Source organism: Spermophilus citellus, assembly GCF_964194105.1.
Source record: "Spermophilus citellus genome assembly, chromosome: 1".
Taxonomy (NCBI): Eukaryota; Metazoa; Chordata; class Mammalia; order Rodentia; family Sciuridae; genus Spermophilus; species Spermophilus citellus.
In genome coordinates this window covers 151,089,222-151,377,093 of record NC_138182.1, presented here as the reverse complement: position 1 = coordinate 151,377,093, position 287,872 = coordinate 151,089,222, and the positions used below count along the sequence as shown (strand labels likewise).

General features: G+C 41.4%; 3 protein-coding genes and 1 long non-coding RNA gene across 7 annotated transcripts; 1 reads left to right on the top strand and 3 right to left on the bottom strand.

The window, feature by feature from the left end:
- Nucleotides 1–48,430: 48,430 nt before the first annotated feature.
- Nucleotides 48,431–137,637, bottom strand: RASGEF1C (RasGEF domain family member 1C). Its single transcript, XM_081305485.1, has 18 exons — nt 137,410–137,637; nt 90,096–90,198; nt 89,191–89,258; nt 86,364–86,502; nt 84,648–84,976; nt 81,479–81,661; nt 81,176–81,298; nt 80,004–80,141; nt 75,774–75,974; nt 74,761–74,835; nt 66,162–66,251; nt 64,504–64,606; nt 63,900–63,979; nt 63,722–63,817; nt 60,474–60,569; nt 58,263–58,386; nt 49,661–49,733; nt 48,431–49,163 (listed from the first exon to the last, which is right to left on the bottom strand). Exons 5-18 carry the CDS (start codon nt 84,648–84,650, stop codon nt 49,139–49,141), a joined length of 1,410 nt encoding a protein of 469 aa, XP_081161611.1. The 5' UTR covers nt 84,651–84,976; nt 86,364–86,502; nt 89,191–89,258; nt 90,096–90,198; nt 137,410–137,637; the 3' UTR covers nt 48,431–49,138.
- A 10,516-nt stretch (nt 137,638–148,153) lies between these two features.
- MAPK9 (mitogen-activated protein kinase 9) lies at nt 148,154–198,903 on the bottom strand. 3 transcript variants are annotated; one of them, XM_081284854.1, is made up of 12 exons: nt 198,698–198,903; nt 188,057–188,227; nt 178,095–178,224; nt 175,165–175,223; nt 171,874–172,012; nt 163,094–163,259; nt 161,544–161,615; nt 157,477–157,659; nt 155,680–155,804; nt 154,576–154,639; nt 152,618–152,689; nt 148,154–151,241 (listed from the first exon to the last, which is right to left on the bottom strand). In XM_081284854.1, the coding sequence occupies exons 2-12, from the start codon at nt 188,176–188,178 to the stop codon at nt 151,099–151,101; spliced, it is 1,275 nt and encodes a 424-aa protein (XP_081140980.1). In that variant the 5' UTR covers nt 188,179–188,227; nt 198,698–198,903; the 3' UTR covers nt 148,154–151,098. The 3 variants fall into 3 exon arrangements, with proteins under 3 accessions (XP_081140980.1, XP_081140982.1, XP_081140981.1); XM_081284856.1 differs by lacking the exon at nt 198,698–198,903 and adding an exon at nt 187,406–187,646 and having other exon boundaries at nt 188,057–188,194; XM_081284855.1 differs by having other exon boundaries at nt 151,094–151,246.
- A 654-nt stretch (nt 198,904–199,557) lies between these two features.
- LOC308644127 lies at nt 199,558–202,225 on the top strand. 2 transcript variants are annotated; one of them, XR_014020897.1, is made up of 4 exons: nt 199,558–199,807; nt 200,332–200,506; nt 200,589–201,278; nt 202,079–202,225. It is a non-coding gene; the product is annotated as an uncharacterized lncRNA (long non-coding RNA). The 2 variants fall into 2 exon arrangements; XR_014020896.1 differs by lacking the exon at nt 200,332–200,506.
- Nucleotides 202,226–206,940: 4,715 nt separating this feature from the next.
- GFPT2 (glutamine-fructose-6-phosphate transaminase 2) lies at nt 206,941–257,989 on the bottom strand. Its single transcript, XM_081298978.1, has 19 exons — nt 257,898–257,989; nt 241,906–242,013; nt 239,423–239,521; nt 238,568–238,693; nt 233,123–233,181; nt 232,242–232,376; nt 229,630–229,691; nt 225,164–225,243; nt 224,544–224,661; nt 221,842–222,005; nt 220,249–220,344; nt 220,044–220,141; nt 219,616–219,736; nt 217,026–217,183; nt 216,616–216,730; nt 214,806–214,933; nt 212,046–212,213; nt 209,929–210,090; nt 206,941–208,277 (listed from the first exon to the last, which is right to left on the bottom strand). Exons 1-19 carry the CDS (start codon nt 257,902–257,904, stop codon nt 208,233–208,235), a joined length of 2,049 nt encoding a protein of 682 aa, XP_081155104.1. The 5' UTR covers nt 257,905–257,989; the 3' UTR covers nt 206,941–208,232.
- Nucleotides 257,990–287,872: the final 29,883 nt, after the last annotated feature.

The window sequence follows — 287,872 nt, the reverse complement described above, 5'->3', positions numbered from 1 at the left end:
TTTTCACATCCTCCAATTTCTTCCCTTCTACCTACTCTGTCATCCTCTCTCTAGACCAGACCCTCCCTATTGACACTGGTTTTTACTTACTTACTATGAAGAAGTACAGTTCCTAGACCAAAGCAACTGGGTCCCCATCTGGGCCAGCACTTAAAGAGGCTAGCACTTCTCTTCTCCTCCTCCTGTTAGACCCCTCCTCACAAGGCAAGGAGCCCTTAGGACCAAGGTGATGATTAGGCATCAGAGACCCTGGAATTCCTTGCACAAATAGCCCCAGGCCACTTCCCTAAAACTCTTACTTAATGGGGGTCTCCTTCCTCTGCCCCTTTCACTTGATGTGCCCTGGCCTAGTCCTATGCAAGATGCATATAGTTTCTATTCTCTTGTCCTTACAAGGGTCTTTCAAAGTGTGGGGTGCCCATGCTTTCTGATGTGAGAAATTATTATAGAAGCCCACAGACACCACCCTGTTACACCAAGTGGTGAGAAGGCAATTCTTTAAAAAAAAAAAAAAAAAACTCTCTTTTGACCTCTCTGAAGTTGTCAAGGAGAAAGTTGGGAACAGAGTTTTTAATATTTTCATTGTACTTGCTGATTACCCCTTTAAATAGAAGTGGAATAAGGTCTCTGTGCACAGCCTTAGAATGTACCAGCATCTAGAGTAATGTCAACCCCACCCTGTTTGGGGGAGTGTAATTGTCCTTAATTTTATGGAGATTTTTCCTCTAGGGTAAGTGGTTTTTCTTTTATAATAGTGATATAAAGCTATCTTATTTAAAAAATTGTGGTAAAACATACATAACATGAAATTTAGCATCTTAACTATTTTTCAGTGTACAAATAGTGGCATTAAGTATTGTTGTGTAACCATCAACATTATTCATCTACAGACCTCTTTGTATCTTTCAAAACTGAAACTCCCAACCCATTAAATAGCTCTGCATTCTCCTCACCCTTAACCCTTAGCAAACAACTACTTTCTATCTCCGTGGATTTGACTGTTCTAAGTAACTCTCATTACTCAAATATTTCAGTATTTATCCTTTTGTGAGTGGTTTATTTCACTTAGCATAATATCCTCAAGATTCATTCATGTTGTAGCATATGTCAGACTTCTTTTTTTAAGGCTGGATAATGTCCCATTGCATATCTATACAATGTTTTGCTTCTATTTATCCATTGGTGGGCACTTGGGTTCCCTCTACCTTATAGCCTTTGCCAGTATATTGCGGTGAACATGGGTGTATAAATTCTTCTGCATATGTACTCAGAAGTAGAATTACTAAATCACATGACAATTCTATGTTTAAATTTTTTTTTCAGGAACTGCCATACAGCTGTACCATTTTACATTCCTTCCAACAGTGCACAAGTGTTTCAGTTTTTCCACATACTCACCAACACTGGTTTGCTTTTGTGGGGATTAGTAGCCATCTCAATGGATGTAAGGATGGTGGTATCTCTTTGTGGTTTTAATTTCATTTTCCTAATGACTAGTGAGTGATCTTTCCATGTGCTTACCAGCCAACTGTTTATCTTCTGTGCACAAAGTTTCCTCGAGTTAATTAGGCGTATAAGGTAAATAAAAACATGGGGGTTATTTGGGTGTGTCATATCTCCTGGAGGACATATGCTGATGTCTGACTCTGGTCCTCTGGTCCTCTCTGGCCTATGAATGAGTGCACATGGACCTGTCTGGGTTTTCTTGTTTGTTTTTGCTTTGGGGTACCAGGGATTGAAGGGGAGGCGGTGTTAGCCACTGCAAAACATCTCTACCTTTTTTGGTTTTTATTTTGAGATAGGGTCTTGATCAGTTATTTAGGGTCTCACTAATTGCTGAGGCTGGCTTTGAACTTGCAATCTTACTACCTCAGTCTCCCAAATCCCTGTGATTACACTGCACCCAGCTCTCTCCACAATAGTCCGTTTCTCTGTCTGTATCACAGTAGTGTCTCTCACCTCTTCAGGCCAGCTTGCCTGCCTCTGCTCTCATCCACTACCACCAAGACACAACATAATAGGAAAATTTACCATGTGTTTGTTTTGCAATCCAAAAAATTTACACTTTCTTATTGAAAAATGTCAATATGGCACAAGATATCTGTATATATCTTCCACCTGGGTTCAGTAGAGGTTAACATTTATTCATAAATACTACATCTTTATATTGTTTCTATTTGTAAAAATATTTTTTTCCAGCTAGGCATGAAAGCATACACCTATAATTCCAGCAACTTAGGAGACTGAGTGAGGCAGGAGGATTGCAGTTCAAGTTTAGCCTGGACAATTTAGACCCTGTCTCAAAATGAAATTTTTAAAAAGGGTTCATGGTGTAGTTCAGTGCTTACTTAGCATATGCAAGGCCTTGGGTTTGATATCCAGCGCCACAAAAATTTATTTTTTCCTGAACCATTTTACTCCATTTTGTATTGCTATAACAAAAATACCTGGGGCTGGGAACTTTATAAAGCAAAGAGGTTTATTTAACTTATGGTTCTCAAAGCCTAAGAGCATTTTGCTGACATTCTGACAAGGTTCCCCTTGGCTGTGTCATGGTCTGGCAGGGAAGTAGAAAGGCAATTGGCTGCATGCAGAAGGGGCGCTTGTGTGAGCAAGAAAACAAGAAACTAGGGAGGGGCAAGACTTGCTCTTTTGGTAAGAATCCATTCTCTTAGGAAACAACCCTGTCTTTTGAGACCCAATCCACTACAAGACACCAGCATTAATTCATTCATTTGGGTGCAACCTCTAACAACCTAATTACCTTTCACTAAGTCTCACCTCCTAAGGTTCTACCTCCTCAACACTGCCATGTTGGGGACTAATCTTCCAGCACATGAAACTTGGGGAGATGTGCTCAAACCATATATGATATGGTTTGGATAAGTCCCCAACGTGGCAGTGTTAAAGGCATGGTCTTCCTTTGTGGAGCTAGTGGGAGACAATGGAACCTTAGGAGGGGGGCCCTAATGGAAAGTCTTCTGGCCATGGGGGCATGCCCTTGAAGGGTAGGAGATCCTAGCCCCTTCCTCGTCCTTTTTTGTACCCCATCAATGAGGTGAACAGTTTTGCCACATACTGCAGCCATGATGTACTGCCTTGCTGCAGGCCAAAAGCAAGGGGACCAACCAATCATGGACTGAAACCTCCAAAATGATGAGCCAAAATAAACCTTTTCTTAATTAAAGGAAAGCTAACTCAATATCTAAACCATAGCAATGGCCCTTTGGGCTACTCTCCTATATTATCATGACCAAGATAATTAACAATAATTCCCTAACATAATCCTATATTGCAGCCTTATTCAAATGTTCCCAAACATCTTAAAATGTCCCCTTTTCACACACACATTTTTTTTCTTTGAATGGAACCAATAAAGGTTCTGCATTGGTTTTGGTTATGTTATTTTCTAGAAATTCTGACTTTAAGGATCCAACCCCAGCTCCAGTGGCTTAAAAGAAATATATGAAAATCTTGAGACTTGAAGCACTGCAATACATTTACTAGGAAATGTATTGAGTTCTGCAATTATCTTGTCAATAAAACAAATATATTGTATTCTACTTTTTCTGTGTAAACACTGAAATTATACCACAACCACTTTAACCTTCCTCATTTTTAGTATACGAGGGACCTCAAAAAATGGAAGTGACCAGCTTCCTCTCACTCTGAGCAGTTCCGCTAATGGAAGGAAGCTGCCCTCCCTCCCTCCTGGTGGGGTCTCATTAGGGAAGCAATGGCAGGGAGAGGAAGGCCTGCTGTACTGGTACTGCCCACAATCCAGGCCATATGGGAGACAGTGGGTTTGGGGTCTGGTGCAGTGACGCTGCAAAAACTCCTGTAAACAGATGGGTGGTGACAGACAAAATGCCTCAGATTTGGAACCTGTCATGTACTACAGACCAGAATTTAATGTCCTTGAAGACCCTCAGACATAGGAATTATCAGGCCCATTTTGCAAATAAGGAAACTGAAGCTGACGAGGAATGAGAGGTGACTCTGGGGCACAAACCTAATCCCGACTGGCTTCAGGACCCTCACTCATTTTACTGCCACAGGTTGGTGCCAGGCTCAGTGTAAAGATGACCCCTGGATTTCTTTGCTTTTGGCCAGGTCCAAGAAGCGAGAGCCTTGAGGCTGAGTACTCTCCAGGAACTTGAGTGGGTCCTGGGCCTGATCCTTCCCTTGGGATGCTGAGCAGGCAAGAGCTGCCAGGGTGGCTGCCTTTTAAAAGAATCGAAGTTATCATTTTGTCCTTTGTCAGGATTTGTTTGGTCAGAGTGATGAATGATTGAGCCACAAAGGGCTGAGAAAGAATAGATGACAGCTGGCTGAACCAGGTCTGGGCCAGCCAGCTCTCATGTCTGACTGATGATGCTCAGGCTGATCTGGAGTGGTCATCCTTAGGGTACAGAGTTATCCAGAAAGGCCTTTTGCTCACATTTGGAGAGATAGACTCAGTTCAACATGTACAGAAAAGATTCTTTGGGAAGGCTGCAGAGCTGCTTGCCTGATTGAAGGGAAGGTAGCAGGGCTGGGCTCAAAAAAGAGCACCCAGGCAGCTCTGGGGATCTGGTCATGTGAAATCATGGGGTAGCTGCATTAGAGTGCTGCTATCCAAGTAAGCAAATTGTTTCTCTAAAAAGAAAGTATCTGATTGGTCTACCCCCAGTCAGGTTCCCACACCTTGGACATAGAAACAGGGTACCAGCTAGGCACAATGGTACATGCCTATGATCCCAGCAACTCAGGAGGCTGAGGCAGGAAGATTGCAAGTTTGAGGCCAGCCTCAGCATCTTATCAAGAACCTATCTCAAAATTTAAAAAAGGACGGGAAATGTAGCTCAGTGGCAAAGCACCCCTGAGTCTAATCCCCAGTAATGAAAAAAAGAAACAAACGAGCACTTGCCAAGGGAGAATCTGATAAAGGAAGGATAGCCCCATCTGGGCCAACATAGCTAAACAGAAATGGGGCAACCAGAGGCAACCTCTGGAAGTCAGAGGGGGAAGCCCATGCAGATTGCCTGATCCCAATTTCCTTCCAGGCGAACTCTGGCTGCGTTTTTTTTTTTCTTCAAAATATTTAATTTTGTTTTGAAAAGGATACATTCACAGCTTTTCTCCCTACCACATCACTCCTCCATCCCACCAACAGTGACACACTCACACGCACACAGGCACATAAGGCCAATGGACTGCACTCTGTTCTGCCCTCTCCAGCTTGGAAGAAGAGATCTTCTCCTTGCGTCCTTTCCCCAACAAAGGTAAAGGAGAGAGGGGCCTGCTGGAATGCCAGCTCCCAAGGGAGGATGCAGAGCCCCCCACACTCTATCACATCACATGCACTTAAAAAAATAAGATCAAGTGGTGTTCTGACATCCCCAACATCACAAGATAGCAATCGCCACCTGGAAGTCATCTTTGCCATTTTCTAGAAAAATGTATTGCACTTAATTAACAGGTGTTAAAGGAGCTGGGATGGAGCTTTGCCATGAAAATTAGGAGTTCCTCCGCCCTTTGTGTCATGGGTAGTAAATCTCCAGGGCCATGTGGAGAGTTGCCCAGCACAAAGGGGCCTTTCCCACAGGCCACCACAGTGGTCACCCTGCCTCAGGCTGGAGGACTACAGAAGTTGTGACTGTTGCGGGGTGGGGGTGGGGGGATCTGCAGCATAATGTGCAGACCTGTCAACAGGATGTGCAGACCCAAAGTTAAAGTTCACTACTAAATGCCTTCCCCAACAGGCAAAGCTCTTCCTTTGACAGAGGACAGGATTACCCAGGTCCTCCACAAGGCTGCCGGCTCTCTCTAAATGTATATTTTCTACATCTAGATCTACATTTCTTATATGTACATTCTTGCAACCTTCTAGTTCATACATGATTTGTCTGTTCTGAGGTTGCAGTGGGGTGGCCAGGAAGCTAAAGACAAGATGCTCAGGAAGTAGACAGCACTTCCCAGCCCAAGGTGAACCCATGGAAAGACAAACTTAAGTAAGCTTCTCTAGCCCCCTGTATTCTTTAATTTTTTTTGATCCCCCCTCCCAGGTGTTCTCCAGAATATGTCAAAGATCTGAGAATGGGAGCCTCAGTCTTCTGCTGTTGTTCCTAGAGGAAAAGGGCCCCAGGGGGAGTCAGAGAGACTCCCATCTCTAAAACCCACCAGGCAGGCACCAACCCTCTTTCTGTAGAGTCTTGGTTCCTAGGCCATTGGAGGAAATAAGCTTATCTAAGTACTTCTTTCCCGAAAAGGTCAACATCTGGACATGCTCCTTCCTGTTCCTGCCAGGCTCCTGACTCTAAGGGGCTCTTCTGAAAGTCCAACAGCCAAACTTCTTCTAAGGAAGGAACCTGCCTGGAGGGAAAAATAGGAGCACACTTCACAGATAGCAGGTGGGATGAAGAAGAGAGACATCAAGCCCCCATCCCATCCACTGGGCTCCAAACATAGATACCATCCAGAGATAAAGTGTCCATCCTTTAAAAAAAAAAGGAAGGAAGAAAGAAAAAAACTGAAAAAACACAAACCTTACATTTTTTTTGAGCCAAAGAAAATGAAGAGCTTTTCAGCTCAAGGCTCATCAACCCATAACAAAATGAAGAACTGCCCTCTGGGTGAGCATCTGGCTGCTTTCTTCTAGAATAGACTTAGGGGTCTGAGTCTCTTTTTAGACATGTCATTTGCTATGGTCTGAGTGTTTATCCCTGCAAAAACTCATCTTGAAACCTAATCCCATAATTCACATTAATGGTATTTGGAGTTGGAGCTTTTGGATAATTAGGATTAGACAAAGTCATGAAGTAGATAGGCCCCATGATGGCATCAGTAATTTTACAAGAGAGACCTTAGCTAGCTAACATGCTTGCTCTGTCTTGTCCTATGAATGTTTCATGCTGCCTCAGGACTCTGCAGAATGCTCTCTAACAAAAAAACTTTCATTAGATGCTGAGCAGTTGCCAACATCATGTTCTTGGACTTCCCAGCCTCCAGAACTGTGGGCTAAATTCTATACAAATTACTCAATCTCTGGTATTTCGTGATAGCAACAGAAGACCACCAAAGACATCATCCAGGTAAGGGACTGTGTTGCTTCCAGGTCATTTGCGGTCAACTGAGAGTCTGATAGTTGGAGACCCAGCAGCTTTTCCAGAACCAGAAGCCTGGAGATTCAGCAGGAGCAGGACAATGTGAGACACCAGCTTTAAACTGATACCTGTGTCTTTTAAACCAATATTCAACACAAGAAAAAACAAGCTGTGTGTAATAATGATGATTGCAGCATTAGCTACAGGAACAAAAAGTTGGAAATAAACTCATTTATTTGTTAAGCAAATTGTGGTGCAACAAATTTGAGGGTGATTATATAGCTATTAATATATCAAGCAAGCTGTAGCAACGTGAAGAATGCTTCTAATGTTCTGTTGAATGCAAAAGCAGAATGTGAAATAAACCTCTGGTTATCACTATGTAGAATAAGTCCACATGTATGAACAAGGACTGGATGGGAATTATCAAAACAAAAATAGCTGAGTTTATTTGGGAGGGGGTGAGTGTTTTACTTTCCTTAATGTTGTGTTTATGTTCAAAATGTTCTTTTTGCAATGATAGAAATGCTATCATTTGATGATTCATCAAGGGACACTGAGGAACCTATTAGAAGTAGTGAGATTGTGTTAAGAGGAACCCAAGGAGGGAAGGGTGAGGTATTGCCGGAAGGTCGGAGTGCAGAGAGTTGGGGTGGTAACTCCTAGTGACCCTTAATTAAGTTCTCCTTTATAGATCTGTATTAGTCTGCTAGACCACTCTAAAAAAATACTATAAACTGGGTGGTTTAAACAACAGATATTTATTTCTCACAGTTCTAGAAGTCCAAGATGAAGGTGCTGGCTGATTTGGGTCCTGGTAAAGACTTTCCCTGAATTGCACATGATGCATCCTGTAGTGTCCTCACACAACAAAGAGAGCACAATGTCTCTCTTTCTCTTTTTATCAAACCCCTAATCCCATCATGAAAACCATTCTCATGACCTCATGTAATCCTAATATTTCCTGTGATGATTTGGATATGAGCTGCCTGCCAAAAGCTCCTGTGTAGTCCAGGAATATTCAGAGATGAAATTATTAGATTATAAGAGCCATAACCTAATCAGTCCATCCTAGTTTGAATGAACTGGATGGTTGTAAATGGTAGGCAGGTGGAGCATGGTTAAAGGACGTGGGTCCATGGGGGTGTGCCCTGGAAGAGCACCTTCCCTGTGGCCCCTTACCATCCACACCACTGCTTCCTGGCCACCATGAATGGAGGAGTGCTCCTCCACCAGCCCTTCTACCATGATGTTTTGCCTTATCTTAGGCCCAGAGCAATGTAGCCAGCCCACCATGGACTAAACCTCAGAATCCATGAGCCAAAATAAACTTTTCCTTCTCTAAGTTGTCTTTGCCAGGATTTGGGTCAAAATAACAAACCTGACAGACACACTTCCCAAAGGCCCCATTTCCAAATGGGGATTAGGGATTCAGTATGTGAATTTGGGATGTGGGGAGGAGATGACACAACTCAGCCCATAACATTGGCCTGAAGCCTCCTTAACACTCTCCATACATCAAGTGATTCTATTTTTACTCCTAAAAAGACATAAATTTGGTTTGACTGTAGGCACCTTTATTAAGGTAAATCTTCTATTATCGTAGCATATGGAATATGTATGTTGGCGATGTTCTTTTAGAAGTACTGGTTCAAAAATTGTGCCAGGCCTGAGGGTATATAGCTCAATGGTAGAGCGCTTGTCTAGCATGTGCAAGGGCCTGCATTTGATCCCAGCACTAAAAAAAGGTGTCAGCTTGGTGTTTAATGTCATTGCTAAAGGCAGAAGGGGGCCAGCTCATGATACCTACTGGAATCACAATCAGATATCAATCCTGATAAGATGTCAATCCTGATCAGATGTCAATCCTAATCATTTCTACCCCAGGAGAAGTTACAGAAAATGGAGAACACATCTCCTCAGTGAAACATATGCCCTGTGGTAGGTAAGAATATCCTAAGAAAGTTTAGTGGAGCGAGGGGCCTAGATCTGCTCAGTTATATGAAGAAGAAGAAAAAAATCTCCACAAGAGATTCCTTCTGTGGAAAATGAAGGCCGAGAGAAAGAGATCACATGCTAGTGTGGGGAATAGGGTGGCAGATGCTGTGGGGGTCATTAAGTGCTTATTCCAGGCCTTTCTCTCATGCCCAATTCTACTTTTCAGGGTATAAGAGATAAAATTTTTTAATTGTTTTTGTCTGAGTTTCCACTCATTCATTCAGCACATTTATAGGAAGCAGCAATTCTGGGTTCTTGGAATATGCTAATGAACAAAGATTTCCAGGACTCTAGAAGAGAGATCTGCTGCTGTCACATCTTTCCCTTCCTCCTGCCCACATGAGATCATGAAGATGGAAGCTATGCACTCAGGATAGTGGAGAAGCAAGTGCAAAGGAGACTTTGCCGATAAGACTTTCCTTAGCTGCTGAGCCAGCCATCTACATTCTTCCTGCATTTTATTTCTCTATTGAAACCCAAGGAAAGATTTCTTCCTGTGAAAGATTTTCTGTTATTTGCATCTATATTGCACTTACATCTAGAATGTAGTCCTCACTGGTGTAAGTCGACTAAAAGCAGAGGAGAGGGGCCGGGGCTGTAGCTCAGTGGTAGAGCACTTGCCTCACAGGTGTGAGACCCTGGGTTCTAGCCTCAGCACCACATAAAAATAAATAAGTAAGTAAGTAAGTAAATAAAGATATTGTGTCCATCTATAACTAAAAAGAATTTTTAAAAAAAGAAAAAGAAAAAGCAGAGGAGGACACAGAAATACTCTAAGTTCTGGTGTCTTGTCATTCTGAAATTTCCCCCATACTGCTTATTTTAAAAGACTCCCAAATTAAGCTTATCCTAAAAAAGGGAGTCCCTTCCACCCGAGGAGACCCAACTCTGTGAATGAAGGCATTGGGATTTTTGGCTACTAGAGAGGAGGGCAGTCAGGGAGGGCCTCAAAGCAGGACGTTGACACCACAGGCTCAGGGTGACATATATTGTAATCATTGGGACCATTCTAGCTGTATCAGAAACCCAACTGATTTGGGAGGAGAACTTTTCATTTATGAAAAATCTGGAGATTGGTGTAACCTCAAGAACTATATCTAGGAAGTCATATGATAAAATCAGAGTTGGGCTCTCTCTGTCCCTGTCTTGGCCTTGCTCTCTTCTGAGTTGCTTTTATATATTTTCAGTTGGGCTTGTCAATCAATCCAAGCTCAGAAACTACAAAAGTAAAAAGGACTTTGTTTGAGTTGCAGTTAAGAAAACACAGGGGGCTGGGGATGTGGCTCAAGCGGTAGCGCGCTCGCCTGGCATGCGTGCGGCCCGGGTTCGATCCTCAGCACCACATACAAACAAAGATGCTGTGTCCGCCGAAAAGTAAAAAATAAATATTAAAAATTCTCTTTCTTTAAAAAAAAAAAAAGAAAACACAGGTTCAGATAGCTCTGAATTAGTCTTTTTGAAAGCAGAGAAAGTGGGAGATTAAATGGGCAAAGAGTACAAAGCAATAAAAATTCCTTGGTAGGGAATTTCTATTGATACTGAGGAAAAACAGGTGCTATGTGACAGGGGCTGTGCAACCATGTTATTGGCTTCCTAGACTTGAAGTCTAACTTTGGTGCTTCCAATTAGCCAGGTCCCGTCACTTGTCCTCCACCAAAACAAGCAAAAAATATAGTGGTGAAAGACACTTTTGATCAATATAGCCATATGGGGAAGGCAAAGTGAGATCCAGTCTCTCAGCTGTGTCTTCAGGTTTCTGACCAGTGCTTTAGTTTTAAATAGAGGAAGAATTGGTGCAAAGTGTGAGAGTTATGCAAAATTAAGCAGTCTTGATCAAACTGCAGTCTTATTGATTATTCTTTCAGTTCTGATTCTGCAAGGAGGTGGTGCCAGAGAAGTCCTTATTACTTGAGGAGACAATTTCCATGGCTACTCAGGATGTTTGTCTATCAGACCTGTGGTCCTGGAAGAGGGTGATGACTGACAACTCCTGGGCACCACTCCCAGGGTGTGAAATAGAATACTTTGAATATTGCCTCAGTCCCAAAGGGGGGTCCAAGATAGGTCAGGTAAATTTGGAACTAATAAATCTTGTATTTATTACTAGTTTTTAGATGAGGATTCTTTTTTTTTTTCATGAATTTGTGTGTCCTCCTTGCACACGGCCATACTAATTTTCTCTATCATTCTAATTTTAGAATATGGACTGCCAAAGCAAGCACAGATGAACACTTCTTAAATGATTAACAGGCCTATGTGAACAGCGAAGTAGGGACCTGACCCAAAGTGTAAGGTAACAAAGGAGATAGGAACAAGATGAAGGCAGAGAGGCCAAATTTTATTCTGCTCTCAGTTACCCATAGTGCATTTGCAGGTCTAGGTAAAAAGTCACTACTTTTTAGCAAAGGCAGGCTAAGTCCCTGTTACAACCAAGAGAGGATTAAAAAGAAAAAAAAGTACATATTTAGTAAAAGTGTCCATAAAACAAATTTCTGATAATCTCTGGTTTTGCATCTTGAGTCTCTGGGCATGATGACTATTCTAGCTGCCTACAGTCAGGTGACCATAGCGCACATTCCTAGGCAGCAGCTGAAATCACATACAAGTCCTTCTCTCTTGATGGCTTCCCAACTCTGCTTTGAAAGGATTTTTCAATATTGTTTTCATCATAATTGTCTTTCTATTTTTATAGGCTCTCCCTACATGGGTGCAAGATGACCCTCAGCAAATCCTGGAGGAACATTCTGTACTATCAGAATCCCAGAAGGGAGCAGCAGGAGGGAAATTCCTTCTCTTTTTAATGGGCTTTCCGAACCATATTCTGAGTCTAATTGGTGCATTGCACACATGTCATCAGTCCACTGTTGAGCCAACTACTGTGACCAAGCGGATAAAGTGGCCAGATCCCACCATATGCTTACTCCTAGAGGCAGAGGTGGCAATCTCTTAAACCAACTCTATGGGATGATAATGGATGGTGTGGTAGGATTAAAAATAAATATTTGATCTTTGTCCCCAGTTTTTGGCACATAGTTCATAACACTCTTGAGATTTCTGATAATAATACCTTCTTTTTGCAAGTTAGATGGCTGGTGGCTGGTGACTGATGGTCCCTAGATAGCTTTAGGATGGGAGTTGGTTGGCAAAGAAACTAACCATGTGATTAGAGGGTTGGAACTCTCAGCCCTAATGGCCAAAATCCAGAGAGGGGAGAGGGCTGGAGATTGAATTAATCACCAATGTCAATGATTTTATAAATTATGCCAATGCAACAAATCCCCCACAAAACCCCTAAATTACAGGCTCAAAGAATTTCCAGGCTGATGAACACATTGAGGTGCTGAGTGGGGTGGGGAGTGGGGATTCACAGAAAGAGCTTGGAAGTTCCGTGTTCCTTTCCCCTTGCATCTCTTATACCTTGCCCTATGCATCTCTTCCATTTGGCTGTTTCAGAATTGTAACCTTTACAATAAACTGGTAATGATAAGTGCTATGGTTTAAATGTCTCCTCCAAAATTCAGATTCAAGTTTATTTCTCATCATGATGGTACTAGGAGGTGAGATTTTTAGGAGGTGATTAGGGAAGAGCCCTCATGAATGGATAAAAGCCATTATCTCTGGAATGGGCTAGTTATTTCAAGGGTCAGTTTTATAAAAGTAAGTTCAGGGCTGGGGTTGTGGCTCAATAAGCGTGCTTGCCTAGCATATGAGAGACGCTGGGTTCAATCCTCAGCACCACATAAAAACAAATAAAATAAAGGTTAAATTCTTAAAAAAAAATAAAGTGAGTTCAGCTTCCTTGATTTTCTCTTGCTCCTACTCTCTTTCTCTGATTCTATGAGATGCCCTCTACTATATTTTGATGCAGCAAGAAGGCTCTCACCAGATGTTGGCACCTTGACTTTGAACTTTTCATCCTCCAGAACTCCTGACAAATTTCTTTTCTTTGCAAATTATCCAGTCTGTGGTATTCTGTTATAACAGTAACAACAACAACAATAAAAATTGAAATTATTCTAGCAAATAATAGAAAGGAGTGAGGTTGTGGGAACTTCTGACTTTGCAGCCAAGTAAAACAGAATTCTGAGTAACTTGGGGATCTAATACTTGCAGCTGGTATCTGAAGTGAGGGTAGTCTTACAGGACTGAGCCCCTAAACCTGTTAGAATCTGATGCTAACTTTGCATCGTTAGTGTCCGAAATGAATTGAATTGTAGGACACCCAGTTGAATTGATTATTGCCTGGAGAATTGGTTATTTTGTGGAAAAAAAAAATAACAGAGAGGTTTCCTAAGGATAGTTGGGATGTACTCACAAGCATACAGAATGTAGATCTGAGTAGGGACAATAGCAAACACACCTGGATACCCCCACCTGTGACTACAGGTTGCTTGCTCTGATCCTGGGCACAAAATCAGGAAGTTCTCCAGCACCCACCTGGGGAGAGGCCCCTGGGACATCCCCCAGGAGCAGCCAAGGCTGGGAGGAGAACAATTAAGGATGTAAGTAAAAAAAAAAACCTGAATTAAATAGCTTACTGGAGAAGGAAATCCAGAGGAATAAAAGATTCCATTTAGGATACCAAGCATCTATTTCATGCACTGGCTTTGTCCCCAGGGCTCTTTCCTCTCACAACTGAAAGATGAATACCAGAAGCAATTGGAGCAACATATTTCCTTATTCCTTCTGGAGAGGAAGAGAGAAAGTATTTCCTCCACTATTCAATAAACATCATCTTCAGCCAATTTTTATATCCACCCAACCAACGCAGATAAAATGGGTCAATAAGAAAATGTCAAGGCTAGTTAGTTTACGCCTGGGCCCATGGTTGCAAAGGGGGATAGAATTATTTCATTGCTTGGACTGGCTAATTTGCTTACACTGACATCATGAAGGAATGGGATACATGTAATTGGGGTGGGCTCTGGGTAGATACTCTCAGTGCACGGCTGTCACTGCCTGGTATTATCCTGACCCATGTTGAAAAGCCTCCTCACTTTCTCTATTCTCTCCTTCTCTTCCTTTTCTCTCCCTATTTTACCCTCTTCCCCCCACCACTTTTTTTCTTTCATCTCCTATTTCCTTTTTGTCCTTTCCTGCTTTCTGGGAAAAACAACTTTATAACACAACACACACACACACACACACACACACACACACCCCACACACTTACATACTTTACACACAGAGAGACAGATGGGGACAGAGACACAGACAGAGAAACGGAGAGAGGGACTGAGAAACACAAAAAGACAAATAGACAATGGTTCTGAAGGTTCAAGTCTCAAGTCCAAGACCAGGTGGCTTCATTTATTTGGCCTCTTGTCCGGGTGGCACATCATAGCAGGAGCACATGTCGGAGTAGGTGCCCAATCTTGAACCAAGAAGCAGAGAGTGAAAAAGAGAGGGGGCAGGGGGAGGCGTTACAGTCTCATAATACCCTCCAGGGAATGTCCCCAGTGACCTAAGGACCTCCCATAAGCACTGCCTCCTAAAGGTTTAACCAGCTTACAATGGTTTGATTTACATTTTTTTAAAAACTTTATGATATTGAAAAAGCATATGCATTCAGTAGAAACTGTCCTTCAATTTTTTAAAAAATTTTTCCTGAGATAGTGATATGCAGTATGATCTTTGCTCCCTGTGCTGGGCAGTGGAGGTGAGCCACAGGTCCCAGTAATCCATGTAATCATCACGGCAAGCAACTGATACTCTATGGTGCACTGTGTTGCTAAGCTAATATTTGGGGTGTTAGTTGTATCAAGTGCATTTTTATCTACAATATTTTCACAATTCATGAAAATCATGATAGATTTATTAGGACATAACCCCACTGAAAATTGAGGAGCATTTCTATCTATCTGTCTAGCCTTAGCATTAGCTATCTGGGCATCAGCAAGTGACTATACCTATTTAAAATAGGAGAATTAATACTGATCTTGCAAGGTAATTGGGAAGGTTAAAAAATTGTATTCATGCCTTTTGATGCTGGCCAAAATGAAATTAAGATTACTACAATCTAGCTATCCCAATGATCATAAGCAAAAATCTCTGGATAAGCTGGATGTGGTAGTGCACACCTATAATCCTAACTACTCAGGAGGCTGAGGCAGGAAGATTGCAAGTTCAAGGCCAACCTGGGAAACTTAGTGAGACTCTGTCTCAAAATGAAAAGCAAAAAAAGGTTGGCAATGTAGCTCAGTGGTAGAGTGCTCCTGAGTTCAATCCCTGATGTTGCAAAACAAACGAACAAAAACAAAACAATAAGGTAAACTCTCTGTACAAAATAAACAAGTAACTAACTGAGGACATTGAAATGTTAACAACAGCAGGTGCATTGGAGAAAAGAGCCAAAACATGAAGAAGAATGACCCTTTCAAGGGCAAATTTCCTCATGTCTTTTTTCCCTTCTTGTCTCCCTCAAATCAAGGTCAATTCCAGTACAGTAAGTATCTGCATAAAAATGCACCAAGAGAAACCATCTCTCTAGCCAGATTCTATATATAGTTTGGATCTGGAATGTCCCCCAAAGGCCATGTGTGGAAGGCATGGTTGCCAGTCTGTAGTGCTATTGGGGGATGGTAGAACTTTAGGGAGGCGGGGCCTCATGGGAAAAAGTAGGTCACTGGGGGTATGCCTTTGAAGAGGATGTTGGGACCCCAACCCCTTCCCCCTCTCTTTGCTTGCTGGTCACCCTGAAATGATCAGGTCTCCTCTGCCATGCATTCCCACAAGCTCAAAGCAACAGGGTCTAGTGACTATAGACTGAAACATCTGAAACTGAACCAAAACAAACCTTTCCTCCATTTTCCCCCTTTTTTCCTTTTAAGTTGATTATCTCAGGTATTTTGTCACAGTGATCAAAAGCTGACTAACACACCAGAAGACTGGAAGGGAGCCTTTGCAAATTGAAGCACATGTGGGAATGAAATCTTTCGGTTCATTTTCTTTTAGTAATTTCTTTCCTTCCCCTGCTGATGGCAGGCATAGCTGCAAAGTTGCACTATGGTGCTGGCAGTATCAGTACCTGAAACCTTAAGAGGAGACCCATGGGAGCCAGAGATGTATAGTGAATCCCAGAGGAGAGAAAGCAGAAGGAGTCCCTAGTTCTATGGATGCAGCAACACGAATCCCAGGCCTACTTCTAAGAACAGAGTTAAAAAATCACAGCAAAGTCTTTTAAAAGCTTTTTATATATTCACAGGAAGTTGTAAAAATAGTGCTGAAAATTTTGTGTAGCTTCTTCCAGTTTTTCTCAGTGAGGACAACTTACATAATGATAAGCAGTACTTGAGTTACATTAGTTAGGCTTTTGATGTTGCAAAGTGATTCAGATTTACTAGAAACTGTACTTCAAATTTTGAATTTTGATCTTTTCCCTAGTAGCCATATGCCGTATGATGCTCTCTTGTAATGCTGGGTAGCAGTGGTGAGTCACAGCTCCCAGTCAAACCACAATCACCAAGGGAAACAACTGATATGCTACAATGTTGCTTAGGTGTACTCAATGCAGTTTTTGACCTATGATATTTTCAAATTACTATGGGTTTATTGGGACATAGCCCTATTGTAAACCAATTGTAAACTAAGGAACACCCATATATAAGATATATTGTAGCATAATATCAAAACCAGGAACTTGATATTGGTACAATACTATTAACTAGACTTCTGATCTTATTCAGATTTCACCATTATTTACATCCATGTGTGTGCACACATGTGTTTATGTGTGTGTGTGTGTGTGTGTGTGTGTGTATTTGTGTAAACACCACCACCATCAAGATGCTGAATTGAAGCCAGGCTTGGTGGCACATGCCTGTAATCCTGGCAGCTCTGGAGCTGAGGCAGGAGGATCCTGAGTTCAAAGCCAGCCTCAGCAAAAGCGAGGCACTAAGTAACTCAGTAAGACCCTGTCTCTAAATAAAATACAAAATAGGACTGGAGATGTGGCTCAGTGGTTGAGTGTCCCTGAGTTCAATCCTTGTTACTGGGGAAAAAAAAGTTGAACTGAGGCTAGGGATGTATCTCAGGGGTAGAGCAAAATGTTTAGCATGCTCAATCATGGGTTGGATTGATAGCACCACATACCACAAAATATATTTACCTGGTGGATGTGTTGACCCACACCTGTAATCCCAACTACTCAGGAGGCTTAGGCAGGAGGATTGCAAATTAAAGGCTAGCATGGCTATGTAGTGAGACCTCATCTCAAAATTTAAAAATAAAGATATAAAGGGATAGGAATGTAGCTCAATAGTAGAACATTTGTCTAGTATGCATGGAGCCCTGTATTTGATCCCCAGTACAGCAAAAGAGAAAAAAAAAGATACTGAACCACTCCAAACCCACATTCTTCTTTCTGCTATCTTTTTGCAGTTGCACCCACTTCCATCCCCTTCTTTGTATTCTGGAAACCACTAATCTGTTTTTCATTTCTCTAGTTTTGTCATTTTGAGAATGTTATATAAATAGCATCCTACAGTATGTTACCTTCTAAGATTGGCTTTTTTCACAGACCATAAAGTCTATGAGATCTATTCAATCTGTTGCATGTATTAACAGCATGTTCCTTTTTATTGAGTCTTATTATTGAGTTTCCATTGTATGGATATATCAAAGGTGATTTAATAATTTACCTGTTGAAGGAAATTTGGGTTGTTTTATAGCTTGGCTGTGAGGTGTCCCCCAAAATCTCAGGCAATGCAAGAAGATTTGGAGGAGAAATGATTGGGTTATAGCCTTAACCTAATCAGTGGATTAATCCCTGATGGGCTTAACTGAGTGGTAACCGGAGGCAGGTGGGTTGTGGCTGGAGGAAGTGGTTCCTTGGGGTCATGGCTATGGGGTATATATTTTTTTCTGGAGAGTGGAGTCTCTCTCTCTCTGCTTTCCGATCAGCATATAAGCTGCTTCTCTCCAGGCCACACTCTTCTGCCATGAGTTCCAAGGAATGGAGTCTGCTGTCTATGGATTGAGACTTCTGAAACCATGAGCCCCCAAATAAACTTTTCCTCCCCTATTGTTGTTTCACAGCAGTGAAAAAGCTGACTAAAACAGGTAGTTACCAGTTTGGGCCACTATAAACAAAGCTATTGTGAAAATTTATGTGCATGTTTTTGGGTAAAAATGAGTTTTTATTTTTCTGAGTCAGACTCCTGCCTGAGAGTACAATTGCTATGTCATATGGTAAGTGTGTGTCTTGTTTTATAGGCAACTGTTAAACTCTTATTCCAGAACAGCTGTGCCACTTTACACCACTACAAAAGAAAGCCTTTGGGAAAGAACTAAGGCGCTATTGGTCTACCACTCACAAGGTAAAACAGAAAAAACAGAACTTGTGATATGAACCTAACCAGGATTGATTGCTTGCTAAACTCCCACAATATGAAGTCTGTCTCCAGGGGATTTTAATAAGGACCCAGAGTCTTATAAAATGATATTTAAAAAGTTCATGTGGCAATATCCAAAGTTTTATGGTTCATGTTATTAGAGTGCCAGTAAGAGAGGACAAAGTGATTGGGACAGAAAGAAATATTGGAGAAGTAATGCCCGAAAATTTCTCAAATTTAATGAAAGTCAAACATTAAGAATCAAGAAACTCGGGGCTGAATCTGTGGCTTAGCGGTAGCTCACTTGCCTAGCATGTGTGAGGCACTGGGTTTGATTCTCAGCACCATATATATATATAAAGGCCTATCAACAACTTAAAAAAAAAAGTTTAAAAATTAAAAAAAAAGAATCAAGAGACTCAGCAAATTTTGAATAGGATAAATACTAAGAAAAACCACAAACACATTATAATTGAGTTGATGAAAACCAAAGATAAAGAATAAACCTGAAACTGGGCGCAGTGGTGCACACCTGTAATCCTAGTGGTTTGGGAGGCTGAGAAGGAGGATCACAAGTTCAAAGCCAGCCTCAGCAAAAATGAGGCACTAAGCAACTCATTGAGACCCTGTCTCTAAATAAAATACAAAATAGGGCCGGGGATGTGGCTTAGTGATTGAGTGCTCCTGAGTTCAATCCCCAGTACCAGAAAAAAGAAAGAAAGAAAGAAAGAAAGAAAGAAGAAACCTGAAAGCAATCAGAGAAAAGTGACATTCTGCATATAGAACAATTAAAATGATTGTGAATTGTTCATCAGACTCCATGGAGGTCAGAAGATCTTGGAACCCAATGTTTTTTTTCATTTTTATTTTTAAAATTTATTTATTTTAATTAAGTATATATGACAGCAAAATGCATTTTGATTCATTGTATACAATTGCGGCACAACTTTTCATTTCTCTGGTTGTACACGAAGTAGCATTGCACCATACATGCAGTCATACATGTACCTAGGGTAATGATGATCATCTCATTCCACCATCTTTCCTGCCCCATACCCTCTCCTCACCCCTCCTTCCCCTTTGCCCCATCAAATTTCCTTCAATTTTTTTCCCATCCTCCCCATTATGGATCAACATCTACTTATCAGAGAGAACATTCAGCCTTTGATTTGGGGGGATTGGCTTTCTTCGCTTAGCATAATATTCTCCAACTCCAACCATTTACCTGCAAATGCCATAATTTTATTTTCTTTTAATGCTGAGTAATATTCCATTGTGTGTATATACCACAGTTTCTTTATTCATTCATCTATTGAAGGGCATCTAGGTTGCTTCTATAGTTCAGCTATTGTGAATTGAGCTGCTACAAACCTTGATGTGGCTGTGTTACTATAGTATGCTGATTTTAAGTTCTTTGGGTATAGACCAAGGAGTGGGATAGCTTGGTCAAATGGTGGTTCCATTCCAAGTTTTCCAAGGAATTTCCATACTGCTTTCCAGAGTGGTTGCACCAATTTGCAGTCCCACCAGCAATGTATGAGTGTGCCTTTTCCCCTACATCCTCACCAACACTTGTTGTTGTCTGTATTCTTTTTTAAAATTGTTTATATATATATATATATATATATATATATAGTGTGTGGTTGTAGTTGGACACAATACCTTTATTTATTTATTTATATGTGGTGCTGAGGATCGAACCCAGGGCCTTACACGTGCGAGGCGAGCACTCTACCACTGAGCCATAACCCCAGCCCCATGTTGTCTGTGTTCTTGAAAACTACCATCTGACTGGTGTGAGATGAAATCTTAGGGTAGTTTTGATTTGCATTTCTGTAATTACTAGAGATGTTGGATATTTTTTATGTGTTTATTGATTGATTGTATATCTTATTCTGAGAAATGTCTGCTCAGCTTCTTAGCTCACTTATTAATTGGGTTTTTTTTTTTTTTGGTGTTTTTTGACTTCTTTATATATCCTGGAAATTAGTGCTTTATCTGATGTGCATGTGGCAAAAATTTGCTCCCAAAAATGTAGGCTCTCTCTCTTCATCTCATTGATTGTTTCTTTTTCTGAGAAGAAGCTCTTTAGTTTGAGTCCATCCCATTTATTAACTCTTGATTTTATGTCTTGCACTTTAGGAGTCTTATTAAGGAAGTCAGGGCCTAATCTGATGTGATGAAGATTTGGGCCTACTTTTTCCTCTTTTAGGCACAGGGTCTCTGGTCTAATTCCTAGGTCCTTGATCCACTTTGAGTTGAGTTATGTGCATGGTGAGAGAGAGGAATTTATTTTCATTTTGCTGCATATGGATTTCCAGTTCTCCCAGCACCATTTGTCGAAGAGGCTATCTTTTCTCCAATGTATGTTTTTGGCACCTTTGGCTAGTATGAGAGGTTCTTGCTGTGGGATCTTAAGGTCAGAGCTTGATCTCCTCCATGACCCCCCCCCCCATATCTTCACCCCCTGCTCCTGTTTTCTTTTTCTACCCTGGCTCAGATTCAAGCCTGGATCAGAAAGCATGGATCTAGAAGGAGTGTAGACTTCAGCCTCAACTGTGCCTTGCCTAGGGTCATCTGTGACTTTCCTGTATGGGACCTTTTTACATACTACAGACCTGTGCCATGTAGGGATGTTTCAGTGATGATCGTACTCCCTCCCATAAAATTGTAATGGAAAATTTCCTATTATCTAGTGGTGTAATAGGTAACAGAATGGGAAACATTATTTGTTTGCGGTGATGCTGGTGGAAACACCTACCACATTGCCAGTCATATAAATGCTTAGCATATACAATTATATACCTTACATAATAGTTGATAATAAACAACTCTGTTACTGGTGTGTACTATATTATACTTTTAATTGTTTTAGAATGTACTCCTACTTATAAAAAAAAGTTTGTAGCCAGGTGTGGTGGCCCATGCTTGTAATTCCAGCTACTTGGGAGACTGAAGCAGGAGGATTATAAATTAGAGGCTAGCTTAGGCAAATTTATAAGACCTGTCTCACAAGAAGAAGAAGGAGGAGGAGGAGAAGTAGGAGGAGGAGGAGAGGGAGGAGGAGGAGGAGGAGGAGGAGGAGGAGGAAAGAAAGAAAGAAAGAGAGAGAGAGAGAAAGAAAGAAAAGAAAAGAAAAAAGGGTGTGGGGCTGGAGCTTGGGTTGTAGCTCAGAAGTAGAATGTGCCTATGTTCAATCCCCAATACTACAAAAAAAAGTTTATTATAAAACAGTATGCCAGAAGCAGCCCTATACATCCTGTATTCCCAGTGGCTCGTGAGGCTGACACAGGAGGATTTTATGTTCACAGCCAGCCTCAGCAACAGTGAGGCTCTAACCAACTCAGTAAGACCCTGTCTCTAAATAAAATACAAAATAGGGCTGGGTTGTGGCTCAGCGGTTGAGTGCACCTGAGTTCAATCCCTGGTACACCTGCCACACCTGCCCCACCCACCCCGCAAAAAAAAAAAAAGGTCATAATACCATTTGCATAGCTTAATTAATGTAGACGACCTAGGTTTGTGTAAGTACACACTATAATGTACACACAACAAAGTCACCTAAAGACAGATTTCTTGGAAAATATTTTAATCATTAAATCACACACAGCTGTATCTTCTTTGGTAAAAGACTTTATTTTTCTTTTTGAATTTCTTGCTCCCATTCTTGGGTTACCTGGTTTGCATGAATCCTACTTCCTTAAATTCAAGGTAAGCATGTGACCATAGCCTGTCACATAGCAACAGGCAAGTTGCCCCCATACACAGTACTGGTTTGTCTACTAGGGCCCACAATATTGTTAGAGATTCGTGGAAATGTTTTAGGTTGTCTTAAAATTGGTAGGAAAAAAAATAACCTTTTGGGGCCAAGGATAATATTTGTCTTCATATCAATGTAGTAATAAAACAGGTATTTTGATATGTTGAATCCTTATCATATGTATCATATGTATATATATGTATCCTTAACATTTTTCCATGTATTATGATGTTTTGGCATCTTAAGAAATCTTTCCCACTGAAATATTGCCCTTCACTGGGATAGCCAATTCTTAAGAGAACAGAGGCTTAGGCAGGAAATGATATTCAAGGTAACCAGCCCAGGGCCATGCCTCCTCCATCTGGCCCTCCCACCCCAGGAGGTAACAGGACTCAGCCTAAATGTCCTAGGACCATGGACCAGGCAATTAAAGACCACCTGTCTTAGTCCATTTTTGTGCTACTATAACTGAATTCCACACACCAGGTAATTTATAAATAATACAAGTTTATTTGGCTTATGGTTCTGAAGGGTAGGAAGTCCAAAATGGGGTGGAGCCTTTGTGCTGAATCACCCCATGCAGAAAGCAGAAGGGGAAGAACCTGAGAGAAAGAGTAAGAAAGAGTAAGATTTCTTGGAAAATGTCTTAATCATTAAATGCTTTTACAATAAACTAGTCCCTCAATAACAACCCACTCCATTGATACCTATAGTCATCCATTTCATGCGAGGAGCCCTCATAACCTAACCATCTCTTATTAGGCCCCACCTCCCAACACTGTTGTATTAGGCATCAAGTTTTCAACACATGAGCTTTGGGGACACATTTAAGCCATAATATCACCACATAGCTTAAAGCCTGATGCAAAATTTTCAAACTTGCCAATTCTAAACCATTTACCTCACCCTGCTTTTCCATTCATGAGGAAACCTCAATGAAGGTTCTGGTTTAAACCTTTCCCTTACTCTTGTCTTCTGACTCCTGACCACCCTACTATCTTTCCTGTGTGGCCTTGTGTGGCATCAAGGGCCTTCTCGTAGGTACAATAAACTTTGTTTTCTGCAAATTCTCTGTGTCTTCCTTGTGGCTGTTTGACCATCACATAAAACAATATAAAAAATATCTTTTGTAGCCGAAGGGTCCCATGAAGGGAAAAATGCCACAGGCCCACAAAAGTCACAGTGCAGCCCTGCCTACAGGCCAGCAAAGAGCCTAAAGGTGGGGCTGCAGATGAGGTCAGGGTGTTCTAAGATGCTTCTTGGAACTTCTGGGGAGGAGAGTTGCCTGAGAGGACAACCAGGCCAAGAGGAAAGAACAAGCTCCTACTAACATCTCAGGTTTAGTGGGCTTCAAGCCAACCTGAGATTTTTGGTTTCTTGAACCAAAGATTCTGAAATTTTGCTGGGGAGAGTTTGCTTTGACCTCCCATTATTCATAATCAAAAGAATTCTTCATAAAATAGAATGCAGAACTGCTGGCTTATTCAGATTTAAAAAAATAATTATGGGCTTATTCAGACTTTTTATTTCTTCTTATCAGTTTTGATAAGTTCTCTTATCCTAGGAAACAGTCACCTTTATGATGTTGGGCCCCATAAAGTTCTTGATAATGTCCTCTTAACCTCTAGAATTCTCTTTACTTCTTAGCCAATTCACTGTTGCAATCCCTTATTTCAGTTGGTAATTTGTTTTATTATGTGTTTCCTCGTGAGATTACTCTGTCGCTTCTCTCTTCTGATTGGATTCAGAACTAATACATGTGATTAATTAATTAGTTAATTGTGGTGCTGGGGATTGCACACATGCTAGGCAAGTACTCTGCCACTGAACTATTACCTAGCCAGCCCTTTCTTTTTTTATTTTTTATTTTTGAGAGTCTCATTAAGTTGCCCAGGCTGGCCTCAAACTTGGGCTACTCCTGCCTCAGCTTCCAGAGCAACTGGGATTATCTGTGTGCATCACCAAGCATGGCTTTTATTTTTAAAAATAAATAATCATATCAGTCTGGATGGGATAGCTTTTGTAGCAAACAATGCCAAAGTCTCACTGGCTTTCAAATCTTATTCATGCTTCATATCCATCCTCAGTTGTTGGCAGTTTTTTATTTTTGTTTTTAGTGCTGGGGATTGAACTCAGGGCATTGTATATGCCAAGAAAGTGCTTTAACTACTGAGCTACATTCACAGCCTTTGTTGGCATTTTTGCTCCATGTTATTCTTCCACAAGTACCCCGGGTGTCAGTATCTTTGTTGTTTGAACATTCCTGATCTCTGGGGCAGAAGGAAGAGCATTACATCTGTTACTTCTGCTCACATTTCATTGACTTAAGCAAGTCACATGACTACATCTGACTTTCAGGAGATGCAGAAGTGTGATCCAATCACGGGACCAGGAGGAGGAAAACCAGAAATTTCAGTGAGCAGCACTAAGATGACTAGAGTAATATATTCACATGGGGTATCACCACACTGATGCATCCATACAGGACATATTCACAGGGAAGACACTCAGCTGGGCAACATGTATGACAGGTTTCTGTCCTGGTAAACTCACTGTAAGTTGAAAATATTATAAGACAAAGATGGATTGAATAAACCTAACCTAACAAATCCCCCTAGCCATACAGCTCACCAGAGAACATCAGTTGTTTACCCATGTGAGCATGTAGTCCACCTGGTAGCTGTGGATTGCTGCTGCTGCCCAGCATCACAAGAGTATCCTACCAAATAGCATATACTGCTAGCTTGGGAAATGACCAAAACACAAAATTTGAAGTATGGTTTTATTGAATGCATATTGTTTTTGCACTATCCTAGAATCAAAAAATTTTAAGTTGAACCATCCTAAGTTGGAACTGACTGTACATCTACACAGGTGACATTCATGTGGGACACATTCACACACAACACAGCCACACGATTCAGAGATCAAATCAGTCCTCCCCACTATACATTAGCATTTGCACTGATTTTTTTTTGAAATATAATTAAATGACCATGCATTCAAATTTCCTTTTCCTTCTTTTAACATGGGGGGAAAGATAGTATGCTATATTTTGTTTGTTTTTTAGTTTATTATTTAAATTTAATATCATTTTTTTCTGAATACCTTTCATTTTTAGGACATAGCTTCCTCCATCTTCCAAACAGCAGCACAGCTTTCTAGCACACAGATGGAGCACAGTTAATTTAATCATTACTCTAAAGAAACACTTGAGGTGTTACCCACTTTTTTTCTATCATACACTATGATACAAGGAGTAAATTAATACATGTGGGATTTTGCCTGTATGCTACTGTATTTCTGGGGCTGCTTTTACAAATACCACAAACTAGGTGGATTAAACAACAGAAATTTATTTTCTGACAATTCTAGGGGCTAGAAGTCTGAGATCAAGGAGTTAGCAGGTGAATTTCACTCTGAAGTCATTTTCTTTGTCTTGCTGATGGCCACCTTCTTCCTGTGTCCTCACTCGGTCTTCTCTCTCTCAGGATGTATCTGTGTCCCAGTTTCCTTTTCTTAGAAAGACACTAGTTGTACTGGATTAGAGCCCACTCTCATGGCCTCATTTTACCTTGTTTATTTCTTTAAAGGCTCTGTTTTAGTCAGCTTTTTCACTGCTGTGACTAAAAGGCCCAACTAGAACAACTGTAGGGGAGGAAAAATTTATTTGGGGGCTCATGGTTTCAGAGGTCTCAGTCCATAGGCAGCTGGCTCCATTCCTTGGGGTTTGAGGTAAGGCAGAACATCATGGCAGAAGAGTGTGGCAGAGGGAAGCAGATAACATGATGATCAGAAAGGAGAGAGAGAGAGAGAGAGAGAGAGAGAGATTCTACTCACCAGATGCAAAATACATATCCCAAAGGTACTCCCCCAGGGACCCACTCCTCCAGCCATACCCTACCCATCTTCAGTCACCACTCAGTTAATACCATCAGGAGATCAATCCACTGATTGTGTTAAGACTCTCATAACCCATTCATTTCTCTGCTAAACCTCCTTGCATGTCTCACACATGAGCTTCAGGGGGACACCTCACCTCAAAACCATAACAGGCCCCATCTCCAAATATAGTCACATTCTGGCATATTGGCAGGACTTCAGCATATACATTTTGGGGTCGGGGATATAATTTAGCTCTTCACAACTGCTCTGTCAGGAGTCAGTGGGGAGGCTGGGTCCAAGAGTAAATACAATGGAATTTTGATAGATGGAGCACTATGAGGCAATACTATGGACCAAATACTTGTGTTACTTGCCAAATTCATATATGGAAGTCCTTAGCCCCAATGTGATGACATTTGAAGATGAGACTTTTTGGATTTAATCAGGGTTAGATGAAATAATGAAAGTGGGGCCTTGGCCTGGTGAAATTGGTACCCTTATAAAAAGAGACATCAAGAATGTACAAAAAGGGGCTGGGGATGTGGCTCAAGCGGTAGCGCACTCGCCTGGCATGCGTTCGGGCAGGGTTCAATCCTCAGAACCACATACCAACAAAGATGTTGTGTCCGCCGAAAACTAAAAAAATAAATATTAAAAATTTTTTCTCTCTCTCTCTCTCTCTCAAAAAAGAATGTATAAAAAGAGAACATGTGGGCATATAGTGAAATTTTTGTGAAGGATTGTGTGTTTGTGTATGATAAAGATTACACAAAGTTTGGACAAAACTATAGAAACATGCAATTTGCTTACCTCAGGGGAGTGGTTGGAGGGGAGACAGGAAAAGGGAGAAGCCATGTGAAAAATGTAAAAGGGAAAAAAATCACACTGAAAAGATCATTAGGATTATGTTAATATACAGACAGTATTTATGTGGAGGCAACTATCTCAAACAAATTTTAATAATTTCTGGAAGTAGAATTATTAAAAGGTTGACAGTGTTTAGGGATTTCCTTTGTTACTTTTACTGTATGTTTTAAAGTATCTTAGATTAAAATTAATAATGATAATACAGAGGGTTTCCGACTTAATGATGGTTCAACTTTAGATTTTTTTGATTTCATGATGGCAAAAAAAGAGGTATGTATTTCATAGAAATTGTACTTTAAATTTTGAGTTTGGATCTTTTCTCAGGCTAGCAATAACGCAATATGATTCTCTCTTGGTTAAGTTAGGTGGATTAAACACATTTTCAATTTATGATGGGTTTATTGGGATGTGGCCCCATTGTAAGTAGAGGAACCACTGTATAATAATGCATTATTGTGAATAAGGAAACTTATTTGACTTGGAAGTAAAAGAAGGAAGAGGGAGGGAGGAAGGGAGATAAGAGGTAAAAAAGAGAGGAGGGAAGGAATGGTTTCCTTCTGAGCCCAAGCTTCTTGGGGTGGAGAGCACTGCAGTGAGGGGTACCCAGCCACCTCCTTATTCCTCCTGCCTCCCTCTTCTGCCCTCCTCAGGGTTCCCCAGTGAGCCCCTTTCCTCCCTCGTTGCCCAGTTTCTTCTCCTCCCCCCAGGATGGCTCCGTCTTGACTGACATGTGCTGCCACCACCCTGGGCTGCAGCTGTGGGGAAGCCAGTGGATCTGCTTCTTTCCCACAGCTGACACTGCTGACATGGGTTCTGCTTTCCTGCTCATGGGGGCAGGGGCTGCTGGAATCATCAGGGTTTTGCACCTGCAAATCTGCGGTTGATTTTTCTTTTTAAAGCCCTTAGAGCTAAACATCCTCAGCCCCTCGACAGTTTGTTTTCTTCTGAAGACTACTCAGGCTGCTGCATGTGTATTCTTCCTGCTGTGTGACTCCCTGTATTTCTTTCCTATGGCTGCAGTCACAAATGACCACAAACTCGGTGGCCTGAAACAACACAAAGGTATTCTCTCATGATTCTGGAGGTCAGGAGCCCCAGATCAGCCTTACTGGGCTAACATTAAGGTGTCAGCAGGGCTGAGTCCTTTTGGAGTCTCCAGGAGAGGGTCTGTTTTCTTTTCTTTTTCCATAACCACCTATGCTCCTTCCTCCATCTTCAAAGCAGATCACTCTGCTTCTCTGCTTCCATCATTGAATCTCCTTCTTCTATAGTCATATCTCCCTCTGTGTCTCTTTTAAAAACACCTGTGGTGGGGCTGGGGTTGTGGCTCAATGGTAGAGTGCTTGCCTAACACGTGTGGGGGCACTGAGTTTGATCCTCAACACCACAATATTAACAAGTAAGTAAGTAAATAAATGAATAAAATAAAGGTATTGTATCCATTTACAACTAAAAAAAGTATTTAAAACAAAAACACCTGTGGTTACATTTAGGGCTTACCCAACTGATCCATGATCATCCTCCCATCTCCAGATTCTCAACTTAATCATACCTGTTCAAGTCCCTTCTGCCATTCTAGGTAATAGTTATGGATACCTGGGAAGAGGATGTGGAACATCTTTGGGGGCCACTATTCAGCTTCCACCACCACTGTGGCATTATTATGCTTATAGTGCATCTGCCTCCTTCTGGCTTTTTTCTTTTCTTCAGAGAGTAACTGAAAGCACCTTCTCCTGAGGATTCCCAAGATTGTGTGACTTCTCCAAGCTCCAGGTAAGTGCCCCAGTGGCCAGAGTAAAAGGTTAATTTATCCTGTCATGCAGGCCCATTTCTCTGGCTAGGGTTAGAGGCTACTCCTCACTGCCTTTGTCTCACCACTGACAAAATGCCTGGCATGGGGCAGAAGCAGGTATCTGCTGATCTCAATGGAAGACACCAATTCCCCTCTTCCCCGCAAACAGGACTGATTGGCAAATATTCAGGTCAGTCCCTCTTCCTCCTGGGCCTTTTGTCCTCCGGGAGGCATAGATAAAAGTATTTGTCCTCCTTTCTGGCCTCTTAAAGCCCATATTCCTTCTTAATGCTCTCTCAGCCCTGAGTCTTCTCTGGAATGTATAAAGGGCAAGTTCAATTCCAGGGACAGAAAGGAAGTCTGCATTGTCTGGAACCTGACCTGACTTACTCCTTCCAGCTTAACCAGCAAAAGTCCTAACTCCATTGCTCAGAAGTCAGCTATAAGGAACCTCATCTAATATAACCTAACCTAATATGCCTGATATACCTGACGGCTTATTCTGGATATAAAAAAAAGAAAGGGAAAAGTAGATTTAAAGAAAAAAATTTTTTCTTAAATTTTTTTTTTGCGGTTATAGATGGACAGCATGACTTTATTTTGTTTGCTTATTTTTGTATGTGGTGCTGAGGATCAAACCCAGTGCCTTACACATGCCAGGTAAGTACTCTGCCACTGAGCCACGGCCTCAACCCAAGAAAAAAATATCTTTAACAGTGCTAGGAATTGAACCCAGGTTCTGGCTTCCAGAACACCAAAATAATAATTATCTGTTGCTTTAGGCCACTGATTTTGTGGTAATTAGTTGTGGCAGCCCTAGGAAACTGATTTACTTGATTCTCTAAGGCTTAGTCTTAACATCTATAAAATGGAATGATTGTATTCAACATTTCTTCTTTATAAAGTTATTGAGAGGATTAGTGATAATATATGTTAACATGTTTTGTGAATTGAAAGGGGGCTATTAGAAAGACATAAATTACTATATGCTAATACTTTATTAACATGATTGTTTAGTGACTTCTCTGGGAGCTTTTAGTAGTAGCTTAATTTTTTTTTTCTTGTAGTACTAGGTATTGAACCCAGGACTTGGTGCATGTTGGATAAGTCCTCTATCACTGAGCTACACCCCCAGAACCAGTAGTTTAATTTTTAAGTGGGTGGAAAATTAAGCCCAGATCAAATCACACAGGGTTGTTTGATGAATGTCATTTGAAAACATGTGGACATCATCCTTAGGATCCCCTCAGCGTCCCAAACTCAACTGCTATAGATTGAATGCTTGTGTTCCCCTGTCCCTCAATTTGTATATTGAAATCTGATCCACAATGTGATAGTGTCTTAGTCCATTTTGTGTCACTATAGTAAACTAATGTATCGTAATTTATTTTCATAAGGAAAATAAGTTTGTTTTTCATACTCTGGAGGCTGGGAAGTCTGATGTCAAGGTGTTGGCATCTGGTGAAGAGCTTCCTTCTGTGTCATGGTAGGAGGCATCACATGGCAGGAAAGCAAGTGTGCAAAGCCACAAATCCTATTGAGGAGCTCCACCTCATGACCTAAGTACTTCCTAAAGCGTCACCTCCACATACTATGAGGATTTTTTAACAGATAGATTTTGGGTAGACACATTCAATATGTCACCAGAAAGGGGCCCTAGGAGGTCCCCAGAAGGTAGAAGGGGACCTCAATTCATCCCTTCTTGATTTTTGCCTCAGAAAGGAACTTCAGGATGTATCAAAAGAGACACAGAGATTTATTTAAGAAAGCAAAGAGATTTATTTAGGAAAGCAAGCAATGCAACAGGACACTCACTCAAGGGAGAGGGAAATTTTAGGGGTCTTGGGCTCTACTTTTTTAAGGGAAATGTAAATAGTGAACATGAGAAGGATATGGTGGTAACATCAGTCTGGTGAGCTCAGTTCTCTTTGTTTTTTTGTTTTGTTTGGTTTGATGCTGAGGGTTGAACCCTGGGCTTTGCTCATGCTAGGCTGGCACTCCAGCACCAGGCCATATTCCCCAGGCCACATTCCCCAGCCCTCAGTTCTCTCCTGGAGCACAGGGCAGGTCATGGTAGTCTGGTTCTCTCAGGATCTCTAGGTTGATGTCATCCAATCATCCAATTATGATGTTTGGAAATACCCATGCCATAAATCTCTAGCAATATCTCTCTTTGCTTTATTTAGTCTAAAGAAAATATGTTGTATAAGTTAGCAATGCACATAGGCGTTAATCATCTGGACTCACAATACTCTAAGAATCAAAGGCTTTGTAAGAATTTAGAGCTGGAGGAAAACAGCCTTGGGAGGAAAGATGGGTAGATTCATGGAATTTCTCAGACTTAAACTTACAGTTTCTGTTCCCTTCCTTTTTAATATCATTCCTACCTATCTCGGTTTCTTCTATTCTACCAAAAATCCATGGCAGATGGTCGTCAGAAATAGGTTCTCTGGGAAGTGATTAGGTCATGAAGGTGGAGCTCTCATGAATGGGATTAGTGCCCTCATAAAAGAGGCTTCAGAGAGGTCCCTCATTCTGTGACATGAGGACACAGTGAACCAGGAAATGGACCTTCAATACAAACTGAGTTTTTGGCACCTTGATCTTGGACTTTCCAGCCTCCAGAACTGTGAGAAACAAGTTTATGTTGTTTATGTTATGAACTCTAGATAGGCCAAAGGGGAGGTAGAGGAAGAGAGGGGGGATGGGGGTAGGAAAGGGAATGGAATGAGATGGACATCATTACTTAAAGTATATATTTTAGCCTGTTGTAGAAGCCTGAACAGACTAAGATACCACAGACCACAACCCAGGTGGGTCACATGAATCTATGAGAAGCCCACAGGAGATGTGCATAAGTGCTGTTAGGAGATGTGGCCAGAGCTGGAAGATGGGGCAGCTTTTCAAATTGTTGCTTATAATCTCCCAGTTCTAAGTGTTTGTCAGCAAATTAACTAAAATGCAACTACCACGGTGGCCAGGCTAATGGGGTTTTAAACTGGGATCTGAGTCCATTGGTTTGTACTTTGCCATGGAAAGTGGCTTTAACATTGTGCTCTGCAAAGTCCAGCCTGCTGTTTTCTCAATGTGGAGACTGTGGCCAACTATATGAGCAGCACCTGGGGACACAGGTCACTAAAATGACTCTATTCCAGATCCCTGAGACTGAGTCCTAGGGGTGGGACTCAGGACACTGCCTCTGCCAAAGTGTCACAGTGGTGGTTCCTTTACCTGATGGATTTGAGTACTTGGCCAGTTTATGTCCACTGTAGGGCCCAAGGAATCCCAGAACTGTCAAGCCCTAATAGTGTGTTAAATGAAATTTGACTTGAGGATGCCTCTGTATTTGAGTCCTCTGTAATAATGAACCTCAACCTAACTTAGTATGTAAACTACCTGAAAACCTAGCTAGGAATACACTCTTATAATAAATAGCTGATTTTTATTTTTTTGTGGTGCTGGGGATTGAACCCAGGGCTTTGTGCATGAGAGGCAAGCACTTTACCAGCTGAGCTATATGTAGGGAAAAAGGCACACTCATACATTGCTGGTGGAATTGCAAATTGGTGCAGCCAATATGGAAAGCAGTATGGCAATTCTTTGGAAAACTGGGATGGAACCACCATTTGACCCAGCTATCCCATTCTCGGTCTATACCCAAAGGACTTAAAAACAGCATATTACAGGGACACAGCCACATCAATGTTTATAGCAGCACAATTTACGATAGATAGCTAAACTGTGGAACCAACCTAGATGCCTTTCAATAGATGAATGGATAAAGAAAATGTGGCATATATACACAATGGAATATTACTCAGCATTAAAAGAGAATAAAATCATGGCATTTGCATGGATGGAGTGGGAGAATATAATGCTAAGTGAAATAAGCCAATCCCTAAACCCCAAATGCCAAATGTTTAATCTGATATAAGTATGTTGATTCATAATTGGGATGTGGGGGGAGCATAGAAGGAATCAATGAACTAACTCTAGATAGGCCAAAGGGGAGAGAGAGGAAGAGAGGGGGCATGGGGGTAGGAAAGGGAATGGAATGAGATGGACATCATTACTTAAAGTATATATATGAAGACATGAATGGTGTGATTCTATGTTGTGTACAACCAGAGATATGAAAAATTATGCTATATATGTGTAATATGAATTGAAATGCATTCTACTGTCATATATATCAAATTACAATCAATTAAAAAAATAAATAGCTGATTCTCAGGCAAATCCAGGAGATGACAATCACAGTCAGCCAACTGATTCAAATAAGGCAAACAGTGAACTGTCCCAAATTAAGCTGACTCCAAACCTAACTTCCATTTTCTGTCCTGAGTGCCCTCTGACTATGTTGCCTCTAGGAGTTCTTTGAAACTGTTCTAGTTCTGAAGGCTGCCTGATTTATCCATCATTCTTTGCCCAATTGAGCTCTGTAAAATTAAACATGTATAAGTTCTTTCCTTGTCACAGGTATCATATCTGTGATTTATATGACACAGAATTCTTTCAGAAAAAACTCTGATAAATAATATTAGCTGCCAATTTGGAAGATGGAGGCATTGAACCCACAGCATCCAGAGTGATCTAGATCTTTTGAGAATGATCCAGTTGTGTCACTTATATTCTTCCACCCTCTAGCAGCTCCCTGTATACCCCACAGTCCAGTCCCCATCCACAGATGGCCTTAGGCCCTTGCTGTCGGGGTCCTTCAACATCTCCGTTGTCCTTCACCACCATTTCTCTTTCCTGTTTGCTCAAATGTCACTTTCTCAGTAAGGCCTTTTTTGACCTCCCTGTATAATGCAGCCTCTTGCTCTTCTCCCTTCTGCTTATACCAACATTCTATCTAGGAGGTTTTATCCCTGCTATATCCCTAGTGAACAGTCCCTAGCACAGACTAGACTTTTTTTTTTAAAGAGAGAGTGAGAGAGAGAGAGAGAGAGGGAGAGAGAGAGAATTTTTTTAATATTTATTTTTTAGTTTTCGGTGGATACAACATCTTTGTTTGTATGTGGTGCTGAGGATCGAACCCGGACTGTACGCATGCCAGGCGAGCGCACTACCGCTTGAGCCACATCCCCAGCCCCAGACTAGACTTTTTTTTGTAGTTAACTTTTTTTAATACATTTTTAAATTTTTTTTTAAGAATTCTAATTCAGTTGTACATGACAGCAGAATGCATTTCATTTCATGGTACACAAATGGAGTACAACTTTTATTTCTCTTGTTGTACACGATGCAGAGTCCCACCATTTGTGCAATCATACATGTACCTAGGGTAATGATGTCTGTCTCATTCCATCATCTTTCCTATCCCCATGTTCCCTCTCCACCTCACAGTCACTCACCCAAACCAAAGATCCTTCATTCTTCCCATGGCCCCTCCCTTCCATTATGTATCAGCATATACTTATCAGAGAAAACATTTGCCATTTGGTTTTGGGGGATTGGCTCACTTCGCTTAGCATGATATTCCCCTACTCCATCCATTTACCTGCAAATGCCATCATTTACTCTCTTTTAAAGATGAGTAATATTCCATTGTGTATATATACCATAGTTTCTTTATCCATTAATCTATTGAGGAGCATCTAGATTGATTCCACAATTTAGCTATTATGAATTGAGCTGCTATAAACATTGATGATGTGCCTGTGTCCCTATAGTATGCTGTTTTTAAGTCCTTTGGGTTTAGACCGAGGAGTGGGATAGCTGGGTTGATGATGGTTCTATTCTAAGTGTTCTAAGAAATATCCATATTGCTTTCCAGATTGATTGCACCAATTTGCAGTGCCATCAGCAATGTATGGGTGTACCATTTCTCCCACATCCTCGCCAACAGTTATTGTGTTTGTATTCTTTATAATTGCCATTCTAACTCAAATGAGATGAAATCTTAGAGTAGTTTTGATTTGCATTTCTCTAATTGTTAGAGATATTGAACATTTTTTTCATATATTTGCTGATCAATTGTATATCTTCTTCTGAGAAGTATCTGTTCAGTTCCTTAGCCCATTAATTGACTGGGTTATTTGTCTTTTTGGTGTTAAGTTTTTTGAGTTCTTTATATATCCTGGAAATTAACGCTCTATCTGATGCACATGTAGTAGATGTTCTCCCACTCTGTGGGCTATCTCTTTGCGTTATTGATTGTTTCCTTTGTTGAGAAAGAAATTTTAAGTTTGAATCCATCCCATTTATTGATTCTTGATTTTATTTCTTGCAGGAGACAGACTGGACTTTGAACAACTATTTGTGGGCTGAATGAATGACAATAGCAGTTGTTCTGCCTCAGGGACTTGGCATGGTTGGTGCCTTTGCCTACAGTGTTCTTTTCCCTAGTTGAACCTCTATTTGGTCCCTTCTTATAACTCAGGTGTCTTTACCTCAAATAGATTTCTCTAATATCTCACCTCCCAGTCCTTTTCTTAAAATATATTTTTTTAGTTGTAGATGGACACAATATCTTTATTTTATTTATTTATTTTATGTGGTGCTGAGGATCAAACCCAGTGTCTCAGGTGCAAGGCAAGTGTTCTATCACTGAGCTACAACCCCAGCCCACCTCCCAGTCCTTCTTTATCACTCTGTTTTACTTTCTTTTCCCTGAATGAGTTGGGGAGCGATTGATCAGGGCCCCAGTAGCAGAGCCTCCACTCTCTGAATGGGAACTGAAGGGAGGAAGAGAGCACCTGACTTCTTGGTTGTATTAGGATTTAGTCTTTGCAACACATAGCTGAGGAGTGGGTGATAAATGCCAGCAGCCTGTCTCTCCTGTAGAGGTATGTTAGCCAGTGGCTGGGAGCTATGTGTTCTCAGCTGTTCCCACCTGGAGTGGAGTTTCTGTCATGGGAAAGCAAGTGGCCATGGTTCAAATATAATAATGTTCACTGCTTTTTGAGTTTTAGTAGGCTTTCTTAATTTTTCTTCATTTGCTCTATGATCTTAAGAGAATTTCCAGGGAAATTTTAAAAACTAATTTTCACCATTTACCCTTGATTTTTTGGAGAGTTGGTCAATGGAGCTCCTTACACTAGTATTCCAGAAGGGGATCCTACAAACTCTCTGAGATTTCTCTTTCTGATTCCTAGGAAATACTCTTCATCCCCACTGACCTGAGGAGCCTCACATGGTGCTCCCCTCCAAGTCTCCTGTCCCTAGGACATTTTCTCCTCTGGTGGTACTGTGTGACTAGAATTATATTATTTTGGAGAGAGACCATATTTAAGAGATAAATCTATCTTTTGCTGTTCCTGTACTTTCCCTTTCCCATTTCCTTGCTCCTCACTCTGGGTACATAGCTCTGTTGCAAGGCCATGGGCCCTTCTCAGGCTTGGAAGCTTTGTCTAACCTTCCATCATGAATTACTGTGTGTGTCTGTGGTGTTGATGTTTGAACTCAGGACCTTGTGCATGTCAGGTGAATGCCCTACTACTAAGCTACAGTCCCAGTCCCAAATTTTTGTAATTTTGGGGGGTTGAAAAAATGCTTGAATTGACTTTTGGATATGGTTTAGAGATTCTTTTTAAGATTATTTTTTCCCAGCCTTTCACCTTCAGCCTGTGTATGTATTTTCCAATCAGATGTGTCTCCTGGAGGCAGCATATTGTTGGATTTGTTTTTTTAATCCATGTTACCAGCCTATGTCACTTTATTGGAGAGTTTAAGCCATTAACATTTAGAGTTACTATTGATATATGGTTTGTACTTCCAGCCATGTTTGATTATTTATCTTTTTTTTTAAAATTTAGTTTGTTTCTCCATGATTAGCTTTCCCCCCGCCCTCTGTCTTTACTGAGGCACTTCCCACTGATGGTTTTGGTTATTGTTTTTCATTTCTTCCTCGTGTAGTGTTTTGCTCAAATTGCTTTGCAATGCTGGTTTTCTGGCTGCAAATTCTTTTAACTTTTGTTTATCATGAAAGATTTTTATTTCGTTGTCGTACCTGAAGCTTAATTTTGCTGGATACAGAATTCTTGGTTGGCATCCATTGTCTTTCAGTGTTTGAAATATGTTGTTCCAGGATCTTCTCGCTTTCAGCGTCTGTGATAAAAAATCCGTTGGTAATCTTATTGGTTTACCCCTAAATGTAATCTGCCTCCTTTCTCTTGTAGCTTTTAATATTTTCTCTTTGTTCTGTATATTGGATATTTTCATAACAATGTGTCTTGGCATTGGTCTACTGTGATTTTGTATGCTCGGTGTCCTGTATGCATCTACAATTTGTATATCCGTTTCCTTTTTTATTTCTGGAAAGTTTTCTATAATTATTTCATTCAGCAGGTTTCTCATTCCCTTGGTTTGAACCTCTATACCTTCCTCTATCCCGATGACTCTTAAGTTTGGTTTTTTTATGTTATCCTATATCTCCTGGATGTTTTTCTCGTGACTTTTTACCAGCCTTTCTGAGTTGGCTAGACTCTTTTCAAGATGATATATTTTGTCTTCATTATCTGACATTCTGGTTTCTACTTGCTCCACTCTGTTAGTGATACTCTCATTTGAGGTTTTAATTTGGTTTATAGTTTCCTTCATTTCTAGAATTATTGTTTGATTTTTTTAATAATCTCTATTTCCTGATAAAGATGCTTAACTTCTTCTTTTATCTGTTTATGTGATTCATTTTCAATGTGTTCTTTCACTGTTTGAATTTGCTGTCTCATATCCTCTTTAAGGTTCCATTCCATCTGTCTAAGGTATTCCTTGAGTTCTTTATATGACCATTTTTCTGATGACTCTAGGTCCTCCTGAATATTTAGGCTGTCCTGCATTGTTTGTACTCCTTTTCTTCCTTGTTTTTTCATGGTGCTCATGTTACTTCTTGTTCTGTTTGACTGCTGAGTTACTGTTTACTCCTATAAATTTATTTGATGCTTGGGAGGGAAGGTATTAGAAGGGGAAGGGAAGAAGTCACTAAAGAGAATGAGAGTAAGCAGGTAGAATTCAAGGGAGGGGGAATAAGGAAATTGAAAAGAAATGAAAAGACAAAAGAAAAAAAATAGAAAATAAAAAAATTAAAAAATAATAAAAAATAAAAATTAAAATTAAAAAAATAATTTAAAAAATTAAAAAAACAACAAAAAAATGAAAATGAAAAAAAAACCCAAATTAAAAAAAAATTAATAAATGCAGTCTTAGAGTTTGATTAACTTCTCTTCCAGTAGGTGGAGCTGTGCCCACAGGGCCAAGGTTCTCCTCTCAATACGCGGGAACCAATCACTGTGCAGCAGCTCCTCCTCCCAGACTGGGCGGGTTTTTAATCCTGAGTGCCTAGGGCCTTCTCTTTTGTCTAGTCACTTCCCCACTTTTCCTCAAGCTAGGCCCCGCTCACCGGTGACGCTCACCACAATACTGGCTACACGCCAGGTCTGCTGCTCCCGGAAGCCCTATTTTCATGAACGACTGGGCACACTCTCCCTGTTTGCCATTCCCTCAGACCCTAAGTTTTTAGAGCTTGGGGCTGAGAACCCTCAGCGAATTTTGCTTGCCCTCCGGTAGCCACGCCCCCGGTAGCTGGTGCAAGAGATCTCAGTTGTCAGCACTGGTGGGAGCGGTAGCCGGGAGTCCGCCGCGGGTCCCGCACCACTCCTGATTCCCTCGGTCTGGCTATCACGCTCACAGGAGAGCTGTGAGGGGCCCTTACGGGAGAGCTGGGAGGGGCCCTTAAGGTTTCCCTGCTGTGTGGAGAGGGAAGGCTAGGGGGTTACACACCTGTCGCCAGTGGTTTCAATGAAGTTATCTCCTCCGCAGAATTCTGGTGACGTCAGTTCTCTGCCATGGTGGTATCCCATGCAAATGGCGACAGTTCGTTCCCTTTGGAGGGTGACCAATGCAACGGGTGGGTCATGACTGGCTCTCCCAAGCCCTGTTTCAATCCTGTGGCCACTGCCTATGAAGGCTTGGTTGGCATTAACCTCTGTAGGTTCAGAAGGGCCAACCAGTTGTTTCAGCGGGATCGTTTAGTGCTGAGTCATAGCAGTTTGTCTGCGAGAAGCAGGCGAACAGGAGCTTGAATTCAGCAGAGATGGAGTGTGAATAACACACTTAGGGCAATGATTTATGATTTGACGAGATTGTTCTCTGGTAATATTAAATTTTTTATGTAAACTAGAAGCATTTTGATGGTGTAAAGAATGTGAAGCTTGTGCACAATCATATGGAGACATCTTTGACAAACAGCTACCAATTTATCAATTTTGTCATTACCTGAAGTTAAAGGTCCTGAAAGATTAGTGTGAGCTCATATGTGTCCTATGAAACATGGTTATTTTCGTATTTGCACTGCCTTTTGGAGATTATGAAATAATTTAAATAGCTCTTGTGATGATGTATATCCAATAATTGAAGTTTCAATATTTTTGGTAACTCCAACTGCATATAATCTGTTAGAATAAATATTAATAGGCTCATTTGCAAAGTAATTTAAGGCATGAATGAGAGCTTGTAGCTCTGTTGCTTGGGTAGAAGTATATGAGGTTTGTATTACCTCTGTGTGAACTTGGCTATGAAAACCTGCTTTACCTGAGCTTGAACCATCAGTGAACACCATTAGGGCTCCATCTATGGGCTGGGCACATACAATCTTTGGAAAAATAAGCGTTGTTATTGATGCAAATTGAATAACTTTATCACGAGGTTATTGACTTTCTATCTGACCAGGAAAATCAGCAAAAGCTATTTTCCATAAATTAGAATCTTGAAAAAGCCAATTATTTTGTTGAACATAAAATGGAATAATTATAATATCAGGTCTAGATCCAACTAGTTGTAAAACTATCCTTCTATCTTTTATTACTAATTGAGCAATAGAGTCATGAAAAGGAATTAATGCCTTTTGGGGAGAGTGGGCTAAATGAATCTACTCAATAACTCCCAATCTTTGTCATATAGCTCCTGTAGGAGCATGAGTAGTTTGAAATATTAATAAATATATCAGCTTTTGATGATTAATTTTACTAAGTTGTGCATTTTTAATTGCAATTTCAACCTTTTTTGAAGCTGCTCTAGCCTCTATTGTCAGTTGACGAGGAGAAGTTGGAGAAGGATCTCTTTGTAATATCTGGAATAAAGGACCTATATCAGAAGTAGTTAGTTTTAAGGATAGCCTCAGCCAATTGATATCTCCTAATAGTTTTTGAAAATCATTAGGGGTACGTAACTCCTTAACTTTTATCTGTAGGTTTCAAGGACGGATTGTACATCCTTGAATTATCTGACCCAAATATTGAAAGGGAGGCATCTTTTGTATCTTTTGAGGAGCAATGAACAAACCCATTGCTGTAAGTGAAGCCTCTACCTGAGTAAAAATTTCAGAAAGTACTTCTGGATTAGCATGAGCCAATAATATATCATCCATGAAATGAATAATATATGAATCAGGAAAGTTATTTCTTATAGGAGTTATCGCTTGACCCACAAATTTTTGTCATAAAGTTGGACTATTACGTATTCCTTGAGGCAAAACCTTCCAGCAATATCTTTTTTTTTTTTTTTACCTTTACAGGAAGCCATCCAGCTCTCTTTCTAAGGACAGCATTTCTTTTTTTCTTTTTTTTTTATTGGTTGTTCACAACATTACGAAGCTCTTGACATATCATATTTCATACATTAGATTGAAGTGGGTTATGAACCCCCAGTTTTACCCCAAATGCAGATTGCAGAATCACGTCGGTTACACATCCACAATTTTACATAATGCCCTATTAGTAATTGTTGTATTCTGCTACCTTTCCTATCCCCTACTATCCCCCCTCCCCTCCCCTCCCATCTTCTCTCTCTACCCTATCTACTGTAATTCATTTCTCTCCTTGTTTATTTTCCCATTCCCCTCACAACCTCTTATATGTAATTTTGTATAGCAATGAGGGTCTCCCTTCATTTCCATGCAATTTCCCTTTTCTCTCCCTTTCCCTCCCATCTCATGTCTCTGTTTAATGTTAATCTTTTCTTCCTACTCTTCCTCCCTGCTCTGTTCATAGTTGCTCTCATTATATCAAAGAAGACATTTGGTATTTGTTTTTTAGGGATTGGCTAGCTTCACTAAGCATAATCTGCTCTAGTGCCATCCATTTCCCTGCAAATTCTATGATTTTGTCATTTTTTATTGCTGCATAGTATTCCATTGTGTATAGATGCCACATTTTTTTTTATCCATTCATCTATTGAAGGGCATTTGGGTTGGTTCCACAGTCTAGCTATTGTGAATTGTGCTGCTATGAACATCGATGTGGCAGTATCCCTGTAGCATGCTCTTTTAAGGTCTTCAGGGAATAGTCCGAGAAGGGCAATAGCAGGGACAAATGGTGGTTCCATTCCCAGCTTTCCCAGGAATCTCCAAACTGCTCTCCAAATTGGCCGCACCAATTTGCAGTCCCACCAGCAATGTACAAGTGTACCCTTTTCTCCACATCCTCGCCAGCACTTGTTGTTGTTTGACTTCATAGTGGCTGCCAATCTTACTGGAGTGAGATGGTATCTTAGGGTGGTTTTGATTTGCATTTCTCTGACTGCTAGAGATGGTGAGCATTTTTTCATGTACTTGTTGATTGATTGTATATCCTCCTCTGAGAAGTGTCTGTTCAGGTCCTTGGCCCATTTGTTGATTGGGTTATTTGTTATCTTATTGTCTAATTTTTTGAGTTCTTTGTATACTCTGGATATTAGGGCTCTATCTGAAGTGTGAGGAGTAAAAATTTGTTCCCAGGATGTAGGCTCCCTATTTACCTCTCTTATTGTTTCTCTTGCTGAGAAAAAACTTTTAAGTTTAATTAAGTCCCATTTGTTGATTCTCCAGCAATATCTTTTAACAGGTTCTTTAAAATTAATTGCTGGGACACTGAAAGCAAATTTTTCACAATCCTCAGGATGCAAATTTATTGAGAAAAAATATCTTTTAGATCTATCACCATTAAGCTATAATTTAAAGGAATTGTTGTATAAGGAATTCCAGGCTGCAATGATCCCATAGGTTGAATTGCATGGTTTATTGCCCTTAAATCTTGTAGTAATCTCTAATTACCTAACTTTTTCTTAATAACAAATATGGGGTGTTCCAAAGACTAAGCGTTGATTCTATATGACCAGCCTGAAGTTGTTCCTCAACTAACACATTTATTATCTTAAGTTTTTCCCCCTGAAATGGGCCACTGAGAAATCCATATAGGCTCTTCTATGAACCAGGTGGGTTTTTTTTTCTGTCTTTTGGATCTGGGAGACACTCAGGGCCCCTAGTAAAAATTTTGGTCTGGAACATTTACTAATCTCTGTCGAGGAGACTGGTTTGTAAGCAGATACTCTTTCTGATAATTTCTTTCATTATCTCTAGGAAGAAACCCTTGATTAATTTCCTCAAATGATTTCTTAGAATTTGGAATTATTAATAATAATCTTATTTTGCTTAATATATCTCTTCCCCATAGATTTACTGATAAAGATTCTAACACATAAGGTTTAAAAACTCCACTATTCCCATCTTGATCTTCCCAGCAGAGATATCGAGCACTCTGAGCAGGCTGTGAGATCTGTCCTATTCCTTCTAAGTTAGCTGGCGCTATATGCAAGGGCCAATTCTTAGGCCAGAAATGACTGGACAGGACTGATTTGTCCACTACACCTTTGAACTTTTTGATTCATTTTAAGTTCCAGTAGGGGGCGTTCCTGCCGCACTAATTGAGACCAGTACACTCTGGTGGTTTGGAAGCCCAATTTACTTGTGGGTGTCCATCAGAATTACAGGGTAAAAGGATTAATTTGGCATGGCATTTTTAGGAGTAAGCTGGATGGCATAATTTGATTTTACAGTAACATTTAATTCTCCCTCAAAACAAGAATCCACCACTTCAGGTATCACCTCGATGGCCTCTTTTAAATTGTTAAATTTAAATTAATTGTCTCAAAATTAACTCTCAATTTTTTTCTAGGGAGTGGCCTGAAAACCCCAGTAGGTATTTGCTGTGGCCCTTTCTCAGGAATCAATTTAACTACCATTGATGGGTGTAAAGGAATCGCCTGTGAGGTTTGCGCTGGTAATGGCAGTTCCCCATGGTCGGCCATGATGATGTTAAGCTATGTGACCTCTCTTCCGGTTCCTCTGTTTTTCTGGCCCGGGGATAGGCTGACCAGAAGTTTTTTGACTCCTTACTAGGTGGAAGTGGAGGCCAAAATGCAGGTGTACTGACGCCATCTTGGTAGTTTTCTTCCCCTGCCACGTGGTCTCTAACTCTGTAATATCGATTACTTGCAGCAGGGGGAGCCCTGGGCTTATAATTGCAGACATTACAATTTCACGCAAAGTGGCCATTTCTTCCACAATTAAAACATCGCCCGTGGGTACCAATTTTTGGGGCTGGAGGGTTTGTTTTAAAGCCGCTGCGAGAGTAAAAGTTTGTAAATGAGCTGGGTCCATAACAGAACACAAACAAATAAACTCTGAAACCGTTCCCTTCTTTCTATGGGGTCTGAGAACATCTTGACAGAATTTGTTTGCATTTTCAAATGCTAGTTGTTTAACAACAAATTCACAAGCCCCTGGGTCTCCAATTGATCGGTTCGAAGTCTGGTAAAGTCAGAATAGAGTTCATTGGCACCCTGTTTAACTTTAGTCAGAACTAAGCTAAATTGGTCCCTGGAGGCAATTTGGGGCCAGGCAAACACGTGGTAATCTGATTGTACACTGCAAATTCATAATTTAGCTGCCTTTCCAAATCGATAAATTCACCCATTCCTAAAAACATGTCCATTGGTGTTTGAATGTCCTGCCTTCAGTTCCTTTTTGCCTGTTCCGAGCAAAAATCAGTCCAGTACGACCGCCAAAGTAAAAAATCCCCACCACTCAAGCAAGATCTAGCGATAGAAATCCAGTCACTTGGCGGGAACAGTTGACTGCAAATTGTCTTGAGCAAGCTCTGTACCAATGACGAATTAGGATCATAAACATCACAAGCAGTTTTTAATTTCTTAATAGTTTTAAATGGAATTACCACATGGACGCGAACACACTGGTCTTGATCGTTAACCTGTTCAAAAACTGGGAAAAATTGAAACCCACTAAAGTCTTCCCCAGTTTCCTGTGCCTTTCTAACTCCCCACTGTAGCAGAGTAAGAAAGGTTATTGCCAGTTCAGAATACCTGTTAAAATTTGTCCTTCTAACAGGAAGCAGCCGAATTTGAATGGCTGGAGCAGGCCCCCTTAGGCATAATCTGTTAAAATTCCCTGGTAATTCCTGGACTTCATTGCCTGACTCCTCTCCCTCAGACTGAGACTCCTCTGTGAACTCTTCTCTGTCGACATTTTGATTCTGATCTTCAAAGCCTCAAGGAGGAGGAGGAGGAGGAGGAGGAGGAGGAGGAGGAGGAGGAGGAGGAGGACCACGACGACGACGACAAGGACTTTCTGTCTCTCTATGAATTTCCTCTGAATTTTCCTCTCCCAGAGAGTGATTCTCTATCCCTCTGGAAGCTTCCTCTCTATGGTTCTCCCCCAGACTACTCCAGTTTGGTTCAGGCAAAGCTAAGTTTTTTGCTTTGGGCTTTGCACCTAGGTTTTTTGCTTGAATAGAATTTGTTTTTGTTTTTAGTCTGGTTAAAGGAAAAGAGGTTTCCTTTGCCTCAGGCAATTTTTCCATTTGAATAGACTTAATGGCTCTCTGAATACCTTTAAATAGATCTTGGGGGTGGGGTAAGGACTTTGACCCATGTAATAAAAAAGGCAAATCTCTAATGCAGACCAAACCTTTTGAATATTTTCAATATTGCCAGGTAATTCATTAGAAAGGCAAATTTTATGTAATTTTCTTCCTAATTTATCCCATGTATGTAAATTTGGTGAATCTTGGTCACAAAACTAAGCACAGAATTCACCAGCAATTTTTTAAAAAGCTGGGTCCTTTTGACCTGCTTTCCCTTCTGATTAATTATTGTTTCTAAAATGGTCAAAAACATGTCCTTATTGGTAGAAGTTGAATTTCCCATGATTAATTCTTTTAACGTCCCTTAGCTCCAAAACCTGGTACCTCCGTGACCCTAAAAATTGTCACAAATTCTACATATCTATAGCGTGCTTTCTAACTCAACCTAGTCGATTTGACTCATGTGCCTCACTTCAGGGCGCCAAATTTAGCCTGCGACCTGTGCAGGCTTCATGAATGAAGGTTCGAGAAGTGAGAAACCGCTAGGGAGTTTTGAATTAAAGAGACAAGACTCTAATTACCTTTAAAATCAGCTCCAGGATGGCTCTTCCTAGCCCCAGCTTCCAGCCACCTATTGTGGTAGTGGGGTTTACTGAAGAGGGGAGAGAGAGAGAGAGAGAGAGAGAGAGAGAGAGAGAGAGAGAGAGAGAGAGAGAGAGAGAGAGAACACGCCAGGGAGTGGACTTTTATTGGGGAACAAAAAATTCTGGGGAAAATCCCATCTAATGAAGATTAAGGGGGACAGCATCCCAAGGTCAGGGGCGATGATTGGGTCTTCGGGGTAGTGGCCAGACACGCCTCCACATGGACAATCTCTCCGACCTGAGAAGGATGGGGAAAGCTCTGGACACAAGATGTGCCTAAGCGCCTCTTGCCCAGCCAGGGAGGTAACTCAAATCACGTGCGAGGATGGCCTTCCACACACAGCCATGCTCCTTCCCTGGTGCCAGCTGCATAGCTGAGCTAGGTAGCTCCAAACCTGAGCTGTGTGTCAGTTTGCATCACCTGGCACCACATTCTTGGGCACCATTTGTGCTGTTGACACTTGTCTCATCATTATAGGCTCTGCCTTATGGAGCCCCTGTGGACTCTCCCTTATGGCCAGCCATAAGGACTGGAGCCAGAATGACAGGAGGACAGAAGCATCTTTGCAGGGAATGGCCATGAGTTCTGGATGTGGCTAAGGAACAGACCGTGTGGCTGTGAGCAAGGCCCACCCCTTTCCGGGCTCCAAGGCTGCACCTGGAGAAGGGGTAAAATGATCTCCACCTGGTGGGAGGCTTCTGGTTGGGTCCTCTGAGGGACCTTACTCTTCCTGGCTCTACCAGGGCCTGGCAGTTGCTCAGAAATGTAGAGAGCAATTTTGAGGTCCTCTTGGATGGTCCTTAGGCACAAACATACTCAGTCTGAGCCCCCTCAACACTGTGGTCTCTACAGGTCTGGCTATAGGCTGCCTCCTCTCCTGCTCTGGACTCTCCTGTAATTGGAGGTGAGCTCTGAGAGTCTAGGTATCACCTTTACATCTTCCCCTGATTTCTATTCTGTGCTATGTCACTGAGGGGCTGACAGGTATTGGTGAGAGGGCTTCTATTGTGGCAGTGATACCAGGCCTGATTACAAAATGAAATTATTAGAGTGTTATGATAAAGAACCAATGTCTGGGGAAAGGGTTAATTTTGTCCCTCCCCTCTGTCAACCTCTTGGGGGACCTAATTAACCACAAGTCCCTATCTATTGGTTTGTAAATAGCAGTCCAGAGATTCAACAGGTCCTTTTAGAAAGGGTCATTTCTTCTTATACTTTGAAACTTTCTGAACTCTCTAGGAATGTAGCTACATCACTTAATTGCTAGGCCAATTAACTGGTATCCAAACTACAACCTCCTTGACTTAGTTCTTACAAATCTCTCGTAGGGAGATAAACTCAGGTCATCTTGAGTTACTGCTGTCTGTGGTGAAAGCCACTTCACAATATCACTCACAGGTGTTTTACTGTTTATTTTACACCTGTGAACTACTTATAGTAAATTTCCTGTGCATGGTTTCTGATCCTGTAGGACAAGAATTCAAACCCACCAATGTTTTAATGGTTAAGAAATGATGTAAAATTTTCCTATAAAATCCCCATGTAACTTCAGCTCCAGGCCCAGTACTTCAGAGCACTGGCTCATCTGGGTCCACCAGCATAAATAAACCTGACTTCTCCAACTCTCCCAGTGATGCTTGGTCTCTTGCTGAGCATGATTTTCGTAACACTATCAGGAATTGTTTCTAGAAGACAGTCCTGCGCCTGAGGCTGTGGCTTTGACTAGATTGACAAAGTGGGGAACAGCAGTACAAAAAGCACAGTGTGTACAAGGCCATAGAAGGGGGAAAGTTCTGTGTTTCTTTTGCAATGGGGTTGGTAAAGCCAGGAGTTATCTTTCATAAATGCTACTAGGATTTGACCTGCCTCTCCAGCTAACCCATGACATTTCAATCTCAGTGAGACTGGACTGTTTTCTCAACCTCCTTTCTTCAGATTTTCCACAGCCAGGTACGAGGCTAATGATAGGGAGAACTGAGTTGGGGCCTTGGCCTCTAGGAAAGGAGTGGAGATGCCTGGCTGTGGGAGGCATTTTGAGGCTGGACTTGGGAGACAGAGCTAGGATGCTAGGCCTGGGTGTTTTGCATGAGGCAGGGAGAGGGCATCTTGGCCAGTTGCCCCCAGGATTCCCAAGCTCAGAGTCTCTTCATAGGCCCCTGAACCAATTAACTTAGGAGTAAGGAGGTAAAACCAGGACATCAGCATGGCCTTGGCTCTTGGGGTGAGGGGAGAACCCCTGCCTCCTATTTCTACAGCTGGAGCAGGAGATGGTCTCCTCTGGTTGAAGCCAGGCCCTGAGCATTGATCTTGTACCTGCGAAGCCCAGCCTAACTATAGACCGCTTTCCCCAGATATTGACAGGCAATACTCTTCACAGCCAGGAAGCAGGGACAGTTCCTGCTGCCATCCGAAGAGGGTCTTTTCTAATGTTGCCTAAGGGATGCCAGGAACTGAGAGACAGTTTGGGGGTAGGGATAGGGAAATGAGGAGGTGACTCTAGATAGCTCCTGGAATTTCAAGTCTTCTTGAGTTTGGCCCCAACAGCACCATTTCAGGCCCCCATTGGGAGCAGTACATGGAGTGTGGAGGGGCAGGAGCCTGGGATCATCTCAAGACTAGTTTCCTGCTTTGCCACTATCTGCCTACTCTACTTGCCCTTTCTGGGGTCTCAGGGGAAAAGGGGGATGGTTGGTTGTGTGCAACCCTAATATGTAGCACTCTCACAACTCCGCCAGGGTTCTGGCTCCTGGGTCCTCCTAGGGCCTTACTGAAGTCCTGGTTCACCAGGTACAGTTTCCTGAGTTGGGTGAGGCACTCATAGCTGCTGGTTATCTTTTCCCTGTCTGTCCCCCAAGACAGTCCCAGTCTTGTTCTGAGTGGGTCCCAGCCACTTCAGGGCCTAACATGGGCAGGAACCAGGTGGGGTGGGCCAGTGCATCTCAACACTCCATCTACTTCCTACACCTGTGCCCACACCTAGCAGTCCTTGACCTGCAAAGAGGGTGCATATCACACTCCATAACTTCCTGACTAGGTGAACTCATCACAGGCCAGGTGAGGCCTCAGCTGCTCCACTGCTCATTTGTTTCCTGGTCCAGTATAGGAGGGACTAGAAATACAGGCTGGGTGAAGACTGGGGGAGCCGCAAGGTGTTCCCTATTGGTTTTATTGCCACCTTCTCTGTACAAGAGGCATTTGAACACATGCAGGCAGTTGGTATCCATTCACCACAGATTTACTGAGCACTTGATATGCACCAGCCTTTGTCAGCATGACATGGGGTCTATGGATAGGAAATGGCCACCACTTCCTACTCTTGAATGTCAGCGGCAACATTCCTGGGGCTGATTTAAGAAACAACCCTGCATCTTGGTTGAATGCTACTTAAAATCCAGAAGTCAGTGACTCAGAGTAGATGTGGATATCCAGGATTTATGAACATGTGTTTATACCAACTCTAAAGTTTACAAGGGAGCTATGCAACAGGATTGTAATGTTCACGTTGTCAACTTTGTGACCCACGTGTGTCCTGCTAAGCTGTTTCACAGCCGTCACCAGAAAGTTATCCTGATATCAGCAGGATCCAGAAAGGGAAGGGTGCATGGGGCTGCAGAGACAAGCCCATTGGGAGGGACAGGGTAGCAGTCTGTCAGCAGAATGGCAGGGGCCACTGGTCGGCTCTGAGCTGGTATAGGCTTATTTCACATCATATCATGATGCCTGCTACAGTTCCAGAGACTCTCAACCAACTGGTGACAAACTGTGTGGACTTCTGTGGTGCATGTCACCCAGTAAGATAAAGCGATTGCAGTCGCTCAATTCTCTGGGAGTAGAACGATGTCCTTGTCCAGGATGGACAGACTGACTGGCAATGTGGCCTCCACCGTCCTTAAGGCAGGTAGTCACCAAGGCGTATGCCACCCATGTGTCTGGGGGCCCTGTCTAGTCTGCCAGGGCTGAAGTCCCACAGTAGGTTTCCTGTACCCATGCAGCTATTGTGGTGGGTACCAGGCCACAAGGTCTTGATTTGCAAAGTAGTGAGGCGCTGCTTCTGCCTCCGCCAACTGGGCCATTTGAGGCGGGGCTGTGGATGGCCTCTGCTGGCTCCATCTCTTCCTCCTCTTTCAGCTCCAGGTTTCTCATGTCTTCCCCAAAATAGAAGATCTGTAGATTTAAAAATGCCAGAAAGTGATGAGGGTCCCAGCCCTGATTTCTCCCCAGCATGGACATCTTCACAGCACATGAGAGGAGGTGGCCAGAGAATGTTTGGCAAGTCTTTTTGGCTCAGTCCTCACGAGCCCATTGCTGTGACTCATTTCTGATCTCCATTCTGCTGTGTTAACATGCAGAATAAACAGGATATGGTATGTGTGTTTTGCTTTCTGGAGTAGAGATATGGACTGGGAGTTTCTGGCCCTGGGACACATATCTTGATTGCCCAAAGAGGCAACTACCAGCTACCAGTGGTCATGGACTTACCCTAGCCCTTGAGTTCTGTCCCAATCCCTATGAACTTGGGCTTATTCTTCTCCCTGTCTATGGTCTGGCCAAGGCCCCAGGAGACTGATGATCAGATATCTCAGAAGCCCTTTAGCCCTCTTCCAAGCAGCCCAACCCCCTCCCTCCACCCACCCTATACCCATCCTGGCACAAAGACTGACCTTAGAGATTTCCACCTTTCTTTTTCTGTTTGGTTCTCTGGGCTCTCACTTTCATAAGAAGCCAAATAAAGACCTAGGCAGAAAAGGAAGTGAAATTATATAATTATGGTAGATGATGATAATCAGCACTACTCTCAGAGCTGGGTCTACATTTTATTTGTAAATTGAACTTTTGCTGGCAGACAATTGTAGATTCACATGTGGTTGTAAGAAATAATGTACCAAGATCCTGCAAACCTTTTACTAATTTTCCCCTAATAGTAACCACTTGCAAAACTATAGTATAGTATAGTTTATACCATTCCTCGATGATGCTGTGAAAGTGATACTCATTCATAGAAACTGCACTTTGAATTTCAAATTGTATCTTTTCCTTGGTAGTGATAGGTGGGAAGATCTCATTTGAGATACCAGGCAGTTAGCCAGGTGATCACAAGGGGAACAATCAATACTCAACAGTGCATCATATTCAATGAATTATACAAGAAACTTTATTATACAACAAGCTTTGTGTTAGATGATTATGCTCAACGTGGGCTAATATTAGTGTTCTGAGCACATCTAAGGTAAGTTAGGCTGAGGTTAGGTGTATTCAGTAGTAGGTTAGATGTATTCAGTGCATTTTTGACTTAAGAATATTTCTAATGCATGCTGAGATTTATTGAGATGTAACTCCTTCGTAAGTTGGGGAGCATCTGTGCAGTATATATCACAAGTGGAATATTGATACTGATACAGAACATTTCCATTGCCTCCAAAGTATCCCTCATGTTGACCTTTTATAGCCACAATTATTTCCTTCTTAGCCCCACCCTTTCCTTAAGCCCTGGAAACACTGATCTTTTATCATTTCAAGAATGTTATATAAATTGAGCCATAGAGTATGTTACCTTTTGAGATTGTCTTTTTTCACTTATCATAACTCTGGAGATTTATCCATCTTATAGCATGTATTGATAGTTCGTTCTTTTTTGTAGCTACATAGGACATGGTAAAGATGTATTATAGTTTGTTTAACCATTCACCCACTGAAGGACATCTGGGTTGTTCTTAGTTTTGGGCTATAACAAATAAAGCTGCTATAAACATTGGTGTACAGATTTTTTTTTTTGCTTTTATGTGACCTTGAGTATTCATTTGTCTAGAATAAGAAATGGTCAACAGTGCAATTACTGGGTCACATAACTTACATATTTAGTTTTATAAAATATTCTACCTAGCTCTCGGCTTTTGATGGGATTACATCCCAATAAGCCCTTTGTAAAGTGAAATAATTTTAAGTAAAAAGTGCCTTGAGGGCTGGGGTTGTAGCCCAGTGGTAGAGCTCTTGCCTAGCATGTGTGAAGCACTGAATTTGATTCTCAGCACCACATATAAGTAAACAAATAAAATAAAGTCCATTGAAAACTAAAAAAAAATATTTTTTTAAAGTGCATTGAACACCTAATCTACTGGCCATCATTGCTAAGCAACACAGCACACTGTAGAGTCTTGGATATTTTCCTTCAGGATCACAGAGCGGACTGGGAGCTGGGGTTCACTGCCCTGCTCAGCATTTCAAGAGAGTATTGGATTGCATATTGCTAGTCCAGGAAAAGATCCAAATTCAAAATTTGAAGGGTAAGGGGCTGGGGATGTGGCTCAAGCGGTAGCGCGCTCGCCTGGCATGCGTGCGGCCCGGGTTCGATCCTCAGCACCACATACCAACAAAGATGCTGTGTCTGCCGAGAACTAAAAAATAAATATTAAAAAAATTCTCTCTCTCTCTCTCTCTCTCTCTCTCTCTCTCTCTCTCTCTCTCTCTCTCCTCTCTCACTTTCTCTTTTAAAAAAATTTTTGAAGGGTAATTTCCACAGAGTGACATTGTTCTCACTGTAAAGTTGAAAAATCATAAGCCAAACTATTTAAGTTGGGGACAGTCTGTATTTTGAAAATTTTCTCTTGCCCCCACTCCCAAAAGTTTTAGAGTTTTGCATTTTGTATTTCTATCTGTGATCCATTTTGAGTTATTTTTTATTTTTGGTATAAGGTCTTAGACTTCAGTTAAGGTTCATTTTTTGGTTTTTGGATGTCCAAATGCTTCAGCACAGTTTTTTGAAAGACTATCTTGACTCCTTTCAATTGTTTCTGCACTTCTGTTAAAAATCACTTGGGTACATTTGTGTGGGTCTGTTTCTGGGTTCTCTGTTCTTCCGCATTGATCCTTAAGTCTGTCTCCTCTTGCAGTATGACACTGTCTTGATTACTGTACTATATAACGACAGCCTTGTTATTGTTGTTATTATTTTGGTATCAGGGATTGAACCTAGGGGTGCCTAACCACTGAGCAACATCCTCAGCCCTTTTTACTTTTCATTTTGAGATAGGATCTCATTAAGTTGTTTAGGGCCTGGCTTTGAACTTGAGATTATCTTTCCTCAGCCTTTTGAATTACTGGATTACAGGTGTGTGCCACCAGGCCTGGCAGCTCCAGGACTTTTTGTAGATTCCTTGAATTTTTTAAAAAAATATCATCATCTGCAAATATGGATAGTGTGATTTTTTTCCCTTTATGATCTGTTGTTTTCTTTTCTTGCCTTAGTACACTAACTATGTTGACTAACTAGGGAACAGAACATTCCTTGCCTTGTTATTCATCTTAGCTGCCAGCAGATTCAGAGTTTGGTGAGAGTTAGTAAGAAAGCATTTAGTCTTTCACTATTAAATATGATGTTATAAGGTTATTTGTAGATGTAATTTATCAAGTTGATAAATTCTGCTCTGTTATTATTACCTGATAATTTTTTATTTACCATTATTTGTAGATGTAATTTATCAAGTTGATAAATTCTGCTGCTATTATTACCTGATAATTTTTTATTTACCATGAATAGGGGTAGAACTTTGTCAAACACTTTTCTGTATTGATTGATATAATCATATAATTTTTCTTCTTTAGATATTTAATATAATAGATCCCATCAATTGACTTTCAAACATTGAAGAGCTTTGGTCATGATACATGATTATTTTCATATATTTCTGAATTTTAAATTGCTAATATTTTGTTAAGGATTTTTTCTAACTATGTTCATGGGAGATTTTGGTCTACATTTTATTTTTCACACTCTCTTTGGTTTTAATATAAGGTCAATATGAAGTATTATGGTTTAACTGTTTGTGTTCCTCCAAAATTCATGTTGAAATTTAATCCTCCAATGTAAGAGCATGAAGATGGGGAACCCCATGAGTAGGCCATGAGGGGTCCATCTTCATGAATGGGATTACTGACCTTATTAGAGGGCTTGAGGGAGTGAGTTCAGCTTTACTGACTTTCTGCCATCCTTCTCTACGTGAGGATGTAGCAAGAAGATGCCATCTTGGAAGAAGAGAGCCAACTCTCATTAGACTCTGAATCTGCTGGCACCTTAAGCTTGAATTTCCTGGCCTCCAGAACTCTATGAAATAAATCTCTATTATTTTTAAAGCACCCAGCCTAAGGTATTTTATTATATCAGCCTGAACTAAGACAACTGGCTAAATAAAATAAATTGGAGAGTTCCATTCTGTTCTACTTGCCATAGATAGTGTTGTCTTTTCCTTCTTTTCTGCTATCTTGGGGCTTATTTTGCTCCTCTTTTTTTAAAAAAATTTGGATTAGGATTTAGATTATTGATTTGAAACTTTTCCTTTTTTCTAATGTGTATATTCAGTGCTATGAAATTCCCTCTCAGTCCTGCTTTAGCTGTACCCCACAAATTCTGTTTGTATTTTCATTCAGTTCAATTACTTTTTTATTTCCCTTGAGTCTTTTTTGACTTATGAATTATTTAGAAGTGTGATTTTATTTTTAAACATTTATTTATTGATTGATTTTGGTACCAGGGAGTGAATCCGGAGGCACTCAACCACTGAACCAGATCCCTAATTTTTTTTTTTATTTTCTACTTTGAAACAGGGTCTTGCTAAGTCATTTAGAGCCTTGTTAAGTTGCTGAGGCTGGCTTTGAACTTGTGATCTTCCTTCCTCAGCCTCCTGAGCCACTGGGATTGTGGTGAATGCCACCACACAGAAGTGTTTTGTTTAGTTTCTAAGTGTTTGGAGACTTTCCTGTGGTCTTATGTTGCTGATTTCTAATTTGATTCCAATGTGGTTGCAGAACATACTACTCATGATTTCAATTACTTCAAATTGGTTGTGCTTTGTTTTATGGCTCAGGGTATAGTAAATATTGGTTTATATTCTGTAGGCAATTGAAAAAAATGTGTGCCCTACTTTAGTAGTATGGAGTGTTCTAAAAATGTTGATTAGATCTTGTTTAATGGTGCTATTGAGTCCTTTATTTTTGCTAATTTTCTGTCTTGTTGGTCTTGAAGTCTCAATTACTTTTCAATTTATTTCTCCTTTCAGGTAGCTTTACTTCACAAATTTTGTAGCCCTGCTGTTTGTCAGATACATACTTAAGATTGCTATGTTTTCTTGAGGGATTGATCTTTCATTATTATATAATGTCCTTCTCTGCTTCTGGTAAATTTTTCTTCTGAGGTATAACTTATCTGACATTAATATTGACAATTCTGTTTTTCCTTTGATTAATGTTTGCATGGTAAGTATTTTCCCATTCTTTTGTTTTTCAATATACTTATATCATTATATTTGAAGTGAGATTCTTAAAGACAACATATAGTTTGGTATTTTAAAACTTCTTTCCTTGGAAGTTTTTTTTAAATCCACTAAGCCAACTTCTGTCTTTCACTCAGAGTATTTAGACCATTTGCCTTTAATGTAATTATTGATATGTTAGGGCTTAAGTCTGCCATTTTATTATTTATTTTCTGCTTTTTCTGTGTTTTACTTTTCTGTTTTTTCTTCTCTTCCTATTTGTTACACCAACAACTTTTAGAATTTCATTTTGATTTGCCAATAGTAAATTCCTGAAGGATATTTTCACTGGATACTGGATTCTAGGTTGACAGTTAGTTCCTTTCTTTCAGCATTTGAAATATAGGCTGCTGTCTTCTGGCCTCCATAGTTTCTGATTAGAGATCTGATATCATTCAGCTTGTTTTCCCCCCATTGTCCTTCTTTCAAAATTTGTTTTTCCCTCCTGCTCTCCCTCCCTTCCTTTCTCTCTCCCTCCCTCCCTTCCTCCCCCCACCCCCACCCCTCTCTCTCTTATTTTTTTTCTTCAGTTTTCAGAAGTTTGACTGTGATGTGCCTTGGTATGGGTTTCTTTGGGTTGATCCTATTTGTGCTTCATTCAACCTTTTGATTCTGTAGGTTTGTCTTTTCTAATTTCGAGAACTTCAGTACTTTTTCAATAGTGCTGGGGTTTTGTTTATATATTCACTACTGACTCACTGCCAGGCACATTGCAGGGTCTCAAGAAATACTGTTTACCTCTGTCCCTCTTCTCATGTACCTTTTTTTTTTTTTAAATGTGATGCTGAGGATTGAACCTAGTGCCTCAAATGTGCTAGGTGAGTGCTCTACTCCCTGAGTCACAATGCCAACCCCTTCTCATGTACCTTTGACACATTTCATTGCCCAAGTTCCACTATGAGGTGATTGGCTAATGACAATAATCATCATAATAACTAGTATATTTGGTTGAGGATGAATATTTTCTCCAGAGAAACCCAGGTCCTAACCCCTAGGATGTTAGATGTGATTAAATTAATATTTTGGGGATGGGGAGATTATCTTGGATCATCTGATTGGGCCCTAAATGCAATCACAAATCCCTATAAGAGGGAGACAGAGGGAGATTTGACTATAGGTGAAAAAAGAGGATACAATGTTGGAAGCAGAGATTGAAGGTGATGTGCTCTGAAGAAAGAGGAAGGGGCCACAAGCCAAGAAATACAGGCAGCCACTAGAAAAAGGCCAGGAAATGGATCCCTCCCACCCCAGCCCCATAGCCTCCAGAAGAAACTAGACCTGCTGATAATTTGATTTTAGCCCAGTGAAACTGATTTTAGACATCCAACCTCCAGAATTGCACAAGGATAAGTTTGTGGTTGTTTTGAGCCATCAAGTTGGTGGTGATTTGTTTTAGTAACCATAGGAACCTAATACAATTGTCCCTCCTTATCTTTGGTTTTTCTTTTTTGAAGTTTCAGTTACTCATGGTCAACCATGGTCTGAAAGCATTAAATGGAACATTTTAGAAGTAAACATTTTATAAGTTTCAAATTACATGCCATTCTGAGTAACATAAAATCTCACGCCATTCCACTTCATTTTTCCTGGTACATGATTCATTCCTTTTTCCAGTGTATCCACATTATATATGTTACCCACCTATTAGTCACTTAGCAGCATTATGGTTTGGATATGAGGTATCCCTCAAAACTCCTGTGTTAATGAAGAAGGTGAAATGATTCAACTATGAGAGCCACAGCCTAATCAGTATACTGATCCATTTGATGGATTATCATTTGAATGGACCAACTGGGTGGTAACTTTAGGCAGGTGGGGCATGGCTGGAGGAAGTGGGTCACTAGGGTATGCCTTTGGGGTTTATATTTTGTCTCTGGATCCTCACTGTTCCGGCTCTGCTTCCTGAATGCTATGAGGTGAGCAGTTTTCCTCTGCCATGCCCTTGCACCAGGATGTTCTGCTTCACCTTGGGCTTAAAGCAATGAAGTCAGGCATCTATGAACTGAATCTCTGAAACTGTAAGTCAAAAGGAAGTTTTCCTCCTCTAAGGTGTTCTTGTTAGGAAATTTGGTCACAGCAACAAAAAGCTGACTAACACAAGTAGCTCTCTTAGTTATCAGATCAACTGTCATGGAATCACAGTGCTTGTGTTCAAGCAATCTTTATTTTACTTAATAATGGCCCTAAATCACAAGAGTAGGGGTGCTGGTAATTTCAATATGCCAAAGGTTGTAAAATGCTTCCTTTAAGTGCAAAGGGGAATGATTTCCACTAAACAAGGAAAGGAAAAAAAATCATATGCTGAGGTTGCTAAGATCTGTGGTAGGAACAAATCTTCCATCTGTAAAATTGTGAACAAGGAAAAAGAAATTTGTGCTAGTTTTGCCATCACACTTTGAACTGAAAAAATTATGACCATAGTGCATGAAAAGAGGAAAAAGGTATTATATTTGTGTATGTATATATAGGAAAAATATAGTACATATAGAATTTGGGTTTATCCACAGTTTCAGGCATCTACTGGGGATCTTAGAACATATCCTCTGTGAATAGAGGGGAGTACTGTAGTCTAGCATTGATTTGAGTACAGACTTGTGGGCTTTACCTCTTCCAACTCAAGTAATTCTCATTATTGCCCCAGGAAGAAGGTTCTCTCATTACCCCACTTGATAGTGGAAGTAGGTGAGGCTTAGAGAAGGTGATACCTGAGTTCATACAGACCCCTGTGTGAAGCAGCCTGGGCTGGTTTATCCATCGCTTTCCTTTTTTTTGTGTGTGTGTTGGGGGTGGGGTGGGGGAGGGTAGTACACGGGATTGAACACCTGGTACTTAACCACTGAGTCAAATCCCCAGCCTTTTAAAAAAATTTAAATTTTGAGACAGGGGCTCACTAATTTGCTTAGGGCCCTGCTAAATTGCTGAGGCTAGCCTCTAACTTGCAACCCTCCTGCCTTAGCCTCCCAAGCTCCTAGGATTACAGGTGTGTACCACCATACCCAGCTTGCTCTGTTTCTTGATGGAGGTAGGTAGTAGGAGGTTATAAATATAGGTGGAACTCCCTTCAGCAATTTCTGGGTCCCAAATATGAAAAGTAAAATGGCAAAGTTGGAAGTATCCAAAGGCAAATCATTAAAAAAGCTCATCTCCCTAATTTTCCTATTTTCCCCCCTTTGGTGGGGCCATAAATGTTCCCCAGACACAGATGTTTGTTGGTCCCTTTGTAACCTATGTGTTGGTGAAGATGAGCCAGGTCTCCTGTGTGCTGGAGTGGAGGGCAGATCCCAGGGTGAGAGCTGCTAAGCATTGGGCCACACTGCCCCCACAGTGGATGACAACCTGACAGCTGTCTTCTGTAGAGCTTTTGCTTTCTGAAAGGGGGATCTCAGGGTTTACTACTTAGCAAATTTGCAAGAAAACTGATTTGTGACAAGTGATTAGATGGGAATGTATGTTTACTGGAAGGGATAAACAGACGTTAACAGCACTCTGCAGAAAAGTCAACTCACATCATGCCAGTGTGTATTACACACCTAAACCAGCACACACTCTCACACACATACACACACACCAGCCATGGAAAGACCCAAAGTCAGTCAGTGCTTAGCCATCCCCATGTGAGCCCCAGTTTTACCCTCACTCTCACTTCACTAATGAGAAAAATGGGGTAATATACACAGATGGTTCAGACTTGAAATACCCAACAGTGTCCGGACTGTATCCAGGGAGAAGCCTGGAGTTGGGGTCCTGAGGCCCCAGCCCATGGCTCCTGGGATCTATCCTGAGTTCCTGATGGGACAGTTGGCCATCCTGGGTAATGCAGTCTTCTCTGCTTCATTTGAGGGTCAGTAAGGGTGGGGATGGTGCATTCCTGCTCAGAGTAGAGGTTCCTGCATGGTGACTAAGAGACAACCCAAGAGTCCCATGGCCTGAGGGGGTTAGGAAGGCTGCAGGGTCACCTTACCGTCCTCGCTGAAGATGGGGGCAGTGTACAGGTAATGGGTGATGCTGGGGTCTTGTTCGAAAGGACATTCCACTTGTTTCCATGTGATGAACTCTCCAACCTGCTTGGCCAGTTCCAGAAATTTCTGCCAGGGTCACACAGAGACACAAAATGGAGATACCCACAGTGCCTAAAGTTCCCTGTGAGTGTGAGTGGCCATCTCTGAGAAGTCCTCTCTTCTCACCCTTTAGTGATTTCAGGGATTTGAGGAGCATGATGCAATAGATGGTAGCATTACCCAGCAAGAGAATTCATGTTTGTTGATTTATAGAATGATGCACATACATTTAGGTAAATGTATTTAAGTAAATTATTTTAATTACAATTTTATTTAAGTAAAATTTAAATATAGTAGTCTCTCGGTGTCCTGGGGGGATTGGTTTAGGACTTATCCTGCCCTGGGAATACCAAAATCTGCAGATGCTCAAGGATGCAGGATTTACATAGAACCTACATATGTCCTCTCTTAAACTTTAAATCATCTATAGATTACTTATAATGCTTAATACAGTGTAGATGCTATGCAAATAGTGCACTGTATTGCTTAAGGGATAATGACAAGAAAAAAGTCTATAAATGTTCAGTACAGATGCAATTTTAAAAAAATATATTTTTTTATCCACAGTTGGTAGGATTGTGGATGCAGAATCCATGGAAGCCTTATTGTAATGTGTATCTAATTTTAAAAACTATGCCAACTTTAAGAAGGATGTTAAATAAATAGCAGCACAAAGACACTCTTGGGTGGGGATCCCAGCTCTGTGGTACCCCTTGATCAGCCCTGGCAGCCATGTCTGGTTCCTAGTACCTGCTTTCCGAATCTGTGGCCACATGATTTGCAATTTTACCCCAACTCCTTGCCTTGGTTTTGAGGACCAATTCAAGAAGGGCAAAAAATAGGAGATCCCACACTGGTTTGTGTTTCAGGGTCACCTGTGGAATAAAATCTCACTCCAGGCTGCCTGGGCCCCTGCAATCTCATCCATGAGGCCTCCAGCCTGGGATGATCCCCAGGGGTGCAGCAGCTGGGACTGGACCATCTGCCAGATTGGACTGGATTTTCCCCAAGCTCTGCTGGCCTCAGGGGTGAGCAGGCTATGCGCAGCAGGTGATGGTCTGCAGGGGTGTCTGTGCAGAGGGCAGCTCCAGGCCGAAGGGCCCAGGCATGTGCTCTGGTGCTCATCAGCAGGGGACACTCAGAGCCTTTGGTGGCTCATGCTGCACATCTCCTCTTCCTAGCCTCTCTGTGTAGCCATAGTTGTGGTTGATGCCCCATGTTACAGAGGGAGAGACTGAGGCTCATAAAGAGCAAGTGACTGGCCCAGGACTTACTGCCCCTCAGGGAGTTGGAGGCTGAGGGCTTTTGCATCCATCTGTGTCCCTGCTGGGGCTAGCACTAGGGTAGAGTTGGCTCTTGAGAAGAAGAGTCCCTTTCTTCCTGCAGAGTGGGTGGTAACACTACCACATGGTATGCTCTGTCAGTCGGACTCAGTGACCTCCTGCTGCTACTGCCCAGTGTACTCTAGCCCACCAGTCACTCTGACACACGTGTGTGTGAGATGGGCCTACTTGGGACACAGCAATCAGCCTGGCCTTGCTTCTGAGGTACTCAGAGACTTGGGTGCTGGGACAAAGTGAGGGATGCCATCTGCTGCTCTGCAGGAGCCCTTAGAGGTCACAGTGAGGGGCTTCCTGGAGGAGGGGACACTTGAGCTGACCGTGGTGTCTGCCGAGGGAGCAGAATTCTTTCTTCTCTTTTGCCCGCTCTGGCCTCTGCCTAACAGCTCCCCGCTGCTGCTCCTTTGGGTCCTTTCCTGTTTCCTAAGCACTGTGTGTTTGTGTAGCCCTGTCACAGCGCCTTACGGTTGTCACCATGGGCCTTTGGGGTCATTTTTCTTATTGCCCTTGTGCTCCTCAAGGGGCAAAAATGATCCGGCTTCCCCCATGCTGGGCATAAGCCCCGGCACAGAGTGCATTATCCTCGTGTGCATGGGCTTCAGAATCCCCCTCTGGTGGATGTGGGGGTGGGGAGATCTTGAGAACTACTACACTCTGTCTGCCTCAAGGTCCCCCATTAGTTTGATGATTGAGGGTCCAGCAGGCTTTTTGGGGGGCACTTTTAGTGGCTGATCTCACTTGGTTGCATTCCCTTCCAAGATCCCTGGGTCCTACCTCAAAGTTGACATGTCCATTGGGAAGGCGGTTGGCACATCCCTCGTTCAGGAAATAGATGTCTTTGATGAGTAGGCTGAAGAAGGGAATGACGATCTGGAAGGGAGAGGGTTTGGGTCAGCTCCCAGGCAGCCTCACCATAGGGTTGGCTCAAGGGCAAGAGGCAACCTTGCCACTAGACACATGCCCCAGGGACCTCAGATGCACTCCTGAATGCCGATGACAAGAGAGACTTCCTGGGCAAGCCCAACCAGCCTCGGGGCTTCATGAATTATATAAGACTATTACTTACTTTTCCATTGCTGTGATAAAATGCCTGAGATAAATGACTTAAAAGTAGAAAAGGTTTATTTTGGCTTATGGTTTCAGAGGTTGCAACCAATGATCAGCTGGCTCGGTTGTTTTGGGGCTTGTGGTGAGGCAGAACACCATGGTGGGGCTACATGGTGGAGCAAAAGAAAGGATGGGCTGGGGGTCCAATATTTCCTTCAAGGGCACACCCCCAATGATCTGCTTTCTCCTACTAGGTCCCAATTTCTAAAGGTCCCACCATCTCCCAGTAGCACCATGGCTGGTGACCAAGTGACCAAGCCTTTAGCATACAGAGCCTTTGGAAGACTTTTAAGATCCAAATCATAACAAAGGATAATTTTAACTAATATGCATCATGGGGACAATATGAAAACCACTAAGAAAGGACGTACAGGCCCCATAACTCTGGGCCAGATTACGTTTCCTCCCAGGCCCATTAGGCACCAGTGCTGATGGAGCTCCCACTGCATGCAGTGCCATTTACCCTGCGTTGGGCTAGGTGCAAGATGCAGAGTCACAGTGACCCTTGGATGTTTTTTTTTCTATTACCTGCTGGGAGGGGCTGGTAGAAACCTCACAACATCCCCATCTGGAGGGCTACAGACTCAGGCCTCTCTCTCAAGTGTACTGGGAGCAGAGGCCCATGCTAAGTACACTACTAAACATTCCTGAAACAGATATAAGTCAAATATTCTAAAATTTTGTGACCTGTTTTCTTTTCTAAAGAGTATTTAGTAATTTGTCATCCTGTCTTTCTTGATGCTAAAGATCCATCCTGATGCACTTATGAGACCAAGAGCAGAGCATTATTGCTCTGTTTTCTGAAGGGAGAGCCCATAGAAAGTCTTCTTCTCTGGGCCTAGCCTATGGTCTCTCTGGAAGATAGAGGAGAATGCAGTTAAAACTAAATGCACATTTTAAAGTCATCCACCTATAGCACAAGACCTAAATGCACAGTATCCCAGCACCCCAGATTTTAGAAACATAAAGTCTGCCCTGCTCCATGGCTACCCTGCCTCAGCACGGATGGAAGAAAAATAGTGGGGACAGCCAGTGCTGCAAACTAGAGGCTGCAGCCACAGCTCAAAATCCAATGTGATATACCTTTGCCTCAGGGTCCAACTCCTGGGCTGTAAGCCAGGAACCTTGTGACTGTCACATATGGTCACTTTGTCCTGGGAACAGGGAGACAGACAATGATATGCAAAGACCATGAGATTCAGAGCCAGAGAGGTTGGAGTTTGATTCCTGGCTTAGCTCACAATGTGATAGGACAGTGAGGTCTCCTTGAGACTCGGTCTTCCAATCTGGGAAATGGCAATGCTGAAGCCATCCCATAGAATGGAGGAGGGGATAGAGATCAAGTGGCCTGCAGATGGCAGGTGCTTTTGCCCTTGCTATCCCAACTTCCTGGATTTCTGGCTTCTAGGAGACAGGCTCCTTTGCCCTGGAGTTGGAGGTCTTGCCTCACTCACTGCTCCACCGCATTCCATCAGCCCTCCTGGGACTCATTCACTGAAGAACTCACAGCCTGTACTAGAAGGACCAGCTGGGTAGCATATGGCTATCAGGGTTGTCAGTGTCTGCTCATGTGACCCCTGCTGTAAGACCCACTGGGTGGATGGTCAGGAAGTCCTGGTGGGTGGCACAAGCACATATCTTTCAGCCTGCTTCATAAACTTGACCACTGGTATCCATCCAATACAATTCCAGAGTGATGTAGAATTTCATCTAGCATTTTTTCCCCTTAGTTATCTCTCAGGATGGAGATAAGACCTCCACCAACCACAGTAGGGACCTGATTCCACCAACGTTCCTGCAAGAGACCAGATTTGAAAGGTACAAGTCTTGGTGTTTCCTTCCTTAAAACTTGATGACAAGTTTTAAGCCAGATGATTGTTGCAATCCTAGGACCTCAGTACAGCATCCTGTATCAGAGGCCAATCGGAGAATTTAGAGGAGAAATAAAATTGATCAGGATCAGCAAAGGCCCTCCCAAATGCAAATGTATATGACATTTCTTGTGAAAAGGCAGTTTGGGTGAACAAGAAGCTTGGATAGTCATTGCCAAAACCAAAAATGTGATTTAAGGCCACATACATAGAGGTACTACATTTAGAATAAGGCAGATGTAAAACCCTCTGTGCTTGGAGCTACAATTTGATCTGAAACAGAAGGGACTCTGACAGATGGAGCTCTTCAGGGTCATAGCAGGGAGGGGACTGGAATCGCAAGTGAGGCTTGGGACTGTCCATTCAGGCAAACAATGGTGGGGGACACGCAGGCCGTGAAAGGACTGGTAGCTAGAAGAGGAAGTAGTTCCCTTTAAGAGAATGTGATCTGAGGTGGCCAAGTCTGGCCCCACAAGGAAGCACTTATCAAGGAAGTTCAAGGCATCAGAGCTTCTTGGGGTGGGGCATGACCTGTTTTGGAGGTGGCGAAGTTGGCCACACTGACAGCATGCAAGCAAGGTGACATGGCTATCTATCACAGATGCTGCTGAAGGGCAGGGGTTGGACCCAGTGATCTTTGAGTCAACCTTCAGATTCCCTGATTGCTGTAGTTTGGATCACAACAGTCCTCCAAATGTCCATGTGGCTTACCCCTAGGGGAGGAGGTGGTAGTGGGAAGTGGGGCCTGGCTGGAGGTCTTTAGGTCACTGAAACATGACCTTGAAGGAGACTGTGAAGCTTTACCCTCTTGTCTTCTCTCTTTGGCCCCTGGCCATGAGATGAGTGGATTTCCTTCACCACTGCCATAGACTCAAAACTTATCATAGGCTAACTTATCATAGAAGGAAACCTCTACAACTGAGCCAAAATAAATCTTTTCTCTTTATAAGTTGATTATCTTAGCTATTTGTTATAGTAACAGAAATCTGACTAACCCATTGATATAGCACACCTGGACTTTGACCATCAAGGATTCTCACTTACCTTCTCACGGCTGCTGTGGGCAGTCAGGGAGCGGTGGGCTGCCCCTCGCAAGGCTGTCCTGTAGTTGCAAAAATTCCCTGTTGGGTCCATCTGGTGCTGGAAGAAGACAGGGAGGCATTTGGGCACCTCTTTTCATGGGCCCGCTGGCTGAACCCCTTAGCCCAGCAACCTTGTTTACCTCCAGGATGAAAAACTTGGCTGTCTTCACTTTGGCCCAAGTCTTCTTCAGTCTGGAGACAGGGCTCATGTTCATGCCAGCTGGAAGAGGGAGGGGTGGGCTGGGGAGGGCTTCTCTGGCCTGGACAGTCCCCCTCATGCTCATGAGCAGGGAGGTCAGTGTATAGCTGCAGTTGCCCAGCCATTTAGGCTGAGTCCTAAGTACGGCTAAGGTCTGCAGTGGCCTCAGCTTGGGAGACAATGGGCATGTAGCAATGGACAATGAGGGTCCAGCTTGTGTGTGTGTAAACTCTGACCTTGTTCCCACATTCAGGCCCCATCCTGGAATTAGTTCCTTCTCATTCTCTTTGGATCTGGGGATATGTTGCCAAGCCCTCACCAAGCACCCTAAGGAGGCTGAGTTTGCCTCAAAAGAGGTGCTTTCTCCAGGCCTTTGGGGCAGGGACATGGGATTGCTGGCTGCCTTAGGCTGCAAACTGCTAAGCCCACACCCACCTGCTGCTCAAAAGAGGGTCTGGGCTTGACCCCACCTGCCTGGCTGTGCCGACTTGAACCTCTTTGAGGATCCTCCCATGGGGGGGGGGCTCCTGGAGCAACCCACTCACATATAATGGCCATCAGGGAGTTGAAGTTGCCAATGTTGAAGCACTCTCGGGCCACGTCAATGAAGAACTCGATCACCTGGGCCCTCTGCTTCTTCTTGGCTGGCTGGGGACAGGGCACCAGAGCCTTAGTGATATGTTTCTACCCTGCCCTAATCAGACACCCTGCTCACCTGCCCTGCCCTCTTAACCTTCTTCAAATCTATTTCACAGCTGAGGCCCAGGGAACTGTCTGAACCTTAAGGTTTCAAAGCTCTTCACAGGCAGAGCAGGACATAGTCCACTGCCAGGGAGACAGCTGAGCCCTGCTAGAGCTCCTGTGGGGGTACAGGAGTGACTTGCAGCACAGGATGGGCTGTGAGGCACCTCTGGGAGCAGCTTGATCATTCTTCCTCAAGGCCCACCTCTAGCACCTGTTCTTTTCTCAAATCAGAATGCATTGCCCCTTTCCTTTCCTCCCGGTACTGAGCTTGCTCTCCCCTCACTAGGGGCCACATGCAGATCCTGAGGTCCTGTCCCCTGAGCCCCTCCACTGCATGGCTCAGAAACAAACTGTGTCCTTCCCCTGAGCCATCCTGTACTATCCTGGGTAGGCTCCTGGGTGACCATGTGGGCTTAGTCCAGGCTTCACAAAGATAAAATCCCATTTTAACTGCCAGACCAATGGTGTGACTGTAGGAAGAGGGCTGGGTCAGTGGTACCCTATATTGTATTTTTTTTCCACAAGTAGACTTTACTTGCCTATGAAACATGCAGCAATTATCTATTGCCACCAAGAAGTTTGCTCTGGCCCCTGTGGGGACATGCCACAAGCCCCCTTTAAGATGTGATGTTGGCTTTGGAGAGCCACCTATCATTGATCCTATCCTTCAAAAGGGCAACCCTCATGGGTAACACTGATCTCAAACCAGGTGGGGGATAAAACCACCTCAGTCTATGTGGGCATTGCAGATCAGCTTCTCCCTCAGTGTATCCTGATTCCCCTGTACTCATTCACATCTGTTCCCCAAGCTCTCTGAGCACCTGCTTCCAGTGAGCCCAGATGGCCTTATAGACTGAGTCTGTCCAATCTGTTCTTGAGACAAACAGGGGCCTCAGGTGTGGGTCCAGAGGATGATTCCTCTGCTATAAGAAAGAGGATGGGCAGGCATGGCCAGGTGGACCCTCAACTCAGTGACAAGGATGTCCAGCTCCATGTTGTCAAGATTCCTTGCTTTCCAGGGGAAGCCAATGACCTGGACTTTTTATATGTACTCTCCTATTTCTTAAGAATCGGATAACTTCTCAATCCTGAGCAAGCCAAATCAAACCTCACTGCAGGCCAGGCTGCCTGGGGCAGACAGACAGGCATGGATGGAGGCAGTAGAGCCCCTTGGGCATAGTTGTGACTACTCCTCACTCCTTGAGCAAACATTCAGATTTCCTTGGTGACAGAGCTCAGTGGGTCCATCCTGGGTTCTACCCTGAGGGAAATGTCACTGCAAGAAAGCTTGGTGACACTTGGTGCCTAGCCAATCCTCAGGTGGACTCAGTCAAGATGTAACTGCCAGGAGACTATTGGGGCTAAAGATGCCCTTCTAGTTCCCTCTCTGACAGGCTCCTCCAGGTCCCAGGCCACTTTTGCCTATACCAGGTCATGCCCACCCTGGCTTTCTACTCACCATGCAGATCTCAGTTGCCACAAGGTAGCACAGCCTGTTGAACCATTTCACATAAGCCTCCAGGTTGTTAGTCTTGTCATTGAAACAGGGCTAGAAGAGACACACAGGACCCCATGCTGAGTCTCTGCCAGTAACTTATTAGAACATGAAGTCAGTTCATGGTTATAGACAATTTGGACAATATGAAAATCTCAAAACCATCTGGAAACACCAATGATTTGGTATGTAGCTTTCGAATCTCTTTTTTATATATTTGAGGGTGTATTTCAAAATTATGTGTGTGCACACACACACACAGATACACTTGATCTTCATTGTTCATGGATTTTATACTTGCAAATTTGCCTACTTCCTGAATTTTATTTGTAATTCCAATAGCTTGTGTGGTTTTCATGGTCATTTATGCGTATGTGCAGAGAAGCCAAAATATTTGTCACTCAACACTCATAAGTGTTTCCAGTTGAGGCTGAACTAAAGAACACTCTGCCTTCTTATTTCATCCCTCACACTGTAAGTATCCTGTTTCCTATTTAGACTATTTAGAGTCTTACCCCCCAAATTTTTGTGCTTTTTGGGGGGAATTATTTAAATGTTTAATAAAGTTCCCAAGCATAGTGCTAAAGTGCCTTACTGTGCGAGGCCAACCTTACGGGTGACTGAGTTACACTCCCCAGCTGGGTGCTGAGGCCCTCAGTCACAGAAATGGGTGTGTCTTCCTACAGCCCCATGGGTGAAGCTATGCTCACCTGTTCCTTTGTAATATAACCCCTTGCCCTGTTTAGGATAGACTCTTCCATGGAAGTGCCTTGTGTGTGTCCCCTCCTCTTACTGTGCCCTTGGGTGTGGCCTACCCAGGTGTCAGTCAACCTGCTGACAGTGGACATCATGAAGATAGACTCAGCCCCCTGAAACCTGACCCCTTGCCTCATTTGAATAGCTTCTCCTCAATAAAAGGGGTCAGCGCGTGCTCTCTCTCTCTCTCTTTCTGCAGACCCTTAAGGTCAGAGGAGCTGTCACAGCAACCCCAAAGAAAAAGGTATTTGTGTCTCTTGTGTGGTTATTTCGTGCAGCCCAGTTAGCCCAGTTTAACTAGAGTGACCCCTGAGCCTTTTAGTCGTGAGAACAGAAACCTGGCACCTTACTACAGAGAAAATATATTTATATAGTTGAGGTAAAGAACAAATATGGAAGCTTGAATTAAATTATTTGCTAATATTCATGAATCATATTGTACTATTGGTCATGAGTTCAATGTTAATCAATGATATATATTAATACATATTCATATATATGAAATAAGGTGTCTTTAAATATGTAAAACAGGGTTATATACATTGATAGGTTGACAAAATGTGATAAGAATCTCACAGGAACGTAACCCTGTATTTTCCCTAAAAGTAAGCGTTCAGTATTTGCTGATCCAATGTTTGAGATGATATTATAGAACACAACTACTGCAAATAAGGAGAATCAACTCTCCATGGGAATATATTCATGCATCTATAATTATACATATATGTTTCCACATTAATCTTTTCCTGGGTCAAAAAATATCCTTTGAAGACATAATTTTAAATTTGTGTAGAAAAATAAAATAAAATTGGTGTAGAACACTCATGTATACATATACCCGAGCTTAACAGATTAAACTTAAATGTGCATGCTAAAACTGCCAGGACAACTTTCAATAAAAAGAGGTGGGGAGGATTAAATGGATTAAAGTTCATATAAGAACTCTAAGCAAACTAGGAAGGAAAGGGTACTTCCTTAAATGCACATCTATACAATCTATTAATCCAAAAGATGTAAAGAAAGGAGAAAGAAATAGAAAATGTAAAGGAGACAAATAAATAGTGTAACAGAAGGCAGTAAGAGCAAATCCTTATGTATTAATAAGCTTAATCTTTTAATTTTTTTTAAAGAGAGAGAGAGAATTTTTTAATATTTATTTTTTGGCAGACACAACATCTTTGTTTGTATGAGGTGCTGAGGATTGAACCCAGCGCCGCGCATGCCAGGCGAGGGCGCTACTGCTTGAGCCACATCCCCACCCTCAATCTTTTAATTTTTAAAAATTCCAGTTTCTTGTAAATTTCAAGAATATGCCCCAAATTCAAGGGTAAAATAATAGAAAAATATATATGTGATAAATATCACATAGCTATTTAGATGGTTCCCAACTTTTGATGTTTTGACTTACATTTTCTCAACTTTATAATAGGTTTATCAGGATGTAACTCCATCTCAAGCCAAGCAGCATCTTCATTAATGTCAGACAAAAGAGATTTTAAAGCAAAAAGGAAAAAGGAATCTACGACCAAAAGCATTAGTAGAGATAAAAGACTAACTCCACAACGATAAAGTTTCAGTTCATCAGGGATATGTCAGAAGTCTAAACTCTGGGTAAAATAGGGTCAAAATACGGAGGCAAAGTAATCAGAAAGGTGAATGAATAGTCTTTTGTGCTTTCACTAGAATAGAAGAAAGGATAAAAATAACTGAAATCCAACATTAGAAATTAGAAAAAGAACAACAGAATAAATCTAAAAAAAGTCAATGGAAGAAAATGGTAAAGATTGAAGAAGAAATAAATGCAATAGTAAAGAAAGCTGCAATATTCAGAAATAACAGTCAGAAGCTTTTTATTTGAAGACTAATAAAATTGATGAATTTTGGAAATACTGATGAAGAAACAAAGAGAAATACATAGCAAAGGATATTAAAAATAAATCAATATGGATGTGAAGAAATGTAAGGGATAATTAAAGAAGTATTATCTATGTATAACTTTATAAGTGTGAAAGCTTAGGGGAAATGGGCAAATTCTTGAAAGAATATAAATTATAAAATGGACTTATGAGATATAAAAATATAAGCAGTCCTACAACCACTAAAACAACAACTAGAATAAACATAGAAACAAGAAAAACCTTGGATCAGTATATAAAACCTCAAATAACAAATGAGGCTCAGTGGTAAATTCTATAAATGCTCCAAGAACAGGTACCCCAATATTTCATATAGAATAGAGAATAAGGAAAGAGAAACAGAGTAGTCAAGAATAGTGTCAGAAAGGGAAATAACAGATTAATTTCACTCATGAATACAATTGCAGAAATCCTAACCAAAACATTAGCACACCAAATCTAGCCATATTTGAAAAAAAAATAATGGCTTCATTTATCCAGTTTTTTGTATATTAGAAATGCAAGGTTGATTCAACGTTAATTCAAAAAATTAATATGAATAATCACTTAAAAGTTTAAAGGAGAAGAGAACATAAGAGTAGTAGGGTCCAGAAAAAGAATTTGATGAAATTCAATAACCATTCATATAAGAACTCTAAGCAAACTAGGAAGGAACAAGGTACTTCCTTAAACTGATAACGCGCATCTAAAAAAAAAAATCCAATAACAAACATCATGCTCTTTTGTAACTGGTTAAAAGCATTCCTATTAAAGTCAGGACAAAAGAAGGATGTCAGCTATCAACACTTCTATTTGACTTTGTACCAGAAGTGGTAGCACAATAAGCAAGAAAAGCAAATTCTATTGGATCAGGCAGAGTTATTCTGCAACAACTAACACTCTCAATATTTCAGAGACTTAAAATGATACAGTAAAGTCTATCTACCTTTCCTGTCCATCTCAAGTCAGTTCTTTTTTTAATATTTATTTTTTAGTTGTAGTTGAACACAATACTTCATTTTTACTTATTTTATGCTGAGGATGGAACCCAGGAACTCACACATGCTAGGCAAGCCCTCTACCACTGAGCCACAACCCCAGCCCTCAAGTCAGTTCTATTTTATGACTACAATGGAAATAAAAAGAATAAGCCTTGGAAAGGAGGAAACAAAACGTAATTATTTGCAGATGATGTGCCTGCCTACATGAAATCCTCCAAAGAATGGTGACACATTAATATAATTAGCAAGGTTTTACAATATTGTCAGATATAAAATTGGTACATAAAAGTAAAGTAATTTTGGGGCTGGAGCTGTGGCTTAGTGGTAGCACACTTGCCTGGCATATGTGAGGCATGGGTTGATTCTCAGCAATGCAAATAGATGATTAAAATAAAGGTCTATCAATAACTAAAAAAATATTTAAAAAGTAAATTAATTTCTTATACCCAAAACAAACAGATAGAAAATACAATTACTAGATATGAAAATTGTGGTATATATATATGTATATTAAGAATTGTAATGCAAAAAAGTCTATGTATAATGGCATAAATTGATGTGAACATACTTTATATACAGAGATACAAAAAAATTGTGCTCTATATGTGTAATAAGGATTGTAATGCATTCCACTGTTGTCATGTATTTAAAAAAATAATAAAATCAATAAAAAAGAAAATACAATTACTACATAGTTGAGATAATGAGCAATTATGGAAGCCTGTGCTTATTTATTTGAGAATATGCACTCTTTTTGAACATCCAGAAATATAAAATCACATTTTAAAATAATCTGTGAAAATAGGTTTTTTTCATATGCAGTAGTAAAAGTATACATAAGGCACCTGGGGCAAAAGTCTAACAAAACCTGTGTAACCCTTTTATGGAGAAAATTATAAGCCATTTTAAAGATATATAATAAACCTAAGTAAATAGAAGTACATACTATTTTTAAGGATTGAAAAAGTCAATAACATAAATCTGTCAATTCTTCTCAAATTGATCCATATTTAATATAGTCTAACACAATCTTGGTAGGACTTTTCATATAATTTGACAGATGATTCTAAAATTTAAATGGAAAGGCAAAAGGCCCCAAATAGCCACGCCATTCTTCAAGAAGAACCTGGGGAATTTGCTTTACTGAACATGAAGACTCATCGTCACGCTATAGTGAAGAAGACAACGTGTACTGACACAGATCAGAGGATCCTGAAGGAAAAGTTTAGTAAATTTAGGTGGAGCTTAAGAATGCTTGTTCATTAAAAGCCATGGTAATGAGAATGAGAAGCGAAGAAAACAACTAGAAAAATAAAAGGTTTAGTATCTAGGACATATTTCAAGTAAAAACAAAAACCAAAAAAATTCCTTAACATTTTTAAGAAAATTCACCAGTAGAAAACAGGCTAAAAATCAGAGATGGGGTATATCACAAAAGAAGGAAATGGAAATGGCCAGAACAGGTGAAAAGATACTCCATTTTCCAAACTTAAAAGTCTGACAATTTCAAGTGACTGAAGATGTGGAACAAGAATACCTCCCTACTGGGAGGTAAGTGGATACCTCACCTGGCATTACCTGGAAAGGCTGCCCGCGTGCCTACCCTGTGACATAGTAATTCTCCTCCCTAGGTATGTGGAAGAGCAATAGTCCTCAATGTGTTCTCAACAGACTTCTCGGGGTCCCTGGTATACTTTCTGGGGAAAAGTATTTTCATAATAATTTGATCATATTCTTTTCCCCACTGTGTTGAGGTCTGCCCTGATGGTGCAAAAGCAATGGTGGGAAAAATTGCCCAGCAAAAGAGGGGGGGGAGTGTGACTTATGGATGTCCTTAAAGAGGCAACACTTTCAAGTTCTATTCAATCTCAGCCCGTGAGTACATGTTTCTTATTCAGTGTGACAAAATGGGGCATCAGTACCGAGCACTTTCGCTGTATACTCAAGTGTGGGGTTGTCTTGAGGGCAGGACTTGGCTCATCCATGCACTGAATTGGCCATTGTTTCCACTGAATTCTGTTTTTACTTAAAAAAAAAAAAAAAAGACTAACAGACGAACTCTATGAGACAAACTCTCATTCTCCAGATTTCAGTATTTGGCTGATATTTTCTTAAAAATGAACAAAATGAACCTGTCACTTCAAGGAAAACAGATCCCAGTATTTGTTGCCAGTGATAGAATTCAAGATTTCAAGAGAAAATTGGGAACTTGTAAAACATGTATCTGCTTCTGTGGCTTGACAGCCTCTCAATATTTACATACTCTTTTTTTTTTAAAGACACCTTTTAAACAACACTCTTTTTTTTTTTTTTTTTTTTTGATGGTGCTGGGGATCAAGCCCAGGACCTCTCGCATGCTCAGCATACATTCTACCACTAAGCTACACACCAGTTCCAGACATTTTTTAAAATTATGAGATCAGGAGTGTATACATACCTTGTTCATCACTCTACCCTTTTCTCTTGATATTAATGAATGTGATTTTAAAGTACTATACAATAAAATGTGCCAACATTTGGAAGATCTGCCTAACTCAATGTTTCCTCATATTCTAAATGATCAATGTATGATGTTATAAAATCATACCCTCACGATGCAAGATGTAATGGATGTCATAGCATTCAGAAAGATCATTGATAATATTTTCAGATGTCACATTATAATTAATCTTTAAAAACTATTACTGGCTGAGTTTTAGTGCAGTATCTAACAAGAATATTCACAATTATCTGAAAAGGCTGTCAAATACTCCTCAATTTTCCAACTACATATCTGTGTGAGATTATATTTCCTTAAACCAAGAGACTGAACACAGAAGCAGATGAAAGAAATAAGCTGTCTTCTATGAAGTCAGACATTACAGAGATTTGTAAAAATTTTATAAAACAACATCACTTTTCAGGAATTTTCTATTGCAGAAAATGCATTTTTTAAAATAAAATATGTTACTTGTGTCACCATGCAATGGGTTATTGTATTTGTGAGTAAATATTTTAAAAGGAAATCAGTTTTGGGATTGGGAGTCTGGCTCAGTAGTAGAGCACATGACTATCATGTACAAGGTCCTGGGTTTGAAAACCAGCACTACAAAAAAAAAAAAAAAAAAAGAAGAAGAAGAAAGAAAAAGTAATCAGTTTTAATTGCTAATATGATAGTGATAGAAGTAATCAATCAACCAAAAGTTCTTTGGGGTCTTCAATAATTTTTAAGAATATAAAGGGATCCTGACCCCAAAACATTAGAGAAGTGGTGCCCCAGAGAAAATGTTCACTGGTGTATCCAGGGAAACACATGTAAGAATGCTCATAGCAATATAATTTATAATAGCAAAAAGAAGGAAATAAGACAACTGTTCATCTACAATTGGGTAGGATAAATAAATGTCATGTGTAATCTTGATGTATTTCACAATAAAAAGGAAATACTTGTAAATGGCCAAACAACACACACACACACACACACACACACACACGCTCAAAAAGTAGCCAAGTCTCCTTCCTGTTCCTATGCCCTCAGTCCCATGGTCCCATGGTTGTCCTCCCCATTTTAGAGGTGATTTCTGCACACGTGTGAGCTTTGATGTATCACAAAGCCTTCTTTTTTTGTTGTTACACAAATGGTCACATGCCCTGTTTGTCACTCTACCCCTTTCTCTTGCTGATTGGATAGATGGATCTTGATGACTGCATACTTGTGGGCAGCTTTATTTTTTTTTATACTTGAAAGCATTCTACTGATGGATGTACTATACTTGTTAAGTCAGTGTCCACGGGTGATAAAGTAATTATTTGCTTCCAGTCTTTGACCATGACAAATACTATGTACCCCAAATACCTTTGTATATGTTCATCTTTGTGTTACATGAATGTGTAGATAAATTACTAGCTGTGGAAAGTTGGACGGAAGATGTACATTTACTTATTTGGTGCTGGGGATCTAACCCAGGGTTTCATGTGTGCTAGGCAAGTGTTCTACAACTCAGCTACATCCCCAGCCAAAGGAAGGACATTTTTTTTTTGTACAAGGTATTGAACCCAGGGGCACTTAACCACTGAGCCACATCCCAGCCCTCTTATAATTTTATATTTTCTTTAAAGACAGGGTCTAACTGAGTTGCTTAGGGCCTCACTAAGTTGCTGAGGCTGGCTTTGAATGCGGGATCCTCCCGCCTTAGCCTCCTGAGCTGCTGGGATTACAGGCACGCGCCACTGCGCCCGGCAAGAAGGACGTTTAAATTGTTGATCTACGATTGCTTATTTGCTCTCTAAAGCCTTGCGACAATTCCATCTGCTACCAATGGTGTAGGAGAATGCCGCTTTCCTACATATCCCCAATATGTCTATCCTACTATGTGATCTTTGCTTATCTGAAGGGTGAAAATGCAATCACGTACTACAGTATTTAGTTTGTACTTCTTTTATTAGGTGTGAGAGTACAAGACAGAATGTTTTCAGTTTTGGTTGGGATTTAGCCAGTTGTTAAGCACCAGGGACCCTCTGGTTGGGCTCCTAGAAGGGAAGGACTGGCTCAAAATCCAGGTGTGGGGGACGGTGTCCTGAGCGCCTTCTTCCCTTCCTTTTCCCGCAGCACCTACCACCCGCGCTTCCCCGACTGGCCGCTGGAGGGCATCAGCGCCCATCGAAACGCACAGCAAGGGTCCGCGCGGTCCTGGAGCGCGCCGGGGCTCCCTCCGCGATCCTCCCTTCTCCCCACCCAGGGCACGTCTAGCCTTCTAGGCTTCCCCAAGACTCGGGACTATGGAGGTCTCAGCTGGAGGCGCGTGAGTGAGTGGGTAGGACTCCTCCAAAGCCCCTCCATCCCGCTCTGGGTTCGCCCCTACCGTGGCCGCCACACGATGGGGGCGAGGAGGGTCATTGCTGGGACAGCTTGTCCAAGAGCTTTCTTTCTACCTTTGTACTGGCCAGAGGGTCCTTGTTCACAAAAGCCTGGACAAACTCCTCAGGTCCGATGTGTCGCAGTCGTTCCTGCATCAGAAGGGAGAAGGGTCGGAAAAACGGAAGATTTGGGGAAGAAGGGCTTGCTGGGGGTGTGGTAGGATGGGTGCTCCTGCCTGACTCCCTGACCTTCTGCCCCCCCACCCCCCATGAGGATCTGTTTGCAGTCACCCTTCACATGGGGGCTTACAGATCCTGTTTTGGGTTGTCACAGAGTTCAACACCATCCCTGAAGGAGAGATCCCCTCCTTTCCCAGTTCATGGAGGAGTGGGTGAAGGAAGCAATGTACCAGGCTCAAAATCAGGTTATTGAAATGACCAGCTCTTTGGGTGGGGAAGGGAGGGCCGGAGACCTGGTGGCCAGGCATAGTATCTGGGTCAGAACTAAACCCTGGCTCTGTGCCTTCTGCTTGTGAACTCTGGCAAATCATGTAACATTTCTCAACCCTGCAGGGCAATGGGAAGTGCATGTAAGCACTATGGCGAGTATAGAGTGCCATAATGGTGGAGGTGTAGAAAGGAAAAAACCCACTCCCCTTGTTCCTCTTTCTTTGGCTGGGCTAGGCATTCCCTTTACCAGTAGGTAAAAAGCTTGTGGAGCTGCTCTGGAAAGCTGAACAGGGAGCAATGAGTCTCTGTGAGCCCTGATGGGGAAGTCACTAGTTCTGGAAGGATCACCCAAAAGGTGGTATCAGAGCTGAAATGTGAACCCAGTTCTTTCATTCTAGAGCTAAATCCTCAGGCCAGAGGCTGACACCTCCAGCCTTCCTGTTCTGGGCCCCAGAAGTGTTGGGAAACTGACTCCTCCAGGATAGTCTCAGATGCTGACTGCCTGTGCTGTGAAGGGCCTGACCCAGGGTTATCCTGAGACCAAGTAGGGAGGGCAGAGGGGTGAGTGGTGGCCCATCAATTGGGTAGGATTCCCAGTTGTTTCTTGCCTTGGGGAAAGAGCAGCATTGCCTGCTTACCAGCTCCACGTGGGTCAGCTGCTGGGCCAGTGTGTAGGGATCGCTACAGATGCCAAGGAGCTCCCTATGGATGGAGGCTGGTGGCTTGGTTCTGTAGGAGATGGGCTTGTCAGCACCCATGAAGCCTTCAGATCCCTGGCCCAAAGCTGCAAGCTTCTGGTGTAGGGCCTGCAGGAGCTGATGCATCCTCTTCCGGTAGGCCTGGTGGGGCATGGGGGGAAGGTAAGAAGGGGTACTCAGGTCTGAATACCCATCTTTACCTTTGAGGTGGACAGGGTCCATTAGGGCTCTACAGAAAAGGCCAGATACCAGCAAATGTGCTGGGACCTGCCCCCAATCTAAAATAGGATCAACTCCAGGCATGTGGGAGCTGGGGTCAAGTGAAGGCCATTTGGGGAGAAAGCTCCAGGATTACTGGTGGGAACTGAGAAGAGCACATATCAGGGAGGCCAGTGGGGCTCAAAGCACCCTGTCTGGGCAGCTGGGCAGAGTGGGGTGTGTGCTGCCAGGGAGCTGGAGGAAGGAAGGAGGAGAGGAAGGAAAACATGGAACAGATCCTGCCCTGGATAACTGTCCTTTGTCTTGGCTTTAAGGGTGACCCCTTCTAAATCTTAAGCCCAGCTCAGAGAGAACTTCCTGACCAGCCTCACTGCTATCCTCTACCCTGGCAGTATTCTGTAACGCTCTATGTGACTTCTTTTATAGGATCACTATCAGGGATAATCAGGTTTGTTTATTACCCACTTCCCCCACAACCCCAGAATGACAGTTCCAGAGAGTCAGGGAATTCTGTGTTGTCTTCTCTATGTTATCAGAGTCTGTCCCAGTTCTGTGAATGCAGTGGGTGCTCAATAACCTACCAACAGAGTCCCTTCACCATTCAGCTCAGACAGATGGATTCCTGCTCTGGACCATGCCATGGCCCTTCTTCCAGGGTAGGCCAAGGGGAACCTACCCTTCTACACCCAAGGAAAAAGTGATCAATTTTTCCCTTCAGAGACCTCTATTTCTAAAGAAAGATACCAATAGCCTGGCTGGAAGAGAAATATCCATATATCCCCAAGGGTTTGGATCAATAACCCATAGAACAGGCCCCTGAGCTCATGAGCCTGTAGGAAATGTCACTCCTAGAGAAACATGCAATTCCCTATGAACCAAGGATTTGGGTGCTAGCAGAAGAGAGCCGAGTTCATGGCCTCCCAGCAATGATGAAACATCAACTAGACAAACCGGGACCAGAAGTCTCAGAAAACAATAGGCTAGTGAATAGTTGGTATAGTCAGGTAATTTAAGAAAGTAAAGATGAATTTTTCTTCATGCTATTTTGAAATGCACAAACCCAGTGACATTTTGTAGATGCAGTGTCTGACTTACTGGGCTGTGAGTGGCTTTGGGCCTCAACAGTTCCTTGCAGTCTCTTAGGGTTTAATGAGTGCTGCTGATGTCTGAGGTTTGTTGGTGCCCAGTGCTGTGGTGATGGTGAGGCTATCCTCTCTGGTCCGTGGAACTACTTCTCTGTGAAGCAGCCATGGGTGGCTATGGCAAAGCCTCAGGATACAGGGGACAGGATAAGAGCCCACTTAACCTGACTAGCCTCACTGCTGCCCTCTACCCCTGGCAGTTAATCCTAATCTTAACTCTAATCCTAAACCTAACCCAAACTCCTAGAGCTACAGGGGTCAAACGCAGAAGGTGTCCACTGGTTATATGGGAAATAACCTGCTCACCAAAGGAATGGCCTCTCTCAGCAACACTGCACCAAAAGTGTAATAAAATGCTGCCTTGTAGGTTCTCATTGAGTTCTGGGAAGATGGTTAAGTTACATGCAGCATGGCCAGCCCTGGTGACACAGTCACTTGTGAGCCCTGACATTTCCTTCCAGTTTCCAATGCACAGCCAGTGTCTCCTGAGTGGCTACACCATTCATCATGTCTCTTTGCTTTCTGGTTTCACCCTCTATGACATCTCAACCATTTTGTCTCCTCTACAACCCTGGGTCCCTTTGTTCCCATAGTCCCATAAGGGAGGAATTATCACTCTTCCTTTTATAGAAAGAAACATAAGGTTCAGAGAGGTTAAGTAATTTGCTCAAAGATATGTAGCTCTGAAAATACCCATGCTCATCTCATGACCTTGTGCATAGCACTTTATTTCATTTAATTCTTTCCCTGTGTGAGAAATCTTTTATAAACACAATGCTAGGGCTGGGGGTGGAGCTCAGTGGTAGAGTGTGTGTTTGGCATCCCTGGAGACCCTGAGTTGGATTTCCAGAACATATACACAAAACAAAACAAAACAAAACAATAATGAGCAAATGTTTTTGGAGCAAAAGATATAATCGTCTTGATTTGGTTACAACTAATTTATAGAGAGGTGGAAGTGTGTGAGGGCACAGAGGAAACAAGTTTGTCAAAGTTTTGATAACTGTTGAGTATAAGTGATGGGTACAGAGGAGTTCATGGTTACTCTTCTTTATGCTTGGGTATGTTTGAAATGTTTCATGGAAGTTAAAGAATAATTCTCATATGCCCGAATTTGAGGAACAATTTGCCTCTCATTGTAGCTCATAATTACTAAGTGCTGAAATAACTTCAGACCTCCTTGCTGCCAAGTTGCATAGTGGCAGTGGTGAATGTCTCTGGTTTACTGATGAGAAAACTGAAGCTCAGAGAGGCAAAGTACCTTGCCCAAAGCCACACGGCTGTGGTTTCTGAGACTGGATCTGGGCTCAAGTAATATGATCTAAATCCCCTGGCTCTGAGCCCTACGGGACTGACTCACAGTCTGCTTCATTGCCTGTGTGGTGCTGGGAGGGGAACAACCTGCCACCCACCAGTAAATATCCAGCATAGAGAACCAGTGCAGAGAGGACATCCTCTTTAGATTGGATACCTTCTGTGGAAGAGTGACTTGGGGACAGTGAAGACATAAGGAAGCATTCCTGGCTTAGGCCTGGGGGTATGGGATAGAGACCAGGGAACTCCCATTCTGGTCCACACCACATAGCCTTGGGGATAGGCCTGACACTCTCAGAATGGTGAAGAGGCCATGGCTTCCCAAGGAAAACCAGCTTGTCCCCTAGCACCTGAGACAATGTCAGGCAGGTCAGATAAGGGCAAATAACCCTGTCTCATCATATGATTCAGATCTCACTGCTGCCAAAGAAATCTTGGAGGGAGTGGGGATGAAGCAGAAGATAGAGCTCCCACCTCACTTACTCTGCTCCATCCATCTCCCCACCATCCCTTCTCTACCCATGTGCTATCATCCACCTTCCCTTTCAAACAGTTACCACTGTACCCACAGGTCCATCAGTTTACTCATCTATCCTTCCTACTTCACCCACTCACTCACTCATCCATCTACCCATCCACCCACCCACCTATCCACCACTTACCATCACTTATCATAGTCCTGTACCCATCTCTTCCTGACTCATGTGCTATCACCCACCTCCCCCTTTATAGTTACTTACCCACAGGTCCACCAATTTACTAATCTATTCTTCCTCCTACCTTTCTATGTTTATCCATTCACCCCCTTCATTCACCTTTCCACCCATCTATCCATTCACCTACCCATATATCCTTCCCCCCTTTTCATCTCCCTTCCTTCCATCAATTTTTCCACATTCATTCACTCCATTAATCCACCTGCCTATGCAAATTACCCAAGTACCTATCCTCCCCTATATCCATCCATAAAAGCACCTAACTGTCCACCAAGTTAGCCAGCATCCCTCTTCCCTGCTTCCACTCTCTCCTTTTCCCATCCATCCAATCAGCAACTCTTCCCTGACCTTTTTCTGTTCTACATCCTAAGCCATGTCCCATAATCCTGAGATGGATTAAGCATAGAGGCAGGAGGGAGACCTCTGTGGCATAGGCCCAGGATATGGGCCCTGCCAGGTGGCCTGGTGGGTCACAGACCAACAGCCTGACTATGCATCCACAAGAACCCATGAGTAGGTCTTCCCTTCTTGGCCACCTGATGCCATCAATGAGAGCAGGGCACAGAGAGGTCAAGAAACCAGTCCTGGAACCAGAGGCCTGGATTAGCTCATAGCCCCTCAGTACCTGATTCCTTGATGGGTCACAAAGGGGCTGGTTTTATAGCATGCAGTATGCAAAGCTGGGAGATCAGGGGACCTAGGAAGCCACGGGAAACAGGTTCAGGCCTGGATATGAGGGTGCGGAGAAGGCAAAGTGACTTCCACCCAGGCTTGCCCACCTCATCACAGGGGGCTATGCGGCCCACCACATCCTTTAGATGCCCAATGGTTGATTCCTCCTGGAAGTCCCGCGGGAAGGTCTCTGTCCACTCGGCCAGTAGTTGGAGCAGTTTGGGGCCAAACTTCCGAACACGGGCCTGCAAGGCAAGCAGAGGGGCAACAGGGATAGGGCACTGGGATGGGAGTGGGGAGGCCTAGGCTGCACTATGGGGGAGCAAGAGGGGAAAGATATTTTGGGGCCAGACTACCTCTTGATTTTGCTTTCCTGGCATCCCTTCTCCTTTTTTATGGTGACAGCATCTCAATTTTCCCTTGGAGCCTTCCCCTCATTCAGGCACACTGTGTTCTAGAACAGCCGGCTTTGCCCCAGGGGTGGAACCAAATCAGTGCTGGCCAATCAGAGCAGAAAACACCCTCTTATGGAATAAGTGGCTCACAGGTGGGCATGTGACCTAAGCTAGGTCAATGAGATTGGGACTTTTACTGGCCTGTGGAGAAAGGGGCTAGTTCTTGAGATTAGAAGGTGTCCCTGCTGATAGAGGCCGTGTGTCACCACGCAGGAGAACCTGCAGGAGCTAGAATGAGGCCAGCAAACCCAGAGAAAAACCACAGCAGAGGATCAGAATGAGGAAGATAAGGTTTTAATGCTGTCATTTAATCCTCTGGAGGCAGCAGTACCGGAGACTTGGCAGTTAAATGAACCCCTTGCCTTAGGCCAGTTGAAGCCGAGTTTTTGTCATCATCACAGTACAACCTAACTGACATGCATATAAAGAGTGACAGCAGGCAGGATCAGGCCAGTAACAGAGGAAAGATGTGAAGAACCATGGGAAGGCTGGGCTATCAACAGACGTCAGAGAGCAGGGACATGGAATTGAGTGTAGTGGGTGAAGGAAGTCTAGTGGAGGCCATAGGACCATCCCAGTTCACAGAGAGCAGGAATACTATTCACTGAGTTTTGGAAACCCAGGACTGGGTTCAATGTGAGCTCAAGGGTTTCCACAGAGCCCTGGAAAACTGCATAGCAGAAAAGGCCTTGGCTCTGTCCTTTTAGGGCCTGGACTTCAGACAAGTGAGAAAGCCCAATAGGCTTCTTGTCAGGAGAATAGGGACAATCACTGCCTCCCCGAGAGGTTGATTTCAGAGGCTCCCTGGTCTTCCAGCCCCTCACCTTGTCCAGTACCGGTTTGTCCAGCTGCTGCTGCTCAATACATAGGTGGCAGACCCTGGCCAGGAGCTCCCGAGGCTCGATGAAGAGGCGAGAGCTCAGTAGAAAGGTGAAGATATAAGCTTTCTGCAAGAAAGATGGCACAAGCACAAGAGGGCATGGAGGGAGGACATATTTCCAGCCTGTTCCACCTCGCCAGGCCCAAGGTCACTCCCAGCCCTGCTGCCTGCTCCACTCGTAAGTGAAGGAGAGAGCCTCCCTTCTTCCTTCCCTGCTCCCCTTCCTCCCCCTGGGTGGCTCACCCACCTCTGGGTAGTAGTCAGCTGTGGGTACCAGGTGCTGAATCAGGGTGTCCAAAGAGGCTGAGGATGGTGCTCCATCCAGGAAGGGCTGCCCAGCCTGCTCGCCATCGATGGGCTCTGTAGGGGGTGGGCTGAGTCTGCCTGGGGTGACCATGTCGGAGGTGCTCAGGGTCCGGGGCATGCCTGCCTGCAATGGCAAGGAGCAATTTGGGGTGCACCTGAGCGGGGAGCCTAGGTTCCCTGGGTTCCAGGCTGGAAGGACTCTGCCTTCCATATTCACCTCTGTGTGATCTCTTAAATCCAGTGATCGCTTCCTGGGCAGGCTGCCAGGGCCCTCCTACCTCATAGTACAGCATCTGTTCTCCTTGTTAAACCCTTCAACTCTCCCCCAGGAGCCAAACACTTTCTTTTCTATTTCCAGTTTCTCTCCCTGAAGGTTGCTTTTAACAAGTCTTGTATAATCAGCATATTTTCTCCTGCTGCTGGCTGCAAAGATTGGTTCAAAGCCTGGTCAAAATTTGGGGGCTCAGGCACAACCCCAGAACTTCTTTGGCACTTGGAAGCTCTCTTTCCTCTGGGGCCCCTGAGCTGGTGTCACTATTAAGGACTAGGAAAGTGGGAAACAGCATTGGAGAGTCTATTATGCCTGAAGTTGCTCTGTGGACTTTTCCATATGTATACCTATTTAAGTTGGGGTTCTCTCAGGTACATTCAAAACCATTGCCCTCTGTAGCCTGGAATCCCAGCATTTTTGTGATTTAGACCAGCTGACCCATCCAGCATCTCCTCCGACAACCCTCCATTACATGCTGCTGGCACCAGCCACATACTCTATTACAATGCTTTCTCCAACTCTGAGCCACTATACACATGGTCCCCCCTGAAGGGTGGCTTTCCTATCATCTTCTCTCTTCCATCCCTCTAGACGTGGTTGAAATGCTCCCTTCTTAGTTGGGTCTTCTCTGCTTCCCTCAGTGTCCCCTTGTCCCGGGGTGATTCCTGTCCTCTGATTGGCATCGGTGGACTCTCCCTGTTAGCCTTGTCGGAGGTCTGAGGCACTGCTTTTCTGGACCTGACCTGGAGATAGGTCAGCTGTGGCTGTTACGCTGTCATCTTCATCCAAACCTCCTTTAGACAAAGACCAGAGCGTATCCTCTGTGACCTGGCTTCCCTATATTCCATGTTCAGGAAGCCTGTGTTTTCCCTCTGAGTCTCTTCCACACCTTCCTGTAGGCTGGTCTTCCTTGAAAGGGAAGAGGCCTTCATGGTGACATGTCTTGAGCAAGCCTGTGACGGTTCAACCAGTCCCCACCCTAGATGTCGGGGTCACCCCTACATTCTCAATCACAGAATCCTGTGAGCTCACCACAGGACTCACAGTGTCCCCTGCTTGACCTGTCTCTTCTGCCCCCAAAGCAGACCCTAATTAATTTCTGTCTCTTTTAGCCCCTGAGTGACTCTGACCAAAAGGTAGAGACAGAAGGACATGGGAAGTCAGAGATGATATAGGGGATCAAAGGGAACCCCTCAGAGGACTGTCCCATGGGCCTGTGGTTATGAGAGGAACTGGGACTGGGCTACAGCATGGGGAGGGCTTGGCATCTGTGTGATGGCATTCTCACAGTCCTGACCCTGGTGACAATCACAGCTTTATTTTCACATTCCCCAGCTAAGCTGTAAGCATTCAGTTTTCAGCTGATGAAACTAACATTTCACAAAATCACCTCCTGTCTTTCCCAGTGGGGTGGCTGATGCATATGTGGGCACATAGGGAGCTGCAGATGCTCAGCGGGGAGTGGTGGCCAGCTCTGCAGCGTGCTCTGGCTCTGCCTCATGTTCAGAGCTCAGTGCCTGAGTAATTCCACAGGACAGAACATTCATCAGCTGTCAAGTTCTGTTCCATCCCACCAGTTGCCTGACACTTCTTTCCAGTGCAGCATCGAGCCTTCCCCAGATCCCAGTCCAATTTTCTCAAAGATAGATCAGCCAGTACTGGGGCTAGAAGTGAACTGGGAACTTCTCTGCAGGGCAGGGCAGGGCAGATGGTGGAAGGAGCCAGAGAGGGGCCCTTCTGAGTAAGAGTCCTTCAAGAAGTGACTCTGAAAGCTCTCAGAGTACCTTGGGGGCTGGCCTGGAACCGGGCGCTCTATGCAGGGCACTGGGCACAATGGATGGGGTTGGGTTGGTAAGGATGGTTCTCAGGCTCAGCTGTGCTTTGGAGCAGCTAGATCAGCCTGGGGACTGGGGTTGAGAGTTGCAAAACCATCATGACCCATAGGGATGCCTAAAGAGGGGACGGGCTGCTGGGAGCCCTCTGACCTCCAAATACCCATTGTGTCTCCAGCTGGTCCCAGGCCTGAGTTTCTTCTGCTTGTCAGGGGTATTGCATACATGCATGGAGGGACTCCTGGCACCGTTCTAGGCACTGGGGGTCAAAGCACAGCCTCATGGGGCTGGTGAAGGACAGCTGACAATATACAGGCAAAGTTATGCATAGAGACTGTCCCATGGGGCACATGCTCTTTCAGGAGTGGCAACTTTCTGGTTGTGGTTGGATGATCTCAGGAGACCATTCAAGAGAAAATGAGATAAGAGCTGCCACTACTGGAGATCAGGGAGAATGCAGAATGATGGGGTGCATCATGTTCCCCTGTGCAAAAACACAGCCAAAGAGGCCTGTGGAGGTGGAAGTCTCAGCCCAATCCCTCTTGTACTTGCTTTCATTAGTTTTGGACAAGGACAAGGAAATATAAATATATATAGTCCCCCTCTTTATTATACAAAAAACTAGCACAGAATCCACACTGTCCTGTGCTGGTCTCTTTCCATTAACAATGCATTTGGGAGATCTTTTCATAGCAGGACAGGAGATTTTTTTTTCTGCCTCATAATATTCCATTGTTTGAATATCCAGGAGTAATTTTTTAATTTTTGTGATATTAGGGACTAAGTCTAGGATGCTCTTCCCCATCCCTTTTTATTTTTATTTTTTAAATTTTCAGACAGGGTCTTGCTAAGTTTTCCAGGTCAACCTTGAACTTGTGATCCTCCTGCTTCATCTCCCAAGTAGCTGAAATTACAGATGTGCACCACTACACCAGGCATCTGAGAGTAATTTTAAAAGCCAGTGATGAAGTCTGGGGATATGGCTCAGTAGTTGAATACTCGCTTACCATGCTCAAAGCTCTGGGTTTGATCAACAGCACTTAAAAAAATCCGAAGTCAATGATAAAGCAGTTGAAGTGTCCACTGATGGATAAATAAAATGTAGTCTATCCATACAAATGGAATAGTATTTAGTCTTTTTTTTGGGGGAGGGGTTACATCGGATTGAACCCAAGAGTGCTTAACCACTGAATCACATCCCAGCCCTTTTTGTTTTGAGACAGAGTCTTGCTAAGTTGTTTAGGGCCTCGCCAATTTGCAGAGGCTGGTTTTGAACTCATGATCCTCCTGCCTCAGCCTCCTGAGATGCTGGGATTACAAGTGTGAGCCACCATACCTGGCAAGAAAAAAAAATAATAATCAAAATTTTTTATTCCTTCCCAATAGCACGATGCTGGGAACAAAATCTTTAATATGTGGACCTTTGGGGGATACTTAAGATCCAAACTATAGCAATATCCATGAAATAAATAAGACAATAAAATAACCAATGCTGGCAGGCATGTTGGAGTAGCCCCTGAAAACATTACTGGAGGTGAGGTGTACAGTGTCACACTCCCTTTAAATTGTATCAAGATCGATGTGCCAAGATCCTTATGTTCTTAGGTCTTTTCACCCTCATCAAATTCTTGGCAATTTATTCCATGAGATTAACCTAGAGGAAAAAAAGCTCTGGAAAAAATTATTTGCTTTGTATTAATTATAAACAACGAACTCATTCTAGAATGCTGTAAGATGATGAACAAGAACAGACAAGGAGACAATCACACACCCACCAGTGGATTTTCTTTCGCTGTGGAAATTATGGTTATGAACGTCCAGTAATAACAAAGAAAATGGTTATGCATAATGAGATTAAAACAGCAGGAGAGAAAATTGCACAGGAAACAAATGATAATGTTCATGTGGGCAAAGACTGTAATGGGGCACTGACAAATGCATTGTTGACATGCCCTCTGCTTGCCCTGTTACTATTTTAGTGTCATTCATTCAAGCTGAATGCAAAGCCCGGTGCTCAGATGCAGCCTCAGGGATGAAAGACCCCAGGAACACCTGGACATATTTTGGGGCTGTGTGAATGGTGAGTAGGGTTGGGGGTACATGCCCACCCTGTGACAAGGATACCAAGGGGACATTTACTGAGAGGTAATGCCTTGCTCTGGCACAAAACTGAAGTGGCTGAGCCAAGGTTTGAGCTGCGAAGTCTACTTTTTGACCACCCCTGGTGAGGGTCCCCTATGACCAGGGTGAATTCCTTGACGAGCTCAAACACACATCAATGGTCTTGTCCAGGCTGCCCCCTCGTGACTCCCCAGGATCCCAACTCCCCATCCCCCAAGACCCCACACTGGCTTTAATCTTGCTATGCTCTCTAAAAGGAGACTGGCTTGCTCATTGCTACACCCCAGAGGCCTGACCCTGTGCCCAGAACATAGCGTGCTTAGTAAAGATGTGTCATGTTTAAGTGACTCCAGTGATACAGGTAAGAGTTGTTGAAGACAAATTAGTGCAGATGGAGATGAAGGGCTGGCGAACATGCCAGGCATTCAAGCAGTGGGGCCAGTGGGAGGGAGGAGCTGGGGGACCTGGCCCAGGAGAGTTCACAGGGCCATTCCTCTCTGCCTGACCTCCAAATCATCCTATAGCCGCCCCCCTCCTCACCTGTAAGGAAACTGAGGCTTAGAGAGTGAAAGGCAGGTGGCCAGCTCACATGCCAAGTATACCTGGCAGAGATGCAATTTGAGAATAGACAGGTGTTTCTGAGGTCCACTCCTTGTTCTTGCCAATCACTCACATAGCCATTGATGCTTCTGGCCCCAAGCCACAGAGCTAAGAGGACACAGTCAAACTCCTGAATGTGCCCTGGACATGAACAGAGGAGTACATATTAGCTGGCCTTTTGGTTACAACAGCCATCCTGGGACAGGCCAGTTCCCCAAGCATTGTGTTTGGTTCCCCAGGGCCCTGTGCCAAGGTTATCCCACACATAATTTTTTTTATATGGAATGCCTGTCATCCTTGTGCAGGGGCCATGCTAATCTCTGTATCGTTTCAACCTTAGTATAAGTACTGCAGAACCAAGTACCACATGTCATTCTTGAGCTTCCTGCAGCCCCTCCGAGGTTTAGTTCTCTTTCCATCCTAGACCTGAGCTTGGACCCAAATTCGCCCCTCCTAGAGCTTCTGTCTATTTGATTTGCCTTCTTAGCATCCAGTTTTTTTTTCTCTCTGGCTAGACCTTTAGATTTTTGCTTTGGGAAATAATATCATTCTCTGATGAAAAAGCAACTGTCTTGCTGAGAGAGTCAGTGGAGGCACCATTCTTCCCTGGGCAAGAGGTGGGCACCAGCCAAGTCTGGGCCAATAAGATGCCTTCCTGGAAGATCCAGCTGGTGGAGACCTGACATAAGAGCCAAACCTGTGGCAGGTCAGGTGTGGGAGGGGGCTGGAATGGCTTCTGTGTCAGATTTCCCCTTCCTGCCTTCGGTTTAGGCATGCACTTCTGCCCTAGTTTCCCTGCCTACATCTATTCCCATTGCCTAGGTACATGTAGGTCTCCTCATCCTGCATCAGGTCCACAGCCAGAGGTCCTTGGGCTCCTGCAACAGTTAAGGGGACACCTAGCATGGGTTGCCAGGAATTTGGTCACAGAGAAGGAGGTGGACAGAAGGGAGAGGACTTCCATAATTTTCCCTGAAATGGGGGGCATCCTGACCTCCACCAATGCCCAAATGGGATGCTTCCTTCTCTAGGTCATGCTGACAGGCACAGAGCCCACTCTGCTCTTGGACTCTGGCACTGGCAAAGTTTCTGGGACACGATGACCTAAGCCTAACTCCTGTCTGGGAGACTGGAAGAGGTCTACAGGGACAAGAGTATGATGGGGCTGGGGACTGATATGAAGGCACAGCCTAGAGGAGAGCTGGGTTTCTCATTTCCCTGTTTTTGACAGAGATGAAGGTACTAGGAATGTACCTTTCATCTTCATCCAACCATACAAAAACACAGGGCAAGAAAGTGCTAAAGGCTCTGTCACTTCTCCTCAATGTGAGGCTTTTAGAGAGTGGCCTGGGATGTGGTGATGAAAAAACACAGGCTTTGCTGGACTCCCACGGGGCTGATAACATGCCTATACCTTCCAGGTTTAAGGGACACCAGGACTCAACTCTCGTGTTTCTATTCTGACTTTCAGAGTGGCCGGTACAGTTTTCCCTTGATATCCATGGGAAGTGGTTCCAAGATCCCTGTGGATACTAGAATCCATAGATGCTCAAGTCCCTTTTATTTAAAAAAATGTAGTATTGGCTGGGCAGTGATGCACACCTATAACTCAAGTTACTCAGGAGGCTGAGGTTGGAGGTTGGTGAGGTTGAGGACAGCCTGGAAACCTAGCAAGACCTCATCTCAAAAAATAAAAAGGGCTAGGGATATAGTTCAGTGGTAGAGCATCCATGGTTCCATTTTCAATATTGGAAAAAATAAGAGATGTAGTATTTGCATATAACTTACACCTATCCTCTTGTATACTTTAAACCATCTCTAATATATATGATATATATTATAACCACCTTTAATAATATATAATGCAATGTAAGTGTTATGTAAACAGTCATTTTACTGTATTATTTAGGGAAAAATAAGAAAAACATTTGTATTTTGAACAGACACAATATTTTTCTAAATATTTTCTGTCTGTAGTTGGTGGGATCCATGGATGCAGAATTTGCAGATACAGAGGGCTCACTATAATTCTGCTTTTTAAAAAAGCCACCTTGGAGGCCATGCTGTGAGGCATTTCAAAAGTACATTTAGAAATGACATCTCTAGCTCCCAGGTGGCCAATTTATAATCCCCATCCTGCAGGTGGCTGGTCAAGGCAATGTTGTTCTCATTACTTCTTGGGGACTAGAGAGGGCATATTCTCCAGGCAAACTTTCCTGAGTAGGCACTGGGCTAAGCAGGTGGAAGGGACAGAGGCAAAGGATACTGCAGGAGGAGGGCCCTGTGAAGACTACCGTCATGCCAGGAAGACACTCCCCTGAGTTCTAACAAGTGTCCCCACCTGCTCCGAACAGGGAGAAGAGCCAGTGAGATCAAATGACAAAGCAAACATCACACCACCTGCCATAGAGAAGGCTGGGCCCCCAAGGTCAGCTGTCCCCTTGGGAACTCACTGCCTGCCAGGGGCTGGAACTACAATACAGGTGGTAACTGTTCTACCTGCTATCTGAGGCTCTGTGCCCAAAAGACTTGCTGCCTCTGCCCCCCTGGTCCACCAGAATTTCCATGCTGGCTGTGACCCAGATAACCCACTATCCTGCTCATCTAGCCTGCTAGCTGGACTTTCTGCAACCAGGCATCAATAGCTACTGGGAATTATCCCTGCTGAGCTGGCCTTGAAGGTAATAGTAGTCTCATGTTCTGGACTGAATATTGTTGATCCTCTCTGCAACTTGATTGCCATAGTGGCTATGCTGATAGGTGGGGCATTTAGGCTGATTAGATAGTTAAAAGGTATTAATGCCTTTCTCATGGGATTGGATTGGTTACCTGGAGAGTGAATCCTTATAGAATGTGATTTCTCCTCTCCCACACAAACTCATTTGCTCCTTGGCTTGCTACCAGGAATTGAAACAGCATGAGGTTCTTGTAAGAATCACGATTTTAGACTACCCAGCTTCCAGAACCATGAGCCAAAATAAAACTCTATTTTTTTAAATAAATTATCTGTTCTCAGGTATTCTGGTATAGCAACCAAAAAAGAAATAGGACAGCCCACATCTCCAAATCAGAGCTATTCTGCTCTTGCCATAGTATGTGTAGAATTTTAGACATTCTTGCCCAATAATTAGCTTTCCTTTTCCCCATTATATCTTTGTAAAATTTTTGTAATAGGGCTGGGAGCTCAGCTCAGTAGTAGAGTGCGATGCTGGCCTTATAGCTTTACAAATGTCCGGAAGCACCAGGAACTTATGGCCTCTTCCTTCCCCTGCCATGAGAAAGATCTGAGCAGCTTGGCCTCCTCAGAGCTCCTGTTTCAGTCTCCATTCAGTTATACTTTTTCTCTGCAGGGGTCCCAGAAGCTCTCAGAAGAGGCCTGAATTCCTTACTTTATCATAGTGGCCAAGGCAGTAGTGCCCCCTGGGTATGTATCTGATGGCTCAGGGCATCATTGAGGGAGTCACATTGGCATCTTTGCTTGGGACAGCTTCTGCTGCTCTTTCAGGAACAAGGACCATCCCCTTTGTATTAGGGGGTAGGGAACTGAACTAAGGCCTATTTCCAAGGGTCCTGGGTGAAGCACCTGCTTTACTTCCCCATTCAGGTTCTGACCTCCAGGAGTTTTAATTCAAAGAAGAAAAACTCTGTATCATGCATATGTGTCTTCTGTTTTCTATCACTCAGTACTTAAACAACTATATGGGAATGATTGCTCACTTCACAGAGGAACATACCTGGCCCCTGATAGGTAATGTGGGTGGACAAGGTCACTGGTAGGTGATGGACGTCCCTGGATGCCTGGGCTCCCAACTCTAGGTCCAACTCCTGGGCATGGTTCTGTGAAGAAGAATTGGTCATGGTTAAGTAGAGAACAGATATGGCCTGGAAATTCAACAGGGGAGCTGGGATAAGGGGCTGGGAGCTGGGGAGGGCCACCTGAATACTAGGAAACCCCAAAGTGGCCCAGTCTCCAGGGGTTGCAGAGCTCCCTAAGCATGCCCTGTTGGATTCTCATGAAGGAGAAGCTCCAGCCCACAGCTCAGCCCTCCTCACACTTTGCATCAGAACCTTTGACCAGCCCCACTCCCCACACTTGGACCTGGATCATGCCAGTTCATACACAGCTGCTCTGAGCAGTGCAGAGCCCAACAAACTCTGGGGTCCTCCTCTTTCCATTCTGGCAAAGCCTAAAGATGAGGCACATCTTATTGCAGTTTGGGTCCTCTGAAAGTCTCCTCCCTGTTCCTTGGTGTCTGAAGGGATGCTATGAGGGTACTGGGATGTACTCCTGAGCTCACGACCGTGCTTGCCAAGACTGGGAATGAACCTGGCTTTGCCTCTAGGAGGCCACCTGATAGACTTGGTGGGGAGTGGAGCACAGAGCTGAGTTATTTTGGGCTCCAAATGGCCCTCGGTTACCAGCTGACAGATCCTGCTGTTTCCTCACCTCCAGAAGCAGTTTCTGAAAACTCAGGGCCTGACTTGAAGGGACCTGTCCAGCAGAAGTGAACAGCACCAAAGACCCACAGAAGATTGGCAACTGAAAATAGAGCTTTCCACAGAGTGAAAATGTCCTCTTCTTCCCTGGACCACATTCTCAATTATTTCCCAAGACACTTCTAGAAGGAGAGGCACTGGGTCAAAAGATACCATCTCTTTTATAGAAGTTGAGATATACCACCTAATTGCTTCCTCAAGCCATATTGAAGGGATGTTATTTTCAAATTCCTGATGCTTCCTCACTTCCAGGAACCATTTCTCCTCATTGGCTGGGACCCCGGGTAGGGGAGCTAGAGAAGCAGGATGGGTGTAAGTAAACCTGACCAAAGAGTGCAGCATCCCCTCCTCCCCCTGAACAGATGATGCAGGTTATATGATTAAAGTAAATCCCGGGCCTTGTTTGGAGACTAACATGGAGAAATGTCCTTTCAATATTTCCCCCTCATTAATTAAAAAAATAAATCAAACACAAAAGAATCTATAAACACATTTGTAATTTAAATAATAATAAATTATTATTATAACAACTTGGACTTTTGTGACTTACCCAGGCTAAAAAAATGAGCTTTAAAAATCCCTTATGAACATAGATGTGTAACCCATGGAGGGTAGACAGGGATATGTCAGTGTAAGTGTCTCTGGATACCATTTCCTTACTAACTTGTCGTGTTTCCTGTAAATCTCTGTTTTTGGTGATTCAGGTCAGCACTTCTCACTCCCACCCAGGGTCCTACTGAAAGAAGCCATTTGGCTCCAACTAGGGCAGAACAACAGAGAGAGGTCAGCAAAGCCTCCATGGTCCAATAGAGCAAGCACTGCCTTCTGTCTTTGTTTTCTGTTGCTAATAATACAACATCACAGACTGGGCAAGTTAAAAAGAAAAGAGGTTGATTTTGGCTCATGATTCTGGAACAAGACCAAGGGGTTGTATCTGGTAACAATGCCCTTATTGCTGGCAGAGTCCCAAGATGGTGCAGGGCATCACATGGTGAAAGGGAGCGTGTGAGAGTCCTAGCCCAACTGACTTTCACAGAAAACCCACTCTCAAGATAACCCACTAGCCCATGAATCCATTCATTCATTATTGCACAAATGGACTAATCCATTCATGAGGTCAGAGACTCACTCCCTTTTTAAAGGTCTTACCTCTTAATATCTCATAAAACTTCAACATGAGTTTCAGACAGGACAAACCAGTTATATACAAAACATAGCACATTCCATGTGCAGTTGTTCTCTGGGGCCTGCAGATTGATCACCCTCTGCTCCTGGGCACCAGGGTATGTTGCTCTCTTAGTCAAAGGGTTTTTCTCAGGCTGTGGGCAAGGGGAGACTCCCCACTGGTGACAAATCTCCTTTGTTGGTGACATACTTTGACCATTGCTTCACCACCTGGGATCACTATACTCGACTCCCTGAAGTGAGGAGACCTCTGCTCTGCTCATATCTAGACTTCTACCCCAATACCAATTCCAGCATCCCCATCATCCCACACAGGCTTTGCCTCTTGGAAGAAAAAACTGCTCTTCGTTTCAGTTAGTCATATACGATATGCCTATATGTGATAGAAAGATTTAAAAATGTTTTGGAAGCTAAGAAATACAAAATGAACCTCTAGATATAGAAGTGGGGGGAAAAGTGAGTAGAAGAACGTCTATAGTGCTAAGAGTCCTACACCAGCAACAATCTTTACACAGCTTAAGAGCCTGCCTATACAGGCCAGGCAAATCCCTAGTGTAGATTCATAAATGTTTCCTACAAGGGCATCAAGGCATTTTCTTTGCTATGCTGATATTCAGGTTATAGCATCTGTATTTACAACATAGCATAATGTGGCAATACTCAGGAAATGTGTCAGCAGGAGGAATGACAGGAAATTGAGAAAGGGGTACATGCCAGCATTTGATGTGTCCCTGGAAAATTGTGGTTATTGAAGGGAGATGAGGAGGAGGAACATCACTTAAAATAGAGACAATGAATAAAATAAAATACTAATAGCATAAAGAAAATAGAGACAACTTCCCACCAACATTCCCTTTTCCCCTCTCACACAGCCAGCCTGTCCAAGAGCACTGGGGAGGAAGTAGCTGCAAAGAACAGAGAAAAACAGAGATAACTTCGTTGAAACCGGCAGCTACAGGTGTGTGAGCCCCTAGCCTTCCCTCTCCACACATCGGGGAAACCTTAAGGGCCCCTCCGAGCTCTCCCGTAAGGGCCCCTCCCAGCTCTCCCGTGAGTGCTACAGCCAGCCCGAGGGAATCAGAGGTGGTGCGGGACCCGCAGCGCGGAACTACCGCTCCCACCAGGGCTGACTGCTTAGGTCTCTTGCACCAGCTACGGGGAAGTGGATACCGGAGGGCAAGTAAAATCCGCTGAGGATTCTCAGCCCCAAGCTCTACAAACTTAGGGTCTGAGGGAATGGCAAACTGGAAGAGTGTGCCCAGTCGTTCATGAAAACAGGACTCCCGGGAGCAGCAGACCTGGTGTGTAGCCAGTATTGTGGTGAGAGGGGCCTGGCTAGAGAAAAAGTGGGAAGTGACTAGACACAAGAGGAGGCCCTAGACACTCAGGACTGGAGACTCGCCCAGTCTGGGAGGAGCTGCTGCACAGTGATTGGTTCCCGCGTATTGACAGGAGAAACTTGACCTGGTGGGCACAGCACCATCTACTGGAAGAGAAGTTAATCAAACTCTAAGACGGCATTTATTAGTTTTTTTTTTTCTTTTCTCCCTTTTTTTTTTGATTTGGGTTTTTCTTTCATTTTCATTTTTCTTTCTTGTTGTTTTATTAATTTTTTTTACAAAATTTTTTAAAAAAAATTTTTCTCTACTAATTTTAATTTAATTTTTTTTAAATTATTATTATTATTATTTTTAATTTTTTTCTTTTTTAGTTCCTATTTTTTTCTTCTTTAGTCTTTTCATTTTTCTTATCCCCCCTTTCCTTGAATTCTACCTGCCCACTCTCATTCTCTTTAGTGACTTCTTCCCTTCCCTTCTAATACCTTTCCTCCCAAGCATCAAATTAATTTATAGGAGTAAACAGTAACTCAGCAGTCAAACAGAACAAGAAGTAACATGAGCAGCTTCAAAAAACAAGGAAGAAAAGGAGTACAAACAATGCAGGACAGCCTAAATATTCAGGAGGAGCTAGAGTCATCAGAAAAATGGTCATATAAAGAACTCAAGGAACACCTTAGACAGATGGAATGGAACCTTAAAGAGGATACAAGACAGCAAATTCAAGCAGCGAAAGAACACATTGAGAATGAATTCCATAAACAGGTAAAAGAAGAAGTTAAGCATCTTTATCAGGAGATAGAGATTATAAAAAATAATCAAACAATAATTCTAGAAATGAAGGAAACGATAAACCAAATTAAAAACTCAATTGAGAGTATCACTAACAGAGTGGAGCAAGTAGAAACCAGAACGTCAGATAATGAAGACAAAATATACCATCTTGAAAAGAGTCTAGCCAACTCAGAAAGGCTGGTAAAAAATCATGAGAAAAACATCCAAGAGTTATGGGATAACATGAAGAAACCAAACATACGAGTCATCGGGATAGAAGAAGGTACAGAGATTCAAACCAAGGGAATGAGAAACCTGCTGAATGAAATAATTACAGAAAACTTTCCAGAAATAAAAAAGGAAACAGATATACAAATTGAAGATGCATACAGGACACCGAGCACACAAAATCACAGTAGACCAACGCCAAGACACATTGTTATGAAGATATCCAATATACAGAACAAAGAGAAAATATTAAAAGCTACAAGAGAAAGGAGACAGATTACATTTAGGGGTAAACCAATACGGTTAACAACGGATTTTTCATCACAGACACTGAAAGCAAGAAGGTCATGGAACAATGTATTTCAAACACTGAAAGACAATGGATGCCAACCAAGAATTCTGTATCCAGCAAAATTAAGCTTCACGTATGACAACAAAATAAAAATCTTTCATGATAAACAAAAGTTGAAAGAATTTGCAGCCAGAAAACCAGCATTGCAAAGCATTTTGAGCAAAACACTACACGAAGAAGAAATGAAAAACAATAACCAAAACCATCAGTGGGAAGTGCATCAGTAAAGACAGAGGGCGAGGAGAAAGACAATCATGGAGAAACAAACTAAAATTTTTTTAAAAAAAGGATAAACAATCAAACATGGATGGAAATTCAAACCATATATCAATAGTAACTCTAAATGTTAATGGCTTAAACTCTCCAATAAAGCGACATAGGCTGGTATGATGGATTAAAAAAACAAATCCAACAATATGCTGCCTCCAGGAGACACATCTGATTGGAAAAGACATACATAGGCTGAAGGTGAAAGGATGGGAAAAAATATACCACGCACACGGTCCTCGCAAGCAAGCAGGGGTGGCCATCCTCATATCGAATAAAATCGACTTCAAGACTAAGTTAATCAAAAGGGATAAAGAAGGACATTATATACTGTTAAAAGGAACCATTCAACAACAAGACATAACAATTATCAATATTTACGCACCAAATAATGGTGCTGCGACATTCATAAAACAAATTCTCCTCAAATTCAAGAATCAAATAGACCACAACACAATAATTATGGGAGACTTCAACACACCTCTCTCACCATTGGACAGATCCTCCAAACAAAAGTTGAATAAAGAAACTATAGAACTCAATACCACAATCAATAACCTAGACTTAACTGACTTATATAGAATATATCAACCATCATCAAATGGCTATACTTTTTTCTCATCAGCACATGGATCCTTCTCAAAAATAGACCATATATTATGCCATAGGGCAACCCTCAGTAAATATAAAGGGGTGGAGATAATACCATGCATTTTATCTGATCATAATGGAATGAAACTGGAAATCAATGATAAAAGAAGGAAGGAAAAATCCTACATCACATGGAAAATGAACAATATATTACTGAATGATCAATGGGTTACAGAAGACATAAAGGAGGAAATCAAAAAATTCTTAGAGATAAACGAAAATACAGACACAACATATCGGAATCTATGGGACACAATGAAAGCAGTTTTAAGAGGAAAATTCATCGCCTGGTGGTCATTCCTCAAAAAAAGAAAAAACCAACAAATAAATGAGCTCACACTCCAACTCAAAGCCCTAGAAAAGGAAGAGCAAAACAACAGCAAATGTAGCAGAAGGCAAGAAATAATTAAAATCAGAGCGGAAATCAATGAAATTGAAACAAAAGAAACTATTGAAAAAATTAACAAAACTAAAAGTTGGTTCTTCGAAAAAATAAATAAGATCGACAGACCTTTAGCCATGCTAATGAAGAGAGAGAACTCAAATTACTAACATACAGGATGAAAAAGGCAATATCACAACAGATGCTACAGAAATACAGAGGCAATTAGAAATTATTTTGAAAACCTATATTCCAATAAAATAGAGGATAGTGAAGACATCGATAAATTTCTTAAGTCATATGATTTGCCCAGACTGAGTCAGGAGGATACACACAATTTGAACAGACCAATATCAATGGATGAAATTGAAGAAGCCATCAAAAGACTACCATCCAAGAAAAGCCCAGGACCGGATGGGTATACAGCGGAGTTTTACAAAACCTTTAAAGAAGAATTAATACCAATACTTTTCAAGTTATTTCAGGAAATAGAAAAAGAGGGAGCTCTTCCAAATTCATTCTATGAGGCCAACATCACCCTGATCCCGAAACCAGACAAAGACACCTCAAAGAAAGAAAACTACAGACCAATATCTCTAATGAACCTAGATGCAAAAATCCTCAATAAAATTCTGGCGAATCGAATACAAAAACACATCAAAAAAAATAGTGCACCATGATCAAGTAGGATTCATCCCTGGGATGCAAGGATGGTTCAACATATGGAAATCAATAAATGTTATTCACCACATCAATAGACTTAAAGATAAGAACCATATGATCATCTCGATAGATGCAGGGAAAGCATTCGACAAAGTACAGCATCCCTTTATGTTCAAAACATTAGAAAAACTAGGGATAACAGGAACTTACCTTGACATTGTAAAAGCTATCTATGCTAAGCCTCAGGCTAGCATCATTCTGAATGGACAAAAGTTGAAGGCATTCCCTCTAAAATCCGGAACAAGACAGGGATGCCCTCTATCTCCACTTCTATTCAATATAGTTCTCGAAACACTGGCCAGAGCAATTAGACAGACGAAAGAAATTAAAGGCATAAAAATAGGAAAAGAAGAACTTAAATTATCACTATTTGCAGATGACATGATTCTATACCTAGAAGACCCAAAAGGGTCTACAAAGAAACTACTAGAACTAATAAATGAATTCAGCAAAGTGGCAGGATATAAAATCAACAAACATAAATCAAAGGCATTTCTGTATATCAGCGACAAAACTTCTGAAATGGAAATGAGGAAAAACACTCCATTCACAATATCCTCAAAAAAAAAATACTTGGGAATCAACCTAACGAAAGAGGTGAAAGATTTATACAATGAAAACTACAGAACCCTAAAGAGAGAAGTAGAAGAAGATCTTAGAAGATGGAAAATATACCCTGTTCATGGATAGGCAGAACTAACATCATCAAAATGGCGATATTACCAAAAGTTCTCTATAGATTTAATGCAATGCCAATCAAAATCCCAACGGCATTTCTTGTAGAAATAGATAAAGCAATCATGAAATTCATATGGAAAAATAAAAGACTCAGAATAGCAAAAGCAATTCTAAGCAGAAAGTGTGAATCAGGCGGTATAGCGATACCAGATTTCAAACTATATTACAGAGCAATAGTGACAAAAACAGCATGGTACTGGTACCAAAACAGGCGGGTGGACCAATGGTATAAAATAGAGGACACAGAGACTAATCCACAAAGTTACAACTATCTTATATTTGATAAAGGGGCTATAAGCATGCAATGGAGGAAGGATAGCATCTTCAACAAATGGTGTTGGGAAAACTGGAAATCCATATGCAACAAAATGAAACTGAATCCCTTTCTTTCGCCATGCACAAAAGTTAACTCAAAATGGATCAAGGAGCTTGATATCAAATCAGAAACTCTGCGTCTGATAGAAAAAAAAGTTGGCTCCGATCTACAGATTGTGGGGTCGGGCTCCAAATTCCTTAATAGGACACCCATAGCACAAGAGTTAACAACTAGAATCAACAAATGGGACTTAATTAAACTTAAAAGTTTTTTCTCAGGAAAAGACACAATAAGAGAGGTAAATAGGGAGCCTACATCCTGGGAACAAATTTTTACTCCTCACACTTCAGATAGAGCCCTAATATCCAGAGTATACAAAGAACTCAAAAAATTAGACAATAAGATAACAAATAACCCAATCAACAAATGGGCCAAGGACCTGAACAGACACTTCTCAGAGGAGGATATACAATCAATCAACAAGTACATGAAAAAATGCTCTCCATCTCTAGCAGTCAGAGAAATGCAAATCAAAACCACCCTAAGATACCATCTCACTCCAGTAAGATTGGCAGCCACTATGAAGTCAAACAACAACAAGTGCTGGCGAGGATGTGGAGAAAAGGGTACACTTGTACATTGCTGGTGGGACTGCAAATTGGTGCGGCCAATCTGGAAAGCAGTTTGGAGATTTCTGGGAAAGCTGGGAATGGAACCACCATTTGACCCTGCTATTGCCCTTCTCGGACTATTCCCTGAAGACCTTAAAAGAGCATGCTACAGGGATACTGCCACATCGATGTTCATAGCAGCACAATTCACAATAGCTAGACTGTGGAACCAACCCAGATGCCCTTCAATAGATGAATGGATAAAAAAAATGTGGCACCTATACACAATGGAGTACTATGCAGCAATAAAAAATGACAAATCATAGAATTTTCAGGGAAATGGATGGCACTAGAGCAGATTATGCTTAGTGAAGCTAGCCAATCCCTAAAAAACAAATACCAAATGACTTCTTTGATATAATGAGAGCAACTATGAACAGAGCAGGGAGGAAGAGTAGGAAGAAAAGATTAACATTAAATAGAGACATGAGATGGGAGGGAAAGGGAGAGAAAAGGGAAATTGCATGGAAATGAAGGGAGACCCTCATTGCTATACAAAATTACATATAAGAGGTTGTGAGGGGAATGGGAAAATAAACAAGGAGAGAAATGAATTACAGTAGATGGGGTAGAGAGAGAAGTTGGGAGGGGAGGGGAGGGGGGATAGTAGGGGATAGGAAAGGTAGCAGAATACAACAATTACTAATAGGGCATTATGTAAAATTGTGGATGTGTAACCGACGTGATTCTGCAATCTGCATTTGGGGTAAAATTGGGGGTTCATAACCCACTTCAATCTAATGTATGAAATATGATATATCAAGAGCTTTGTAATGTTGTGAACAACCAATAAAAAAAAAAGAACAGAGAAAAACAGAACTCTTCTTTTGGGATTTCAAGTTTTATAAGTATGGGAAAACCATTATGGATAAAGGCAAAGATCTTCCAGGAAAGTTAACAGGATTGTTTTGTATACTGGAAGTTGACTAAGACAGGAGATTTTAGGTGCTCTTAACCATTAAAACAACAACAATGAACTATGTGAGAGGATGGATGTATAAATTTGTTTGACGATATTAATCAATACACTTATATTTATGTCTACCAACACATCATGTTATATACCTTAAACATGTACAACTAAAAAGAAAAAAGACAAAATTCCTTTATAGCCCCCAGATTAGAAAAAAATGCTTCCTAGGCTTGTGGGAGAGAAAGTTGCAGGGAGGCCCTGAAAAATAGGGATTGGCAGTAGGTGGGAGAGGGTTCTCCCTCTGCCTTGCCCAGTGTATCTTTTGGGAGGCAAATACTGACCAGATGGGTCAGCAATTCTGAAGGCAGAGGACCTGATTTCAGGGTCATTAATTTCTTTTTCTTTCTTTCTTTCTTTTTTATTTATTGTAGTTGGACACACTATCTTTATTTTATTTATTTATTTATTTATTTATTTATTTATTTGTGTAGTGCTGAGGATCGAACCCAGGGTTTTGCACGTGTGAGGCAAGCGCTCTACCGCTGAGCCACAACCCCAGCCCAAGGGTCATTAATTTCTATACTGATCTTCATTGTTTCCTTTATTTGCCTTGCTTTGGGTCTTTTTTTTTTTCTAGTTTCTTAAAGTAACAATTTCAATTACTGATTAGGAAACTTTCTTCCTTTCTAATGTAAGAATTTAATCTTTTTAGGTACTTTTTAAGGTATTTCCTACAAATTTTGAAATGCTGCATTTTCATTTTCATTTAAAAATATTTTCAAATTTCTCTCTTTCTTACCTATAAAATTAGGAATCCTTATAAGTAAATGTGTGCAGATTTTTCTGTTATTGTTCTATATTTGATTTTTAATCAAAGTGCATTTTTGTCAGAAAATATTTGTATGCGTTTGATGCTTTTATAATTGTTAAAGTGAATTTTATGTTCCCAGATACGATTTTATTTTGGTGAATATTTCACATGCACTTAAAATGAATGTGTGCTCTGCTGTTCTTTTGGGGTGACTGTTCTGTAAATGTCAATTGGATCCAGTTGGTTGCTGTTGCTGTTCAGTTCTTCTCTATCTAAAAATATCAATCAATAAACCTATCCCGATGCTTTTTTGTCTTTTAATAAGTATATTTACACTATTTAAAATTAATATATCTGTTGATATATTTGAATGTGGGCTACTAGTTTTCTTTATTAGTTGACTTATTCTTTAGAGCAGTTTTCAAATCAGAGTAATGATTCCTTTTTTATTTCTTTTTGCTGCCTCTTTATTTTCTCTCTCACCTTATTTTCATTCTGTTTCCTTCCTTCTGCCTTCTTTTGAATTATTTGATTTTTTATTCCATTTATATTCAGTTTTAAAATTACATCTCTTTGGTATTTTTTTTTCATGGTAGCACTAGGCATTACAATGTACATACTTTAATGCTTTGCAGTCTATTTAGAATAAATATTTTTCCAGGTGTTATGGCACACACCTGTAATTCCAACAACTTGGGAGGCTGAGGATTGCAGGCTCAACGCCAGCCCTGGCAACTTAGTGAAGCCGTAAGCAATTCAGCGAGACCCTGTCTAAAAATTAAAAAAAAAAAAAGTGGGGGAGGGTTTGCAAATGTAGCTCAGTGGTAAAGTGTTCCAGTACCAAACAAACAAACAAAAACATTCTAGAATAAATATTTCACAACTTCAAGTGAAATATAGAAAATTTAACACTCTGTAGGAAGTTTTACCATCCCTTATTTATATGTAGGTCTCTTTTATGTTACAACCACATCTATTGAAAACATCACCTGACAATGTCATCTTGTTTCCAACTGTTAGACATATCTTAAGAATTCAGGGATGACTACTCTCCCATTTACACAGGTATTTATCCATTTCTGTTGCTCTTCCTTCATTCCTGGTGTGCAAGTGGACTTCGAGTTTCATTTCCTTTCTGTCAGAACTTCTTCAGCAATGCTTTCAGAGCAGTTCTGTTGGCAACAAATTCTCTTAGTTTTGCTTCATCTGAGCATGTATCCTGAAGGATATTTTAGTAGGTAATTTTTATAGAATTATAGGTTGCTAGTTAGAAGTTAAAAATGTTGTTTCACTTCTGGTTGCTAAGGTTTATAAAGAGAAGTCCACAGTCATTTGATTCATGCTTCCCTTTTAAGTAAAACATCATTTTTTACTGCCTGCTTTACATTTTTTACCCCTTTGGTTTTCAGCTTGATTATGGTGTACCTGGTCATGAATTTGTGTTGTATTCTGGTTGGGATTCATCTTGTTTTGGGGTTCTTGAATATGTGGGTTCATGTCTTTGGGAAATTTTCAGCTATCATTTCGTCAAATCCTTTTTCTTTATGGTACTCTTTCTCCTGCCCTTCTTGGACTTTGGTGACACAAACGTTCCATCTTTTGCTATTGTCCCACAGGTGCCTGAAACTCCATTAACTTTTCTTTCATGGTCTCTCTGTTGTTCAGAGTGGATCATTTCTATTGAACTATTATCGATATCCCTGCTCCTTTTCCCAGTCATTTTCATTGTGCTCTGGAGCCTAAACGGTTTTAATTTGTTTTGGTACCAAGGATTGAATCCAGGGGTGCTTAACCACTGAGCCACATCCTGAAACCTTTTAATCTTTTATTTTGAGACAGGATTTCTCTGAGTTGTTTAGAGCCTCACTAAGTTGCTAAGGCTGGCTTTGAACCTGTGATCCACCTGCCTCAGTCTCCTAGTCGCTGGGATTACAAGCGTGGGCCACTGTGCTATGTGAGTTTCAAATTTTTGGTTAGTGTGTCTTTCAGTTCTAAAATGTTCATTTGTTTCTTCCTTATATCTTATTTCTTTGCTGAGACTGTCTAACTTTCCATTTGTTTCAAGAGCATTTCCCCTTACCTGATGGAGGATTTTTACAATAGCTACTTTAAAATCTCTGTCAAATAATTCCAACGTTTTTAAAAATATGTTTTTTTTAGTTGTAGATGGACACAATACCTTTATTTTATTTATTTACATGGTGCTGAGGATTGAACCCAGTGCCTTACACATGCTAGACAAGAGCTCTACTACTGAGCCACAACCCCAGCCCAAATAATTCATTTGCTTCTTCTTGGTTTGGTATCTGTTCATTATATTTTCCTGTATAAGCAAAGATTTTCCTGATTTTTTTACATGTCAGTTTTGAATGATGTTCTGTACATTTTGAATACTAGATTATGGAATTTGGGTATTTATTTAAATCTTGTGGAGAATATTTAGCAGGCAATTGATCTAGTTAATATCAGGCTCAAAGTTCTGACCAGGCTTCTGTGGGGTTATTTATGGTTTTAATGTTATTTTCAATGCCGTTAAAAATTGTTATTGAAATATGTGTGCTACCTAATGACCAGTGTGATACCAGGACAGTGGTTTATTTTGTACTTCAGGTATCAAAGCCTATGGTGTGCTGTTTAGGGTCAGATTCATGTTCATGCAGCTTAAGGATAAGCTAGGAGTTAATAAACAACTTCATAGGGTTGCTTTTCCAAGTTCCTCCCTCTCTGCAGTCTCTATGGTATTTTCCAGTTTCCGGAGGCTTCTCCTTTTGGTCTTTTAGCAAGAAAACTAGGGCTTTACTTACCCTGTTCTGCGTGCACTTCCCTGAGTCTAGGAGGATAGGGGGAAATAGAAACAGTGAGTTCACCCTCCCCTCTTTGGGACAGTAGGTTCTCTACTCAGAAGGGAAGGTTTTGCTTCACTCTGAGTTTGAGACTCTTACAGGGTCCGTGCAATGCTCCCATGAGACTGATTGTGGCTAGGGAGTGAGGGAACACAGAAACAAATTTTTAAATGGATTTTTTTCCTACTCTCTCTGAATAATAAGAGGACCCCTTTCTCCTTCCTTGAGCCACAACCAGAGGGTTTCTCTTGGAAGCCTCTGTGAGTCTTGATGTCCCTTCCATGTTTCAGGCTTCCTGAGTTCATTCTGGGCAATGCGAGGTTAGGAAAAATTATAGAGTCACTTCCAGGTTGGTGGTACTTCAAATTCTGCTTTTATTTCTCAATCTGCCTAATATTTCATTTTTAAGTCCTCACATAGCTGTTCATGCATTCTGTCAGATTTCTAGCTGTATTCAGTGGGAGAGAGTGAAATGTACTTACACCGGTCTAGACCAGAATGCTGGTGTTCATATTTATGTTATAATTTTTATCTTTTTAAAATGAGGAACATTTGTGTTCATTACATTAACTTTTATGGGTTGTTTTCTATTTATGAGAAGTCATTCTGGTGATTTAGGTAGGAATGTAACATTTCATTTTAAATGTATTAATTTTAATAAGTATGTTGATTTTATGAGAAATGCTGAACAAGATGACATCAGCCTAACTACCTGCTTGCTGCATCTCAAGCAGGACATGCATCACCTTTATGTCAGGATGCTATGGTTTGAATGTGTCTCCCCAAAGTTCATGCGTTTGAGACTTATTCTCCAAAGCTATTTGGGGAGGTAATTAGATAGTGTACAAGAGACCAATACCCGAACTGACTTACATAGCAGACATACTCTCAAGATAACCCGTTAATCCATCCATCCACTACTGCATCAATGGGTTAATCCATTCATGAGGGCAAAACCCTAATCACCTCTTGAAGGTACCATCTGGTCCTACCTCTTAACATCTCATAATAGGAACTAAATTTCAACATGCCTTTCAGAGAGGATAAGCGAGATTCAAATTATAGCACCTTCCACATGCAGTTGGCTTCTGTGGCCTCCAGAATGGATACTCTATATCCAGGAACCTGGTAATTTCAGAGGTCATGAGGGTGGGGCCCCCATGAAGGCATTAGTGGCTTTAAAAGAAGAGAAAGAGAGACTTGAGCTAGCAAGCTTGCTCTGTCTCACCATGTGATGCCCTCACCATGTTGGGATGCAGCAAGGAGGCCCTTACAGATGCTGGCACCATGCTCTTGGCCTCTAGGATAATGATAAACCTCTATGCTTATAAATTACTTGGTCTCAAGTATTTTATTACAGAAACAGAAAACAGATGAGGACACAGGCTTTACTCTGCTTCCCCTCTTAGAACACCCTTCTTCCTTGTTCCCCTTGAAGGTCAGTTTCAGTGTCTCTTCCTAGGAGAAGCTTTTGAAAATGCCATAACAGGGTGCAGGTCATTTATGCATTTTGGATGTGACTATTCCAGGAAGAAAGCGAACAAAGGGTTTTGTAAGCATTGGGGGCAATAAGGTAAGAACTGGCAAGGGTTGGCCAGCTGGGAAAGGGAGATTGGGACGCAGGTGGACATGAGAAACATTTGAATATGGGCTGGTTCCTTTCTGAGCCTCAGTTTCCTCCATGCAAAACAAGGACAATAATAACCCTGTGTAAGTATGGACAGGCTGTAAGCAAATGTGCCCAGCGCAGGCCTGGGACTTGCTCAGCACCATCTTTGGCTGCATCTCATGACCTGCCCCGGCCCTTCTGCTGTCCCAGAAGGTCCTACATGATTGAGCTCCAAGCCCACTTTTCTGACCTGGTCCCCCAATTCTCTCTTTGCTGTCTTCTTGCATGCATGTAGGATAATATTTTGCAATCCTTAGGATTAGGAATTACATATGACACATTTGCTTAGGGTGAGGTGCTCATTCCTGTCTCAGGGCTCCAGGCTTGTGGTTCTCCCACTGGAAACACCTTTCCCCAGTTCTTCCCCTGGCTGCCCCCTCACCTTCCCTCGGAGGCCTTCCTGACTTCTGGTCAACACACACTTACTGTCTAGTCCCCCTTTACAATGGACCTTGTTTCATTTTTCTGGTGGCATTTATCCAGGTCTGAATTATATGTACTCCTCATGGGTCTGTGGGTTCCTCTGGGGACTGCCTTGCCTACTCCTGATGATTGCTACACCCTGACACCTAGAACAGTGCTCAGCAAATGCTTGCTGGGTCAAAGAATGAATGAGTAAAAGAATGGCAGAGAGAAGGAACTGGAGGCAGCAGCAGATGGAGGAAGCTGGGGAGCAAGGAGAAAGCTCAGTGGGTGCCTGGCTAGCAGCCAAGCGTGACAGCAATGTCCTGGCTGCTTCCACATCATTGGCCAGCTGGGCAGCAGCTGTGGGAGAGGGGAGCAGGCCTGTTTGGTGAGGCAAAAACAAGCGCCTTATTTATCACGGAGAATGAATATCAGACTGTGCACAAATTACATTTGCCACTGAGACCTGTGAAGTGACAAGTGCCCAGGGATGAAAGTTCTAACTGTCCTCAGTGGAGATTCTCTTTGAGCTCCTCCACCCTCAGCTAAAAGGTGCAGTTCTTCCCATCCTGCCTGCTCTGCTCAGGTACAGCCTCCTGGTGTCTGCTGGGCCACGGCCCATGCCCAAGCTCACTACCCTGCCACGACCTTCCTAACTCAGACTACCCCAGGTCCCTCTCCATCATAAATTCCAAAGATTCCCATGGCTCCCAAGACTGCAGTTGGAGCCTCTATCCATAGCCAGCTCTCCAGTTGTTTTTTTCCCCTCACCCTTTGTCCTGCCCCGGGGCTCCCCAGAACTTCTTAGACTTCAACATGCCTTGCTAACCTGACCACCTGCCTCCAGCTACCTTACACCCTCTCTGTGCTGCAGCCAAAGTGGCTCCTCTGGCATTTGAGGCCACATCCTTCTCCTGTTCCCCCAGTCCTTAGGGCCAAGGTTAGAACATGGGGGCCACTGTGGATCTGTTCCCCAGGCTGAGCTCCCTGTTTTTGGCCTGCTGCCTTGCCTGGAAGCCTCTGCCTCTGCACAGGCTGTGGTATGTGTGATGTCCCCTCTGGAGCTCCTGCCCAGTGAGAGCCTAGAAAGAAGGGATACTGCAGAGCCACTCAATAATTGTGCCTTTTAATCCTAGAGTGCAGGGAGACAGCCCAGGGCAGAAGTTCCAGAGTATGGGCACAACACTGTAAAAGAGACAGGCTATGGCTCCCCCATTCTAGGAACCCTGTGGCCTTTCCCCAAGCCAGGAATGGGACCCTGGAGAAGAGGACCCAGTGGAGTATGAGGGCAGGGGAAACTATTCTCAGGCTTTGAGACTTCTGAGCAGCAAAAGCCTGGGACACTCAGCTTCCAATGGGTGAGTGCTGAAAGAGATTTGGGGGAATCCTGGAAAAAGTGAATGCCATTACTAGGGGCAGGGGATAGGGTGCTGAAGCAGTGGTCTCATGGTCAGGCCCTGAAGTCTGATGGGAAGGGTATGTCAACATTGACCCAAGTACTCTCTCCCCATAGCCCTGGTACCATAACATAATCTGTGAGAGGATCAGAGACCCTGCAGTTGATGAGAACCCCAGGTGCCTGAGACCCTGCCTCTGGGGCCTATGGATTTATCTGCAACCATATTTACAACTTTTGGAATGTCTGTTCCACAAGGGCTTCATTGCATCAGCACTCACTGTCTGGGCCTTGGGCCTGTCCTGCTGTAGGTCACCTTGAGTCATCCTGAGCACCTACATCCCTGTGATGGGCACCCTGCCCCCCATCCCCACCTCCTCAGAGTCTGGGGCAAAAATAGCCAGCTCTGTCTTCAAGTGTCTGCATGAGTCACCCACATCTCCTGACAAACACCTCTCAGGCGCTTTCAAAAACAGGGAACATTTGGCAAAAATAAATACTTGGCTTTTCCTCAGCAGACCGTGGGAGTCATTTCTAAGAGTAGTCTTCGGAGGTAAGCCTGGGAGGCCCAGGGGGCCTGCTTTGTGACCAGGGACAGAATGTGGGCCTGCTGGGCAGGGCAGTGTCTTCCCCACTGATTGGCTAGAAAATGGACCCCTCACCTTTTGAAGCCTATCAGACCCACCTTGTGGATCCTTTGGGGTCAAGAGTAGGGTCAGTGATCCATTGGTGTGGCCCTGCCCTGTCCACTCCACCTGAAGGTGGACTGAGGAGCAGTAGCAGGGCCACCATCTCTGTGATGAGGGACACAGTGGGGAAAAGTGACCACTGATGTTCTGAGTTCTTGCATCAGGTACTTAAGCCCTCCCTATACCCATATGGCTGGATGGTCACCCTACCCTGCTTTTCTATCTCTTAATGTGGCACGTCTGGGAAGCCTCCCTGGCCTGGGTTTCCTGTCCCTGCATTACTGCTTGTGCTACCTGGTTTCTCTGCTGAGCTGACTTGAGGACCTGGCTGAGTGTGACGTGGCCTGGGGATGATGAGGTGGCTAAGGAAAGGCTTGGAGAGCAGAGGTGCAGGCCTCCCCAGCAGTTCAGACACTGAGTCGGCCACATATGTACCTCCCAGATGCTGTCTGCTTACCGACTCTGCTCACCCTCCCCTGAAGCTATACCACAGGGGTGCTGTCTGCCAGGGCCTCTCAGTCAGCACAGAGCCAGGTCCATGCCCTTCTTTTCTCTAAAATCCCTGCCTAAGATACCACCCCTGAGCTGGAGCCCACCCAATCCTTCCTCCCCATGCCCAGTTCCCTGGTGTGGGCCTCTGCTTTTAGCCGTCCCACCTGCCCATGTTCTCTTCCGGCCTCTGTACTCTTCCTGCCTCCATGCCTCCTCCCCCTTCCTGGGTGGCCCTTTCCTGCCAGTCTGCCTGACAGAGGCTTACTAGGTTCAGCTCATGTCCTTTTCTTTGGGAAGCCTGTCCCCTCCCTCCCCCTGGCTGTCAGAGTTCCTTTTCTGGGCTTCTGTACCCTTTGCACAGCCCTCTAGGCATGCTCATCCCCTGGCGGGTCCTGTGCTCCCTGGCTGACTCTCTTGCTTGCTGGCTGCTCACGGGCAGGGGTGAGTCAGTTTACCCTTTGGTTTCCTGCATCAGTTCTGGTAGACACCTGCCAAGTCCGTGGTGATGGTCTCTCCAGGTGAGGTTGACATGCAGTGGCCTAGGTGTCCTGGTTGGTTTGCACAATGCCCTTTTAAAAAGTGAATTTTCTTACATTATTTACCCACTGGCAGCTTTCATGACAATCAGTATGTCTGTCTTCCCTGGAAAGTTCGGGAGAAATGGCCATATTGTCCTGCATTTGGTTCCTGATCCTGTCCATTGACTGGAGCTGAGAGGTGTACCCCTTGGAGATGTCACTAGTTCATGGTCTCCATCACCTGCACTCCTGCTGTACCTGCCTCCTTATTAAATTCTCCATGGTTGCCTGAGGCTTGGGGAACGAGGAAGGCACTAAGGCTGGGGTCTTAGTGCCTCGGGACACACTGGAGACTAGACTCTCACACTGACCACAGCTGTTTAGGTAGAAGTGGCCATCTGGACATGACTTCCTGGGGTCATTTTCTTTCATACAAAGATGCCTGTTAAGGGTCTAGAAGACCTTAAATAACAGAGAAATAAGAATTTTTTTTAAATTTCTCCCCTGAATTTGGAAATTTGGGGAAATGAGTCAAAACCTGTGCACTTTCTCATTAAAGGTGATCCGTGTGGGGAACCTAGACACATGAGTGGTCTCAGAAAGTAGGGGATACATAGTCTTCTTGTGTCTGCTGTGGAGGAGTCTGGAAAGTCCCTCCCTGTGAGTGACCCAGGGCAGGTGCCCCAGAGACTGGGAATTAGAGAAAAATCAAGTGCCAGCATATGGTGAGCTTGACAAACACTGAGTGACACCAAGCAGGACCTGAAAATATCTGAAAATAACTTGAAAAGCAAGAAGCTGCTTTGGATAGTTCTCATTCTTGCTATAAGAGGAGGCTCTCACAGTTGAACTTTAACAAATTCGTCATCGTCTTTTCTGGGAAGAACAAGGACGATGAAGTCATCAGCGTTATGATATAACAAAGAAACACACTGTTTTCTCTGACTCCTCTCAGAAATGTTGAGCAGACAGAGAAAAGGCCCTTGTCAAAAAAACTAGGAAGATGTGTGTGTGTGTGAACCCCCAGCCCAGAGGCTTTATACGGAAGTCTGGGTTCAGTCCCTTTCCTGGGCTACAGCCTCTGGGACAGTGGGGCCTTTATGTAGAGCCAAAACCCGGACAGTGTGCACACAAACACACGATCACAAATCTGGTTCCTCTCAACTTGCTGCAAAGCATTTTTTAAAAATATGGACTTATTAAGATGTAACTGATATTGTAATCCCCCCATTTGAAATGTACAGCTCCATGATTTTTAGTATACTCATAGATTTATTTCTGAATTCTCAGTTGCATTCCTTTAGAGTATATGTCTATCCTATGGCAAAACCACCATGTCTTGATTACTGTAGCTTCGTAAGTAGTAAGTCTTCAAATTTTGATTCCAATTTGTTCTCATTTAAGATTATGTTAGTTATTCTGGAACCCTTGAATTTTCATATAGAACAGATCATCTTGTCAAAATTTGCAAAGAAATCATCCAAGACTTTAAAACAAGGGCTGTGTTAAAATTATAAACGATTTTGAGCAATATTGCTTTCTTAACAACTTGTCTGATAGTCCATGAGCTTAGGATGTCTTTCCATTTCTTTACATCTTCTTGGATTTCTTTCAACAATGAATTATAGTTTTTACAGTATAAGTTTTACATTTTGTTATCTCTGTGTATTTTGTTATTGTTGTTATTTGTTTTGAGATGAGATCTCACTATGTCGCCCATGTTGGTCTTGAAACCCTGGGTTCAAGTGATCAGCTTCCTAAGTGTTGAAACTACAGATTTGTATCATCACATCCAGGTTTATTATTATTTTGATTCATACAAAATAGTTGTACCTATTTAGGGGTGCAGTGTAATGTTTTGATACATGAGTATATTGTATAATGATCAAATGAAGGTAGTTGGCAAATCCATCACCTTAAACATTTACATTTCTTTTTTTTTGGGGGGGTGGGGGTACTGGGAATTGAACTCAGGGGCACTTGACCATTGAGCCACATTCCTAGTCCTGTTTTGTATTGTGTTTAGAGACAGGTTCTCACTGAGTTGCTTAGTGCCTCGCTTGTGCTGAGGCTGGCTTTGAACTCATGATCCTCCTGTCTCAGCCTCCGGAGCTGCTAGGATTACAGGGGTGTGCCCCTGTGCTTGGCCATTATCATTTCTTGATGATGAGAATATTCAAAATCTCTTGCAAGTAGCTTTGTTTTTATGTGTGTTTGACATAAGGGGAAACTTAAGCTTGGGTAGAGAGACTGACCTGTACTCCATCATCTCATCTGGAACATGGGTTGATGAGACTGCTCACCCCCTCCTGTGGACTTAAACTGACACTGGGCGTTGATTATTGATTGAAGATAGGCTTGAGGATACCTGGAGACAGGTCTCTTTTTCTGCCTTGGGGGTTCTCCAAAGAGAGACTTCAGACAGGGAGAGGTCCAGAGTGAGAGCAGGATACTCATACCACAGGCCTGAGAAGCCAGCCCCTGCTGTATGGGACTCAACCCTGGGGACTCAGCAAAGTGGCATCTCCCAGACACCCCCTGAAAGATGCCCAAGGGCAATCAGATCAGGAGAAGACGGCCTGAAACGTGTTCTCTCTAAAAGGCTGCTTGGCTATGGCCAAGCCAAGGAGAACTTGCCTGAGTCTGGAGCCTCCCACCTTTGGGGGAAGGCCCTTCCTGATCAGATGCAGGCACTGGACACCTGTCTTCACTCTCAGCCTCCTGGGGAGGCTGGCCAGATGCTGAAGTAGCTCCCAGAAAATGTAGGTGCCTGGGCCTCACCCCAGTTCCCTGCAGCCCTGATGGTTCTGAGGCTCGACCTGGACAGATCCTTTAACTAGAAAGTGTCTTAAGTTTGGGACCCCAGCACATCAACACTGTGGACTGCCCTGGGGGTACACCTGGAAAGTACAGGCCCCTGAGTCCTGCCAAGAGCTTGGCCTTTGTCTTAGGTCCTCCAGGCCACAAACCCCTCATGTCAGGGCTTATTGAAAGAATCATTGCAAATACCCCACAGAGACTATTTCCCAGGCCTGAGCACTTACCTGCCTCGTGTCAATTCGCATTTTAAAATTAGCATCTATCCTTTCCATGATATCTGTGAGCTCATGGGTTTAATGTGCCAACTATAGGCTTTTTAAAAAAGCATTAAAATAAACTCACAATAATGACTAAAGATTGTGACAAATGTTGTACAACATTTGTTATAATGTTGTATAACAGCCCAACCCAAGAGGCAGCGTTGCTGGCCTAGAAGGGGTGGAAAAACACATGGTTGTTGGGTGGGGTAGATTTTAGGACTTCCCTGGGCCTCGGAGGCCACCCCCTCCCAGGCAGCAGGCAGGTTCTGGAGACAGAGGCCAAGGCTGAGGGGCCAGCCACCTTCCTCCTCCCTGCAGGCTTCTAGCAGACAGAGTGGCCCCAGGAGGGCACTTGATCTATCCACGCTAAGTGCCCACTTTAATCTTGCAAAGACTCTGCCTCACCCAGGCCCATCAATCCTGTCATCAGAATAATGACTTCTGGCCACTCTGGGCTTGGCAAGGGCCTCCAGGCAGCTCAGGCACCATCTATCACAACCCCATGTCCCTGCTAGCACAGGGAGGCGGGGAGGAAATGCTTCTTGTGCTGCCTGTCAGCTGTGCTGCACAGGTGACAGAGGGCCCTGGCTTTCGAGGGTAGCATTCTGCCATGGTGGAGAATACAGTCACATCAGTGCTCTGGTGATGCCAGCTGCTGGGGCTGGACAGGTGCCAGTACTATCTGTGTTCCCTTCTGGCCTTTGAGTGGTCCAAGGCTTGGCCTCTGACTCCTGCCCCACCTTGATTAACCTGGTCTCCTGGAGGAGGAGGCTGCAGAGAAGAGGGCTTCCGAGAGATGACAACTTTGCCAGTATGTGAGGGGACCAGGGTGGGAAGTGAGATCCTCTGAGGGAGAGGGAGGGGCTCCCTGACTGGCAGTGAGGGGCAGACTGGCTGGAGCTATTTCTAGAAACCTCCTTCCCAGAATAGGAAGCATGCAGAGCCATCTGCACACCAGACCCCGGGCCCAGCAGCCCTGCCTGATCCTTCCTCCTTCCTCCTTCTGGCCTTAGTCACTTATTATTCAAGCTGAATTCACTGAGTACTTATGTTTTGCTCTTCTAGCAGCTTCCCCAAGGAAAAAAGACTGTTAATTGGCTCCACTTTTAACTTCCTCTGAGCTGCAGCAGTCCCAGCAGAGGTTTTCAAATGAGTGTGTCTGCGAGATCCCTCTGGCCAGGCTGCAGCAGGACACAGGCAGAGTGGGCCTGGGGTGAGGCAGGTTCCGTCCTGTCAGAGGGAGACCCAGGTTTACCTCTGGTCCCATGCCAAGGCTTGCCCCTATCACAGCGGCCCAGGGTCACAGCCTCTGTGGCTTCTGTCTGCCCCACATCTGTTTTTTCTTCTGACAACAGAACCAACTTGTCCTTCCTCTTTTGCCTGTGGTAGGAGGACACACAGCCCCAGTGCCACTCGTTTCTTGGTCAGGATGGTTGTGATGGGCACAGGATCCAGGCCCAGCTACTCAGAGCCTTCCATCCTCCCAGCCTCTGGGACAGACTCATGGGTAGGTATGTCATCTGCGTGGGCCACCAGACTCAGTTCTTGGGGTGTTTATTTTGAATTGTTGGAGCAGAGTGTCTTTTTCTGCTCAGGTCAAATGAAGGATAGGCAGTAAGAGTGAAGCTGCTTGGGGACCTCTTCTGAAAGAAGCCCACATAGAGACAGCAGAGTCAAGAGTGAGAGAGACTGAGACCATGTCCTAGATCTAGTCATGCCCAGAGTCCACCCTTAGGCTTTTTATTTGCAGAAGTAAGTAGATCTTCCCTTTGTTCTGAGGTGTGTTTAAGTTGGTTCTCTGCACTTGCAATGAACAGAATCCTAACAGTCCAGGCTTCAGAAACTGACATATTTCTGGAAAGTACCATTACCAGCCATCAGGGTTATACTGAATCAGCTGTAGACTGTAGGAAGTTATTGTGGTTTGTTTTCTGTTACTATAACAGAATACCCTAGACTAGATAGTGTATAAAGAAAAAAGGTTTATTTTGGCTAATGGGTTTAAAGTCTGGGAAGTCAGAGAGCATGGTGCCACCATCTGGCAAGAGCCTGGTTCTGCTTCATCTTGTGATGGAAAAGCAGAAGGGGAAGCAGGCCTATGTAAAGAGAGAAAACACGAGGACCTGCCTGGCTTTATAATAACACCTGCTCCTGTGGTAACTGATTCAGTCCTGAGAGAGTTTACTCAGTCCCATTAGAGCATCATTAATCCTCCCATGGGAGTGGAGCCCTCACAACTCAGACACCCTTCAAGGTCCTACCGTCCTGTGACACCATGACACTGGGAATCAAGTTTCAACATACATTTTGGAGGGCCATATTTAAACCATAGCAGAACCACACTGTCTTCAGACAGGCTGACGAGAGAGCAGATGTGGGCTCAGTCCTTGTTGGCTCTGAGATCCTAGAGAGGTCACTTTCCTTACATTGTCTTCTGTCAAATGGGCCTAATGACCCACCTCACAGAGTGATGTATGGAGATGCTATCTGGTCTGAAATTCAGGAGCAGGAAGGACCAGCCATGGGAAGAACATCCCAGGAGCAAGGCAGGGTGTGTGTGTGTGAGACTGTGTGTGTGTAGGAGTGTGTGTGGGAGTGTGTGTGTGTGTGTGTGTGTGTGTGTGTGAGTATGTATGTGTGTGTGTACAAGTGTGTGTGTGTGGGGGGGTGGGGGTCAGAGGTGCCAAGGCCCAGAGGAGAGAGCAAGTTGAGAAGAGAGCAAGGTCAGCATGGCTGGAGCAAGGCGAGGGACAGGCTGTGGGGCACGGATGGGGACGCGGTGGGTTTGGTCAAGGCCGTACAATGGCTCTGGAGTGAAGAATAGGCTGAGAACAGAGGGAGAGTTGTGGGTGGGGAATAAACTGGAATTAAGGGGGTAGGAGAAGGGGCTGCATTCTGGACACAGTGGTAAGGGGACACCCACAGGCCATGTGTGGATGGAGGTGGGGATCCCTGATGACAAGGGTGTACTGGGCTCTTCGGGTCTGTGCTTGACCCACCAAGATGACTTGACTGACATAAGGAGACTATAGGGAGAAGAGGTTCAGGGGTGAGTTCTGGGGAGGGGGCGGCTTTCAGAAGCATGGAGAAAAGGTTGAAGGGTTCACGATGGACGGGCTGGTCAGTGGGTTGAGAGTACAGAGGAGGGCACAAGGGTGAGCCCAGGTGTGGCTTTGGGGACCCTCTGCAGAGCAACTCTGGAGGATGGCCTGAAGCAGAAGCCCCTAATCCAGAAAGGACACGGAAGATGAATACAACACCTGGCAAGGGAGTGTCACTGCGCTGCTGAGTAGCCCAGAGCGAGAAGTACCCAGCCACAGGACACAGGAAGCAAGCTGGTCCTTCTATTCAAGAAATATCACGTAGCTGTCGAAGGAATCAAGAGATTTGGGGGAAGAATGTCCATGAATTGTTCAGTGAGAAGAGCCAAACAATACAAGCTATGCTCAGTGGGAAGAGATCTTTGCAAAAGAAAAATTTACATGTCACACACACCCCCGAGAAAAGGTCCAGGTACACTACACGACAAGAGGAGTTGTCATCCAGAAGAGGGGAAGTGAAGGGGTTTAGTTTTCTCCTTTATCCCTTTCTGTATTTCTGACTCCCCGCCTCCCTGCAATGAGCTTCTATCACTTTTATAAACAGAAAAGAAGAAAGGGTTTTTTAGATTGGTAAAAGAAAGAAAGAAAGAAAGAAAGAAAGAAAGAAAGAAAGAAAGAAAGAAAGAAAGAAAGAAAGAAAGAAGGGAAAGGAAAGAAAGAAGATGGAGGTGGAACAACTATGCCACTGGTGAGGTCAGGGTCCCCTGGCTGCCACCAGAAGGAGGCAGCCTGCTTCTTCTGTGACTGGTCTTCAGCTCTGGGGACAGCCAGCCAGCAATTACACTAAAAGGCAGCAGACAGACTCCTCTCCCTCCAGCCACTTTTTAGTCTGCGGAGGTAATAACACATCAAAGCATTTAGGGCACATTTGAGTTTGACAGAGAGTAGAGGTGATTGATTGCAAGTCATTTGTCAAAGCAGGGGTTGGCATAAAGAATGGCTTGACTGCTGCTGCAGATACATGAGAGTCACAAGGCTACTCTTTTCTAAAGCCAGCACCCCACCACAGCTGCTTTTTGATATGCACTCAAAGACCCAAAGTAGTCAGAAGACAAACAGACAGGTGCACTGCACTGTACAGTTTGTAGAGTCGGACTGGCATGGGCACCAAGCTACAGTGTGCAGAGTTCATTCACCAGTTCCAGGTCCCTGCCTCCAATTTATGGGAGCTAAGCCCCTGCCCAGACTGGCCACTGGGCAGTATCACCACTTGGGCTCCTGCCCAAGGGACACCAAAACCCACGTCCCTGGTGCCCTTAACTCCTCTTTTAGCCTTTGTTGTTGTTTTGTACTTAACTTCTTATTGAAGTATAACCTACATCCTGAAAAGACATATGTTTGAAGGATGCAGCAAAGTGAGTTCTTCCAAAGGAAACACACTCAGGCCACCAGCACCCAGACTGAGAAACAGAACACTTCCAGCTGCCCAGAAATCACCTGGTTTCCTCTTCCACTCACTAACCCCTTAATTTCAATCACCAGAAAACATGAAGAGAGACTACTACACCTCAAACTATTATTGTTCAGACAAAATTTCAAGTTTCAACATGTTGTTCCCAGGTGGGCGAGTGCATGAGAAAGCAGAGGAAGGGAAGTCCTGCCAGGCGGGCCTGGCATGCCCCTGGGGGTTGGACACTGAGCTGGGGTGCCTGCTCTGTTTTTCCCATCACTGATAATCAGGAGGCATCAGCCCAGGAGATGTGACCAGCCTGCTAGGCTGCATCCACCCCTGGTCTACACAAAGGAATCAAGAACACTGAAAATGGCAGCTACGTGGGGAAATATAAAGACTATCAAAATACAGATTGAGCATTCTTAATCCAAAAATCTGTAATGTTCTAAAATCTGAAACTTTTTGAGCATCAACAGGAAGCCACAAAAGGAAAATTCTACTCCATAAAACTTTGTTTCATGTACAAAATTATTTAAAATATAAAATTATCTTCAGGCTATGTGTATAAGTTTTATATGAAACAGTGAATTTCATGTTTGGGTCCCATCCCCAAGATGTCTCATTACAGAAATGCAAACATTCCAACATCCAAAAAAAAAAAAATCTGAAATAGTTCTTTGTCCTAGAAAAGGTTGGTAAGGGATACTCAACCTGTATCTTTAAAATACAATTGACTATTTTAAGCAAAAAAAAAAAATAATGTAGTGTGTATGGGGGGGCTTATATGTGAAATAAAATATATGACAATAATTGCATTATTACGAGTTGGATTATGCCCTTTCCAAAAAAGATATGCTGAAGTCTTGAGCCCCAGTATTGCAAAGCATGATCTTATTTGGAAATAAGGTAATCGCAGATACAATTTATTAAGATGAGGTCATGTTGGAGGACAGCAGAGTGGACCCTAGTCCAATATAACTGGCGCCTTATGAGAAAAGGTCCCTTTCAAGATACAAGCCCACTAGGAGAACACTATATGACAATTGGAGGCAGAGACTGAAGTTGTGCAGCTTCAAGTTAACATAAGCAAAGGATTTCTGGCAACCACGGGAAGCTAGGAAGAGGCAGGGATAGCTTCCTCTGTTGATTTCAGAGGGAGCATGGCTCTGCAGACACCTTGATTTGGGGTTTCTAGTTTCCAGGACTGTCAGAGAATAGATTTCTCTTCTTTTAAGCCGTCACAGTTTGTTGTGTTTTATTAGGGAAGCCCTAAGAAACAGATACAGAGGCAAAGGCTGAGAGTGGAGAATGCAAGCGTACTGGCATAGGACTTCACACTACATGAAGTAATCTAAGATCCCTGGAAGGTCAGCAGTGATAAACTAATAATATTAAAGAGGGAAAAATTCTAAGATGGTCCCCAAATTCTTACCCCCTAGTGTAAACATTTTGTTTAATTCCCTCTTCTTGAGTGTGGGCAGGACCTGTGAATATGATTAACATAATATGATTAGGTTCTCTGGCAAAAATGAAAGGATTCTGAAAACTTAATTAATACTCTTAATTACTTGACTTGAATTAATCCAGAAGGAGATTGTCCTAGATGAGCCTGATCTTAACAGGTAAGCTCTTTAAAAGAAGATCTAGAGCCCAAGGACTCACATCTTGAGGAAAGAAGCCACTATGATTTCTATAGCTGCAAGGAAATGAAATTTGCTACCAGTCATGAGCTTGGATGGAGACCCTAGCCTCAGATGAGACTCCAGACACAGATTTGTGAGACCTCGAGGGGAGAATCCCAATAAGCTGTTCAGGACACTTGAAAAGTTTTAAATAATAAATATGCATTTTATTTTGCCAAGACTGTATTGATGGTGTAGGCAGAAACAAAAAGTGTATTATGACACTTAAATCAAATGCTAAAACAACATAGCAAAAGCATATAGCTAACAAGTCAACAAAGGAGATAAAATAGAATCATTAAAATACCCAATTAATCCAAAAGAAATAAAAAATAAGATAAAAGAATAAAATAACATGTGGAATAAATAAAATATAAATATTAAGATTGTTGTTTTAAATTCAACAATATCAATAATCTCATTAAATATAAACAGTCTAAACAACTCAACTAAGAGGCAGAGATGTTTGGATTGGCTACAAAAGCAAGAACCATAGAACCCTAGTTTAAATTCAAAATGAATGAGAATAGAAAAGAAAGTTTAATTTCTCTTTATTGAGAGAAATTAAATACCCAAACAAATATCTGTTCATGGATCAGAAATTCAGTATTATTAAGATGTCAAATCTCCCAATAATTATAATATATAATTATAATTATTATATCTATATCATCGTCAAAATAGGTTTCAGATCAAGGAATATAACTGTAGATAAAGAGAAAAGGAGAAAGAAGAAAGTGGAAAGAAGATAGTGGAACTGTCTTCTTCAAGGCAAACCCCCAATGACTGGAAGACCTCCTCTTAGGAGGCTCCCCCTCTTCAAGTTTCCATCACCTCCCAACAGCACCAAACTGGGGACCAAGCCTTTAACACTGCGCCTTTGGGGAAATTCAACATCCAAACTATAGCCACCTTTAATAATGTAGAACATCTTCTGGGTCATAAAACTCGTCTCAGTACATTTAAAAAGATTCAAGTTTTAGAAAATACATTCTTTGACCAAAAGGAGTTAAAGTAGATATCATTTACAAAGATATCTAGGAAACTCCCAAATATTTGGAAACTAAGTATTAGTTTTTTTTTTTTTAAGAGCTAGGAAATAGTTTTATTTTATTTTTTTTAAGAGTGAGAGAGGAGAGAGAGAGAGAGAGAGAGAGAGAGAGAGAGAGAGAGAGAGAGAGAATTTTCTTAATATTTATTTTTTAGTTCTCGGCAGACACAACATCTTTGTTGGTATGTGGTGTTGAGGATCGAACCCGGGCCGCACGCACGCCAGGCGAGCGCGCTACCGCTGAGCCACATCCCCAGCCCCATGGAAACTAAGTATTAGTTAAGGCTAAATGTAAGAAAAGCACACACAAGAGCTGTACATGGAAAACTATAAACTTTATTGAGAGAGATTAAATACCCAAACAAATATCTGTTCATGGATCAGAAATTCAGTATTATTAAGATGTCAAATCTCCCAAACGGATCTATATATACTATTAACTGAAAAAACGATTGTAAATTGTATTTCCGAATACAAAGGAAATGGAATAGCCAAACCCACTTTTAATACAGAACAACATTGGGAGCATTTGTAAAGCACTACCTATCTTCAAGACTTGTTTTAAACCTATAGTCATCAAAAGAGTAGGGTGTTAGCATATCCAGATATATAAAGAGATGAATTGAATAGGCAGTCTAGAAACAGAGCCACAAATATATAATCAGTAGACATTTTAAGAAGATACAAATGTAATTTGGTGTAGAAAAATGGTGATTTCAACAAATGATGTTGGAACAATTCATTAACTTGTGCAAAAAAAAAAATTGATACTGATCCACTTTTCCTACCCCAAACAAAAATTAACTAGAAATGTATCATAGGAATACCAGCAAAACTGAAAGCAATAAAGTTTCCAGAGAAAAAATACAGGATATAATCTTTGTAACACAGGTGATGTTAAAAAAATTGACAAAGTAGACTTTATCAAAATTAAGGTCAATGCTTTTGGCAGGGAGTGAGGGTACTAGAACTGAACCCAGGGTCTTGCTCATGCTAGGCAAGTGCTCTATCACTAGGCTATATCCCCAGTCTTTTTATTTTACTTTGAGACAGGGTCTTGTTAAATTGCCTAGCCTCATCTTGAATTTGTGACTCTCCTGCCTTAGTCTCCCAAGTACAGCTACTATCACAGGCATGGGTCACTATGCCCAACTTCATCAAAATTAAGAACTTATGCTCTTCAAAAGACACTATGAAGCTGGGCATGGTGGTGCACACTTGTGATCCCAGCAGCTCAGGAGGCTGAGGCAGGAGGATCGTGAATTCAAAGCCAGCCTCAGCAACTTAGCGAGGCCCTAAGCAATTCAGTGAGATCCTGCTCTTAATAAAAATACTAAAAAAAAAAAAAAGTACTGGGGATGTGGCTCAGTGGTTAAGTGCCCCTGGGTTCAATCCCTAGCGTGCACACACACACACACACACACACACAGATTCTATGAAGAGAATAAAATGATAGCCACATAGTGGGGCAGGAGGACTTATAAATCATTATGTGACAAAACTTTTACCAAGACTACATAAAGAACTCTCAAAACAATAATAATAATAATAATAAAGAAAAGTGTGCAAAGTATTTGAACTGGCACTTATCAAAGAAGATTTACATGTGGTAGCATAAGAAAAGATTCTTAATATTATTAGCCATTAGGGAAATGAGAATTGAAGCCACTATGTACCTATTAGAATGGCTAAAATATAAAAGACTGACAATATCAAATGTCTCAAGGATGTAGAGCAACTGAAATTTTCACAGGCTGTTAGAGGAACATATAATGATCAACCACTGTTGAAAAGAATTTGGCAGTTTTTTGAAAAGTTAAACATGGATTTACCATATTACCTAGCCATTTCACTTATAGGTATTTATCCAAGAAAAATAAAATCATATATCCACTAGCATATAAATTTCTATAGCAACTTTATTTATAATAGTTACAAAGCATAAACAATTCAAATATCCATCAACAGATGCAATGGATACAAACCCTCATTTCTTATCATTACCACACAGTGATTTAAAATAAGAAAAATTTATTATTTCTCTCTTCCTTTGGGCCAGGATTCTGGAACATTCTAGTTTAATTCTTTGCTCAGGCATTCAAAAACTGGTAATGATGCTATGGTTTTTTTTTAGATGCAGTTTGTTCCCTCCAAAGTGCATGTTGAAACTTGGATCCCAGACTAAAACATTGAGAGATGGTGGGGTCTTTGAGAAATGATTAGATCATTAAGTAGACTAATGCCTTTCTTCAGGAAGTGAGTTCCACCTTTTATGGAACTGGGTTAGTTACCACACAGCGGGTTCTTATAAAGTAAGTTCCTGCCCTAGATTTTGTCTTCTACATTGACCCTTCCACTATCTTCCCTGAGTTGATGTAGCATACAGCCCTACCACAAGCTGAATAGATGATGGAGTCCCATCCTGAACTTCCCAGCTTCTAGAACTCTGAATCCAAATAAACCTCTGCTTTTTATAAATCGCTCAGTCTTAGTTATTCTGTTGTAGCAACAGAAAACGGACAAAGACACATGGTATCAGTAGGAGTTTCTGTCTAGTCTGAGCTCTGGGTTCCCATCTAAGCTCACTGGTTGACAGAATTTATTTCCTTATGGTTGTAAGTCCAAGGCCCTCAGTTCTGAGGTCACTAGCCTTCTCCACACATGGTAGTTTGCCTCTTCAAGACCAAGAAGAGAATTTCTTTGAGGCCTAAGTATGTCTGACTACATCTGTAAAATCCCTTCTGCCATGTAACATACCTGACACTCAAATATCTCATCACATTCAGAGGTACCTGTCACACTTACGGGAATAATATGTGAGACATGAGGCAGGAATTTGGGGCCATCTTAAATAATGCTTGTCACTATAAACAAACTGTGGTATATCCATACAAAGGAAAAACTGCTCAGCAAGGAAAAAGAAGAAACTCTTGATACATATAGCAACATGGACATAGTAGTTTCTCCTTACGTGTAATTTTGTTTTTTCCTATTTAGTTACCCATAGGCAATATGGTATGAAAATATGAAAAGGAAAATTCCAGAAATAAGTAATTCATAAACTTTACTTTGTAGGCCATTCTGAGTAGCTTGATGAAATCTTGTGCTGTCCCACTCTCTCTTGCCAAGGACATGAATTATCCCTCTGTCTAGTATATTCACACTGTCGATACTACCCTCAGTTTCAGGCATCCACTGAAGGTCTTGGAACATATCCTCTGTGGATAATGGGGGATGACTGTATATTCTAAAATAATTATGCTAAGTGAAAGCAACTGGATGGATTATGTGCATTATTTTACTTATAGTCATGTTTTATAAGAGTTTACATATATCTATATGTTTTGAGTGTTTATTATATATTGACTACATAACTTAAAAAAAGAGGTTTATAAAACCCAATGTCTGCTACAGTTATTCAAAAAGTTTTAAGTGCATTTTTTAAATTGCAATTTCCATGAAATCTAAATTCAGATAAATCATTTCTGATGAAAACAACACTGGAACTTAGATGTGCTGTAAACACAAAAAACCACATCTGGTTTTGAAGAATGTAGCATAAATCCTCAGTAAATTTTGTATTGGTTACACTATATTGGAATGATAATATTTTGGATATAGTCAGTTAAATAAAATGCTAATTTTACCTTTTGTAATTGTTAATTTTACCTTTTGTCAGTGTTACTATAGATCTAAATACTACTTTGGAGAAGAGTAAGAGATAGACAAACAAGTTAAATGACATCCTAAGGATATAAAAAGCAAAATTCAGAACACAAGGATACTCTGCAGGACAAATGTCCCCATTTATCTAGCAAATTAATGGAATGAAGACCAAATGAAAGAAAATTTTAAAAAGGAGAGATGAAGGACTATTACAGAATAAAAGAAGTTCAAGAGGTATAAAAAGTAAATACAAGGATTGGGGTTGTGGCTCAGTGTAGAGTGTTTGCCTAGCATGTGTGGGGCACTGGGTTCAATTCTCAGTAATGCATATTAAATAAATAAAAATAAAGGTCCATTGACAACTAAAAAAAACAAAGTAAATGCAACATGTAGAATTTGTATCTTTCCTGATTTGTAAAAAACAACTGCAAACAGATAGATTTTAAGTAATGAGGGCATATGATTATGGACTGAGTATTATTTGATGATGGCTGTGGTTTGAATGTGTATGTCAGAAGTTCATGTGTTGGAAACTTAATTCTCAAATTCATATGTTAGTGATATTTGTAAATGGGGCTTTTTCGGGGGGGGGGGAGATAATTAAGATTAGATGAGATCTTGAGGGTGGGGTTCTTATGATGGCATTTGTGGAAGAAGGTGGAAAAGAGACCCAAGCTAGCATGCTTGCTCTGTTTCATCATGTGATTCCCTCCACCATGTTATAATGTAGCAAGTAGGCCCAACCAGTTGTTGGGCAGAGGCCAGTGCCATGCTCTTGGATTCCCAGTCTCTAGAAGTGTGAGTTAAATAAACCTCTATTCTTTATAAATTACCTGGTCTTAGATATTTTGTTATAGAAACAGAAAACAGACTAAGGCAACAATATTAAGAATTATTATTAATTTAATGAGGTGTGTCAATGGCATGATGGTTATGCGAATAAAATCATGACTCAAATCAAAGTCATGAGAGAAACTGATTTCATGTCTTAGATTTGCTTTAAGAACTTAACAGGGTGGGAGTATAGATCATGGAAGATGAACTGAGAATTAACAGCCATGGGAGCTGGAAGATGGGTATTGGATGGTTCATGTTCATTACATTCTTCATGTTTTTTGAAAATTTCTATAAGAACATTTTTTGTTGGGAAAAAAAAAGAGAAAGGCTTGTGACTTTCTCCCTGAAAGTCCTACTGGCCTGCCGGTGACCTTGGGCTTTGGGGAGGCAGTCCCGCTGGGCCCTTCTCCCTGTCAGAGCTGGGGATGAAGACAGCAGCAGGAAGGGGTGCTGGGCTCTGCGTGTCTCTCTCTCTCTCCTCATTAAGGTAAGTGGCAGCATCACTGATCACGTTTATTATATGCAATGTGCATCTGTCAACGACTCCACTCACGAAATTGGTTACGGCACCATAACCTAATTTGTTCCTCCTTCTTATACTCGCTGTTTGCAAAATAGAAGTACATTTTCCCCAGCAAACATTTCAGAACTGCAACACGCAGGCACTTAAAGCCCTTTTCATCATCCAAAGTGCTAATACAATTTGGCTGCGTTCATGCAGAAACATCTGTTTTCAAACCACAGGCCACTGGGGGCCTGCAATTCACATCCCAGGAGCAGCTGTCACATGCTCTGTCATCTTAGCCTCTTTAAGCCTTTTCCACAATCTGCCTTGCACACGTTCACAAAAAACACTGAATGTGCAATTTTTTATTCTTAAGGGGCTTGTCAAAACAGCCTCTTTGTCAGAAGTTCTAAGCTGGGGGAAAGCCCTGGTGGGGATATGGCCACTTCCCAGGTGACGGATGGGTGCCACGAATGGTCAAACATTAAAGTACTGGGAAGTTAAACCATTTTGGTGGAAATTTGTCATAAGTAGATTGCAACTCCCTACAGGGGCCCTGGCATGTGATTAATTTCTGGGGTTTCAGTCAACCCAATGTCCCCAATCCACACGCTAACTGTTCAGGGTCCAGTAGCTGAGTGTGCAGGGTGACCCTCCTCTCTAAGGGTGCCCCCAGCCTGTTCCTGTTTTGTTCTGGCCTCATCTCTTCGCTCCTCTACCTTTCTTTCTGGTGCATGAGGTTTGCTGTAGATTGCCAGGAAAACTAGGAAGTTGCTGGTTAAAAGAGAGGGTGGACATCGGGTGCCAAAATACAGCGAGGTGATAAGGAAGTAGTTCTATGACACTGCAGTAACTATAGTCTACAACAATTACTTACACTTTTCTAAATAACTAAAGTTTGATGGCTCCCAACATATCAGAAATGATAATATTTGAGGAGATGGAAATGCAAATTACCCTGATTTGATCATTATACATATATACAAGTATGAAATTATAACACCATTCCCTATAAATAAGTACTTTTTTGCGTGGGGGGTGGTACTGGGGATTGAACCAGGAGTGCTTAAGCATGGAGCCACATCCCCAGCTCATTTTATTTATTTATATATATATATATATATATATATATAAATATATATATATATATATATATATTTTTATATATATATATATATATATACACACACACACACACACACACACACACACACACACATATATATATATATATATATTTTTTTTTTTTTTTCTTTCTTAGAGACAGGGTCTCACTGAGTTGTTTAGGGCCTTGCTAAGTTGTTGAGGCTGGCTTTGAACTTGCAATCCTCTTGCCCTTAGCCTCTTATATGTCAATTAAAAATAAAACTTTTAAATGAAAAGGAAAAGAAAGAAGGTCCAGATCCTTCCTGCAAACCTGGTGCCATCTTCCTTCCCTGTGCAGTAAGGTGACAATGGAGTAGTCCATGACTGGCTTCAGAGGGCAAGCACTGAGCCACCAGAGTCTCTCATGCTGGGGCCTTGACACTTGCTCATCCCTCCTCTCCTTCTTCAGCCACATACATTTTGCCTGACTCCTGTTTGACCTTCAAGAGCAGTTGAGCATCCCATCATTCTGAAAGCTCCCTTTGAGTTGACCTCAACTGCAGCCCTCACACATATGAACTCAGGGTCACTGTGCGCCCTGATAACTATGTGGCTTGATTAATTAGTGGTCTCCCAAGGGAAAACAGACCAACAAGAGGAGGTTAGAGAGATGATGGTGGGGGGAATGTCCTCTCAGTCTTTTATTACAGATTGAGAATCTGTATTCTGAAATCCCCAAATTCCTATGTGTGTAAATTGTATATAAAACATAAATGAATTTCATGTTTAGACTTGGGTGCCATGCCCAAGATATTTTATTATGTGTGATGTACAAATATTCCAAAATCTGAAGAAATCAGAAATCAGAAACACTTCCTGCCTCAAGCATTTTGGACAAAGGATGTATTTGTTGAAAAGGATTGTTATGCAATACATAAAAAGACTGGCAGCATATATGTCATGAAGCATGATAACAAATTAGATACCTGGAGCCCGTACGGCCAATTAAGCACTAGAATACCATTAATTATCTGTATCCTCCTCCTCTCTCCTCCCCCTCCCTCAGCCCAATCCACATTGTCTGGAATCAATTTAAAATTTATTTTTAATAAATTAAAAGGTATAATTATATACCTTTTATATAATAGTGACCAATAAAAAGTGTATATATTCACAGTAACAAGATATTTCAATAGAGGTATATATTGTGAAATGGCTAAATCAAACTAATCAAAATATTCATCATTTCACATACTTAATCATTGTTTTGTGGAACTTTAAAAACACTTATTTGCAAAACATTTGTATTTCAGAAATAGGTAATCCCTAAACAACATGTTATATAGCTTGCTTGTTTTTATGTTTTATGAAAATGATATCATCCTGTGTACATTTTTCTTTTACTTTACATGATGTCCCTGAGATTCTGTGGTGTGATGGTCCATCATGTGAGTGTGTCACATTTCCTTTTCCATTTTCCTCCAATGGAATTTAGGTTGGTTCCAGTTTCTCCTACCAAGAGCAGAGTCCCAGAACTCATGTACATAAAATTCTCTTAGGAACACCCCAGGGTGGAAATACTCTTTTATTTTCTATTTGTAAAAAAAATTTTAATTGATTTTAAAAAAATGACAGCAGAATGTATTACACTTCTTATTACACATTTACGGCACAATTTTTCATAATCCCTGGTCATATATAAAGTATGTTCACACCAATTCATGTCTTCATACATGTACTTTAGATAATGATGTCCATCACATTCCACATAACCCCATGCCCCCTCCCTTTCCCTCCCTCCCCTCTGCCCTATCTAGAGTTGGACTATTCCTCCCATGCTCCCCCTCCCTACCCCACTATGAGTCAGCCTAACTATCAGAGAAAACACTTGGCATTTTGTTTTTTGGGGATTGGTGAACTTCACTTAGCATTATCTTCTCCAACGCCATCCATTTACCTGCAAATGCCATGATTTTATTCTCTATTATTGATGAATAAAATTCCACTGTGATACATACCACTTTTTTTTTATCCATTCATCTACTGAAAGGCATCTAGGTTGGTTCCACAGTTTAGCTATTGTGAATTGTGCTGCTATAAATATTGATGTGGCTGTGTCCCTGTAGTATGCTGTTTTTAAGTCCTTTGAGTATAGACCAAGAAGAGGGATAGCTGGGTCAAATAGTAGTTCCATTTCCAGTTTTCCAAGGAATCTCCATACTGCTTTCTACTTCAACAAATGGTGCTGGGAAAACTGTAAATCCATATGCAACAAAATGAAATTAAACCCCTATCTCTCACCATGCACAAAACTCAACTCCAATTGGATCAAAGACCTAGGAATTAAACCAGAGACTCTGCATCTAATAGAAGAAAAAGTAGGCCCTAATCTCCATCATATGGGATTAGGCCCCAACTTCCTTAGTAAGACTCCTATAGTGCAAGAATTAAAACCAAGAATCAATAAATGGGATGGATTCAAACTAAAAAGTTTCTTCTCAGCAAAAGAAACAATCTGTGAGGTAAATTGAGAGCCCACATCTTGGGAGCAAATCTTTACCCCTCATACATCAGATAGAGCACTAATCTCTAAGGTATATAAAGAACTCAAAAAGCTAAGCACCGAAAAAACAAATAACCCAAGCAATAAATGGGCCAAGGACCTGAACAGACACTTCTCAGAAGGGGATATACAATCAGTCAACAAATATATGAAAAAATGCTCATCATCTCTGGCAAATAGAGAAATGCAAATCAAAACTACTCTAAGATTTCATCTCACTCCAGGCAGAATGGCAGCTATTATGAAGACAAACAACAATAACTTGTTTGGCGAGGATGCGGGGGAAAAGGTACACTCATATATTGCTGATGGGGAGCTGCTTTTTTACAGGATATGTGGCAAGTATTGACTTTACTAGACTATTCTAAAAGTGGTTTTGCAAACTGGTTGTACTATTTCACACTCCCACATAAAGATGACAAGGGTTTCTATCTCACATCTTCTCTCATGTTTGTTATTGCCAGACATATTAATTTCTACTAACTGAATGAGTGTTCCCCGGTATTTCTTCCTGGAATATTTGACAGAATCTACTGGAGAAGTCTCTCAGACATGAGACTTTCTGTCTGTGAAAGTTTTGTAATTATAAACTCTATTTATTTAATGGAAATAGTATTGTTCAGGTTTTCTATTTCTTTTTATGTTAATTTGGTAAGTTGTATCTTTCAAAGTATTTGTTCATTTTATCTAAAGTATCAAATATATTGGGACTTCATAAAAATCCCCTACTCTCCTTTTCATGTGTGTGGAATTTGCAATGTTGTCTCCTTTTTCATTCGTGAATTTGGTCACTTGTGTTTCTTGCTCTCTCTCTTTGTATTAGTCAGTCTTGCAACAGTTCATCAACATTATTCACCTTTTCCAAAGGGGTTTTCCTCTATTGTTTGTTCTCTGTTTTGTTTATGTCCAGTCTCAGGAGATAATGTTCATAAAGAACTTGGCCCACCCTACTTGGTAATAAGTAATAAATATTATGTATTACAAAGCAACATTTAACCACAAGCATTTCTGAGTAACATCAGGATGATGAGACCCAAACAATTTGAGGCTTTCAAAGATCCAACATCAACCCCAAAAGTAGAACCAGGTGTGTAGCCCCAAGGCTGAGGCAGGTGAGGCTCTCCTCAAACCTTCACTGGCAAGGCAGATCCCTCTCACTGGTGGAGTCCCTGTGGCCAGCCCTATATCCAATGTCCTGCTAACTCTCTTTGGTCCTTTCTAAGGTATTTTGTCACAGTGCCAGAGAGCTGGCTAACGACAAATAAACCAAGTAAATATTTACTCAGCAGGGGCATTATTAGTAAATTCCAAGAAGTTGCATTACTTCTTGGCCTTTAGCATATCATTGTATGGAAAGCAGGAATTTGCCAGTCAGAATGGTCCTTGGTGCAGGATGCAAAGGCCTTTATCTGGTAACACTAGAGCCTGTGTTAACTTTATTAAAAAATAGTGAAACTGAGCACTCCCTACCCCGTACTCATGGGTCTCTCACAGATAAAATTGACAGGGCTCTTCCTGGCCAAGTTATGGGCTCAGTAGTTTGGGGCATCCTTGGCAGCTGAGTATTGGATACTAATGCCCTAAGGAAACCATGGAAGTCAATAGGACACTAGTATCTTTTTGCAGAACACGAAAGGGCTTCCTTCTGGAGGCTCTGGCCCCAGGGAACTCTTCTGGGCTGAGGAATGTCAGGTCCCTAGGTTATCATTTCTGAAAATGAGGGACACATGTTGGCTCCCCCAAGAAGGGAAGGAAATGAATGCACAGTGGATACCTGCTCTGTTCCAACCCTTGGTATTATTAGCCCCATTAGTGTCTTGGGAGTATAAGAGTCAGCAGTGAGGAGGTAGTGTGTGCTAGTCCGTCCTTAGGGCTATCACAAAATACTTGGGCTGGACAATTTATATATAATAGAAGTTTATTTCCCATAGTTCTGGAGCCAGGAGGTCTAAGATCAAGATCAGCAGATTTGATGTCTGGTGAGGCCTCACCGTCTGCTCCATAGATGGTGTATTGTTGCTGCTTCCTCACATGGAAGAAGGTGCAAACAACTCCTTGTACCTCTTTTATAAATTCACTAACCTTTTTCACGAGGGTTCCAACCTCATGAGTTAATCACTTCCTAAAAGCGCTACCTCTTAATGCCATCATCTTGGTGATTGAGCTTCAGCTATGAATTTTGGGGTACACATTCTGATCAGAGCAGTGACTTGGGTGCTTTCTACCACATTTAATTGCTCGTGGAATCCTTTAGGGTGACTTGCATGTTATGAACACGGCAGGTACCTTTGCTGAAAGGGAAACCCAGTGAGGCAGAGCTGGACCCACAGGGGCAGGTCCACAGGTGGGGGAATAGGAGGCAGTCCCCTGGGAGGATGCAGTGATATGGAAGAGGACTGGGAAGGACACTCAAGTTGTGGGAAGGGAAACTGAGGCAGAATCCCCAAGGTATCACAGAACATTCTTGTACAGCCTTTGGCCCAAGGCCCTCCCCAGTGGCTATCCAGGCGAAGGTATAACACTTCTCCTCTCCTTACCCACTTTCCACACTTGCTGATAGATATCACCAACCCCAGAGGGACACAAGCTAGGGGAAGGCACTGGTATCACACCCTGTAATCACACACACTCTGTAATTTTAAACAAGTCTCACATTTGGTAATCTTAAAATGAGTTTGGCCTGAAACAACTTTTATTGTTTTTCATAGAGTCTAACAGATCCAGATCATGTGAGAAAACTGATACAGAGCTTTCAAAAGATGGGGAATAAATGGAGGGATTATTGCAGATTAAAAGAATTTAAAAGACATGACACGCCAACACAATGTTTGACCACTGATTAGATTCTTCATTTTAAAAATAAGGCCCAAAAGGACATTCAGGGGCAACTGAAAAAAGCTGAATATGAACTGTATAGGAGAAAAAAATTGTAATTAATGTTTAATTTCTTGAGTATGATATCCAGGTTATTTCAATATGTTGCTGATACTACGATCCCTGCAACTTACTTTTTTTATGGTTTACCAAAATATGAGCAGTAAGATATTGCAAATGTTCCAATTGTGAAAAACTGATGAATTTTGACAGAGTACACAGTACTTTATGAATCTTTTGCAAGTAATAAGGTTGGTGACATTTCTAATTCCCCAGGGTAATAGCAGCCACCTAAGTCTAAATCTCTTTATGATAAAAGCCAATACAGATCAACCAAGAGAGCTAATGTAACCACCCATACCCTCAGCCCCTGCGTGAAGAGGAGACAGGACATTTCACGCTTCCAACTGGTGTGAGTGAGGAAAGAAAATTCCAACCTTCAGAACTGGCTCCAGAGACCACACTGGTATTGGAGGAGGGAGTGGGCATCATGTTAAAAACAGGAGAGGAGAGCTGGGTTCAAGAGCTAAGATGAAATGTCCCCTGAAGAAAGTCCTACATGGGGAAATATAGAGAACGAGCAAAGACCAGTGGTTCAGAGCACTTAGGAAATCAAAAGGGACAGAAAGTATATTTAGCCTGAGGTGGCTGTCTTGGCAAGGCCCTGCTTCTAGGGGACAGGCCTGTGGCTTAGAAGTAGAGTCTTCGGAGGCTTAGCAGTAAATTCACAGAAGATACAAGCAGAAATTTGAGGAAGCAAAAGTGACTGGTAAACTCAGAGGCATGGAATGGCTCCCCCCTCCCAAAAGACTCCAAGTAAAGACCTCAGTGTATCAAGAGGGAAGTCTCAAACTAGGATGCCTAGTTTGGTCCCCAAATCCCCAACTCCTGCCTTCCGTCATCTGTTCAAGAAAGATGTTTCTAAGTTAACAGACAATGACAGACAATATCCATACAAAGCCAACATAATCCCCATAAACCAATTTACAAAGGGAAAAATGTAACCCAAAACTCTGGCTTGAATTGCCTTGTGCTACAGACTGAATGTTTGTGTTCCCTAAAATTCATATGTGGAGACCTAATGGCCAATGTGATAAGATGGGGCCTTTGAGAGGTGATTAGGTCTAAGAGGAAAGCCCTCACTAATGAAATTCATGCCTTTATTTTTAAAAAGACCCCAGAGATCTCTTCCCTCATGGGAAGTGGCAGTAAGAACGTGGTCTATCAACCAAAAAGTGGGCCCTTACTGGATGGCTAATATTCTGGTGCCTTGATATTGTACACCCCAATCTCCAAAACTGTGAGGAAAAAATTTCTGTCATTTAAAAACCACCTAGATACTATGGTGTTTTGTTATGGTAACCTGAATAAGACACTCTAAGAAAACAATCATACATATGTACATTTAAAACCCCTAAATTATAAATTCATAACTTCAACAAAAATGGACAAAAAATAGGTGAACATGAAATTAGAGTTGTCTGAACTGGGCAAAGAAAATAAGGAAAAGTCAGAATCAGCCAGAAACTAAATTAGAAAATCTCTTAAGAAGAATAGATTTGACTAAGAATTTAATAATGGTAATTAAGAAAATGAATGAAATCAGCCATAAAACAAGTAAACAAAATAGTGAAGAGAATCACAGAAGAAAGTGTTAGACAATGGAATATAACTCGGCATTAAAAGGGAATAAAATTATGGCACTTGCAGGTAAATGGATGGAGATGGAGAATATCGTACTCAGGGAAGTAAGCCAATCCCCCAAAACCAAAGGCTGAATGTTCTCTCTGATAAGTGGATGCTGATCCACAATGGAGGGGAGATGGGGGCAGGAAAGATGGTGGAATGAGATAGACATTATTACCCTAGGTACTTGTATGACTGCACATATGGTGAGACTCTACATTGTGTACAACTACAGAAATGAAAAGTTGTGCTGCAATTGTTTACAATATGTCAAAATGCATTCTGCTGTTATATATACCTAATTAAAATAAATAAATAAATATTTTTTTTAAAAAAGAAGGGTTAGATACAGAAGTGGGGAGGCATGTGGGGAAAGATCTAAAATACATATTTTTGGAAACTCTGAAAAAGAAAAACAAAATAATATGACATCAGTAACATTTAAACCTATGATCCAAGAAAACTTTATGGAAATAAAAGAAGCTTTGAATCTGCATATTCAGTGTCTCCCATGTACCTGAGAAAATTGATCTTCAATAAGATCAATTCTAAAGACACTGCCTAATGGAAAAATTAGACTTTGAGAGTCAAGGAAAACAGAGAAACAACAACAAAAAAAAAGTCCTTTGGAAATCCAGAAAAATGATCAAGTCAATTGCAAAGGAAAGAAAAGTGTGCTTATATCTTACTTTTTGACAACAATGTGTAGGTCATACAACCCATAGCAAGATCTTAACAAATTTAAGGAAAGAAAGTGTGAGCCAAGGAAGGATTTTATAACCAGCTAATCTATCCTTAAAATATTAAGGGTAGAGGAAGAAAGGAATCAAGAAATATTATACTCATAAGCTCTTAAGAAACCTGTCAAGTGCTAAACTTTGTCAAGCCAAGGAATGACTGGAGAAATTTTAACAAAAATAAGTATTAGCAATCAGAATCCAACCCTCTAGTGGTGGACGGTCTCATCAGCACCCACTTACGATGCCTGACTTTTGCTATTCATACTGTGGAGTATGGGTGGAATCTTTGACTTTTCTCCAACCAATGGAATATGGCAAAAGTGATGGGATAGCATGATTATGTGATGCTGTTATTTTATGATAAGTTATGTTTTGTTGTGTTATATTGTGACTGATTTGCTAATACATTTGCTCTAGAATTTCTCTTTGCTGGTTTAATGAAGTAAGCAGCCACACTGGGGAAGCCCACCTGGCAAGGAACTGGAGGTGGTCCCTAGGAACTACCTCCAAAAGTTGAAAGTGACATCCAGCCAACCGCCAGCAAAAATTTGAGCTCTCAGTCCTACACCCTCAAAGAACTAAATGCTGCCAACAGAAACAGTGAGTAGAAAAGCAAATTCTTCCCTGATTGGTGGGAACTTAGTCTCGACTAACACCAGCAGAAACCCTGCCGAGCCCTGTGTAGACTCCCAAGCCATAGAAAGTGTGAGATAATAAACTTGTGCTGCTTCAAGCCACTGAGTTGATGATAACCTGTTCTGTAGCAACTGATAACTAATATAATCATACTGAAACAGAATAAATCATGCTCAAGTGGGTTTGGCTTCCTGAATGCAAGAATAGCTTAGTATTTTTACTATATTTTTCTTATTGTTTTCCTCCCTCTAGTCCCAGACCTGACACAAGGAAATCCACTAATATTATTCACTATGTTAATAGCGCTAAGGAGAGATGACATTATCATTTCTATATACGGCTTTCACAAATATTAAATATTTCCACTAAAATGGGAATCAATGGATACTCTGTGATATGGCTTGAATGTGTCCCCCAAAGTCATGTATTGGAAACTTCATCCCCAATGTGATAGTGTTGAGGTATGGCCTAACAATAGATTAATGTCATTATTGTGGCATTGGGTTAGTTATCTTGAGAGTGGGTTGTTATTAAAGGATATGACCCTTGATCTTGGACTTCATCTCTAGAAGCATAAGCCAAATAAACTATTGTTTATAAATTATTAAGTCTTTAGTATTCTCTTAAAGGAGCAGAAAATGGACTAAGACACTCCCTTAATATTTTACCTATCCATCCCTCCCTCTACCCATTTCTTCCCATTCTATAGTCATCATCTTTCTAAATGGGGAAAGTGCCAATGGCCTTCTTCACTAAGGTCAAGGACAAGGTCCATCCAATTTCTAACATTGATTGAAAATATTGGCCAATTTAATTTGATAAAATAAAGCAGTGAATGTATGAAAAGCAGTAAAGAAAAACTATTTGAATTTGCAAGTGACAGAATACCTGAACTATCTAAGAATCAATGATAAAATTAACAACGAATAAATTTAGTAAAGTGGGAAGACATAAAATTACACATATAGAAACCATATCCAGCTAGAAGACATAGCTTAAGAAACAGTTACAGCAAACAAGACAAAATACTCATGAGTAAACTTAACAAGGAATGTGAAAGACCTATGAGAGGAAAGCCGTAAATCACTCCCCAAAGTAGCCTTGAACACGTATAAAGACATTTTCCTGTTTCTGGATGAGGCGACACAACCTCATGAAGATGTTCATTTTCCTGAAACATAAACTTAATATGATTCCTTGCAAATACTAGCTACACAGTGGAACAGGTAGGAAATTCTTGAAATAATAAATAAATGTAAGAAACCAGCCCAAACAGGTATCAAAATACAACAAGACTATTGCAATAGTCTTGAATAAAGCTTTTCTTGTCTTTAAATACACACGTGTTTTGGAGTGCACCCATGTGCACACACATGTACACACATGCACACACACACACTGTAATGCTTTCACCAGCACACAAATAAACACACCTGTGAAAGAGACTAGAAACACGCCCAGTGCTTTTGGATGTTTAGCATGTGATAAAGGTACATTTTTAATCACTAGAGAGAAGATGGACTTTTTAACAAATGGGAGTTGGAATAGAAGGACAGACATTTGGAAAAAGTTTAGATTAGGTCTGTACATTAAATGAAACATCAAACAAGTATTAGAATACATGAATGAATTTCTTCAAGTTGAGCTGGGAAATGTTTTTCCAACTCTGATTCAAAATCTGGATCTAATAAATGGAAAGTGTGATTAAATCAACTACGCTTCATCCCCCACTGGGCATAGGGAGATCGGAGACTGGTAGTGATACACCCTGGTGAATGCAGGGAGTGGGGCAGTGCTTGAACTCATGCTGCAGGTCCTTCCTGGACCCAGGCCTCCTTGTGGCTGTGGCCCAAGAGGGTGGATGGCACAATCTCAGAGCCTATTGGATCCTCCTCACAAGTATCTATCTATCTCATGATTATACGACCCAGTCCCATCTCTGCCAGGTTGACTCCAGTAGGCTCCTCCCTCTCCTGCCTCCTGGAGACCTCTCCACAGCCATTAGGAACACCCTTTCAATCATCAACCTCCAAACCTTCTGAGGTCTGCCCCCTGCACCTAGATGAAAATCCAAACTCCACCAGCTCCTCTCACTGGCTTTGTTTGGTTCAGCTCCTGCTGTCCACCACCTGTACCTGCCTCAGGGACCTTGAATCTGCTGTTCCCTTAGACTTTTCCCATGAGATCCATCCTTCCATTCACAGCATGGTCAGAGGTCACCGCTCAGGGACATCTTCCCTGAACAGGCTAAGTAGCTGCCCCCATTTGCCTCATTTTATTGTTTTTCTTCCTAGCACTTGTTCTCTGATATTGACCTCCAATTTCCCTTTTATTTTTTTCTTTTGGTTCTGGGAATTGAACCTAAGAGCTATCTACCAGTGAGCTACATCCACAGCAATTTTTAGAAATTTGTTGTTTTTAGGTATACTTGACAGTAATGTACGTTTTGACATATTATACATACATGGAGTATATCTTGATCTAATTAGGATCCAATTCTTGCTATGGTACATGGTGTGGAGTTACACTGGTCATGTATTCATATATGAACATAGGAATTCATTCTATCTTTCCCATTCCTATCCCCTTCCCTTCATTCCCCTTTGTTTAAACCAAAGAGCTTTCATTCTTCCATTGTGTGTTAGTATCCACCTATCTGAGAGAACATTCAGCCTTTGTTTTGGGGGAGATTAGCTTATTTCATTTAGCATGATAGTCTCCAGTTCCATCCATTTACCAGCAAATGCCATAATTTCATCCTTCTTTATGGCTGAGTAATATTCCATTATATATATTTTGTGTGTGTGTGTGTGTGTGTGTGTGTATCACATTTTCTTTACCCATTCATCTGTTGAAGGCCACCTAGGTTGGTTGCATAGCTTAGCTATTGTGAATAGAGCTGCTATAAACATTGATGTGGCTGCATCACTATAGTATGTTCCCAACCCTTTTTATTTTTTGAGACAGGGTCTCGCTAAATTGTGGAGGCTGACCTTTAACTTGCAATCCTGCCATCTGAGCTTCCCAATAGCTGGGATTACAGGTATGTACTATCACACCTGGTGGGATTCTCCTTTGATAATTGTAATTGGATGGCCTCCTCTCTCCTACACCAGCTGGAGAGAGCACTTACTGGGGCAGAAAGTAGGCAGCACACAGTAGGTGCTCAATGAATACTCTAGGCAAATGAATAGAAAACCCCAGCGCTCCCCAGGTCGGTAGGTTGGACCCTCACCTTTGCCACTTCATGGCCCAGAGACTGAACAAATCTTGTCAACTCTCTAAGCCTCAGTATGTCCGCTATGAAATGGAAATACAGCATCTATCTGACAGGTAGACCTTTCCAAGAACCCTCTCTGTCTCTCAGCAGAACACGCGCCTCATAGTCTCAGGAAGCAGTAGGTAAGAGCTGGTGGGGAGCCTCACCGCCTCCACCCCAGGTTGGTCTTTTCCATGCTGAGCATGAAGCCCTCCTTATCCCAATCTAAATAGAAGAAACGAAGTGGTCACTTGTTCGTGCACGCTCTCACAGCGAGGGGGACACACCCAGAGCCCCCAAGCAGCTCCCACCGTCCTGATGGCCCTCTGATGGTAGCACTGATACATTTTTCAAATCCGATTCCAGCTTCTGTGACAACACCCTCTTCCTCCAAGGATAAGGCCCTTTTCCCTTCTTCACAAGCACCCTACAAGTAAGCTGTGCCGCCCCATTTCATAGGTGGGGAAACTGAGGTCCAGTGCGGGGTGAAGACTGGCTTTTCCTGCCACTCGAGTGGCTGAAGGGAGCTCGTTCTTCACGCAGAGTGGAGCGGCGGGGGGCTCACGGCAGAAACCGGTCTCTCTCAACGGGCTAGGGGGCGTGCCCTAAGCTGGTCCCCTCCGCTATTCCTCCTTGTATCTCCAGTCCCAGCGACCCGGCCCCTGCTGACCCCGCCACGCGCACGCCTGCCCCTCCGGGCACACTCCCACGCAGCTCGCAGCCCCCTCCACGGTCCACCCCTCGCCGCGCGGGCCTCACACTCCAGCGCGCCGCGGTTCCGGGCCCCGCCGGCCCGCCGGCCACGCGCACTGTCACCCGTGCGCGCACCTGTGCCCTGGGTCAGACCAGAGCGTCCCCGCCAGCTGCTTGGATGCCAGCCATCCACGCCCAGATCGCCGCCCCTCACCTAAGCATCCCGACCTCTCCCGCACCCCGCGCCCCACCGCCGCTTGCAGCCCCTCCCATGCGCCTGCGAACCTCGCGCCCTTGTCCGCAGCACCAGGTGTCCCGCCTGGCCGAGCCACCACTCACCGGCTCCCGGCACGCCTGAAGCCCGGGCCCGGCCCACGGGCAGCGCCCGCCGCGCCCGCTGAGAGCCGCGGCGCCGCAGACCCGGGGCGCTGCCCGTTGCCCGCAGCCCGTTCAGATCCCGGTGCAGCCCGCCCGTGCGCCTGGCGGTCGGCCCCGAAGGAGCGTTGCTCGGCGCCCCCTCGCGGCCACAAGGGGGAGCGCCGAGCGGGAGGGGCGCGGGGTGGAGCCCCGGGAGTCCCCGCAGAGCGACTGTATTCCCGCTCCTTGCAAGCCGCCTCGTGGGTACCCTAGGTGGCTCTGTCCACCAGGCCTCTCCTCTGCTCCTGGGTCTCGGGGTCAAGGCAGACGTCCAATCCTGCTTTGGGGACCCTCCGCTGCGGCTCGCTTCCCACCCCTGTTGCCAGGTCACACAAGTCAGAACTGCCCTGATGAGCATTGTTCCTGGAAGACTCTGCGCTTGAACTCCCCTCCCCACCGCCTCCTCTTTCCACAGGGGTGATCAGCTCTGCCCACTGGGGGAGACAGGGCTGCCATCCATACAAACAACAAAAAAATAAAGACAATTACAGAGCGCTGAGTACCATAAAGTAACCAATATAGGGAGGTGACAGAGTGTGGATGGGGCTACTGTAGACAGGCCTTTCTGGGATGTGGCATTAGACTGAGACTTGAAAGATGAGGAGCCTGGGGAGGTGTGTTCTGGGCAGAGCGGAGATCAAGGGCAAAGGCCCTATGAGCAGTAGACATCGATGAGGGCCAGTGAGTGATGAAGGAGGCTGAAAAGTTCTGGGAACTAAGGAGGAAGGGGTCAGGACCAGGTAATTCCTCCAGGATAGGAGGAAGAGATGGATTCTGTCCCTTGGGTATCGCAATAAGGGCAGGTTTAGCCCCAATTCTGCCAGGGAGGTGCTGGTACTGTCTCCAGCTATACTGGTCCTGGTTCCCCTGAAGGCTTTCCTAGCATCCCTCTGGACCCCCTGCCTTGGTTGCCCAGATGACATCTCCACATGGATGCGACTCTGGGCCACCCAGGTTTGCTCCACCACCGGCACAATGGGTTGGTGGGGCTTGAATCTTTATCCACTAAGAGTGGATGTGAGGGAGAAGCAGCAGGCAGAAGCCTGTGGAGGTGGCAGCAGCAGGGAACAGCTGAGTGATCTATACCAGGCAGGGGCAAGAGATGGGGTCAGACCCAAGTGAGGGCTATTTCTGGGGAAGAAGCTGCAGGGCTGGGTAATGGGAAGACAAGGAGAATGTGTGAGGAGTGGCAAAAGCTGTTAGGGTATGACCAGGGGGAATGGAGACATTTTTCCCAAGGATGGGGAGGAGCCCCTTCACAGAAGACAGGAATCTGCTGAGATACCTGCCACAAGGAATTTGGGACACATCTGGAGGTAACTGGACTTGTGGGTGCAGTAGGGGGGTGAGACCTTGGGAGTGAAGGAAGAAACCCTTGAGGTTTCAATAGCTGCAGACGCCCAGTGCCTGTAGCCTGCATGGCCTCCACATCACGTCTGCCCTCAACTCTTGGCACAGCCACAGCAGGTGACTCAGGAAGGAATCTGACAGCAAGCAAGACTGCCGAGCAGGATTACCAATAAAATCTGAGAACAATGAGGACAGAATTTTGGGTTCTGGCCAGTGCATTTTATTAGTGTAACCCATAAGCCAGTGTCCTTCTTGGGTCTGGTGAAAGCCGAAGCTCTCCAAAGTTACTACAAGGGCAAAACTCCAGGAGGAAGTTATCGTATAGTCAGCTACTGGGGTGTATGGGTGTCACATTCTACTATTACTTATAGACCAGGGTCCTGACTATCCAAAGAGTCTGTGTGGGTATCAGGGAGGAGTGAGAGAGTATGTGTGTATGCATGCGCATATGTGTGCACATGGTATGTGTATTCAGAGTGTGCATGTGTGTGTGAGTGGGCACGTGTGATGGCATTCCAGGCATGTGCATGGTACATGTTCATACAGTACATATGTGTGTGATATATGAGAACAAATAATGGTGTGTGTGTGTGTGGTGGATGTGTGGTGTGTGCAGTGAGCATGTGTGTGGGGTGAGTGTGCACAAACCATGCTCCTGGCTGTGCTGAACTTGAAGGCGGGTGAGACTACAAGGCAGGGTGAAAAACTTACCTGCTAAAATCCACCCCTTAAAGACTCATATTTCCTTGGGACTTTGATTAAGTTCCCAAGGTCATGATCCCTCCTTGAGCCCCTAGAGCCCCAGGCAGCACTTCTGCCAGTCTGTGGCATACCTGGGATTGACCTGCAGTGTTGGAGTACCCAGTTACTATGTCCTTATCAGGCTATGGCTATTGAACTTGCCCATCTATAGCTTATTTATGGGACATGAAAATACAGAGGGGCCCATGCCCTCTCTGAGTTTCAGACATGATCCCCCTGCCCTATCAGATGGCAGCAGCCCTGTCTATCCCAGTGAGCAGGGTCAATCACTTCTGCCAGTAAATTGGCTCCTTTCATTATTGGTTTCCTGGCATTAAAGCAATATTAAGTTGTCATCTCTGTCTGTGACAGGCAGAATAATGCCCCAAGTGTCCTGGAGCATTAGATTAAGGCTCAGAGGAAGTTTTACCCGGTTCTAGAAGGCATCATGCAGCATAGTCTAATTCTGTAGGCATGGGAAACACCTCCTCAGGGTCCTCGGTCTCCAAAGCTTGGGGGAAAGTTGCCACATGATCAGGTATCAGGTTCTGGTGGGGAACAGAAAATGTAAACCTCTTTTCCCCTCCTGAGTCCTCCCAGGCATCTGCCACACTCAAGGTGTCATTTATCCAAGAGAGTCAAATGTCAGTGCACATAGGAATCAACTGGAACATGTAAAGAAAAGAAAGCACCCTAAGATCCCCCTTGAGACCCAGGTTGGGGGGTAGGGATGGCCCTGCACTGTGTATTTGTAACAGGTGATTCAGGTGATGCTGATGCCACAGGAAGATGGAGCAAATTTTGAGAAATGCTGATTTAAAGCAATATCGAGTTGTCATCTCTGTCTGTGGTAAGCAGAATAATGATCCCTAGAGTTGTCCACCTCCTAGTTCCCAGAACCTGTGACTAAGTTACCTTCCATGGCTTTGCATGTATGAGAAGATTATTTTAGATTATCCAGGCAAATCCAGGGTAATCACATGGGTCCTTAAAAATGGAGGTTGAGGAAAGAGGATGACAAGTTCAAAGCCAACCTCTGAAACTTAGGGAGACCCTGTCTCAAAATAAAATATAAAAAAGGGCTGCACATGTAACTCAGTAGTGTACATGAGGCCCTTCCAGTACCAGGAAGAAAAAAATCAGAAGGGGGAGGCAGAAGAAGAGAACCAGAGAAAGATATAACAATGGAAGCCGGGTTAGAGAAATGCTGAGCTTCTAGCTTTGAAAATGGAGGAAGAGGCCATGTACTGAGAAGTGTGGGTGGCCTCTAGAAATGGGAAAAGGCAAGAAAATCTGATCTCCCCTACAGCCTTCAGAAAGAGCCACCCTGTCTGACACCTTGTTTTAAGCCCAGTGAAACCCATGTTGGACTTTTGACCTGCAGAGCTACAGGTTGATACAATTGTGTTGTTTTGAGCCACCATGTCTGTGGTAACATGCACAGCAGCAAAAGGGAACTAGTATGCATTTCACAAGAGGGACTCAGAGAGGACACTTGACTTGGGTACGTGACCCAGCAGAGATAGAGCCCACAGTCTGCCCCACTAATGTCCAAACCCTCCGTGCTTCTCATTGGCTGGGCAGAATGGATGAAGTAATCCTGACTTTTTCTGGGAGTTTGTTTACAAAACAGATACCCAAGACCCCTGAGAGACCTTTGAATCAGAGGGTTTGGAGCCCAGGAAATCAAATCTTTTGGCACATATTTTGAGTAGTTCTGAGTCAGTCAAGTTTGGGATCCAGTGCCTCAGCCATTTCTTTCCTATTCATTACAGCCACACATATCCCTCCTTCCAGAGAGCCTAGAGATAACCAAAATGTAGTGAGGACTGTATAGGAGTAATATCACCCACATTCTATTGTGAAAAGACTGGGATGCCCAATCCATATGGGTCAATCAGGCACCTGCTGTGGATTCAGGTGGATGAGGTTCAACCTGGTACCAGAGTGTGTTCCCTGGAAACAGATCCTCAAAGAAGTGAGAGCTCAAATCCATCTCATGATGGATTAGTCAAATGTAGAACTTCCCTGTCCACCCTTATCCCCTGGCTCCCCACTTTGACCCTGGTGGGATTAAAAAAAAACCCAAACAAACAAAGCCTACTTACAGCCACCACCAATGACAAACAAACAAACAAACTTGAGCTAATTTATTGACATACATTAATTATGTCAATCCAAGCTGCCATACCAAAAGAAAAGGAGGGATAGATGCAAAATATCAGGAAGGAGAGGAATATCTTATGCTCCCTTCTCTGCCTTCCAATCTCCTGAATACCCCAGGAAGGTATGGTAAAGTTTAACTGAATTTGGCTAGTTTGAATGACCTGGCACTGGCTATTTTTTTTAATGAACTGAGTGGTTTTTTTTCCTTATTAGTGACCAGAGAAGTTATGAAATTTGTCAATGTTTTCAATCTGTGCTCCCTACATAAACTATGATGGGCCAGAGGACAAAAATAAAGCTGCATACTAATTATGTCACATAAGCCCTGCTTTTTAGCATACTGGCTATATTTGATTTTATGTCCAAACAAATCTAGATAAGAGTATAATACAAGTAGTTGAAGGCAACACTGGGATTCAGTGCAACTTTCTTTACAGGTAGGCAGATGTCCACATAAGGGTTCTATAGGTTAGGAAATTTAAATATGGAGTTTTAACTTTAGTTTTAAGAAAATGCATACTGGAAAATTTAGGGGTGAAGTTTTATGATGTCAATACATTACTTAATTCATAAATTAATTATGTCAATCCAAGCTACCATACCAAAATAACAGGTTTGATGGTTTAAACAACAGAAATTAATTTTCCTCCAGTTCTGGAGGCTGGAAACATGAGATGAGGGTACTGGCATGCTCGAGCTCTGTCTGGGCCCTCTCCCTGGCTTGCAGGAAGGTTGCCTTCTTACTGTGTGTGCACATGGAGAGACCCATCTCTTTCTCTTCCATTTCTTAGAAAGTTACCCACTCTATTGGTTAGGGACACTAACCTTATGACCTCAATTTAATCTTACCTCCTAAAAGCCTTGTCTCCAAATACTGATGCACTGGGGGTTAGGATTTCAACTTATGAATTTTGAGAAGGTATAATTCAGTGTCTCATATCAGGAAGGGTACACACACACACACACACACACACTCACACACACACAGTTAAATCAAGGAAATCAGGGTGCAGAATGTTTATTACTTCCTTTTGTATGAGGGAACATTGGCATGATAAAAAGACTAAAGGGGCTTTTGCTTCTGGTTAGTAGGTTGTGGCAGAGCAATGTTTTTCTTCTGACAACCAGAAGAAGTTAGATATACCTTTAAAAAATCATATTTTCAAGGGCACCAGAGAGTTGTGAAAGCACAATTTCAGACGGGAGAGAACTCTTCTGAACTGAGCCCACTGAAGGACAGTTTTATTTTGCCTGCACACTGGCTATTTCTGGGTATGTCCTGGGGATACAGGGTTTAGAGAAGGTAGAGGGCTACTGCTGAGGGAAAGTGAGTGAGCAAAGCTGTTAGTAATTACACAAGATTGGAAATAAGAGACTAACTTATTTCTCTCTGGAGCATTTCCTGAATTTTGAGGCTGTGGGTGGGGCTTGATGGGGCTGAACTTCTTGGATATTATGAGACCAGAGTTAAATCCTCTAATTTCACAGTGCTGAGACAAAACACACTGGAGAAGGGGATCTGAAAACAAAATAGGCAGCAGGTGAAATCATAGAAAGGCAGTGAATTGATCCTGAGGGGCCAAGTGTTTTCACCTAAACAAGAGTCAGAGCATCAATGTCATGTCCTCAGGAAGCCAATACCACACAGACAGGAGATCAACATTGACTTTGGTGTTTTTTCGGGGCTAGAGTGACAAAGATGAAGGCTACAGGTAAGCAGATGTCCACATAAGACCTGTCACCCTCAAAAGACATTTTACCAAATTTTGAAGGTGTGTGGGTGAAAAGTGAACAGCTCTGAGGGGCAAAGCTTTATTTCCTTCAATCCCAGGAATCCAGAAGTTTATGGAAAGGGGAAGCTCAGACTTTTCCAGTTTGGCACCCAGCTGGAACCCAGCTCAGTGCCCATTGGTTTGAGGTAGTAAGCTCCCTGAGCAAAGAGAAGAAAGAGGGACCCTTCTGGTGAGAGCCTCTTGAAGCCTCTACTTTTTAAAAAAATCACAATGTTCAACATACTATAAAAATATACAAAAGTCCTTTGGGTATAGACTGAGGAATCAAAGGCCAAATGTTTTCTCTGATATGTGGATGCTGATCCATACTGGAGGCAGGGCAAGGGGAGAATGGAGGAACTTTGGATTGGGCAGAGGGAATGAGGGGAGGGGAGAGGATATGGGAGTGGAAAAGATGGTAGAGGAAAAGATGGTAGAATGAGATGAACATTATTACCCTATGTACGTGTATGATTGCATGAATGGTGTGACTCTGCATCCTGTACAACCAGAGAAATGAAAAATTGTGCTCCATTTGTGTACAATGAGTCAAAATGCATTCTGCTGTCATGTATAACTAATTAGAACCAATGATAAAAAATACTGATATATTAAAATATATCAATAATTGTGGTTAAAATATATAAAGATAAAAGGTCATGTAACAATAAACATAGACCCACAAGTGATCCAGGTATTAGAATGATCAAAAAGGCCTTCAAAATAACCAAGAAAATAAAACTATTGTTCAAGAAAATAGAGGAGGGCTGGGATTGTGGCTCAGTGGTAGAGTGCATGAGACACTGGGTTCAATCCTCAGCACCACATAAAAATAAAATAAAGATTGTGCCCACTTAAAACTAAAAAATAATAAAAAAAAGAAAATAGAGGAAAAGAGACAAAATTGGTAAAAGGTTAGGGAAGTTCAACAGAATTGGAATCTGTGAAAATGAATGAGTAAAGGACTTGGGCAAGAACTTCACAAAAGAAGATATTTGTGTCAGTAAAACATGAAAAAGTGCTTAACTTGAATAGTCATTATGTTAGTAAGGTTTGCATCACTGTGACAAAATACCTGAGATAATCATCTTATAATGAGAAAAGGTTTATTTTGGCTCATGGTTTTAGTCCATGATTTCTTGGCACATCATAGTGGGGAACACATGGTGCTGGAAACACTGCTCACCTCATGGAGCCAGAAAGCAGAAAGAGACAGGAAGGAGCTGGGGTCCCTATATCCTTTCCAAGGGCATGCCCCAGGGACCTAACTTCCTTCCACCAGACTCCATCTACTAAAGGTACTATATCTCCCAGTAGTGCCATGGGCTGGTAACCAAGCCCTTAACACATGAGACTTAGGGAGACACTGCCGATCCAGTCATTATATTACATCAAGACCACTATGCACACACCAAAATGTGTGAATAAAAAATGATAGGCTATTTTATTAGTTATCCTACAGTGAGAAAGAAGACATCAAAGGTCATAGAGGATATATACAACCTAAATTTTCATCTACCACTATTGGGAATAAAAATGGAAACAATGATTTTGGAAATTATTGGGCAATATCTACTTCTGGCAAGTTGAATAAGGACCTTTTTAAGATGTCCACATACCAATACCTGGAACCTGTGAATATGTTTTATTACTTGGCCAAGAGGACTACAAAGATGTAAGGTTATAGACCCTAAAATTGGGAGATTAGTCTGGATTGTCTTCATGGGCCCAGCCTAATCACATGAGAACTTTCTCTGGTTGAAGAAATGAGGCAGCAGAAGAGAAGTCAGAGAGACTCTAAGCATGAGAAGGAATTAATACTGTTGCTAGTTCTGAGATATAGGGACTCCATGTAAAGACTGGAGAGAGTAAGGGTGGCCTGCCTTAACTAACAGCCAGAAAAGACATAAAGACCCCCATCCTACAATAGCAAGGGACTGAATTTGACCAACCAGGAAGAACTTAGAAGAAAGCAGATTTTTTTTTTTTTCCCAGAGCCTCTCCATAAAATCCCAGCTAGTTGAACCTTTGTCTCATGAGAACTGGAACACAGAAACTATTTGAGCCAACCTGGACTTTTGGGCCATAGAACTGTGAGATGATAAATCCCTGTTATTTTAGCCACTATATTTGTTGAAATTTGTTAGAGTAGCCACAGAAAAGTAATACACTACTAAAGCTGAATATATCCCTTGGCTCAGCAATTCTACTCCCACCAGAAAAGTACCCAGACATGCATGAAAATGCTTACAGTAGCACAATTTTACTGGAAACTACCCAAATACCTATCAGTAGTAGAAAGGATAAGTAAATTATGGTATCCTATACAGCAATGAGAGGAAATGAATTAACAACTCTGTTTAATAACTGCAAAGATTTGCAGACATAAGAATATATACTTCTTCATCCCAATAACTGAAGCATAAAACAGGTGAAATTAATCAATGTAATTGGAGCTCAGAGAATGGTTATCCTTGGGGATTTGTTACTGGAAAGGGCATAAAGAGGTTTGGGGGTGAATCTAATGCTTAATTTTTGGACCTGAATGGTTTGTAAAAATTCATTGAACCATCTATTTGAAGTCAATCTAGTTTTTTTGTATGCATATTACTTCAGAGAAAAGTTTAAAATAGCTTCCCTCCATTCATAGCAGGCATTTGACACATGTAGTTTGTAATCAGTTGAAACTAGTGTGTAATTCTTACCAAGTGCATCTCTAAATATTTTTTTCTTTTTGAGATTCTGGGGATCACATCCATGGCCTTGTACATGCTAGGCAAGCTATCTACTTTTGAATTATGCCCCCAGTCCTCTAAATGTTTCTTTGACTTGGAAAGGGATCTTTGTCCATGAAAGAGACTGATCAATCTCACCATGTGTACAATGGCTTGGTTCTACTCATGAACATAAAACTGCAAATAAACTTATGAAAATGAAAGTAAAAAAAATGGAAGTCTGTTAAGAGAAACTCTTAAGAAAAGCAAAAAGGTGTGTACAAGATGGGAAGTGGAATTCCAGGACTCCACTTGCCTTGAGAGTGGTACATTTATTAGGTCAACAGGGTTTACTGACCTTCCATTTTTTAGAATCCACTAGTAGAAAAAGTGTAGAAGATGGTTTTAGGACATTTCTGTGTCCTATGACAGTTGGCAACCTCAGTAGTGCAGAAGTAAAGGTATGTGTGGCAATATGACGGGGGAGGGGGAGTCTAAATTTGAGAAACACCCAGGTGGGCAACTGGAATCCATAGTGACTTTAAGTAGGACAACATGGTCAGCGGAACAACAATGAGGAGTCTTGTTCCAGAATAGGGTAAAAGATGAGGGGCAGCCGGACTAGAATGGAAACCAGGAGCCTCTTTAGACTGGAACAACAACTGTCCCCGTGTATGAGGACTGGACAATAGTGATGATGGAGATAGGAGGAGCCCGGCTGAGCTCTTTTAGAGATGAAGTCAACAGGATTTACCATGGAACTTCTCCTTGTTCTTCATTGTGAGTTTAGTCACTGCTTCCTCAGGGAAGCTTCTCTCACCTTGCCAACTAAGGTGTGACCCTCGTGTTATAAAGATTCTCTGTGCCATCCTATTTAGCACACATCCCCCGATGAAACTGCAGATGGATTTATGTAATTATTTAATTGTAGCCATGGAGTAATAAGGTCCCCAAAGGCAGAGACTTGAGTGTCTTTTGTACAGCTCTTGTCTTCAGCCCATGATCTAGAAGAGGAAATGCTCACTGGTTGTTTACTGAAAATGAAGAAATAATGGTATGCAATGGGGTGAAGGGGTGGGCAGGGGCCTTAGAAGTTGGGAGATCAGGAAAACATCACTGTTCTGTTGAGGTGTTATGGACAGTCCTGCAAGAGTCCATTTTGAGTTGGGTAAAGAAGGCAGAGGTTTCCCTAGGGAATCAGTGCTCTCTGCCTCCAGCTGGGCTGTTGGCTATTTCTAGACTTGGGGGATTGGTAGGCTGAAGGGCTTTCCTTTAGGTAAGTGACCTGGTCAAATCCTTTGCCCTCTTTTTTCTTTTTCATAGTTAAATCTCATTAGTTTATACATACACATGCATGCACATACACATGTGTATGTGTATATGCAGAGAAATCATGAAGTCTTATCTGCTTACTATTAAGTTTTGCCCTTTTTCAGGATGACCTGTCATGTTAAACAAAGAAGGGATGGAGAGTGTTCTTACCCACTCTACTACCCAGGGGGAATGTCTGACATTTGCTGCCTTCTCTTGCTCTTTCTTTAGCAAGTCCTGCAACTCCCTAAAGAAAACTCTTTCCTGTGTAGAGTTTTGATAGTTTTTTTAAAAATAAAAATAGTCTATTGGAACTATTGAGTCACTCCTGCATTCTGGCTTACAGCAAAAAATGCTATGTCAATTTGCATCTATGAAAGGACCTATAATCTTCTTGATCGTCTTTATCTAATTTTGGAATCCAGATGAGACTAGCTTGGTAAGATAACAGAGAAATGTTTTTGCCTTTCAATTTGAAAACATTTGTGAATATTGACTAAAATCATGACACTCTAACCACTACCCATGTTCATGTTAAGTCTGTAATAAGAGATGGTGATATAGAAAAATAACTGTCACTTAAAAACACACAAGAATTAAACATGCTATAAATTTCTCTTTTAAAATGTAGTCTATATTATTTTTCACCAATCATAACACACATAATATATTTTATTATAAAACATTAGGCAATGTTACTTTTGAGATATGCAATCTGAAAGGTCACACCTGTATTTACTACCAGTATGAAATACCAGAGGAGTTACATCAGAAATCAACCAGACAAATTCTTATACTGTTTTCATGACTTACACAGCATTCAGTCTGGATTAAACCAGTGTCACATTCAGTGTTTCAAATATGGACCCTGGATGTCATCAAGAGACCCTGCAGTGGGCTTTCTTCTTTCAGCACTGGGATTTTGAGTTTCACATCCCAAAGATAAGAGCAGAGCCTGGTTCCATCTGCAGGGCCAAAGCTGTTGGATGCTGTGCAGCCATTGTTTCCAGACCTCTCTCCTATCCTGACAGGACTCTGCCTGCCTTCCCGAACCTGCGCTTGAAATTGAGACCCAGACATAGGGGAGGCAGTCACTTCTGTTTTGACTGAAAACTAAGCCAACAAAAGAAACAAACCTAGTCCAAACATTCCAGGATAATCATAAATTACCTGGTTATAAAAATACATGTCCAAAATAGTTACTTCCAGGGTTGTGTACAATATAAATTACAAAAATAAAATAGAAAAGATGAAAAAGTTGAGCACAATTTTCAGTTCTTTATCCAACATTAGCATTTATCCAGAGATCAGTTTGAAATAATTTGCATTGCACCAGGACCCTGGCAAATCTAGGCTCAGGAGGGAGGACCCTGAAACTGGGGTGAGGTATCACTATGGAGCTCTGTTACCTGTTCTGTGCCTGATGGAAAAGGATCTTGGTAGGAGACCCTGTCCATACCAGCATGTTCCATCTGTGACAACAGGCTCACAGGACGGGTAGAGGAATAGGTGGGTAAACAGAAAGCCATTCTGTGGAGTACCTCACTCCACTTACATATATATATCTCCTTGTAAGTGGGACCTGGATGAGCCATTGTCATTGGTGTGCTGCCTTTACACAGTATAGGGCAGATAATGCAGTTCTAAAACTCCCTTTTCTTTGTTTGTTAAAAGATAGATTTATTGAAGTTTTTTAAAAGAGTATGTATCAGAGAGAAGGCCATTGTAAGATGTTTATATGTGAACAGTGAAAACTTTTTTACTTGGACCATCAGGCCTTCAGGGCTAAATAATCCCAAGCCTTAGAATAGATATTTCTGCCTCAATCCAAGTTAGCCTTTCCATTTTCTACTTGAAAGTGTCTAAATGACACAATATAAAACTATATATTTCAAGATTAATTTTGTTCATCAAGGGATCTAGTTTCCAGTGATAAGACTGACCATTAAGATACAACTGGTGCAGACAGAATCATATCTTTCAGATAATATTTATGATAAACTTTCTTATCAAAGTTCTTCCTCAGAACACATTCTATAGAATGTTGACCAAATAGTTTCCAAAGTAACCGAACACAAGATATGAATCAGTAACAAAGTAAGCTCAAGGGACAAAACATTCTGAGCACAAGTAGCCAAAATGTGATCATTATAACTCCATTTCTGCAGTGACACGTAAGTACTCAGTATCTTAATAAATTTTGATTTATTACATATCAGGAAGTCTGAAAGTATCAATTTCAGGTGAGCAGTTTTAAATCAGAAAATACTCAATAGTGAATCACTACTTTCTAGGGTATTTCCTCCATATCCCTCTGAAGAGTTTTCCCAGAACAATCATGGATTTCCCTTATGAAAAGGAAATGCCTCTTCAAAATGGAAAACAGCAACAAACAGGCATCTGAGTCAGCTGGACCTTCTAAACAGACCAACAGGGATTTACCTGGTTTCTTTCAGTGAAGAAAGAAACCTGAGTTAGAATGAGGTGTTGGCAAAGGAAATGCTGACTTTGTATTTCATCTTGTATTTCACCTTGCATGACAGTTGAGTAAAGGACCCAGGTTAGGCTCTGGCAAAGGAAGCATTTGGTATTTACTGCAATGATCCGAGAGACCATTTGTAAAAGCTCTACTCTGATGTTAGACAACGTATTCAGGGATCTATTTGCCAGCATGTTATGGAAATGGAGTGTGATGTGTTTGATGAAGAAAGTGAAGTTCTAGGTAACACTTTAAATTAATAAGAAGTCCAGCAGACCAAGGAAAAAGTAGTAAGGTACACAGGATTTCAAAGGTATACATGTCTTAAGCAGCACAAAGCAAAACTTAAAAGTTTTATCATGCAGTAGAGCTGAATGGACAATCATCCCACACCAGACAATTTAGAGAAAACACAGTGTCGATATAAGTGTCTTGTTTTAGCAATGATAATTCTCAGCCCAAAACATCACAAATTTAAGAAAAGCTATATTTTTATTTATTAAATAGATTTAATTATATTCCTTCTGAAATACAAAAGATAGAATAAATCATACCATAAAAGTGGGTAAGATGTGATGGTGGCCAATTAACACACATAAATCTATTTTTTTCTGGACAAACACCAAATTACTTAGGAGAATTAATGGATAATTCTAAGAAGCAGCACTACCTGGAAGATTATTTGGCATTTAAATATTGATTTCCAAAGTGCCAGATGGGCAAGTCCAAGCAAGCATTTGTGGTCACATGCATAAAGTCCCAACAGTTACATGATGAGGAATTGTCACCACTATTACCATACAACTTGTAAAAATTCATCTATTCTAATTGCTCACCTGAAATGATCTTGAACAAAATCTCTAAAATGTGGCCTGTACTTTTTTTTTCTTCAGACATAATCTGCTTCATTTTATAATCTAAGCAGGCAATCCTATTAGAACTGAGTAGGGGCAAGGCATCGTGTTTCTTACATGCAGAACATGGAGTTTTTCTATTTGGTTCCATCAACTCCCACGCACTTCGGGACCATGGAAGCAAGAGTTCCTTTGCCAATGACAAGTTTGCTGTTTCCAACTTATCATCGACAACCTTCAAGGGGTCCTGTTGAGGCATCCAGACTGCTGTCTGTGTCTGAGGCCAGTGTCTGCTCAGTGGACATGGATGAAATGTCATTGATAGATGACGACTGAGAAGGAGTGGCGTTGCTACTTACTGCTGCATCTGTGCTAAGAAAACCAAATAGAATAAAATCTGAGGCACGACATTGCTGCATATTTAGGCAATGAGACCATGTCATTTCTTCTGTTCTTTTGCAGTTTTCCAATCCTAACTATCAGTATAAACAAGAAGTTAATCAACTGTATATTTTAAATTTCTCTTTGAGTTTTTCTTTTGGCCCAGGATCCCAAATATTCCTGTGTCTGTTCCTGTGACATTCTCCTTTACTTCCTCTGGCTAAACATGTATGTGGTCATGTATAATCACATTAACTATTTAAAAAATACTTGATGATTTCAAATAAACCTTAAAAAGAAATTGCTAAGTTTATCATAAAAGTATCACAAGAACCTTAAGCTTGAATAGGATTCAAGTCATCAGACATTTCAATCATAATATACATCTAAGTCTATTGGGGAAAAGCATTAACATTCAAAGAAATCTTTTTTCTATAAAAATACCTTCTGAAATAGACAGTACATAAAAAGAGAAAATTATTTAGTGACCTCTTAGAATATACTTGTGGATCCAGAAAACTGACATTTTAATCTATGAAGGCAAGGAAACTATCATATTTCTCACTATCCACATTTTAGTATGGTTTGAGCAAAAATAAAACATCTGGATTATTCAGAGATCAGTGTTTACAGTCTTAAATTTGTACTTGGTTAACAACAAAAGCACCTAAATTCTTGCTAAAGTTATATAATCTCTATGTGTTTAACACATTCGTCATATTGAATATAAAATTCAAGAAAAAGAGGTAAGCTGTGCATTTACACTCTGTATGTACGTGTGTGTGATTTCAAGTGGGAGTAAGAAAAAAATATAGCTTAAGAATTTCATTAGTAAGCAGGTAGAAACCTAAAGACATAGTTAATAACACTAATATCAGAGTCTCTCATAGTCACATAATTATCTAGTCATTAGGTCACTAGTACTATGTAGGTCAAGTATATAAAAATGGGAGAATACTATGAACAATTCTCTTAAAACCAAATTTAATTTTACCTAAATTGCATTAATTTGTTGTTGTTGTATTTTAAACTAAATGAGACCAGTACAAAGAAGGTCATACAGAGTGAAAAGGCTTTACATTCAATTTCCTCACTGATGAAATGAAGCTGACAGCAGTTGTTGCAAGGATTAAATAAAAATGTTTAAAATGTACTTAACTTAGTGCCTGGCTTATCAGTAAATAGCTGCAGTCACCATCACTACTGCCATGACAAGCCAAAATGGGAGACCGGACCATTTTATACAAGGGGTTTTCAAATCTAATGATAGCCAAGCAGTCACTTAACACACTGCTGCCATTGGCAAAAGTTGAATAGGCAATGGAAATATTATATGATCACATGATTGAAGCGATCACTAACCTGAAGGCTGATCTTTTACAACACCATTCTTGCTTCTTTCTTCCCAATCCATTACTTCTTTGTAAATTAGCTCTTCAAACAGAAATGCAAGTTAAAATGCTTCATCAGTTTATTTGCATCTCTAAACATTGCTTCCAAATCAACTGGAATCACTCTAAGAGCACTGTATTATGTTATTTTAAATTGTGATATATAGTCAATTCATTAATATTGCCTACCTGGATCCATTTTTGTTTTGATATATTATAACATCTTTTTCCTTCTGAAATTTTCTGTAGTGCTGAGGATAAGATCCAGGGATAAGATCCAGGATAAGATCCAATTGCACATGCTAGGCAATCACTCTACTACTGAGCTGTTGCTCGAACCCCTGTTCTACCTTATCTTTTCAATGAAACTATTAAGGCAGCCAAAAACATAGGGTTATTCTGAATCTATTTGGGAGTTTTACAGAAAGAGTGAGAGGGTGAGAGTGAGTGAGCAAGCATGAAGAATAGCTCAAAGAGACATTTTAAAGACATGGATGATCTCAAAACCATTTGAATGTATTTCTATCCACTGTTACTTGTGGTTCTCCAAATGTAAAGAGTATCCATGTGTGGGCTCCCAAAATTAATTCATACACCTAAGTCCTGTCTTGTCTTCAACTTTTATTGTTAAGAACAACTAATTGGCTACCAAGCAAATTATTATTATATTTCTAAAATTTTAGTATTCATCAAGTAACATTAATACACTGCAGGCACACACTGAGGATTATGGCTGTGTGCACTGCCATACATGCTAGTAACTGGCACACCACATCCCATGATGGTTCCACCCAACACATCACCAGTATTGACTCGTACTGACCTTGGCCCTCAGTTACCACTGATCTTGCTTTAGAATGAAGTATTGCTAATTCAGCCTTTTCATTAATTTTTTTCCCTGATTTTTTTGGTTGTAGATGGATACAATACCTCTTTAATTAATTTGTTTATTTTTATGTGATGCTGAAGATGGAACCCAGTGTCTTACACATGCTAGGCAAGTGCTCTACCACTGAGCCTCAACCACAGCCCCACAGGTTTAGTTTTTTGTGGGTCATTTGGTTAATCTTATGGTTATAAAAATACCCAACTTGCTTATTTTTGATTAGAAATTTTACCCAAACTAGATTTTAAAACATATACAACTACATGGCTTAAAAATATATGCAGAGGGGCTGGGGATGTGGCTCAAGCAGTAACGTGCTTGCCTGGCATGCGCGGGAAGCTGGGTTTGATCCTCAGCACCACATAAAAATAAAATAAAGATGTTGTGTCCACCAAAAACTGAAAAATAAATATTAAAAAAAATATATGCAGTGCCTGTAATCCCAGAGGCTCAGGAGGATGAAGCAGGAGGATTGTGAGTTCAAAGCCAGCCTCAGCAACAGCGAGGTGCTAAAGTGATTCAGTGAACCCTGTCTCTAAATAAAATACAAAATAGGGTTGGGGATGTGGCTCAGGGGTCAAGTGCCCCTGAGTTCAATCCCTGGTACTCAAAAAGAAAAATGCAGAAGTTCAAATAACTCTCAGCCCTGGCTTGCCCCATGTCTGCTTAGCGAAGGAACATTGTAGGTAGTATGTGGCCTGTGAATAGGGGGAACATGACAATTTGCAATATGTTCCCAAGATAAATGTGATACAATTACTAATTCAGTTTTCAAATCAATATTTCGTAATGTAAAATCATGTGGAAAAGCCCACATATTTTATTCTGGAAGCAAACAGTATGGATTCATACATGTTTCTCTCTAATGCTGTTATCTTCAAGTTTCTTTTCTACAGAAAGTTAGAGGAAAAAGGATAAGGGAGCTGCAGGTTCTCTTGCCCCTTTCTGAAGGACTATTACAAAAAGTAAAAAGCCCCTACTTTGTTATAAATAATAACATTATAAGAAATGTCTAAATAACAATCAAAATAAGCTGCCTTTACCTTTCCACTCTTCAATTGCATGTTCTCTTTCTTCCAACTGTGCATCATAAATTTGAGGTGGTGGCTGAAAATTAAAAAACATGTAAAGTCAACAGAGTTCAAAGAATAATGAGACATGAAAAAAAGGTAACACTACTTAGACTATTTCTAGTCTTATCATGTGGATTTAGTTCATTAACATATTTTATTAAAAATTTTTGCTGTGTGATATTATGTAATTTTCACAATCAAAATAATTAAGGAAAAATTAACCAAAAAGAGAGCTATTAATAATAATCTTCTTATTCATGACCTCAAGATACTATAAAAACATCTGTCCAAATGTAATTACAAAATTAGTAGTCACAGGCTACTTCCTTGAGACTCCTCCATGGACAAGTGCTGAGCTGAGAGCTATGCAAGGTGCAGTTCTTTCTTAGAATATACTTCACATTTAGATTTCTTCATGTAAGGACTCCACAGTCTAATTCCCAACACATAAATGGATAGTTCCAAAAGGCTGCTTATAAATCTAATTTCTTTTGTTATAAAACAATGCTTAAAATGGTAGTTAAATCCATAGCCAAGACATAAAAATGTGTTCCACCGATGTTACAAAGTAAACATGTCACTGTGTTGTTATTTCACTCACAGCTAAAGATCATTCATACCAGAATTGCTATGGGAAAATGCACATGAGCACCAAATTCAGAGGGGAACTCCCTTAGTAGGGGAATAGGAGAGGCCTCATGTCTTTGAAGAAGGATAAACAAATGTATGACTTCCAGCAAGTTGGTTGGCCTCTCTGAGGCCTAAATTAAAAGATTAGCCAAAGCACAGTGTCAGTAAAATAAGAGATGCTTAATAAATGATTATTACACATCAGCAGTTACATAAATGATGACAACTGTATCATCACAATACAAGCATGTTCATTCCTGAAGTACTGCCCCAAAAGCAAGTGCCCCCAGTGCATAGTGAACCCAGCACCTTGGTCTTCTTTGTAATTAGGATTCCTAAAATCTGGAACTTGCTATCCTTGTGTAGCCCTTCTGGACTAACAGAAGAGACATGGAAAGCAACCCCTGCCTTTACATATGTATCCTTTTTCAAATAGATACTTACTGCTTCTGCTTCAGTGGGATCATACCAAACGGTAATATATGGATGACGTAGGGCTTCATCTACAGAGATCCGCTTGTCAGGATCGATCACTAACATTTTTGATAACAGATCTCTGGCTTGACTCGCTAGGATGAAAACAAACACTAGATTAACACCCTGATGTTGTTAATGTGAAACAGAAAATCACATGATAAAGAACTAAATGTGATAGCACAATTAGAACAAAGATATATTAATTTGGAGAAATGTTTGATAGGATCAAGATCAATAGAGCCCAAAACTTTTAGAAAAGATCAAACTTTCAAGCAAAGGTTTTCAAAATTTTTTTTTTTTGTCTCTGGATCTGAGAGAGGAGGAAGAAAAACATGGGCACTGGTGTGTGGGGTAAAGCCAGCCTTACTTAATCCAGTATCCACACAGGACCTCAATCTGAGAAACTACAGATAGGGAGGTGGCAAGGGCGGAGCTCCCGGTGGCACTACCAAGAGTGGGGGCATGAAATGAGGGGAGTATTTTTTCTTCAAGTCACATTAAAATGAAATCAGAACAAACTTTTAAAACCACACAATAATCTCACGTTACCACAGGATGACACACTTCACAGATGCCTCTACCTAGCTGTATACAATGTTGGCAACATAATTTTTTTGGGGGGGCGGGTACTAGGGATTGAAGTCAGGGGCATTTGACAACTGAATTACATCCCCAGTCCTATTTTGTATTTTATTCAGAGACAGGATCCCACTGAGTCACTTAGTGCCTTGATTTTGCTGAAGCTGGCTTTGCACTCACAATCCTCCTATCTCAGCCTCCTGAGCTGCTGGAATTATAGTTGTGTGCCACCGTGCCCAGCCACATTTTTTTTTTTTTTTTAATTTAGAGATTAGTAGTTAGGGAAAAAAACAACAGGTTCAACAACTTAGTTAAATATAAGACTTGCTTAGGCAAAGGAAAGACTGGGGCTTTTCAGTTAAGTCACAGCTTATCTTGCTATGGAAGAAAATGAATTTTTTCCATCAATCACATTTTTTTTTATATATATATATTTTTTTAAAGAGAGAGTGAGAGAGGAGAGAGAGAGAGAGAGAGAGAGAGAGAGAGAGAGAGAGAATTTTTAATATTTATTTTTAGTTCTCGGCAGACACAACATCTTTGTTGGTATGTGGTGCTGAAGATCGAACCCGGGCCGCACGCACGCGAGGCGAGCGCGCTACCGCTTGAGCCATATCCCCAGCCCCATCAATCACATTTTAATAAAGGGCTCAGAAGAAGGGTGAAGAGAATCTCTTTTATTGAACTACTATCATATGGTTCCTGATTCAGAATTTTTATTCAAGAGTTTTTTTTTAATTAAAAAAATTTTTAAAGTTGTAGTTGAACACAATACCTTAATTTTATTTATTTATTTTTATGTGGTGCTGAGGATCGAACCCAGCACCTCGTACATGCTAGGTGAGCGCTCTACTGCTGAGCCACAACCCCAGCCCCTCAAGTGTTTTTTATAACTGAAAACTTCTTGAATTATAATTACTAAAATTATAAGAGTCTTTTAGACTGGTTTGAATATTTTAATTTTAGCTGAAGGTTTCAGTTAAGTGGTTTTATTGAGGACAAAACTTTTAAAAATTTTCTCTGCAATGCCTTTATACATTAGACTTCCAGCCTGTTAAGTATCTTTATTTCAGGGCTTCAACTATTTTATCTCCTCATGTTCTCAGGTTTTAGAATACAAACATGAAAAAGTGAAAGTGCCACCTGGATTATGAAAACAAGTATAAGAATAAAAGGATATCTTACTTTTAATTTTGTCTCGTTCAGATTCTGATGGGAATATCCAATCTGGAAAAAGTTCCTCAAATTTGATTCCAGGATACTTTGGTCTGTTTTCTACATAATTCCTCACAGTTGGCTGAAGTTTCTTCATGAACTCTGCTGATGGTGTTCCTAGCTGCTCGATAACTTTATTCCATTGATCAATATCTAAGGATCTCTTGAGGAAAATATAACTGAAATGCCTTATATTTATATTGCAATGTAGTAGCATCATTTGAAAGAAAACTATATTTACACCTTTGGACAGGTAAGTAATTAGGCTACCCCACTGGGTCAGTGGAAACATTTTGAAATAACATTCAAATAAGGTTTGGTTTTCCAAATTAGACTATTTTTTTAAACTCTTATACTTTGTATTCTTATAAACTATAATCAGTTTATTAAATCAACACAATAAAATTTACATGCATCCCCATTATAGTTCAAAATAAAATTCTGATAGAAATGATTAACATGAAATTAGATACATAAGGAAATTGAAATCAATTTTCATACTAAACCTACCTTAGATTTACAGCCTTCAAAAGGAAGGCTTCATAGATCTATCTAACCTCCTTAGTTTATAGCTGGGCAACCAAAGCCCTGTGGGACAGCCTGGCCTGGGGTGGCACGGTGAGGGAGGGGCAGAAACCAGGGCCATGGCCTTTGTGTACCTTTGGCCTGGTCCTTTCCTATGGGACCAAATTCCTTCCTGAAACTGACCTTAGACTGAACAATGACTACTTTCAGATATCATCCTGTTTTACTTAGCATTGACTCATTCCCACCATCCCTGCAATATCTGGAAATGAATTTTATTTCCTTTCAGAGTGCATGACCTAGGTTTCAGACTCAGCTGTGCGTTAACCACTCATAAAGTGTCAGGAAGTCCATATTCCTTGCAGCAACTTCCTTACATGCTTAATGCAGGCAATACCAGCTTTGCCTAGTACATAGGGTGCTTGTTAGGCTTGGGATAATTGTGATAATGTGTGTGGAAAGTGATACTGAAATAGTAAACAGTCACACAAGACAATGCAAGCCAGAAAAAAAAAAAAAAAGCCATGCAAATAGCAGCTCAAAAAAGTGACTCACTGAAGCATGTCTTAGAAATCACCTAGGTCCCAGACACATGAACTCAGCCCTTCCAAAATTTTATGCTTCAGAAGACTGCTTGGGAAATAGGTTTTGGAGATTCAAACCACTAGTACCTTTTCCTTCACTTCTCTTTTTTGCCAAATCAGAATTATGGTACATTTTATTAATCTATACTGTGAAAACACCTCTCCCTTATACTTTCAACAGCTCTTCCCCATGCTCACTTCTTGCTGTGAAAATGGAACCAATCACAAGATGGCCCTTCCTGTGATGTCCCTATCCTAGTATCTGCATACCATTCACCACTGAGAACTGTCTGAGCTCCTGGCTAAAGCCACCCCAACCCACTTCAGCTGGCTATACTCTGTTGTCTATTCAGTACGAGCACCTATCAATTCTTATTTCTTACTCCTATATCAACATTTTGTTCTCAAATGGAGAATTCCATCAACAAACATGAGGCTTTTTTCTCCAGTGTTATCACAATAACCATTTTCTAGCTATTACTGCAATTATTTACTTCTATTTGTAGCAAAACTCCTTTAAAGAGTTATATACTATACTTGTATGTCTAATTCTCAGACTTTCATTATCTCTTGAACATATTCTCTTCAGGGTTTCTCCCACATATCTGTGAAAATTGTGCCCATCAAGGTTGCCAGTGGCCATCACTAAATCAAAGGGTCAACTCTCAGTCCTTATCTTAGTCCTTTGTCCTTTTCTCTTCTCTTTCTTCAAGCACTCACTACCTGTCTCAAGACTTCAATGCTACTGATACAATGAAAACTCTCACATTTATTTCTCTATACCAGATCTATCCCCCTGAATTCCACACTCTGTATTTCTACTACTAAATACCTCCAATTGCCCACAAGGGGAGTAGACTTTCTCCCTGCCTGCATTTCTACCAGCCTGGCATGAGCATCTGCCATCTCCCACTGGAAAACTAACTGCCTCTGCAGCATTCTACCCTCAACTCAGCTGCTGGAGTGAGCATTTTAATACCAAAGTTAGATTAGGAATCTAGAAATGGGTGGGCACTCAATAAATATCTGCTGGGTCAATGATACAGAGTAGTTTTTACAGACTCTGTATACTAGGAAGGCAGAAAGGGGAAAGAACCCTGGCAAACCTAGAGGACCTTTTGGGCATGTGCAGACTCTTGTCATTGAACTCCTGTGATTCTGAGGGGCAGAACACAGTCTCTCATTTAACATAAGGGGAAACCAAGGTTCAGAGGGGCCCTGAATTTCTCAAAGATGCACAGATACCATGTGGAGGAGTCTCAACTTGAACCTTATGGCCCGGGTAAATCTTTTTCTTTCTTACAGGCTACAGTGAGGACAGAAGCTCCTTTTCAACTTCAGGTCACAAATCTAAAGGAAAGCTATGAAAAACCTCAGTCTGGCTATTGGAACCTTCTTCTATCTCTCAAAATTTCAATCTAATATTTGAAAAAACTGGTGAAACTTTAGAAAATGATGTTAGTCTCTGTGTGAGTTTAAATAACATTAGACAATCTCCATAATAATAAAGCCATTAATTACTGATGTTGTGACATGTTAATGTATAAAGTAGAAATTTTAAATTATTAAGATGAACTAAAAAGTAACAACATTCTTCACTTTTGAATCTTTTGGGGAAGATATTTCTTAATAAAATGAGAAAAGACACAAAATGAATAAAAATTGGGACACGCTGAATGTTAAATAGATACTTCCAAATTATTTATCTTTAGTATGCCTCAACTTTTCTCTTTTTAATTGTGTTTATTTGCAAAAATAAAGAGGCTTCCTTATTTGTAGTTTGAAACAAGTGAATCTGAGGTAATGGAAAACTGCAAAAAAAAGTATTAGAACAAAATACAATGCTATATTTAATTTCACATATTATGTAATCTATGATGGGGAAAATATAAAGGAAAGAAATCATAGGAATAAAGTTTTTTTCATTTTAAGTTGTGTTGTACTTTATAAGAAAACTGATTCCACTAAATTATAAAAAACTAAAATTATTTTTGTGAAATACATACAAAACCCTGACTAGAGAGCTTGATTTCCTTTAAAAGCAACCATTTATCTGCTACTGGAAAGAGACAACTTTAAGCTTTCATAACAAAAGACAAAAATCAAAGACTAATGAAAATATTGAAAGGTTAGAACACAAATGAAAGAGGGTACATGTGAACAACTATGTTAGGGTAAAAATATTAAAGATGAAGAATGTATGAAGAAAGAAAGCTATTATAACTATTATCTAGTCTCCTTTATACTATATCATTAATATGAATTGTTGACCATAGTATAGGTTAATCTTTTGCACTTTTATATTTACCTTCCCCAGTACACAAAATAGCTCTCTAGATATATTAAAAAAAAAACTTCTATAAAATATCATCAGAGTAATAAACAAGGAAATTTAATAATATTGTTCTTCATAAAATTTTCATTTTAAAGTTTTCCACTTAGGCCTCACATAATATGCTTCCATTCTAACTTTGGGGGGAAAATATTTTAATGTATACCAATAACTAACAAAATAGTATATTAATTAAATCACACAAGCATATTAGCCTATTAAATTTAGATGGCACCTTTCCTACTTAAATTAATGGAATAAACTAAATTATAAAATATTTGCATTTAAATATCAAAATACTTATCAAATAGTAAATAATTTACATGTCTAGCTATTTTTGATAAAATTAAGAGCTAATTTAATTGGTTTAATTTAACTCTGAGTCTCAACAAAATCATCACAGGTAGTTAAGTAAAAAAGAAAATGTTAATGTGAACCACTTGGTGTGACACTAATTTAACAAACAAAACAAAGACCCCCTTAGAACACAATGTGAAATTATGGCATTTTCCTTCTGAGCGTTCATGTAATAGGTGCAATCATGCTGCCCTTGATATGGAAAGCATGGCCAGGGTCAAGGTCCTGGGGAAGGATACGGTCAGTGCCTTGGAATATCACACAACCTTTCACCAGCTCTCCCATGATGCAACCCACTGACCAGATATCAACTGAAAATAAAATGAAATGATAAAATTATGAAGTGCCATGAACAAAACAAAGGTGAAGAAAAGGAATTCTAGCAGTACTAAACACACAAATATGGAAAAATAAATTGCTAGCTCAGGGTGAACTTTTTACACAATATGAATGATTGCTGACCTCTATTTTAGCCTTCAGTTTGCAGCAATCTGGGATTTTAGTGCCAAAGATTCCAGTACTTTACAGTTTAAAAAACAAAAAAACAAAGAAAAAAACAGAAACAAGAAGTGCCTATGAACACAAAGGTTTTTCAGGGTCACATACCCACCCCACCTCTAGCCTCCATGGCCAAATGCTGGGTCTCTCCTTGAGAAGGATACAGTCTCTTCCTGGGAACAGGACTTTATGGAGGACCATTTCTGCCATGATGCACCCGACAGACCAGATGTCCACTACCAAACACCAGGTGATTAAAAACCAGCTAGAGAGCCCCATATCTCTTTTCTCTAAACCCCCTCCCAAACAAGAAAAGACCCAGTAAACTTTACCAGCTCATCAGTGGAACCTTTGGTAAAATACTGAAACCATACCTTCTGAAACTAAACTGACATATCAGAAAGGCAGTAGTATTCTGTGGGGAATGGACTGCACAGGGTTGGGCTTGCTGGACTGGGCTCTAGACAGGGCCTGCCAAGTGCCCCAACTTCTATGGCATTCACCCTCATGTGGGACCTAGCTGAATCCCATGCCTTAGACACTATAGGCAAACTATCTAAATGTCCCTGCTGGTGGGTACACATGGGGAGAAGTGAAAAGGGAATCTGATTTTCTCTCCATTCCCCAGGAAGCATATGAAACTGTATTCACAGCAGGAAATAAAAGCATTGAAAACATCAAAGCATTGAAGTAAACTCACAAACTCATTTCAGAAGAGCAAATGTTACTCTTTTTTCTTTTTTACAAGTAAAAGTGATTTAGTTCTTTTCAATTAATTTGTTAAAAGCTGTTTCAAATAACTTTAATATTAGTAGAATAAGTAAAGTTTTAATGTCAAAAATATCAATTTATGCAAAATAGATGTACATGTTGCATTATTACATTTATATCAAGTTTAAAAAAAATAAAAATAATCTATGGTGCTTGTAATCAGGATAATGACCATGCTATGGATCGAAACCCAGAGAGGGAACACTGAAAGGCCCCTGCTATTATGTGGGTGTGCTCATAGTAAGTTGCATACTCAGGATGTGTATACTTTTCTATAAGTGTGTTACATGTTGATAAAAATAATTCAAAAATACTAATTTCAAAGCTGAATTTTTAAAAGTCAATGATTTTAACCAATGGAAATAAAAAATTAATAATTTCTTATCTTTGGATTATGAAAATCTATTTGTAACACAGTCTTTCTACATTATATTTCATACATTAAAGGAAACGGAGCTAGTGATGACCACTAGTGCTATTTTAAAATATCACAGGCTCTTCCAGTTCTGTCTGTACTCACCGTTCTCTTTGTAGCCCATGCCCAGGATAACTTCAGGGGCCCGATAATACCGAGTTACCACGTAGGGGGTCATCATAAAGTTGGTACATGCTGTACGGGCCAAGCCAAAGTCAAGGATCTTAAGGGTGCAATCTGATTTTACTACAATGTTGCTAGGCTTCAAATCCTAGGAAAGAAATGGTTCAAATTAATAAAATGAACCAAAGCATGATCAAGACACAATTTCACACCGGTAAGTGTATGTGTAGGAAGGACAGGTAAAACGGAACTATGGGATTTGGGAACAATTTTGGAAAATCCGCCAAACTGAAATTAATATAAATCAGCCTAAAGAGTCAAACTGTCTCCATCACCCTCATTTGTTCCTTTGCTTAAAACCAGAGAGCCCACACACCCCTAGCTGCAACCTCCCAGACCCTGCAGGCTGCCTTGCCCACCTTCCTTCCTCATTCCCACTACCCACTTCTCCCTCCATACATATTCTTCCTTCAGTTCCTCTAACAGTCCACCCAACCACATAGCCCAAAGGTCCTCACACTCATCAGTCTAGAGCCATATTGTTCAAAAGAAATATAATGGAAACCATGTATATAATTTACATTTTCTAGTAGGCATGCTAAAGAAGTATAAACAGAAACAGGTGAAATTAATTTTACTAATAATATTTTATCTAATCTGTTTATAGTGTTACCATTTTAGAATGTCACCAACATAAAAATTATTAATGCAATATTTGACATTCTTTCTATAATGGCCACATCCTGAGTAATCAATGGCTTCATGTGGCTAGTGGCTACTACCCTGGATATCAGAGGTCCAGAATTTTCTGATCTGGGAATCTCTTCTTTTTGGTGGGGAGGGAGTTACCAGGGATTAAACTCAAGGGTTCTTAACCACTGAGCCACATTGCCAGTCCATTTATATATATACTTATATACACATACATACATATATATTTTGAGACAGGGTCTCACTAAGTTGCTTAGGGCCTTGCTAAGTTGTTGAGGCTGGATTTGAACTTGCAATCCTTCGGCATCAGCCTTAAAGAGTTGCTAGGATTACAGGCATGAACCATAGCACCCAGTCTGATCTGGGAATCTTAACATGGTGCTCTCTTTTCTTGGAAGAGGGATTTCATGATTGCTAATCTCAACTCTTTCCTCCCCCACAAGGACTCACCACTCCCTACCATACCACCTGGGTTATCAATCCATGGCCTGGATATAGTACAAATGAAATCACTTGCTTAGTTTCTGGTTCCCATCTCTCTTCCTATCCCCACCATTGAATCTGGGAGAGCAGGGCCCTATGCTCTCAGGATTCAAAGGCTTGCCTGGTATAAGGAGACACTGAGAAAATGTTTGTTGAGTGAATGCATATATCATCCTCCCCCACACTTCCAAGGACTTAACACAACGACTTTTTTTTCCTTCATAATATAAGGGCCTTTCTTCATGCTGATACCCCACATCGCAGACTCTTCCTCAGACTACAGGAATTTGACTTATGCCTGGGGAGGCCGATCTATAAACTCACCCTAGAAACTGTGACTTCTAAATAATTGACAAATTTTCTTATACAGGAGAATTTAATTGTGTAGCTGTAATGTCAAACCATCAAGTAACTATCACACAGTAAACATGGAGGTACTTGAGTATGAATTATACTCAGCACCTGACTTCAAAACTTCCCAACCAAGCCAGGCATTGGGTGCCTGCCTGTAATCCCAGTTGCTCAGGATGCTAAGGCAGAAGGATTGCAAGTTGGAGGCCAGCCTCAGCAACTTAGTGAGACCCTAATAAGTTAGCAAGACCCTGTCTTAAATAAAATAAACAAAAAAAGGTCGGGGATGTGCTCATGTGCTCAGTAATTAAGCACCCCTGAATTCAATCTCTGGTACCAAAAACACAAAACAACACACACACACACACACACCCCTACAAACTTCCTAGCTGATTGGCCACAAATGGGTTGTAGGGGTACCTTGAGATAGTCATACTATGAAATTATCAGGATAAGCAGAAAACCATTTAAAAACTTATAAAAGTGACAGTTTAATTTGGGATTATATGAACCTTTATTAAACTATTCTGTGAAATTTAAATGGTAAATACATGTTTAAAAATGCAATTAAAATCTCAATCAGCCCTACATAGAAGTCCCCATGCTCCTCTAGTCCACTTCAGATTGTACAAACATAATCATCCCTTAGTATCAGAGGGGGACTGGTTCCAAGACCCCTCCACCACGGTGACTAAAATCTGTGGATGCTCAAATCCCTTATTTTAAATGGCTGGTATTTGTATATACTCCTCCAGCATATTTTAAAATAATTTCTAGATAATTTATAATACTTAATACAATGGAAATACTATAGAAATAGTTATTATATTATTTAAGAAATAAGGACAAGCAAAAAAGTTTGGTCATGTTCGGTACAGATGCAATTTTTTTTCAAGCATTTTTGGTCTGTACCCAGTTGAATCCGTGGCTATGGAACCCAAGGATATGGAGAGCTGACTGTACTACCCAGCAGTCTCTGAAATCAAGGCTAGATGAACAGACTCAAGAACAAGATGGTTAGAGGAGCACTGGTTCTAACAAGGACATATGGCAATGGTGGAAACCATTTTGACAGTGGAAACTATCTTTATCTGCCAGCTTGATGAATCCCTGAGTGAATCAGAAAATGCCTACCTCAAGACCCTGCCATTTACCAAACAACTGTCAGTACATACTTGATTTTGTGGAAACAACATACTTTACTGCCATCTGCTGGAAAACTAGGATAATAAAATCCAGTTCTGGAGCATCTGTAATGTGAATGGCTGTCTTCACATGTGGTGCTCTTGGTGAGGCATCATGGGCATTGAGAAGTGGCCGATGTCTGCTCATGAGGAAGTGGTTAAAGAGGTTGTATAGGTTCCTGAGAGTTTTTACCTACCCACAGACTCTCTACAAAGCCAGCATTCCAAAACTTAACTGAATTTTCAATTTCAAGACAGCAGAGTCAAGAGAGTTCTGCCTTTTCAAATCTTGAGAACCATCAGAAACAAGGAAAACAAGAAACACAAATGAAGATACAAATGACACTTGCCTAGTAGGTCAGGTTTGACCCACACAGGGTAGTAAAGATGTCTACTAGAGCATGACATCCATAGGGGCAGCCAATAGTTGCAAATAATATAAAACAAACAAACAAAAAAACAGGAAAAAAAAAAGGCAAAAACAGAGGGGCAGGGGTCCAAGCAGGGTCACCATGATTGAGTGGCATCACTGCTTGCTCAATTCCCAGGTCCAGACTCACTGACTGAACAGGTATCCTTGGAAATGACAAATGTCTACTGTTTGAATTTCTCTGGGTCTTTCCCAAAGGTACCTATGGTCATTTATTCAGGTGGCTAAACAATGAGAGAGGAGAACAACCAGACATTTTGAGGATATTTGAACATATTTCTAACTGGATAGATGCTGAAACCTGAAAACCCCAAGCATAATGCACTTGATGGAGAATTGGGTGGAGGCCAATGGAATCTGGGAGAGCTAACACAGACCTGAGGAAAAAGTGTAAGAGAATATGGCTGCCCACTCCACATGGGTATGAATGGGTTTTGACCTTCTTTTTTGGGGAGGGGGTGGGAAGGACCAGGGATTGAACTCAGGGGCACGCTACCACTGAGCCACATCCCCAGCCCTATTTTGTATTTTATTTAGAGGCAGGATTCAGTGAGTTGCTTTAGTACTTCACTGTTGTTGAGGCTGGCTTTGAACTTGCAATCCTCCTGCCTTCACCTCCTGAGCTGCTAGTGACCTTCTTTTGTAATCAGTATAGAAGAATGCATTTACCCAATCAATATGCTGAACCTAAACCCTTAGTAATCTGCTCTATCAAGTATACTTTCCAGACATGGTAGTTGCAAATGGGACTACTAGATAGTTAAGGCTATGATAATCTATGGCTGTTCTTCAGGATCCATCTAGTGTCTTCAAGGGCTGGACAAATGAATTAAACTGAGATGTAAGAGGGACCATCATCCTTGCATCCTTGAAGTTTTAATGATTAAGCTAATCTCTATCTATCCCTTCAGCCCTGCAGGGTACAAGAATGATTTTATTATCTTGAGGGAGGCAGTTTCAGGTGTCCATTTGGCCTTCCCTGTCCTCATAACTCTTACCTCACAGGCCAAGGAACTAATGTAGGAATTACTCATACTGCAAATTATATCAGTTACAGCCACACAATTAGGGACTGGGGGGATGTCCAATGGGTGGGTTCAAGGACCCAGTGGCCTACTGTGAGCCACAGGACTCAGACCCCTTGGAAGTGAAGGTTTGGGTTGTGTACTAGGTACACCACAGACACCTGCCAAAGTGATAGCTCTGAGAATGAATAATGGAGAAGGAAGAGCATGAACTCTCATGTAGTTCAGAGATCATTTGCACTGAGAGGATCTTGTCCCACTAACCTCCATCTTCCAAACTTTCCCTGGGGAAGAAGCAATCATGGAAACCAGAGGGAAGATGCTCCCCAAATCCACGTAGAGAAGTAGAGATGAGAAGGCTGGAGGATGGGGGCCATGGGAATGTACTAGACGGTCTCCTGTTGCAGAAGTACAAGTGATGATGGCCTCAGCTACTGCTTCCTGAACTTACTACTCTGTTCACTCCATGGCCTTGCCCCACAAGATGGCTCTCAGCAAGTGACTAGTAGGCAGGAGAATGGAGGTGGGCCCATTCCTGTGGACACCAGAGTCCACTGATGGTTGATTTGAAGAGTTCTATGTCCAAGCCAAAGCTTTTTAGAGCCATACTGTCACCTGCAATTGTCTCACTAACCTTGTTTCATTTTTCTAGGGGTCAAGTCTGTACTATCCTCTGATTACTTTCCCAGCTGACTTGCTCCCACTCTCCCCCCTCATAGGCCTTCTCCTAGTAAATCTCCTGCATGTCTAATCCCACTGTGGACTGCTGATGCTTTCAATGGAAACATGACCAGTGAGGATGGGAAGTGGGAGAAAAGCAATAGATTCCTGGGTTAAGGAGATTCTAACCACTGAGATGAGATCCAAAGTAAGATAATTTGGACTATTAGATTCAGGAAAGACCCAAGAAGTGAACCACTGGTACTATGGAAGGCAGGGGAAGGCAAAGAGTGGAACACTCAGGGATTTATATTTTCAATTCCAGGTAAGGAGCAGGTACATCTCCCAGATCCTCATCTCCATCCTAGAAGTTAAGCATCTACTTCTTCCACACTACTGCTGGCCTATTACATGAAGGCCATGAAACTGAAGCCTGACTCAAGGGCTGAAGGCATTATACTAGTAAATATACTGGTATTAAGTACAGGGAAGTGTGTGGGAAAAGGATCCAGCCTGGGGACCGTGCTCTTCAGAGGAAGCCTCTTCTGCCACATAAGAATCCTAGCTCCACCCCACACAGTCCTAAAATGCCAGCAGCGAAACTTATATGCCTCCATAAGAGACTGGAGGAGGCTTTTCTAGAGAAACTAAATGGCCCCCAGAGAAAAGTCTATAGACAATGATACCTATTGCCCTAAAGAAACCTGTCAGCCAATAATTCCTGCTCATATATTTAGCACTTCCATTCAGCCTTCTAATGTTTTAGTCTTAAATGTGATTAGACCACAAAGAGTGGCTATTTGATGAAAACCTTCCACATTACAGGGAGGGACCAACCACACTGAAAAAGAAAGGGAAGAGATAAACAATGCACAGAGTAATAAAAAATATATATAAAAAATTTACCCTCAGAGATGTGGTAGTACTCCTTGCAACAAGAACAAAATGCTAGAAAAAAGGAACTTTAAAATTCTAACTAAATTATGCTTTGGAGGAAGAGAGAATAAAGAGCAGAGTGAAGAGGTTTTTTTTTTTTTAATTTCTCATAAACCTGACTTTTTGATTTAAAAAATAAAGGAAAAATAACTTTTATTATTATTTTTCCCTGGTGCTGGGGATTGAACCCAGGGCCTTGTGCAGGAGAGGCAAGCACTCTACCAACTGAGCTATATTCCCAGCTCTGAAGAAGGCGTTTTGAAAGAAATAATACAAACATCTTGGAATTCTATGAAAGGAATTCTGAAAGAAAGAATACTGCATTCACCAATCTGAAGGCAGCTGATTTATAACCAAGATTTCTACATCCAACCAAACTATTAGGGTGTAAAGGATAGAGTAGAGAATTCCAGACATTTGAGACCTCTGACTGCTGTACTGCCCTCTGACTGCTTTCCGAGCTCTTCTGACTGACTTCCACTTTTTCTCCTCACAGGCTTTCCATCCATGTACCATTTTTTAGGAAGCTATTGGAAGATATATCCCATCCACAATTAGAGAGTAATCAGAGAGAGTGATAAGGAGGGTCAGGAAGCAGCAAATCCACACTGGAGGGAGGTGAATGAACTCCCCAGGAAAATGTTGGGGGAAATTCAGGGTAGTCTTCTGTATCAGATATGATGGCAGCCAAAACAAATAGGGGTGGAACTGAGGTTCCAAGAGAGGCTTGTTGACAAGGTGAAACTGATGAAAGACCTGAGGTTCTGAAACATCTGAGGTACTGAGATTTAGATGGCCGGGAAGAAAACAGGGTTCTGCAATAAGAACATACTACTCCCCCTTAAAACAAACACCTCAAGCAAATAAAAGATCAGTGCTGTGAAGTCCATGTTCAAAATATTGACAGGGAAGTAAATACAACTGAAAACCCATTTCCAAGGGGAGGAACACAGGAACCCAGTTATTAAAGGGTGAAGAAGGTGCAGAGGTGGGTCATGAAATCGTTCTCTCAGGTCTTCATAGGTTTCTAAACACTCTGGCAGGCAATACATATACACTTTGGGTCCTTTCTGACCTGCCTGCTGGTTGGTAAGAATGGACCCTGGGCTGTAAGACAGGATATTTCATAAAGGCAAGTATGTGCTGTAATTCTCACTGGGTGATATTCGTTTCCCACTTACCACTGGGCCAAAGAGGGGAGGAGCAAGTAAGGCAAATTGTTTCCCCTTCCAAAATTACTAGGGCCTAAGAATCTAAGAAATTATTCTAAAGCATGAATTTAACAGAAAATAAATGTATTTATGAGATATTAAGAGTTACTTATATTATTTAAAGGCTTGTGAAAATTTTAGGAGTATAAATAGAATGGTTCATTAGGAATCCTTATTTTTTAATCCAGGAGTCTAGTGTTATAGTTTTCAAAGTAAATTTGCCATAATCACTTATATTATTTTAATTGACCACTTGGTGGCAGCAAAGACTACACTTTAAACAACAGCACTCTGGTGGGCAAACCAGATGCTTATCAGAGTGCTAGCCTATAGGAGAATGATGTGCCAGGTCTCTGCCCTCTCTGGGTGGGTGCCACTGTGGAAAGCTTCTGTTCAGTGACATGATAGACCGAACCTTCCCTGACACCTAAAAGGTACACTCATACATTCCTGGTGGGACTGCAAATTGGTGCATCTACTCTGGAAAGCAGTGTGGAGATTCCTCAGAAAATTTGAAATGGAACTATCACTTGACCCACTCCTTAGCATATATCCAAAGGACTTAAAATCAGCCTTCTGCAGTGATGCAGACACATTAATGTTTATAGCAACTCAATTCATAATAGCTAAGCTATGGAACCAACCTAGGTGCCCTCCAACAGATAAGTGGATAAAGAAAATGTGGTATATACACACAAAGGAATATCACTCAGCCTTAATGAAGAATAAAATTATGGCATTTGCAAGTAAATTGATGGAACTGGAGACTATCACACTAAGTGAAATAAGACAATCCCCAAAAACCAAAGGCCAAATGTTCTCTCTGATATGCAGATGCTAATTACAGAACAGGCAGCAGAGGCAGGGAGTGGAGGTTCACTGGACTGAACAGGGTGAATGGGGGAAAGGAGAAGATGGAAATGGGAAAGACTGTAGAATGAATCAGATGTAACTTTCCTGTGTTCATGTATGAACACATGATCAGTGTAACTCCACATCATGTACAAGCACAAGAATGGGTAGTTATATCCCATGTATGTATGATATGTCAAAATACATTCTACTATCATGTATAACTAAAAAGAACAAATAAAAAATTTTAAAAATGATTTAGGGGATGCTAAGACTATGTAATTCCAATAAAAATGTATTATCTCTGCTGCTAGTTTCACTCAACATTTTAGGTACTTAAAAAAATTCTATCATGATGTTCTACTTATATAGCAGTACAAGTCAAAATGATAAAAACGTATACAACCAACTTGGAGAATTACATTTATCTCTTTGGTTTTTAAGTATTATTTCCTGACAGTACAGGTAACTCCATCATACTATTTGGGCTCTAATTTTCCCTCTACCCAAACCTAAATTCCTTGCTCAAAAAAAGGATATTTCAAATATGGCAAAAATGTTAACACTTGGAGAAATTTTGAATATGTTATTTGGGAATTCTCTTGTCATATTCTTGCAATTTTTCTCTAAGTTAAAATAAACAAAAAACAAAAAAACAACAAAAAAGGATTCTTCTGAAGTACCAGACTGAGCTGCAGGAGCTATATCCCTATAGCTCCCTCATCCCTGTGCCAGAGTACCAAAAATGTTTTCTGATCTGAACACTGTTTTGAAATATAACAAAATATACTATAGTATATCTGAATTTTTAACACTGTTGAATTTCTTTAAAAAATTAAGTTTTTTTTTAATTTAGAGGATTGTGACAACCAAATGATGGTTATTTTAAAAATAAAATTATCATGTTATCACTACTTACTCTGTGAATTATACCAGCTGAATGTAGATGTTTAATACCACAAAGCATCTGGTAAAGAAGGTAGGACATTCTTTCATGATCCAACTCCATATGAATAACCTGACATAAGTTAGCATCCATTAGTTCCATAACCAAATACCTGGGATAAAAACAAACAAACAAAAAACGTCAGCTATGGGGCTGGGGATGTGGCTCAAGCGGTAGCGCGCTCGCCTGGCATGTGTGCGGCCTGGGTTCGGTCCTCAGTACCACATACAAACAAAGATGCTGTGTCTGCCGAAAAATAAATACCAAAAATTCTCTCTCTCTCTCTCTCTCTCTTTTAAAAAAAAAAAAACAACAAAAAACATCAGCTATATACATGAAAATTATCTAACATTTCTTTGTTTATTAAACCAGAATTTTTATGAAATAGCAATAACTTATCTAATCATCTCATTGTCTAATGTAAAAAGATAACTTATTTTCTCTAAATATATATAAGGTATCTTAAAAAGAATCAAATGTATAATAGAACTTTGTAAAAAGTTTCCAAAGGACATAAAAAAATAACTTACTCAATGTCTTGATTTCAAGTTAAAAACAAAACAATTTTTATATCACAGCAAATAGAATCTCATACAAATTCTTCTACTTTTTTCCTATTTGATTATTCTTACCAAGATATAGACCATGCTGTTATAGGTTCATCAATCTTTAACAAATGAACTATCCTGGTGGGGGATGCTAATAATAGAGAGGCTCTGTAAAGGGGGAGAGGATATATGGAGACTCTGCACCTTCTGCTCAATTTTGCTATGAATCTAAATTTACTTTTTTTAAAAAAGCATATTTTTTAAAAGCAATCACACAACAACAAAAATAAAACTTTAAATTCCACTTTCTCCACCACCTACTGCTCCACCTTTTGGCTCCCTCTTCAGGCTTAACTCCCCAAAGAGGTAGTTATACTTGCTAACTATAATTCTTCATCTATTTTTTTTTTCTTAATGACATTCTGATCAGACTTGTGCCTCTATCATTTTGCTGAAACTGTCCTCAAGATCATCTATAACCTTCATGTTGCTAAATCCAATGGCCTGGTCCTGGCTGATTGTCCTGACCTTTCATACCCTGAAAGGTCAGCTTCCTATTGGAGTGTCCAGAAATCAGTTTTGGCCCTTTTCTCTAACTACACACACTATCCTGGTAAATTCCAGACTCACAGATTTAAGTACCATTTACAGTTTCCCAAATTCCAAACTTTGACACATACTTCTCTCCTGAATCCCAGGCTCACTTATCTACCTGTGTACTTCAAAGTTCCACTTGGATGTCCAATAAGTGAATGTCCATGTCAAAAACTGAACACCTGGTTCCACCTTCTCCCCACCCTTAATCTGCTCGTCTCATAACTTTCCACATCTCAGTTCAGAGCTCCTTCCTCATGAAGGTGCTCAAACATCCAGGTGTGGTTCTCAAATCCTCTCTCACACATCCTACCTAACAGCAAATACTGCAACTTTACCTTCAAAACAGTTTTGGGTTCCAGTCTCCTCTCTTCACCCTATTACCCACCATAATCTATTACATGAGTAGCTGTAATAACTTCTCTTACTAACTGGGATCCTACCCTTTACAGAGGGTTCTCTATCCCTAAACAGTTATTCTTTGAAAACAAAAGCCAGGGGAGCTCACTCCTATGCTCGAAATCTTACAGGTTCAGAGTGAAGGGACCTTCTTACTGCAGTATCTAGGCATACCACTTCTCTGAAACCACTTTCCTCCCTGCCCCAACTCTAGCTACACTGGCCTTTTGGAGGACTTCACAACCATGGGGAGAGGTCTCACTGCTATTCCTTTACTTTGTCTGTTTATTCTATCTCAATTGCACCTTACTCCAAATATCTATAGGACCAAATCTCTCACTTCCTTCAAGGCTTTCTTCAAATGTCATCAACTCACTGAGGTATTTCCCTAATTACCCTGTGATAGTTCATTTTATGTGTCAATTTGGCTACACTAAGGAAATCTGGTAAAGCATTATTCAAGGTGTGTTTAGGAGCATGTTTCTGAAGGAGAATAGCATGTTGAGACTGAGTGTACTAAGTAGGGAAGATCTGTCATCAGTGTGGGCAAGCACCATCTAATTGGCTCAGGGCCCAAAGAGATCAAACACAGAAAGTAAGTTGGACTTTCCTCCAAGAGCTGAGAGACTTTTCTACTGCCTTGGATATCAGAACTCTAGGCTCCCTGTTTTTGTTTTGTTTTTTTTTTAATTCTGGGACTTGTACATTAGCAGTCTCCTTAGTACTCAGGCCTCTGGCCTCATTCTAAAAGTTACACCATTGGCTTCCTGATCTGCAGCCTTTTGACTGGGACTGAGCCATGCTAGCAGCATCCAGAATCTCCAGCTTGAAAATGACCTGTCAAGAGACTTCTTGGCCACCATAATCATGTGAGCCATTTTTTCCTAATAAATTCCCTCTCCCATATCTACATACATCTCCTATTGGTTCTGTCTCTCCAAAGAACCTTGACCAATATACCACCCTATTTAAAATTGCAGCCTGATTCCCAGTCCCCAGTATTTCTGATTCCCTGACCCAGCCTGACTTTTTGTCCAAAGCACTGAACACATTCTGATGAACTACACATTTTCCTTATATATTATACTTATTGTCTGTCTTTCCTAGCTTTCCCAGCAAGGCTCTAGGAGGGAGTTTATCATATATAATTCATAAGTAATAAAAGGAATTTATGCTTGTATTGATCATAAATGTATAGGAAATCCAAGAAAATGTATAACATATGGTGGGCAATCAAATTGAATTGACCAAATACATCAATAAATTTAGGATGAAGTTGGACATTATGTCTCAAAATATAAATTAGTATTCTATTTCACTGTTAGTAAGATGGCTCTGTTTAGAGGTCTGGAAACACATGATATTTAATGACATATCATTTCAAATAACAGTTCTAAATACCCAAACCCTGCAATTCTGGATATCAGGGCCTGAAGAAAACATTTTATAGTTCAGTACAACTACAAGGGTAGCAGTATTAATGGACACTTTGTGCTCACAGAAATTCTTTCCATTATCCTTTGCCTGCTATGGAGATGACAACATTCTGGGCACAAATATCTGAATATTATGATCCATTTTTCCTAGTATTTGTCAACCACAGACAAAACTATCTATGATATCAAAACTACATGGTCACCTACATTTTCTAAACATAAAAAGCAGTTACTTTAAAATGTTCAGTGATTTTTATTGTATGTTACCAAATAAAAATGATACTTACACATCTTGAAATTCTTCTAAAGTTTTTTGTGGTGTAAACACATTTAACAAACTAATTATCTGAAAAGAAAAAATATATATCAGTATCTCAGATGACTCTTCTTGATTATAAAAGTTGTACATTAAAATGTATTAGAATTAGAAAAAATCACAGAGAACTCAATATTTTATTATTATTATTATTATTATTATTATTATTAAGGTTTTTACCAAAATATTCTATTACATGGCATTTTTAAAAAGTTAAACATCAATTGAAGATAAGACAAACTTTTAATCAAATCACTTTTATATATCTCTAGTAACCTAAACTACTATTACAGAATTTTTTTTTTTTAAAGAGAGAGTGAGAGAGGAGAGAGAGAGAGAGAGAGAGAGAGAGAGAGAGAGAGAGAGAGAGAATTTTTTAATATTTATTTTTTAGTTCTTGGCGGACACAACATCTTTGTTGGTATGTGGTGCTGAGGATCGAACCCGGGCCGCACGCATGCCAGGCGAGCGCGCTACCGCTTGAGCCACATCCCCAGCCCCACTATTACAGAATTTAAACAAAGAATGTCATTTTGGCTCTGAAAGTAAAATAGGTAAAATTATGGGTAGGAAAACACTAATTAAAGTAATATATTAACTCTGAAAACTTAAATACTATGTACAAAATTAAAAAGTTTTGAAATATGAAGGCTTAGCTTATAGTTTTTGGTGTGATAAAGATGAAATGCCTCATAGCAGTACATGTTTACTTAAAGAGGGTTAAAGAGTTGACTGCACTGCAGACCTCTTCCTTGGCCTGCATAGTTGTAAACGATGTCTCATTGCTCTGCACACCAAACATACCTCCTCAGTCATTTCAAATGACCAAGGGAAAGATAAATTTTTCACTGTCTAGGATTGGATGAATAGTTAATTACAGAAAAAATAAAATTGTATCCATATATCCTTATATCAAAATCAACTCAAAATGGAACAAAGTTTTAAATCTAGAACCAGAAATTATAAAACATTAGAATATGAATAAACATTTATTTAATCCTGGTACAAAAAAATCTTTTATAAGCATGGCAGCAAACTTTGTATATCTGATTAAATTAAAATTAAAAAAATGGATTAAAAAATCAGTATGGCAAAAGCATAATGATAAATGTGAAAAGAAGTTCATTGTTTGAATATACAAAAACCTAAAAATGCACAAGAAAGAGATGAAAATGAAAATGGACAAAGACCCTGAAAAGCAAGTTCAATTAAATAAAAACTGACTCATAAACATACAAAAAGAAATTCAACTTCATAAATAAGATAGTATATGTCAGCCGGGTACAGTGGCATATGCCTGTAATCTCAGCAACTCAGGAGGCTGAGGCAGGAGGATTGAGTTCAAAGCCAGTCTCAGCAGATTAGTGAGGCACTTAGCAACTCAGTGAGACCCTGTCTCTAAATAAAATACACAAATGGGCTAGGGATGTAGCTCATAGTTAATTACCCCTGGGTTCAATCTCTGGTACAAAAAAAAAAAAAATAGCATTTGTTATCTATCAAACTAGCAAAAAAGAAAAACCACAAACAAAAAACCAACAATATGTAATGTTAGGGAATTCTGAAGCAGAAGACATTCTTAGATATTTTAATGAAAGTATAAAACTGACAGTCTCCCCTGATGTCAGTTTGTCAGCATATATTAAAACCAGAAGTGTGAATATTCTTTGGTCAGCAATCTTGGCCAAGAAATTCACCTGGATATATGTGCAAAGATTCATGTATAAGTGCTCATTGTAGCATTGCTTATAACCACAAAAAACTGGAAATAATATCCAATGATGTGTGATTTGTTAAATAAATCATTGTACATCTGTATTATGGAACCAATTTAAAAAATGACTTATATCTATGTTCATTAAAGTATATGGGATCTACTGACATTATAAACCAGGATGAAGAATAATATAATCTTGTTTATATAAATGTGCACATATATGTGAAAGAATGCTCATCAAAAAATGTTAATGCTAGTGATCTGTTGATGGAGGAACTCGGGAATTTTTGCTTTCATATATATATATATATATATAGTTTGAATTTAAAAATAAATAAAACCATATATTATATAACATAGAAAATTTTTTAAATAAAATAAAGCATCTATTTAAGAAATTGAGACCAACTTAAACCACTGATTCAAAAAAATGAATCTATTTTAGGTTTGTATTTAATGTCCCTACACCAGAAAGATCTAGCATAAATGTTAAAACAAAGGGAACCATATAAAATTTAGTGTAATCTTAACTATTCTTCCCTCTTTAAAACAAAAAGGCAGCGGGGTGGTCCTCATGAATTGATTTCTAAAATCTCTTAGATTTCCCATTTTATTATTTCACCACATGGCCAGGTTATCAAAAATCAAAAATGCTCAGAAATCATAAGTAGGACATAGAGTACACTTGACCAAACCTCATTTTTCTAGAGATATAGTATTTCTTCTCAAAACTTAGTGTTTTGATTTCTGTGGAAATGACAAGTACAGCTATCCTGAATGTCACATCATCTAAAAACATGTATTTAAAACAGAGATCTCTGTATACAAACTAAAAAGTACATCTTTCAAAAAAATTTTTTTCCAAAAAATATTGTTTTTAAATTTATTAGGTCAATATATGTTACTATTTTATAGTGACAGAAGTAGTGTTTATAGAGAAAGAAGTGTCACAGGATTAATTGGCATTCCTTAGTTGAGTGACCTAAATTCCTATGGATGATGAATCCTCTTTCTAACTTCAATCTTCCCAGTGATGATTAAGAATTTTATCAATAAAATATAATCATTTTAATAGGCTTTTTTTCTCATTTATCCTAGGTCTAAATTTAATGAATCTCCAAAAGATTATCATATCACTGACAACACCAAAGCATACACACAGAGGAAACAAATACATAACTTACATTTTTATGATTGACACATTTTAGGAGGACAAGTTCACGGTAAGCTCTCTTTGCATGAGTTTGATTTTGAAAAGGACGACTTAGTTTCTTGACTGCAACATTTATCCCAAGAACTGTATCAAAAGCAGCACTATAATTAGGAAATATAATAAACAATCCATTAGGATGATTTTAGAAAAAATAACAATGGAAATATATGTATCCAATAAATTATCTTTTAAAATGAATAATGTGGGAAAATCTTTCTACTTGTTTCCAGTAAAGGGACTTGTACACCAGAAGAGAAAAGTGAATTGGCCAAGATGGCAGGATGAACTAACTCTTGCATGGAGTCATGGAAATTTCAGCTGCAATTAGGATGGGATACAGTGATCCTTTGCACATTAAACTTTCATCATGTTAGTTGAGATTATTATAGGTAATTTAATGCAGAGCATCTAAGACTGGTGAAGAAATGAAATCTTCAGGTCAAGAAATTGAAAATATTCACTATTATCAGTAAGTAAAATATATTAAGGAGCATCAAAGCAGAGGAAATGGTTATGCTCATGAAGAGAATTTAATCAATCTAAATTCTGATGATATTTTTCACAGACAAAAGAATCTTAAAAAGAAATAGAAGCCAAAATCTCAGTTCGTGGTAAATCCCCAAGATACAAAATCTCTAATGTAATCAATTGCTATATATAAATTTTGCTAGAAATACTTCCTCCTATTATAGTAAGAATAAAATCCAGAGTCTCTGTTTCCAGCATTTCAAGTTCCATGATGAAATTTGGTGTTCATTTTCCTCCAGGAAAGAGACATGAAAATTGAGTAGCCTAATGGCATATTTTCAGGTTTCACCCTAGCACTAAATACCATTATTAGGGTTATTACCTTTTGATTAATCATTAGGGGTAAAAATAGCTTAAGAACATCAGAGAACCTAAGCATCATTTAAAATATTGCTCCTAATTATTTATTTATTTTATTAAGTCTATAACACTGTTTTATTTATTCTTTTCTCTTAATGATGCTTTTTGGCCAAACAACTCTAATTTAATTCAATCTATTTTTAAGTTGAAGGCTGTCACCATAGCATTTGGTTAAGAATTACTAGAAATGTCATTCTTAACTACTTTTTCTTTAATTTATTTCATATTACATGTATGTGTATACACATACATAAATCTACATACCCACTTGCCAATCACATGAATCATAAAATATTAAAGATTAATCTATTTGTGTTCATTTATATCAAAATATTTATCAGATTCAACAATTTGAAAACAGACACATCTTGGTTTTAAAAGTTTTGTCCAAAATTTCAGTTAGACAGGAGTTATGAGTTAAATTTGCCTTCTCCTGTATAACATGGTAACTACAGTTAAAACATAGTATAGTCTTGAAAATTGCTGAGAATAGATTTAAAGCATTCTCACTACAAAAAATTGAAGTATGTGAAGTAATACATATGTAAATTAGCTCAATTTAGCTATTCCATAATGTATGCACATTTCAAAACTACATGCTCTACACGATAAACATATACTTTTTGTCAGTTAAAAACATTTTGTCCAAAATGAGCCAAATGGGTCTATTTTAAGCATCTGAGTAGACACATGCTTCTTCATTCCTGGCTCTGACTCCAGAAGCTATGACTTCCAAGTATTTCTGGTTTGGGTTCTTGTGATCACTTTTTAGCTTCAGAAAAAATATTTTTAATCACTATTTATTCATTTACCAACTTTAGAAAGTAACTATTTGCTACCTATTATAAAAACTAAGGATTTAGCCATGTACTTGAAATTCCTAACACCTCCCAGTTTTGATCTTATGTTAATTTTAGGGTTTTTTTTTTGGTTGCCTTTATATCTTTAAATAATATGACTAAACTTCTTGTTCCATCAGTTTTCAAAGGTACTTCTGGACTTCCAAGTATGTGAAATGAGACAATTTTATTGCATCCCCTATCTCCTTTCTTTTACTCTCTACCATCCTCCTTTTTCTTCCAAAATTCAGTCATAAATGGTTAAGCTTACTAACATATTTATTTTATATTTATAGCTAAGTATTCTGTGTTTCCTCCTTAGGATGTGTTTAAATGAAAACCAATACACTGAATGTGAACATGTAAATATTACTAGTTATAGAGCTGGGATCACATTTCATTTTCTAAATATCACATGACCTTTGCTGCCACTCACATACATGCATCTTGGAGCTTCTTTTAAAGCCTACTACATAGCTATTAACCTGGGATTTCTGTTCACTGCCTCTTTTGTTTCTTATGTTACTCGTTATGACATTGTCTTTCTTATTAGAGTCCATCCTCAAGGAATTTCCCCAGAAAAAGTACGTAGAAGAGAAAGAGCCTTACTTTGCCCTCATCTTGCATTGATAATTTTCCTTCTAAGTTAAAAATCAATTTTCTCTCAGAACTTGAAGGCCATTGCTCCACTGATTTCCATCTTTGAGTATTGTTGGCAAGGAGGCAGTCTATCTGATATTTATTCCCGAATTTTGTGTTTTGTTCTTCAGATCAATGATTTATCATAAAGAGCCATGTTCAATCAGCTGCTCAAAGTTCTCCTCACACAACCCTTCCAACTGTTATCCTTCCTGTCCACCAAAGACAAGAACTACTTCTGGCTTTTATGGTAATCACTTCTTTGCTTTCACTTGCTAAACACACCTCCTTAAGGCCCCATAGTTTTTTTGTTTGGTTTTTGAAATCTATATATGATTTCTTTTGTTCAACATTGTATTTATGAGTTTCAACCGTTATTCTGTATAGTTATAATTCATTCTGCCATTGTTATAATATTCATTTCATGAGTATATCACCTAACATTGACAGATATTTTAGTTGCTTTTAGTCTTCAAGTAACTGTAATAAATATTGTCATAAATATTCTTTATACAGGTCCAGGTTCCCTATGCATGTATTTCTGATAAGTTAATAGCTAAGAGTGGGAATGAATATATTCTATTTTGGTATACATTCCCAAAGTTATTCTATTAATTTCTAGGTCCACCTGCACTAAACAAAAAGTTTACCTGTGGGAGCTGTATGTGAGCTGTTCTATATTCTCACCAATACTTGGTATTATCTACATTTTAATTTTTTAACCATTGTGCTGACTGCACAGTGGTATTCATTGTATAAATGAGAATACAACTTTAATTTGCATTGCCCTAATGAACAATGACATTAAGCATATTTTTTCTGTTTTTCAGTTATTTGAATTTCCTCTTTTATGACAATGTATTTTTTATTTGATTGTCTCTGATTATTTTATTGATTAGAGCTCTTTATATATTCAGAATAAGAGACTTTGGTCAGTCTATACTCATCCCTCAGTATCCATGGAAGATTGGACCTAGAACCCTCCACAGATACTCAAGTCCTTTACATAAAATGATATGGTATTTGCATATATCCTATGTACATTCTTCCATATACTTTATCTCTATATTAATTATAATACCTAATATAATGTATATACTGTATAAATAGTTGTTATACTGTTTTGTTTAGGGAAAAATAACAGGGTAAGAAGTCTGTACGTGTTTAGTACAGATGGAATATTTTTTCAGAATATTTTCAATCTGCAGAACCTAGGGATATGAAAGGTAGACTGTATCTTCTTTTTTGGAGGGGCAGGTACCAGGGATTGAACTCAGAGGCACTTGACCACTGAGCCACATCCCCAGCCGTATTTTGTATTTTATTTTGAGACAAGGTCTTACTGAGTTGCTTAGAACCTTCCCGTTGCTGAGCCTGGCTTTGAACTTGTGATCCTCCTGCCTAAGCCTCCTGAGCCACTGGGATTACAGGCATGAGCCACCATGCCTGCTCAGACTGTATCTTCTTATGCTTATGCTTGTCTTTCTAGTTTCTTAATTTTAATAAATTAAAATTTTTAATTTTAATATAAATTTATGAATCTTTTATGATGAATGCTTTCTATGTCTTGTTTAAAGATGTCTTTTACCCCAAAGATCATGAAAAAATTCCTCCTATAGTAAATTTAAATAACTTTAATACTTTTTCTTTCACATTCAGAGCAACTCAACTGAGATTGAATTTTGTATATAATGTGAGGTTGGGGTTAAATTTCACTTTTTTCCATGTAAATATTAATATGCCCATTTACTGAAAAGACTATCCTTTCCCCAATGCTTGGTAAGACCACTACTATAATAAATCATAAGCCCATCTGTGTATTATTCTGTTTCTAGGTTCTTTATAGTATTCCACTGCTCTGTTGTTTCACCTTGTATCCACATCACACCATCAAATCACCACAGTTTCCTAGTTAGTCTTTGTATCTGTAAGAGTCTTTCCCCCTTTTTCTTAAAGGGTATTTTGATTATTCTTGAAACTTTAATTTTACATGTAATTGTTAGAATCATCTTATTAATTTCATTTTTAAAGAAAAGGCTATTTAAATGTAGGTTATAATCAGTCTATAGACAAGTTTGAAAACTGATACCTTAATTTATTCATTATATAATTCATAAATATGATATATCCCATCATTGTTTATTTCTTCTAATATATTTTAGCTTTTTGTAGAGGTCTTTCCCTTTTTTTATGATTTTTCACCTACAAATGTAATAAGGAAAAATGTTATCCTATTTTAAATGGTATCCTTTTGGAACTTTCATTTTCTTTTTTTTTTTTCCTTCTGTTTTTTGTCTTATTTTTTAAAGATGGGATCTCATTACATTGATTGCCTAGGCTTCTTAAAAGAGCCCTTTAAAAACAGAGTTTACACTGGCTGGTGGAAAGCAGGGAAGTAAGAGATATGCTTCATAGGAAGTACTAGTCATGCCATTGCTGCCTTGAAGATAAAGCGGGGGTCAATTGAGAAGGAAAATAGGCAGCCTCTAGGAGCAATGAATGACCTCTGTTTGAAAGAACAGAGGATTGGGGACCTCAGACCTAGAGTAGTAAGGAACTAGAGTCTTTCCACAACTGAAATAAACTTGGAAAAAGACTTTTCCCTAGAGTCTCTATGTAAGAGCCCAGCCCAGGCAACATCTTGTTTTCAGCCTTCAAGTGAGATGCTGAGCCAAGACTACAGGCAAGCTGGCTCAGATTTCTGACCTAAAGAACCATGAGATAATAAATGTGGGCTGTTTTAAGTCATTAATCTTGTGTTAATTTATTATTCAGTAACAAAAAATTAATATATTCTCTCTTTTATAGTTTTCCTACTCTTTTTGTCTCTCCAGGCTTTATTCTAGAAAATTTTTGCTGATATATCTTCTAGGTAACTAATTCTTCCTTCAGTTATATCTAATATGTTGTTAAATTTACTCATTAAATTCTTAATTCAGTTATTATAGTTCTAAGTTCTAGAATTTCCATTTAGTTCTCTTTTTAAAAAGTTCTCATTTCTATACCTAAAATTTTAATCTTGCCTTTTATTACCTTGAACATACATATCATCATAATTACTTTAAAATGTGACTATAATAATACCAATACCTCTTGTGAATCTGTTTCTGTTGGATCTTGTCTTATTGCCTTGTATGTTTAGTTATTTTTTATTGTGTGCTAGATCTTGCTTTTTAAAAACTATTACCTAGAAATATTGATACCTAGCACAATGCTATCTTCCTCCAGAAAGAATTCATATTTATTTCTGCTAAGCATACGGGGACACTAACAATTTAGGTTCACTTCTGTAGAAGTTCAGCAAATGAGATGTGCCTCCATGGACTTCTCTCTCTCTCTCTGGTTTCTTTACTTTTAGGATGTAACTCTTGGTCCCAATACAAAGCAAAGGAAATTTGCTAGGTTCTGTTAGAAAGCCCTGAACTCTAATCCCTATCTCTTAGCCATAAGATAGTCCAAAGCACTAGTCAAATACTTCATCTGCCCTTTTTAGAATTTAAATGTCCCCAAGGGAAAGACAACCTCAACTGTTGGGCTCCCCACACTGGGCTTCTGTCTTTCTCTGGATCCCAATTTAATAATTCTTCACTAACTTATAAGCTCTCTAGGGACAAATGCTGAGCATGGGGAAAGCGGTGGGAATATTGTGAGCACAACTATTTCACAGACATATTTTTTATTAATATCCCTAATTTTAGCCACTTTGTTTCATTTTCTATACTTGTCATCTCTATATTCATAGCCTCTTGGGATCTATTAAAGAAAGATTGTCTTTCTTATTACAAATGACTAATTTATTTATTCTCACTTCCTCTGCTGTTTTGTCTTATCAAGATTCCAACAACTTTAAATATTTCAGAAATTTTTTAAAACCTTAATTCACTGATATTGCCATTGTCCTTTTTTTGTGTTTCATTTACCATCTTAAACAAGAAATTCCAAACTGTCATTTGAAAGGTGAACATATTAAGACCCATGAAGACAGGTGGGTTGCCCAAGGTCACAGAGCACTATAGCAGTGAAGATCGGAAGTGGATTTAAAACATATGCTTTCTAAGTCATAGCTATTTTGTGCCTCATACCAAATGTCTCTTTTATCATGGAAATTTTGTTGTGAATATTTGTTTATAAATACACACTATACATATATACACATACACACTAATAGAGAAAAATAAAACAATTTAAGAGCAGGCCAATGTTCATTATTATACAAAATTGGAGGAAGAAGGGAGTAAAAGATATACCAATTATTTCACACTATGGTTGTAACTGTTAATGACCTTTGTACTGCCAGACCTAATAATAAACACTTAAAAAATAGCTAAATATTTCATAGAACTTTCAAAATATAAAAAACTTTTCCTATTCTGGTTGAACAATTTAATATTTTAAAAGGAGAAAGAAAAGGTGTATGTTTTCTGCACTCTTCCAATTAATTAATATTACTATATAACTTAGTTGAAATAAGTATTTTTAAAATGATAAACATTTAAAAATTTATTTCCTAATAAATTTTACCAACATCATCTAATGAATAAAACATAGAAACAAATCAACAAAAACTTTAAAAACAATTCAAAACTAGGGGTTGAGGACTAGGGGAATATATAAATGGTAGAGTGCTTGCCTAGCATGCACAAGGCCCTGAGTTCTTTCCCCAGCACTGTAAAACAAAACAAAACAAATTTAGGCATCAGAATATTTTATTCTTGTTCCAATCCTCCCATTTAATTGTACGCAAGCCAACAATCTGTCCTTTGGTTTATGTGTATACCTGTCCCTATGTCTTTTCAATGCTCTAATTTAATAAAGACTTAACAAGTTTTATAAACTATACACTCCTGTTACATTTATTTTTCAAAACTGCAAATGCACAGTCCTCTGTATTAGTTTCCTAATGCTATTGTAATGAATTACCACCAAGTATTGGTTTAAAACAATAGACATTTATTGTCTTATAGTTCTGGAGGTCAGAAGTCCAAAATGGATCTTATGGGACCAAAATAAAGGAGTCGGTAGAACTTTTTTTCTATCTTTTAGAGGCTTCCAATATTCTTTGCTTCCTGGTTTTACACTATTACAAACTCTGCTTTTGTTATCACATCTCCTTCTTTGACTAAGACCTCTGGTTTCCTTTTTGTAAAGACCCTTTTAATCATATTGTGTCTACCAGAATAACTGAGGCTAATTCTCCAACTTCAAGATCATTAATTTAATCAAATCTGCAGAGTTCCTTCTGTTGTATGAAGTAATATATTGATAGGGTCCAGGGATTAGGATGTGAACATTGGGTGGAGGGCATTACTGACAAAAGAGAGTTTCAGATCATCAATTAACAGTAAACTGACAATATTTTAATAAGCAATATGATAGAATTCATTTCCTGGTATGGAACCTATTGTTTTATTAGCTTATTTGAGCAAAAGCAAGTTTGTTGTTTGTTTGCTTAAACAGTAATATGCCATTACCAGATTATTTCCCCTCTCTTATGTGGTGTCTATAGGGAAAAGGGGGACAAAGAAAGCTAAAATCACTTCTAAAGTTTTTATTTTCCCAAATTAGAACATAAGATGAGAAGATACCATAAAACTGAATATCAGTTATAGCTATAAAATTAAAACTGTTTTTAAATGTAATAGCTGTCCTATAGAGATAAATATAATTATCTGAGAATTTTCATGTAGGTATTTAATAAATATGTATTTACTCATTATTGCTAAGATCAGTGGTTCAAATTTAACAATAATTCTTATCTAGCTGTAAGCAACAAGGTCCCAAATTACCAACAACTGGGTTTTGGTCCCAGGCCTATCACTAATACCCTGTTAGACAGGAAGAAGTTAATGAATCTTCCTAGTCCTATACCATTTGTTTAGTGAGGGTTATGGAAGCACTCACAGTGATTAGATAAAATATACTATTCACATTACTACTAAACCTTCAAAACTAAGTAAATGACAAGCCTATAGGGATAAATGAAGCCCATATTTAAAATAACTGTCTGTCTAAAAGCCACAAAGTGAACTCCCTGAAGATCTTTGATATGTCCTGCTTCTATATCCTTCCTTCCCTCCTCTCTCTATTGCCAAATTATCTGTGTCAAACTACCATTTAATTCTCAATAAGAAATAACTATAAATCAAAAGAATGTTTTATTGTTCATAACTTTTTATTAACATCAATTTTTTTCTAATTTGAAAAACCCACTGATTTTAAATCTTCTCCTGACACAAAGAATTTAGGTATGGATTAAGCATCTCTAATGTGACAAGCTCCAAATGATGCTCAAACAATTTTAGATTTTGGAGTATTTCAGATTCAGATTTTTTTTTTAAATTAGGGATGCTAAATTGGTTAAGTCTATACAAATATTCCAAAATCTGGGGAAAAAATCTGAAATCAAAATACTTCTGCTCCCAAGAATTTCAGATAAAGGATACTCACCCCATACCAATAAAGCACGTTGTCAGTAAGAAGTCAAGATCACCACTATTTTATATATAAACTGGGCATTCCCTCCAAACCCCTCTCCCTCATTAGTTTCTCTTTCAAATTCTGGACTGCAACCCTCTTAGCTCTAAGGGCCTTCAACCACCTAGGCATAAAAGAACAATTGATTTCCCTGATCACATACTCTCTAACAGAGGATCAGTTAAAAATTGGTAAGGAAGTTTCTCTAAGCTCTGCATCTCTACATGAAAAGATAAACTCCTCTACCACCCAAAGAAATTCTTTTATCTTTAATACCCTTTGCCTACTAGCTATAAACATTGCAGTTTCTTTTAGAGACAAAAATAATCTTGTTTTTATTGACCAGAAAGAGGGGGTAAAAAGTTTTGCCCAGAAAAATAAGGGATAAAATGTTTGGGAGGTGCTGATAACTATAGTCTAGAAAACACGTGAAAAACTTTACCTTTAGCTGGCCAGTGATGTCGCAGCAGCTGACTGTCTTACCATGCAAGAGACTAAGGTTCAGGGTCAGACTAACGGTTCTGACGTCCTGGGCTGGACACATAGTTGAAGAGAGACACCAAGGAAGAGACGGCCAGCCCAACCCCTCACACAGCATCCCTTCCTGGTTAATCCATGGTGTGATAATGACACTGACTGGCCTCATCCTGCCAATGAATGGCAAGGCACTGCAATGATGGCGCCTAGAAATGAATAGGAGTGATTGGGAATAAAAGGGGGAGGGGGGGAAAAGGTGGCCATGATGAAGAAATGAATAAAACTCCAAATTTCTGTTACACTGTCATACCTATTACTCTGATATCATAATGACAAGGAAAATGAAAAACAAAATAAAACCAAAAGAAAAAAAAGAAATAAACAAACAAAGCAAAAGAAAAATTGCTACCTATTAATGCAGCATTCTAAGAATTTGGGTTTGTTCCTACAACCTGACTACATAATAACTTACTGCAAGAGGTTGAGTCAATTTAGCTCATAAACCTATAACAGAGTATTTCTTTTATCATTTAGTGTTTCTAAATTCTGATGATTTATTTTTACTTTTTATTAGAGAAAAAACTCAATCCACACTATTAAAACAGATCAGACTTACCAAACAATTCCTTGGGCTCCAGAGCCAATTGGTTTCAACTGCTGATAACGTTTTAGGACAGTGAAAGTTGAGTCTGCCACTTGCACACTGTAAAACTGACTATCACATTTACTGTCACTCATGATGTAGTGTCATACAATATTCTGAAGAGCTGGTACTGTTGTCAAATTCCTTAAAAGAGAAACAGAATGAATATGCATTCTTACTGAATTACACTTACACAGCTCACTTAATAGTATTTCAAATATACTTGGATATAAGACAATGTGGCTGTTAAGTTGATAAATTGAGTTGAGCAAGTTTTAAACCGAAGTAAGACACAAAAATGCAGATATAAATGCATAGATATTTCAGTGGAACAAGATCGTTATGAAAGGAATTTTGAGGCCCAATGAGACAAAATCTTAAGGGTTTGCTTTAAAAAATAACCACTTTTGAGAAGATTTATGTATTATCACCAGCAATGGTAAAACTACTACACTACTAAATGCTTCTCATCAGTTTGCTTTTTGTGGGACAAGTTTATGCTTAGCAGTCTCAAACACAAATGAGGGCATTATTTCAAAATGATAGCTTCTAGAATTCCTAAAGAAAAGCAAATGGCCCAGTCTTCCACTACAGATCCAAGACAAAGTGATAAACCGGAAAGCAAGATTCATGTTAAATGATGGGTTGTTGGAGGCCTAGTAACATGGGTAATCATGGATGAACCTCTGTTTTATGATGCTGGCCTGCAACCCCTGTACCTACAAACTCTGCCTTACCCTACAGTAGAAAATATCAACACTACAAAGTTTATTCACATATGTATGAATATAAATTGGCAACTTCAGAAAGTAGTTTTTTTGTGCTTTAGGCAGTGATGAGATTTCTACTCTGTAGGAATCTAGCTGATTTTATACAGAAAACAAGCAAACATTTACTTGGTTTCCTAGTTCTTGTCTGATGACACTTACTAAAAAGTTAGTAAGTTATTTGTCTTTTTAATTAAAAAGCCAACAATAAAATCATATAGACGGGCTGGGGATGTGGCTCAAGCAGTAGTGTGCTCGCCTGGCACGCGTAGGATCGCTGGGTTCGATCCTCAGCACCACATAAAAATAAAATAAAGATGTTGTGTCCACTGAAAACTAAAAAATAATTATTAAAAAAATTCTCTCTCTCTTTAAAAAAAATCATATAGATAACCATCCCATACTGCTTAAAAACAGATTTTTTTCTACAGCTTCATCAAATCCCTGCCTTTTGTTCTATCATTTAACATTTAACATCTACTCAATCAGTTTTTTGAGGGATGATTTGTATTTCAATACAATGATATCTAGGATTGCCATGAAACATAGAAATAAATTGATTAATAACAACCTCAACAAAGATGTGAAGTGAAATCAATAGTTTTTCCAATTGACCATTGCCCCATGTTTTTCCTCATTATTCTTTTTTTTAATACTTATTTTTTTTAGTTGGACACAATATCTTTATTCATTTATTTTTATGAGGATCAAACCCAAGGCCTCGCATGTGGTGGGCAAGCACCCTACCACTGAGCCACAACCCCAGCCCCAATTACTCTGACCAGCCATTCCTGCTAAGAGTCATTAGTACAGCTGGCTAGATGGGCCTCCAAGGGCCATTTGCACTAGATGTTAGACAAAACATGCTGGCTCACATGGACTCTCCCCTGCCTCTAGCAGGATCATCATTCCAACTTATACTGGAGCAACCTAAAGCTTCATGATCTAGAACAACTGCCAAGGCCACACTTCTGTGTGGAGGGGACTCAGGAACAGTCCCAGGCCAAAAGGGTAGGCATAGGTCTATCTGCTCACCATGGCATCTCACACTCCAAGGACAGGTCAGGGAAGGCCTGCCAATGGGACATTGAGTGTTCAACAAACCTTCACTATCTGACCCACATTACAACATTTAATGATTCCCTATAATTCTGTTTCATATTACTGACATCTGAATGAATATCCTTTTCTACAGATTAACAAGAGGCTGAAAGAATTTAACTCAATATTTAGGGGGTGTCTTTGTACATAAAGTGGTAAGTATCACAGAAAATACACCATGAGTAGTTTTGAACCAGTCTTGAAGTAGCATATAATTCACTATTGATGGGAGAAGTATGAGGATCAAGTCCGTTATCTATATTCTAACATAAGTTACTATGAGGTAATGGCCATAAGAAAGACGTAAACAAAGGCAAAAAGCAGAAGAGATCCTACATAATGGCAGGGCTGCTGAAGACAAGGAAGTTTCATGGAGGAGGCAGAATCCACCTTAGACAGTTTTGGTAGGGGTAGACAGTAGAGGCACAGAACTCAAATTGTCTAAATATGGCAAAATTTTCAGCTTGGCTAGCAAGGTACAAGTGCAAAGGATTAAAGAGACTCAGCAAAAGAATAGATACCCACTGCAGCCTGCTCTGTTGGGGGCAGCCATTCCTTTGTCATATTGTAAATACACCAGTGATACTGGTTATTCACAAAATATTTACCCATGCAAATGAGATCCCATGCCATAACAATGCCTGTCCTCAGTGAACTTATAAAGCATGTGCTGTAAGTACACTCAGAAAGAGACCTAATACAAGAAGGGTCCTAAACCCAGAATGATAGGGAAGATTTTGGAGTGTAGGGAGAAGTAGCACCTACAGAGAGAGTGGGATAAATCATTTGAGATCTAGTTTGCTGTATAGTGGGGAAATGATGACAAAGAAAAAATGAGGTCAGATCAACAAAGGTCATATAAGCTTGGTCCTGAGGGGTGTGTCAAAGCACCAGACATGATCAACCTTGCTTTTCAGATAGGTTATATGGGAAGATGAGAAGGGGATGGATTAGAGTAGGTAGGACCAGAGAGAAAAACCAGATAAAAATGACAGGACAGCAGCACATAGGATGAGGAGAAAATGTATGATTTTGAGAAAGTTTACGTTGCTGACCTGGAGATGAGAAAAAATGAGGGTAAGAAGAAGAAAAGCTGAAGGTAAAGCATAAAAGACATGCAGAGCTGGTGAGTTCAATTTTGGGAAAGTGTGAAATTCTAAGGCACAAGCAGCACAACTGTGGCACAGGCCACTGATATACACTAGAATCCATCCTGTCCCTACTGAGCTGCTCAAGTAGAAACAACAGCTGGCAGCTTTCCTGGAAGCCAGGAATGGCCAGATGAACAACTTTTGGCCTTTGAGGTGTGAACAGAAGTATGTGTGCAACTTCCAGATCATGTTTTTTTGTTGTTTGGCTTTTATTTTATTTTGTTTTATAGAAAGCTGCTCACTCTCCAATCTTTTCTGTCACAGACCTACAAGTGGAAGTTACACACAAGAGATGGAAGAGTTGTATTCCTGAATGACCTTGAGCACAGAGCCACCTTCCATTCTGGACCACCTGTTTATGCTGAGGCTGGGACAAATCAATCTCAACATTGTTGAACAACTTTTGAACTCTCTTCTACAGTTACTTGCTACTCATATTCTTACTAGTACCTATATTGTACTAGGTTAGTTTCTTTGAATTTGTGGAGAATATCCAATCATACTAGGATCTATAATTATTAATATGATTTCATCTCAAGATTTAAAATAAATCGAAAATTAAAGTCACGTAAGAGAGAAATTGTCAAAGCTCCTTTCTCTGTCACTTTTGGGTTTCATGAGAGCAAGAGAAAGAAACTCAAGACAACCTGAGAAAGGCACACAATTTAGCTATTAATGAATCTATACTGTTGAGATTGTATTTCAATAAACTGAAGTATCAATTGGGGCTCAGAAAAAGTTTTACAAGTTGGGAAGTACAAGAATTCTTCCTGCAACTACATTAGTATCACACCAAAATCTATATTCACTACCTCTACTTCCCACACCAGTGGGTCCTGGTTCTTCACCTGGGTTCCCATGCTGTGTTGCTATGGTCACTATCATCAGTCCAACACGGTCCTGCATCCATACTACTTCTGTATTTGGTAGCACCCACCAGCCTGGATTATAACAACTTTTGTAGATCTGCTTCTTCCCTGAGGCTGTGAGCTCCTCAATAGTAGGGAAGAAGGGGCTAGTGGTATAGTACAGCAGTAAGGTACTTGCCTATCAAGTACAAGACCCTGGATTCTATCCCCAGTACCACCCCCATCAAAAAAAAAAAAAAAAAAAAAAAAAAAAAAGAGCAGGAGGGAAAGGAGTAAACAAGGGTATAGAGATAAAAGTAAAAGAAGGCTTCATGGAGGAGGCAAGACCTGACCTGTTCAAAGTATCAACCAGGACATGAGAATGTGGATACTTTCAATACATGCTATTGAGAGCTATAAATTGGTAAATACTTTGTTTTTTTTTTTTTGAGGGAAAACAAGTATCATAACTACAATTCTATAATGTATCTAACAAATATATGTGTAACAGAGTATTCAAAGATATATGTGCATGATGTTTGTAGCATTTCTTGTGATAGGCAAAAAAAAACTACGAATACCTTAATGTACACAGAGGACTGAATTATTAAAATTACAGCATAAAGTGCTATTAAAGCCATTAAATCGAAGCAGGACTTAATATGTATTGATATGGAAAGATGTCTGAGATATAGAAAAGAAATAAAGCGAATTGAAGAGTATACATAGCAAATGCCAATCTATGTACACGTACACACCTACACACCTACGCACACAGACACACGATGTAAACAAGTATGGAGAAACTGTAAGAAATGAGAAAATTTCCCTTTCTGGTCTTTTTTATTTTTGGAATCATTCACATATTTCACATTTTAAAAACCTGATTAAAGAAGAAGTTTTAAATGAAAATCTAAAAAATGATCCTTCTGGTACCCAAGGGTTTAAGGCAGATGAAGCCAGAGAGAGTGGGCCAGGCTCTAAGGGACACATTGATAAATGCTCTAATAATATATGAGGGTAATACTACTCCTACTGTATAAATGAGGAAACGGATTTGGAGACAGGCAGAGAGTAATTCCCAGTACAATCCAGATTTGAACTGGTGTGTGTTTGACCACATATTCATTTTCTTCCCAACATACTATTCTAATATTTCTGATTTTATTTACAAAGTAGTCATGTGTCCAAGGGCTAGTCAGGACTAGGCCAGAAAAATTACAGTCCTTCTCATGTTATCATATTGCTTTCCCTACACCAAAACATTTTTTCTTTTACTGATAAAGATGACTCAGTGATCCACACTCAAACCTTTAATCACACTACAGCTTCAGAACACTCAAGACATGCACCATATAAATGAACCGACTTGCTGCGGTTAACAGATTCTCATAATCATCCTCTTTTGTTTCAATACTTCCTCCTGAATTTTTTTTTTATCAAACTGTTTTTTGGTGTCCTATTTTAATTCTTATGAAAAAAATAGCTTTGTAAAATAAACTTCTTTCTTCTTAGTGCTAAGGATCAAACTCAGGGCTTCACATGTGCTAACCAAGTACTGTACCACTGAACTACACTCCCAGTCCAAACTCACTTTGATAATCAATAACCTTATAGCTTTGCAGAGCCATCCTCTGAACATCAGTTCTTAAGTGACAATACATACTACAATGTAGAATAACAACTAGTATTTGGTTATCACTTCACTAAACTTTTGGGTCCTAAGAATACAGGAGGCTTCTGCCAGCCCTGCTTTCAGGCACCTGGGCCCATCCATTCTCCTCCTCTTCAGCCTCCACTCGCAGCTGTGGGGTAGGCCTTCTTATCACTCTCTGAATCCAGAAATATCAGAAGCACTATGTAAGCCTCCATTTGGGCTACTTTCAAACCACTGCACACAAGACATTTTAGAGAGATCTGTCCACCTGAGAACCTGTACATAAATACTCATGTACTGTTTGTAACAGATTCAAAGTGAAATAATCCAAATGTCCTTCAACAGGTGAATGGTTAAATGACTGTGTATCTGTATCACGGAATACTCCTCAGCATGGAAAAGAACCAAACTACTAACATAATTCAGGTGAACCTTAAAGACATTATACAGTTGGCCCTCCATAACCTCTACATCTGAGAATTAAACCAACCATGGATTTAGAAAGGATTTCAGATGATTCATGGGTACTAAGATACAATTAAAAAGGTGGAAAAAGTTCTGGTGTGCTATTGTTATATATAGCAGGGTGACTATAGATAACAATAATGTGCTACACATTTCAAAAAGCTGAAAAGATTTTGAAATTTTTTACTATAAAGAATGATAAATGTTTGAAGTGATAGAATGTCTGACCTGATTTAAATATTATATGATGTATAAATGTATCCAAACATTACATGGTACCCCTACTAATATGCACAATTTTATGTTTAATATATCAGTTAAAAATAATTTTAAATTTAAAAAGAAGACATCTGGGGAAAATTGCATCTATACTGAGCATGTAAAGTACTGACATTTTCTTCTTGTCATTATTCCCTAAATTACACAACAACTATTCATACAGTATTGACATTGTATTAGGTAGTATAAATCATTTAGAGATGACTTAAAGTATATGAGAGAGTTTGCATAGGTTATATGCAAATACTATACCATTTTATAAGGGTCTTGAGCATCCATGGATTTTGGTAACCATAGGAGAGAACTAGAACCAATTCCCCAAGGGTACTTAGTTAAATAAAATTGCAAAAGGTCACATTCTATATAATTTCATATATATTCTTGAAATGACAAAATTATAGAGATGTAGAAAATATTAGTGATTGTCAGGGTTTTAGATGGTGGGGGCGCAGTAGGTAATAAGGGGTAGCACAAAGAGATCTTTGCAATGATAAAATATTTCTGTATCTTTATTGTGGTAGTGGTAGTAGTTCTACAAATCTCCATATGTGATAAAATAATAGCGAACTGTACATACACACCATACTAATGTCAATTGCCTTGTTCCTTGATAACGTACTATTATTATGTAAATATACAATCACTGGAGAAGACTGGGTGACAGGTACTCGGGTCTTTGCAACTTCTTATGGGTCTATGATTATTGCACAATAAGAAATTTATAAAAGTGACAAGTGATCTTACACTTGTCCCTGAGCGCTGATTTCTTGAAAATATGCAGTAATCACAGCATTTCCTGTTTGAATTTCTTTAATAGTAACTTTTGAGAGTAAGATTCAAAACCTTAGTAGGAGATAGAAAGCACTCTGATCCACTTTTGGGCAAACTAACTAGGATAAGCATACACACCTATTGCACACCTGCAGGCCTATGCCCCAGCAACTTCATCTGCTTGAAATGACTTCCCTTCTGCTTCTGTTCTTCTCCTTCAAAATGTAATTAGAGCATCTTCTTCTTCCTCAGCTTTCCTCTACAGCCTTTCCTTTCAAACTGTGCTGGGCCTGCCCCATTTTTTGCCATCACAACTTGTCTTTATTTAAAAATATTTTACCTTGTAAATCTACCTCCAGCTCTACTCTGAGCTTTTTAATGTTAGAAAATATGTCTGACTTACTTCTCAATCTCCTACTAATTACATAGTGGGTGCCCAGTCAATGTTTATTAAGGTGAAACTAATTGGGAGAATAAATATGGTAGGGTAGTGTGGAGCAGTGGTTAGGATCTGGAGTCTGGAGTCAGACTCCCAGTGGGTCAGCCACTTAGCTGGGTGACCTGGGGCAAATGACAGTAGTCATCTGCAAAACAGAGATGAACACAGAATCTCGGGGTGCTTCCAGATGGGAAAGTGCAGGCCACCCAAGATGGTGTCATTGACAAGTGCACCCTGAATCTTACTGAACCAACTATAATTTTCAGGAAATAGAGAAAAGCATTAAGTTACATTGCAGAGATGTAGTCAGTAAAACCCCAACTGTGGAAATGCTACAGAAAAACCCATGTACATCAACAAGTAAACTCCAAGGGAAACTAAAAAGAAAATAGAGGGGGAAATCTATATGTTAAAAAAAAAAAGTAAGGACATATCAACCAATCACAGCATATGGATCTTATGTGGATGTGCCTTCAAATGATTAAACTATAAAATTCATGATTCAACCAAAAATTTGAATACTAACTGGTTATTTGATTATATGAATGAATTACTGCATGTTCAAGTTTAAAAGGTCCTTATCTTTTGGAGACATATACTGAAAAATTCACAGATGAAGTTAGGCAATATTTAGGATTTGCTTGAAAATAATGAGTGGAATAAATATGTAAGTGAATAAGGTTTGAAATGAAACAAGATTAATGTTTTATCTTGTACATCATGAAAACAATTAGCTTAATATTAATCACTTTGTATAACATTTTACTTGGAAAATTTTATTTTAAATAGACAAATTCAAGTGTATTTTCAAACCTTTATTTAGGGGAGCAAATAAACACATTTTAATCTATCAACAAATTATTATAAAGTACTGCCCACCTCAGATTTAAATTCTCTGAGAAAAATCAAAGCTTTCCAGAGACTATGCCAAAAAAGGATTATTTCTAACCTCACAGGATTCTTCTGGAAGAGGAAAAAAAGGTTAAAAGGAGGAAAACATTTAAATAGACTGGACTTTATTTTTCCAGAACAAATTAAAAGCCAAACAAAAATATTCAGAGGAACTAAGGACCCAGGAAAGAATGTTGAACTGGGGGAAGATCTGGGTTCAAATTCCACTTACCAGCCACTTGCGATGAAGCAGACTGCAAAATGCTGTGAGCCTCCACTTCCTTATCTGTAAAAATGAGTTTCACAGCTGCTACTCACAGGGTTCCAGTAAAAATCAAATGAGTACCTAAGCTGGTACCTGGGCAAACAGGGCCTAGTTCCCCTGGCCTTAGGCTACTTTTCAAGATCTTCACAGCTCCTCCCTCCCACACAATCTGTCCTGAAGGTTGATAATCTTGCAACTAAGGTTGAATGAGGTCTGCATTTAGCTTGGCTCACAGAATTTTTATGAAAATTTTTAATTAGATATTGCCAACATTTAAAACCCAGGAAAGTACATAAACAAATTTGGAGTTCTGACTTGTAAAAAATTGCTACAAGAAAATTGCTAGTTCTCCAGGATCCCCACTACTCCATAATCTTACACTTGTCCCTGAGGGGCTGATTCTCGGCTCCACAGAGGACTAAAGTCCTTCCTTAGTTTTAACCTTTCACACTTCTGTGCCTCTCCCTGTCTAGAAAAATTCTGGTCACCATTAAAGGCCCACCAGCAACACCTGTCACCTCCTCCACATTTCCATGGCACAGAAACTCCTCTACAGCAGGCATAATACCCTGTCCTGGAAACAGTCTTTTCTCTGGGTTCCTGGGCCCTCCGGGGGAAGGGACCCTGTTGCTATCTCCTTTGTGTCCCTAGGGCCTAGCAAAAACCATGACCTAGATAATGCAGAATTCAGTAGATGTTTCTCCAATGTGTAGAAAGAAACCAGAGCTGAACTCTTACAAAAATGTAAGATTTATATCACAGCTTGTTCTGACAGCCACCAAATAAAGGGGTCAAGGATATTAAAACATTTCACAAATGAGAACAAGTTTCCATCTGCTTACAAGTTTCAACATAGAAGTCACTAAATGTACAGATAAAGCAGAAACAACAGGCAGGCAGGGACATTCCTTACATCATTCATTGAACTGATACTACTAAATACTTACTGTGTGTTTCCTAAGCACTGCATAAATCAGGCAACTACCTGTTTTCATAAAGCTACAGAAAATAAACAGCCAAATAAACAAAGAAGTGTCAAACCAGAGTTTAGTGCCAGAAACAAAATGAAATAAAGTAATGGAATAGAATGACTAAGGGAAGAAAGAGAATGGTCAAGGCAGGCCTTTCCAAAAATGAGACATCTGACCAGAGGAAGGAGCAGTAAGAGCCATCTGTGTAAAAATGCCAGTGACAACTACAAAACAAGGGAAACAGCAGGTGCAAAGGTCCTGAGGTAAATGGATTTGGCATGTCCAAGGCAGGTGAGATGGGTGAGGTAGAAGACCAGTGTTCTGGTGGTGGGGAGGGGGTGTGGGGAAGTGGTAGAGGAGGTGGTCAGGGCTCACTTTGGCTTTGCTGGGATCTGTGCAATGACAAGGCATTGGAGGTGTGCAGGAAGTGGGATTGGGGGAGGCCTCTGGGCTGACTGGGAGAGGGTTCCTACCACACTCACACCCCCAAGGGGCAATACTCTGCCCAGTTTTCTACAAATGTGCACCGACTCCTGCCCCAGACGCTTTCATACAGTCATACAGACCGACAACTGTGCCCCCCAAAGTAGACATTGCCCCCACTTTCCTGAGGGCAAAACCGAGGACAGCGAGTGTTAGTCCCTTGGCCAAGGTCGCAGGCACCAGACTCGGAGCTCCTAACATCCGGCATGGGTGCGCAGCTATGTGCCCCACAACCCGGAGGGCTGGTGCCCACAGAAACCCCTCGGGCAGGTCTGCTGGGGTCAGGCCGGAAAGCGGACCCAAAGCCCGGACTGCTGACAGCCGGACCGGAGGGGGCGACTGCGGCATCCCGGAGGACAGGGGCGGCGGCTGTGGCCGACAGCGCCCGGCAGACCCCTGCCCACCCCTGCCCGGCAGCCGCGCGCCCACCCCGCAGACCCGGGCCGCGCGGTTTTCCCGCCGCCCCTCCCCAGAGGGGCCCGGCCCAAGCAGCCCCCGCCAGGCCTAGACCGCCCGCCAGGCTCACCTCGCCTCCCCGCGGCCGCCAGGAGAGAGAGCAAGCCGGCAGACTGAAGGCGCAGCGCACTAGCCGCTCCCGGCTCTGCTGCCCGGGGGCTCGGCCCGCCGCCCCGCCCCGCTCTGCTCCGCCCCGTCGCCGCCGCAGTGGCTGTGAGGGGCGCCGGGGCGCTTCGACCCTTCCGGTCCGGCTCCCTTCTCCTCCGCTGCTGCCGCCGCGGCCGCGGCGCTCTGCCTGACCGACCCGCGGGCCCACCAATCAGCACGCGGAGTGTCGGACAGGCGCGGCCAATCGTGCCAAGGGGGCGGGTCGCTATCGGAGATAAGGGAGGGGCCAGGAGCTGTGTAGGCCGCCCCCCCCAGGCCTGGTCGCGGGTCCGGTGGGAGCGGCGCCCCCTAGGTGGCTCAGCCCAGCGGGCCGACTGGCTACTGCTCTCGGGTCGGCGCTGTGAGCGCAGCGGGATGGAGACCTCTGCACGGCTTGGCCCGCCTGCCTAGCCCGCCCTCGAAAAGGGGGGAGGTGGCGGGACGCGGAGTGGGTGGACCGAGGGGACCCAGAGCCTGCGAGGGCCGGACCGGCGAGGGTGGGCACCTTACAGCTGTGGGGTCCGAGGGGGAAGTAGGGCCTCTGGGCTGCAGGTGCAGGCTCTTAGCGGCGAGGCGGCTTGGAAAAGGACCCGGGCCCTCCAGTTTCAGAAACAGCCCAAAGCGAAGGGAAGGGAGGCTGGGGCCTCGGCTGCTAGGAACCCGCGGTATAATGGACCCGGGAGGAGGAGGCAAAGGCGGCGAGGGAGGAGGGAGGAGGAGCGTAGGGTCTCTGGACTCTTGCTGGCTGCGGCTGGGGACGCTGCGCTTGCCACACCGAATCGGTTTGTAGGGGTGCGGCCAGAAGTCTGGCTACTGCAGGGAGGGAGGAGTGAGGAGAGATGACCATGATCCCGATGAGTCGGTGACGGGGAAGGGAGAGAACTCTTGGTGACAGGAATCAGGCCTCTGTAGGTAGAGAAGGGGTTTGAGCAGTGCTGAGGAACTGCTAGGGACTGGGGTCCTTTGACAGTGAGCTGCTTTTGAGGCATCTTCCGCAGCCCTTGGCCCTCACATTGGGTTCCAGCAGACCCAGGTTCGTATAAAAGGTTGGGGGAACACGCAAAGTTTGAGGTGTTGACAGATCTGAGTTTGGATAGTAAAGTTAGAAGTGAGGCAAGGAAGCTTAGAGATTATGAATGGGGAGAGACTATAGGAGTTGGGCTTTGGGGACTGGAGGACCAGGAAGCAGTGTTTGATAAGATAACTCTGGAGGTAGAGTAGCGGTCACAGGACGCCACCAAGTAACCAGGGCAGATGGGGAGGTCAAGGAGCTGGGGATATGAAAGGTGGCGGCAGAATTTAGGGAGGGCTGCAAGCTCCTGACCCCAGGTTTTTGAGCCAGACTGGTGGAAGCACCAAGGCCTCAGAGGAAGAGTGGGGCAGAGGAAGGGACTCTGCCATGATCTCCCCATTTAGTCACTCCACCTTGGCCACCAGAGGGAGTTTTCTAAAATTGAGTATGGCTCATCCCTGCTTAAAATTATTATAGCTCCTAAGTGTAGGCCGTGTTGAAAAAGGTGTATGGTGGACTGGTGCCCATACCTGTTCTCACTTCAGCCTTACCTGCCACCTTGGGTGCACAAGAGAAAATACTACCAACAATTACCATTATGGGAAACTAGTAAAAAGCCTGGCTGTGGTTTCACCAAGAAGCATCATGAATTATTCCCCCCAGATTAGGAAGGGGCCATCAGTTCTCAGACAAAACTGATTTTATAACACCCTATGCAAGGTAAATAACCCCAAATCACTATATATACATTCATACCTAGACATGTCATGCTGGGTTTTCTATAAGCATTCTTTTATTTCAGAGATGCTGCTCTTTTTCTGTTTATGAAATATGATGAACATTTATGAATGCAGAGCCTGAAGTGACATGGCAGAGAGAGGAGTTGACAATGTCTTGGAAAAGCACAAGAATCCTGATCAAGGCCTATAAGTGAGAATATTCTGCCAAAAGTGTGATGTGAACTAAATGGGATACATGTACACAAATGACATCTGATCATGCCTGCCAGATGGGAAAAAGCAGCTGAGGGAGTACTCCTGGGGAGGAGGAAGCCCCAGCTGAGACTGGAAAACCAGTAGGAAAGTGCTGGGCCAATGGCTTAGGCAAGGAGGACTGTATGCTGTGTTCAACGACCCACAAGTCATTGGAGTTGCTGGAGAGAAATGAGAGGGGACTGAGGAGATAAGAGCCTTTGAGATGTCCTGGCACTGTTGCCTTGTGGCACGAGGGCTGGTGTCAGCTCACTGATATGCTTTTTCCTAATGGGTTGGAACACACACATACACACGTGTGTGTGTGTGTGTGTGTGTGTGTGTGTGTGTGTACACACACACAACCTCTTCCCAACTTGATTTCTGGCAACCCATTGATCAATTTTTATTTTTCCAGAATGCCATACGAATGGAATCATGAAGGCTGTAGTCTTATGCTTGGCTTCTTTCACTTAACATCATGTTTTTGATACTTGCACAAGTTGCACATTTATCAGCAGGTCAGTCCCTTTTATTGCCTGGTATAATGACTACAGCAGGCCACCTTGAAATTTTGGGGTGATGGATCTGATGTAATTGTAGTGGTCATATGACTATATTTGTCAAAACTTGGAATTATGCACCTACAAAAGGGTGACTTTTAATAATGTAAATTGCACTTAAATGAACTTGACATAAAGGAAAAAGAATGAAAGTTGAGATTCTCAAGTCTTAGTGAAAGGTGGGACATGGGGGCAAGAAGCCAGAGGAAACTTCGGTTCCTGACTTGAGATTTTCAGAGTGAAGCTCTTTGCCTTGGGCCAAAATGTTTTTGCAAAGTAGATACACCATTTTGCTTTCTCACCAAAAGCGCATGAGAGTTCCAATTGCTCCGTGTTTCAACACTTGACACTATTCTTAAGTATAGACATCATAGTGGGCATATAGTGATAGCTCATTGCAAATTAATTTGTATTAATTTCCTCCCTACCTAGAGCAAAACCCTTTCTAGTCTGCTTCCCAGCTACCTGACTGTCTCTACCCCTTTTTCCCTGTACTTATCTTCAGCTATGTGGTCCTTGGCTAGGTTCCTTCTCTGATGAAAGTCACCTCCTGTTCTCTCCTTCCGAAATCCTTAGCCTCCTTTGGCTTCCTTTCAGTCTCTCCCTCCCTTGTCCTGACTCTCAGCTCTGGCCACTCCTCAGTGCCACAGCTGAAATTTCACAATCAGTAGAGCAAAAAGACAACAAGATGGACAAATAGAAAAGGTTAGAAATATAGAGGCCAATCCATATTAATCTCTGAATAATATGCATTCCAGAAAGACCAGAGAAACAGAGACAGTAGACAGCAACCAAAATAATTGAAGATTTTCCAGAATCTATGGGCATGAGTTACCAGGCTGAAGTCAACACCAAATGAAGAGACCCAAGATACCACATTGTAATATCTCAGAACACAGGAATAAAAGAAGACAATAAGAATGTCACCTACAAAGACTTATCTTGCGTATTCACTGTCCCATGCTATTTATCCAGGAATCCATGGTGGCTTTTATGGGAGAGTGGCATTAGAAACCAAGATCCAAACTTAGGGTATGCTTGCTGCTACTCGGATGTCATTGCTTCTAGGCCACCTCAGCTGAGAGAGCAAGGACATACTCATGTGTATTGAATCCTTTTTAAATGAATAGATCTTGTCTTAAGGATGTGATTTTTTTTTTCCTGAACAGAACAGGTTTTATTTTTTTTTCCAAAATTTCCTTCTCCATATAGTCTCTACTTCTTTATTTATTTATTTACAGCAATGGAAAAATGAACCCCAGACTGGCCTCAAATTTGCAATCCTCCTGCTTCAACCTCCCAAGTAGGATTGAACTCAGGGGCACTCGATCACTGAGCCCCAGCCCCAGCCCTATTTTGTATTTTATTTAGAGACAGGGTCTCACTGAGTTGTTTAGCACCTTGCTTTTGCTGAGGCTGGCATTGAACTCAAGATCCTCCTGTTTCAGCCTCCTGAGCCCCTGGGATTCCAGACGTGTGCTACTGCTCCTGGTGTCTGCTCAGATTTGAGGTGGGCAAATCAGAAGTTCTGAGTATACAATAGGCCTGTTGATACCAAGATGCACTGCTTGGAAATATGGGAAAGTTCTAGGGGGTGTCATGTCACATCAGAGAAACTTTGGACTCAATAGCAACAGTGAGACCTATATGGTAGAGCATTACCTTTAAAATTCTGAACAAGAAATTTTTTTCTAACCTAGAATGCTGCACTTGGGTAAACCCTCAATTGAGTATGAATAATAAAGTTAGTTCCAGACCTGTAAGTGCTCAGAAAATTTACCTCTTGCTATGGGTGAATGTTTGTGTCTCCTTTACTTCCAAATTCATATGTCGAAATCCTAACCTCCAGTGCGATGGTATCGGAAGTGGGGTCTTTAGGGAATGATTAGGTCATGAAGGTGGAGCCCTCATGAACTGGATTAGTGCTCTTAAATAGAAGCCCCAGGGATATCCCCATGTTAGTTTTTTCATCACTCTTACTAAAATATCTGGCAAGAACAACTTAGAGGAGAAAAATTCTATTTGGGACCCATGGTTTCAGAGGTTCAGTTTATGGTTGGCTAACTTCATTGTTCTTGGCCTTAGGCTAGGCAGAACACCATGGCAGAAGGGTGTGGCAGAGGAGAGCTGCTCTGCTTACAACAACCAGCAAGCAGGGAGAGAGCACAAGGAGCCAGGTATAAGATATATGATCCCCAATTACTTATTTCCTCCAACCCCCAATCCTGCCCATGATTACATGGATTTCCATCCAGTAATCCATTCAAATTATTCATCCATCAAATGATTACAGCTCTCATATAATTTTACCTCTGAACATTCCTGCATTTTCTAACATGGTGTTTTTGGGGGCAACATTTTCACATACAAACCATATTGCTTCCTTATCCCTCCTGCCATATGAGAACACAAAGAGAAGACTTCCATGTATGACCCCCCCCCCCCATCAGACACCAAATCTGAAGGTGCCTTGATCTTGGACTTCCCAGTCTCCAGAACAGTGAAAAATAAATTTTTAATATTTATGTTACCTAGTTAGTGATATTACATTTTGTCATAGCAACCTGAATGGACTAACTCATGTTCTGTTGTTATAACTAAATAACCACATACTGGGAATTTATAAGGAAAAGAGGTTTTATTTGGCTTACAGTTCTAAAGCCTGAAAGTTCAAGATTGGGCAGCTGTATCTGGTGAGGTTCTTGCTGGTATGGACTCTCTAGAGTCCTGAGGCTATACAGGACATCATGTGCTGAGAGGGGCAGAGTGTCCTAGCTCAGGTCTTTCTTCCTGTCCTTATAAAACCACTATTTCATTAGATTATAGCCTCACCTTCATAGCCTCATTCAGCCTTAATTACCTCCCAAACACTCTCTACCACCAAATGCCATTGTTTGATAGAGTTTCTACCCTCTAAGTAACTGACAATGGGAGTCAAATTTAAACATGAGTTTTGGTGGAGACATTCTAACTGTAGCACCTCCTGAGTGCCTTTTCTCAAGAATGATGTGCTCCACCAAAACAAAAGAAGGAAACTCAGAAGAAAGAAGAGAGAGGAAACAGGAACCAACTCATGAGATGAGAAAGAATCCCTGGGAGGATGGGGAAAAGTGAAGCTGACATAACAGCTCTGCACAGATGTGAAGGGCAATTGAACCATAATGCAGCAATGAGACCCAAGAGGCAGACTGTCACTGCTAAGAGCCTCATGTACACAGAGCCATCTTTTAACTTGAGGACAGAATGCCCAGGAGAGCTTGGCTCAGGTTTTCAACAGTACTTGGCTTATCTTGACCAGGTGCTGACGAGGATCTCTCCCCTCCTGCTCTGCTGAGGATATGCATATTATTCACAAAAGTTTTCTACGTTGCACCAAGAGCTGGAAGTAGGCCATGGTGAGGTTAGAAGCAGAGTACAGAGCAGCTCCTCCCTCTGACCATATTTCAGCTGCATGTCCCCACCTCACCCTGCCAAATTCCCAGCTGCATTAGCCCTGTGTCTCTGAAGACCCTCTGATGATGTTACTCATGACTTCCCCAGAAGGAGCTTTGTCAACTGCCAGAGACGTGGAAGTCAGACCACCACTTGGAAACTGATCAGCTCCCCTCCTCCTGGAGCCTCCTTCCAGCGAGGGCAGTGTGTGTTTGTCCTCATTTTCAAAACTAGGCAGTACAGTTATCCAGAATATCCATAAGAGATTGTTTCCAGAACCCTCCCTCCCACAGATATCAAAATTCAAGGATTTCAAAGTCCTTTATGAAAATAGTATAGTATTTGCATATAAACTACAGATGTCTTTCCATATATTTTAAGTCATCTCTAGATTACTTATGATACCTGATACAGTGACTACACATCACTTTATATGAATTCAGCATAGTATTTGGTATGCAACAAATTCAAGTTTTACATATGGAACTTTCTGGGGATTTTTTTCCAAGTATTTTTGATCTGTGGTTGATTGTCAAGGATGTGGAACCTATGGGTACAGAGGGTCAACTGTACATTGTATGAGGATAGATACACAGATGGAACCAGAAGGTACATCAAGAGAGCAATTAGCACAAAAGTCAGGATGGTCATTGCTTCTTGGGATAAAGGTGAAATATTTTTTTATGTTTTAGGCCTTAATTGGATATAAATGTTGTGACTAGTTTATAAATGGACTCCTAATCTTTGTTTCTTTCTTTCTTTTTTCTTTTTTTTTTGTACTGGGCTTGAACCAAGGGGCACTTTATTACTGAGCTACACCTCTAGTCTTTATATTTTTTACTTTGAGATAGGGTCTTGTTAATTTGCCCAGGCTGGCCTTGATCTTGTGATCTTCCTGCCTCAGTCTCCCGAGTCTGTGGGATTATAGTCATAAGCCACTGTCCCTAGCAGTAAGTTCCTAATCTTAAGAGTTGTATTGACCATGGTTTGGTCAGGAAGAAGAAAACCAGTCTAGTTATTTTTTTCAGGAGTTACCACCTCATTAATTTGTGAGTACTGGAAGACAGGTTAAGGAAAACCACCATAGCTCTTGAGTTTTGGAGGAGATTCAGTAAACCTCTGTTTGTGGCCATCACTGCCAGGAGCCCTGAGGTGGGTGAGTTTAGGGAAGTACCAGAGAGCCATATCAGAACCCCCTGTCTTCTGAAGCCACATTTCTATCTGCCTCTGCCAGAACAAATATGAATACAGATGCTTCTCAACTTATGTAGGGTTATGTCTGGAAACCCATCATAAAAGTTGAAAACATTATTAAATTGAAAATGCATTTAATACACCTAACCTAACCTACCTATCACAGATTTTTGAATCTACTTTAAACATGCTCAGAACGCAAACACACATTAGTCCAGAGTTGGACAAAATCATCTAACATAAAGCTTATTTTATAATAAAAATTGAATATGTCATGTAATTTCTTGAATACTGTACTGAAATGAAAAAAAAAAGAATGGTCCCATGAATACTACATGGTTTCAGTGAATGCATATTGGTTTTGCATCATTGTAAAGTAAAAAAAAAAAATCCTAAATTGAATCATCATCCGTTGGGGACCATCTGTATGATTTCTGCCCTTCTACTATCTTCCAAACTTCCCATGAGTGCTTCTAACTGTTAACCTGAAAATGTAGAGAAAGCAGAGACTATAGTACAGGATGGTAAAGTTGTTACAGAGCCCATAGGTAATCCAGACCAAAGGTTTAATGAGATACAAGCGCTATACCCACCAATTAGCTGTCATGAAGATTCTATTAAGCTGTGTGTGAGAAGGACCCTAAATTCCAACCTGATAAACCTTCAGAACTCTATCTGGCTTTCTTTCTACCTGATTGTAATAAGATCTATGACTATAATAAGCTTATTGGGGGAAAAATACAAATTTGAGAGTTTCACCCCTCCATGCTGCTTGTAGGTGCTGGATTATTAAGCAATATTATGTGACCCAACCCAACCCAGATTTATCAGACCCTTAGCCAAGAGTCCCCAGTCTGTGTTTTCTTGTCTCATGTAAAACAGTCCTTACTTTTGTACCATAAGCACACAGGTCATAGGTGAGTGGACAATGCTCACAGTTACTGATTGTATTAGTCTGTTTTGCATTACTATAACAAAATACCTGAGGCTGAAAAAGTTTATAAAGAGAAGAGATTTATTTAGTTCACAATTTTGGAGGCGCCAGATTGAGGGCAGCATCTGGCAATGGCCCTCTTGCTGGCACAGGCCTAAGGTGGTACAGGGGATCACATGGAGAGAAAACAGAATGTGCATACTGTTCTCTGTCCCTTTTCTCATAAAGCCACTAGTAATTCAATCATGGAGCCTCTACTCCAATAACTTTACCTAATTTTAATCAGCTCCCAAAGACCCCTCCAAACATCGTAGTTGGATTAAGTTTTCATCCTCCAAATACCTCCAAGTGAGGATTAAATGTCATATGTGAACTTTTGAGGGACATACTCAAACCATATCTATACTGTTGAGCTCCTTAGGAGTCCTCAAATTCCAAAGCACATAAAAAGAATGAAGCTAATCAAATTCAAACACACAAGACAAAAAAACAAACAAACTGTACTATCTTTATTGTCTTAAAATTGCATAGTACTTTGATTGTGCACGCTTTTAAATAGAGAGCAGGGCAGCCCACTCAAAACTATCCTCTTGCACAGGGCATTTCAAGCTGTTTTACTATGGGAGGGGAGCAGGGACCAAAATGCTGCATGGGCTTTAAAAAGAACCATGATCTCATTAAATGGAAGTCAGAGAGTAGAAACGGTTTGGGCCACAGACAGGAAGAAAATGTTGAAGGAAACTGATGTTTCGATTGGATTTATAGGAATTTATAGGAAGATGGCTGGAAAGGTTTCACTGATGTCAGGGGTCAGTAATCAGGAGCAGCCTAGAAAGGAAGGGAAAATAGAAAGGAGTCCAGAGGGTCAATGCTTTGTGCTCAAATCTGAGATGAATGCCACTCGCCAGGAGTGAGTCCAGAAACAGCACACTGGGTAGCTGAGATGCACGTCTGGGCATTACCATGGCTATAGAAAGCCAAATACTAGAAAAATAACTTAAAAGCTATACAATCATCATTATAAATATTTTGTCTTTTAAAACTAACTAGTGTTGGTTTAAAAAAAAAAAGGTTCACAGTTACTCTGAAGAGAGCTGTATCTCTATTGCACAGTAGTGGAAAAGTCTGCTCTGATCCCCATGTGTAAACAATGATCCCCTTCTCCTTGGCAACTTCAGGACACAGAGAAACAGTATTTGCTATAAGCAAAAGCACTTGGGTACAAGGCACATTGAAGCTGTCAGCTCTACTGGGAACACGCAGAATGCCCTCTTTCCCCTGTGGCATCCCTGTAGTTGGGATGGGTCTTGAAGCAGACCAAAGGTGGTGATGGTCTCCTTATGGTCTTGTTTTCATTCCACGGTGACAGACTTGGCCAGATTTCTTGGAAAGTCAACCTATAAGGAAAAAAAGAAACTTCTCAGGACCCCACAGATCTTATCAATACACTACATCTTTTTTTTTTAAAGAGAGAGAGAGAGAATTTTAATATTTATTTTTTAGTTTTCGGTGGACACAACATGTAGGTGGTGCTGAGGATTGATCGCATGCATGCCAGGTGAGCGTGCTACTGCTTGAGCCACATCCCCAGCCCAGTACACTACATCTTAACAACTATTATCAGTGACAGGTGTTCCTGGTAACCTCCAACCATGAGCTACCCTGACACCTGTATCTTAAAAGAAAATCCTTTACTCTAGAAGCTTCATTAACTGTGTTAAATGTTTAGTTCATTCAATAAACATTTGTTGTGCACATGACACGTGTCATGCTGTGTCAGTGTTATTGAAGGAATATGATTCATGCATTTAAAAACAGCTCAAAGTGTACTGTTAAAATTTCACTTTTCAGGACTGGGGATGTAGTTCAGTGGTAGCTTGCTTGTTTAGCATACACAAGGCCCTGGGTTCAATCCCCAGTATCTATCTATCTATCTCTCTCTCTCTCTCTCTCTCTCTCTCTCTCTCTCTCACACACACACACACACACACACACACACACACAATTTTTAAAATGCACTTTTCTGCTGTAGATACACACACATTTTAAAGACCTGTTATTTTAGGGAGGAGGCTGGGAAGAAAATATAATTGGGAATGATTGATAAAGTGTGCTTCAACTTTATTTGCAACGTTTTATTTTATTTATATGTTCAGAAAAGAAACAAATATGACAAAATGTTAGCAAATGTCAACCCTGCGTGATATGTACAGGTTCATGAGTTTGTTACATTGTTATTTGTAATGTTATGTATTTTTAAAATTAATTTCTCAAAATAAAATAGTAATAAAACATCTATTTCTTTGCACAATGAAATATGTGTTCTTATTAGTGATATCATAAATTGTTTTTTTTCTGGAAAATAATTTGCTGACATGTGTTAGAAGACTCAAAATTTTGAATCATTTGCTAGACTAAGAACAAATCCTAAATGTGGGACAAAGATGATGTACAAAAACATTCACTGCTGTACTATATATGAAGATAAAAAATTGGAAACAGTTTATATAATAGAAAACTGACTAATTGTTACAAAAATCATGTTATAAAATTGTGGTGGAATATTATGCAATGACTAAATATTGTAAGTGACATGTTTATAAAAATGTGACAAATGCTTGTAATATAATAAAAAAAGTAAGAAGCAAAATTTTATTCTTGATATAATATTGAAAAGTATTTTTATAAAATTCACATGCATAGGAATGTCTGGAATAAAATATTAAATTTGCTAATTAATATTGCTTCTGGTAATGGGGTTATGGCTTAATGACAATCTTTCTGTTTTTGCAGTTCTCAGCTTGTTTTCAGGGGATATAAGCTATCTTAAAAGGAAGTTAGCATAAAGGAATTATTTCTCTTATAACAACTCCAAATAAGTATTTAAAGAACTTTGAATTTTGGCATGACACATTGTATAATGTGCAATGCCACACTATAGTCTGCAGATATGTACAATTACATGTCAATTAAAAATAAGAAATATATTTTTAAAAAGGAACTCTGGAGTTATGTTCCTCCTTTGTCAAGTCCAATTTTTAGACTTACGTCATATCCTCGGAGAACAGCCAGGTGGAAGGAAAGAAGCTGAAGTGGAATAACGCTCAGGATTCCCTGGAGGCAGTCGACAGTGTGGGGCAGCTCTATGGTTTTATATGCAAATTTGGAACTTTCAGTGTCATCCTTGGAGCACAGTATAATTGGGCGACCCTAAAGTAGAGAAATAGGACCATAAAACAGACTGTCTCTGAAAGAGGCAATACTTCACACACAGCCGAGTTTTTAGGAATCAGTATTACTGCAGTGATAACACTAGCCTATTGTTTTTGCTGGAATTATGCACCCGTAAGGTGATGTGCACGATCCACTTAAGCAAAAAAACGTGTGACACTTCTTGGTGTGTTTCCTCCCTTTTCTTGACAAGGTGACTGCCACCATGCTGTGTCCTTTAGCGCCCCATTACTGAGTGGTTTTAGAATGCCTTGCAAAGGGTCAGACAGCCCTACTCCTAACTTTAATGGGCTCATAATCTAGTGATGGAAAACAAAATCACAAACAAGCAAACTAAAAAACTAAAGATGAATTTTAGATAAATGCCACAAGGGCACTAAAACAGGGCAATGTGATTCAGAGACATTAATGAGGTTTTTGAAGGTCTCTCAAAAAAGGAGATATTCAGATTGAGAGTTCCATGATAAAGGGGCAACTCTCTGATCTGTGGGAAGAGCATTCCAGATGGAGAATAGGCACTGCAAAGGCTCAGAGGCAGGAATGAATCTGGTATGAGTGGGAAACAGAAAGAAGGCTGGAGTGGCTGGAATCCAGTGAGATAGGAGGAAGGGTCCAGATAACGCAGGCTTATGAGTCACCATAGTTTGAAGGGAAGCTGAAAAAGGGTTTGCAGTAGGGAAATGATGTGATTGTTTGTCTCTCCGCACTTCACTGTGCTGAGACAAATGTGGCAGCAGCTGGCTTGAGCACACTATTGGATTTCATCTCCCTGTGACTTCATGAGCCCTCACAGAATGGATCTGTGGGGGTTCTGTCCTCCTACCTCAGGAAAAACTATTGTATAATAAAGAATCTGCTGGGGTTGTGGCTCAGTGGTAGAGCACTTGCCTAGCATGTGTGAGGCACTGGGTTTGATTCTCAGCACTGCATACAAATAAATGAGTAAAATAAAGGTTTATCAACATCTAAAAAATATATTTAAAAAACAAAAAGAATCTGGCCTTTATCCCTGGTTCCTAGGGAGGGAGATGGAAAACCTTTTCTGAGTTATAGAAATGTCATTATTCACAGTGGGCCTCGGACTGTACCTGAGTCCATCTAATGAGTTGACTCATGATGGGCCCACAGATCGTTTCAGGATGAGAACTGACCATGCCAGAAAAACCAACATGTGATTAGAGGATTGGGACTTCAAGCCCAGAAGACAGAAGGGCAGACTGGAGAGCAAGTTGAATCACATAGTCAATGATCAAATCCATCATGCCTGCTTAATAAAAACTCTTGAATTCCAAAAAGGGCTCCCTGGTGGTAAATACTGATGTACCAGGAGGGTGACTTAACCTGAGGGTACAGAACCTTCATGTTTGGAACCCTTACACTGTAGGTCTCTTCTTTGGGGCAAGTCCTAATTTGTATCCTTTGTAATAAGATTTTAAAAGTAAGTATAAGGCTTTTCTAATTCTATGAGTTGTTCTAGAGAACTATTGAATCTGAGGGGACTGTGTGAACTCCAAAATTTGTAGCAAGTTGTAGATGGCCCATAAACCCCAAGTTTAGTGTCTGAAATGAGGGTAGTCTTGTGGAGGAATGTGCCCTTACTCTGTGAAATCTCACCTAACTCTGCCTACCAGAATTGCCCTTCAGCAACCCTGGGGGAAAAGCTCCTATGTACTATAAGCACTTCCTCTGGTCTCCAGGCCTAGGATCCAGGGTAGCTAGGGATAGTCTGACCTCACTGAATAGCTGTTGTATTAGAGAGCTGCAGGCTGGCTTTCAGTTCCTTTGTAAATATGTGCACCACACACAAGGGGGCCTAAAAGCGAGTATGTGGTCATGCTGAGGTATGGATGCTACTGCTGGTAGGCAGTGAGAGAGGTTGCCATGTATGGAAGAGAACAGAGGAGAGGTGGCCCAGCCCTGTGGAGAGACCTCACCTGGCGGGCTGTGACCTGTTGCAGGGCGTTCTGGCATTTGGCAAAGCAAGGATCCTTCATGATGACCATAATGACAGGCATCTGCTTATCAACCAGCGCCAGGGGCCCGTGCTTCAACTCTCCAGCCAGGATGCCTTCTGAGTGCATGTAAGTTATCTCTTTAATTTTCTGTGGAAACACAAGTTGGGATTAGTGTTACACTGGGTAGATAGGAAACTGGAGTATATCAACTAGAGGGGAAAAGGGGTACTGGGAGAGGGATGACTTTGGGAGGTTAGAGCTGAGGGTTGCAAGGCAGATGGATACATGGACTGGTCAACAGCAGTGAGGGAAAGCCAGGACCAGGAGAGAGATCTGGCTGCTGTTTGGGCATGCACAAAGTTCGGCTCACAGCCTATGTGTCCTTAGGCCAGCCTCCAGACTCCAGAGCTCCATCTTTCTTCAGCTCCATGCACGGCCACCCACTTTTGACTGAAAGTCAGCATCAGTCTAGTGTGTCTTCTTCCCCCTTCTTAGCCAGCCACATGGCCTCCCCACAGTCATCATTTATAATGACAGCATTGTATTCTTCCTTAGATTTGCCCTTATTCAATTAGTTGATGCATCATTGCCCAATTTTACACCCTTAACAACTTCCAAAGGGTTGCCTTAACTGACCTATTAAGTAAAATCATGTACCTTGGGCTCTTATTTGAATTTTTCCTATGTCCAGGTAGATATATTTCTATTTAGCTATCATTAAATTCATGTCACTGCACTGATGAGACAGCAAAGAAAACATCTCTCTACTTCCCTAGAGCTATTTATTTGGGTCATGGAAACACTGTAAGGAGTGAGGCTCCTCCCTGGAAGTTGCAGACAGCTGGAGCACCAGCCTCCAAGTGACCACAGAGGAGCCATTGACTTGTGCCAGCAGTAGCCTAAACACTTCTTTCTTTCCCCAAAGAGGAACTTGGAGACACAGTTGAATATACATCTTTCACCAGCACACTTTGCCACTACAGCTGAGCCCTACCCCCAAGCCAGGCAGGAGGCTAAAAGTACACCCCACCAGGCCTTGCTTCCACCATGCCCCCTGAGAAGTGTTGTGTGCCAGCCCCTAGCTTCCTTTGGCAGGGGTCAAAATCTTATAATTGATATGAATTTAAAGACTGGGAATTGAATATGATATTGTGAAATACATATTTGGTCTTTGTCCCCTTTACCTGACAAAAAAACTCCTAAAATCCTTGGAATCTTCAATGTGACAGATGTCTTTAAATGCTAATGATTACCTGATGGCTGGCCACTCCTAGGCAGCCTCAGGATGGGGACTGGTCACCAGAAAGACCAAGGCAGGTTTGGAGGGTTGGAGCTTTCAGCCTCAATCTCTGGGGTGGGGATGGGGGTGCTGAAGGTCAAGTTGCTTATCAAAGACCAACAATTGGATCAATCATGCCTATGTAATGAAGCCTCAATAAAAACACAAAAGGACAGTGTTGGAGAGCTTCTGGATGGCTCAACACTTGGAGGTTGTTGGAGGGTAGAGTGCCCAGGGGTCATGAAACTCTGTGTTCCTTGCCCTATGCAACTCTCTCTTCATCTGGTGTTCATCAATATCCTTGTGACATCCTTTATAATGAAACATTAAATGTAAGAAAAAATAAATAGAAGAATCTCCATGAGATGGATGTGGTAGAAATTGGAGCTCACTGAGATTAAGTTTGCATTTCCATCTAAGACCACTGACAGTACTCTCTGAATGTTTCTTGTGAACCACTTGCAACCAGCATGGTACTGCCTCTCCATTGGGGGGTGATGGGAAGGGAACAGTCACTTCCTCCCATCAGAAAGGAGGGGAGCCCAGCACAGTAATGGTGGTATCCTTGTCTTGGTTCCCAATGCTACTTTACTTGAAATATTGTATCCCACTGATATTGTTTGAACATTCTGATCCATAAATACCAAGTGAATAGTGGATAAAGGGCAAGCACTAGACTCAGGCCCCTGAATAACTCTATGCCCTCATCTTGGTAGCCATCTGGTCCTGGCATCTTGCCTCTACTCCATCAACTCTGTCGTATACATGGCATGGATCATAATTCACACAGGGGTAAAAAAGATAGTCACCAATTTTAAAAATGCAGGGTCTTTGAAGCTCATTCCTGCAGAATCTCAAGTTTCTCTTGGAAGATTGAGGGATAACAAGGAACTCTGCAGAGACCCCATGCTGTAATTCTGGTTTGTTAAAATCTTCCCAGACAGGCTCTTTGTGGTAGGAGAGAAAAAGCAAAGGCCACATAGACCTGAGTTCCATTTAGTTCCTCTATGTAATTTTTTTTTTTAGCAAAATACTTAATCTTTTGGAGGCTTAGTTTCCTCCTGGGTATCACGTGGACAGTGACTGCCAATCTCTCAGAAGCTGCTCATGAGATGTGAATGAGCTTTTCAAGATGGAGCCTGGTTTGGGTCAGACACTGGGAGGGGCTCCCCCAATAGTACCCTGTCTCTTTCTCACCTGTAGATTGGGACAAGCATCTATCTTGTTCATCTCTGTGTCCCTAGAACTAGGATGACTTGGTTGAGAGCTTGTGCTCAGTGCAAACTCAAGGGGCAACCAGTGGGGCTTCAAGACCTTCTCTCCCCAAGCTCCTTTCTTGCTCTCCCTCCAATTGATTGCTTGGGACTCCAAAGGCTATCTCATATTGCTCTAAGGGGATTCACAGTAGTCTGTTGGATATAGGGACTTGGCAGGGGGTGGGGATGGAGGTGGGGACTCACCAAAGCTCCTTCCAGGCAAGTGGCATAGTTATAGCCCCGACCCATCACCAGGAGTGACCTCTGTGTGTACAGCTCCAGAGCCAGGTCATGAATCTTCTCATCCAGAGACAGCACTTCCTTGATCAGTTCTTAAGCCATGCATACACAGGATAGAAGGAGACAGTCATTTCAATTTCAAAATAATATTCATAAGGAAAAGTATAGGGAATAACATAGGGCTTTGGAACTGCAATCGCCCAAGATATTTTGCTTTCTTGTATTAGTTTAGAAGGGTTTTAAACTCAGATTATGAGAAATAACTTGAGTTGATCAGCCAGAAATTTGTTGAGATGATAATTTATATCTCAGCGAACACTTTTTTGAGTACCTGTAAGGTAGGTAGGGAATTATAATTTCTAGTTCATTTTATAGTACAGCAACTGAAGCTCATATATAAGAAATCACCAGTTGGCAAGACACAGAACACTCCAAATTAACGTCCCTCTTTCCCACTGTGTTCTGTGTACACTCAAGGAAAAGCCAACATAAATTAGACAAGAGGTGCTCAATTTGGGGGGTCCTAAGAATCCTTTACACTTTTTAAAACTATTTTGAGTACTTAAGAGGCTTAGTTTTTGTGGGTTATAGCTCTTACCAGATTCGAAAATAGCACAGAAATTTTAAAATATCTATTAGTTCATTGAAAATAACAATAAATCCATTATGTTGCTGTATTTTGCAGGAAAAAATACAATAAGAGAGGCATTATTTAAAATTATTGCATATCTTTTTTAATGTCTGATTTTTAAATAAAAGACTGTTGACTCAGATCTGCTTCTACATTCAATTTGTGACTTTATTTTGGTTGAAATACAGGAATATAATCTGGCCTTACAGAGATTCATAACTGGAAAAGGGAGGAATAAATAACTTTCTCAAATAATTATGAATGTTCTTCTTTGATAGATACTACATTACCCTCTGAAAAGTGGTTGTTTCTTAAAATGGAAATTGCAAATGCAGATTTGAAATCATATAAATAAACTTTCTACTTAGTTACATTAAAATTAATTGGTTTATCAAGCACTTCAAACTCAGGGGTGCTTACCCAATGAGCCACATCCCTAGTTCTTTTTTTATATTTTTTTTAGAGATAGGCTCTTAGTTGCTTAGGGCCTTGCTAAGTTGCTGAGGCTGGCTTTGATCCTCCTGCTTCAGTCTCCTGAGCTGCTGGGATTATAGGCATAGGCCACCATGCTCATGTTATCAAAAAACTTTAAATGGCTCTTTTAATCTCTGCACAATTTTGTAGCATCATGCATTGGCTACGAAATTAAGCAAGTCTCCTTAAAATGGAAATTGTTTTTATAAAATATATTTTAGAAAATCAACTTGTTAAAATCACCATTGTCTCAATGGAAAAGTCTTTAAATGCTGGAAAGTGGTCAAGCTCATGGAGGCAGATATGTTTTCCAAAATTCTAAACTCTGATTGCAAGCTTGAAGTTTATTAGGGGCAACAAGCACTGTTGTATTTTTTTTTTCTTGAAGTGTCAGGCTAATTATGTTCATTTTAAAATAAATGTCTGCCCAGTGCTCAAAGCAGCTTATTACTCAGTGGATGAAGCAGCCCAGGGAAGAGGAGGGAGTGGAATGAGGTCAGAGGTAATGAGGGCCCTGTGTGCAGGGTTCCAGGGCCTGGTGAGAAGTGGCCCACCGGGAACTGCTGGAAGGATTTAGCAGTGGGTAGAAAGTTCTAGGAAGAGGGCATGATTAACAGCACCATTTACAGAAGAGAGTCAAGGAAGGCAAAGTAGAGTACTAGAACATACCAGGTAAAGATCTCAGGCCACGGATGATCTCTTGCCTCCTGCTTTGTAGTGAGATTCGGTCTTCAGACATCATCAAACCAAACATCACCAGAGAAATGAACTGGCTGGTGTAAGCCTACAAAGAAGGAAGTGGCAAAGACTTTCAAACAATTGTCACAAAGATGTTCGAAGAGCTAAAGGACCACATAGACAAAGACAAGAAAATGGGGTATAAGTAAGTAAAACGAGACTATCAATAAAGGGAAGGAAATCACCAAAGGGGCTGGGGTGGGGAGAAGAGAGGCATGCCAGCTGAGCAGAGGCAATTGCACAAACCACATCCCAGTGTCCCAGCAAGGGAAGGAGGACAGTTGACTGGAAACCCCTCTAGGCCTCAGTCCATCCACCTGGCCCAGGATCTCCCCACTTACCTTGGTGCTGGCCACACCAATCTCTGGCCCTGCATTGATGTGGACACCGCAGTCAGTCTCACGGGAGATGGAACTGCCCACAGTGTTGGTGACACCCACGGTTAGGGCTCGGCGGTCCTTACAGTAGCGCAGAGCCAGGAGTGTGTCTGCAGTCTCGCCTGCCACAGAGGGGCCCTTTCAGTGTGTGTCTGCAAGTGTGGGCTCTCTGCCAGCCTAAACCCTTCCCCCTTCCTCCCCCGCCCTCTCTATTCATTTACCCACCCCTCTTACTTGGAAATCGGTACCCAACATTCAGGCAGCCAGTGTTTAAGAAAGAAAACACATGCTCAACATTTTTTCCTGTTTATTCTTAGATACAAGACTTAGTTACTATTTATGTGGCAAGTGCTTTCTCATCCACTGTTTCTTTGAATTCTCTTGACAACCCAGTAGGGGCTGCCATCCCAATTTTTCCATGAGGATGAAGGGCTCAGAGGCAGGATGAAATCAATGCCTAACAAGGCCACGCAGCTATAGGTGACAGGTGGGTCTGGCTCCCAGTACCCTTTCTAAGGACTCTAAGTTGCCTTAGTCAGAAAGTTCTCAGGTTTAACAGATTCAACATTTAAAAATCAAGAATGCCCCAATACATTGTTTCTCAAATAGACCTTGTTTGAAAGGAAACACTTCTTGTAATCTTGCAATGTGGACTTAAATGAACATGGGAGGTTGAGGCAGGAGGATGGAAAGTTCCAGGTCAGCCTCACCAATTTAGCAGGATCCTATCTCAAAACAAATAAATAAATTTAATTAAATAAGAAGGACTGGGGATACAGCTTAGTGGTAAAGCACCCCTGGGTTTAATTCCCAGTACAAGAAACAACAACAACAACAACAAATAATTAAATATAAACCAGACCATCTCATTAAAACCATTCAAGTTCACATGAGGCTGAAGTTGTTCTGTCCACATGGCCACTGCTCTTGGCTGAGCTTATCCCAGCTTTTCTGAAGAGCCAGTTGGCATTACCATGTGCTGTCATGGTCAGCTCTACTCTCCTTTTTTCTCTTTAGACTTCCAGATATAGGGCACTGGAACATGGCCTTTCCTCAGCACTAATGGTGGGGTGAGTGGGGAAGGGAGCACTATTTTCATCAGTCTCACTCAATAGTTATGATAGTTTTGGGTTTTTTTTTTTTTTGCATTAATGAGCTAGACACTGACTGATATGTAGAACTTAGGAACTGATACTGCATTATTTCACATGAAATCCATCTCCATTCTTTTATTAATGGCTCCCACCAATTCATGAAATATTTTATTCTCTAATGAGATGGTCAACTTAAAGGCGACCATGGTAGCCCCTGGGTAGCAAGCTGGTCAGACAGAAGGTGAGTGTGTTTGTGTTGGTTTTACTTAATGGAAACAGTATTTAAAATTCTAAATTTGGACTTGGAAAGCAGTATTAAAAGTCTCTATAGATATTAGAACATTAGCAACTAATGTTTTTCAGTTGTGATAATGACATTGTGATTGTTTTTCTTTTATCATTTTAATCATACATTCTGAAGTATTTATGGGAGGAACTGACATTAAGTCTGGAATTGACTTCAAAATAATCCAGGGGAAGGTAGAGGTTAACGTGGGTTTGGGTGACCCTAGATTGTGGATCACTGTCAAGATTAGATGGTGCATTATATGAATTTCTCTTTTATAAAAACTTGGAATTCTTCATAACTAAAACATTTCAAAAGTCCTCCTAACACTCAAGGGGACTCCAAACATTCGGCCAAGTATCACCTCCCTGACCCACTGCCCCGGCCAGATAGAACAAATTGTTCTTTCCTAGTGCTCAGGCAGAGTTTATTCAGTAGGGGATTGCTCTTTGCACTAAACCAGAGCAGTGTCTCTTCATGCCTCCCCCTGCTGATCAGTGTGGGTACTGCACACAGCTGGAAGTCCAAGCTTGGGTATAGAGCCCACACTATGAGGTGATTCAACCCATCAGAATTTTCAAGAGGTATTCTTTCTTCACTACAGTAGACCCAGCAAATATTTATGAGCACCATGATGAGTTGTCCTTGAAGAACTGGACTTGGAATGGCAGAAGTGGGAAGAAGCCATAGGGCATGGGAAAAAACAGTGTATCTAGATTCTAAACCCAATTGCAGCTTTGTCACACCCTGGTTGCATGGCATTACACATCACTTGCCCTCCCCATACAATGGCTACAGTAGCTTATGCCTTTAAGGGTTAAGTTTTTTCTCTTCTTCTCTTTCTTCCTTTCTTTTTAAAACTGGGGCTTTAACTCAGGAGTGCTTAACCCCAGCCCTTTCTATTTTGAGACAGGGCCTCCCTAAGTTGCTGAGGCTGGCTTTGAGCTTGTGATCCTCCTGTCTCAGCCTCCTGAGTTTCTGGTATTATAGGCATGTGCCACTGATCCCACTTTCTTTAAGGGTTAAATGACCCAGGTGCATGAGAGATTGTGTGGTACATTGTAGGTGCACAGAGGATTAACTGAAGGAGGGAAGGTGGCATATGATATAGTGCAGAGAAGAGATCCTAGAGGTGAATTAATATAAATTTGGTCACATTGCCTGAATCCCTTACCTGATTGACTTATGAAAAAGCAAACATCATCCCTGAACACAGGTGTATTCCTGTCCAGAAAATCACTAGCAAGTTCAACCATCACCGGGAGCTCAGTCAGTTCCTCCAAAACTTGTCGTGTCTGAAGCCAATAAGAATGAAGACTAAAGTCAGTCATGGGCACCACAGGGACATATGGCAGCTGGGCTTCTAGGGCAGTTTATGACACAGTGCCTCACTGTCCACATGGTGAGAGGATTTCAATCACCCACAGGCCACCTTGCAGAAGAAAGGGCATGGTGCCAATTCTTCTGGTGGGCTGATGGGAATGAGTGCAAGCATTTTGCCAAATTCGAAAAGCCAATGTATGATAAAATTTCATACCAGTGTCTCAACCTCGGCTACTGTCAATCTCCCACATTATCAAGGGTTCAGAGTATTGCACTTACAGCCACAGCTGCATGATAGCTGGTTCCACAGCCAATTACAATGAGCCTTCGACACCGTCGAATCTCCTTCAAATGGTCTTTCAAGCCACCGAGCAGCACTGCAGGACCAAATGGCCGGGTGTAAACATTGACTTTACAAAGAGACTGCATTCACTAGTACAGAGCACAGACAGAGGCTCCCCGCTCAGTACTGGGATTACTGTACCTGTGTTGGTCTCAAAATTCACACGACCTCTCATGGTATTGAAAACTGATTCTGGCTGTTCGAAGATCTCCTTCTGCATAAATGCACTAAAATTACCTAGTTAAATAAACATCAATGAGGTGGGTCAGTGTTAATCTGGTTGTATTTCTTAACTTTTAACCAGGAAGAAAAGTCATTAAGCAATAATGATAGTGACAACTGTAAAGCCCAATGCAGATTCCAAAGGTCATCCTCATGTATTATCCTGCCTGATGCCCATGGTGAAAAGTCAGAAGGAAGTGAGGCAGGTGTGATGACTGTCTCCAGCTTACATATTAGATCCTGCAACTTAAGGTTAGGGGGCATTTGTTGAAAGCATGTAAGGAACAAACAGCAGGGCTTGTTCTCTGGGACCATATTCCCCTTAGCAAGGCCAGAAGAAGGTAAAATGCTTTATTTCCAAAAAGCCACCCATAGGGAACTACATATTAAGCAATTCCAAAGAAATAGGCAATTTTATTTTCATTTTCCTTTTGTGGTGCTGGGGACCAAACCCAGAGCCTTGGGCATGCTAGATAAGCACTGTACCACTGAGTTGGATCCCCAGCCCCAGCAATTTTCCTCTTAGCTAATAACCCCTAGCTTCTGTAATAAATAAAAACCTTTTCTAGCCTCACTTGCATTTCTGGGGCTCTGATTTGAGTGGATCTGGATGATTATTAAAGAGACCATCTGGGTACAGGGTGGTTAAGCCCCTATGGAGCTTCATTGGATGCTTTAGAGGTATCCAAAGACTTGGTAGCAATGTTCTCTCTGTCTGCTGCATACCTGGCATATTACACAGAATGAAAATAAAGCAAGTGAAGATGTGGGCCTCGTAGGTGAGGGAACCAGAGAGGGATCATGGCAGATAAAAGATAAATGAAGAATACTCAGAGGGGTGACAGTTGAGGGGAACTCAAAAAAACAAAAGGAATTAGTCCTATGATAAGAAAAGTAAATGCAAGAACCCCCAAGTGGCAAGCAGTTAGCCTGCTTGAGTAACAGTGAGTCAACAGGGACAGGGTAGGTAGGGCATAGAAGGCAAAGGATTGAGTGTGGTAGAGCCAGGTTTTGGCGGTGGTGGTGAGGCTTATAGGCTGCAAAAGGAAGTTTGGATTTTGAGAATAGAAGGGCTTTAAGTGGCAGGATGACAGGGTCTGATTTATGTTCTTAAAGCTTTATTTAGGCTGCTCTGTGGAGTAGAAATTGAGGGGGACAAAAGTAGATGCAGGGAGGCAGGCTCTAGTTACAGAGAATTGGTCCATAGCTCTCATTTCTGTGAACCTCCTGCTCAGAGAAAAAAATGATGACTGGGTGTAGGAATGTATGGGGGAGTCAGATGATGGCACAAACAGATTCTAGATATAGATAGATCTCCCTATTTGTAGATTCCAGGCCAGGCTTTCCACAGTTTCTCAGCTATGCAAGCCAGAGGCCTCCTGCCCTGGTGGCTACTGTGGACAAAGAGGGCTATGACCCCCACCCAGGGCATGGCACACCATGTTAGGCACTTCCCTCACAGGGCATCTGCTCCCTGAAGCTGTTGCACACGGACTCTCAGAGGATACCTGCCTTTCATGATTTGCTGTAATTCCATCTGCAGGGTCTGGATGGCTCGAGATGGGTCATCACTAGCTGAGCGCTTGACTCGATGAATGGAGAGTTTCCCATCAGCCACTGCGGCAATGTCGTCATCCTCGAGGAAGATGACCCGGTTGGTGTGTTCTATGATGGCACTAGTGTGAGGGAAACAGAGGCATAAAAATTAGCACCCTGCTCTTAACAATCACAAAGCAGCAGTCACTCACTATTTCCTAAATGTGGGGTCCATATCAGTGGTGTTTTAGGAGTGACGGTGACACCATACTAGGCACTTCAATATGCAGGTGAATCTTCTCCATCTTCTCCACACTCTCTCCCCTCCTCCCAGAATTATTTTGAAGCTCGTGAAGCCCTCCCTAAGCTTGATCTGACTTAACCTAACTTAACCTAACCTAACCTAACTCTAACCCTAATCCATTATAGAGTATAGAAACATTTTATCATTTCTTCTGTAAACACTTTAGCTTATATCTCTAAAAGATAATAACTATTTTAACTTACTACAATACCAACATCATATCTAAAATTATTAGTTATTCCTTCATATCATCAAATATCAACTTTGTTCAAATCTCTCCATTAATCTCATAGATATCCTGTTATACTTGGCTTCTTCAAATAAGGATCCAAACTATATCAACATTGGAGAACACTCAGGAAATAACATACTATTCTGAATTGGAAAGGGAAAGAAGGAAGCATTTGTTGCTTTTTAAAACAATATGACTTTAAAATAACCCTGCAGTTTATGAAAACATGTTTCTCTTTATAGAAGTAATACACCTGGCAAAGAAGGAATGATAGAATAATCAGTTTGTGAACTCCTAATTATTAGCTAATTATTAATATAGTTCTAATCAAGGACCGCCCATGAGTGTTGCAACCAAGAGGTGAAAAGCCAAGAAGTCTTATAATGGATGGACAAAGCTGTCAATGCTTGAATCCCTGACTGATCCTAGCACAAAAGGAGAAACAATGAGGCATTTTTATGCTTTTATTTATATGTTTCCTGATGGAAAGACACACCACCACCTTGGTTTTTCCTGCCAAAAATCATACCTGAATAAGGTCAAATTTCTAGAAGCTTGTAAACCGTAATTTTCAGGAAATATGGTAGACAAAGAAACATGTTAAACAATGCCATGGGGGATGCATTCAACAAAACCTGATAGTAGGAAACTCATCTGATAAATGACCCAGTTTCTTAATACACATACATGTGTACATATGCAGAGCAAGATAAAAGAGGGGGAATCTATAAGCAACCTACAAGATGTACCTACCCATAAAATGTGGGATCACTGTTTTATAATAAGTTAATCTGTTTGAAAAGTGATATGATTTTTCCCTTGACACTAGAGAGCTTCTTTTAGAAATAAGTTTAAGGGGCTGGGGTTGTAGCTCAGTGATAGAGGGCTTGTCTAGCCCATGTGAGACACTGGGTTTGATCCTTAGCACCACATAAAAATAAATAAATAAAATAAAGGTATTGTGTCTATCTACAACTAAAAAACATTTTTAAAAATAAGTTTAAGTTAGAAAAGTGGGTAAATGAAAAAAAATGGATAATCAATAGCATAAATGGTACATAGATATGGTTAAAAACCATGAAGGTGGTATTTGAAGGACCACTAGAGGGAAACCCCTCATTCTCCAAGGGCCACGTATACAAATGTACCTGCAAAAACCGAACACTTAGCTGGGCACATTGGTGCTCACTTGTAATCCTAGCAGCCCAAGTAGCCGAGGCAGGAGGATCACAAGCAACTTAGCAACTTAGGGAGCAACTTAGGGAGACCCTGTCTCTTTATAAAAATATAAAATGGGCTGGGGATATGGCTCAGTGGTTGAGCACCCCTGGGTTCAATCCCCAGTATCAAACAATAACAACAAAACCCCAAACACTAAAAATTTCTGATGAAAAGAGGAAAACTATAAAATTCTATGACTCTAAGAGTAATGCATCTGAAAAAAAAAAAAAGAAGGATGAAAAGCCATTACACTGCACAAAAGTAACCATATGCACCACTGTATAAAAAGTGGAAAATAGAGTATCAAGAGAACAAGTATAAAGGGCCTGATTGGACAAACCTACTAAATTGTGGCTCTGGCTTTTAAGAATGGTCAGACCTTAGGCAAAGGTGGGGTTGGGATCTGGAGACACTTGGCCCAGCTGAAGAAAGCAGGCTTGGAGTATTCCCAAACAAAAGGGGCTGAGGGAACACAGTCTAGCAAGTTCAGATCTGCTAGTTTTCCCAGAAAAGCTAGAAATCCAAGTTTTCAAGCTTTGTTTTTCAAAGTGTCAGGAACTAGTTCAGTTATTCCATGCAGGCTGCAAACAATGATCAGTGATTCCACACTTTGGCCACTAGTGCTAACCAAGACAGTCCCCCAGTTGCTCACTGTATGCTCACTATATAAGGACTCCAGGCCACAGGCCACAGGGGCTGAGATCTGACCTGATCTAGGCCCTTGCTGAGAAAACAGATAAAATGGGGGGATAAGTAAGAAATGATAGAGCTGGGGTATAGCTGGTGGTAGAGGGCTTGCCTAGCTCAGGGTTTGATGCCCAGCACCTCAAAAAAAAAAAAAAAAAAAAAAAAAGGTTGTGTTTAGACAGTCAGTCCTTGGTTATGTAATTCCATGAAAGAAAGGTAGAAAGGTTTAGTTACCTTGCATCAGAAGCAAAAAAGAATTCCACTGCTTTATCACCCACAGCATGAAGGCAGGTGGAGCTGTCCAGTCTCTTCATCCTTGTTTTACAGATATTCTTCACATTCTCAATATTGCCTAGTAAATAAAGGAATGGATTGCAAATCCCAGTAGACCATGTCATTTGCATAACAGTCGGCAAGGAGCCCATTTCCCCTTTGAATATGTGTGGGAGAAATTTGCAATTTTTAGCTTTGACTGCATCAGCTAAATCCTTTAAAAGCTCCCCAAATAGCACAGTACCATTTCAAGAGCATTTAAAGGGCTATAGTGGGAGAGTAAGGCAAACAAAAACAAAGAAACTCTCAAATCAAATGGTTGCCATTATACCAAGTGCATGCTGTTCTCTCTACTTCTGCATATGTTTGAAAATATCCACAATGAAAAGCTTTTAAAAAGATGGAGCTAAGTCTCCATGGCATGAAAATCCTTTAGATCTAGAGCAGTCCCAGTTAGAGCAAGGCCTGTTTTTTTTTTTTTTTTTTTTTTTTGGAAGAGAGCTGACCCCACTAGAATAGCTGCTGAGCCCCAAGGCACTGTTCAGTAGCTACAAGGTTCAAGTCTTCTTCAGGAAACTTACATGTCCTATATAAGATGGGGATCTGTTCTGTGGAGAGTTTATATTTGCTCCGCACTCCAATGAGCAGTGGGCTGCCTCTCCTGTAGGGAGAAGAAAGCATCAAGTTACCCATCACCCTAGACACCCCAGGCTAGATGTCTTCTTTACATCTGAAGTAGGATTCCCAAATTTAACCCTTTCTCTGGAGCAGAAATTGTGTTGGGTCCCTTAGAATGGATGCCTTGACCACAGGAACACGTTCTCAAGATTTGGAGCAGGGATGAACAGGTTAGCAAGTGGGTCCCAGCTTACTAACACAGCATTACCTACTTGCCCAATAGCTTGGTAACACATCCTACCCCCATCCTCACAGAACCTGGACTCCTCCAATTCACTGCATCTCCACATGTGCTAAGCCTGGGTGGTTAGGTCATATCAGAGTGAACACTTGTGGCATGCAGGAGCACTTTGGTCCTCTAAGCAGGCTTCATTTGCTGCAAACCCTTAGAGTAGAACCCTGGGTGACCAGGATCTTCCAGTTTGTTTCTCCCTTTCTCCAAGCTCAATTGTTCTCTGGCTTTCATGGACACCCAAGTAGTGACTTTTGTGTACAGAGTTGCCTTCTATGGATTCATCCAACTGCAGATTGAAAATATTCAGAAAAAACAAACAAACCTGCCTTTGTTTTGAACCTATACAGACTTTTTTTGGGTCATTATCACCCAAACAAAACATCATCACCACTATTTATAGAGTATTTACATTATGCTCAATGTTATAAGTAAACTAGAGATGATTTAAAGTATATGGGAGGATGTGGGTAGATTCTACACAAATACTATGTCATTTCATAGTGAAAGGGTAAAAGAAACTGAAGTTAAAATGTAAAGAACCAGGTATTGTAAAGTTTCTAAGCTGCAAAGCCAGAGTTAAAATGTAAAGGACCAGGTATTGTTAAGTTTCTAAGCTACACTCAAAGCCCGAAATTCCTGTAGCTATTAAGACAATTCCCGGGACTGCCCATTAGATATGTGTAGGAATCCCCCATAGTTGCTTAACAACTTGGACCCAGTGCAGCTCAGCACGTAGGCACCTCAGGGCCTAAACCAATCAGTTTGAATGTACACCCCAGTTTAGGACTGACCTATCACTCCCGCCCGACATGTTCCCGCCAATGAATGTACTAATCATGTTTGAGAGTTGTTGTTCGATTTTCCCGCGCCTCATGATGATTTGCTCTGATGTATGCAAAGCCCCCGCCCTCCCCAAAAAGTGTACTTAAGCACTGCTTAACCCCTGCTCGGGGCTCTGGGCTGCTCTCCCTTCTTGAGTGAGCACGGAGCCCCAGCGCGCTGGATCTGCAATAAACCCCCTTTTGCTGTTGCACGAGTCGGTCTCTTGGTGGTCTCTTCCTCCGTAGTTCACGGGTCTCTTACAATAGAAGGAACTTGACTTTCTGAGAATTTTGTTATCTGTAGGGGGATTGGTTCTAGGGACTCAGTAGATACCAAGGGAAGATTTTACTTTACTTTGTGGGCTATTAAGGCAATTTTCAGGGTGGTTTTGGCTCTGTCTGAGTGATACCTCCTAGATGAAGTTTAGAATCATCAACTTATAAAACGTGTACTTCATTATAAAGGAGGACAGTGATTTTCACAAGGTAGAATCTTGGGGTAATTCCTATAGGTGACCAGGATGAAAGTCCCCTAACTCAGGTCTCCTTTCCCAGGGACCCTGTCTCAGCCACCAGTACCTGTCTCTCTGAATATCTCAGAAAGGAATTTTCAGTGAAGCACTTTATAATGTTTCTTTCTGGATCAGAACTTGTATTGGGGAATGCATTTAAGGTATTCCATGATTTTAATGGCATCTTGCCTTCAAAACCTAATTCTTTGCCCATTCTTATAAATTGCAGCATGCAAATCAAATATACATTGGATATATAGAGAAATAAGCAGAACACATTTGTAACTCACACATTCTAGACCTTTAATTCTGTCAGAACCCAGGCAGATAAAATTCCAATTTAGTGATCCCCCTTTTCCATGGGGGATACATTCTAAGACCTCCAAGAGAATACCTGAGACCGTGGATAGTTTTGAATCTTATATATACAATATTTTCCCTATACATACATACTTATGATAAAGTTTAATTTGTAAGTTAGGCACAGTAAGAGACTAAAAACAACTAATAATAAAATAGAACAATTATAACAATTTAAAATTTATTTGATTTATATCTGGAATTCTCTACTGGATATTTTGGACATTGGGTGTTTACAGGTAACTCAAACTTCAGAAAACAAAATCTCAGGTAAGGGGGAACGACTATAGTTACTAAGGGATGTGTGCCTTTCTTCCCCTACATGTTAACTAATACATTAAGAAGAAGAAAACAATGTTTTAGTAAGCCCATTTGAGAGCTGTCTCAAACATATTAATTCAATAATGTTATAAAATTTTATCTCAACCAATTCTTGCTAATGTATATCAATGATCTACTTGTTCATTAGCCTGAATCCAGTCCATATATGTCATCTGATCTGTTAACCTGATCTAATATTACTATTTCTTCAGCAATAATAGATCTTATTTTCTGGTAGTATTGATCTGTTTGGATCTCTCTTCTAACTTTTCAAGGTGGAGCACAGAGTTCATAGCTTGGAAAAAAGATACTGTGAGCACCTTGAATACTTCAGACAATCTTTTACTATGTCTAAAGCAAATCAGAGCCAAAGTTCTGGGTCCAGTGGGGACCTAATTTAGATTGTCTTTCTAATATTGCCAGTGAGAAAATACGTGGTTATCTAATTTTCTTGGCAAATGGCTCCCCAAAATCTTATTGTTGTAGATTGAGCTCTATGATTTCTCAAGACTTCAAGACATAGAATTCTCCCAGGATATTCCAAAAATTGTCCTGGAGGTTACAGAGCCATCAGTCATAGGCAATTTAGAAAAATAAAGCTTTATTGTTTCTTCACACTGCCTTCTTCTACATTTATTTGAGATAGTAATATCAGATATTATCAAATTTTAAATAGAGGCTTCTAAATTTAATAAGAAGCAACTGGTATTTTATGATTCTATGATTTGAAGGAATTGTATTCCAAATGGTAAACAAGTCCCGGTCCTAGAAAAAAAATAAAATGATGATAAATTCTTATCATTTTCTGCCTGGATACTCGGACAGTCTTTGAATGACAGCCTCACCCTCTCTGCCATGGTCTCTCAGGGACACAAGTACACTCTCAATGACTCCCCCATGACATCAGAACAAAGTCCACAGCCTGTATGGCATTGAGGCCCTTTAAAGTCAAGTCCTCTTTCCACAGCTTAGATCTCCACCGAAATGTAAGGGTTGAGTCTGTGTCACCTTGTTCCCTGCTGTTCCATGTGTGGCCCATAGCAGGTGTCAGTAAGCACACATTGAGACTGGAAGTCTCAGTGACCCCCTCTACCCTACCAGTATCCTGGCCAAAATGGGATACTCAAGTGCTACACTGTCTCTGGGCCTCTTGTCTTTTTCCATGCTGGTGCCTCTGCTGGGGAAGGGGGAAGATGCTCCTGCTGCCTGCCTTCCCCAGGATGACATCTGCTCACCTCAGGTCCCTGGTGCACAGGTACTTCTAATCCTAATAACAGAGCATCACTACCTTCTGTTTTTCTTTGTCTTCCTGTACAACTGTCTAATCCTTAAGAGCAGAGACCAGGTTGAAAGTCACCAAGTCCCCACAAACCAGCACATAGTAAGTGCTCAACAAATATAGCTGAATGGTTGGATGGATGATCAATCTATCTGAATATATATAAAAAAATACACATCATAACCCACTTGAATCTAATGTATGAAATATGATACGTCAAGAGCTTTGTAATGTTTTGAACAACCAATAAAAAAAAAATACACATCATCTGCTTCTTTGAATCCAAGCAGCCCTGGGAACTATGGGGAATGGTGACTTTAACAGAGGTTCATGTGTACATGTGGGCTGAACCAGGTCCTCTGGGCTGATTCCTGGGATGCCCTGCCATGAAGGTGTTGAGGCATGAACTCTGGACCTACAAGGACTTTTCAGTACTGGATACAAATCAATGTTTACTGTGATTCCTAGTTTCATGTTCATAATTTTGCATGCTTTTATTTACATGGGGTCCCCCAAATGTATAGACCTCAAGTACCATAAAACCAGGTTCTGTCCCCTCCATACAGTTTTATTTTTATTTGAATTTGTTGTCAACTTCTAAAAATCTGGAGATTCCACCTAACAATCCAATTATCTGATTACCCTTTCTAAAACCTTTGGAGCCCTGGTGCCACATGCCACAGAGACAGTGGGATGCAGACGCTGGGGCTAAGACACAGTTAGCTGTCCATTAAGCCCTTCCAGTTTTCCAGAGGCCCTACCCCTCCATTATACCTCAAGCTAAGTAATTTTATCTAATTTATTTATTTGTTATTGGAAATGTCAATGCGTTTTGCCTCACCTTGTAGCAACAGCTTCTCCTGGGTAGTGGATACTCTTGAAAACCAAAGCAAATGCACCTTCCTGAAAACACATCAAGAAAGGATGAAGGGCAAATCACTCTTGCTAGTCAAGCTGTTACAGCCCATTGCCCCAGGCAAGTCCTCCCTTGGTCCCTCTTAGTATGTAGACCTGGGGTCATTTGGAAGCTAAATGCAGAGACAGCTTGTGCAGGATAAGGTCATGAAAAAAAGTCAAAAGGAGAGTACTAGGCTGAAGTACCAAAGACTGAAACTTGTGAATTTCATGTGAGCAACATAAACCACACCTTCCTGCCAAGGCCAATAAAGAACCCCCATCAGGGCTGCCCCTTTGGGATAAGCTGCGGGGACTGGTGTAATTAGAACCACAGGAAATAAGAACTGGGGCCAGGGTGCCCTGCACTGAGCCTCAGGATGGGATCTATGGAGGGAGAAGCTGTGATATTAAAGAGGCTATTCCAGGACTGCATTTAGAGCCTGGTTCAATTTTTTAAATTTTATTTGTTTATTTTTTACACATTACTATAGAATTTATTGTACATATTTATACAATCATTATTTGCATTATAGTTCCCATATCTTATAGTTTTTTATTAATTCAAATTTTAGCTCCATCTCTTAATTGGGCAAGGACATCAGCCATTGTGCCCCTCATTTTTCGTGATCTGGAACCAAGAAAAGAATAGTCCTATCTTTTATACCTTTGTGAGTATAAACTAATGCATTGTAAGTGCTTAGAACAGTGCCTGGGCTCTAGAGAATCCAAGAGATGACTGTTGGTATTATTTCTAGGCTATGACTGTCATTTGCCCTCTGTGCTTCAACTTAATGAGTTTGTGCAAAGTCAGAACTAGAATCTAGCTCTTCTAACTCATTATTCTGAAAGCTCTTTCTTAAATTTCAGATGCAAAATTCTCCCCTGCATTCTGACCTTCCTGTGGCAGTTTAACATGACCCTGGTAGACCTCAGTTATGTATAACCAGCTATAAATGCAAATTTCCATGTGAAATCCCCCAAATTTTGGAACCCTGGGAAGACCCAAGGCCCTGTGCAGCCAGCATGCTCTGTCTAGTTTTCCAGGGGACCCAAGGTCCATGTCCCTAGGCCTCAAAGGTCTTTAAAACTGCCCAAAATGAAGGGGTTTCAGGCAGACCCAAAGTGGCCTCACATTTTCCTGCTGCTTTTGTCAACAGTAAAGTACTAAACAGAAATCCACTTTTTTTTTTTTTAAACCAAAAAGAGTCTTTTGTTACTTCAGGAAAGAAAAGCTACAGGTTTAATAGTGCCATTACGAGGAATGCATTTCTAAAATTTAAAATTACAAATAGAAAAGAAGGAATACTGTGCTGCAATAACAAATTGGTTGCTGTACATCCTCCATTTCTGTGGATTTTTCATTTGCAGATCCAACTAACTGCTGAAAAAAATGGTAATTTGTCATCAGGTGTATTACTATATACTTAGGCCTATGATGGTTGCATCTGTACTGAACATGCACAGACTTTTTTTTTTGTCTTGTCATTATTTCCTAAACTATACAATATAACAACTATTTACACAGTAATTACATTGTATTAGGTATTACATGTTATCTAAAGGTGATTTAAACTATATAGGAGGATGTGTATAGGTTATAAGGGACTTGGGCATGTGTGGATTTTGGTATCTGGGGGGTAGGTCCTGGGACAGCCTCCAATCCAGGATGTCCTGGATTCTGGTTCCTGCACATTATCTCCAGGCTGCCACTACATTGGAGGAGCTATTAGATGGCAATGACACCTTGGAGGATGGGCTCTGGAATATCTGATCCTCTTCTTCTTCTCCTCCTACCATCCCACACGGGCTTGCATCTACTCTACCTCATCCTCCAAGGAGGGACTTCCCCTTGCACAATCCCCCAGAGTTTGATCTTTTTGTGGGGGACTTTGCTCTCTCAGTATAGTCCTTTGGGACATCACTGATTTCTCTTGCTCCCTCCCCTGGGCCATTCTCTTCAGCAGGTAGATGTAGATGTGTTCTGATATCTATCATAAAAACACAATATTCTCCCACAACTGCCACCCTCTCCTGTCCCTGAGTCATTTGTTTGCACCCTATAATCAAACATCAGAAATCTGCATCTGTAGGCCCTATTTCTTCCTTTCTCCTTCCCTTCCTTCCTTCTCCATTTAATAAGTAAATGTGGGCATGTCTCCCCTGTGACCAAAAATTGCTTTACCAATCAGGAGGCCCAGACTACAATTCTAAGTCTCCACCATTGTTAAATGCATCTCATGTATGTAACTAACAGTGCACAAACTCAACTGAAAAGATGACAGCGTGGAGCTGCCAGGATCACATGTGCGATTGAGACTGTACATAGCCATTGACTCTAAAACCAGTCAGCAACTCAGAGGTGTTAACATGAAGCCAGGCACTTTCTACTTGGTGTTTACCACCCAAATGATAGAATTCCCAATTCTATAAGGATGTAACCTCTTACATTCAGACACTCTAGATGACCCATCCTTCATCCTGAGTACTTTGTGCAAATTTGCCTAGTAAGTGCTTACAAAAATGAAGGTATAATTTTGACAGATGAAACTAACTCACCAACTGTTGAATGACTCTCTCAACCAATGTTGAAAATGTGATGTCCTCAGTTTCCCTGTTGTCGAATACATACTTAATCAGTTTGGCGATGGTCTCGGTATCTGTTTCTGACTCAAACTCATAGCCTTTGCTTTCCTGGAATAGGAGGTTGGACATGGGGTGACAGATAATGGTCATTGCACAACTGGCCTGGACAACTCCCTCTAGCCCCTTATGATTTGACTTGATTACAAGGAAAACTGGAAAGAGACAAAAAATGTTTGCCAGAATTGCACAGTCAAACACCTCTGAGTCATCCTAGTATTCCCTGAGATCATCCCTCCTTAGGAGTTTGTCCTTGCTGTTAATCTAGACATTGCAAAATAACGGCAGTCGAAATGATAAAATATGTTGAGTCAAATCCACCCACATCCCAGCCACCACCACAACCTTTTCACACTGGGGATCCTCACTGTCTTACTCCCCACCCTGCATTCCATTTGGTGTATGAGTCAATGTGTTACATGGCACAACTATTTTAATAAAACCCCTAACCCTGGTTTTTTTTTTTTTTTTGATTCTGTGAATCGACAGTGGTCCTTGAAATAAACCCTAAAGCCCTGGTATGTCCCCAAACAAGATTCTTGGCATGGTGGCTCAGCTGGGGCTGAGGTTCACACTTAATGTTGTAATGTGGCTGAGAATGGGTTTCACACAATCCATATAAGTTTTAGAGCTCAGCCACAATGTTTAATAAATCTACAGCATTTAATTAATTAATTTTTGTGGTGGTTCTAGAGATCAAACAGCTACATTCTCAGCCCCTAACTATGTTTTTGGAGGAAAACATACTGGTTAAAAATTTTCTGAGGGGAAGATGTTACATGGGGAATGTATCTTACCAGAAATTTTCTCAGATCTTTGTAATTTGTGATGATCCCATTATGGATGACAACAAATTCTGAAAGAAAGTTTAATGAAGGCAGAAGTGTTAATAAGAAGTGAAGTTCATGTAAGATGCAAATGAAAGGGATTTGATGACTTAAAAAACTCTCTGCAAACTGTGTTCCTACAAAGATTTGTGTTAAGTAAACTTCTTTTTATTGTAATTAGAATTGATGTCTATGATAACTACAATTCAAACCTGAGGAAATGCACATTTATCTTTCAGTAGCAAGCATCCACCAACCTGCCCACATGCATGCACAGAGCTCTTCCTTGTGATCTACAATATTATCCTTTGGGACATCACTGATTAACCCTTCATCACCCAGAAATGATTACAGGCATTCCCAACAGGATTTAGGCTCAAAGGGGTCACAAACTAACAGTTGGCAGGTGTGCTTTGTTTGACTCACATTGTATTGCAAAAATATTTGAGTTTAATTTTTTTTTTAGTTTTTGCTTTAAAATTTCTTAGGGAGAAAAACCTGGAGGTTCTAACACCCTGGGCTCCCCCACATTCCTGTGTGGCCAAAGGCTTATCTCTTTAGCAGGTTTGCACCTTCTTCTACCTCTCTTTATTTATTTATTTTTTGATTGGCCCTTTAATTATTTTTACAAATTATTGGAGTTCTAAATATGAGTACATAAATGAGATTGTGTTCAAACATCATCTAAAAAGAAACACAGTCCTATATGAACTGTGCCATATGTGTCCTAAATAGAGCCAGGTTAGATGTCTCCTGTGTACTGTTTTTCCAGGCTCCATTTCACATTAACTTTATTCACTGCATATTTTCCCACCTCAAAAAAATAAGATGCAAAACAAGTTTGCACATTTTTTCTTTTTTTTTCTTTTAAATCAAATTAAATCAAGATTGTATTGTGTACACAAAAGCTGGCCAAGACTGTCTCTTACAAGATTCCATGCTAGAGATCATCCCCATGATCTTCAGGAAAAAGTTTTTACAGCACAAAAAGTTACAATGGAGGTGGGTGTCTAAGGTACTTACAGCTAACAAGATTTTGACAATCATAATACAAAGGCAAATAGCAGGTTAAGGATCTACATGGCTAACATTTCAAGGTAAAAAATAAATTCAGCTCCAGACATTAGAATTTATGAGCTTCCACTGAGATTTAGAGAAAATTGTTATTTGGTCATCGGGAGCCAGAATTTATGAGGCATCAGTAAGGTTTTAGAGAGGGTTGTTATATGGTAAGGGATAGCCAGGCATAGGTGAATTCAAAACACAGGTAGAAATTACAAGCAAGTTTAAAACATCAAAATATTGTCAGGCAAAAGAGAAATTTTAGTTTTCTTACACAAAACAGAAATAAACTTTTTACTTCTAAAAGCTCTAAGAGAAGATTTTATTTTTTTGTATTTTCTCATATCTAATGGCTTCTGGCATTCCTTTGTTTGTGACCATAAATGCTTCTCTTTTGTGTTTATGGGGCTTCCAAAACAACAACAAAAAAATATAAGCCCTTCTCAGAGGGAAGATGTTTCTAACATAGCAAGTAACTACCCTTTAACCCACAGAGTCTGACAACCATATTATAGGATATAGACCACCTGCATACCCTACTGCCTTTGGGCAGCTCCCTGCACAGATGAGACCACCTGAAAAGCCCTGGGAGGGCTAGGGACATGTCTGCCTCAGTCATCATTGTGTTGTTTCAATAAATAACCAGTGAATGAGTAATTTGGAGGGAAAGTCTAAGGCCAGCCTGAGAGTTTTGGGGGACAAGTCCTAGATGATAGTCACTTTATTGCCTATAATCCAATAATTACCCTGGGATGTGTTGGATGCCCCTTACATGTATTAACTGTTATTCAGGGACTCTTTGTATTTCCTATTAAAGTTTTTCTTCTGCTCAGGAGAGATTTCTTTTATTTCCTCTTTTGAAACTTTTTAAATTATTCTTTAGGTTCACTATAACTTACCCTTTTTAAAGAAAAACTATTGCTTATTTTTGTGAGGTCACACACACAAAATGAGAGAACTTAAATGAGAAAAGCCTGTGATTCAAACATTATACAGTGTGTATATGTGTCGAAATATCACATGGTACACCATAAGTATAATTTTAATGTTTTTATGTATCAGTTTTAAAATAAATTTTAAAATTAAAGGAAAAAAAGAAAACACCAGTTTAAGCAGGTATGATGGCCACAGATATAGTTTTTTTACAATTTAACTTGCTCTGATCTTTTCTTGTGAACACAAGTTATCCCTATATTGGATCTCTATTAACTGACCATATCCCATTCTCTAGTTTATTTTTTATTTTTATTTTTATAAAAATTGTGGTATTTTTTACATTATTTTCATAAGTGTCACTTTTTTTCATTTCAGTCGATTATCTTAGCTTATTTGCACTCTAAAGCCCATGTTTTCTTTGCAAAAACTTTTTTATTTTATTTTTTGCAGTACTGGGGTTTGAACTCAGGGCTTCATGCATGCTAGGCAAACACTCTGCCACTGTGTTATGCACCCAGCCCTTCAAAAACTTATTTGGGTAATTTCCTCATGAGCTGTAGTGGCTGGGTATAAGAATCCCACTGACAAATTATTAAACTTTACACATTATTAATTCTTTAAATATTGCTCTTGTTGTTCTCTTTTCAATTACTCATCCTGAGTCAGAGCAGGAGTTTCCAAGTTTGGGTGTGGGTGGGTTTCCTTGAAGCTTCTCTGCTTTGGGGACACATAAGAATCATTGTGTGTACTGAAGTGGGGGTTTTCTGATGAGGTTCACCTCATCACCTTAGGGTGGGCAGGAGGACACGACTGAAATTGCAATATTCCAGGGCACATAGTCTTAATAGTGTTTTGGTCTTGGTAGTGTTTTCTCAGTCCACACTGCTGCTCTAGGAACCAGCTTCAGTATCTAACTTGGGGTTTGGCCAGATCCATAGCACTATGAGGCTTGCTGTCCTCATCCTGGATATAGGGTGCCTGTCCTGGTTGTGAGATGCCCTGTTGTTCAGGGTATGGACTGAACCCAAGGGAAAATCCCCACCAAAAAACCCCACTGTGGGAAGACATGAGGGCACAGGTATATCCCAGAAGCTCTGCTCTCCTTCCATTTTCTAGAAAAAGCCTTTGTTTTCAAATCAGACTGGCAAACCCCTTCAAAGTGCTTTGGGGAGAAGATTTAGCATCCTGCACCTTGTGTTGAGGGTTGGGGTATTTGCCCTTCCTATCTGTGCTGCACACTGCCCTGGGGAGAAGATTTAGCATCCTGCACCTTGTGTTGAGGGTTGGGGTATTTGCCCTTCCTATCTGTGCTGCACACTGCCCTGGGGTGCCTCTGATCTGCCCTGGGTGAAGGACAGTGATCAGAAAGCTTTTGATCTCTCCTTGGCCTGACTTTACAAGTAAGGCTTGTCAAGTGTGTAACTTAGCGCCTGCTAAGAAGCCTCCAACAACTGTTCTGATGTATTTGATCCTTACTCTCATATAAGGCTTGGCAAGATCCTGTACTATACCAGGGGATAGCTCAGGGTGGGGCCCCTGGCTGACTCATTTTCTCTGATGAACATGCTCCCCCATCATGCTCAGGTGTAAATCTTAGAGAGCTTCTGATCTGAATAACTCCAAGTGAGCATCCTCTGGAAGGCCTAGATTATGTTTTAGATTCTTGCCTGTTATTGGAGGCCTGGGAGGAGTTAGGGATTAAACCTTCTCTCTATCTCATACCCCTCCACATATATTGCAAGAGGCTGATCACAGAGCCCCCGAGAGCTGCCACTGGGAGCTTCAAACCTGCCAATATATTCCCTATAATAGGAGGCTGGAATATGATTTAAGAGAATCATAGCATAGAGAATCATCCTGGGGGACATATGAGCTGGGGCTGGCATGAGGGGCACTTGGGAGAGCTGAAGAACCCAAAACCCACTAAAGGTTCTCATGTCCCTGTTCAGTGACCTTGACCCACTGCCAGTCAGCAGTACTCTGAGGTATTGTGAGCCCAAGTGTCCCGTATCATCCAGGTTTTCTGAGGGACCTCAACAGTTTGGACTTTTCTACCCAATGTCTCCCAATTTTTAAAAACATGAAGAAAGCCAAATCAAAGGAACTTCTGAAAAAGAGCTCTCAGGCTGCTAGTTGAAGCCCCTGCTTCTCCAAATCTTAAGAGCCCTGAACCTGATTCTGCAATTTGTATTTGGGGTAAAAATGGGAGTTCATAACCCAATTGAGTCAAATGTATGAAAGATGATATATCATGAGCTTGGTAATGTTCTGAACAACCAATAATAATAAAAAAAAGAAAAGAAAAAAAAAAGAGCCCTGAATCTAAATTTTTGGCTGCTGAGACCTCACTGCTGGGGCTCAGAGGTTGGAGGAGGCACCTCAGATAATAACCATGATCAGCAGTGTTATTTGCCTTCCCTTAGGACCACCCTCCGCAGAGAAGGGAGGTGGGTTTAGCTGGATCGGGGAGGAACCCCACCCTTCCCTGTCTCTCACAGGTTCATGTCTAGATGATAGATCCTCAGTGTGGTGGTGTGAGAGGTGGGGGAACCTTCAAGAGGTGGGGCTTAGCCAGGTGCAGTGGTGCATGCCAGTGTGTAATCCCAGCAACTCAGAAGGCTGAGACAGGAGGATGGTAAATTCAAAGCCAGCCTCAGAAACTTAGCAAGGCCCTAAGCAACTTAGAGACACCCTGTCTCAAAATAAAAAATGAAAAGGGCCAGGAATGTGGGGATGTGGCTCAGTGGTTGAGTGCCTCTGGGCTCAATCTCCAATACCAAAAAAAAAAGTGTGGCTTAGTGGAAAGTTATTAGGGCATGTTCTCAGAAGAAACTGATATAGGTCTCATGGGACTCTGGAAAGACTGGGTTGTTACATGGCAAGTCCACCCCACATGGCCCTTTCCACATGCAGCCAATTTCCCTTTCTGCTTTTCTACTATGTTGTGATGAAGCCAAGGTGGTCCTCACTAGAGGTCAAATAGGTTGGGCTACCTGAACATGGACTTTGGGCTTCTAAAATTATGAGCTAAATGAACCATTTTTCTTTGTAAAATACCTATCTTGGGATATTTTATTACAGCACTAGAAAATGCACTATTACACTGCCATATTCCACTCTTGGGGTGGGGTTCCAAAGAGCCAGTTTCTCTTGTAGTAAAATGCCACTGTTTTCCAATGGGCACCTGGGAGGTTAGTATTACTCAGGGGCCAAGTTGAGTCAGCCTCCTGACCAAGATCTAGGTTTACCTGCTTATAGGAGAGGAGACATTTGGATTATATTGGGAAGACAGAACAGGTGAAAAATTCAGTTCAAGGTAGGCATGGAACCCACTCTGGCAAGGATTATACCTGAAATATAGTTCAGGGTGAGTGAGGCAGAACCATCAGAAAAAGGAAGCAAGGCCACACAACATACCATTGCCTTTGTCTGAGCGCTGCGGGTGGCTGTTAACAGCATTGGGGACCCCGTGGGTGGCCCAGCGTGTGTGGGCAATACCAAAGTGTGTCTCAAACTCCACCTTTAAGTCCATGCTGTCTTGTTCTAAATGAAAGGAAAAGCAGTTTGATACACTTTAAAAAGTAAATTGACACAGGGCTGCTAAGCAGAGGTGGTGCCATTACACCAAGACATATCATCCAAGCCATCCTCACCATCAGTCCCATATGCCCCACCACAGGAATTTCAGCCAGACCCAGGTTCCACCCAGGATGAAGATTATTTAGTACTTTAATAATTTAACTCATTTCTTAACCAAAATAAACTGCCTTTAAAAAGAAAATGATAGCCAGGCATGGTGGTGCACACCTGCAATCTCAGCTACTTTGCAGGCTGAGGCAGGAGACTCACCAAGTTGAGACCAATGTGGACAACTTAGTGAGAACTTGTCTCAAAATAAAAACGACTGGGAATGTAGTTCAGTGATAGAGTGCTTGCTTAGTAAGTGTGAGGTCCTCAGTTTAATCCCCAGTACTGAAGGGAAAAAAAAGAAAATGATATATCACTACTATAAGTAGAAAAGCAATATCATTGGCCAGAAAAATTAAAATAAATACATAACTATTAAAAATTTTTTTAAAAGTCTCCATGTGCTACTGACTCAAATTAACGATCTTATAAAATGTGAATTATTGCAACATGGACTTAACCTTCCTGCTATTTATCCAAGCTTAGATAAATTCATATTTTTAATCTAGAGTTCTGTTGGAATACAGTATTTTCAAGTGACCCAAGCCGCATCAATTACTCTAATGCAGAACATTTCCTACTTACTGTAAAGTTCTTCATCCAGAGCCTTGACTTTTCCCTTTTTCTTGACTAGCTGAATATGTCTCTCTTTGACTTCATGATTATTCCCATCAATGGCCACACCTGTAATTAAATTTTTTTTTTACATTTTTGATTTTTATTGAAATTGTAAAATGCAAAAATCAATGAGCTTTGATAAGTGCATATACTAGTGTGACCTACACACCTACAAGCTACAGAACAATTCTATTACCCAGAAATATCCCTTAGGTCATTTCCATTCACTTTCCCCACCCCCAAAGAGGCAACAGCCATTCAGTTTCTGCCACAATAAACTAGTTTTGCCTGTTCTAGAACTTAACAGAACTGTACACATAAACATTACTTTTTATGGTGGAGAGTTAAGTTTTGTCTCACACCTTATCACGATGCACCTCCCTATCTGAAGCTTCTGCATCCATGGGACCAGCCCACTACTGACAGAAAATATTTGAAATGAATAAATAAATCACATCTATACTGAATACTTACAGACTTTTTTCCTGCCCTAAACATGAAAAAAATTATTTACATAGTATTTACATTGTATTAGGTATTATAAGGAATCTAGAAATGATTTAAAGTATGCAGGAGGATGTGGGAAAGTTATATGCAAATACAATGTTATTTTATAGGAGGAACTTGATCATCTATGAATTCTGGTGTCTGCAGAGGTTCCTGGAGGACAACTGTACTCTCCAGCATTAGGGTCATAGGTGCTGTTTATTATCATTTTTGTTCCCCAGTACTGCCTACCAAAATACAACTGAATAGTTTTCAGGAATCTATTTTGAAAGAAGGAGCCACAACTGTGGCCATACTTCCCAGTAAGCAGAGAAATATATGCTTGGATCCTGGTCTTGGCTGCCCAGCAGGCACTACCACACCTGCTACTAATGGCAATGGGCTTATCCAAGGGCATTGATCCTTTGTGCTCTTTGCATTATATTTTATCTGCACTTTTCATTCACTCACACATTAGTGTGCCTGTGACCTTTTATCTGACTCATAGGGATATAAAATTACCTGGTTTTAATCCACTTTTCAGGTTGCTTAATTAACAATGGGGAAAGACTAAATATTCATCTATTTGGCAGGTAGAGGAGAAAACCCTGAGATAGCCATTCAGGGGATGATTGTCAATAATCAGAAAGATATTTAGGAAGAGTTTAGAATAATGGAAATGCTAAATGAAAAAAGAAGAATATAAAATTATAGGAACTGGGAATGTAGCTCAATCATAGAACATGTGCTTAGCATAAGAGAGGCCCTGAGTTCAATTCTCAATACCAAAAAAAGAAAAAAGAAAAAATATACCCAGACCCATATACACATTGATTACAAAATTGTATAAATATGATAGGGAAAACAAACAAAATCTATGTATAACACCTATGCATAACTGGGGAAAGGTAGAGAAGGTCTCTACCCTTCCCCAGTTCAGACTAGATCAATATACAACAATGACCACATGAAGGGCACCAAGATATTGATGGAAGATACTTTATTGAGGTATGGTTGACATTCGGAAAGTTGTATATACTTAATGTGTACAACTTGATGAGTTTGGAAGTAAGTATTGATCTCCACAATTTATGCCATAAACTTACCCATCTCCAAAAGTTTCCTCTTATTCTTATTATTATTACTAAAATTATTATTGTGTTATGTGTGTTAAGAGCACTTAATATAAGATCTACCCTCCTAGCAAAAAAACTTTTTTTTAATACCAGGGGTGCTTAACCACTGGGCCATATCTCCATTGCCCCCACACTTTTTAAAAAATATTGTTTTAGCTGTTGATAGACCTTTATTTTATTTATGTATTTATATGTGGTGCTGAGAATCAAACCCAGTGCCTCTCACATGCCAGGTAAGTGCACTACTGCTGAGCCTCAGCCCCAATCCCACATACCTTTTTTATTTTTTGAGACAGTTGCTGAGAGTGGCTTTCAACTTGTAATCCTCCTGCCTCAGTGTCCCAAAACACTGAGATTACAGGCATGTGCCACTCTGCCCAGTGCAAACTTTTAAAGTAAACAGTATAGTATCATTGACCATAGGTGATATATTATTGCACCATCAATAATATATATTTTTGTTTTTGTTTTTATTTTTAACCCTTGTTTCTTCCTTTTTAAGGTTTTTAAAGATAGTTTTCTCGGGGCTCGGGTTGTAGCTCAGTGGTAGAGCACCTGCCTAGCATGTGTGAAGCACTGAGTTCGATTCTCAGCACCACATATAAATAAATAAAATAAAGGTCCATTAAAAAAAAGATAGTTTTCTCTACTCTTTTATAGTTTTCAAGTTTCTTTAATGAACAAGTGTTATTTTTATATTGAAAAGAAACATTAAGTAGAAGTATCAGAAAAATGCCCAGGTTGTATAAAGCCCCACCAAAAAGGAAATGGGTGAGAGAAGAAGCTGCTCAAGTGTCCCAAGACCATGAGGTGACCTGCAGCCCCTACCTGCCGAGTCGTAGCCTCTGTACTCAAGCCTCTGCAGGCCCTTGATGAGGGTTTCGAAAATCTCCTTCCTTGTCCGAGGGACTCTGTAGTTCATGTAGGCGAAGATTCCTGTTCAAAGAGAAAAAAAAAAGTCACATTAAAAAAAATAAATCTCTGATCATTGTTAAAAGAAGTACTCCTGGGAATGCAGACACAGGTAGCATCTCAGGAAGGCTCTTAGACTGCTTGCAGAGGAAAACGTGGCTCTCCCTGGCATAACTGAAGAATGGCGCTTCCCTCCTGCTTCTAGAAGGGTGTTGTACTTAATTCTTCCCTCTTATGACAAAAATGCTCATGAATCCTGTGTCATGCCCCTTGGCCATGCGATTCCACTGCAGAGAATTTATCCTCTGGATGTACTTGCAAGAAAGCTTTCATTGTGTGGCATTTGTAGAAGTTAGCAAAGCAATCCAGTCATCTTGGGACATCTAAAAGCCCCCAACTCCATGTGTTCTTTGATTTTCACAGAACATGCCTGAGATGAATCATAAAAGAGTCACAGCAGCCACCTGTGGCAGGTGGGGACAGAAGCTGGAGCCCTTGCTTCCACTTTCCACTTGTCTGTATGGCTTGGAGTTGGACTATAAATAAGCACTACTTTTATTACTGCAAGAAAATCCATCTTATGTCCCCTCATGCCCTGGACAATCCTTATTTTCAAGCCAGGCTGGCGAGCCAAGATTCTACTTGACTTTATTTTCTGTATTTGTATTTCAAAGTAATATTTTTTTCCAAATAGAAAGTAATAATCTGCCTCTCCACATTCTTCTACTCCCCTGTTTGCAACTACGCCCTTCATTTGCATCTGCTTCTCTCCTGCTCTATAAGTGTCCCATTCCATTATTCCCTCTGTCCTTTCAACCTTTTTGTCCCCACTTGAGAAAAAACTGCCCAATTCAGAGCTCAGTTCCCACCCCACCTTCCAGAGGAGGCTTCTTCTGGCTCTTGACATGAGTGCTCCCATCTCTGGGCAATACTGATGCAAGTCTTGCATCATGGGCATCTATATTCCCTGACAAGAGCTGCTATGGTTTGGATGTTGTTTGTCCCCCCAAAGGTTCATGTGCTGGAAACTTGGTCTCCAGTGTGGTGGTGTTGAGAGGGTGGAACCTTTAAGAGGTGGAGCTAGTGAAAGGTAATTTGGTCATGGGGGCTCCACCCTGGGAATAGACTGGTGTTGGCGTTGCAATGTGGTTGGGTCTTGTAGGGGTGAATTAGTTCTCATGAGAACAGGTTGTGATAAAGTGAGGCCACTCCACATGTTTGGTCTCTTTTGCAACTTTTTCCCTTTCTGCTTCTCTTGTTATGCACACATGGGAGCCCTCACCTGGGCCCTGGTGCTATGCTGTTTGGCTCTTTCAGCTACAAGAATCATGAACCAAATAAATTTGTTTACTTATAAAGTTAGCAGCCTGGGAGCTGGGATTTTGGATCAGCGGTAGAGTGCTTGCCTAGCATGTGCAAGGCCCTGGGTTCGATCCTCAGCACCACATAAAAAATAAATAAATAAAGATATTAAAAAAAAACTATTACAAAAAAGTTAGTAGCCTGTGCTATTTTGTAATAACAACACAAAATAGACTTTGACAAGCACACAGGCTGGCATGTCCATACATTTTTCTGTGTTTTGGCACATAATTCTTGTTCAATAAATATATGTAGAATGGAATGACCATAAGTCTGTATTAATGGGAAAAAAGCAATAATACGAAACATGAAGTTATTGGGGTTCAAGGATATTCATAGTAACTGTCAAGTCCATTCAAGCTGTTATAATAAAATACCATTGACTAGGTAATTTGTGAACAATGGAAGTATATTCTGCACAGTTCTGAAGGCTGGAAAGTCTAAGGTCAGAGTGCCAATAGATGCCCTGTCTAGTGAAGAATCACTTTCTCAGGAATAATGGTATTCTCATTCTAACCTCCTTGGTGGAAGGATGAAGGGCCCTCTCTTGGGTCTTTTATAAGGGTACTAATTCCATTTATGAGGGTTTTGCCTCCATGACCTAATCATTTCCCAAAGGTTCCACCTCCTAATTCCATTGCCTTACGAGTGAGAATTTCAACATATTCATTTTGGGGAACATCAACATTAAGATCACAGCAGAAGCTAATCTCACTATGTGCCAGGCCAAGTGTTTCCACAGAAATGTCAATCAAAACTCTCGACAGTCTTCAATGCTGATCCTGCCACTATTTAGAGTTGAGAGTGGAACCAAGGAGAACTGACTTTAGGACTTAAATGCTCCTAACCACTATAGAGTGCTTCCTCTAGAATTAATTGATGAGGGTTAAAGAAGGTTTATGTTCCCATTGCATTTTGCTGGGATGGCAGGATTAAAATTTTTCCAGCAATGAACCTCAACAGAAGACTCTTTACCTACAAATTTCCCAGGACCAATCACAAGTATATACTAAATCACCTATAATACCTCCAACTTTTAAGATTAGATTCAAGTCCTTATAGTGTATCTGAAGGTTGGATCCCCTCATACCAACATTTAACTTACTAAAATTCATCTGCATATACTTGGTCAAAAAATAGGCCATAAAATTAACAGTACTTAAATTATATTTAGCATTCTTAAAAACTGTACATTATTGTACATGAGATATATTTGCACCCACGTATTAAGGTATGAGGTTTGGATATAAAAATAATGCACAATGTACTTTCTAAGCAGTTACAGAATTTTTTTTTATTTTAACGTGGCCAAGGGCAATTTTGATGGTAAGCTATTTTCATCTTCCCTGCTGACCTCAGGTCAGGTGAGAGGTGCTGAATGTAAGGGCTGTGTGTGCAATTTGGGTCCCTCCTCCCTCCCTGTGGGGCTGAGATGTCCCTCCAAAGAAGATCCTGCTACTGTAGGGCTGCTGTTGACCATTTATGATGCCAGGAGCTCACATTTTTTACCTTATACTTCAAACCAAAAAGACATCTAGCCCTTGTATAAATTTTGTCACCTTCCTTATTTTTATAAAAAAGACAGTTATCTTTTAATATCAACATTCATTTTTTAAAAATTGTTGATGGACCTTTATTTTATTTATTTATATATGGTGCTGAGAATTGAACCCAGTGCTGCACACATACTAGGCAAGCACTGTACCACTGAGCTACAACCCCAGCCCCAACATTCAAATTTTGACAGCTTTCTTGAGATATAAATATACTTATATATTATAAATATGTAATATTATCTTACAATATTATCTCTTTAAAGCATACAATGCAACAGCTTTTAATGTATTCACAAAGTTGTGCAACTATTTCCACAATGTATATTTAGGTGAAATTCTTCCCAACATTCATTTTTCTGCAACAATGAAAAGTTCCCTGGATGGTATGATCAAATTCTAGTCAAAAAAAGGGCACAAAACTATGGGAGACAGTTAGGTGAAGGGTGAAGCAACTCAATGCAGTATTTGGAATTCCTTATTTGGAATTTTGATTTCTGAGGTTTCAATGACCTCATTCTGAACATATTAAATGGAAAATTCCAGAAATGAACAATTCACAAGTTTTAAATTGTATGACATTCTAAGGATGGTTTACCACTCCTGCCCAGGAGGTGAACCTTCCCTTTGTTCAGTATGGCCACACTGTAAATACTCCCCACCCATTAGTCACTTAGTGGCTGTCTGCATTATTGGACAGACTGCTACAGTACTGCAGTGCTTGTGTTCAAGTGACTCTTATTTTACTTACTAACGGCCCCAAAGTACGAGAGTATTGCTGGCCACTCGATACGCCAGAGAGGAGCTATAAAGTACTTTCTTTAACTGAAAAGGTAGAAGTTCTTGACTGAATCAGAAAAGAAAAAAAATCATACACCGAGGTTGCTAAGATCTATAGTAACAATCTGAAATTGCAAAGAAGGAAAAAGAAATTCATGCTGGTTTTGCTGTCACACCTCAAACTGCAACCATACAGTATAATTGCTTATTTGAAGTGGAAAAGACATTAAAATTATAGAGTTTGGTACTCTCCACAGTTTCAGGTATCTACTGGGAGTCTCAGAACACATCCCCCAGAGATAAAGGGAAACTACTGTAGATCATCATTAGAGTCTTTTTTTTTTTTTTTAATCATTAGAGGCTTTTTAAAATAAACTTTCCTAGCAATCCTGGGAATGTTCCAGAGTTATACCTAAGTTTACTAAGAGGAAGTGATGTGCATTGCAGATGACATAAAGGCCCAGAAAGGAAAAGATTTAAAATCTGGATTATTTTCACATGAAGCCTCTTGGATTCAGCTTGCCATTTTTCCTCTGCAATCCCCCTCTTCTAAGCCACATGTCACTTCTGACCACATATCTGGAATATACATTCTATTTGGCACCTCAGATCCACAATGGCCTCCAAGCTGAGTGCAGAGGGTGCCAGAGGTCCCTAGTAGGCTGGGACCATTAAAGGGTCTTTGTCTTCTGGAACCAGCTTTATTCAAACACAGCTAGGAGGCTCAGTGGCCACTTAGGGCACAGTTTGGAAATTGACTACAGTGAGGGAGGCTGCCAAGGAGTGATTTTTAAGGTCTTCATGCAAGAAGGAATAAATCTAATTTTCAATGTGAAATCTCTATTCAGTAATTTCTTTAATTAATTAAGCACCTTCTTTTTCCTTGTGCAGCTCATCTTCTTGGCTGGATTCTCTATGCACTCCTACTGAAGTGACTAAAACAACATTTATAATGATATTTATTATCAACAGCTCTTATTATTCAAAAAAAGATAATAAAATAACAATTCTCTTTTGGAATCCCTTCCATACATAAATAAAAGTTACAATGAGAAAAGTTAGACAATAAGTGAGAATTTAAATTTGGGTATCCTCTTTGGAAAGCAATTTGGCAATCTCTCAAAATTAAAAATGTACTCACATGCTGACTAAAGCTGTTGCACTTCTAGAAATGTATTCAACAGACATATTTGCAGAGACACACACATGTGTGTGAAAGAATAGCAGCAGTGTTGTTTGTGGTCACTAAAGACTAGAGTCAGTCTGATACTTAACAGGAACCTGGTAAAGGCCAGTGCAGATGCACAGAGCACACTTCAGCAGGCAGTTCCCCCCAGAGAACGAGGTAAAGCTGTGCACTCTATTGGAAAGCAATAGAAATCTCCAAGATATGAAGTGAAAAAAAGCAACTTGCAGAATATAAGTAAAATTATGCAGGGTGGGGCAAGAAGCTTCATAGAGTACAGTCTTCCCTTGGTTTCCACAGGGGATTGATTCTAGGTTTCCTTGAGGATACCAAAATCTGAAGATGTTGAAGTCTTTCATGAATGTAACCTACACATATCCTCCTCTTCCCCTCCTTCCCTCCTTCCTTCCTTTCTTCCTTTTTACCTGTGCTGAGAATTGACACCCAGGGCCTTGTGCATGCATCCCCAGCCAAATTTTATTTTATTTTATTGTGGTGCTGGTAATCAAATCTAGGGCTTTCTATGTGCTAGGCAAGTGTTCTGTCACTGAATTATATCTCCAGTCTCCTCCTGTATACTTTCAGTCACCTAGAGAATATCTTTCAGTTACCTAGATAACTGATAATACCTAATACAATGCTTACACACCACTTCATTCTCAGGGTCTCTAAATGGTACTCAGTGCATTGAAAGTCCAAATTTTGCTTTTTGGAATTTTCTGGATTTTTTTTTTACCCCAAATATCTTCTATCCAAGGTTGATTGCATCTACGGATCAAAAATATTTGGAAGAAAACTTGCATCTGTACTAAACATGCACAAACTTTTTTCCTTGTCATTATTTCTAAACAAGACAATGTAACAATTTACATAGCATTTACATGGTATTAGGTCTTATAAGGGCTCTAGAAATGATTCAAAGTATATGGAAAGATGTGTACAGGTTCTATGCAAATATGGTGCCATTTTATAAGAAACTTGTGCATCTGTGAATTTTGGTATTTTCAGTGGTCCTTAAACCAATTTCCTGCTGATACCAAGAGATAACTGTATTTCTGGAAGGGACCCAAGACCCAGGGGGCAGTGTCCAACTTTGAAAAAGCCCCTGGATATGGGGCAGAAACTTTCTTTTACCACTGCATGTGTCCTCTCTGTGCGGTTTGCCATATGCCAGAATATACTTTTTAACTCAGTGCTAGTATATGAATAAGTGTTAAGTACATGATTGTTGTCTAAATAGTTAGAAAAGATCTAAATAAGAAAATATTCCATTCTATCATAAGAGGGATGTCCCAGCTAAGGTACAAGGATCAACAAGAAGAATTGTGTGAATGAGACATAGCCCTGATTCACCATGATCTCCTGATGGGGACAGTCATCCCAGTAAGGGGGGGCTGAGAGTTTGCAAAGACAAGAACAGTGATGGTGAGGCACCTGACTTCTGGTCAAAACTCTGCCTTGCTCGGCTTTCTCAGGGAGCAGCGCCACAGGGCCTCAAATGTCCTGACTAGGCCCTCCTGCCTCTCCAACTTCTGAGCTGGCTCAAACCAACTGGACTTCACTGTGGCTCCCCAGCCTTGTTCATCTGGAGGTGAACAGCCAAAAGAGGATAGAAAGGGCCACCTGAGCACACCCTTCCATCCATAAAAAAATAAGATTCATGGTCACGCCACCTGGGTTGGCCTCCTTCTTTTCCCTGCCATTCTCTAGTTATAATAAGACGCAGAGATGGTGGTGGCTGAAGACCATGGCCAGAGCCAGTTACTGATCTCTAATCCAACTGGGTTCCTTGATTTCTGTGTGGCCTTGAGCAAGCCATTGAATCCCTGTCACTCAATTTTCTTATTGGTAAAATGGGTGATGGCAGCACATCTACTCACCATGTTGATGTGACAATTTAAAGTGTTTTTATAAACCACTTAGAAAAGTTCCTGCTGCATAGCAAGCAGACATTCAGATAAAATGGAGCAAGAAGCCTATTTTTAAAGTGCTGTTTTTGTAAATGCAGGTGTGCCTGCAGTGTGTGGTCATCCCACGAGAAATTATCATTAAGAAAAAACAAGGGAAAGTAGTACTATTTTGCCATTATTTTTTTCTGGGAATTTTGCCTGGACAAACAATGGTTAAGTCAAATGCATGATTTGGCTGTGGCTTGAGCAAGATTTACTTCATTCCATAAACAGTTTTCTGGCCCACGAGGGCCTTGTCATTGTGCTGGGTGCAACAAAGTGCTGATGGTCTTGACAGAGTGGGTCAAGAGAGGACACAGATGTACAGGGGCCTCTTAAGTTGTCAGGGAACTTACAGACAGAGGGGCCAGGGGCTGAGCGGTAGAAAGGGACTTCCTGTTGGGTTGGCTCTTTACAAAGGCTGCTTTGGCCCATTCTGCAGATTTCAGCTGATAGGTTATCCCTGAGACCTAATGCATGCCTTTTCCTCCTCCCCTTTTTATTTCTTATACAGCACTTGCTTTCTTGTCCTTTGATTTTCCACTATATTGCAACCTTCATAGTGGGAACACATCTGTCTTATCCACCGCTGCATCCCCAGTATCTAGCCCTAGCATAGGTTAAGTGCTCAGTACATAGTTGCTGAATAAATGAATGCATGAATAAATCAATGGGTAGGGATGACCAAAGTCAGTGGCCTTGGAGCTGGGGCTGAGATGCAGCCACACTCAGTCATACATGAGAAGATGTGTTTTCTGGAACTTACATGGGACAAAAAGCCTAGGGAGGAGGGTAGGCCGAGCTGAGGTCCCTGAGTGCCAGTGTTCAGGGTTAACCCCAAGACCCTCAAACATTAGGCTTATGTCCCTCTACATTATTTCTACACCTATCCTCCACACATAGTGATGATCCTAGGACTGGAATGAGAACCGGTCCTGAGAGAGGGTTCCAGAATTCTGCTGAGTAGGTAGAGAATAAACCACCATCACCACCATTTAAAAAGACTTCTGTGTGCCAGTCTTTTCCAAATCTTATCCTGTTGAATCCTCACAACATCCTGTGCTGAGAGATTGTGATTCACATTAATGGACAATCTGAGGTTCCAAGGTCAAACCCTTGAGTAGTTCACAGCTTGGTCTACCTGATTGCAGCCCTGGGCTCATCACCATTGCGTTCCCACCCCCAAATTAGCACAGAATCTTATCCCAAGAGGTGAAAAATAGCTCCAATAAAGGGTCACTGGCTTGCAGGAAATGTCCACCTGGAAGCAGATGGAAGAGCTCAGAACTCCCCTGGCTGGGTCCAGGCCAGGTGCTACTGGATAGACATGCCCTTCCTTTGCTCCCTGCCAACTCCAGCCCACCCTGGAACACTCCTGCCTCTCATTCCACATTTCTTTTCCTGTTCAGCCACCTTCCCAGCAGGGCCTCAGTAACTACAGCAACCCAGGCTCCAACTACATTCCTCCTTCCCCTTCTCTTCCTGCCATGGCTCATAGCTGCTATCCTTAGCCTGGCATCCACTTCTCCTTCCATTGAGTCTGACCCATTCTTAGTCCCTCACCCCTCTTCAGTACCCAACCTACAGGTTCCATTTCTGTGGTGTGTCTGAGCAGGTGGCAATTGCCCCTGGATCCTCCATGCCAATTCTCACAAGATGTCTTCTTTATCCCCCTCACCCTAAATGAAAACAGTTTTCTCCTCTGAACTCCCCTTTTTGTTTGTCCATCCTATTTTTTAAGACATCTGTGATTTTCTAATTTCACTTCTTGCCCCTGACTGGACTCTACCCCAAGGTTGCCCATAACTTAAGAGAGGTGTCAACAACAGATGACTGGATTATAAATAAGCCAAGAGGTCAGGGCAGTAAACCACTTTGAGGGAGAGTCCTTCCCTTTCTAATTCTCTCAGTCTTTCCAAAGAAATCAAGGAGGAAATATCCACAAGGTGCCTCTTCTTACACTTGGAAATTTCCTTGTAGAACCAATAGGGAACAGGCACCAGGCTAAGAATTTGGAAGCAGTCTTTTTTTTTTTTTTTAAGAAAGAGTGAGAGAGAGTGAGAAAGAGGGAGAGAGAGAGAGAACTTTAATATTTATTTTTCAGTATTTGGCGGACACAGCATCTTTGTCTGTATGTGGTGCTGAGGATCGAACCCGGGCCGCACGCATGCCAGGCGAGCACGCTACCACTTGAGCCACATCCCCAGCCCTTGGGAGCAGTCTTATCAAGTGAAATGCCAAGGCAGGAGGAGTGGTAGGAGAGGCAGCCAGATGGTGGAAGCTGGGCACTCAGAAGGGCTGGACTGGGAGGAGGGTCTGGAAATGGAAGACTTAGTGAAAAGCTTGAGATCCAGAGTCCATGAGACCTTTTAAAGAAAGAGAACACTCTGCAATCTCTGCAAAAACAGCCTTGAGCCATGCACTCCTCCACAGGTAAGAGAGCCAAGGTGATTTGCAGAAAAGCCTGGCTGGGGAGAGAGGGGTTGGCAGAGGGGGGAGGCTGCACTGGCCCAACCACCTCAGCTTAGCCACACTCTATGCCCACACTCCTGCCCTGGAACCCAGAGGTCTCAAATAGCTTTTCAAGGATCCACTTTTAGAACTAATGAGGAAAGTGAATGAGGAAAGATTCCAGAAAGAGAGACACAGAGATAAATACAGAGGGTCTCCTGATATGCTTTTTGAAAGGGGACCATGGCCCAGTGGTTCTAACGCACCTTGGAAGTCTGGGGCTTCTAGCACTGTCTGTACAAGGCTTGAGAAATCAGTCAGGAACTTGAGTTCAAAGTCTTATGGAGGGCTGGACAGGCAAGGGCCTCTCAGGTCCAGGTCTCAGTCCCCAAGAGATAGGTAATGACAATGACCAACTTATGGAAGTGATCCTCCCTGGATTCCCAGCTGTTAAGTAGAACTAGGAGCTCTAAACTCCTGGAATATTCTCTACAATCCTCTGAATGCTTTGGGTGAAGGGGAGGGGTAGTTTGGGGCCTGGATGATGAAGGAAGGTAGTCAACTTCACAATTGGACAGGTTGGAGTTCACAACCCGATTTGATGTTGTTTTGGAAAATATCAACATCTCTTTGTGCATGAGTTTCCCAATAAAAAACAGTAACCACCCTGTGGGTGAGAGTGAGCAATCCCACATTGACAGAGGTCTAACTTATACCCCACTCAAAGGAGGGACTTGTTCTATAGGAGCTATATCACCACCCACCCAGGCTGGAACCTTCCCCATACTGAGCTCTCTCTTTCTCCCATCATCCATTATTTCTCAGAATTGAAGTGAATGACCTTGAAACTAGTGCAGATTAAGTCCCAAACTGTATTACTCCTTGCCTGAATAAAAGTTGGCCAAATGGGTTTCTGTCTTAAGGGATGCTCATATGATTCTGGAGAAAGAGAAAAGTGCTGTTGTTGGTTTATTCTCTTGTGCAAGGCACACAGGTGTGGGGAAAGCCAAGGGTGAGGGCTACAGAGGAGGCTGTGTCCTCTCTTACTATCCAGTCCTTGTTCTTGTAGACTGGACAGGGCACTTTATCAGTGAGATGGGGATGATAATTCCTATTGCTTCCTTAAAGATACGAGAGTAAAGGTATAATGTCTCATGGAAACGTGGTCCCACAGTCAAAGTTCTTAAAGAGAAGGACAAGGACCTAATGGCCACATCAGCATCTATGAGTGGATCTGGTGTCTGGCTCAGGGTTAGCAGGGGGACTTGACTCCTCTAGGAAGGGGGACTTGGCTCTTCTAATCTTAACCAGCACCAGGCCTCCTTAGGACTCCCTGGGTTAAAATTATCTCCAGATAAATTCACCAGATAACAGTAGACTCTGCTTCCTGTAGTGAACACAGACAAGGCATTTCTATTTTTATTTGAAAAGTTCCTGATGTCCATGTCATTTAAAAATTTTACCAAGAAAAAAAAATCAGGAAATGCCTTATACTCTAAATTTTATTAAAAGAAATAAGTTTTAAGAAAAAAATAGAAGTTTTATTTAAATTGCCAAAATTCAGCTATAAAAGAAGCCAAACTGTTTTTTCTCCAGTGAGAAATATTTCCTTTGAAAACTAAAAAAAGAAGCAAGTGATAAGATTAAATTGCCCAATTGCTCCTGCGCTGAATTCATCTTCAGAATTCTCCCATATTGATTAGAAACTCCAGTTAATCTCTCTTTATAAATTAATTTTATTAAACACAAAAATAATCCCTTTTTTTTTTTTTTTTTTTTTTGGTACCATGAATTAAACCCAGAGGGGCTTAACCCAGAATGTGGCTTAATTGAGCCACATTCCAAGCCTTTTAAAAAATATTTTATCTAGGGTCAGGGTCTCACTGAGTTGCTTAGGGCCTTGCTATATTGCTAAGGCTAGCTTTGTCTCAGGCTCCTGAGCTACTGGGGTTGTATGCCACTGCACCTGGTTAATCCCTTCATTTGGAAGCACTGCTTACTGTTGGGCAAGATGGTGTGTGCCTATAATTCCAGCTACTCGGGAGGTTGGGGCAGGAGGATAGAAAGTTTGAAGACAGGCTGAACAATTTAGCAAGACCCTGTTTCAAAATGAAGCTGAGGATGTAGCCTCTTGGTAGAGCACCGACTAAGCGTGCATGAATCCCTGGGTTCAATTCCCAAACAATACAAAAACACTGTTTACTAATGTTATATCACAAAATTTCCAGAGGTTTCTCTGAAGTTGGGAAACCCCTGATAGATATGACTGACCAATGGAGGAAGCACACAATGTTAGGAAGGAAGAGGAGTAGGGAGAAGAGGGAGACAGCCAGTGTGAGGGAGTTGTTGCTGTGTGCAGACTCTGCTAAATCTAAATTCTTTATCCAAGAGTGCCAATGTCAGTCCTATGAGTGGGGGCTGCCATGTGCTGGAGTTGTTAGCATTGGTTCCCAAGAGCTCACTGTGGATTATCACTTCCCAACTTCAATTTAAGGGCCTCACATTGATGGCCTGACACTAGCCATGGTTGGGGTGGGAAGTATTTGGACTCCAGAAACTGGCAAACCAGAAAGGCTATTGTTCAACATCTATCAGCACATTGCTGGGTAGAGGTCTCTGTTTTACTCTCTTCTGCCAGTGAGGTTACTGAGGCTTAGAGAGGAATAAAGCCTAGCAACCTGACCCGAGTCTGTGTCCTCATCAATTTCAAAGCTCATGAAGAGGACACTTCCTTTTGAGGAAGCCATCTATGAACTGAAACATTACAAGGAGGAAAGGAGTGTCATATTTGATGATGTGATTTTTAAGAGTTAGAAGTAGGTGAAAAAAAAAGGTAATCTCTTCCCTGAGTCATTTAATCTCCTTGGATTTCCATTTCCCAAGTTATCACAGTAAATGATCCCTACTCCAGCTGAGACAAGAGGTAAGTCCACTTTATGAGTGCAAGGACTGCTGTATAGGCAAATGAATTGTGTGTATGAGTGTCCCTGGTCCCTCTTGATTCTGGGGAATAAAAACTATGCCTACTTCTTGTAGGGAAGAGGTAAACAGAGAGAATATGTCCAAAAATGGCAAGATGCATTGAATGCCACAGTTATATGAAGTGATAACTGATGTTTAAAGAAACTATTAAATCTGTTTGGTTCAATGGGGTATGTGGCATCATGCCAGTAAAGAACAGGGTATTTAACTGATATCCACACTCACCCTCTGAACACTATGGGTCCAGCCTGAGAGTGATGGAACAGTGGGACTTATGGGAGGAGGATGCTGGTGGACGTTTGGCTAAGTCCTCATGGCCAAGACTCAAGCATCTGGGATTTGCAATAACAGACTGTCTTGGGGTGGGGGTGGAGGGAAGACACCTAAAAGGACAATCCAACTATAGCAAGATAAATAGTGTCCCTCAAAATATCAGGCCATAATCTCTAGAATCTGTAAAGGCTGCCTTATATGGGAGAAGGTCTTTATAGATGAGAGGAAGTTAGGATCTTAAGATGGGAGATTATCCTGGATAATCTGAGTGCCCTAAAAGCAATAAAAAGTGTCCTTTTAAGAGGGAGGTAGGGGATTTGATGTAGAAGAGAAGGTGATGTGACCATGAAGGCAGAGACTCGAGTGATTCTGTGCCCCTAGCCTGCCATGCCTGTTATCTTCTTCTCTCTGCAGAGATCATATCTGAGCCTGGATCCTTGGAGCACTGCCCCAGGTCCTCCCTTTCCTTCTGGGAACGTCAGTTTCTTCTGTCTTCTGTGCCAGCATCCTAAACTCAGAATGCTAGGAACCAACAGGTCACTAACCAACAGGTGACTAAGGCAGCTGGGAGGGGGTTGGAGAATTGGGAAGCTGGAGCCCAGTTCAAGGGTCCACCTATGAACTATTTTGAAATATGGACTCAGGACTCAGGTTGTCTTCAAATCTTCACATCTTAGATTTTTACAAGATAAGTTAAAAAAAAACACCTACTTAAATGAACTCTCCCAATTTTGTAAATTGGTAACTATTTAAAAAAAAATGTTTAATGGAACTAAAAGATTTCTAGCTGGCTGGTTTGGCCTTGGACTATCAGACTGTAGCCTGTGCCAGAGATTCCCACTCTGGCAGCATTTACCGGCAGGGTTATATAGTCCCTGGTCAGTGACAGGCCTCCAGACTATCCTTCCAACTCACCTGCCCCTTCTTTGAAAGGGGAATCACACCAACATGATCTTCACATCCCAAGGGCCTGGAAAATACAGGCCCTCTCCATGAGCAGTCATTTACAAGTGGCTTCATGAAGAGAGAAGGGAAAAGAGGGAGGGAAGAAAATATAGTAACCTTCCTATTGGCAAAGAAAAAAAAGTTAGCAAAATGCTAGCAACTCTCAGATGTCAACAAAACAGGCATGAGTATCTAGTGTCATTTCAGCTAAACTTGCAGTGCCATCTGTCCAGTTTGTGGAGGATCAGTACTTTTGGGTCCTGGTCTTCTGTGGGTAAAGCAACAAAGACATAATCTGAACATGATCATCAACTAATTGATAAGGGAGGGCCTTTGATCTTGATCCCTGAGGGAACAGTCCAGGAGATCTGAGACCTGAGGCTGCTTTGAATGACAATAACAGGCATAGCCAAGAGAAAGGACCTAAAACAATTCCTCTTCAGACACAGATGTGCACGGACCTCTCCAGGCCTCAGTTTCCCCCAACGTAAAGGGAAGAGATTTTGTTTCTTTCCAGAAGCATTTTCACAATCTTTGCCAATGGAAAGATATTCTTGTGCCAATGGAACAATCATTTCTATACTATTTTCCTGTAAAGTTGACTAGTTTTTCAAAAACTTAATGAATTCATTATAAAAGAAAACCATGAAAGGAAAACTAGTATTCTTTGCCATACATACATGGACTATAATTTGAAAAAACGCAGACCAACATGTTTAATTCCAGCCAGCTGTTGCTGCCTGCTCTGAATATGGAATGGCTGCCTCTGGTCAAAGGGTGTTTGTCAAGTGTCAGAGAAATGTTAAGACACATTAACACCAAGATGAGACTTTCTCTTGCTCTACTTCTCTCTCTCTCTCTCTCTCTCTCTCTCTCTCTCTATATATATATATATATATATATATATATATATATATATATATATATTTCCTTTTTTAGATTTGAAGGAGGTAGAGTCCCCCAAAGCACAGAAAGACATAGGAGAAAGTGGGATACAAGTAGGAAGCAGGATAGTGGTGGTGGTGGGTGGGTGGGTGTATTGATAAAGGGACATCTGAAGAGGAAAGGGAAGCCTATCTAGTGTCAAGAGTCTCCTATGGAAGTCTGGCTCTTAGATCACCAATGAGTCAGTATCTTGAATACTACTCTGAGGGCTGGGAACCTGAAGAGCTTGGGGATCTGGCAAAACTGCCACCTTTGCCTCATCTCTACCCTGCAAAACACTCCAGGGCAGCCCTACACATTGCAAATAATGTCTGGAAGTGCTGAGATTTTGGCTGAAGTTTCAGGAATCTAAACTGATGCCTACTCCACCTAGGTGAGGCTCTCTCTCAAAGCCAGCTGCCTACACCTTGATCAGTCGTTTGTTTTCCCTGATCGTCTGGCCTGGGATACAAGGCCTGAACAGACCTTGGCCCAGTGCTCACCGCTGGCACTCCCCACCCTGCATCCCTCAGCAAAGTCAGAGAGACGCCTTTCATAGCTTCAAAAGTTCCACCAGGTTCTCCAGCCACAGGAGGCTGGAATGGGTAACTGAATCCTATTCAAGTGGGGGGGGGGGGGGAAGTACAGTGACCTTTTGTCCCAGCAGAAGTTCCCGTCTCTCCCGGCCAGCCAGCGGAGGCGGCCCAGCCAGGAGAGTAAGGAATTACAGATGTGAGCCCAGGGCCATGGCCGCCCTCCCCACTGCCCGGATGCCCAGCGGGACAGCTCGGGACTCCGCGGAAATCTGGACACCGGAGCCGGAGCCCTGCCCAGATGCCTGCCCTGAACTCCTCCTAGTTTAGGGCATAGGCTCGCGGGTCTTTACTGCCATTCCCCCGCCTTGCCGAGAGCTCTTTTCAGCAAAGAAACGTCAACACGGAATCCACCCTTCTAGGGGCAAGAGGTTCATTTCGGGTTGCGAGAAAGACGCGCAGGCCCCTCCCCAGCTCACCAAACTGCTCTGGATGCCCCGGGGTGAGCCTACTGGGAGCGGGCAGTGGGGTTTCCTGGCCTCGGTGGGCGCGGTGGGCTAAGACACGAGTTGGACACCCTGCTCCCAGGATGCTCGAGCTTGCGCGTGGCCGCCTTTGTGGGCGACTCTGGAGAAGTGGAGAAAAGCGCCCTCGCTGGACATGGGGTGGGGACACCTCTGTGTTGAGGGGGCTCCAGGCCCAGGACCGGACTGATTTCCTCCCCTCTGAGGATGGGTCAGGCCTGGGTCCTCTCACAGTGTCGGAGACCGAGGATGGGCATCCCCCTAACACCTCCCTAGGACACCTCTTGTGGGTCCGGGGGTGGGATGAGGCAGGCCTGATCAATGAAAGCCCCACGGTCTGGCACTAGGGCAGATAGGAGCCCCTCACCAGGTCCCTGCTCTTGGCTCTCTGGCGGAAGCGCTGAGGAGCCTTGGAGGAGGGGTCCGCGGATCGACGCTGCACTCACCGCACATGGTGACTGCTCCTCTGGGTATCTGCTTGTCTGCGCGGTCCGTATACTCCGTGCACTCCGTGCGCTTTGCGCTCCGCGGGCTCAAGCTCGCGCCGCTGGGCCTCTGGCGCTTATAACAGCTAGCCCTCTGAGAGGGGTAGGGCTGGGGCGGGGCTTCTGCCCGCCTGCCTGTTCCCCATTGGTCCCTGGTTGTCTTGACAACTGCGGGGACAGGGCCCCCCAGAGTCAGAGAAGCGGGTGAAGGGCGGTTCCCAGGCGCAAGTCCTGAATGTAATGCAAAGGCGTCGGGCTGCAGTACACCAACTGCCTGAGTTCTGACCTCAAGTCAGCCACTGCCTAGGCGTGGGATTTTGGGCAAGGAAATTATCACTCCATGCCTCAGTTTCCTCATCTGTAAAATGGGGACAACAATAGAACCTACCTCCCAGGTCGTGGTGAGGATACCAACAGTCTGTGTAAGGCACAGCACAAGGTCAGACATAATAAATGTGCACAAGAAAACCCTTACGTTAGGCCCTTATTATTGGTATACATCCTTGTATGTGCCAGACATTTTTTCTGAGTATGAAAAAAGGGGCTCACGATAGACACATAAATCTGGTCCCCCACCCTAGAAGAAAGAATTACTGTTCTTAGGGGAAAGAGGAGAAAATCAGTGCTACTTGAAGATGGAAAAGGACTTTACTAAAACTGGATGGCCACAGCGGTGGCAGAATCCTAACCGGAGATTTACCATGACGCCAGAATTTGGAGGCAGGGATTCCTCAGGTTGGAAGCAAAACTGGGGACGACCCAGAAAGGTGCCCCCTTCTGGAGCTGTCTTGCTTGCAGCTGGCCGGCCAGAGAGTCATAGGCCCCCTCAGTCCCAGAATGGCGTGGAGCCTGAATATGACCCTTCTGTGAGTCACCGGGCTGGCGTTCCCTAGTCTTGGTTCCGGCCTCCCCTTCCCTCCCCAATGAACTCCAGGCCCCTAGTCTCCTGAGGAAGGTCACGAGAACTGGCTCAATATTTGCGTACTTTGAAGCCATCTGTGTGTGCATTTTTTTTTTAACTTAGAAAAAAAATCCTGAAATTCTAAACAGATCCTCCTGCAGAAGTGTTAGGAAAAAAGGAGAAAGAGAAGAATGAAGTGTTTATGGTTTGTGGGAAATAGCAGAGTTGATTTGATGACCATAGCATTTACCCCTTTCCCATTACCATGCCAGGTTCCCGTTTGTTTGTTCATTTGTTCATTCATTCATTCATTCCCAAGCACCCACCTCATGCCTGTCCTTGTGCTAGGGACTTGACTAATGGAACAGATCCAGCCTGTGCCCTCTTAGCACTTACAAAATGACAGAGAAGGAGACCCTTCACTAATTGTCACACAGATGGACAATTCCAGGTGGGAGAGGGCTGGGCGAGGGTTGGGGAGGGTTGCCAGGCTCTGCCTGGGACTGGACTGGGGCTAAGGCTGGTGCAGGTCAGTCGAGAGTCAAGGTAGGTTACCAAAGGAAGTTAACAGACTAGAGAAGGGAGGAAAAAGGCATGTGCAAAAGTCCCATGTCTGAGGGCCAGAACTAAGGTATGGTGTTCAGGATGCTCTACACCATATTGCCTTCCACTGTCCGTAACTGAGGTGGAAATAGGATGATGTCATCAGGCCTTTTGCTTGCACCAAGGCACCAGGACCCCTGGGTCCCAGCAGAGTTAAGATCTGTTCTCCATCCTTCTTGGGGATTCCCATCTCCATAGTGAGAAGTGGCATGAATGACAGCTGTGGCCCCTATGGAGGCATCTGTAGCAGCTGCCCACCTAACCTCCCTTCTGCTTTGGGGACCAGCCCCTAACAGTCCTTTGGGAGGGTGGGGCCTGGGCCTGAATAAGAAGCCACTAGATGCTCCTGGCCTAAGTGTTGGTTCAGGGATAAGCATGTGGCCTATGCTGAGCTCTGGACACCAAGCTCAGAGACATGGGAGAAACCATCAGAAAAGATGAGTTGATCCTCTTCTGGATATGCAGCTGGAGACAGGATAGCCTGATAAGGTTAGGGGTCTTCTTGTCACCTTGGGGTGGAAAGCTTTCTGAGCAATCCAGAGCAGAGCAGATCCTGTAGAATAGAGAAAGATACACATTTGGGGGGACCCTGGATTCAGTTAGAGCCGAAGCCAGAATATACCCTGGGACTTTTCAGTATTAAAATTTCATGGTTTAGGGCTAGGATTGTAGCTCAATGATAAAGTGCTTGTCTAGCATTTGTGAAGCACTGGGTTTGATTCTCAGCACTGCATAAAATAAATAAAATAAAGGTCTATCAACAACTAAAAAGAAAAAGAAGAAGAAAAAGAAGAAGAGGAGGAGGAGGAGGAGGAGGGAGAGGAGGAGGAAGAATTTCATGGTTTAAACACATTCCCCCAAAAGCATGTGTTGGAAAACATTCCCAACAGTGTTAGAGGTGGGATCTTGGGCAAGGTATATGGCTAAGTGGTAGAGCGCTTTCCTAGCATGTGTAAGTGCCTGGGTTTTATTCTTAGCCACACACACACACACACACACACACACACACACACACACAGAAACATAGTTAGGATCTTTGAGAAGTGATTAGCCATGAGGTCTCCACCCTCAAAAATGAATTAAAGCTGATTACAAATTGGCTTGAGGCTGCCAGTTTGTTATCTTATGCTTTTTGCTACCTGATGCTTTCCACTATGACACAGTAAGAAGGCCCTCCCTAGATGCAGCCTTTTGATCTTGCACTTCCAAGCCTGCAGAACTGTGAGACAAATAAGCTTCTATTGCTAATAAATTATCCAGTATGTGGCATTCTGTTATAGCCACACACAATGGACAAAGACATGCTCAACAAATTCTAATCTTTGCTCAAGGCATTCTGAAGTGACTTCTGTCATTTGCAATCAGGTAGAGATCTGATTCTTTCAATCTGTTGGAACTAGTGTCTGAAGTACAAGGCAGTAGTTAGGCAGGCAGCGGATGGCCCTAGTCTGTGAAATCCTGCTGGCTGGAGGCAGCTCTCTTTCCTGACCTCATCTGTATCAGAAACCTGTCCTGAGGCAGCTCAGGGCTCCTTAGTGAGGTTAAGCACTCTTCCCAGGAAGAGGGGACTGATCTGGATCAGGGAGCCCAGTTGTTATGGTTTAGATATTGAGTGTCACCCAAAAGCTCCTGTGTGAAAAAATTCAAGAAAGTTTAGAGGTAAAATTATTGGGTTATGAGAGCTATAACCTAATCAGTGCATTACTTCTCTGATAGGAATTAACTGGGTGGTAACTGTAGGCTGTGGATGGAGGAAGTGGGTCATTGGGGGTGTGCCTTTGGGGTTTGTATTTTATCACAGAGAGGAGAACTCTCTCTCTGCTACCTGGTGCCAGGTCTCCAGGGGGTTTCTTTCCTCTATCACACATTTCTGCCATGATTTCATACTCTGAGGAATGGAGTCAGCTATCTGTGGACTGAGATCTTTGAAACTGTGAGCCCCTAAATAAACTTTTCCTCCTTTAATTGTATTTTCAGGTATTTTTGATCACCACAGTGGGGGGAAAAAGCTGACTAAAACACCAGGAAGAGGTCTCTTTTGGAGGAGGGGTGTGACACAGATCATAGATGCTTCTCCCAGCCTGGCCCCATATCTGTGCTTGGAGGAGAGTGAGTTTGTAAAACTGGAGCCAGAGTTCCAAGGGGTCTAGCTGGAGCAGGGCACAGAGCATATCCCCAGTGGATCTCAGATGTGCAGTACCCAGAAAGAGCTCCATAATTGGTTTAGTTTTTTTTTTTTTAGGAGCACCTTTCCCATGCCAACCTCCCGGGTTGGCAGCCATCAGCCTGCCCTTTTCACTACACAAGTCTTTCAAATCTCTTTATGGTTGGGAGATTTGCTCATTGTTTTGGCTTTTCCCAAACAGAGACCTGTTCTACCCTTCTTCCCTCCCTACTACTCCCAAAGCAAACAGCCCAACCAAGTTCCATGGCTGTGCTGGGGGACTTGGTATATGCCTGCTATCCCCCCAGGCATAGGCCCTATTAAGCTGATTGTCCCTCTGACATTTCCACTAGGGTCTGAGAAGAGTTACAGAGGCCAAGGTATCGTGAGGGTTGACCTCTAACATTTGCTGGGGGTCATGGCTGAACTTTTGCCAACTCTTATGTTGTCATCAGGGGTCTTGTTACCAACTCTCCACCTGCCCCAGCTCTGCCTGCATCTGTCTGGGCTGTGGCCACAAGGCAACCTAAGGATGGTCACTTTGTCTTCCAGATCTCCCTCTACCCATCCCCATGCAGAAATGCCAGGTAACTGTTGGTGTTGCCCAGAGATCCTTCAGCCCAGGGCCATGGAGCACAGGGCTCCTTGGCTTTCCATAGAGGATTCAGGGAGGTGGGAATGCAAGGTGCTGAGGCTTGCAGCTGGGAGTCCTGCATTGGGTCACTGGATATTTGGAAGATTCTAGGAGGACCTGTGAGTGGTGCCCAGGGTGGCAGTGGGCAGGATTCTTGGTGCCCAGGGCAGAATCTACCCCTGGACTTTTCCAAGTGAGTTGTTCCAGGTGTGAAGATTTGGGTGGAATATGTGGGTTCAGGATGGCTGACCCTCAGCTAGATTCAAAGTGGAAGGAACAAGGTGCAGAAGGGCTTAAAGCCAGATTTGGGAGTGGAGCAGGAAGGCTTCCTCAATCCTCCACTCCACCTGTGGGGCTGAAATGAGATGGATGGCCAGATGAGTAGGGCTAAAAAAAGTTAGGGAGTGTTCTGAGGGACTGGTCTGGGGCCCTTGTTTAAGGACAGCCAGAAATGGAGAATTGGGTGGGAAACTGAGTCAGGAATCCTTCCTAAGAGCAATGGTGGGGTGTGTGAGAAGATTCACCTAGGGTTAATTAGAAGCTTCACTGGGCAATAGGCAAAGGGAGGGTCATGTAGCTCAGACTTTGGCCCACAAATGGCTCCCCCCCACAATCCTCACCCCAACACTGAGGCGAGAGAGAAGCTTCCCAGCCTCATTCAACTCAGTCTGTGCCTGCACAGTGGTGACTATTCTGTAGAGCTCTTGGGAGAAAATAGCTGGTTTTACCTTTTTACTTCCTGGGAAATTTAGAAGATCCGCCACAAAGTTGAATCCATACATCCTTTTATGACAAGGTTAATTTAAAAAAAAATGGGACTATTCTACATTTTTAGAACCTTTTTTCTTACAGGAGAAATAGGTGTTGATTTTCAGAAATAGTAGAGGGTTAGCCACTGTTAACTTTGTACACCCCTTCAAATGTTATTCTCTGCATGTACAGTCATTATTTAAATGTTTTGGTCATACTGTAACACTGTTTTGTGGCTGGAGTTTGATCTCCATCTAGAAAGAACTTCAAATCCTGCTGAAAAGCCCAGCAACACCAGTGTACCCAATGCACCTCTGGTACCATTGCTTCCTGGAAAAGCTGGGCCTTCACTCTGCTTGGTGGGAAGAGGACAGGTGACTGTGTAGGATGAGTAGAAATCTGTGAATCAGAGGTGATCAGAGACAGGTACACCACAGTCTGCAATCCTTGTCAGCTCCCAGCTAAGACAAGTGGGCTGCTGTTAGGGTCTGAATGCCTAGGTCTTCCCAAAATTCATATATTGAAATCCTAACCCCCAAGGTTATAGGAATAAGAGGTGGGGTGGTGATATGTGAAGTGATCAGGTCATGAAGGAAGATTGTAAGGGATTGGTGCCCTCATAAAAGAGGCCCTAGAGTGTTGTCTTGCCCTTCTACCATGTGAGGACACAGTGAGAAGGTGCCATCTGTGAGACAGAGAATGGTCTTTACCAGACACTGAATCTGCCAGTGCCTTGATCATAAACTTCACAGTCTCCAGAACAGAAATTCTGTTGTTTATAAGCCACCCAGTCTGTGTTATTTTGTCTTATGGATTAAGACAGCTAATTGGTTTTTCCACTCCTACATGGTACAACCTAGGCTCACTCCTCAACAAGCTCCTAGATTATTTCAGTTAAAGAATCTCCTCAGGGACAATAAAAATTACATATTTGGGACTCTGCAGGAGCAGAGAGAAGCCTCACATTCATGAACCATTAGGCGAAGTAAAGCATGATGGCTCATATATCTGAGAAATGTCCTTGATACTCCCATTTCCTTGTCCTGTGCTAGAGGAAACCAACCCAGTTTCCATCCTAGAGGAACTCATAGTCTTGCAGGCTTACACACACACACACACACACACACACACACACACACACACACAGGGTGGGGTTCCAAATCTAACTGAATTTTGTAAGTTGTGAAAGAATCCAACTAGCAAATGAGGTCAGAAGAGCATTTCAGGCAGAAAAGACATATACAAAGGCCCAGGGGTAGGAAGAAGCATGTCAGGCACAGGAAGTAAGCATTAGGTGACTGCTGAACCTTTATACTTTGTGAGGACCAGATGCCCACAGGGTGCAAACAGGTGATTGAAACAAGGAAGGCAAAGGGTATAAAGAAGACAACAGGGAGCAGTGGGGAATGTGGAGACAGGGATCATGTGCCCCATTTAAGGGTCTTATTTGTACCCAAAAAGGGGGGGGGATGGTTCTAGCCAATGAGCAGAGACAGGGAAAAGAACTCAAGAGCATCTTTTGTAATAATTCAAAGGTAGATATTTCATGTTAATTGATCTGCCCATTGTATAAACAGGCATTTCCTAAAAGGCTATGGCAGGGTGCTCTGAAGAGCTGGAAGGAAGCAATAACAGTGCACACTGGTCTGGCCTGCCCCATCATGGCCTCTTTTTAGGGCATTTCCCTGGTAAAATCAGAGGGGAAGGAACCCTGACAGAGAGGGATATGGTGAGGAGCTTGGCCCAGGGCTTGACCCAGCAAAGCAAGACAAGAGAGAGAATCCATTAGGTAAGTAGCTTATTATTGTTGTTTGATTTCTTTTTCACAATCCCTTTAAAATATGAAAACTACTAGCTGTCTGGGCAAGCAAAGACGAGGCCATGGGGCAATATTTGGTGTGGTGGGCCCTGGTTTGCTGACCTTTGCTTTAATGGAAATGCTCAGCCCTGGGATAGCCAAGAAATTTAGTAGAAAAAGGCTGCAGTAGTCTGCTTCTTGGCTGTATAAGGCTGGCATAGACTCTGGAGGCTATTGGCAGTAAGTAAAGGGCTCACTCACTCAGTGGGAAACCTAGAGAAATAGTCTCTGGAAACCAGCAAGGTCCATAGGAGGCCTGGCCTCCAGAGCCCTCCAGAATACTCTAGAAGCATACCAGAGAAATGGGATGGACTAATTGCACAAGGGGTACTGTGATCATCAAACAAAACAAAACAAAACAAAACAAACAAACAAAAAACAGGTCTGCATGCTTTTAATAGAATGATGCATATGTGCTCTGGAGATGAGAATGACCCTGTCCAGGGGCCCCAGTATGAGAGACTCAAGGCTTCCCAGACCACATCCTCTATGAGGGATGCTATGATGTAGGCAAGAGGAATCTGTGTCACTCACTCAAGCCACCATGCTGATCAGGGAGGAGTGAGGACTAGTGGTTAAGTAGACCCTGCCTTGATGAGTTAGCATTTTTCTGAAAGAGTCTGCTTTTGGATCTCTTGACCTTGATTTTGCCTTTGTGCTAAGTGTTTACCCTGTACCCTTGCAGATAACATTCTTTACTCACTCACCACAGCTGGCTTCATGAGGAGATCTCAGGTACTCTTGCTTTTGATTGACTTTGGCTAGTGAGAACACCCTGCAGGAGGTCTGGAGAGAAAAGGGGGTAAGATCAGAGTATTTACCTACCCCAAGTGGGGACTGAGTTTCGCCCAAAGAACTCTGCCTGCCTTAGCCACTAGCCCTCACTCCTCCCTGATCACCATCACTATCTGTCTAGTGGCCTGTCCCACAGCTGCTCTCCCCAGATCTGGCCTCTTTGGACTAGAAGAGGTCATGCTGGGTATCTCCTTAACCTTGAACACTCTATTCAAGAAATGTTTCTCAATTACACCCTGTCTCGGGTGTAATTGAGAGGGACCAGATGTCTAACTTTGTCCAGGGCTGTCCTGGTTTAGCACTGAAATTCCCATGTTCCAGGGAACTCCCTAGTCCTGAGCAAGCAATTATAATTGATCACTCTAGCTGTCACTTGATTTTTGCACAGACCCTGATCATGCATTTTTACTTCCTTGCATTTTTATCTGCAAAACAAGATTAAGAAGAGTCCTAAGCTGTCTCCTGACTCCTAGTTTCTCATGACCATTGAGAAGAACTGGCAATCCTGGGAAATAGTTGTCTAGTAGTGAGTGTGGCTGTGTCTTAAAGGGGCCTGCCCCTATGGTCACCCCATCCTCACTCTTAGACTAGGTACTGGATGTCTTACTCATCTGGGTTTCCTACCTGGCCTCAGAGGTGGCTGGATCAGCTATTCCATATATTGCTGATGTCTTACAGATTCCTGGGGATGGAGGAAGAAGTTTTTTTTTCTGAGTTTGGAGGTGAATGCCTGCATTTATTCGTTTTCTATTGCTATAAAAAGTATCTTGGGGGGCGGGTGTTGGGGTTGTGGCTCAGGGGTAGAGTGCTCACCTTGCATGTGAGAGACCCTGGGTTCGATCCTCAGCACCACATAAAAATAAATAAGTGAAATAAAGTTATTGTGTCCAACTACAACTAAAAAATAAATATTAAAAAAATAGGTATCTGGTGCTGATTGACATGTAAAGAATAGAGGTTTCTTTAGCTTATAGTTTTGACGATGAAAATCTGAGCAGCATTGTACTACCTTTGTTGATAACCACCCCCAGATGCGTCACTTCATGGTGGATGCCATCACAATGACCAGAATGTGTGCAAGAGGAAGAGATCACCTTGAAATATGGAAGCCATGGGGTGGGGAGAGGCCAGTCTCTCAGTCTCTCTCTCTTTTTTAAATAACAACCTTCTCTTGAGAACTACCTTAATCCCTTCCAAGGGCAGTGCCCTCAATGACCTACTAGTCCCTACCTTTTAAGGTCCTAACACTTATTAATGTCAGCACACTGGGAATCAAGCTTCCAGTATAAAAATCCTTAGGGGACAAATCACATCTAAACAATACCTTTGTCCCCTCCAAGTTGTTCAGTCTAGCAGAATCATGTGATGGTAATTCATAGAGTCCGGGGCTGGGATAGAGATGTGAATCTGGGACTAGGACCATTTTGGTGTTCCTCCATCAGACAGTAGAGAAGGGTTGATTCTAGGAAGCCACAAAGACAAGACAATGATGGGCATCCTGAACAAGGGTCATCCAGCCTAAGTTCATGGACTAGGCACTGAGAATGACTAGAGCTAAACCTGCCTGTTTTATCAATTTGTTACCATGTTTATTGAGGCAACTGGATGTGAGAACTTTCCAGCCTTACTGATGAGGTAGGACGGCCTGGGGTTTACTAGGCATAGAGGCAATGGTGCCTTCTAGTGACCAATAGGCAGAGGAAACATGGAAACCTGTTCCCTCCATTCTGGGGATAGCACCCTGGATTTTCTCTGTGGAATCACCCCTTTTTCTGCTCAAAGGCTGTTGGATCACATGGGCTTGGTTGGGTCCACTAGCTGCTGGGATGGACACATGACCCAGACCTAGATGCCAGTGCACCCCATTTGAATGCAGAGATATGCTCTGGGTTGGACAAAGAATCTACATCAGGTCAAGAGGAAGCAGTAAGTGCCATCTCGGAGAAGTTTTGCTGGACCCCAGAAAAGAGGGGTTGTCTTTCCCATGAAGTTGCTAAGGAGTCAGAATATAAGATTAGGCTTTTAAGCTTGTGGGGTTTCTCTTTGACCTCAAGTGGAGAGAATCTGAAAGAAAGGATAAAACAAAGGAAAGCAGACCTGAGTGCCTCAGTCCAATCTGCCTCAGTCCATACATGCCTGGATGTCTCAAGCTTTTTGTTCCTTTCTTGGATGGGGGCCTTGGTTTAGCTGGTGAGGTTGATTGTTGCCCCTAGGGATTATCACACTGTTTGCCCTTTGCTTCTCTGGGCTTGGAAGTATTGGGGGAGGGGTGTCTTCCAGGTGGCCTATCCAGTCACTTAGGCATCCATCACCTTGATGTTCACCACCCTGTGCAGGGCCCATGATGTGGCCCTCCAAGTACAGATCTCTGTGAAATCCCTTGAGGTCTCTCATGGGTTGCTGGAAGCACTGCCACTTGCTTATTTAACCTGTGAGGTGACTGTTAACTTCAATCTACCACAAAATGCTGACAGAGAGGATCTCATGGCTCACAGTGTCCTGGGAAACCAGTTGCCAGAGAATGCATGAGCACTTGCTTGGATGTTCATTCTGTCCATTTTGCACCAGTAAGGGGCCTGCTGCTAGGGATGGAGAATTTTTTTTTTCTAAATAGCTTGATGCTTTTGAAGGGAAAACATCTTTGTAGACAAGACAAAGATGACAATAAAGCCGGGCTTCCACCTTATGCTGACGTGATAATATTTTGATTATATTCTGAAATAACTTGACCTGTCTACAAAAACCATCTTCCCCTTCTCATAAACTGAAACGGGAGTGTGCATGTTTCAACTTCCTTTCCTTAACAATATTATCTTTAGAAAATCTTTTTCATCTTAGCTGATAGATACACACACATATATACACATGAACATACATATCAATGGTTTATAATGAAAAATTTCAAACATGCTCAAAAATAGTCTGAAGAACATCCTCCTACTTATCCCCCAAAGCCAATCATCAATATTTAACCAATCTTACTTCATCTATCCCTTCAACTTTTGTTTTGTTTGGTTTTTCTTGAACAAATCCTGATATAATTTGCTTTACAAATAAAGACTCTGGCGACCACAATACCAGCATCACACCAAACAGAACTAACAAAAATATGTTAATATAATCTAACATTTACTTCATATTCCTTAATCATCTCAAAAATATCTTTTTTATCTTTTTGCTTTTTTGCACTCCTAGAGATCAAAACCAGGGAGGGCTTTGGGTATGTTAGGCAAGTACTCTGCCACTGAGCTGTAACCCTAGTCTTCAAAGACTAGGCTAGCAGTGTAGCTCAGTGGTAAAGCACTTGCTTATTCTATGTGAGGCCCTAGGTTTGATCCCTAGTACTGCAATAAATAAATCAGTAAGTAAGTAAATAAATAAATAGAAATTGCAGAAAACTGTTCAGGCTCAAATGAGAATACAAAACATGGCAGAATACAAGAATACGATCAGAATACAAGACACGGCAGGCATGTCTCTGAGACTTTTAAAGCATATTATTCATAAAAAAAAAACATTTTACAACTTTCCCTATGTCATTTGTTTTCTTCCCACTTGGGATGGTCTGATTGTGACAAGTGTTTTTCCACCCTGCAAGGCCTACATAACTGGGCTCCCAATGATGCCTGTTTCCTGCCTGGCTCAGGAGCAGGCACTGAGACTGTGTGGGCACCATGTCCTACTGGAAAGCAGCATGCCCTGGGCCAGAAGCCAACAGATTAAAGACAAGGGACGGATGAAAATGCCAGTACAAGGCAAGGAAGCCAGTACAAGGGCACAGAGAGAGCTGACCCTGGAGTTGGACTGGTCAGGGTGGAGCCTTGTACCCTCTGCAGCCTCAGGTAGGCACTCTCCTCTTCCATAAAACAGAGATGTCGGGTCCTTTCCCACATTGCCCAAGAAAATGGAAATCTTTTTTCAATGGATACAACTTTCTGAAGAGAAATTTGGTCAAGTATATAAAAGACTTTAGATGTATACCTTCTGATTCTACATTATTCCAATGAGTGAAGGAACAACTGAGCAAGTACTCTAGGTTCACCTAATGCTATTTATACTTAACAAATATTGAAAATAGTCAATGTCCATCAGTAGGGGATTGGTTACATGAAGAATGGAACTTACCCACAGGGAAATGTCATACAGCCCTGAGACTGGAATGACTGCACAGACTATATTGTTAAGTACAGTTTAGGTGTTAGGTGTCCCTCCAAAGTTCACGTGTAAGACAAAGCAGAAAGTTCAGAGATGAAATAAATGATTGAGTCATTGCAGTTTTAACCTAAGCAGTGCATTAATCCACTGATAGGTGTTATTACCCTAGAGATTAACTGGGTAATAACTGTAAGCAGATAGGGTGTGGCTGGAGGAGGTGAGTCACTGGGGGAGGGGCATGCCTTTGGAATTTATATTTTTTCCCTGGTAAGGGAAGCTCTCTTTCTCTCTGAGCTGTTTTCCTCTGCCATACTCTTGTGCCATAATTTTTTGCCTCACCTTAAGCCCAGAGCAATAGAGTTAGCCATCTATGGACTAAGACCTCTGAAACCATGAGCCCCCAAATAACATTTTTTTCTTCTAAAATTGTTCCTGTCAGTTCTTTTGGTCATAGCAGAAAAAAAAAAAACTGACTAAAACAGGCCACTAGAGTCATTGTGTTGCATCATCCACAATGTGCTTTTGTTTTCTTTTTAGTAGGTTTACTGAGATATCATTCACTTATCATACAATTCATTCAGTTAAAGTGTACCAAATGGGGAGATGGTAGTCAAAGGGCACAAAGTTTCAGTTATATAGGAGGAATAAGTTCTGGAAATCTAACATACAGCATGATGATTATAGTTAATAATACCATATCACATGCTTGAAATTTGCCAAGAGAGTACATCTTAAATATTCTCACTACAAAAAAAAAAATGCACCAATAACTATGGGAGGTGAGTGAACATGTTAATTAGATTGATTGTGATAATCATTTCACAGTGTATACATCTACCAAAACATTATGTAGTATGCTACAAATGTACACAACAAAGCTAGAAAATGAAGTATGCAATTTAATCGTTAATTCAATGTGTTAATAGAATTGTGCAACCAACACTCCAATCACTTTGTAACATTTTCATTATTCCTCTCCCAGAAAAAGAAATCAAAAGGGAAGGTTTCTTGTCCATGGTACACTTGGAAGCAAAAAGGCTGGTCCGATGCTTGGGAGGAGTAGCATGGTCCTCCTGTTTTGCCTGCTAAGTGGTCTGTGGCAGTCCTCAGACTCAGGCCCTCTGAAGAGCTGGGGAGGCATGAGCAGAGCCTCAGGTAGACCAGAGATTCAAGTAGATTTAGGTCTCTGAGTCCTGGAGCCGTTACAGGCTTAGTGAAGTGACAGCACCCAGTTAGATATGATGGGCCCAGGTGTCCTCTCCCACTACCACATGTTCTCCATGATCCCTGCTCCTCCCCAGCCCACCCCAACCTGCTAATCAAGATCCATGGGCTTCTTGGCACCAGTCAGATTGACTGGTCTATCCTTGGTGGAGAAGCCAAGGCAGGGAGAACAAGGGACTCTATGTCCTCCAAAGGTGCGAAATTACCGCAGGTCATGATTTCAGTCTGTGGAGTAAAATGCTTTGGACCTTCTCATAGGTCTACAGACATTTGTGTACAAAAATAATTGACAACAAGCCATCATCCAGTTTCGTAGCTCTCTAGCCTGATACATCCAAGTGCCTCAGATAGACTCAGAGCAGAGACCCTGATTTCCTGAAAGGGACACACTAACACTGTCTTAGCTCCCACTGATCCTAATACAAAGTGATTGCCCATTCTGGGGACCCTGGATCCTTCCTGGCTATTATGTGATTTTACACCAGCTGCCTTCAACCTCTGACTGTCTGAAGGTAATTTGGGATGTGACACTATTCCTAATTTGTTAACTAGCAAATCTGCGTGACCAGGAGACCTCAAAGGCTCATGAAGATGGACCCTTGCCCCCATGCTCCTCCTGTCCCCCATACTCTGAATTCAGCCTGGAGTCTCATGAGGCACTGACCTCAGGTTTCTGCTTAGCTCCTGGGACAGGAACTCACCTCAAAATGGCTTAAGCAAAAAAAAAAAAAAAAAAAAAAAAAAAAAAAAGAAAGAAAGAAAAAGAAAAGAAAAAAATTTTCTATTACTCTAAGTAAATCTAGGGGCTCAAACAATGTCTTCCCTTTGTCTCTACTGTTTCCTTCTATCTCCTTCTTAGACTACCTCTGAGTGGTCTTGGGGCTCAAGCAGGTGTCTCCTATAGGTGGAGAGGATCTATACAGTAATCCACCTGGGTGAAGAATGAGGAGTAAACTCATGTTCCCAGTTATGGGTCTATTCTGAAGCCAGGGACTGAAATTCAACCTGGAATGGCCTGGAATGAGAGGTGAAAGGGTCTCCAGAGGGGAAAGGGGGAAGAGGCTGGTCTTATTCACAGTGTTCACCAGTCACTAAATGTCTGAATGTCTGAGGTGGGCTCAGACTGGGAGAGGCTGTAGAGGCAGACAGAAGCTTCCTTCCACATTCTTCCTTTCAAACAGTACTGAGGGTTTGTGTGGGGTTGGGTGGGGGGAGTCAACGGGGCAGTATGCAACACCAATGGCAAGGATAAGGGTTTGTTTAGGAAACTTCTCACGTGGCTTCCTTTCCCACCCAGGGGAAAAAAATTCATTCAAGCACTTCCTCAGCTGATCGTGCACCCAGACTTGTGCTGAAGGACAATGATGAATCAACCTCCATCCTTGCCTTTGACAGCTCAAGGTCAAGCTGGAAGACACGTGTAAATACTGTCATGCAAAGTACTACGGATAAGGAGCCAGTGGAAGAAGCCACCCACTGTGCCTAGAAGTAGAGTCATTTGAGCTTATCTTGATGGCTTGCCACTGGAAAAAAAAAAAAGCCTCAAACCAGTGCAAATCAAAAAGGGATTTATTGGTTCACATAACTGAAAAAAATTCAGGTAAAATTCCTTCTCTTTCAGTCTCTCAGTCTTTTTTCTTATTGGCTTCAGGTCAGCTTTCTTTATCTGGTGGACCCTGGCAGCTCCAAGCTTATATGCTACTGATTTAGCAACCCCAGTGATCAGGGAACATTTTCCCCAAACATTCCAGAAGTCCTGGGATTTCCTCTGATGGTCTAGGAAATCATGCATCCCTGAGTTAATCACTGTACAAGACACGATAGGTATGGGTTATAGACCTGCTCTGTGGGTGGGCCTGGATATCTCTTAAGTAAAGTCCAAGGTGCTATTACCAGACCAAGGGCATAGTTGAGGGGATTAAAAAGCATTTTTGATCATTACAAATGGGGAGGAGTTTTCTGGGGAGAGGGAGAGACATCTGGGCAGGTGAAAGAGAGACATGGGGAACCATCCCCACAGAATTTGGAAGCTTGAGTTGGCCTAGGAGCTAGAGCACAGAAACCTGGGTTTGTGGGCCCCAGGGACAGGGCAGGCTGAACAGGTCTCCCCGCCTGCTCCACTGTTCGAAGCTCAGTGGAAGTCTTTAAAGCAGAATTGATCTGGTTAGATTTGCATTTTAGAAAGATCTCTAAGGCAATAGGAGGTGGGGTGAAAGGCTTCAGTGTAGGTATGGGGTGGAAGGAGAGGTGACTGGGGATAGCGGGTATGGAGGGGAAGAGAAGCCTAGCCTGCCCCCGATATCTGGCTCTGGGTGCCAATAGGAAAGCCATTTGCTGGCTTTCAGAATACAGGATGGCAGCAGGTTGAGGGGGTAGGAATGTCTGTTTGGGCCCTGTTGAATCTGAGGTGCTAATGGATGTCCTACCCACCAGAAGAGGTATCTGCAGGCCATTGGATATAAGTCTGAAGCTGAGAGAGGGAACTGTGTTGGAGACAGATCTGAGACAGGGAACTTGTATTTGAAGAATGGAGAGTTGGAGGAAGGAAGGGAGAATGCTGAGGAATCCACATCAAGAGACTTGATCTGAGTTCTGGGGTCAGTCTTGCTGGCCTTGGACCCTGGACAGGCCTTAGTTTCATCATCTGTACAATGGGGCTGAGAAAGCCTAACTCCCAGGCACTTGTGAGGACAGATGAGAATGGGTTCTGCAAACCATGAGCACAGGATAGGTCCTTTAAGGACAGCAGGGAAGCAGGCAGGTGGAATGGGGATAAATCCAAGGAGGGTCCAAGAGCTGCAGCTCGGGGAGGGGTTGGGCCATCTATGAAGAGGGGACAGCTGCTTCTGATTCCCCAGAGTGAGGGAAACTCAATTGGCCCCAGAAGACATTGATAGGTGGGGCCGGAGCCAGAGGAAGGGAGCTTCACAGTGGGGGCTCTGCTGCAGGGGTTACTGCCAAGGACAGCCACAGAGCCACCCTGTTGGCAGCATTTAGAGCCTTAATTATTTTCTTCTAAAAACACAGCTGGGAAATAAATGATTATTGGCCATAAGGATGTGTGTTAGCCAGATGGCCTTTCTGTCACCCCTCCCAGCTGAAAGGGATTTTTTGGAGATCGTCTTGTCAAAGACAGAGGAAGAAAACAAGCCACGTGTTGCTTGTTTGTGGAGCGCCTGTGAGTCAGACCCTGGTGGGGCTGCAGGGACTCTAAGACCTTCTGGGTCAATCAACCCACTGGACAGATGGGAGACTGACCTAAGAAGCTTAGTGCCTTGTCTAGAGTCATCTGGCAGATGGGGGATTCTTGAGGTGAACAATGGCTGGTGTAGGCACCAGGAGGAGCCTTCAGCTGTGGGTGCTCTTTTGGGTTTGGAACAAGCTCTATAATCCCTCCCCAACTGAACTTACCCATGGACCACTTAGTCTGCATATTTTCAGAGGGGCTTGGCATGTTCTTTTTAATGTTGTTTGTGGTGTGTGTGTGTGTGTGTGTGTGTGTGTGTGTGTGTACCAGAAGATAAGAGGACAGGCAGGGAATACACCTTTTAGTGTGTGAGCTCGATTCTCAAATGACAACCGGAGAGAATGGCTCATAAAATCACTCTTGTCTCTTCAAGACTTTGGCCCTTGCTGTTCCTTTAGTCTGAAAAGCTTCCTCCTAACTCAGATGGCTTTTGTCACTTTTTTAGAGAAGCCTTCTCCTATGGTTTTTTTTTTTTTAGTTGTCAATGGACCTTTATTTTATTTATATATGGTGGAGAGAATTGAACCCAATACCTCAAATATGCTAGGCAAGAGCTCTACCACTGAGCCACAACCCCAGCCCTGGCTTCTCCTATTGAAAGGGGTCCTGACTATATGCCTGATCCACCACCCTGCCCACTACTGTTGATGGCCCCTTCTTATGGACCAAGCCCCAGGCTTGGGTCAGTAGGCTTCTGCCAAAACTTCCACTGTTTTCAGCTTCCTCTGTTAGGACCCAGGCTGAGTGAGCAAGGCCTTAGCAGCTCCCTGATGGGCAACCTGCTCACTCGGTTATATGGGAGGGAGGCACAAGAGGTAGAAGGTGGCCTGACACTGGATCTGAGGGGTGAGCTGCAATGGAGGCAATCAAGTGACTTCTCAGACTTGAGAGGGTGTCTGCACATCCCTGACCGGACAACCTCATTCCTCTGTTATCATGTGCTGAGAAGGAGCAAAGCAAAGGTCAGGGCTATGAAGCAACTGTCCAGCAGGCACTTCCTCTAGAGAGCTCCATTTCCTCTGCTGATGGACTCCTAGATGTGGTCTTTATGCCTGGAATGTTCTCATGGCAAGCATGCAGTACCACTTTGAGTCTGCTGGGTTAGGGTATGAATCTCTGCCCCCAAGACCCTTAATTGCCAGCTGTAGTAAGGTTTCTCTAGAAGGATAGAACAAATAAGAGACATATCTATATCTATACCTATATCTGTATCTATCTATAGAAGAGGAGATTTATTAGGGGAATTGGCCCACACAATTATGGAGGTTGAAAAGTTCCGTGACAGACCATCTGCAAGTTAGAGACCCTCAATGCTGGTTCAGTCTAAGTTCAAAGATATCAGAATCAATAAAGCTGATGGTATAACTCAGTCCATGACCAAAAGCCTGAGAATCTTGTGGGCTGCTGGTATGAACCTTGGAGTTCAAAGACTGGAAAGCCTGAATTTTTGGTGTCCCTGAATAGGACAAGAGTGTCCCAACTCCAGGAGAGAGAGGTGTAGGAGGAGGAAATTGCTTTTCCTCTGTGGTTTTTGTTTTGTTTTGTTTTATTTGGGCCTCCAGTGGATTGGATGGTGTCTGCCCACATTTAAGGCCAATCATCCCTGCACAGTTGACTGATTTACATGCCAGTCTCCTCCAGAAATACCCTGACAGACACATCCAGAAATGATGCTTTACCACTTCTCTAGGCATTCCTTAATTCAGTCAAATTGATGTTTAAAACTAACTATCTATTGCATTAGTCATCTCTGAACCTCAATTTTCTCATCTGTGAAATAGTAGTGATACTTTCTAGCTCAATTAGTTGGGAGAATTAAGTAAAAAAAAAGTAAGAGGAACTTATGAAATTGTATGATAAATTTAAACATTTCAAAAAGCAGAAATTAACAAGAGCATGCTACAGGGACACTGCTACATCGATGTTCATAGCAGCACAATTCACGATAGCAAGATTGTGGAACCAACCTAGAAGCCCTTCAATAGATGAATGGATTAAAAAAATGTGGCATTTATACACAATGGAGTATTACTCTGCAATAAGAAATGACAAAATCATAGAATTTGGAGGGAAATGGATGGCATTAGAGCAGATTATGCTAAGTGAAGCTAGCCAATCCTTAAAAAACAAATGTCAAATGTCTTCTTTGATATAAGGGGAGTAACCAAGGACAGGGTAGAGACGAAGAGCTGGAGAAGATTAACATTAAACAGGGATGATAGGCGAGAGGGAAAGTGAGAGTTAAGGGAAATTGCATGGAATTGGAAGGTGAGCCTCAGGGTTATACACAATTACATATAAGAGGAAAGGAGGAGTAGGAGAAAAATTATATAAGTGGAAGAAACGATTTATAGTAGAGGGGATGGAGAGAGAGAAGGGGAGGGGAGGGGAGGGGAGGGGAGGGGAGGGGAGGGGAGGGGGGACAGTGGAGAATGGGATAGACAGCAGAATACATCAGTCACTAGAAAGGCAATTTGTAAATCAATGGAAATGTAACTGATGTGACACAGCAATCTGTATACGGGGTAAAAATGGGAGTTCATAACCCACTTGAATCAAGCTGTGAAATATGGTATATTAAGAACTATGTAATGTTTTGAACAACCAACAATAAAATAATTAAAAAAAAAAGAAAAATACATTTCTTATTCTAAAATACATTTATTATTAAATTATTAAAAATATATTTCTGATTCTAATGAGTTGACAAATTTTCTTGGAAATAAAAAACAATAACCCAGCCCCGTGTGGTGGCACACACCCGTAATCTCAGTGGCTCTGGAGACTGAGTCAGGAGGATCTCTGGTTCAAAGCCAGCCTAAGCAACAGTGAGGCACTTAGCAACTCAGTGAGACCCTGTCTCTAAATAAAATACAAAATAGGGCTGGGGATGTGGCTCAGTGGTTGAGTGTCCCTGAGTTCAATTCCCAGCACCCATCCCCTGCTGAAAAATAAAAAAACCCAATAACCCAACAGTAGAAGAGGATAATAGGAAACTATACAAGAACACATACATTAAAACCTAACAGATGCATATGAAGTGGTATTCAGAAGAAAATTCATAGCCTTAAAAAAATCTTCATTAAAATATGGAAGAAGAGGGGCTGGGGTTGAAGCTCAGTGGTAGAGCGCTTGCCTTGCACGTGTGAGGCACTGGATTAGATCCTTAACACTACATATAAATAAATAAAGGTATTATGTCCATCTACAATTAAAAACATTTTTTTAAATATGGAAGAAGAAAAATCCTTGGAAGTAGAGCTTCCAAGGGGAAAAAAGGTGGACAAGAAAGATGCTGGAAATTTTGAGAACTGAAACTCAGGGACCCACTAGATAAGTGGCAATGTGGCTAATGGCAATTGGAAAGTATTGGCAGAAAACAGGTTAGTTCCCTCCCAGATAGACCCAGCATCTTCTATGCAGGGTCATCACATAATTTATTTTTTAAACATGGAATCTTTGAGAATGAAGTAGTGCATTTCTTATAACTATGTCAAGGAAAAGGGTGTAAATTGGGATTATTCCCCACAAGTTAGTCCTAGTATTGCTTTCTTCACATAAAACCCCACAGGAAGGCAGGAGTAGGTATGTGTGCTATATGTGTGTAAAATCCTGAATTAACAGTGATTACCTGAAATCAACTAAAATGGAACCAAATCTTGGTGAAAAGAAGCTTCAAATTTAAATTAAATTTAGTTATAAAAAAGTGAAGTTATTCTTTGTATCAGTCAGGGCCCTGTAGGATATAAATGACACTCTCAAATGGGGTAGTTGGAGATTTTCATAAAAGGACCCTTTGTGAAGGTATAGATAAATTATAGGGAAACAATGGACTGTAAAACAGCAGGAAATAATTACTGCTCCTCTATGGGAAGGGACAAAGGAATGGAGCAGTTTTTGTAACCCTGAGACTGAAAGTGCTATGTGGATATTGTCTGTTAGAAGCTGTAGCCTTTGGCTGTAGGCTACTAAGGACCCCACAGGAAGGCTCTTATCTCGTTCCTCTCTCTCTTCCCCTTCCTCCCTCCCTCTCTAATCTTCTTCTCCCCATTGGCTAATCTCAACTGGAAGTCAAAGAGAACACTTTGCTATGGTCTGTATAGATCAGCATCCTGGGAGGTTGAAAGGTGGAAAAACATCCCATACCTTTTGCCCTCAAAATATATTTAATTCAGATAAAACTTTGTGTCTGCATAGTGGAGCACAATAATTTCCAACAGTTATAGCAAGACTTGATCAACTTTTTCCATAGGGGACCAGATAGTAAAAATTTAAATTTTATTTATTTGTATTTATTATTATTATTATTTTTTTGTGGTGCTGGGGATCAAACCCAGGGCCTTGCTAGGCAAACACTCTACCACTGGGCCATATCCCCAGCTTTTACTTAAGCATTATGAGCCATATTAGCTTTATTGCAACTCAACTCTGGCTGCTATAACCATAGACAATTCATAAATGGATGGATATGGCTATGTCCCAATAAAACCTTATTTACGAAAACAGGTGACAGAACAGATTTGGCTTATGGGCTGTAGGTAACTACACTGTGACTACTGTATCATTGTGGAGGGGGTTTAGTTCCTCAGTTGGGTCCCACTAGAAATTAAGGTCTTTCTAGTGACATAGGATTCATTCCCATGAGAATGGATTAGTTTCCAAGAGAGCAGGTTATGATAAAGCATCTTACCCCTTGTCTTTTCCTCTAACCCTCCTGCTTTCCACCATGAGGCTCTCACCAGAAGCCAAGCAGATACCAGTGCCATATTCTTGGATCTCAGAACCATGAGCCTAAATAAACCTCTTTTCTTTATAAATTTCCCACTTTCAGGTATTTTGTTATAGTAATAGGAAATGGACTAAGACAATAATCTTAGCACAAATACTCAGATTCTTGGACAATGGCTAACAGATTAATTGTTTGGGCAGCACTTGGAAAGAGTAAGATTGAATATTTAGAGACCAGGTCATGAGAGTGAAAGTCACATGGATGGATCACTTGAAAGGGTTATAAAATGTAATGATATCTGCTAAACCAATAGCATCTATGGTGGAGAAATCACCACAGGTACCTATCTGAAGCCTCCAAACTCCTTGCCCAACCAACATTTTCATAAGCTCCCATTAGCCAACTTGTAGATCCGAAGATTATGTATTCCCATTTTGATGATTATAATGGAGTTGTTCTATTCTTGTTACTTTTGGACTTGTTTCTTGCTGGTTAACTTATCTAATCTAGGTTGAATTGACACATGCTACTCTGAGGGTAATAATATATATCTAAGAGCAAGTGATGCACTTAAAAGATTCATCTTTAGTTATTCATTGGTAGCCAGATCTAACAGCCCATTCTATAAGTTATAGCTAAATTAACTTTCTTTTTTTTTATTGGTTGTTCACAACATTACAAAGCTCTTGACATATCATATTTCATACATTAGAATCAAGTGGGTTATGAACTCCCATTTTTACCCCAAATACAGATTGCAGAATCACATCGGTTACACATCACATTTTTACATACTGCCATATTAGTGACTGTTGTATTCTGCTACCTTTCCTAACCTCTACTATCCCCCTTCCCCTCCCCTCCCATCTTCTCTCTCTACCCCATCTACTGTAATTCATTTCCCTCCATGTTTGTTATCCCATTCCCCCCATAACCTCTTATATGTAATTTTGTATAGCAATGAGGGGCTCCCTCCATTTCCATGTGATTTCCCTTTTTTTCTCCCTTTCCCTCCCACCTCATGACTCTGTTTAATGTTAATCTTTTCCTCCTGCTCTTCCTCCCTGTTCTGTTCTTAGTTGCTCTCATTATATCAAAGAAGACATTTGGTATTTGTTTTTTAGGGATTGGCTAGCTTCACTAAGCATAATCTGCTCTAGTGCCATCCATTTCCCGGCAAATTCCGTGATTTTGTCATTTTTTAGTGCTGCATAATACTCCATGGTGTATAAATGCCACATTTTTTTTTATCCATTCATCTATTGAAGGGCATCTGGGTTGATTCCACAGTCTAGCAATTGTGAATTGTGCTGCTATGAACATCCATGTGGCAGTATCCCTGTAGTGTGCTCTTTTAAGGTCTTCAGGAAATAGTCCGAGAAGGGCAATAGCTGGGTCAAATGGTGGTTCTATTCCCAGCTTTCCCAGGAATCTCCATACTGCTTTCCAAATTGGCTGCACCCGTTTGCAGTCCCACCAGCAGTGTACAAGAGTACCCTTTTCCCCACATCCTCGCCAGCACTCATTGTTGTTTGACTTCATCATGGCTGCCAATCTTACTGGGGTGAGGTGGTATCTTAGGGTGGTTTTGATTTGCATTTCCTTGACTGCTAGAGATGGTGAGCATTTTTTCATGTACTTGTTGATTGATTGTATGTCCTCCTCTGTGAAGTGTTTGTTCATGTCCTTGGCCCATTTGTTGATTGGGTTATTTGTTTTCTTATTGTCTAATTTTTTGAGTTCTTTGTATACTCTGGATATTAGGGCTCTATCTGAAGTGTGAGGAGTAAAAATTTGTTCCTAGGATGTAGGCTCCCTATTTACCTCTCTTATTGTTTCTCTTGCTGAGAAAAAACTTTTCAGTTTAAGAAAGTCCCATTTGTTGATTCTTGTTATTAACTCTTGTGCTATGGGTGTCCTATTAAGGAATTTTGAGCCCGACCCCACAATCTGTAGATTGGAGCCTACTTTTTCTTTTATCAGACGGAGAGTCTCTGATTTGATATCTAGCTCCTTGATCCACTTTGAGTTGACTTTTGTGCATGGCGAGAGGAGGGGATTCAGTTTCATTTTGTTGCATATGGATTTCCAGTTTTCCCAACACCATTTGTTGAAGATGCTATCCTTTCTCCATTGCATGTTTTTAGCTCCTTTATCAAATATAAGATAGTTGTAGCTTTATGGATTAGTCTCTGTGTCCTCTATTCTGTACCATTGGTCTACCCGCCTGTTCTGGTACCAGTACCATGCTGTTTTTATTACTATTGCTCTGTAATATAGTTTGAAATCTGGTATCGCTATACCACCTGATTCACACTTCCTGCTTAGAATTGTTTTTGCTATTCTGGGTCTTTTATTTTTCCATATGAATTTCACGATTGCTTTATCTATTTCTACAAGAAATGCCATTGGGATTTTGATTGGCATTGCATTAAACCTATAGAGAACTTTTGGTAATATCGCCATTTTGATGATGTTAGTTCTGCCTATCCATGAACAAGGTATATTTTTCCATCTTCGAAGATCGTCTTCTATTTCTCTCTTTAGGGTTCTGTAGTTTTCATTGTATAGGTCTTTCACCTCTTTTGTTAGGTTGATTCCCAAGTATTTTATTTTTTTTTTTGAGGATATTGTGAATGGAGTGTTTTTCCTCATTTCCGTTTCAGAAGTTTTGTCGCTGATATACAGAAATGCCTTTGATTTATGTGTGTTGATTTTATATCCTGCCACTTTGCTGAATTCATTTATCAGTTCTAGTAGTTTTTTTGTAGACCCTTTTGGGTCTTCTAGGTATAGAATCATGTCATCCGCAAATAGTGATAATTTAAGTTCTTCTTTTCCTATTTTTATGCCTTTAATTTCTTTCATCTGTCTAATTGCTCTGGCCAGTGTTTTGAGAACTATATTGAATAGAAGTGGAGATAGAGGGCATCCCTGTCTTGTTCCAGATTTTAGAGGGAATGCCTTCAATTTTTCTCCATTCAGAATGATGCTAGTCTGAGGCTTAGCATAGATAGCTTTTACAATGTCGAGGTAAGTTCCTGTTATCCCTAGTTTTTCTAATGTTTTGAACATAAAGGGATGCTGTACTTTGTCAAATGCTTTTTCTGCGTCTATCGAGATGATCATATGGTTCTTATCTTTAAGTCTATTGATGTGGTGAATAACATTTATTGATTTCCATATATTGAACCATCCTTGCATCCCAGGGATGAATCCTACTTGATCATGGTGCACAATTTTTTTGATGTGCTTTTGTATCCGATTCGCCAGAATTTTATTGAGGATTTTTGCATCTAGGTTCATCAGAGATATTGGTCTGTAGTTTTCTTTCTTTGAGGTGTCTTTGTCTGGTTTCGGAATCAGGGTGATGTTGGCCTCATAGAATGAATTTGGCAGAGCTCCCTCTTTTTCTATTTCCTGAAATAACTTGAAAACTATTGGTATTAATTCTTCTTTAAAGGTTTTGTAAAACTCCGCTGTATACCCATCTGGTCCTGGGCTTTTCTTGGTTGGAAGTCTTTTGATTGCTTCTTCTATTTCATCTATTGATATTGGTCTGTTTAAGTTGTGAGTATCCTCCTGACTCAGTCTGGGCAAATCATATGACTTAAGGAATTTATCGATGTCTTCACTATCTTCTATTTTATTGGAATATAGGTTTTCAAAATAATTTCTAATTGTCTTCTGTATTTCTGAAGCGTCTGTTGTAATATTGCCTTTTTCATCCCATATGTTAGTAATTTGAGTTCTCTCTCTTCTTCTCTTCGTTAGCATGGCTAGGGGTCTGTCGATCTTATTTATTTTTTCAGAGAACCAACTTTTTGTTTTGTTAATTTTTTCAATAGTTTCTTTTGTTTCAATTTCATTGATTTCTGCTCTGATTTTAATTAATTCTTGCCTTCTGCTACATTTGCTGTTGTTTTGCTCTTCCTTTTCTAGGGCTTTGAGATGAAGTGTGAGCTCATTTATTTGTTGGTTTTTCCTTTTTTTAAGGAATGACCTCCAGGCGATGAATTTCCCTCTTAAAACTGCTTTCATTGTGTCCCATAGATTCCAATATGTTGTGTCTGTATTTTCATTTATCTCTAAGAATTTTTTTATTTCCTCCTTTATGTCTTCTGTAACCCATTGATCATTCAGTAACGTATTGTTCATTGTCCATGTGATGTAGGATTTTTCCTTCCTTCTTTTATCATTGATTTCCAGTTTCATTCCATTGTGATCTGATAAAGTGCATGGTATTATCTCTACCCCTTTATATTTACTGAGGGTTGCCCTATGGCATAATATATGATCTATTTTTGAGAAGGTTCCATGTGCTGCTGAGAAAAAAGTGTATCCACTTGATGATGGTTGATATATTCTATATATGTCAGTTAAGTCTAGGTTATTGATTGTGATATTGAGGTCAATAGTTTCTTTATTCAACTTTTGTTTGGAGGATCTGTCCAATGGTGAGAGAGGTGTGTTGAAGTCACCCATGATTATTGTGTTGTGGTCTATTTGATTCTTGAACTTGAGGAGAGTTTGTTTTATGAACGTCGCAGCGCCATTATTTGGTACATAAATATTGATAATTGTTATGTCTTGTTGGTGAATGGTTCCTTTTAACAGTATATAATGTCCTTCCTTATCCCTTTTGATTAACTTAGTCTTGAAGTCGATTTTATTCGATATGAGAATGGCCACCCCTGCTTGCTTACGAGGACCGTGTGTGTGGTATATTTTTTCCCAACCTTTTACCTTGAGCCTGTGTATGTCTTTTCCAATCCGATGTGTCTCCTGGAGGCAGCATATTGTTGGATTTGTTTTTTTAATCCATGTTACCAGCCTATGTCGCTTTATTGGAGAGTTTAAGCCATTAACGTTTAGAGTTACTATTGATATATGGTTTGTACTTCCTGCCATGTTTGATTATTTATCTCTTTTTTTTTCTAATTTAGTTTGTTTCTCCATTATTAGCTTTCCCCCCGTCCTCTGTCTTTACCGAGTCACTTCCCGCTGATGGTTTTGGTTATTGTTTTTCATTTCTTCCTCGTGTAGAGTTTTGCTCAAGATGCTTTGCAATGCTGGTTTTCTGGCTACAAATTCTTTTAGCTTTTGTTTATCATGAAAGATTTTTATTTCGTTGTCATATCTGAAGCTTAATTTTGCTGGATACAGAATTCTTGGTTGGCATCCATTGTCTTTCAGTGTTTGAAATACGTTGTTCCAGGATCTTCTCGCTTTCAGCGTCTGTGATGAAAAATCCGTTGTTAACCTTATTGGTTTACCCCTAAATGTAATCTGCCTCTTTTCTCTTGTAGCTTTTAATATTTTCTCTTTGTTCTGTATATTGGATATCTTCATAACAATGTGTCTTGGCGTTGGTCTACTGTGATTTTGTGTGCTCGGTGTCCTATATGCATCTACAATTTGTATATCTGTTTCCTTTTTTATTTCTGGAAAGTTTTCTGTAATTATTTCATTCAGCAGGTTTCTCATTCCCTTGGCATGAATCTCTGTGCCTGCCTCTATCCCAATGACTCGTAAGTTTGGTTTTTTTAAGTTATCCCAAATCTCTTGGATGTTTTTCTCGTGATTTTTTACCAGCCTATCTGAGTTGGCTAGACTCTTTTCAAGATGATATATTTTGTCTTCATTATCTGACGTTCTGGCTTCTACTTGCTCCACTCTGTTAGTGATACTCTCAATTGAGTTTTTAATTTGGTTTATCGTTTCCTTCATTTCTAGAATTATTGTTTGATTATTTTTTATAATCTCTATCTTCTGATAAAGATGCTTAACTTCTTCTTTTATCTGTTTATGTAATTCATTTTCAATGTGATCTTTAAGGTTCCTTTCCATCTGTCTAAGGTGTTCCTTGAGTTCTTTATACGGCCATTTTTCTGATGACTCCAGGTCCTCCTGAATATTTAGGCTGTCCTTCATTGTTTGTACTCCTTTTCTTCCTTGCTTTTTAATGCTCATGATACTTCTTGTTCTGTTTGACTACTGAGTTACTGTTTACTCTTATAAATTTATTTGATGCTTGGGAGGAGAGGTATTAGAAGGGAAGGGAAGAAGTCACTAAAGAGAGTGAGTGTAGGCAGGTAGAATTCAAGAAAGGGGGAATAAGAAAATTGAAAAGTAATGAAAAGACAAAAGAAAAAAAGTGAAAAGAAAGAAAAAATGAAAAAATAAAAATTTAAAACAAAAAAATTATAATGATAATAAACAAATGGAAATTAAAGTTTAAAAAATAATAGTAATAATAATAGAATAAAAAGAATTGAAAAATTAAAACCATTAATAAGAAAGTTGAGGAGCAACAACAACATCAACAACAAAAAGTGAAAATAAAATTAAAAAAAATACCAATAATAATCATTAAAAAAAATAATAATATTAAATGCAGCCATAGAGCTCAATTAACTTCTCTTCCAGTAGGTGGGAACTGGGCCAGGCTTCTCTTCTTGCTGGGTGGGAACCAATCACTGTGCCTCAGCTCTTCTTCCCAGACTGTGCGGGTCTCCAATCCTGAGTTCCTAGGGCCTTCTCTTGTGGTTCCTCAAGCCAGGCCCCGCTCACCTGTGAAGCTCGCCACAATACTGGCTACACGCCGGGTCTGCTGCTCCTGGGAGCCCTGTTTCCATGGATGCCTGGGCACACCCTTTCTCTTTGCCTCCCTCAGACCCTAAGTTTGTAGGGCTTGGGGCTGAGGTCCCCCAGCGAATTTGTTTGCCCTCAGGTAGCAACTCCCCTGGTAGCTGGTGCAAGGGACCTCTGTTGTCAGCAGAGGGATACCCTGGGTCTGACTATCGTGCTCAGTTGGCTTTTACCTCTGTGAGTTCAGGTGGGCCGACTAGTTATTTCAGCGGGATCATTAGTGCTGAGTCACTAGAAGCAGGTGAACCAGAACTAGAATGCAGCCCAATCTGGGCTCGGTGTGTTCTGAGAGGGGCAGACTGTTCGCCCGGGATCCCCTTCAGCTCAACAGTGCCTAGTGGTCCTGAGCGAACAGTATTTTGACAGTTTACTTCTCCCTATGCTCGCGCAGCTGAAGGGGTTAGAGACTTGATCTCTCCGCATCCGCCGCCATGTTGGATCACTTAGATTTTAAATTGTCACTCATCTTATCAGCTGTTCCATTTAACTCGGCAGCTCACTCGCGCGGGTGAAGAGTCTGCTCTATGGTGGTCCGCGGGAGGTGGCGGCGGCGGCGGCGGCGCGGTGGCGGCTCAGCTGTGGCCTTTGGGACCCCCGGGGAGGGGGTGCGGGCTGGGGGAGGGGAGGCAGCGCATCGGGGCGGCACGGGCTGGGTACCGGACACGTGGGAGAGCGGGCAGGGTGGGGGAAAGAAATTGAGATCTAGATTTAGGGACTGAGCGTGGGAGGAGAGACAGCTGGGGAGAAGCAAAGCGGAAAGGCGGAGAGGAGAAGGAGAAGGGGCCGAGGGAGCCGGGAAGCTTGGGCTGCAGCCTTACTGCTCGCGCTGAAGTCGTGATGGACTCACTCCACCTTGGCTGGAGTCGTGGCGGATTCACTCCACCTAGGCCCCTTTCTTGACACGGTGCTGGGTCTTTGTCGACAGATCTCCTTTAATGATCTTTACCTCATCTTTTCAGACGCGGCGGCGCGGAGCACGGAGCGGCTTACTCACTTCCCGCCGTCATCTTCCCCTCTCCTAAATTAACTTTCAAACAAAGAAATGGTTTCCATATTTTAACCACTTTTGCATTACAGTGAGGACTAACCTTAAAACCTCACACAGAGTAATACCACAGTACTGCTGCATGTGACAAAGCAAGCTGGCTCCATTGTGAGACTCACTGTTTGAATTTGGCAGTGTTTGAAAGGTTCATGCCGTAAGATGAGGACATTGATCATACTCATGGATGCATCTGGATATTGCAGCTGTACCAAAAAGCTACAAAGATTATTGAACATGCTCAGTTTCTGAAGTCTGACCAGCAACAAGAATTTAGGAGATGGCACTGGTCTGTGGATGGGAACCCATCTTGAAAAATAATGTTCTAGGGCCTTCACTGTTCCCTGGGTCTTGGTTGCTATGGTAACTGGATATCTCCGTCACTTGATGCTCCATTGCCTTGCTCTCTGCCTGTACTTATCTCAAGCTAATACCAGCCATCCTTGAATAATTACAATACCACTGCATGCTAGATGTCCCATGTCCCATTTCCTCTGGGCAAGAAGGTGAGATTTGTGTGTTCCTCAAATATGTGAACAGCCAGATCTCAGAGACCATTTTGAGAATCTGTTTTCTGGGTGTATTCAAATATGGAAAAGTGAGGGTAATTTTTGTATGAGGGGTTTTAAAGCTTTATTGAGGTATAAGTGGTATGCTAAAATTGCACACACGATATATATATTTTGTTAAGTTTGGACATATGCATATACCTATGATACCATCAAAGCCAAGGTATTGAACATATCCTTCATCTCTTAAATTTTCTTATATTTGTGTGTGTATGTTTGAGTGAAAGAACACTTAACATGGGAGCTATTCTCCCAATATATTTTAAAATGTACCACACTATACTGTTAACTATAAGCCATATGTTTATTGTATAACAGAAATTTTACAACCCACCCAGAAAGAATTCCCCATTCCTTGCTTGCCTGAAGTCCCTGGAAACCTTTCTGCTTCTGTGAAACTAACTAGTTAGATATATTAGGTAAGTGGAATCAAGCAGTATTTGTTCTGTGACTGGTTTACTTCACTTAGTGCACTGTCCTGTAGCTTCATCCACAGTTGCAAATGGTAGGATTTCCTTCTTTGGAGGTGAGTTTATTAAGAAGTTCTACCAAGATGTAGGGAAGGTGCAGGAAAGCCTTAAGAGACAATGCAGAACCCAAGGGCTCATAATATC

Bases quoted from the DNA above. Each gene is read 5' to 3' on its own strand.
- MAPK9 (XM_081284854.1), bottom strand. From the start codon at position 188,178: ATGAGTGACAGTAAATGTGATAGTCAGTTTTACAGTGTGCAAGTGGCA. The intron at 163,260-171,873 runs GTAAGTAGTGAT...TTTCTTTCCTAG, and splicing joins CAGCTGGTATAATTCACAGA to GATTTGAAGCCTAGCAACAT. The intron at 157,660-161,543 runs GTATCCTTCCCC...AGAGATCCTTAG, and splicing joins GATATTCCAAGGCACTGACC to ATATTGATCAATGGAATAAA.
- GFPT2 (XM_081298978.1), bottom strand. The intron at 220,345-221,841 runs GCAGGTATCCTC...TTATTTAACTAG, and splicing joins ATTACAGCAAATCATGAAAG to GTAATTTTAGTGCATTTATG. The intron at 214,934-216,615 runs GTATGTTCTAGT...GCATGGCTTAAG, and splicing joins TGGCCTGAGATCTTTACCTG to AACTGATCAAGGAAGTGCTG.
- RASGEF1C (XM_081305485.1), bottom strand. The intron at 74,836-75,773 runs GTAAGCAGGCAA...CTTCTGATGCAG, and splicing joins AGCTGACCCACGTGGAGCTG to GAACGACTGCGACACATCGG. The intron at 63,980-64,503 runs GTGAGTGGGTTG...TCCCTCTTCCAG, and splicing joins CTCCCTGATGGCCATTATAT to CTGGCATGAACATGAGCCCT.